This window comes from Bubalus kerabau, chromosome 9 (genome assembly GCF_029407905.1).
Source record: "Bubalus kerabau isolate K-KA32 ecotype Philippines breed swamp buffalo chromosome 9, PCC_UOA_SB_1v2, whole genome shotgun sequence".
Lineage (NCBI taxonomy): Eukaryota > Metazoa > Chordata > Mammalia > Artiodactyla > Bovidae > Bubalus > Bubalus kerabau.
Window position 1 is genome coordinate 99,001,381 of NC_073632.1, and position 288,358 is coordinate 99,289,738.

General features: G+C 39.2%; 3 protein-coding genes, 2 long non-coding RNA genes and 1 other non-coding gene across 7 annotated transcripts; 2 read left to right on the forward strand and 4 right to left on the reverse strand.

Moving 5' to 3' along the window:
* Nucleotides 1-6,617: 6,617 nt before the first annotated feature.
* Nucleotides 6,618-8,019, reverse strand: LOC129620172 (prostaglandin E synthase 3-like). Its single transcript, XM_055536033.1, has one exon. The coding sequence runs from the start codon at nucleotides 7,985-7,987 to the stop codon at nucleotides 7,505-7,507; it is 483 nt and encodes a 160-aa protein (XP_055392008.1). The 5' UTR covers nucleotides 7,988-8,019; the 3' UTR covers nucleotides 6,618-7,504.
* Nucleotides 8,020-48,138: 40,119 nt separating this feature from the next.
* On the forward strand, nucleotides 48,139-210,688 carry OPRM1 (opioid receptor mu 1). 2 transcript variants are annotated; one of them, XM_055536031.1, is made up of 5 exons: nucleotides 48,139-48,232; nucleotides 48,340-48,795; nucleotides 85,107-85,459; nucleotides 86,646-87,166; nucleotides 210,650-210,688. In XM_055536031.1, exons 2-5 carry the CDS (start codon nucleotides 48,503-48,505, stop codon nucleotides 210,686-210,688), a joined length of 1,206 nt encoding a protein of 401 aa, XP_055392006.1. In that variant the 5' UTR covers nucleotides 48,139-48,232; nucleotides 48,340-48,502. The 2 variants fall into 2 exon arrangements, with proteins under 2 accessions (XP_055392006.1, XP_055392005.1); XM_055536030.1 differs by lacking the exon at nucleotides 48,139-48,232 and having other exon boundaries at nucleotides 48,325-48,795.
* On the reverse strand, nucleotides 57,688-64,190 carry LOC129620174 (uncharacterized). The gene is made up of 3 exons (XR_008698411.1): nucleotides 63,690-64,190; nucleotides 61,527-61,671; nucleotides 57,688-57,779 (listed from the first exon to the last, which is right to left on the reverse strand). It is a non-coding gene; the product is annotated as an uncharacterized LOC129620174 (long non-coding RNA).
* IPCEF1 (interaction protein for cytohesin exchange factors 1) lies at nucleotides 137,154-213,504 on the reverse strand. Its single transcript, XM_055536032.1, has 10 exons — nucleotides 213,050-213,504; nucleotides 211,337-211,376; nucleotides 210,548-210,717; nucleotides 179,892-179,965; nucleotides 178,387-178,458; nucleotides 170,838-170,896; nucleotides 169,440-169,528; nucleotides 159,659-160,031; nucleotides 145,739-145,932; nucleotides 137,154-139,225 (listed from the first exon to the last, which is right to left on the reverse strand). The coding sequence occupies exons 1-10, from the start codon at nucleotides 213,053-213,055 to the stop codon at nucleotides 139,019-139,021; spliced, it is 1,284 nt and encodes a 427-aa protein (XP_055392007.1). The 5' UTR covers nucleotides 213,056-213,504; the 3' UTR covers nucleotides 137,154-139,018.
* Nucleotides 211,378-223,538, forward strand: LOC129620173 (uncharacterized). Its single transcript, XR_008698410.1, has 5 exons — nucleotides 211,378-211,943; nucleotides 214,719-214,863; nucleotides 220,551-220,639; nucleotides 222,511-222,716; nucleotides 223,417-223,538. It is a non-coding gene; the product is annotated as an uncharacterized LOC129620173 (long non-coding RNA).
* Nucleotides 223,539-271,728: 48,190 nt separating this feature from the next.
* Nucleotides 271,729-271,800, reverse strand: TRNAC-ACA (transfer RNA cysteine (anticodon ACA)). Its single transcript has one exon. It is a non-coding gene; the product is annotated as a tRNA-Cys (tRNA).
* Between the last annotated feature and the right edge of the window lie 16,558 nt (nucleotides 271,801-288,358).

Genomic DNA, 288,358 nt, shown 5'->3' on the forward strand with positions numbered 1-288,358 from the left:
TTATTCCTTACTGTCAAATTCTCCTCTCTTATCCTTTATTGGTTTTGCTAACAATTATGGCAGTCTTATGGTCTTGTTTCATTCCCTAAAAATCAGCAATGAAATCTACTATTTTCAATTATTTTCATTTTCAATTCATTATATTTTACTTTTACTCATATTTGATTATTTCTTGTTTTCTTTAGATCTACTTTATTTTTTCTACATTTTTATGTTCCATTCTTAATTTTTTTCTTTTCACCTTTCTTGATTATCTACTTAAAGCTATTTTCTTCCATCTAGATAACAGATATGTAGTCTTTTCATTTTTTTTTAAGGTATGTAGGTTCAGGTATATATTCTTTTCACTATATTTATTTTTCAAATATAGACTTTCTCTTTTACCAAAACATTCTTTGAGAGATTTTATTTGTTCATTCTGTTTATCTATTGTTTCAATTTTTTTTAATGAATATTGTCATATTCTTTAATCTCTATGAGTAAATTAATTTTTATTGAATTTTGACAAGAAAATGTTCAAATGTCTCCTCTATCTATATAACTTGTTTTTTACTAGAAAGTGTCTTTTAATGAACAGAGTGCTTAAACTTAATTTGGGGAAATTTTTAAATTGTTTTGTTTATTAATATCATTTTTTTAAATTTTTGCTCAAAAGTCATACAGGTTCAGCCTTCATTTTCTCTATTTTTATTTTGCTTTTTACACTTAATGTTTTAATGTACCTAAAATCAATTCTTGTGTGTGATATGAAGTCCAATTTGAATTTTTCCCATTTCTAATCTATTTTCACAACATAGTCAATTAAATTTTTCCTATTCTACAATTCCATTTCTCCTATCTCTGTTTATATGTTCATCAATTTGTCTTTTCTAAGTCCAATGCTACACAAATCTAACTATCATATCCATATAAAGGTTGGTAGGGCAATTTTCTATCATCTTAAATACCTTGCTAAATTTCACACACACAGACAAACACACATATACACATTTAATCCCTACTGAAATTTTTATTTCAATTATATTCAACTAGCTGATCAATTTGGGGAGAATCAATATGTTATAAACTAATCATATAATATTTTTCTCCATTTATTTTCTTGACAGTGTGCCAGAAAATGTTTACTTTTTTAATATAAGGTTTGTATATCCTTGTTAGACTTAAATGTAGGTAAATTCTATGTTAGTTTTAAATGGCATACTAATTTACTTTCAAATTTATTTGCTGATGCCTAGAAATGCAGTGATTTTTTTTATATATATTAGCATTACATTCAGCTATGTTAATGAACTCTTATTTCTTCTAATGGTTTCTGAGTATAACCTTTAAGTTTTACATGGAAATAACAGAATATCTACAAAGAAGTACTTTTTTATTTCTTCCTTTTAAATCTTCATACCTTAATTTTGTAATATTCTCTTGCCTTACAGTAGTAACAGTAATTTTGTCTTATTCCTGAAATAAAGCAAGTTTTAAAAATGTTATGTCATTAAGAATCCTTGCTTTTGGTTTATGTTAGAGATCATTTATCAAGTAAAGGAAGTCCTATTTTCTATTTTGATAATTATAAGTAGATGTTGAATATCATCAAATGCTTTTCTTCTGTGTATCAGTATGACCATACATCTTTTCCTTTTTAACATGTTAATATCAATTCAGTTCAGTCACTCAGTCGTGTCCAACTGTTTGTGACCCCATGGACTGCACCATGCCAGGCTTCCCTGTCCATCACCAACTCCTGGAGTTTACTCAAACTCATCTCCATTGAGTCGGTGATGCCATCCCACCATCTCATCCTGTGTCGTCCCCTTCTCCTCCTGCCTTCAATCTTTCCCAGCATCAGGGTCTTTTCAGATGAGTCAGTTCTTCACATCAGGTGGCCAAAGTATTAGAGTTTCAGCTTCAGCATCAGTGCTTCCAATGAATATTCAGGACTGATTTCCTTTAGGATGGACTGGTTGGATCTCCTTGCTGTCCAAGGGACTCTCAAGAGTCTTCTCCAATGCCACAGTTCAAAAGCAATGATTCTTTGGCACTCAGCTTTCTCTATAGTCTGACTCTCACAACCATACATGACTACTGGAAAAACCATAGCCTTGACTAGATGGACGTTTGTTGGCAAAGTAATGTCTCTGCTTTTTAATATGCTGTCTAGGTTGGTCATAACTTTTCTTCCAAGGAGTAAGTGTCTTAGTTTCAAGGCTGCAGTCACCATGTGCAGTGATTTTGGAGCCCCCAAAAATAAAGTCTGTCACTGTTTCCACTGTTCCCCCATCTATTTACTATGGTATGGCTTAAGCCCTCTTGGAGGAGGTCACCATTAACCCCACCATAGAGCTGCCAGAACTTACACAGGCCTGGGAAAGAGACTCTTGGAGGGCACAAAAGAACCTTGTGAGCACCGGGACCCAGGACAAAGGAGCAGTGACTCCACAAGAGACTAACCCAGACTTGCCCAGGAGTGTCCAGGAATCTCCAGTGGAAGCATGGGTTGGTGGTGGCCTGCTGCAGGACTGGGGGCACTGAATGTAGCAGTGTTTGCATGGGATCTTTTGAAAGAGGTTGCCATTATCTTCGCTACCTCCACCATAGTTTGGTCCCAGGTAAATATGCAGATGACACCACCCTTATGGCAGAAAGTGAAGTAGAACTAAAGAGCCTCTTGATGAAAGTGAAAGAGGAGAGTGAAAAAGTTGGCTTAAAGCTCAACATTCAGAAAACTAAGATCATGGCATCTGGTCCCATCACTTCATGGGAAATAGATGGAGAAACAGTGGAAACAGTGGCAGACTTTAATTCTTTGGAATCCAAAATTATTGCACATGGTGACTACAGCCATGAAATAAAAAGATGTGTACTCCTTTGAAGAAAAGTTATGACCAACCTAGACAGCATATTAAAAAGCAGAGATATTACTTTGCCAACAAACGTTCATCTGGTCAAGGCTATGGTTTTTCTAGTAGTCATGTAGGGTTGTGAGAGTTGGACTATAAAGAAAGCTGAGTGCCAAAGAACTGATGCTTTTGGCTGTGGTACATATACACAATGGAGTATTACTCAGCCATTAAAAAGAATATATTTGAATCAGTTCTAATGAGGTGGATGAAACTGGAGCCTATTATACAGAGTGAAGTAAGCCAGAAAGAAAAACACCAACACAGTATACTAATGCATATATATGGAATTTAGAAAGATGGTAACAATAACCCTGTATACGAGACAGCAAAAGAGACACTGATGTATAGAACAGTCTTTTGGACTCTGTGGGAGAGGGAGAGGGTGGGATGACTTGGGAGAATGGCATTGAAATACATATAATATCATATATGAAACGAGTCGCCAGTCCAGGTTCGATGCACGATACTGGATGCTTGGGGCTGGTGTACTGGGACGATCCAGAGGGATGGTATGGGGAGGGAGGAGGGAGGAGGGTTCAGGATGGGGAACACATGTATACCTGTGGCAGATTCATTTTGATATTTGACAAAACCAATACAATATTGTAAAGTTTAAAAATAAAATAAAATTAAAAAAAAAATAGGATGGGGAACACATGTATACCTGTGGTGGATTCATTTTGATATATGGTAAAACCAATACAATATTGTAAAGTTAAAAAATAAAATAAAAATAAATTTAAAAAAAAGAAAAGAAAAAAAAGAGAATTGATGCTTTTGAACTGTGGTGTTGGAGAAGACTCTTGAGAGTCCCTTGGACAGCAAGGAGATCCAACCAGTCCATCCTAAAGGAAATCAGTCCTGAATATTCATTGGAAGGACTGATGCTGAAGCTGCAACTCCAATATTTTGGCTACCTGATGTGAAGAACTGACTCATCTGAAAAGACCCTGATGCTGGGAAAGATTGAAGGCAGGAGGAGAAGGGGACGACAGAGGATGAGATGATTGGACGGCATCACCGACTCAATGGAGATGCTGCTGCTGCTGCTAAGTCACTTCAGTCGTGTCCGACTCTGTGCGACCCCATAGACATCAGCCCACCAGGCTCCCCCGTCCCTGGGATTCTCCAGGCAAGAACACTGGAGTGGGTTGCCATTTCCTTCTCCAATGCATAAAAGTGAAAAGTGAAAGTGAAGTCACTCAGTCGTGTCTGACTCTTAGTGACCCCATGGATTGAAACCTACCAGGCTCCTCCACCCATGGGATTTTCCAGGCAAGAGTACTGGAGTCGGGTGCCATTGCATTCTCCTCAATGCAGATGAGTTTGAGTAAACTCTGGGAGTTGGTGATGGACAGGGAAGCCCAGCTTGCTGCAGTCCCTAGGGTTGCAAAGAGTTGGACACAACTGAGCAACTGAACTGAACTGTACTGACTGAAATAGCAGGGAGGGAACACAGCTCCACCTATTAACAAAATTGGATTAAAGATTTACTGAGCATGGCCCCGCCCATCAGAACTAGACCCAGTTTCCCCCTAGGTCAGTCTCTCCCATCAGGAAACTTCCATAAGCCTCTTATCCTTCTCCATCAGAGGGCAGACAGACTGAAAACCACAATCACAGAAAACTAAACTATCTGATCACATGGACCACAGTCTTTTCTAACTCAATAAAAGTATGAGCCACGCTGTGTAGGGCCATCTAAGACAGATGGGTCATGGTGGAGAGTTCTGACAAAACATGGTCCACTGGAGAAGGGAATGGCAAACCATTTCAGTGTTCTTGCTTTGAGAACCCCATGAATAGTATGAAAAGGTAAAAAGTTAGGACACAGAAAGATGAACTCCCCAAGTCAGTAGTTGCCAAAGGTACTGGAGATCAGTGGAGAAATAACTCCAGAAAGTATGAAGAGACAGAGGCAAAGCAAAAACAACATCCAGTTGTGTATGTGACTGGTGATGGAAGCAAAGTCTGATGCTGGAAAGAGCAATGTTCCATAGGAACCTGGAATGTTAGGTCCATGAATCAAGGCAAACTGGAAGTGGTCAAACGAGATGGCAAGAGTGAATGTCAACGTTTTAGGAATCAAAGAACTAAAATGGTCTGGAATGGTTGAATGTAATTCAGATGACCATTATATCTACTACTGTGGGCAAGAATCCCTTAGAAGAAATGGAGTAGCCATCATAGTCAACAGAAGATTCCAAAATGCAGTGCTTGGATGCAATCTCAATAATGACAGAATGATCTCTGTTCGTTTCCAAGGCAAACCATTTGATATTACGGTAATCCAAGTCTATGCCCCGACCAGTAATGCTGACGAAGCTGAAGTTGAACAGTTCTATGAAGACCTACAAGACCTTTTAGAACTAATACCCAACAAAAGATGTCCTTTTCATTAGAGGGGTCTGGAATACAAAAGTAGGAAGTCAAGAAACACCTGGAGTAACAGGCAAATTTGGCCTTGGAGTACAGAATGAAGCAGGGCAAAGGCTGATAGAATTTTGCCAAGAGAATGCAGTAGTCATAGCAAACACCCTTTTCCAACAACACAAGAGAAGATTCTACACGTGGACATCACCAGATGGTCAACACCAAAATCAGATTGATTATATTCTTTGTAGCCAAATATGGAGAAGCTCTATACAGTTAGCAAAAACAAGACTGGGAGCTGACTGTGACTCAGATCATGTACTCCTTTTGCCAATTTCAGACTTAAATTGAAAACAGTGGGGAAACCCACTAGACCATTCAGGCATGACCTAAATCAAGAGAAAGTGAAGTTGCTCAGTCATATCTGACTCTTTGCAATCCCATGGATTGCAGCCTACCAGGCTCCTCCGTCCATGAATTTTCCAGGCAAGAGTACTGGAGTGGGTTGCCATTTCCTTCTCCAGGGGATCTTCCTGACTCAGGGATTGAACCCAAGTCTCCCGCATTGCAGGTAGACGAATTTGTTTGTGGTTTTATTTGCTAACATCTTGCTGAGGAATTTGTATCTTGTTGAGTTAGATAGGTCTGTAATTTTGTCTGATGTGAAAATCAAGTTTCTATTGGATTCAAATAATGAGTTAGGAGATCATTTCTCTTATTCTGCTCTTTAGAATAGTTTTTATAAGATTATAATACTCTGTTCCTCAAGAATTTATTAGAGTCAGCCTGTAAGGCTATCTGGTACAAGTGTTTACCTTGGGAGAAAATTTTTAACTATAATATCAATTTTATGAAGGTTGTAGAAGTATTCATGCTATTTCTTTTTAATAAATTGCAGTAAATTACATTTATGCCCATTTTATCTCCCATATTTTACTCTATTTTGCCTAACAGTTTTCTTGCTAAAATTCTACAAAGATGTTCTTTTTTTTCCAAAAGAGCCAACTTTACATTTTGTTGAGACTATATCATCTTTGGTTTCTAGTTTTATTAAGTTCCTACCATTACATTTTTATCTTACTTTCACTTTTTAAAATTTTAATTCTGGTGTATGTGTGTGTGTGTGTGTGTGTGTGTGTGTATGAAGTTCTACTCTGTTAACACATTTCATTTGTATAATACAGTGTCATTGACTATAGTCACTGTGTTATACATTAAATCTTCAGCCTTATTCATCACACAACTGAAAGTAGTTCTGTTCTTTTTCTAATTTCTTAGGTTGACTGCTTAGTTTGTTCATTTTCAATCTTTCTTTGCTTCTAATACAATTTTTTTTTTTTTGCCAAGAAGTCTTCCAACAGTTTATTAGAAAGAATGTAGACATTAAAAAAAAAATCCTCACTGTCATGAACATAAATTGAGGTTTTCAGCCCAGGTACAAGCTGAATCCAAAAAAAAAAAAGGAATAAAAAAAATCCAATAGTGTATTAACATTTTTTTCCACTCATTTGCCATACTGACAGTGCAAATACAAATTTGGTCTGAATGTACAGACTCTCAAGCAACAATGTACAGCCTTTCTTCGTCCTCCATGCTAAGAGATGTAAAAGTTTAAGGGTCAAACAATACCAAATGTACAGGCTTCAAAACCATCTAAGTTAGGGCATTCACTAGTTTTAGCTAAGATACATCTGGAACACTGACAAGTGATCACTTACATACAATAATGTGAAGTAAATTTTTTGAAAAATAAAACTTTATTGGAACAATCCTGAAGGATATGCCAGAGGAATAACATGTTACCAGTTTAAAGTATCAACCAATTCTTTCAGCCACTTTGACTCCATGTTCTAAAATCTAAAATTTAGTTACTTTCCCTAAGCCAGAGAGCTTCCTATCATGTCAGTATCTAAGTTATGAGTAAAGGAGACTTAGGTGAGATTTTCATTTATCACAACTGCTGTGTCAATTGCTTAGGACCTCAACAGCATCATGGAAATCTGGGAAATGTTCATGCACAAGGTTATTGCCTTAGCTGACTTAAAACTGTCCCATACAATGGTACATACCAACCCTTAGTGAAGCCTTAAAAAAAACAAACAGGCTGAAAAATGGGTTAAAGGAGGCAAATACAGCATCTGCCTTTAGAGCTATCAACTCAGGAATTCTCTCAATTATGAAATCTTGCAGAGAAGTTATTTTTCTTTCTCAAAATCCAGCGATGACAGCATTCCTTACTCCAGATCTGGCATTTTTTCATCATCACTGTCTTGTGAATCATCATCTGCTCCATCTACTTCTGGTAAATCTACATCCTCATCACCACCCATGTTGTTCATCATCTCAGAGAAACGATCAAAATTAGACATGTCTTCATCGGAATCATCTTCCCAGTCTTTCCAATTATTAAAGTCCACACTAAGCCAATTAAGCTTTGCCCTTTCTTTTGTTAACCTTGGCCATGACTGGCCAGATTCTCCTTTTCGTAAACAACATAAAATCGATCTGTCCGTTCTTTTATGCTTGGAATCATTTGGATCAAGACAGTGAAAAAGATCAATTTCATTTAAATGTTTAAAATTATCACTTCCTCCAAGACAACTGAATGTAAGTTTCGATTTTTCAAAATTTACATTAACATCTTTATTGTCTTCAACACAAAATTCAATGAAGACATAGTCCCTCCGATCGTACCACTTTGCAGAAGCATGCTGCATCGTGAAACGGGGCGGGGGGACGGGCGACCCGGTGGGCGGGCCTCTCCGGCTGCAGCTCCTGGGCAGGCGACTCCTCTCCGGTGGCGACTCCGGCGTCTTCTCCCCTACAAAATTTTTTAAAACTGTCAATTTCCCTTTAAATAGTGCTTTTCTTACATTTAACTATTTTGCTAGGTAGAATTTTGATTCTTTTTAAATTTCAGCTTTATTTTCCTTTTGTTCTTTCACTCAACTTTATAAATATGTATATAGAGAGAACATACATTGATAGCTGTTCTGTTGTTGTTTTGTTGCTAAGTCTTGTCAATTCTTTGCAACCCCATGGACTGTAGCCCACCAGGCTCCTCTGTCTGTGGGATTTCCCAGGCAGGACTACTGGAGTAGGTTGCTATTTCCTCCAGACGATCTTCCCAAACCAGGGATTAAACCCATGTTTAATGCAGGTGTCTCCTTCATTGGCAGGAAGATTCTTTACCCCTAAGCTACGGAGAAAGACCCATAACATAACGTGTGTGTGTGTGTGTGTGTGTACATTTGATTGTGTTTTGTTGTTATTGTTCTTATTCTGTTTTAATATAATTACACTATAGTCAAAGAACATTGTATGTTTCAAAGTCATTTACCGAGACAGACTTTAAGGTCTGTATAGGATCAATTTCTGTAAAGGTCCTGTGTATATTTAGAAGACTGTGCATTTTCTAATAGCCAGGTCTAGTTTTATAACAGTACTTTTCAAATCTTAGACCTGTTTTCTAAATGTTTCATTTTCGTAGCTTCTCAATAATTAAGAAAATTGCCAAAATCCAGTATGATAGTAAATTTGTCAGTATCTCCCAATAGGTCTTCGAATTCTTGCTTTCAAGACTATTTTATGTGACACATTCTGTATTAGAATTATTCTGTCATTTTAGTGCACTGAGCTTTTTATCTTTAATTACTATCCCTTTTGTCTTTAATAATACATTTTTTCTTAATGTCTGTTTTTCTTTGATAGCAGCATAGCTATCTTAGCTTTCTTTTGGATAGTACTTGTACAAATTTTCTATATCTTTAAACTCCACCCATGTCCTTCCTGGAGACAAAGTGGCAACCCACTCCAGTATTCTTGCCTGGAGAATCCCATGGACAGAGGAGCCTGGCAGGCTATAGTCCACAGGGTCACAAAGAGTCAGATATGACTGAAGCAGCTTAGCACACACATGTCCTTAAGTTTTAGAGTGTCTCTTGTAAACCACATATAGCTAATTTTAGCTATTTTTGCTATTTTTTCCTCTTCTTTTTTCTCTGTTTTATTGCATTTTCTTCTTTGTTTCTCATATACAATTTTACTCTCTCTTATATAATGAGGACATATATTCTCTCTTATATATTGATTATTGTACCTACTAAGCTTAACAGAGTCCCTTGGACTGCAAGGAGATCCAACCAGTCCATTCTAAAGATCAGTCCTGGCTGTTCTTTGGAAGGAATGATACTAAAGCTGAAACTCCAGTACTTTGGCCACCTCATGCGAAGAGTTGACTCATTGGAAAAGACCCTGATGCTGGGAGGGATTGGGGGCAGGAGGAAAAGCGGACGACAGAGGATGAGATGGCTGGATGGCATCACTGACTCGATGGACGTGAGTTTGAGTGAACTCCGGGAGTTGGTGATGGACAGGGAGGCCTGGCGTGCTGCGATTCATGGGGTTGCAAAGAGTCGGACACGACTGAGCGACTGAACTGAACTGAACTGAACTGAAGCTTAACATTGTCTAAATTGTAGTTTTTTTTAACCCTCGAAAACACTACAGGAACTTGGACTTCTTAAATGTAGATCAATCTCCCCCACCTTACATGTGACTGTTGTTCCACATTCTAGTGCTCTCATATTGGTCCTAATAAGTTAGATATCATCATTGTACTATTTTTTTAACGTATTTCTTTGCACACCATTCTTTCTTACATCAGAAGTTCCTTCCGAAATCATTTCTCTACTTCTGCATATTCAGCCTTTCTAATTTAACTTAGTCTCTCTTGCTGGTAGATATTAGTAATATTCAGCAATGTCATTCCTTTCTCTGATACCACAGGGTCCCTTTGCAATTTGGAGAGTCCTGTAACACTTCTTTGCTAAGGAAATGAAAGCTCTTTCTATGCCCTCACACGTGTAAGTTCTGTGCCAGCACAGAGTCAGAAGATGTAGTATATAAGTTCCTAAGTAAAACATTAGGAAAGAACTACCCTGGAAAACCCTTGAAACACAGCAAAATTTGTGTGATTAAAGAAATAAATTTTTAATGCTTTCAGCCACAAAGATTTAAGATGAATTTGAACTGGATCCTAACCTAGAGTTACTCTATCTAATAAAACGTATTTTGTGGTGAACCAAATTTTTGTTTATTTGAAAAAGCCTTTATTTCTTCTTTGCTATTTAAAATCAATTTTGTTGGGTTCATAAAGCGAAGTTGTCAAATATTGTTTCTCTGAACTTCAATATACTACTGATCTCTAGCTTAATTTTGTTTTCTTGTTGAGAAATCTACTAACTGTCCAAACTTTATTATTTGTGGATGATTTGCTTTTTCTCTGATGGCTTTTAAGATTTTTCTCTTTATCTTTTATCTTCTGCAGTTTCATCAAAAATTTATATAAGTGTACATTTCATTGTGTTTTTCCATACTGATGGGAGTTTTGCTTTCTTGGAAATCTGTGGGTTTGTTTCTTTAATCTATCAAATACTCAGAGATTATTTCATCAAGTAATTCTTTTCACATACTTTTTTCTATGCTCTTTTTCTGGAAGTCCACTTAAATAGGTTAAATTTTCCCATTTCTTTTAAATCCCTATGTCTTAAACTTTCTCGCATTTTCCATCTACTTATCTCCCTGGGATGCATTCTAGTTAATTACCTCAGTAATACCTTTGAGTCAATGGGCATTAATTTGAGCAAAGTCCAGGAGATGGTGAAGGACAGGGAAGCTTGGTGATCTGCAGTCCACAGGGTGGCTAAGTCAAACATGACTGAGCGACTGAACAGCAACAACAAAAGCAATACCTTTGAGCACATTTATTCTGTGCTAATGTCTTTGAATTATTTAAGCATTTTCTATTTCCAGAAATTTTATTTGGTTCTTTTTTCATATCTTTTTATTTTTCTTGTGTTTTTTGCTTGTTCATTTGTATGTTACTACTTATTTCTTTGAAGATTCCATCCACAATTATACTGTATTTTTTCTTCCAAGGATTTTTACTCTAAGAGAGCTTATCTGAATTCTTCTATACTGACAGTTCTATAATTTCTGGAGTCACAATTCTTTTCTCTCGGGAGATGGTTTAAAACTGACTTAGTCTCTAGTGTTACAAATGAATAGTCAACTGTCAAACTATTTTTTTCCTTTGCAGAAAACTTTTTTCTCTTTTGACTTTTATAAGATTTTTCTGTATCCTTAGAGTTAATAAATATCAGAATATGTTTGGAACAGTTCATTTTTCATCTTCTAACCAGGAATTTGATAAACTCTTTTCAGTCTACAAATGCAACTTTATCTTCAGCTAAGTTTGCCTTTTTTTTTTTTTTTAAGTAACGCATATTTTCATCTATCTTTGTCTTTCCTTTCACAATTATTCCCATAATAGTTTCCTGGATCTATCAAGCAAATATTTCATCTTTTCCCTCATAATTATTATCTCTTTTTCTTTATTTTGGCTTTGAGATAATTTATGCTCTCTGACCTCAAAGACTTTTAATTCTGGTCTCAACAGTGACAATATATTCTGTTAGTTCATCTACTGAATGGGTTTATTTAGATAAATGTAGTTTCTAACTCCAGAAAAAATCTTTTAAATGCTAGGGCAGAGGGGGTGGGGGTGGTGGCTCCTAAAAATTTTTGTTGTTCAGTCACTAAGTCATGTTGGACTCTGCGATCCATGGACTGCAGCACACCAGGCTTCCCTGTCCTTCACTATCTCCCAGAGCTTGCTCAAACTCATGACCATTGAGTCAGTGATGCCATCCAATCATCCCAACCTCCGTAGCCCCCTTCTCCACCTGCATTCAATCTTCCCTAGCATCAGGGTCTTTTCCAATATACTCTCATATGCCAAATGTCCCATTTGTTTTCACTGATAGCCATTTTTCCAGTTGTTGGGTCCCCTTAGATGAGATGTATTATCTTTGCCCAATCATCACAGAAGCTGAACCGCAATGTGCCTGTAATACAGAATGAAGCATGCTTCCTGCCAATGCAGCTGGAAGAGGCCTTCCTTCTCCATAGGATCTTGAACTCTATGGCCTCAAGGACAGGAATGACTAAGTCCTCTTGCTGTTCCTCTGACCCTGTTAGTCACAGAGAGACCAAGCTCTACAGTGGGAAGTTATGTCCATTCTGCTGCCTTCCAGGACTCATCCCAGAACTCCAGGCAAAGCATCAAAAGCTATGTACAATTCTCTCTACAGAGACCCCAAGAGAGCCCTATTCTTTGTACCTAATTGCCCATAGGCCCACTGTTTTTTGTATTTTTGCTTTGTTTTCTACTATTTGTCCCTCATTTAGCTATTTTTGGGAGACAGAGGAATATTTTAATTGCCAGACTTATTCAACTATCTAAAAATGGTATTTTTTTCCCCTAGAAGCAGGTTTGTTGTTATTGCTGTTTTGTTTTCCCTATAAAGATTTTTTTCCCCCATGGCCCCCCAGACTGAAATTCTTTTAGTGTCTGAGTCCTCAGATATAGCTTCTCTAGGCACCTCAAGTGAGAGTTCTTAAAATTGCCAGCATCACCATTTAGTACTTGTGGCCCTTATAAAGTGTTAGTCACTCAGTCATATCAGACTCTTGGCAATCCCATGGACTGTAGCCCACAGGGCTCCTCTTCCATGGAATTCTCCAGGCAAGAACACTAAAGTGGGTTGCCATTTTCTACTGCAGGGGATCTTCCCCCAGGGATCAAACCTGGGTCTCCTGCATTGCAGACAGATTCTTTACCATATTAACCACCAGGGAAGCCCCTTATGGTTTTATGTATATTAGACTGCTTTACTTTTCCAAATCTTAGGAAATCCTTGTTTATGTCCTGTGGCAGACAAAATGGAATTACAGCCAGATGCCTCATGTCTTCTGAAGAGAAAGAGAAGAAATACTTTCTCCTTCATTACAAATACTCCCTTGACTCTGTATGAGATTGTTCATTCTAAGTATCTTCTTCCTCTGTCTCCTGATCTCTAAACATCCTGGAAGAACTATCCTCACAGTGAAAAGTCTATTGTTACTGTTATATGGTACCCAAGGTCCTCATTCATGTGAAACATCAATAGATAAGAAAAATACCCGAAAGTCCACCAATTCTATATTTCAGGAGAAAGGTGAAACATTCTAAGAAAATGGAAGGGCAAGTTAATATCATGCGGTTTTGTTTCACAGACAAGGAAATGCAAAGTAGGAGCCTTTACCATTGTTTAGTTCAGCTATAATTATAATTCCAATCCCCAGTATTTATATTGAGAACACAGGATATTCTTTTCCTATTCTATTTCATCTTTAAAAAGACAGGCATCCTCAGACACCCACTCAGGGCTTCCCTCTAGGGTAAGAACACATTCTTTCAGCTATCCTCCCAATAACTGGCGCCTGGCCAGGACCAGCCACACTGACTTATTACATACCTGAATAACTTCTGGTCTGAGTTTAACCCCAGCCTGTGGACATCCACCAGTCCCATTTCCAAAAGTTCAATTAGTTGGACTAAGAAGTTTCTCTAGAAACACAGGGCTGAGAATATTCTGGGTGTTCTCACTGTTATGTCAAACGCTTCATCCACAGAATGAAATATTTATCCCCCAGGGGAACCCGAGAAGGAAAGAACATGTCGAGATCAATCTGCCCATTATCACTTCTGAATGCTTTGGCTGCTCATTCCATTAGACGAACCAGTAACTCAAAGCTAGATGTTTTTTTTATCCCCAGGTGAAAAGTCCTACATTTGATCTAAAATTACAAATACATGGCAGTGCAGAAAATGACAATTGGAAATAGGACAGAGGATTTTATTTAACATCAGAGCACTTAGAGCATTTCTGAAGTAGCCCCAGAAATCTATCTTCTATAAATATATTCTTTGTATCAGTATGTGTTTCATGACGTATCAATACTTAACTATTCTGACTAATAGGACCACTTTCATACAGCTCTGGCATGACATAAAGGAAGTTATGGCTCAAAAATAAATTGTGACCTTTTTTTTTTTTTTTTGCTGTGGGGAGACAAATCACATTACCCTGCTACTTCTCCATGGCTTTCATCACCAGGTCTTTTTCTCCATTGGGTCTCAGGGTCCATTGGGTCTCAGGGTCCAAATTCTGTTTAGATTCTTCACTAATTGGGAACCTAAAACCTAAGTTTTGTTGTCTTCTCAATTCTTCAGAAAAAAATCTTCCTTCTTTGCGTAAAGAGTATAAAAACTACCTTCTTTGGCCACTTCCTAGGTTTCATTTCTATGGGGCATCCATGTGCATGAATTAAAATCTGTTTCTCTCTTATTCACCTGGCTTGTGTCAATGTTATTATTAGTCTAGCCACAAAAACTCAAGAAGGGTGGAGAGGGAGATCTCTCCCTGCCCAACATCTTCTCCATATGATCTCTTCAGTCTGGTAACCAAGCTAATTACATGGTAAGGAAAGCTCCCAAAGTAAGTGACAGGCCTCTTAAAACTATACCAGGAACTGAACAGCATCATTTCTGTACATTTTATTCAACGTAAGTCAAAGGCCGGGCCATACTCATTATGGTGGGAGAGGACTACACAAGAGTGAACATTCTGAGAAATGTGGCCCATTTTGAGCCATCTTTGGAGACTACCTTCTGCATTCTCCAAAGTGATCCTTTTAAAAGATAAATCATATCCTGTATCTCTGCTTTCAATGCTGCAAAAATTTTCCATGACTCTCACAATAGATTTCAAAGTCCTTCACATGGTCTACCTGATTCTCCATAACCTTGCTCCTGGGTACCTCTCTAATGTTGCTTACTGCCATTTTCTGGAAATGCCAAACACAAGTATACCGGTGTTTTAAATTATCTGCACAATTGCTTCCATGTTTTAATTCATCGTATATTTTTAGTCTCTGACATACACATCCAGACAAAGTCACAGGTGAAAGACAAAGTGGAGAAGAACTTAGCATTGTTCCTACAGAACCAAGATTCTCAAAAAACATCATTTCTATTACCTTCTAGGGTTTTGTTGCTTCTAAAGGCCATCACATTTAGCACATTTCCTGCACACTGCACTACCAGGCAAAGTGAGAATTCTTTTCTTCGTTTTCAATTTAAGAACCTGCAGTGACTTGTCTAATGTTAAAGACATAGTAAGTGGTAGGGCCAGAACACAAACTCAACTACTCTAATTACTTGCTCAGTATTCTGGTGACTTTCTCATAATAAAATTCAGTTAGGAGAAACTCTGAGATATCAGACTATGAGAAAAGAACAGGTAAACTGCATTAATTTATACTTACAGTGCTATCTTATCTCCTCAATGCAGTTAGTGGATAAAAAGTGTATTTCAATGTTCTTGGCATTTTATGTTCTTTATTACAGACAATAACCAGAGACACATCAGCACAATTATAGTCTTCACTGAGCTACTCTTTTTACCATGTGCTAGAGTGAGTTGAGGGCTTCCCTGGTGGCTCAGATGGTAAAGAATCTGTCTGCAATGCGGGAGACCCAGGTTCAATCCCTGGGTGAGTTGGAGTTCTCCTGATTTGGGTGTTCATTAATTTATCCATACATTCACACCAGCTCTCTTTCTTTTGCACATTCAGCAATATCCTTAAGTGCTAGGCAACCCCTGTTTATACAATGCTTTTGTAACTGGTGCCAGCACAGTCAAATCAGCAAAAGATGAAAAGTGAAGGGAAAGTGTTAGTTGCTCAGTCCTGTCTGACTCTTTGCAACCCTATGGAATGTAGCCCACCAGGTTCCTCTGTCCATGAGCTTCTCCAGGCAAGAATACTTGAGTGGGTTACCATTTCCTACTCCAGGGAATCATTCTCCAGGATCAGACCCAGGATCGAACCTGGGTCTCCTGCATTGCAAGCAGATTTTTTACCATCTGAGCTGCCAGGGAAGCCCCAAATTAAAGATGGACTCTCCAAAAAGAATTTGAAGTCCAGCTTAAAGAATGAGAAAAAATATACAGTAATGTAAGAACAAAGCAAGAAATGTAGCCATAATGCAAAATATCAAAAACAAAAGTGGGCGTGTGAAAGACTTTAAAAGTTCATTACCTCCTATAGGAATGTGTCAAATTATTACCAGTCCCAGGCATAGGCTGCTTCTCACACTTCTCACACATCCAGGAACTGATGCTTCTCAATTGTTATTGGGAAAGCTGTTCCCTATGAAGATTATAGGGACTTTGAATGAACGTACCTTGAAGTATGTTTCAGAATATATACCTTTTGGATAATTTCTCAACAACTTACTTTATCTAAATATTTGTAATATGTTATCAATCTGGCTCACACTGGTGAAGTCTAGTTACAGGATAAACTTCAAACCTTGCCTCATTCTGCAAGACAACATCATGCTCATGGTGTTCAACATTAAAGGTGAGTGAGAACAGTCCATGTATTTTTATCATTAGCTTCAGAAATCTAACAAGCCATGCTGATTCACAGACAACCAGAGCAACCTCTCCCTAGAATTTCAACCTCAAAGCAGGTGGGGATGGGGATATATCTAAATATAAATGGAAGTTACAAGAACAGAGTGGAGCATATTTCCAAAGCAGTACACTCATAGATGTCTCAGTCCATGAAGAGTCATGTGAATTGTCTATCCATTTTATGAGAAACAGCAGGGAAAAGTAGCCCTGGTCTCAGTAGCAGGAAGAATTGTGCTTCTACAGAAGAACTAGTTATTGAACTTTGTGAAACTCATAGCAGCTTATGGTCCTTTTTTGCAAGTATATAACATTTCATGATTGTAATGATTAATTTTGTGTCATCTGGGTTGGGATACCATGCACAGTTTTGTGGTCAAACCGTATTCTGATTCTGATTATTCTGTGACGGTTATGTTTCAGAGGACTCTGAGTAAAGCAGATTGTCTTCTATAATGTGGGTGGGCCTCATTCAATCAGTTGAGGGACTAAATAGAAGGAAAATTAGACCTCCCCTGAGCAAGAACGAATTCTGCCTGCACATGGTCTTCAGACTTGAGCAAAATCATTGCTTCTTCCTTGGTCTCCAGCTTGCCGAGACCCCACAACAGATTTTGGATTCACCAGCCTCCATAAGTATATAGGCCAATCTTTAAACTAAATGTTAATTGCTTATTATAAATATTTATTATATTTATTTACTGAGTACATACTACATGTCAGGCTCTGTACAAAGCAGTGAGCAAAATAGACAAGGTCCCATCATTCACAAAATGATAGTTCAGACCTGTTTTTGTATTCTGTAGCTAACTAATAATACAGTACTTCTATACACATATGGCTAGGGGCCACTTAAAATGAAGTAATTCCAAACTGAAATGTACTATAACTACAAAATACTTCAGTTCAGTTCAGTCGCTCAGTCATGTCCGACTCTTTGTGACCCCATGAACCACAGCACACCAGGCGTCCGTGTCCAACTCCCGGAGTCCACACAAACCCATGTCCATCAAGTCGATGATGCCATCCAACAATCTCATCCTCTGTCATCCCCTTCTCCTCCCACCTTCAATCTTTTCCAGCCTCAGGGTCTTTCCATTGAGTCAATTCTTCACATCAGGTGGCCAAAGGATTGGAGTTTCAGCTTCAATATCAGTCCTTCACATCCATACATGACCACTGGAAAAACCACAGCCTTGACTAGACAGACCTTTGTTGACAAAGTAATGTCTCTGCTTTTTAATATGCTGTCTAGGTTGGTCATAACTTTTCTCCCAAGGAGCAAGTGTCTTTTAATTTCATGGCTGCACTGATTTAATTTCATCTGCACTGATTTTGGAGCCCCAAAAAATAAAAGTCTGCCACTATTTCCATTATTTCCCCATCTATTTGCCATAGAGTGATGGGACCAGATGCAATAATCTTAGTTTTCTGAATGTTGAGTTTTACCAATTTTTTCACTATCCTCTTTCACTTTCATCAAGAGACTCTTTAGTTCTTCACTTTCTGCCATAAGGGTGGTGTCATCTGCATATCTGAGGTGACTGATATTTCTCCCAGCAATCTTGATTCCAGCTTGTGCTTCATCCAGCCCAGCATTTCTCATGATGTACTCTGCATATAAGTTAAATAAGCAGGATGACAAAATACAGCCTTGACGTACTCCTTTTCCTATTTGGAACCAGTCTGTTGTTCCATGTCCAGTTCTAACTGTTGCTTCCTGACCTGCATACAGGTTTCTCAAGAGGCAGGTCACGTGGTCTGGTATTCTCATCTCTTTCAAAATTTTCCACAGATTATTGTGATCTACACAGTCAAAGGCTTTCGCATAGTCAATAAAGCAGAAATAGATGTTTTTCTGGAACTCTCTTGCTTTTTTGATGATCCAGCGGATGTTGGCAATTTGATCTCTGGTTCCTCTGCCTTTTCTGAAACCAGCTTGAACATCTGGAAGTTCACAGTTCACATATTGTTGAAGCCTGGCTTGGAGAATTTTGAGCATTACTTTGCTAGCATGTGAGATGAGTGCAACTGTGTGGTAGTTTGAGAATTCTTTGGCATTGCCTTTCTTTGGGATTGGAATGAAAGCTGACTTTTTCCAGTCCTGTGGCCACTGCTGAGTTTTCCAAATTCGCTGGCATATTGAGTGCAGCATTTTCACAGCATCACCTTTTAGGATTTGTAATAGCTCAACTGGAGTTCCATCTCCTCCACTAGCTTTGTTTGTAGTGATGCTTCCTAAGGCCTACTTGACTTCACATTCCAGGATGTCTGGCTCTAGGTGAGTGATCACACTGTCATGATTATTTGGGTCATGAAGCTCTTTTTTGTACAATTTTTCTGTGTATTCTTGCCACCTCTTCTTAATATCTTCTGCTTCTGTTAGGTCCCTACCATTTCTGTCCTTTATTGAGCCCATCTTTGCATGAAATGTTCCCTTGGTATCTCTAATTTTCTTGAAGACATCTCTAGTCTTTGCCATTCTATTGTTTCCTCTATTTCTTTGCAGTGATCTCTGAGGAAGGCTTTCTTATCTCTCCTTGCTATACTTTGGAACTCTGCATTCAAATGGGTATATCTTTCCCTTTCTCTTTTGCTTTTCACTTCTCTTCTTTTCTCAGCTATTTTGCTTTTTTGCATTTCTTTTTCTTGGAGATGGTTTTGATTCCTGTCTCCTGTATAATGTCACGAACCTCCAACCATAGTTCATCAGGCACTTTCTATCAGATCTATTTTCTTAAATCTATTTATTACTTCCACTCTATAATCATAAGGGATTTGATTTAGGTCATACATGAATGGTCTAGTAGTTTTCCCTACTTTCTTCAATTTAAGTCTGAATTTGGCAATAAGGAGTTCTTGATCTGAGCCACAGTCAGCTCCCGGTCTTGTTTTTGCCAACTGTATAGAGCTTCTCCATCTTTGGCTGCAAATATAATCAATCTGATTTCAGTGTTGACCGTCTGATGATGTCTACGTGTAGTGTCTTCTCTTGTGTTGTTGGAAGAGAGTGTTTGCTATGACCAGTGCATTCTCTTGGCAAAACTTTATTAGCCTTTGCCCTGCTTCATTCTGTACTCCAAGGCCAAATTTGCCTCTTACTCTAGATGTTTCTTGACTTCCTACTTTTGCATTCCAGTCCTCTTCTTCTAAGGGATTCTTGACCACAGTATTAGAAATAATGATCATCATTCCAGTTCATTTTAGTTCACTGATTCCTAAAATGTCGCCATTCATTCTTGCCATACTTGTTTGACCACTTCCAATTTGCCTTGATTCATGGACCTAACATTCCAGGTTCCTACGCGATATTGCTCTTTACAGCATCTAACCTTGCTTCCATCACCAGTCACATACACAACTGGATATTGTTTTTGCTTTGCCTCTGTCTCTTCATTCTTTCTGGAATTATTTCTTCACTGATCTCTAGTAGCATTTTGGGCACCTACTGACCTGGGGAGTTCCTCTTTCAGTGTCCTAACTTTTTGCCTTTTCATACTGTTCATGGGGTTCTCCAGAGAAGGCAATGGCACCCCACTCCAGTACTCTTGCCTGGAAAATCCCATGGATGGAGGAGCCTGGTAGGCTGCAGTCCATGGGTCCGCTAAGAGTCGGGCACAACTGAGAGACTTCACTTTCACTTTTCACTTTCATGCATTGGAGAAGGAAATGGCAACCCACTCCAGTGTTCTTGCCTGGAGAATCCCAGGGACGGGGGAGCCTGGTGGGCTGCCGTCTATGGGGTCGCACAGAGTCGGACACGACTGAAGCGACTTAGCAGCAGCATGGGGTTCTCAAGGCAAGAATATTGAAGTGATTTGCCATTCCCTTCTCCAGTCGACCCCATTTTGTCAGAACTCTCCACCAAGACCTAACTCAATAAAACTATGAGCCATGCCGTGTAGGGCCACTCAAGATGGACAGGTCATGGTGGAGAGTTCTGACAAAATACTTACTGAATTTCAAATACTTAGTATGAAAACAAAGTTAAATATCTTAAAATGTTACATTGATTGTATGTTGAAATGATAATAGTTTGGAGATATTGGAGGAAACAAAACATAGTTAAAATTTAAATAAACCACCTGGTATAATCATTTATACACAGCTACACAGAGAAGGGCAACCCTGGCAGAAAGAGAGTAAGCAAAGGAAGAGACAAACTATCCTGAGATGTGGTCTCCACAAGTGAGACAGTAGATAAAAAAGAATCCTGGTACCAGTGCATGCTGGGAATTGTAGCTTTATGTTCTATAATAATTGATAGCATTAAAAAAAATTAAGAACCCAAGCACAAGAAAATTATGATGAGCATTAAACCAGCTAAAACAGAAGAACTTCTAAACAAAATGAAATGCAAATATTAACTTTCCTAAGGAGAATCTGTATTTGGGAAATATATATATATATATATATATATATATACACCCTTCTATAGACATCTTATTTGTTCTGTTTCTCTGGAGACCCCTAATACATACAACAGTGCACATTTTGCATACTGTGCATTCTTTTAGCTTTCTCAGACTTTCCTATCATTTTATGTTTCTTTGACTGATTTCTCATACCAAGTCACAGTTTATCTAGAGACAGAGAAACACAGTCCCTGCCAGCCAGAAGCCCATCTGGCATTCATAGCTAGGCCTTGATGCTCTCTTTTTTGTTGTTGTTCAGTCACTAAGTCCTGTCCAACTCTATGACCCCATGGCCTGCAGCACACCAGACTTCCCTGTCCTTAACCCACCTGGAGTTTGCTCAAACTCATATCCATTGAGTCAGTGATGTTATCCAACCATCTCATCCTCTGTTGCCCCCTTCTCCTCTTGCCTTTAATCTTTCCCAGCATCAGAGTGTTTCTTAGCCTCAGCTTCAACATCAGTCCCTTTAAAGAACATTGAGGGTTGATTTCCTTTAGGATTGGCTGGTTTGATCTCCTTGCAGTCCAGGGACTCTCAAGAGTCTTCTCAAGCACCATAATTCAAAAGGATCAGTTCCTCAGAGTTCAGCCTTCTTTAGGGTCAGACTCTCACATCTATACATGATTATTGGAAAAACCATAGCTTTGACTATATGGACCTTTGTCAGCAAAGTGATGCCTCCACTTTTCAATACACTGTCTAGGTTTGTTTGGTGCTCCCTTATGAGATGTCATTTTCAGAGAACGTCAATGTCACACAAGGCCAATTGTGACTCTAATAGATCAAAACAAGGACAAGACCATAATCACGTCTGAATACAAACAAAGATATTAACATTATCCAAACCACAAAAATCTAAATATCCCCCTATCTTGGCTGATAGAAATGACTACAATTTAGTCTTGGTGTAGTCTTTCCTCTTTTTAGATAAGATTTATTAGGATAGAATTACTCCCACACTCTAACAGCATCCAATTCAGAACAAAGTCTGCTTCCTCAGTCCTACTAAAACTGGTAGACCTAAGCCCTTTAAAAAACTATTTCTAAAACTCTTCTCCTAAGATGACTCAGAGTTCTCAATGGTATGCATTTTCTTTTGCAGAAACAAACAATAAACCTCTTTTTCAACCATATGTCCAGCTGTCTTTGAATAAAGAGCACTGACATCTTATTATAGATCATTCGTTGCCTTAAATTATTTCTGTATCAAATTTAGTTGGCTGCAATCTTTCAGTTCAGTTCAGTTCAGTTCAGTCCCTCAGTCGTGTCTGATTCTTTGTGACCCCATGAATCGCAGCATGCCAGGCCTCCCTGTCCATCACCAACTGCCAGAGTGAACTCAGACTCACATCCATCAAGCCAGTGATGCCATCCAGTCATCTCATCCTCTGTCGTCCCCTTCTCCTCCTGCCCCCAGTCCCTCCCAGCATCAGGGTCTTTTCCAATGAGTCAACTCTTCGCATGAGGTGGCCAAAGTACTGGAGTTTCAGGTTTAGCATCAGTCCTTCCAAAGAAATCCCACGGCTGATCTCCTTCAGAATGGACTGGTTGGATCTCCTTGTAGTCCAAGGGACTCTCAAGAGTCTTCTCCAACACCACAGTTCAAAAGCATCAATTCTTTAGTGCTCAGCTTTCTTCACAGTCCAACTCTCACATCCATACATGACCACTGGAAAAACCATAGCCTTGACTAGACGGACCTTTGTTGGCAAAGTAATGTCTCTGCTTTTCAATATGCTATCTAGGTTGGTCATAACTTTCCTTCCAAGAAGGAGTAAGCGTCTTTTAATTTCATGGCTGCAATCACCATCTGCAGTGATTTTGGAGCCCCGAAAAATAAAGTCTGACACTGTTTCCAATGTTTCCCCATCTATTTCCCATGAAGGGATGGGACCAGATGCCATGATCTTCATTTTCTGAACGTTGAGTTTTAAGCCAACTATTTCAGTCTCCTCTTTCACTTTCATCAAGAGGCTTTTTAGTTCCTCTTCACTTTCTGCCATAAGAAAGAATGAAGAGATGGAGCCAAAGAAAAAACAATACCCAGTTGTGGATGTGACTGGTGATAGAAGCAACGTCTGATGCTGTAAAGAGCAATATTGCATAGGAACCTGGAATGTCAGGTCCATGAATCAAAGCAAATTGGAAGTAGTCAAACAAGAGATGGCAGAAGTGAACGTCGACATTCTGGAATCAGTGAGCTAAAATGAACTGGAATGGGTGAATTTAACTCAGATGACCATTATAACTACTACTGTGGGCAGGAATCCCTCAGAGGAAATGGAGTAGCCATCATGGTCAACAAAAGAGTCCGAAATGCAGTACTTGGATGCAATCTCAGAAACGACAGAATGATCTCTGTTCATTTCCAAGGCAAACCATTCAATATCATAGTAATCCAAGTCTATGCCCCAATCAGTAATGCTGAAGAAGCTGAAGTTGAATGGTTCTATGAAGACCTACAAGACCTTTTAGAACTAACACCCAAAAAAGATGTCCTTTTCATTATAAGGCTGCAATCTTTAAGCAACAGCAAATACAAATTGTGAGAATTTAAAAGACCAATAATATTCTTCTATTCTGAACACTTTCCCAATGCTACATTGGCTGGTTTCAATGCTTTTTTTTAGTATTTTAATCTCGGGGAAGGCAATGGCGCCCCCCTCCAGTACTCTTGCTTGGGAAATCCCATGGATGGAGGAGCCTGGTAGGCTGCAGTCCATGGGGTCGCGAAGAGTCAGACACGACTGAGCGACTTCATTTTCACTTTTCACTTTCATGCATTGGAGAAGGAAATGGCAACCCACTCCAGTGTTCTTGCCTGGAGAATCCCAGGGACGGGGGAGCCTGGTGGGCTGCCGTCTTTGGGGTCGTACAGAGTCGGACACGACTGAAGCGACTTAGCAGCAGCAGTTATAATCTAATACTGAATATCTAAAGCACTCTATAAATTATTGTCTCAGAGTATAAAATTAATCCCAAGTAACTATATTGTTTCCTCTTTCTGAAGAAAACTATGGATTTATAATGATTGTAATTCTAAGTCTTATAATTGTTCTGTTGCAAATACTTTTTTAACTGCCATTGTTAATGCAGTCACCAAAATTAAAAATGTAGGATTAAAAATTGCAACCCAATTTAGGAGATAGTGGAATGACAGTTAAAAATTCAAATGATAAAAAAAGACCAAACGAATTAGGGCACAGAAAAGAAGTACAAAGAGAAAGCAGTAAATAACATGACAAACAAATCCAGGTGTGGGTGTGTGTGTGTGTGTGTGCATAAAGGTTCTTCTACTACCCAAAATGGAGTTATGTGCGTGCTCAGTCATGTATGACTCTGGGACCCCAGGGACTGTAGTCACCAGACTCCTCTGTCCATGGAATTTTCCAGGCAAGAATATTGGAATGGGTTGTCATTTCCTTCTCCAGAGGATCTTCCCAAGCCAGAAATCAAACCTGCAGCTTTTGCATCTTCCGCATTGGCAAGTGGGTTCTTTACCAGCTGAGCCACAGGGGAAGCCCATAGAGACTTAACGCTACTACTGAAGCAATCAAAAACAGAACGAAGTATGTTAAACAAAAGTCTTCAAGTCATTGAACAATGGCAAGAAAGGACAGTGATCTCTGAGAAATGCAAATGAGGTGAGCCCTAAAATTGCCCCCAAAACTGCCTTAACAAGTTTCTAGACCACTGACACAGGAAGAGGAACCTAGGCAGAACATTTGAATCCAAAGAGACGGAGCTAAGAGGCCAGGTAAAGCAAGGCAACTAGAGTTTACTAAAAAGAATCCTGAAGAAGAGAGGGACACACAAAGAAAGAACTCTTAAATCTGCTGAAGACCCCTCTTGAGTATGCAACATAGCGCTGAACATTGCATATATGTGAGGAAAATATCAGACGTTGGAGAATAAAACCACCCAGAAGGATTACCTGACACACAGGGCTGAAAACAATGCCCATTCCTGCCAACCAAACGAGAAAGCATTGCATTTTATGGAGCATTGGACAGAGTATCAAGAAGGTCCTTTATTCTAATATTCAAAAAACACACAAAAGTACATGGATTAGAAAGGGAAATGATGTTCCTGCAATTTTATTTATTTTCTTAAAAATCGGTCTTTATTTTTATTAATTTTCTCTATTGATTTTCTGTTTTTCATTTCATTGATTTCTTCCCTGACCTGTATCAGTTCCTTTCTTTTGCTTACTTTGGGATTACTCTTCTGTCTCTAATGTCTTAAAGTTAGAAAATGAGGTCATCAGTTTGAGACTTTTTTTCTAATGCAGAACTGTAGTGTTATAAATTTCCCTCCAAGAACTGTTTTAGCTGCATCAGTCAAATTTTAATATGTTGTATTCTCATTTTCATTCACTTCAAAATACTTCCTAACTTCCTTTTTGAATTCTCTGTCCTATGGGTTATTTAGAAGACCTTTAAAATTCCATTGGTTCTTTTTTCATTATTAAGGCTTCTAGTTTAATTCCATTTTGCTCAGAGAACATGCATTCTATGAACTGAATCTTTGAAACTTTATTGAGACTCATTTTATGTTCCAGAATATGATTCATCTTGTTTAATTTCAGTATGCATTTTATTTTTTAATATAAATTTATTTATTTTAATTGGAGGTTGAGTACTTTACAATATTGTATTGGTTTTGCCACACATCAACATGAATCTGCCACAGGTATACACGTGTTCCCCATCCCGAACCCGCCTCCCTGCACCCTCCCCGTACCATCCCTCTGGGTCGTCCCAGTGCACCAGCCCCAAGCAACCAGTATCATGCATTGAACTTGGACTGGCAATTCGTTTCTTATATGATATTATACATGTTTCAATGCCATTCTCCCAAATCTTCCCACCCTCTCCACCTCCCACAGAGTCCATAAGACTGTTCTATACATCTGTGTCTCTTTTGCTGTCTCGCATACAAGGTTATCATTACCATCTTTCTAAATTCCATATATATGCGTTAGTATACTGTATTGGTGTTTTTCTTTCTGGCTTACTTCACTCTGTATAATAGGCTCCAGTTTCATCCACCTCATTAGAACTGATTCAAATGTATTCTTTTTAATGGCTGAGTAATACTCCATTGTGTATATGTACCACTGCTTTCTTATCCATTCATCTGCTGATGGACATCTAGGTTGCTTCCATGTCCTGGCTATTATAAACAGTGCTGCGATGAACATTGGGGTACACGTGTCTCTTTCCCTTCTGGTTTCCTCAGTGTGTATGCCCAGCAGTGGGATTGCTGGGTTGTATGGCAGTTCTATTTCTAGTTTTTTAAGGAATCTCCATACTGTTCTCCATAGTGGCTGTACTAGTTTGCATTCCCACCAACAGTGTAAGAGGGTTCCCTTTCCTCCACAACCTCTCCAACACTTCTTGCTTGTAGACTTTTGGATCGCAGTCATTCTGACTGGCGTGAAATGGTACCCCATTGTGGTTTTGATTTGCATTTCTCTGATAATGAGTGATGTTGAGCATCTTTTCATGTGTTTGTTAGCCGTCTGTATGTCTTCTTTGGAGAAATGTCTATTTAGTTCTTTGGCCCATTTTTTTATTGGATTGTTTATTTTTCTGGAATTGAGCTGTAGGAGTTGCTTGTATATTTTTGAGATTAGTTGTTTGTCAGTTACTTCATTTGCTATTATTTTCTCCCAGTCAGAAGGCTGTCTTTTCACCTTGCTTATAGTTTCCTTTGTTGTGCAGAAGCTTTTAATTTTAATTAGATCCCATTTGTTTATTTTTGCTTTTATTTCCAATATTCTTGGAGGTGGGTCATAGAGGATCCTGCTATGATGTATGTCAGAGAGTGTTTTGCCTATGTTCTCCTCTAGGAGTTTTATAGTTTCTGGTCTTATGTTTAGAGCTTTAGTCCATTTTGAGTTTATTTTTGTGTATGGTGTTAGAAAGTGTTCTAGTTTCATTCTTTTACAAGTGGTTGACCAGTTTTCCCAGCACCACTTGTTAAAGAGATTGTCTTTAATCCATTGTATATTCTTGCCTCCTTTGTCAAAGATAAGGTGTCCATAGGTGCATGGATTTATCTCTGGGCTTTCTATTTTGTCCCATTGATCTATATTTCTGTCTTTGTGCCAGTACCATACTGTCTTGATGTCTGTGGCTTTGTAGTAGAGCCTGAAGTCAGGGAGGTTGATTCCTCCAGTTCCATTCTTCTTTCTCAAGATTGCTTTGGCTATTCGAGGTTTTTTGTATTTCCATACAAATTGTGAAATTATTTGTTCTAGCTCTGCGAAAAATACTGTTGGTAGCTTTATAGGGATTGCATTGAATCTATAGATTGCTTTGGGTAGTATACTCATTTTCACTATATTGAGTCTTCCAATCCATGAACACGGTATATTTCTCCATCTATTAGGGTCCTCTTTGATTTCTTTCCCCAGTGTTTTATAGTTTTCTATATATAGGTCTTTAGTTTCTTTAGGTAGATATATTCCTAAGTATTTTATTCTTTTCATTGCAATGGTGAATGGAATTGTTTCCTTAATTTCTCTTTCTATTTTCTCATTATTAGTGTATAGGAATGCAAGGCATTTCTGTGTGTTGATTTTATATCCTGCAACTTTACTATATTCATTGATTAGCTCAAGTAATTCTCTGGTGGAGTCTTTAGGGTTTTCTATGTAGAGGATCATGTCATCTGCAAACAGTGAGAGTTTTACTTCTTATTTTCCAATTTGGATTCCTTTTATTTCTTTTTCTGCTCTAATTGCTGTGGCCAAAACTTCCAAAACTATGTTGAATAGTAGTGGTGAAAGTGGGCACCCTTGTCTTGTTCCTGACTGACTTCAGTGTGCATTTTAAAAATTGTGTACTTTAGTCTTATTTGAGGAAATAGTGTATAAATGTAATCTAGTTCAAATTGATTGAGAGTGTTAAAATTCTCTATGACCTACTGGTTTTCCATCTACTTGTGCTATTAATATTGAGAGCAGATATTGAAATATTCAAATGAAACTGTGGATTTATGGATTTCTTTATTTTTTCCTCTGCAGTTCTTTCAGATTTTACTTGATGTATGTTGAGGTCCTATTATTAAATGCATAAATAATTAAGACTGCTAAGTCCTCTTAATAAATTTCTCCCCCTTATCATTATGCTTCTATTGCTGATACTCTGAATACTGAATACAGAATGTTGAAATCTACTGTGATATCAATATAGCCACAAATTTATTTTGATTACTATTACCATGGCATATATTCCTTTTACTTTTAATCTATTTCTGTAATTTTAAAAATACTCTTTATGCTATTTGTTTACTTCCTTCTCCTCTGGGGACTCCATTTTACATGCATTCAGCTGAAGTTTTCTCACAGCTCTCTGGTGTTTTTCATTTTATCATTCTTTTCATCTATTTCATTTGGAAAATTCTCATTACTCTATCTGTAATTCTCTGCTGTCTAATTTACTGTTAATCTCATCCAGTGTATTTATCATCTGGAAATCATAATAGTTTTCACCTTAAGAAGTTTGATATGAAGATATATATTTGCTTCATGTCTCTACTTAATATGCTCAATCTTTCTCCAGCTTCTTGAACACATAGATTACAATCACAATAACTGTTTCAACATTCTCATTTACTAATTTTGCCATGTGTGTCATTTTAGGGTTTTTTTAGTTGATTTTTAAGTTTTCCCCAATATTGATCATATTTTCTGCTTCTGAGGCATGCCTGGTAATTTTTTACTGTATGCCAATATTATGAATTTTACTTCATAATATTGTTGGATATTTTTGCTTTCCACAAATACTTTTTACCTTTACTCTAGAACAGAGATAAGTTTCATTAAAACAATATGATTATTTTGGCTCTTGCTTTTAAACTTTGTCAGGAAGGACTAGAGCAGTATTCAATCCATGATGAATTTTCCCTACTACTGAGATGAAGGGGTTTCCCTAGTGGCTCAGATGGTAAAGAATCTGCCTTAAATGCAGGAGACCCACATTCAATCCCTGGGTCAGAGAGATTCTCTGGAGAAGGAAATGGCTACCCACTCCAGTATTCTTGCCTGGAGAATCCCATGGAGAGAGGAGCCTGGAGGGTACAGTCCATAGGGTTGCAGAGATGGACACGACTGAAGTGACTTAGCGTGATTAAGAATATGCATGTGAAGGAACTACCTGAAACCAGAGGAAGAATAACCTTAAAGCATTAGAGAAAGCAATACTTTAGGACTGAGAATCATTTCTATTTACATCAGCCAGAGTAGTAAACCTCTTAATTCATAGGACATCAAGAAAAGTACTCACAAGGCTTTCATCTCAGTGAAAGTGAAAGTGTTATTTGCTCAGTCAGACAGAGTCCTGTGTGACTCTTTGCGACCCCATGAATACTATAGTAAGTTGCCATGCCCTCCTCCAGGGGATCTTCCTGACCCAGAGACTGAACCTACTTCTCTTCATTCTCCTGCGTAGGCAGGTGAATTCTTCACCACTAGCACCACCTGGGAAGCCCATGTACTTAATGTATACCTAAAGAAAGATTTGGGAAGTTCTGCAGCTCTCTCTATGGCCAGCTCTCTCTCTTTTCTGCTGCTTTTCTGTGTCAACTCAAGCCCCACTGGCCTCCATGAACTCACAACCCTTTCTTCTCAGTTAAAAGAGACCACTGGATTCTGTCTGGGTTTTCTCTCTCTCAGCCTTAGAGCTTTCTCCAGGCAAAACACTGGGGCAATGCTCAAGCTCATTTTGTTTACAATCTGCCAGATTTCATTGTCCTTTATTGCCTAATGTCCAGTATCTTTAAAACTACTTTTGTGTATTTTTAGTCATTTCAGAGGCTATTTCAAATCCCTGGTATTCATCCCCACTGGAAGTAGAACCCAGAATTGAGGCTTTAAATTTACAAAATACTGATATCAAATAGGAAAAGAATCCAAGTTTGACATAGTATACCATGATTCTGCTCAAGTATGTAAGTATTGGTCCAAGATATGAATGATTACTAAGAATGATAGGGATTGATATTTCCTTAATATGTTTTATTTCATACACAATAAAGAGAATAAGGAAGATGTCTCCCACTAAAGGCATCTGAGTCTACCCTCTACTTTTATTTTCTCAAGTGTTATGGTTTATTAATCTTTCCATCAGCTACATCAAAGGAGGGACTGGATAGCTCTCATTTGTTGTGGACATCTTTTTCTGCATTTAAAATAATACCGAGGATCATACTGGGAATCATTTGGGAAAGCAGAGACTATGAACAGTACTCATGGTGTTTCCTTTTTTACTGCTGCTTTATGGACTTCATATTGTACTTGGGCTGAAGTTCATAGAGGTTTCAATAAATGTAAACCCAGGGAGCTCATAAGCCATGTGCCAAACTCTACAACTGTAGTTATTCTTTATTTTGCTCTGCTATAAGAAATGCTTATTCATATCCATATCTCAAAGCAATTTTCCATTCCATTTAGCTTATATATTTATTTAGAAAATACTTCTTGAGTGCCTGTCATGTCAAGGCACTCTATGAGACCCCGAGTTTATAATATATGAAACAATGAATAATCTCTATACTAATGAAGTATATAATCTAGTGATGACATGGAGAGTACAAGTAATCAAACAAATAAATATTTAAATATAAATTATATTCATTGCTATGGAAGAAATTGATAAGTGGCTATGCTAGAGAATTTTAAAAAGTAAGTTCTGATAATACAGGGAGGTCCTATCTAATACAGTAACATAAAAAGTAGCCCACTAAAGGAAAAGAACCAATCATAGCAATAGCACAAAAGAAAGCTGACAGAGAGACATGTTTGTACTGAGCTATTTGGAAAAGAAAGACAACGTCGGTGCATTCAGGGATATGAAATAAAGCTACAGTGACTGAAGTACAGTAGGGAGAGAGCAGAACCAGATGAGGCTGGAAGATAAACAGATACCACACCACAGAGGATCCTAAGTACAATAGTCACCGAAGTGTTCAAACCATGGAATGGCAGAATCATCTTTATCTTCTTGAAATATTACTCAACCATAAAAAAGAACAAAATAATGCCATTTGCAGCAAATGTATGGACCTAGAGATTATCATAATAAGTAAAGTAAGTCAAACAAAGACAAATATCATATCACTCAAATGTGAAATCTAATTTGTAAAAATGATACAAATAAACTTATTTACAAAACAGAAGCAAATTTACAGATACAGAAAACAAACATGGATACCAAAGGGGAAATGTGGTGGGGGAAGGGATAAATCAGGAGCTTGGGATTAACAAATGCACACTATTATATATAAGTTGATAACTCATATTATTATATTATATTTTATTATATTATATTTTATTATATATTATATATAACTATTATATATAAGGTTGATAACCAACAAGGGCCTACTGTACAACACAAGGAACTCTACTCAATATTCTGTGATAATCTATTTGAGAAAAGAATCTGAAACACAATGAATATATGTACATGTACAAGTGAATCACTTTGCTGTACACCTGAAAAAAACACAGCATTGTACATCAGCTATACTCCAATAAAATTGTTTTAAAATTTTTTTAAAAATAATAATCTTTATATTCTTGAAAGATCACTCTAACTTGCATATGTATAATAGATTGGAGGAAGGCAAAATTAGAAGCAAAGATTCCAAGTAGGGAACTAATGCAAGAGTCCGGATGAGAAAGGGCAATACCCTGAGGTGGTGGTGGTGGTGGAGATTCAGAGAGTGAGTGACTATACGTTAGGACAGAAAATTTGTTCATGGATGGATATTTTGGGATAGTTCATTTCAGTTAGCTCGCTCAGTCGTGTCCAACTCTTTGCAACCCCATGAACCACAGCACGCCAGGCCTCCCTGTCCATCACCAACTGCCGGAGTCTACCCAAAAGGCAAAGGAAAAATAAACTCCATCTTAAGTTTCTGATTTAACAATTAAGTTAATGATGTCAATAACTGAGACGGGAAAAGACTAAGTGTGAAAAAGTATTGGAGGTAAAATTAAGAGTTTATTTTCAGGCCATTAAGTTTAGAATACTGGGGAAGGGAATGGCAAACAACTTCACTATTCTGACTGTGTGGATCACAACAAACTGTGGAAAATTCGGAAAGAGATGGGAATACCAGAACACCTTACCTGCCTCTTGAGAAACCTGTATGCAGGTCAGGAAGCAACAGTTAGAACTGGACATGGAATAACAGACTGGTTCCAAATAGGAAAAGGAGTATGTCAAGGCTGTATAATGTCACCCTGCTTATTTAACTTATATGCAGAGTACATCCTGAGAAACGCTGGGCTGGATGAAGCACACGCTAGAATCAAGATTGCCAGGAGAAATATCAATAACCTCATATATGCAGATGACACCACCATTATGGCAGAAAGTGAAGAAGAACTAGAGCCTCTTAATGAAAGTGAAAGAGGAGAGTGAAAAAGTTGCCTTAAAGCTCAACATTCAGAAAACGAAGATCATGGCATCTGGTCCCATCACTTCATGGCAAATAGATAGGGAAGCAATGGATACAGTGACAGACTTTATTTGGGGGGGGGGGGGGCTTCAAAATTGCTGCAGATGGTAACTGTAGCCATGAAATTAAAAGATGCTAACTCCTTGGAAGGAATGTTATAACCAACCTAGATAGCATATTAAAAAGCAGAGACATTACTTTACCAACAAAGGTCCGTCTAGTCAAGGCTATGGTTTTTCCAGTAGTCATGTATGGATGTGAGAGTTGGACTATAAAGAAAGCTGAGCACCAAAGAATTGATGTTTTTGAACTGTGGTGTTGGAGAAGACTCTTGAGAGTCCCTTGGACTGCAAGGAGATCCAACCAGTCCATTCTAAAGGAAATCAGTCCTGAATATTCATTGGAAGGACTGATGCCAAAGCTGAAACTCCAATATTTTGGCCACCTGATGTGAAGAACTGACTCATGTGAAAAGACCCTAATGCTGGGAAAGATTGAAGGCAGGAGGAGAAGGGGACGACTGAGGATGAGATGGTTGGATGGCAACACCGACTCAACGGACATGAGTTTCAGTGAACTCCAGGAGTTGGTGATGGACAGGGAGGCCTGGCATGCTTCAGTCCATTGGGTCACAAAGAGTCAGACATGACTGAGGACTGAACTGAACTGAACTAATGTTTAGAATGTCCAGGTTTATCAAAATAGAGACATTAAGTAGCCAGTTGAAAAACTAATTCTGGGGAGGAGATTGAAATGAAGATATAAACTTGGTAGTTGTTAGAATTAGGTCATATGTAAAGGCATGAGATTGGATAAATTAGTTGAGGAGAAAATCAGATCAGAACAGATCAGATCAGTCGCTCAGTCGTGTCCAACTCTTTGCGACCCCATGAATCACAGCACGCCAGGCTTCCCTGTCCATCACCAACTCCCGGAGTTCACTGAGACTCACATCCATCAAGTCAGTGATGCCATCCAGCCATCTCATCCTCTGTCGTCCCCTTCTCCTCCTGCCCCCAATCCCTCCCAGCATCAGAGTCTTTTCCAATGAGTCAACTCTTCGCATGAGATAGCCAAAGTACTGGAGTTTCAGCTTTAGCATCACTCCTTCCAAAGAAATCCCAGGGCTGATCTCCTTCAGAATGGACTGGTTGGATCTCTTTGCAGTCCAAGGGACTCTCAAGAGTCTTCTCCAACACCACAGTTCAAAAGCATCAATTCTTCTGCGCTCAGCCTTCTTCACAGTCCAACTCTCACATCCATACATGACCACAGGAAAAACCATAGCCTTGACTAGACGAACCTTTGTTGGCAAAGTAATGTCTCTGCTTTTGAATATGCTATCTAGGTTGGTCATAACTTTCCTTCCAAGGAGTAAGAGTCTTTTAATTTCATGGCTGCAGTCACCATCTGTAGTGATTTTGGAGCCCAGAAAAATAAAGTCTGACACTGTTTCCACTGTTTCCCCATCTATTTCCCATGAAGTGATGAGACCGGATGCCATGATCTTCATTTTCTGAATGTTGAGTTTTAAGGCAACTTTTTCACTCTCCTCTTTCACTTTCATCAAGAGGCTTTTTAGTTCCTCTTCACTTTCTGCCATAAGGGTGGTATCATCTGCATATTTGAGGTTATTGATATTTGTCCTGGCAATCTTGATTCCAGCTTGTGTTTCTTCCAGTCTAGTGTTTCTCATGATGTACTCTGCATATAAGTTAAATAAACAGGGTGACAACATACAGCCTTGACGAACTCCTTTTCCTATTTGGAACCAGTCTGTTGTTCCATGTCCAGTTCTAACTGTTGCTTCCTGACCTGCATACAAATTTCTCAAGAGGCAGGTCAAGTGGTCTGGTATTCCCATCTTTTTCTGAATTTCCCACAGTTTATTGTGATCCACACAGTCAAAGGCTTTGGCATAGTCAATAAAGCAGAAATAGATGTTTTTCTGGAACTCTCTTGCTTTTTCCATGATCCAGCGGATGTTGGCAATTTGACCTCTGGTTCCTCTGCCTTTTCTAAAACCAGCTTGAACATCAGGAAGTTCACGGTTCACATATTGCTGAAGCCTGTCTTGGAGAATTTTGAGCATTACTAATGTAATCAAGCAAATTAAGATTTATCTTCAAGTGTGATAGCTCATATTATAGATCAACATGGGTGACTGAATCATGGGATGCTCAGATATCTGGTTAAACATTATTTCTGGGTGTGATTGTGAAGCAGTTCCAGAAGAGATTAGCATTTGAATTGGTAGACTAAGTACATTGTCCTTCCCCATCCACTGAGGGCCTGAACAGAACACAAAAAGAGGAAGAAGGGTGTATTTGCCTTCTCCCTCTGTCTGACTATTTAGCTGGAGCATCTCCTGCCATTAACTCTTCTGAGGCCTTCTGGCTCAGACTGGAATCTACATCACTGACTCTCTGGTTCTCAGGCCTTCAAACTATACCACTGGTCTTCTTGGGCCTCCAGATTGTAGATGGTGAATCATGGGACTTTTCAATTTCTCCATAATCACTTGAACCAATAACCTTGTCTGTTTATTTGTTTTTTTAATGTGAAAAATGTTTTATCTCACTAGTAATGAAAGATAATTTTACAAAATTTTGCTAGATTTGTAAAGAATTTTAAAAATTGCAATAAAAAAATAATTACAAAAGATCTCAACAAAGGTTCAGAGATTGCACACTATAATGACCACACCTGGTCCAATGTGACTGTTACAACTTCCAATAATTTTTTGATAAATAGATGATAGATAGATACAGAGATAGATTCAGAAATATGTTCTGTTTCTCTGAAGAAGGGTAATTCACCAATGGACTCTAACATCTCTGTTTCAGACAGAAGAAGAGAGTCATAGATGGGGAAGAAAAGAGAATGGAATGATATCATAAAAGCCAAGAGAGGAAAATGTTTTAAGGATGATAATGGGAGTTAATTGAGGAAAGGCATGTGTCAATTAGATGTAATTGTCAATAGCAATCTTGTGAAGAACAATTCTTTATGAAACACTAGAAATGACAGTGAGATGAAGTAGGTTAAAAAGAGAAAGTGTCACAAATAACTTGAAAAAAGTATTTCTGAAGGAAATCAATGAACTGGGTGGTCAATTGAGGTATGGTGTCAAGGAAGCAGTTTATAAACATCTAGATGATAGATAGATATCCTTTCTCACTTTTCTTACTGAAGTAGATCCTGAATATTTGACCTGATACAAATTTGAAGCACACAAATAATTTAGGGAAAGAAATCAAAGTTACCTACCATTATCAAGGGTGGTAGGGTTCATGGCAGTTCAGGTATGTGAAAAGTCACTCTATCAATATTTGTGCAAGCCAATGTATTTCAAAAACTTATTTGTATCAACACAGTTTTACAAAACAACTATCCAACCAAAAATATCTTTTCCGTATAACAAGAAGAAATGGTTTTGACACAGATTCTTGTAAAATTTAAGCAATTTATATGATACATGTAGCTATGGAAAGCTTTCCTTCTCTGACTGTATAAACTAAGTACTACCATACCAAAAACAGAGCGTTTGTCCTTCAATGTAACTTCCAGATTTGCTGTTCCTGCAATTTTACTGCTAAATAGAGCCAAACTCACAGAATATTTCCAGCAAATATGAGAATGCTTTAGGTCTTTCCCCACAAATGGATGAGTTATGGATAGGTGAAGAGTAGGTAAATAAGCATAGATATGAAATGAACAAAGCCCTGAGTTCCAAGAGAAATTTAGAGACAAGTCTATTTAATATAAAAAGATGTACAGTTTAAGGGAAGAGACTGTTTTTTAATTTATCAGTTTCTATCCAGCAATGTCAGGCATATTATATTCATTCTTACTGAACACAGTGAATTTAACCTTATAATTTAAATTTACAGATGAATAAATTATATTTTATGGAAGTTAAACATCTTCCAAGCACAACCAGTAAGTATCACAGCTACGGTTTAAGTCCAGCTTTTCCAAGGCCAAAGCCAATGTTTCCAAAGATACAGCATAATGATCAGCAGTAGAAGGACGTGGTTAGGAACGTAGGATAGGAATCAGACGGCCTGAGTCCAACACCTTGTTCCACTCCATATTAACCTGTGAATTTGGGCAAGTTATTTCTCCTGCTCTATCTCAGTTTTTTCATTGATAAAGTGGGAATAATGGTAATATTTACCTCATAGGATTGTTATGAGAATTAAATGAGTTTAAACAGTGTTTGGACCATATACCTCAGTAAGCAGCAAACATTAGTACACTAATCTTAACAAGACCAGTTCTTCTCTATTTGGTAAGGTTACACTTTTATTGGACTTCCCCTGTAGCTCAGACAGTAAAGAAGCTGCTTGCAGTGCAGGAGATCTGGGTTCGATCCCTGGGTTGAGAAGATCCCTTGGAGAAGGGAATGGCAACCCACTCCAGTATTCTTGCCTAGAGAATTCCATGGACATGAACAAAGGAGACCGATGGGATCATAAGGAATCAAACAACTGAGCAAATAACACACTAGCCTTTTTGTTCAAAGTGTTCTTAGTAACTAGTGAGCAAAGATGCTACACAACCAAATCACCCTAAACTACTTTTAATCTTTTATCTGAACTCAGATAACCAGAATTTTTATTTCAAAATTCTGACAAAACCATCTTTGGTCCATCATTTCTTTACTTATTTGCTCTTTGTTCAAGCTTTCCCTATGCCATCCTCCAATAAGTCTTTGTTTACCTTTCTGTATGTAAAAAGAAAAACAGTGGCTAAATCCAGAGGCACCAAAGCTGGGAAAGCTTCCAGGTTCATTTGGAGAGCACTCCACAGAGCGTGGAGAAGTGTAATCTTTCATGGTATTGTTAAGTATGCACCAAGGCTGCATTCTAAAAACTCACTGGGAGAAGAGAACGCCAACAGGAGGAAGCAGCTGGGTCAGCATGCTTCTCCATTCATTGCACAGTAATAACTTTGCCCACACTAATTGCCCATTTCTCCTACAAATAAGAGAATTCAGATGAGTAGATGCGGCAGAACTGGTTGTTCTAAGATGATAGAAAAGGACTCCTTTCTTTTATATAATCATAACCCTTTGTCCTTGGGATTGTTACCTGCAATAAATGTCATTCTAGAAGGACTAGCGCTTACCTTCCATCAAAACCTTTCCCGGAAAGTTGGAGCACAGAACTCTCGTATTCTTTCATATTGTGGCAGAACAAGGCACATTACTGAAAAAGTGTGGTCTTATGGAGGTAAAGCTGGTCTGTTTTGTTGTGAAAAGCTTTTCCATTGAATTTGCTGGAAAGGCAGGAGGAAGGGCTACTTAACACTCATCTTTTGACTATTATGCATTCTGCCTTGTTCCTATAATGGAAGAGTGAGGACTGCAAACACAAAAAAGTAATCAACAACATGAGGATAAAATGATGCTGGCCTGCATGTGTGCATGTCCGTGTTTTCCTGGAGTGGCTAGGGAAAATAAATGAGATCTATGCCAAAGTTATCACTTTATAGAAATTATTTCAGAGTTCTTACAATTATTATGGTTGTGGTTAAATTTTACACTATATTTGGAAGTTTGATAAATGGAGGGAAATCCAAATCTCCTAGCTATGGGAATTAAATATTTAGAAAAATGAAGTTAAGGCAAAAGAGAAGAGAGAAAAACTTCAACAGATGAAAAGTTTCACAAAATGTTGTTTCCAATATAATTACAAATTACCTCATAACGACCTGTGTGTGTGTGCATTCACATGTGGTCACACACACACACAAATTAAGGCAAAGCAATTTGAATTAAAATAATATCCATGTTTCAATTATCTGCATGCTACAAGAAAAAGTAAAAATGATTGTGACCACAATAACTTTTACAATTGTTTTAGTTTCCATTTCAATCACGTGTAGACTATTTTAGAACAGTTTTTCTTTTTAAAAAAAAATCGTTGGCAACCATTGGAATGGAGAACAAAATAAGCCCATTTATTTATTTTTTTCACAGATGGACTACTATTACAGATGGTGCCATTAAAATTATGTCAAAACAATGTTCACAAAGAAGTAGGATTTAACTTCAAATATTTTTAAAAGTTTATCAAGAAAGAAAAATAGTGATACTTTGAGAATCAAGATAAGACAAACTTCCAAATAATTTATGCAATATTTCAACTACTGACAAAATAATTTAACTTATTGAACTTGCTCTTCAAAATGGAAAAACTTAAATCTCTCCTTCAATTATTTTCATTATGCCATGGAGTCTTCACCTCAAGAACACAGGTAAATGAGAGGAAAATTGTATCTTTAGCACCTATGGGATGGGAACTACTCAAAAATACCAATGGAACTGACTATTTATGATTATTGCTTCAGTAAATTGTTTAATATGGGATAAATAATAAAAATATAAGAAGTTAAGTTTTTAAAGATGAGCTTGAATATTTGACAAACTTCTGAAATAATCTCAAGCAAGTAAAAGTCAACAGAAATAAACATTTGTCTTCTAATTGCTGTCATGATAAGAATTTTCCATAACTTATAAATTACCAAATTATACTACTCAAATGGAAGCAGTAGATAGATAACCAACCTTAGGTATAGTTCAGCAGTCCCAAAACTTTTGGGCATGTATTTTATTTCTATTACTACCATTATTACATCAGCTCCACCTCAGATCATCAGGTATTAAATCCTGGAGGTTGAGGACCCTTGGTTTAGATACCACAGGCTACATTGCTTTCCTTGCTCTGAGTTGCTGGGTAGATTAAGACTGAAATAAAATTTACAGAGTTTCCACTGTTGGCAGGATGGCATATATGATGACATCTGTTTTCAGAGCCCCTCTTGGATATCGTACTTCCAAACAGTTAAAGTGGCAAATAATGGCACATTCTAGCACCTACGAGCCAAGCTGGAAACTTATTAATACATTCAAAATCAGATTTTTAGTCAAAGTGGGTCTATGTTTTTAATTTCATTTCAATCACCTAATTTTTTCCCCTTAAACTTACTCATCCTCAGCAATGTTTAAAAATAAAAATAGGCTCTTTGAAATATTTTCCAGAAATACCTGAAATCTGAGTAAATTTGTTTAGTAATATTTATTGCTCAATATCTTCAATCATTTAGACCTTCAAAAGAGGGGTGGAGAGTTTTCAAGTGGGCATTATCCCTGGACTCCTGAGCATTTTGATTCCTGCTATTTAAAGGCAGTCAAAAGTCCAGAGAAAGTAAGAATAATGAAGAAAGTTATGTAACAAGTAACAACCAGTTGCAGTCAGAATACTTTCAAAGAATAATATATGAAATTCTAGGGAGAACTGAGAGACAGCTATGTACATTTAATTTAAATCCCCAGTACCAGTATGTGAGAGAAAATAACTAGTTTGAAAAATTCTATTAGCAATGCCATTCAAGTGCCTAAAACAATCAATGCATCTTGGTAAAACGTGAAAATAAGTTTTGTGAATTTATCCATATAAAAAATGTTTATGGAGAACTTACTTTATGCCAGAAAAATTCATTTATGCCTTCTGGAAATTAATATTAAATAGTGAAGGACAGGGAAGCCTGGCGTGCTGCAGTCCATGGGATTGCAAAGGGTCAGACATGACTTAGTGACTGAACAACAACTAAGTCAAAAACACTACCTGCCCAAATAAAATACATATATTAGTGTGGACGGTGAGAAGTGCTAAATAAAGCTCAATGCTGTGTAGTAAAAATGAAGTTGCAATGCTGTGTCTGTTAGTTAACTGCTGCTGCTGCTAAGTCGCTTCAGTCGTGTCCAACTCTGTGCGACCCCATAGATGGCAGCCCACCAGGTCCCCCCGACCCTGGGATTCTCCAGGCAAGAACACTGGAGTGGGTTGCCATTTCCTTCTCCAATGCATGAAAGTGAAAAGTGAAAGTGAAGTCGCCCAGTCGTGTCCGACTCTTCGCGACCTCATGGACTGCACCCCACCAGGCTCCTCCCTCCATGGGATTTTCCAGGCGAGAGTACTGGAGTGGGGTGCCATCGCCTTCTCTGGTTGGTTAGTTAACTATTACCATAATATTGCCACATTCAACAATAGGTGTTAGTTGCACGTGTGTCAACTATGCCGATCTCTGCTGGGGTTGGCTGGCTGCAGGATGATCAAGGTTGACCTCAGCTGAGATAATTGAGCCAACTCAGCTCTAACCCATGTGTTTCTCAACCTAAGGCAGACCAGTCCTAGCAGGTTCTCAAGGCGTTGGAAGGCGTGTGAGGAGCAAGTGCAGACAGCCAAGGCTTCCTGAGACCTAGACTCGAAACTGGCACATTGTCACTTCTAATTCATTCTACTGGCTAAAGAGAGTCATATTACAGCGTCTGGACTCAAAGAACAGTGTAGGTGACTCCACCCACTGAGAGAGAGAGCTGGAGAGTCAAGAGTAATAGACACAGGGAGGGGTAAAAATGGGGCCAATAACGTATCAACAGGATGGAGGCTGCTTGAAAAGAGTGGTCAAGAACGGGGTTATTGATCTCTTTGATCTAATTGATCAGATACCTTAAGGAGGTGAAGGGACGAGCCATTTATTAATAGAAGAAATATTTCAAGTGAAATGTCCATGAGGCAAGATGGAGAAAATGAGAGAAAGTGGTAGAATATGGGGTTACAGAGGTGGTGGAGGGAGGTGATTGGGACACAGATCCTTTAGGGCTTTGTAGGCCCTTGAAAGAACTTTGATTTTGCTCTAAGTAAGATGAGAAGCCATTTAAAGATTATGAGAAAAGGCAAAACATAATTTAATATTTAAGGAGTTTATTACAACTAACAAAATGCTGGGCAGGCTAGTGAATGTCATGAAAATTGAAAGATTAATTGAGAGCCATATAAAAATATGTACTTACAGAAAATAAGATTTGATAAATGCTACATGTGGGATCCTATATACAAAACTATGTGCATAATACTTTAAAGGAAATTTAATGGTTATTCAAGGTAAAGTGATTTACAACCTGCTTACGCTGAATTTAGAAAATAGCTCAGCTAAGCAGAGACTTCACTGTAAGCTATGACCTTGGATGTATTACTGCTAGGCTCATTGAGCATAAAGGTCCTTTATGTACTGTGCATTTCTGAAAAGTTTTCTGGAGTTTTGAATTTTGAAAGTGAAGTAATTTTCCTATTACTATAATTTAAAATATGTAACCACATGCAAAAATGAGTTGAAATTACCCCCCCCCCAAAAAAATTGCCATGAACAAGAAGGGAGTTTAACAAAGTAGCAGGTGAAAAAGTTAACATATAAATAGCAATATCATTGTATACATAAATATAGTCAAATAGAAGATTTAATGAAAAAAGATCACACTTATAGCACCCAAAATAATAATAACAATAATATCTAGCCTATTCCTTTCTCTGAGGAAATCTATAAAACACCCTTAAATGTTGCAAAAGTAAATGCAAACAAATGAAAAGATATAACCTGTAATTAAATAGGAAAAATCAACATCATAAGTAGATCAGTTTTCCCTGAGGTAATTTAAAAACTTAATACAAGACCACCAATAAAAACCATCATGTTTTTCTTTTCTAGAACTTGACAAGTTAAGCTGTAAAGTTCATTTGAAAAGACAAACAAACATAGATACTGAGGAAAAATGGGGGACTGACTAGTTTTATCATTTATTAAAATACACTGTGAATTCCCATAACAGTGTTGCATAAAAAGACAAATGGAATAGAATAAAACATTCAGGAAAAAATCCAATTATGTATATATACACATGTAAAATATAGAAAACAATAAAGGTGACATCTCAAGTCTGAGAAGAAAAATAAACTTTTTAGTAAGTGGAATTATAATAACTGGATAGCCATATGGAAAAAAAAGATTAAAATTATATCCTTTCCTTATACTATAAATGAGAATAAATTTAAGAAGTAAATTATATAAATAAAACATACTATACTAGAATAAATATGGTTAAATTCCTCTGTACTCTGGGAATCAGAAAATTTGACTACCTGCTAGTCAAAGTCCAGAAGTAATCTAGGAAAATATGAATAAACTTGAATATGGAAGATAAAAGATACTTTTCACATAGCAAAAGATACCATGAGCGAATAAAAAAGACAAATGACGAACAAGGGAAAATATTAATTAACATGTTAATATTCTTAATATGTAAAGAGCTCCTAAAACAAACAAGGAAAAAGACTAATGGTCCCATTTTTTTCGTGAATAGAAACTGAACAGAGAACCCAAAGAAAACTAAAGGCAAATGTTCCAACTGTAAGGAAAGATGTTCAATCTCATTGAGAAGAGATATAAAAATTCAAACTACACTGGTATACTGCTTCTCCTCTACTATACTGACAAAAATCACACAAGTTAAAACCATGTTCTGTTGTTAAATCAATGAAGAATCAGGCACCCTTATATATTTCTATTAGAGCTAAAAAATGTAAAATTCCCAAGGAGAGAAGTTTAATAATATCTAGCAAAATACCATACATTTACCTTTTGATCCAGCAATAACTCTAGGAATCTATCTAAGACACACTGGCAAAAAATGTGAAAACCTCAGGAATATTTATTGCATCAATGTTTGTGATAGCATAAGTCTTAAAACTCAATGGACTTAATGGACTCAAATGTTCAGTCAGTCAGTTCAGTCGCTCAGTCGTGTCCGACTCTTTGTGACCCTATGAATCACAGCATGCCAGGCCTCCCTGTCCATCACCAACTCCCGGAGTTTACTCAAACTCATGTCCATCAAGTCGGTGATGCCATCCAGCCATCTCATCCTCTGTCGTCCCCAACCCCTCCCAGCATCAGGGTCTTTTCCAACAAGTCAACTCTTTGCATCAGGTGGCCAAAGTATTGGAGTTTCAGCTTCAACATCAGTCCTTCCAATGAACACCCAGGACTGATCTCCTTTAGGATGGACTGGTTGGATCTCCTTGCAGTCCAAGGGACTCTCAAGAGTCTTCTCCAAGACCACAGTTCAAAAGCATGAATTCTTTAGCACTCAGCTTTCTTCACAGTCCAACTCTCGCATCCATACATGACACCTTTATATATATAACTGTTAATAATTTTTAAAATGTGAGGAAAAGAAAATTTTTAAAATTTATGCAGAAAACATTTTTTAAATGATTGTCTCTAAGTCAGGGAGGAAGAGAAAGGGGTGGTGGGTAGAAAGTAGTTAAATTTCTGTAGAAAGCACATAATTTTGTATACTTCACTTTAAAATTTTAAATTGCTGATAATACATATTTTAATGTTTTAGAACTGAACTGAAGGAATTTGTACAGAAATTCATTCTCAAGTCTGTAGATTTGAACTCAACTTTTGTAACAGAACATTAAATTCTATTCTGCAGTCAATCATACCTAGCAGGTAATCAGGCATGTGTGAAAGCCAACCACATGTGGACTGCGCTGTCACTGTGAGAGGTCTCCACTGTAAGCAGAGAAAACTGAGTCTGGTGGGGAGTCTCCCAGTTGGAAATCAGGTTACCAGATAAAATTTTTAAAATACCTTCGAAATAAAAGCCTCAATAGTTAATAACTGTATGAGAGAATAAAATTATTGCTGGAGTCTTTTCTCTTAGTTGCCATGATCTCAAGATTCAAATAGAATTGAAATTCCTTCATATTTTAAGAAAGATATTTAGGCTTATGAATCACTTAAACTAGATGCTTGGATGAATTGAAAGAGTCCATTGAGATGGACTCACAGACACTCATCTTCAGTCTCTTAAAAGAATCAGATTTTTTACGGTTAATTCTATGATACTAAATATTACATAATAATTTCAATAACTCTTCTTGCTAATCTCCAAGCCACATATAACAAAGTCTAAAAAGCCAAAAGGCAAAGGACAAATTCATATACAAGCAGTTCTGCAAAAAACCCTTTGGAGTTGATTCTTATATAAATATATAAATATATATATATATATATATATATGATTCCTTACTGGCTCAGACTGTAAAGAATCTGCCTGCAATGCAGGAGACCTGAGTTCAGTCCCTGGGTCAGGAAGGTCCCTTGGAGAAGGGAATGGTTATCCACTACAGTATTCTTGCCTGGAGAATTCCGTGCAGAGAAGAGACTGACAGACTACAGTCCATGGGGTGGCAAAGAGTCAGACACAACTGAGCAACTTATATGTATGTGTGTGTGTGTGTGTGTGTGTGTGTGTATGTATATATATATATATATATATATATATATATATATATATAATTTGCCAGAGGAGGAAATCCAGTATCAGGAAGCATGAGTAACTTTACTAAGTTTCTATGTAAGTAACAAAGTCACTTCCTTGACTAAGGAAGTAAATAGCAGACCCTAGATTTTGAGCTGTTTTCTGATTTATCCCAGATGTCCCTATCTCAGAGGTCTCTCTCAGGTTATCAAGTTAAGGTAGCTGTGAAATTTTTATTTGTTTTATTTTTGCCATGCAAGTAAGGATATCTGTTCCATTTCTCTGGATGTTTACACATCAATACAGAGATCAAGAATAATATTATAATAAAATGCTTCTAGAATATCATTAGTTTCTATACTAAATAACAAAAAAATCTGTAAGCAAATACATAAAATGTTCTTCTAATGTAAGCTTGAATGTCCTTTTTCACTTGAACTTCAAACCACTGTAATAGCTTCATGTGTAGTATTTACACCTGTATTTCTCATTAATAGTTCTTAGTCATGTGTTTCATTAACAACCATGCTCCAAAAAAAATCAGGATCAAGATACTCAAATAAGTGTGGGATGATGATAATTATATTAATAACTAAAGTGAAAGTCACTCAGTCATGTCTCTTTGTGATCCCATGGATTATACAACCCATGGAATTCTCCAGGCCAGAATACTGGAGGAGGGGTATCCTTTCCCTTCTCCAAGTCATTTTCCCAACGCAGGGATTGAACCCAGTTCTCCCGCATTGCAAATGGATTCTTTACCAGATGAGCTACAAGAGAAGCCTTAGAATACTGGAGTAGGTAACCTATCCCTTCTCTAGGGGATCTTCCAGACCCAGGAATAGAACAAGAGTCTACTGCATTGTAGGCAGATTCTTTACCAATGGAGCTATCAGGGAAGTCAATAAATAACTAAAACTAATATATATTTGAAATTCTAGGAAGAGGGGAAACATTTAATATTTGCCTATGATCTAACCTAGCTATTACTGATGTGTTGCTTTGAAGCAAATATTTTTATGAAAAAAATGTATGATATGAATTTTATAGCAATGGCAAATCTTGACTAATATGATAAATTTTTCTTTCTTTAAATAGAAAATGTAGGCTAAGGAGAAATATCAACAAAATGATAAATATTCTTCAGATACCAAAAACATGTGTGTGTACATATATATATGTATATATGTATGTCTTTTGCACACAGACAAAGCAAAAGGGAGACATTTTACTATGCAGTGATTGAGTTTGTCTTGAGGAATCTATATAAAGCTGGGAAAGTAAATAAGATATACAAAATAGGAAGCATGCATAAAAAAGATGATAGACTCATCACTTTAAAGGATCTTGCTGGATTTGAATTATGAACTAGTTCTAATTAAATGTAATTTTAAAATAAAACAATTTACAGTGTTGTACTTTGATCTTTCTAAAATGTATTAATTTATACAACAGGAAAAATATGATTTACCAAGAATAAGAGTAAGCTTCAGTGGTCAAAAATAATCATATCTGTCTTTTTCAATTCTAACACCTGGTCCAAAGTAGATCATTAAATATTTGTTGAACTAACTTGGATTATGTTTAAGAAATTTTGCCTATACTAGACCTAGAAGGAGATATGAGAGTAATGTAACTTCAAAAATAAAAAGTGAATGGAGCTCCAAAATCTGTGATGGTAGAAAAAGGAAGTTTATAATATTGTTCAGTGTTTATTGGTGAGGTTATCCTTAGAACACTGTTTTAAGAGCAGATCTACAAACTATAATGTGACTAGAAAAGGGGCCAATTTCCTGAAAGAACTCAAAGCTGCATCTTTTAAGACCCAGTCTAAGGAAGCTAAAGTTTAATTTGCAGAAGAGACTACTCAGTTATTTTCAAATATATGAAGTATAATCACAATGACGTATTTATTAAATCACTCAATTGCATTATGTATTTCATTTAATCCTGGTAAAAGTCATATAAGGTATTATACATTTTTTTCTACTGATGAGAATGCTGTCACTCAGTCAGGTAAAGTAACATATCCAAATTCCTACAGCTAAAAAGTTTAAGTTACAAATCTAAGGTTCACAAAATGATCTGGGTTTAAGGCAAGGACTTATTATACTGTGCTAATTTGTCTTTTGCATAAATAAGTTTAGACTGGTTCTGTGTGTCCTCAAGAGACTGAATAATGGCAGACAGATTTCAGCTGAATATGGGTGAATTAATATATTAGTTCATAGGGGAATATGTGGTGAAACATTTTTATTATTCTGTAGGAGATCTCTATAACATTTTATTGTTGACACTATATCCTTCAACATAAAAAAAGATAAAAATACTGAACATTGGCAAAATTATCTATGATTAGTGGAGTTCACCAGTGTTATGTTTTCCAGACAAGTGATAAAAATAATATTGGAATTAAATGTTCTTTCCAAGCTCCCTACCTCACCCTGATCCCTGTTCACTAAGGATATAGCTTTCTACAACCAACTGGGGATCTTTAATGATAGTGTTAGTAGTTAAAAGATACATATGCAGACAAATATACCCATGAATAGAAATGAGAATTATTTCAGAATTTGTGTTAACATTACCAAAAAACAAAGACAAGCAAAACAAAATGTATTAATAAAGTAGAAGCATCTGTGGATTTAAAAGTGATTTATCAATTTTTTTTTGATTTATCAAATTTTAAAGCATATGAATAATCCTCAACCTTGTATGAGCCATTCCAGTTCCAGATGTCTATGTAGTTTTTCCTGGAATGTCTACACTAGAATACACTGAAATAATGTAGACACTTGGTTTTCACAGTCTTCTACTGAGAAGCACATGTAGGAAGGCTGGAGATAAAACCAATAATTAATAACTCCAAACCTATGAGATTTATATATGGAATGTCACCCTTGTCTTTCTTTGAGTTTTCTGGAAGCCACAACTCCCTGTGCCTCTTTGTCAGCAAGCTAGAAATTAGATGCAAATAAAGCTTCTGCTCCAGGAGAAGTAAGGGAATATGAAGTAAAGGGAATAGATATCCTCTCTAAAAGTTTGTTTCTCATCTCTTTTCAGAGAAGGAATCACTCTTGTTTCAGGCAGGGTTGAAGGGTTGGAAATTCTCCTTTAGTCATGAGACACATGGTGACTTTTTCTGCAGACAGAAAAAGTCTGAGGCAAGGAGGGCTACAGAAGAGGATTCTGTGTACCCTGCACTAAATGATTGCTTAGGCAGGAGGGATAGAAGAGCCCTGGGGTCTGGGATGTCGGGGTGGCGTCAGACCAGCGTCTTTCTGTCATGGTATACTACGAAAACGGTGCTGAAAAATGTGAGGTCAGCCCCCTTCCTTAACGCTTTGCATCCGCCAAAAACTCTCCGTTTGTCTCACTTTCAACCCCTTCCCTCCAACTCCCTTCCTGGTTCTGCCTGTCCTTAGAGGTGTTTGCACAGAGGAGTGCCGAGTTGGGAAACCGAGTCGTTGGATTGCTTTGCGCAAAATCCACTTCTCTCTCCTCCCTCGGCTCCAGCCTCCGGATCCCGCACAGCTCTCCCCTCCTTCCCCCCCGGCGGTGTGGGGCTGGAGCCCTGTCTGTGTACTTCTAAGGTGGGAGGGGGCTACAAGCAGAGGATAATGTCAGATGCTTAGCTCTCTCCTGCCTGACGCTTCTCTCTGCCTCCGCCGGGGTTGGTCGCTGTAAGAAATAACAGGAGCTGTGGCAGCGGCGAGACGAAGCGGCTCGCGCGTGGAACCCGAAAAGTCAGGGTGCTCGCGGTTACTCCCAACGTGGTCCCAGCCGGCGGTCAGCACCATGGACAGCGGCGCCGTCCCCACGAACGCCAGCAACTGCACTGATCCCTTCACACACCCTTCAAGTTGCTCCCCAGCACCTAGTCCCAGCTCCTGGGTCAACTTCTCCCACTTAGAAGGCAACCTGTCCGACCCATGCGGTCCGAACCGCACCGAGCTGGGCGGGAGCGACAGACTGTGCCCTTCGGCCGGCAGCCCTTCCATGATCACGGCCATCATCATCATGGCCCTCTACTCCATCGTGTGCGTGGTGGGGCTCTTCGGAAACTTCCTGGTCATGTATGTGATTGTCAGGTAAGGAAGGCCACAGGGCTCCGGATTTCGGTGGCTAATAGAGGCATAAAGGGTGTTGGGGGGAAGGATGAGAAAAAAGGAGGTAAAACAGAGGAGGATGTAGAGGTGAAAGTAGAGTGGTTGCTGCTTGAGTACAAAAGCCTACTTTTCTATTCTTCCCTCCGTTAATAAAGAAAGAATCCAAAATTTCAGAAACAGAGAAGTTGCTTTGGTAAAAGCTTTAAAGCTCTGGCCAAAAAAAAAAAAAAAAAAAAAAAAACAAAAAACAAAGCCTCTATCTTACAGCTTGTTTATACTGAGCCAAAAGGGCTCTGGGCTCTTAACCTCAGTGTCCCATAGTCCCTTCCAAAGGAGCTGTGGAAACAATCATTTATGGAAAATAGAAGAGAGATTCTAGTTATTTTATCCTTAATTGGGGGCAGAAGGGGCAGATTTCCTTCTCTGTTCTTTTCAGAGATGAACCTTGGCAACTTGCCTGCTCCTGCTGATTCCAGTGGATTTGCTGCACGACTGCTGCAGCCTCCTCTTCCTCACTCATAGAGGAAGTTTTTATGGTGTCTTTCCACAGTAAACGGTGCTGTTTTGCCGTAACGTGACAGCTGTGTTGCCTAGACCAGTTTGCAGTTGACAGCTACAGATCTGCTAGGGGAGTCACAAACTGAATCAGGAATAGGTCAGGTGGTTTGGAACTGCAGGACTGTTTTTCAAAGCCCTCAAAAGTTGAAACAAGTTAGAAGTGACCAAAAGCAGCATAATTCTGGATGATAAACTATTACATAGGAAGTTGTAATGGTTGCTCTAAACAAATTTAAAAGTGTCTTCATCCAATGAAATTATTTCAGAAGAGTTTGTGGCCCAGTTTCTATTTGTCCAGATGTTCCAGGTTTATTTGGCAAAAAGCATACAAGTTCAATATTAGCTGAGATTGATGTAGATTGTTTTAGTGTTGATGTGCCTATTCAAATCCTACATGTTAATATGTAATACTAAATTTTAACTTTTGAGAAGTATATAATTATTTTAACACTTTAAAATGGCTCCTGACTTTGGATTTTCTTCCTACTAGGGGTTCTATGGTACTTCCATGTTTAGCTGCAATATTGGCTTCATCTATTCAGCAAGTATTGCAGGTTTCACTGGAGCTCTTAAATCATTTAACAATCATTTTCTTCATTATGCTTTCTTTATCAAGGTGGTGCAAGTTACTTGTAATTGATTTTTTCTGCTTTTTATGTCTAATTTATTTAATTAATGATTGTTTAAGAGTAAAACTAATTTTCTTGATCTTTTGATGAAGAATCATAAGTAGTTTCTCTGAGTAAAGAGCACCATCTATTGCAAAGAAAGCTAACAACAGAAGGAAAAATGCAAGAAGGGAATCAATGGAAGAATTTATTTTTAAAACATTTACTTTATGTAATTCAATACAAAGCTTCCTCTCAAATATGAAAACTGTCTTCTTTTGCATTTATGATAATAAAAATAACAACTAAATCCCTGCCCATGAAGGGAAAATTTATCCTTTCTCCTAAGAAAATTCATGGACTCATAAGCTTATAGGGCCAGAAGGAAACCTAGAGGTTTTCTAGGCTAGGTAGGTAAAATGTGGCACAGAAAATATAAATTATTTCTCCAAGGACAGATAAGTTCATTAGTTCAATACCATGGAATTGCTCTTAGACAATGTAATTTTCTGTTTTTTAGAGTGGCTCATGATTTAATTCAACTACAACATTGACAGAGTAGGTTAGATAATAATGTGGAAATAATAAATTAATCCAAATTTATGTCTGTAATCCTGGAGAATGAAGGATGAAAAGAAATTATAAAACCATCTTGAAATTCTGTCATCTAAAGCATAATCATTTAGCTTTTATTGCTTCTCTTGGTATTTTTCTTCCTCATTTTTCTCCTCTCTGGTTTATGCTTTTCTATAAAGCAGAAAGCCAATAGAGCAACAACTGGCTATGGAATAAACAGATTAGCTTTATTCTAGTGCTAAAGATATTACTAGTTGGGTGATTTTGTTTTAAAGGTATTACCTCTGAACTTTTGATGACTTGGAAAAGGATGATGACCTTGTCTCTTACTGAGAACATGATATTATGCTTATTTTCTGTGCTTAAAGTTCCAACCAGAATACAGTACTGTTTGGAAAGTCACCTCAAACACCCACCTGTGCAAGTCAGGTGTTTAATTCCAAGGTTCAGGTAATCCTCTGGAATATGACTATAAACAGAAAAATAGTTCAGTGACCAATGAAGTAATGAGAAAAGCCTCTGGGGAGTGAAGGAACTATATCTATTTAGCTGAGAATATTTAACTAGACTATCTCCACCCTATGGTTATTTCACTACAAAGTGCTCAGTTCACAGATATTATTGCCTCTGTTAAAAAGATGAATATAATGCTGTACCTATTAAAGTACTGAGATAAAATGCTTACTTCCTGCTATTATTCAAAATTCAACAAATACTTTTGAATTATTAAGTAGTTAGGGTTTTCTAACCAGATCAGCATAACATTTATTACAATGTCTTAATACATTGACTAAACCATGGGGCGTCAATGACAATGGCAGCAAAATAACAACAAAGATACTATGGATGCCTTGATTAGTTATTTTCTATCCTGTGTCTTCACTTTATCATCATCATACCTTCATCAGCAACATTATTAAAGAATATAACAAGTATCATTCTTATAGTGTTGTTCTAAGAAACATCATCATACCTTCATCAGCAACATTATTAAAAAATATAACTTAAGTATCATTCTTACAGAGTTGTTCTAAGAAACATGAGGGAGAAAAAGAGATACTGTCATATAGCTAAAGTTTTAAAATCCAGATATTAGATGATAGAATGTTATAACTGTTCATTATCTGAAAGGCTTTATGGTCTTAAAGAAAAAAATTACTTGTGGGATAACTATATTATAAAAATTACCACAAATATTCTGGAGAAGTTTGGTGATAAACTATTACAAAATATGGCAATCATTTTTTTTTGAAGTATAAAAGCATAGTTTTATTGTTTTGCCAGGCAAAGGGGGACAGAGTGGGCTTCTGCCTCAGAAACTATGTGGCCCCACATAGGAGGATTTGATGAGAGTTCTATAGCAACAGTTCAAAGGTCGGATTGTTGATAAGATTAGGGCATGTACAGGGCCTGTGCTCCTTGAATCTGGTCTCAGGTGGTCCCCTGGTGTGCATCTCTGGTTCCTTGAATCTGGGATCAGGTGGTCTTCTCTGGTGTGAAGAATGCTGACATTTTCCACTTGTTGGGGTTTTTTTTAATTTCTAATTTAATTTAAACTTTTTATTTTCTATTGGGATATAGCTGATTAATACTGTTGTGATAGGTAAACAGTGAATGCATTCAGCCCATACATATATATGTATTCTTTCTTCCCTAAATTCCTCTCCCATCCAGGCTGAATGTGGCCATCATTTAAAATGGGATAGTATATTATTGTCAAGAATGTTTTAAAGAAAAAAGTCAATCAAAATAATGCACAGTTCTGTACAGATCACAAAGCACATTGGAAGGTCTGATCCACATTGTGACCATTTCAAGCCATGTACTGGCTTTTCCTCCTTTTCTGTTTCATTTTTCTTCTTTCCCACCTTTGTTGTTCTTTGTTCAGTTGCTAAGTCATGTCTAATTTTTTGCAATCCCATGGACTGCATCATGCCAGGATTTCCTGTTTTTCACTATCTCCTGGAGTTTATTCAAAGTCATGTCTATTGAATACATGATTCCATCAAACCATCTTCTGTCACCCTCTTCCTCTCCCGCCCTCAATCTTTCCCAGCATCAGGGTCTTTTCCAATGAGTTGACTCTCTGCATCAGGTGGCCAAAGTATTGGAGCTCCAGCATCAATCATTCCAGTGAATATTCAGAGTTGATTTCCTTTAGGATTGACTGCTTTGATCTCCTTGCAGTCCAAGGGACTCTCAAGAGTCTTCTCCAGCACCACAGTTTGAAAGCATCAGTTCTTCAGTGCTCAGCCTTCCTCCCACCTTGGTCCCTGAAATCCCTTTCCAAAATGGTTTACCTTCACCCAAGCTGTTGTCTCAGGCACTGCAAAACTCATGATTTCTGTTATTTTATAACTGGCTACTATGTAATTTTCTGATTAATAAATAGAGCTTTACAGACTCATTGAGTGTAGGTTGTTGTTAACAATTAGAAATTCTTAAGAAAAATTCTACACAGCCCCAGTCAGAACTACCCATGACCATTTATAAACCAAGCTTTTCCTTTCACCTTTTTTCTGCCTTGGGATTCAGGAAAGGTTTTAGTACATTTTGCTTAATGGATAGGGAGTAGGCCACAGCCATGGATAGAATGCGGTATACTTCTTGAGGTCAGGGTGTTGGTAGCAGTAGGATCTCTGATATGTAAAGAAAGTGAAGGCTCTCTGAAGAGGCAAACTACATCTCTTTCTGCATTGATCCCTGGTTGTGTAATAACTGTAAGACTACTCATAACAGGTAAGCTCAAGCAAATGTCAGGGTCCTTGAAAGTGAACTGAAACAACAGACACAAGAAGCATCATATACAAGAAACATCATTTAATGAGCTTGTCATAGCAACTACTTTCTTTACCCATCTGTTCTTGCTTCAGGCCACCTATTTCCTTCCCCACCAGTACCTCAGTCTAAGAGTCCTTGAATCAAGAAATAAATCCAGAGTGGAAGAGTAGCATAGAAGAAAAGTGCCAATAATGGTTCAACTTCAAACTCTTCAGTGCATAATAGTCCTCTTCTGTAAAATGGGTTACTTAGACTAACATCTAGTCTAGTTGGTAACTTGTAGTACTAACATTTTCTGTGGTAAGTTCAAGGACTGTTTCTCCATAGTTTTTCCACCTTTACTATCTGGAGATAAAAAAGCTAGTCATCTACAACATTAAATGATTTAACATTCCATCTCACTTCCTTGGATTCTAAATGAGCTCAAACGGATTCTGTCAGAGAGAGAAAATGCTGAGCTGCCAGATGTTGTAGTGGTCGATTAAGACAATGAACGACCCTGAAAGTCAAGCCTTTCTTCACTTCCTGGGAGGGAATAAGCAAAAGGTTAAACAGGAAAGGTGCCATCCTCAGTGTTCCATTTTCCCCACAGAAAGGCACCAGGTCACGTGTATGAGCACAGATGTGGAGAAGGGGAAACGAGGCCATCATCTCGCCGCACAAGGAGCCCCAAACCATAGGATACTCCCGTTTTATGGACTGAGGGGCCAGGACTAACAAGAAAGGATGGGGTAGAAGTGGGAAAGCACAGAGTCAGAGTAAGAAGAATTTCTTAGAGGACCCTTGATACGAAGGTCTTCAGAGAGACCCCTGGGAAGAGTCTCACCAAAAGCACCATGGGCTCCCTGAACTCAAGAATTATGCTGAATACTATCCATTCAGCAAAGTGTCTTAAAGCCTTTCCTGAAGGTGTCCAAACTGAGGTTGTTGGGCTAAGATGCATATACACCCAGGAGCATGGTTGGTAAAGGTGGGGGAGGGGCACATGTCCTTGCCCACAACTCCCTGGAGACTGTGTACTAAGTAGTGGTGGGAAGGATGCTTCCCCTTGTGAAGGTGCCAGGTAGAGCCTTTGTGATTGCCTGTGGTTGAGTCTCAAAGATCACACAGAAGATTATGATCTGGACCCAGACTTCTCAGATTCAGCTTAAGTTCTGATCTCTCTCTCTCTTTTTTTCATTTTCTCTTTAATTCGTTCAGAAGTTGTTTTAATATTGCCTTCAGGAATTAATCACCTTCTGGATGTTGCATTGTAAAACTTATCAGAAAGATTCTACCAAGTCTAACCAAGCAAATCTTTGTAAGCCAATGGGGAAGGTAGGTAGGGCTTTTACACAGGATGAAACATGCAATGGAGTATATGAAATGAGAAAGAGATCACTCTATTCTGGACATCAGTTTCTGTCCAGGCAAGGATATTTTCAAGTGCAGTTTGCTCTTTCAATTCAATCAGGTATTAGTTTATCAGTTAGATATAAGTAGGTGTCCTGAAGTGGTTCAATAGTAATCATTAAGATGTACTAACAAGTATTAGTATAATTTAATGTTGAATAAATTAAACCAAGCTGATCCACTCACTGTTTTCAAAAATGCTACATATTAATTTCTTTTATACCTTTTCTTTACTCTTTCTATTTTCCCTCGTGACCTCAATACTTCTTTCTTCTATCAAAATTCTTCTTCTTTTTCAAGTCCCAACTTAAATCCATTCCACTTTGAAGCCTCCTCAAAGTATTCTTACCACCAATTTCCCTGAAGTGTAGTCCATAATAAATGCTACTATTGTGAAAAATCTGTGCATTTTCTCATAAGTTTATCAAAATAACTGATGCTAATCCTTGAAAACTTGATCTATAGTTGTAGATCTCTCTGCATTAGCCAAAAAGTTCAACATTTCAGACTTAAATAACAGGACTGCATATATTTAAAATACTCTGTAATCCAAAGTTTTCAGCACAGCCGATATTCCTCAGATTATTCAAAGCTTAATTCAGACAATTCCCTCAAGTCATTGCCTTGTTTATGCATATTTAGCCTTTATGACTTGAGCTATGAAAATTGATCTGTACCAATGGATTGATATCAGCAAATAACAAATTCAAATAAGATGCATATATATCTATACACGAGCCCACAAACTTTGAATAGGAAATAGATTGTTAGTCTTAGAATTTACCTAGAGAAAGTCAAATTTTAAAGAGTGAAAAAATTAAAAGTTACTATAATCAATTCTCATTTTTCATGGTAGTTTCCCACCCAAACCGCGCCCCCCCCCCCACCATGAATTCACTTTACCTACTGAATTAGAGAAGACTGAAGCTTTGCTTCTAGGGGAAGTATAGGGGGAGGATCTTGTGAGTGTACAGTTACATTTTCATCAACTAATCAATACATAATGTTCTGTTATGTGTGTTCCTGTTAAAAGGCATCTTATTTAATATGTATTGTTGACTCATGGGCTTTGAACTCATGACCAAGCCCTCTATAACATCTGCATGAAACTTATCTAAGACGTCTACTCTCTCTGTTAGGCACCTCACAGTCCTCTTGTGTTTAAGATACTAATAGCACTTCAGCACTACTTCTGGGGCCATTTTTTTAATTTTTATTTTATGTTGGAGTATAGTTGATTAACAATGATATGCTACCTTCATGTGTACAGCCAAGTGATTTAGTTATACGTATACTTCTATCTGGACTTCCCTGGTGCCTCAGATGGTAAAGAATCCACCTGCAACACAGGAGACCTGGATTCAGTCCCTGGGTTGGGAAGATCACCTGGAGGAAGGCATGGCAACCCACTCCAGTATTCTTGCCTGGAGAATCCCCATGGACAGAAGAGCCTGGCAGACTATAGTCCATAGGGATGCAAAGACTTGGACACCACTGAGCAACCAAGTACAGCAAACGCATACCTATATCTGGGGCTTCCCAGGTGGTGCTAGCAGTTAAGAACTAGCCTACCAATGCAGGAGACATAAGAGATGCGAGTTCGATCCTTGGGTTGGGAAGATACCCTGGAGGAGGGCATGATGATCCACTCCAGTATTCTTGCCTGGAAAATCCCATAGACAGAGGAGTCTGGTGGGCTACAGTCCATGGGGGTTGCAAAGAGCCAGACACAACTGAAGCAACTTAGCACACAGCACACTTACCTATATCTATTATTTTTTCAGTTTCTTTTCCATATAGGTAATTCAGAATATTGAATTGAGTTCCCTATGTTATATAGTAGGTCCTTGTTCATTGTTTTCTATATAGAGTTCTTGATATTTATATTCAACAAAGTTTGGAGTAATTTTTAAGCCACAAAATTCTTACCCTAGTTTTCAATAGAAAGCTAAACTGCCTATAATTTAATGGCTCCAGATGTGTGAATTAGCCTGGTCCCTCCACTCTAAGAAGGGTAAAAATGCACCAGTGAAGTAGGGAGATAATTCTGGAACCTAATAAAATCTATTTTATACCAAGGTGTTTTCATAAGCCAGTGTAAAGTTTGGATTTAAATGATTCCAAGGAAAGAATTCACCTTATTTTACTACATTTAGATGTACAGACAACGGACACCCATCAGATGAAGAGGGATGACCTCGCAGTCTAGACCAGGTGTTAAAAATGTTTCCTGTAAAGGGCCAGAAAGTAAATTTATTAGGCTTTGTTGCCACATGGTATCTGTTACAATTATTCCACTCTGCCACAGTAGCCAAAAGTATCCATAGACAAAATGAAAATAGATGGTCATGACTGTGTTCCAATAAAACTGTATATAGACACAGAAATGTGAATTTCTATATAATTTTTGCATGCCCCAAAATATTATTTTCTCAACCACTTAAAAATATAAAACTACCTATAAACTTAGTTTTGGTTTTTGTTATTCTAACTAAAACAGATGTAGAAGGCAGACATGGAAAAATTTAGCTTCTAAAATGTTTCTCATTAACAACATAAAAAGAATTGATTTTCTAATAGCATATTTAATAATTTTACCTAATGTTTTATGAATATAATATTTTGAATTTTATGAAAATCCATACATTTGATTATCAGAAAATAATCATGCCATATGTTCTTTTGTTGACTCATTTTTGCAAGAATGAAATGATTCTTCTTTCAGTACAAAATAATACAAACCTTTCTTTTGGTTTACTTGACTCTATAATGCAAATTATTCCATAATAAGGGTTACCAAACTACTTCCTTATAGCATCCTCAGATTAAAAACAACCAAGTTAATTATTATACATATAAAAAATTTAAATACAAATTACAAATGTAAAACCATTCTGACAGAATCCTATTCTTACCTGGCAAATTTGGCCCACAAGCTGTCATTTGCCAAACTCTGGTACAGATGTACTGAGTAGAATTCATAGTCTTGCAGTGGTCATAAAAAAGAGCATATTTTCTTCTTTGGCAAATTTGATTGCATTTTGTTATTTACTAGATGGAAACAAAGCATTTTGTTAAAATATCTAGTACCAACTTGCAGTGTTTTTCAAGAAGAAGAAATATCAGTACAAAATGAGGTTTCATACAAATCAGCTGAGCCACAAGGGAAGCCCAAGAATACTGGAGCGGGTAGCCTATCCCTTCTCCAGTGGATCTTCCCGACCCAGGGTCTCCTGCATTGCAGGCAGATTCTTTACCAACTAAGCTATCAGGGAAGCCCCATACAAAACATAAAAGCTCTCACTGATTTTTTGGAAAGAGAATACCCCTTTTTTATGACAGAGGATACTGTTTTTCTGAAACGGATATTGAAGTTGGGTCAAAAAAGTAATCACACAGGACCATCTCCATGTCACCCCAGTGGCCATCTTCAACTCCTGGTCTTCATCTAACCCAGACAATCTACAATATTCATTACCACTCTTGGCCAGGGATTACGGAGTAAGTGCTTAGAAAATAGTGGTTCTGAAAAATTACCATCTATTGGATATGCTTTGTGGTTATCTTAAATCGGTGCAATTTTCTAGGCCTTCTCAGTATTTTCATCTTCAGTCATTTGAAGCTTTCAGGAAAAACTAAAACTGTCACCCGTAAATTCATATTAGCTTCTTAGCAAATATGAAATCTGTTCTCAAAGACACCTGTGCCTGCACGCACACCCACCCCCATGCACCCAGGTGGTGACTGGCAGCTTCATCTCCCTCCACTTCTATTTAGGCATCTGAAGCACAGAACCTCATCACTTGGAATTTTTTCCTCTTCTTTCTGACTTACATAACTTGATCATTTTTTAAAAATTTGTTTTTAGTGGTTTTCAAAAGTCGCTTCGAAAAGGTTTATTGACTATGTTTTAAAATTTAGACTGTCCAGCCCGATAAAGAGGACTAGGGGCAGCCTAGGTGTTCTGCAGTATTTGTAATCTTCTGGCTTCCTGCCCTTGGTTTTGCTCAATCATTTCCTAAAATTCCCTGGAATCTCTTCTTTGTCTGATTTCGCATCTTTAATTCAGTCCCCATTTGTATCCAAATGACTGCTTCTTTGATTACTTGTGCTCAGAGAAAACTTTCTGGAATGTCCAGGAATTCTTTAGATCAGCCAGGTGGCCACTAGGTACAAGTCCGTAAGGAGAGCCAAGTTAGGGAATGTTCCAACTGGATGAGTAAGATAGTCTAGCTGAAGAATGCTACAGTTCCCAGAATTTCTTACATGAGATTTTTGGAGCTAAATTCTAGCAAGAAACCCAGGCAGGATAAAATGAATAATCAAATTTGATCCTTCTTTGAGTTAACTCATGGAGTATCCGAGGTATTGCAGAAACACTTGCAACACACTTAGACACCAAGAAGATCTCTCAGATCTTCTATTCCAGTGGTTGTCAATATTGATCACATGTTAGAATCACTATGAAGGGTTTTTTTAAGTGATTTTATTTATTTATTTATGGATTTATCTTGGCTGCACGCGGGCTTTCTCTAGTTATGGAAAGCTGGGGTTACTCTTCCTTGCTGTGCACAGGCTTCTCACTGTGGTGGTTTCTCTCATCACAGAGCACTGGTTTGAGGGTGCACAGGCTTCAGTAGTTGTGGGTCACAGGCTTATAGCCCCATGGCATGTGGGATCTTCATTTCCTGACTGAAAATCGAACCATGTTCTCTGCTTTGGCAGGTGGATTCTCAACCACTGGACCAGCAGGGAAATCTAAAATCACCTGGGAAGGCTTTAGAAAGAGAAAGAATACCTGTTTCCACCTGCTGCTGCTAAGTCACTTCAGTCGTGTCCGACTCTGTGTGATCCCACAGACGGCAGCCACCAGGCTCCCCCGTCCCTGGGATTCTCCAGACAAGAACACTGGAGTGGGTTGCCATTTCCTTCTCCAATGCATGTAGGACTAATTAAATTAGACACTCCGGGCATAGCTCCTGGGCATAGATAGATCTAAAAGCTTCCCTAGTGAGTCTAATGAGTCTAGTGTACAGTCAAGATTGAGGTGCATAGATCTGGACCTCTATTTCATGGAGGAGAAAACAGTCCTGCTGGGCAAGGAGGTTTAAGAGATCTGTCCACATGTTTGATTTCTCTGAATGTTAAGAAGCTGTTTATAGAATAAATAGTAAATTAAACTATCTCTCTGAAAAGCAAAAGCCCAGGATGTCTTAAAAAGCTCCCTGAAATTGACCAATCAGCTCCATTAATAATAGGCGTTCTAGCGTGGACACAGTGCTAACCTTAGGACGAGGAGACTAATGTTTGAATCTCTACCTCTCACTAGTTATCAGAGCCACAGAGCTTCCCTGAGTCTCACTAGTTAACTTTACCAAAGGAATGGTAATCACATTCAACCTCACTTGGAGTTTAGGTCCAAATTAGATAAGATATACAGAAATGTGCGGTAAATTCTAAAAGTGCTATATAAGAGTAAGGAGTTTAGTTATTTGCTTCCCTGGTGGCTCAGTTGGTAAAAGAATCTGCCTGCAATGTGGGAGGCCTGGGTTTGATCCCTGGGTTGGGAAGATCCCCTGGAGGAGTGCATGGCAACCCACTCCAGTATTCTGGCCAGGAGAATTTCATGGCCTGTATAGTCCATGGGATCGCAAAGAGTCAGACAGGACTGAGTGACTTTCACTTTCACCTTCCCTCCCTCTGGGAATTTCTTCTCTTCCCTCCCACTGGGTTCACTCATCAGCATGCAAGATCTCAACATTCACTCAGTATTCTTGCCTTCTCATAAATCAATCATATTATTACACTTTGAAACACAGCTTAGCCTTTTGGAATCACGATTTCTGCAGAGGTAAGGCAAAGCGTTGCATGGGGTCCCTGTTGTCATTCTTGGATTTATTCCAATGCCCTGGATTACTCTAATTTCATTTTGTTGGCACTAAGATGATGTGAACAGAATTCTAAGGACATTTAACTACAATTTACTCAGTTCCCTATTGATTAGCCTCTCTATATTATATAAAAAGTTTGATAGAGAAAAAAGACACAAACCAATTATTTTTTGGAAAAAAAAATATCTATTTTTAAGTTAGATGTTTCACATTTAAACTGGTATTATAGTCAAAGTGTCTAAGGCAGAATCTAAGTCTAAACACAGACTTCATCTGATGAAACTCCTTTTTACTCAGCAGAATAGTTTACTTGAATTAGAAAAAATAACTCGTAATAGTGGTGTCCTCTGAATACAAGCTTTGAAAATTTAGAAATTTTAATAGCATCTTTGCAAAAAGTCCTGGCTTCTGTTAGAGTCTGACTCACTAATCACAATAAAATAGGTGAAAAACATGGAACTCTTCATGGAGGATGCATTAATGATGGTACAGTGAGTCTGTGCAAATGTCTATTCCTAACACCTTCATAATGGATTTTTCCAGGACTTGCAAGGCAATGCCTGTCAACTTTTAAAATCAGAGCAGTAAACACTACAAATAAAGCAAGCACAAACTGGAAAATAACATCTTTGAGATCCACAGTGTCCCTGAAAGCTGAGAGTATTCCAAGTACAGAAACTGTAGGGGAACAAGGAGATCAATGAAAGAAAAGGCCTTTGCTTCTGAGCAAAGTTTGTTTCACTGAAACACTGGGCTCAGTGCCAGCGAAAGGTTGAGCATTTTGTGGGGGAGTATTAAATGCTAATTGAAAAATGCTGCTGGCAGTATAACCTGAATATCAGACCCTGATTGTGCCTGCCAAAAAGAACAAGGGAAATTATTGTCAACATTATAATTTCATACTTACTCAGTCCCCATCAGTACTAAAGAGGAAACCACATGGGTTGAATGGAATTGAATATAAGCACGCTTCTGGTGATGTTGGTGATCCAAGGCCACTAAGAGGTGTTATTAAAAGCAGGCAAATGAGATCCTTCAAACAGTCTTTCCTTCTAATGACAAAAGAAAGCTTATTTAACTACATTGCAAAATAAACAAAACATATAAAGAATATGCATTTAGACAAGGAAAAACATTGTAAACCAAACTAATACTAAAGAAGATGAATTTGAAGCTCATGTTTGTTGAACATTACTTCCAAAGCACCCTCTTAGAGGCTCCAAAATATACCATTAAGAAAAATAGACTGAGTTCTCATGCTCAGTTGCTCAGTCATGTCTGACTCTTTATAACCCCATGGACTGTAGCCTGCCAGGCTCCTCTGTCCATGGGATTTTTCAGGCAAAAATACTGGAATGGTTGCCTCCTCCTGAGTATGGTCCCAACCCAGGGATTGAACCTATGTCTCCTGAATTGGCAGATGAATACTTTACTACTGAGCCACCTGGGAAGCCCAGATCAGGTTCTACCTATCTCTAAAAGTACAGTCTAGTGGAGAAGAAAATTAAACCATTTCACCAGCTGATAAATGTCAAAGGTAGGACTATGGTAACTAACCCAGGGTTCTTCAATCATACTATCTAACAAACACTCATTCCCAAGCAATGGGATACTTTTTGATTTGTCTTTATTTAATTTTCCAAATTTCATTAAACATATTATTTATGTTTCAGAGACAAGATAAAGAAAAGTGAGTGGAGTGGGCCTTGGTTAATTTTCATAGAACAGTGAAAAAGAACCCCATTGACTAGGATTTATAAGTATTTCTCAAAGCAGATGTTACAAATATTCCACAAGTATGAAGGATAATGCAATGACAGAGTGGAGTCTGGAATGAATGGGATTCACAGGAAGAGAATCTCAAGAACCATTGCTGTAAGACATTCCTCAGTGCGTCCCTGCCTTGAAACAATGTCTATTTTCTTTCTGAACACCCTGTCACTCAGAAACACAGGCAGCAGAGAGCTCAAGTTAAAAGTCAAGCTCCAATCTTCTGTTCTTTAAAATTGCTATCCATTTTGTGGAATTTAAGGTACAAGTATCAAAGGAGAAATTGATGTCATCTTTTGAAAAAGGATCATTACTCTGAAAGTAAACAGAAGTTTTCCGTCTTTAAATAAATGTGTCACATTACCATGAAAGACACTGGTACATGAGTCAAGTCCACAAAGCATATATTAAGACATGTAAACCAAACCAATGATAATTTCCTCAAGAGTACTATTTTTTCAACACTTTAGAAACTCAAAAATAAAAGCATATGAATGAATGAATGAGCATGCCCTTTCACACACCCTTACTTTAATTGCTTTATAAAACATGTTTTACAAAAAGATATATGTCCTTTATCAGAAATTTTAGTCTCCTGGAACAATAATAGAATTCATGCTTTGATGTAGCTGAGATATTCTGCCCACACAGTTGTTTGAAGTTAAGTTAATATTTGAAAATAATATATTCTAGTCAACATTCTAGTCAAGATAGATGAAGATGTAAAGTTAAACTTATCAAATCATTGGGGGGGGAGGGGTCAAGGAAAATAGCTGTGATTTTAGAAAAATCTAGGTTTTGATGCATCAGTTACCTTTAGCACACACGAGAAAACATTCTAAAAAATCAATACAAGCAGAGCAAAATTAACACTTTTGTAAGTATCAGCATTTAACCTCTGTCTTATCAGAGCACATGGTATCTACTTCATTAAATTTGAAACCCATAAGAGGCATCGTCATCATCATCACTTTAGCTAACGTTTGTTGAAAGTTACAGTATACATAAGCCTCCATATCAATAATCTTTAAACATACTATTGAAATGTTTTTCATCTTTACATCAACCATTTAAGGAAGATACTGATATCTTTCAAGTTTTACAAATGAAGAGAGCAGATCTCAGAAAATTTAAGTAATAAGCCCAAATTTGCCAGTTAATAAATGATAATACTAAGATCTGAAACAAGACCTATATGACCCTGAAACTTAAGGTCTTTCAAAACTGTTATGCTTAGTTTCATCGAGCTAGTGTTTGAGGTCTCACTAGGATGACTGACTAGCCTATTATCTTACCTTACCTATCATACTTCCCAGAATGCTCCCTAATTGATAACCTCTTCATGACTTTTTCTTTATTGATAGGCTGTGCCCCCACTGAAATGAGAATAAAGAAAATAGGAAAGTTGGCTTTTGATAGGTCAAAATCTGGAGTTTTTCCTTTGTATTAAGCTGTGACATTTTGGATTGAACTTCTGTCTCTGGGATAACTCGATTCAGGTCTCTGATTGAGTCTGCCCTTCAACCTGAAAAAAAAATAATAAAATCCATTAATTATTTGTGGAATTTCTAACTACAAAAACTCAATTGTGATATAAAGCTACTCTTTTTCTTGATCCCCAGAAGCATCATTTTATGCTGTGAGCACCATATGCTAACAATTCACATCAATAAACTGATAAGGAGACAGCCAGGATGCCAATCTCAATACTGCAAGCGACAGATCAAACTAGGCTTTTTGAATCTATTATACAGCCAAACACCAGGCCATTCTCAAGTGTCCCTTTATTTCAGTGATCCCTTTTTACATTTCTAAAAAGAAAAAATACCAAAATTTACAAAACTGCAAAATTGTAAGCTCCCCTAGGATGAGACTATCTTAAAAAAAAAAAAAAAAATTATTCTATCCCTGAATTTAACAGAGTAACAAAGGGTAATAGGACATAATGGAGCTGAAATGTTTCAGTACATTGAATTATACTGATTATACTGTTATGTTAATGCCATGCTTATTTCAGCCCTCCGTGTTTCCGTGTCCCATTTCTGGTTTGCCAAAATAAGAACTTTTAGAACATTGTTTCTCTGAGTGTAATAGCTGAAAGAAACTTGGAATTTTCCAAAGTGAAATTCTTATAACATGGGTAGTTTTTGTTTAATTGGGGAGCAAAAATATTTTCCATATTCAAGTTGAGATGAGAACCTAGGTCTGTGGAGTCCTTACATTTTCCTTCTCCAACTTCATTGTCCCCAGGAATCCAAATGGGAGAGGGGTTTTTGAGAGATAAGAGAGACTGAAAAAAATTGGATCTGGAAGAATTAATTCTGGAAGAATTTGAGAAGAATCAATCAGTGAGAAAAGATACACTTTGACTGAAAGATTCTGCTAAATCATCTGCCTAATTAAATTCAAAGAAAAGCATCTTAGTCCATTCCTCTGTCTCTCTACTAAGCAAAACACCAGACGGACAAGCTAGGGGCAAGTCGACTGGAATTACTGCCAAGTGAAAGTAACCAGGCATGTCAGTATTAACTCCAGGGAGCCTAAATAAGGTAAACAGATGTCTGAAGTACTGACAAGCCTCCCTTCTCACACATGGCTCTCACCTTTAATTCTTTCTTTGCTTCTCATGTTCTTATGAAAAGATGTGGAAACCTATTTTATTTCACTTCTACAACCAAAGTCTTCCCAAAGACTCCACTCTACTTCATTTCACCTTCCATGCTTTAGAAGCAGATTGAAGAACATGAACTATTCAGGGAGAGGACTGCTGCTGCTAAGTCGCTTCAGTCATGTCTGACTCTGTGCTACCCCATAGACGGCAGCCCACGAGGCTCCCCCGTCCCTGGAATTCTCCAGGCAAGAACACTGGAGTGAGTTGCCATTTCCTTCTCCAATACATGAAAGTGAAAAGTGAAAGTGAAGTCGTTCAGTTGTGTCTGACTCTTAGCGACCCCATGGACTACAGCCCACCAGGCCCTCCATCCATGGGATTTTCCAAGCAAGAGTACTGGAGTGGGGTGCCATTGCCTTCTCTGAGGGAGAGGACTAGGGCATGGAATTTTGCTTCTTGTATCAGTAGGATAGACTGAATACTGACAAGCATTGTGAGAGGGATCCTCAATGGACAGATTTTTTTCCTCCTGAAAAACCAATGGATGTATGACTCCCCAGGAGAAGAAAGGAGATGATCGTAGCTACGATACTAGAACAACAGTAGTGAGGCTCCTCCCAGGACATGGAAGAAGAGAAATCTCAAGATAATGTGAGACTAAGAAATTCAGACCCATCTTAGGGTTGTGTCGTGTGAAAGGTCACCCTAGGCGACTAAAGGGACTTTTCTGGCCTCTGCTATGGACTTACCATTTCACAGATGTTTAAAAGCACAAAGTTTAGGCCAAAAAACGGAAGTCCCACTTCATAGAGCAGAAAATAAACTGGTAAAAAGGATAATTATCCACTATCAGTAAAATGAAATATGCCAGCAAATTTGGAAAACTCAGCAATGGCCACAGGACTGGAATCCTATCCTTCTAATCCTAAAGAAGGGCACTGCCAAAGAATGTTCAAACTACTGCACAATTGCACTCATCTCTCACACTAGCAAAGTAATGCTCAAAATTCTCCAAGCCAGGCTTCAACAGTACATGACCCATGAACTTCCAGATGTTCAAGCTGGATTTGGAAAAGGCAGAGGAAGCAGCAATCAAATTGGCAACATTCTTTGGATGATAGAAAAAGCAAGAGAATTCAAGGACATCTAGTTCTGCTTCCATGGCTATGCTAAAGCCTTTGACTGTGTTGATCATAACAAACCTTGGAAAATTCTTAAAGAGATGGGAATACCAGACCACCTTACCCACCTCCTGAGAAATCTATATGCAGGACAAGAAGCAACAGTTAGAACTGGACATGGAAAAACATTCTGGTTCCAAATTGGGAAAGGAGTACATCAAGGCTGTATATTGTCACCCTGTTTATTTAACTTATATGCGGAGTACATCATGTGGAGTGCCAGGCTGGATAAAGCACAAGCTGGAATCAAGATTGCTGGGAGAAATATCAATAACCTCAGATATGCAGATGATACCACCCTTATGGCAGAAAGTAAAGAGGAACTAAAGAGCCTCTTGATAAAGGTGAAGAGGAGAGTGAAAAAACTGGCTTAAAACTCAACATTCAAAAAACGAAGCTCATGGCATCCGGTCCCATTACTTCATGGCAAATAGATGGGGAAACAATGGAAACAATGATAGACTATTTTCTTGAACTTCAAACTCACTGTAGATGGTGACTATAGCCATGAAATTAAAAGATGCTTGCTCCTTGGAAGAAAAACTATGACAAACCTACTCAGCACATTAAAAAACAGAGACATTACTTTGCCAACTAGGTCCATCTATTCAAAGTTATGGTTTTTCCAGTAGTCATGTATGGATGTGAGAGTCCGAGCACCAAAGAATTGATGCTTTTGAACTATGGTGTTGGAGAAGACTCTTGAGAGTCCCTTGGACTGCAAGGAGATCAAACCAGTCAATTCTAAAGGAAATCAATCTTGAATATTCATTGGAAGGGCTGATGCTGAAGCTGAAGCTCCAATAATTTGGCCACCTGATGCGAAGAGCCAGCTCATTAGAAGAGATCCTAATGCTGGGAAATATTGGAAGCAGGAGGAGAAGGGGACGACAGAGGATGAGATGGTTAGATAGCATCACTGACTTAATGGACATGAGTTTGAGCAAGCTCTGGGAGATGGTGATGGACAGGAAAGCCTGGCACGCTGCAGTCCATGGGGTCGCAAAGAGTTGGACACGACTGAGTAGCTGAACAACTAAAATGATAATGTGTATGTGCTAAGTCTCTTCAGTCATATCAGATTCTGGACTCTATGGACTGTAGCCCACCAGGCTCCTCTGTCCATGGGATTCTCCAGGCAAGAATACTGGAGTGAGTTGCCATGCCCTTCTTCAGGGGATCTTCCCAACCCTGAGCTTAGACCTGTGTCTCTTACATCTGCTGCATTGGCAAGGAGGTTTTTAACCACTATCGCCACCTGGGAAGCCCAAAATGGTAGTAAAATTTCTAAATTAAATGCATTTAACATAGGTTTGTAATTGTTTCTGGGAAACAGACTAACTGGAAAACAACTAGATTTACATTTATTTCTGAAAAACAAACAATAGACAGACTTATTTACAGTCAGTCTTCTACTAACCCCTTCCTGCCACAATCAGAGACAAAATCCTTGACAGCCTGAGCCAGACAGGTGACTCGAGAAGCAAATTTAATACTTCCCTGGGCGCTCTACATGTGATGAAACAAATGTTGAATAATTGTAACTTTCCTAAAGCCTGAATACAGGTGAGATACTTCTTTCAACATTGCCACATCACCAGCCACTGTGCCATAAAACCTCACATACTGTTTGGAAAACACTTGTTTCTGGTCTCTCACCATACTGAATGCCCCTCCAACACACGTTTCAGTCGAGAACCACTGCCCAGCACAGTACTTGGCAAAAATAAAAAGGTGTTAAATAAATGCATGTTTGACTCAGTGTTGACAGAGGGTTTTATGATGAAAGAAGTTAATTTGAAAATATAAATGTAGCTATGAAAATTAAAAACATGCTATAATGCTTGATATTCTAGTTCATACATAAAGTCCAGTATAAGTATTTAAGCTAGAAGGAATGTGAAATATATGACTTTGATCATAGAGTGTTAAACATGAAATGTTACCAAAGTTTGTCTCTACCTATTAAACTTATGGTGATTTGTATTTTACTTTTTATATTCCTCAGATTCTAAAAAAAAAATGAATGTACAATGGTATAAGGAAAAATACAAAAAATAAAAATAAAAGAGGAGAAATTTTCAAAAGTAATAGATAATCCTGAAAAGTGATAAAATACTGCATCAAAGAGCTTTTTCACCAAAAGATAATTCAAGATCATGTTTGCAGTTTCCCTATTTAAAATGCTGTTACATACATTAATCTGTGACTAAAAATGCTGTTAGTCCCAAGTGATTTTAGTCTCAGTTGAAAGATAATTCTATATTGATTTAATAGCTCTTGGTGCACTACAAGCTTAAAATTTCAAATTTTAAAAATTAATGGGACTTATCTGCTTTGCTAAATAACTAGTCTATTCACGATTTATATTTTCTCCTAACAAGTGCTGTTGAATTCTCCACAGGGGAAGGAAAAATACCAAAAATCTCTCTGCCTGAAAATACTTTTTAAAAGATCTCAACACATTGTTTTTTGTTTCCAATAAAAATCCCAGGTCAACAGATAGTTAAATTATAAAGGATTATATACTTCTTGGGTGGAAAACAGTTATTATAAATACACAGTTTTACATAAGCCAAGATCTCCAGGCACTAAATGCATTACCTTCATATTTCCTTCAATTGGTCCTAAAAGACTTTGGACAGCTACTGTTGCAGAAATTAATTGAATGCCAAAATATTTGGATATCAGCAGGTGCTATGACACATTAAAGGGGATAAACAGGGAATGCTCATCAACAGTTCTGACAAAAGGAATTTTAAATTGAGTCTTCACAGATCTTAATTAAATCTCTGGTGCAAAACTCAGGAGCAGTGAGAACGTTCTTATTTCAACTTCCTACACAGTATCCTAATGTATAATTCTCTCCAACATGTTGTGCTAATATTAAACGCAGTAAATGGTTCTATCTACAGGACACATACACACACTCCCAGTAAAAAAATTCAAACTATCCAGGCATTTTACTTGCATAGCAACAAGCACCCAAATATTTCAAGTATACGACATTAAGCTTATTTTATCCTTGACAACTGTTCTAAAGCTCAATTCCCTTTAAAATAAGGATAAGGGCTTCCCTGGTGGTCCAATGATTAGGACTCCACACTTCCAATGCAGAGGCCCTGGGTTTGATCCCTGGTCAGGGAACTAGGATTCCACATGCCACATAGTGTGGCCAAAATTTTTTTAAAAGATACAATATTAAAAATTAACATTTTTAAAAAAGAAATTTCATTTAAAAAAGTAAAGATAATGGTCATAGTTGTTTTAGATACTAGTAAGATTTTTGTGAGCATTGGTTTACACAAAGGTATATATAAGTGTTTGTACTTTGGCCACCTCATGCGAAGAGTTGACTCATTGGAAAAGACTGTGATGCTGGACGAGATTGGGGGCAGGAGGAGAAGGGGACGACAGAGGATCAGATGGCTGGATGGCATCACCAACTCAATGGACATGAGTTTGGGTAAACTCTGGGAGTTGGTGATGGACAGGGAGGCCTGGCATGCTGCAATTCATGGGGTCGCAAAGAGTCGGACATGACTGAGCAACTGAACTGAACTGAAGCCTTACTGTACTTTATAAAAGTTATTATTTCTCACATAAAAAACTTATATCACATGGTACATACTGTGCAGTGTAATGTAACAAAGAGCATAAACTATAACAGATATGGATTTAAATTCTGCCTCTGCCACAGCTATTCTTGAGAGTTATTTAAGCTTCATAAAAGTTGGCTTATTCATCGACAAAAGAAGTGATAATGTGCAACTTATAAGTCTGTTACAAAGATTAAGAAAATTCAAGTTAACTGCTTACAGCCATACCTAACCCAGAGTAACCATTCAGTAAATACCAGCTATAATTATAATACTCAAAAAATAACACATCACCATCATAATTTAATTTGTTTTAATGGTTATTGTTAGTGGTAATATAATCACCTCTTTACAGCTGTGAGAACTGAAGTTCAGCCACTTCCCCCAGGTCAAAAGACGTGGTGCTCAGATCCGTTTGCTGTGCTTTGCTTAGTCGCTCAGTTGTGTCTGGCTCTGCGATCCCATGGACTGCAGCCCTTCAGGCTCCTCTATCCATGGGATTCTCCAGGTAAGAACACTGGAGTAGGTTGCCAAGCCCTCCTCCAGGAGATCTTCCCAACCCAGGGATCAAACCCAGGTCTCCTGCACTTCAGGCAGATTCTTTACGATCTGAGCCACAAGGGAAGCCCAAGAATACTGGAGTGAGTAGCCTATCCTTTCTCCAGTGGACCTTCCCGATCCAGCAGTTGAACCAGGATCTCCTGCATTGCAAGTGGATTTTTCACCAGCTGAGCTACCAGAGAAGACCCTCAGACCTGTGTATCCTATTTCAAAATCCAATATTCTTTCTACTGTGCTATGCTGAAGTATCTTACTCCTAACATGATTAAGAAGTCAAATTTGGAGAAAGTGAACAAAATCAAGGGTGTATCCTATTTCAAAATCCAATATTCTTTCTACTGTGCTATGCTGAAGTATCTTACTCCTAACGTGATTAAGAAGTCAAATTTGGAGAAAGTGAAAAAAATCAAGGTAGTTTTAGTTACTCGCTCTTGGCACAGTATTTAAATAGGGTTGGTCTTGCTCTTAAGATTAAGTAAACAATTGGTATGACTAGAAAATTGCCACAAATGTATAGTCTTACCATGAAAGGTAAGATTTTTGTTTCTTAAGCTCCTAACACTTAAGATCTTAATTAAAAGAACATCAGATAGTCATTTTACATTTTTTCCCCTAAGTGGACCATTTTTAAAGTCTTCATTGAATTTTTTATGTATTGCTTCTGTTTTATGTTTTGATTTTTTGGCCTCAAGGAATGTGGGATCTTAGGTCCCCAGTCAGGGATCACGCATTGCAAGGCAAAGTCTTAACCACTTGTCCTCCAGGGAAGCCCCAGATAATCATTTTTAAGTTCAAAATACCTCTGAAAGATATTGAAAATAAACCTGATAAATATAAACCAGATGACTACAATTGGGCAAGTAGGTCTTTGCCTTGGGGACATCTAGACCTAAAGACACACATTGAACAGTCCCTGTAGGGATGGAACGCATCACAGGTGAGAGGAGTTAACCTCGGGAGCACTGAGGATGCAGCTAAGGAAGCAGTGCATGATCGTAGGCTCTGAGAGAGGCGAGGAGCCCTGAAAAAAGCTGAGATAGTATCCAATGTGAGCTCTCAAAGCCCCCAGGTCCACCAAGAATGGATTCTGCCTGCTACAGACACTGGGTAAATGTATTTGCCAAGATTGCAAGGGCGCAGACAGCTGTTGTAGCTACCATGCCCCCCAGGTAGCCTGTAGCCGATCCATGGACATCACGGGTAGATTCCTAAGGCTTCCCCCAGTTGCTGATTGCTGTTGGCCTGCTGCTGCTGATCCCTCCTGATGCGAGCACACTGTACTATCAACGCCTACCAGCCAAAAGCCACTGGGAATATACCTAGAGGCAAATGAAATTGGACATTAATTTTGCTGCAGGAAAATCACAGGGATTTTCATTTTTGTTTGGTGATTTAGAAGAGGATTCAAGAAAGCAGAGCTCTGTCTGGATAGGATGCTGTCTCAGAACAAGAAGAGTTTGACACATGGGCATCAAAGTTTTTTTAATATAGGATGCAGAATTAACAGAGTAGAGCTAGAGTTATCACTGACTAATAAGCAATTGTCACTTAATGTTAATCAGGAAAGGGAGATGTCTGCTTTTTTTATGGTTCTGAATGATTTTGGTTTTATCTCTAACCAAGCATGATTATAGAATCCACCTGTTTTTGTCTTATTGCATCACAATCATCATGAAGAGTTCTCCTCTAAGGCTGATATTCTATAGAATTGTGTTCCACAAAGAAATATCACAACCCAGCTGTCAGTAACTAGACTTGCTTCCTGAAAGCTGTCAGGGGCTTCTTTTCTTTCTCTCTATCATTCAGCCTCACTACATTAACATGTCACCTGCTCTTTTCCTTTGGCAATAGGGGAGGGGGAAAAAATGGTGATCAATGAGGGAATGATAAGATGACATGGGATGGGGAGGTATCATTTATTTTCGATTTGTTCTTAAGGAGTAGGGAATACTTTAAAAACATGAGATGAATGGGAATTTCAAATTTAAAGAAATTATATAGATGTGGGCTTTGGGGTCAGGAGAATTGATCCTGTTGTTGACAGACACATTGCAGAGTACAGATTGAGTCTGTTCGCTATACTCCACAAACTTACAGAAAAACAACAAAACAGGTGATCCTAATACAATCCACACATATATTACATAGCACGAAGATTTCATGTGCAAGCTTTGCAAAAGGTTGAAATTTGTTCTCAAGTTCACAGATAGCACAAGATTTGCCTTTATTACATGCTCAAAGTGAATACAAAATGATCTTTCATTTTTAAGATGACTGGAAACAGGCACAAGATTTTACTTTGGCCCCTTTATTCCACCTTTCAGAAATCTTTTTTTTTTTTAAAGAACACAAGTTCAGTTCAGTTCAGTTGCTCAGTTGTGTCCGACTCTTTGCTACCCCATGAATTGCAGCATGGCAGGCCTCCCTGTCCATCACCAACTCCCGGAGTTCACTCAAACTCATGTCCATCAAATCGGTGATGCCACCCAGCCATCTCATCCTCTGTGGTCCCCTTTTCCTCCTGCCTGCAATCCCTCCCATCATCAGAGTCTTTTCCAATGAGTCAACTCTTCTCATGAGGTGGCCAAAGTACTGGAGTTTCAGCTTTAGCATCATTCTTTCCAAAGAACACCCAGGGCTGATCTCCTTCAGAATGGACTGGTTGGATCTCCTTGCAGTCCAAGGGACTCTCAAGAGTCTTCTCCAACACCACAGTTCAAAAGCATCAATTCTTTGGCGCTCAGCTTTCTTCACAGCCCAACTCTCACATCCATACATGACCACTGGAAAAACCATAGCCTTGACTAGACGTACCTTTGTTGGCAAAGTGATGTCTCTGCTTTTGAATATGCTATCTAGGTTGGTCATAACTTTTCTTCCAAGGAGTAAGTGTCTTTTGATTTCATGGCTGCAATCACCATCTGCAGTGATTTGGGAGCACAAGTTAAAAATCAATAAATCAATGAAATAAATTTTTGAAAATAATAGATAAGTTCCCGGTAGGCAATATGAATGTTTAAACAGTCCTATTAAATGTCACTCCTACTTTCTCTGCTGTTTGAACCAACTGAGAGATAGCACAAAATGAATCAGCAAAAAAGTCAACTTTATTACTGAAAAATACTTAGCTGATGTGACATAGTTATGCAATAATAATGGCTTCTTAATTATAAACCCAGAATGAAATACAGTATCCCACAAACCTGGCCCACTGGCAACCTCCCCATGTGGGGACCAGCCCTTTTACAATTTGGAACCTGGATCAGTGGAATATACCGTGTTCTCTTTTAGCAGTTGAATTTCAGAGAGAGAGAGGAAAAGTGGCAGAGCTGTACATAACCAACTCTTTATCCTAAACACATAAACTGGATAAGTTGCTCCTTTTGAAAAGAGTAAATGATGAAACAGCGAGATCCGTAGTGTTAAGGGTTGCTGATGATGTTACTCTCAAATTATAAATTCAGAGGCAAGTGACAAATGCTGAAAATGACCCCATGAACAATAGAAATGTGATGGGAGGAGAGGAATTGTCATTTTTCATCCCAAGGATAAAGTTATGTTCAGCTGTTTTTTTGATACGTATCAAATACATTTTTTAGATAACCAAATAAAATAAGCATTTTTTTAGTGTCTCCCATGTGCTGGGCTTGGAAGAGCTGCAAGACTCAAATTCTACCTGAGGGATTCTCTGTGTGTTACAGGGAGGCAGCATGGGTGAGTGAACAGACCCAGGTGAACAGTAACTCCCGTTCTGTCACTTACGGGCTTTATAACTTTGAGTAAAGTATCGGATCTTTGAGGCTTAGTTTGCTCATCTGTAAAATGGGGATGATAAAGTGCCTTTCCCCTCAATGTTATAAATTTGTTTAGTGCAACGCCAGGCCAGTAGCCACTATAAATGAATGTTTCTCTTCTCATGTATAAGAAGTTTAGAAGGATGTTAGCCAAAATGCTATCTCCGGATTATAGCATTCCATTTTGTTTCCTTTGTGCTTTCCTGTATTATTTATTTTTACAATAAGCAAGCACCTCATTTTTTAAAAAATCAAAAATACATTCTGAAGAAAATCTATATTTTTAAATTATTAAAAGGAAATTTCAAAAATGTTTCAACAACCACATAATAAGAAAAGTCTTTATGAAAGATAGATGCAAAACACATACATACACACACCATAAAGGAATTCAATTTGACAGTTTTAAGAAACAGAAAACCATGATGAATAAAATTAAACACTAGCAGCCTGAAAGAAACATTTACAGTATCCATTTTAATCTCTAACAAGTCAATAAGAAAAACATGATCCAAAAATGGGCAAAAAGTAAAAACAAATTAATACAGAAGGCAATATAACTCATCAAGGAATACATTAAATTATTTCAACCTATAATCATTAAAATTTTAATTAAAATGATAATGACACATTATATATCATTCATAGATTGGTAGATATTTTAAAGTTTTTGACAATTTTGCCTTATCATTTTCTATAGGAAAGTAGAAAAATAATTTAATTTTTTTCTAGCTTTGCTGATCAAAATTTATTTTTATTAAGACTATAGAAAAATGTCTTCCCATTCTACAAGTTTATATAGAAATTGTAATGTAAATTTTTAATAGTGTTAAATTTGGGGAAATTTCTATCAAATTTATTTCTTATATGAGCTATAAGATTTATAAGGAAATTAGGTATAAATGTGATTTAGTGTATTAGACTATATAAAATATATGAGTTCACATATAGACATACTCATAGCTGTGGTACTGCTACAAACTTGTTCTTTCAGAAGCAAGAATTCTGATAAATTCTATTTCAAACAATTGACATCAATACTATAGTCTATGAATAAATGCATTTTATGTTGTATAATCAAATATAATAATGGAAAAGAGCCATTTTCTTAGATATTGATAAAAATCAAATCCCTCATTTACAAAAATGTGTCCTCTGATTAGAAGACTTTTCCACAGACTAGCTTCTGGCTCTGACATTTTAAAAATTCATTTCTCATTCACATCCTGAAGTATTGTATCATTATATAACATCTTCATATCCTCTCTCCTTCTCTCCCTTCCTCTCTCACTCTCTTCTTTTCTGTCCCTTTATGAAACTTTGTTCTTCTCTGCCTTCAACATTCTTCACATTTTTCATCATACAGAAAGGCAATTTCATCCACTTGCATGATTGGAAATACCATCTAGAGCTTGATGACTTATAAATAAATTGCCCAGCTGAACGGCAAACATATATTGAGGTATAATAGTTATGTTTCTTTTGTTACACGACATAATACACTCAAAATTGAACTCTTTATCAAAACCAAATCTCCTTTTCTTCTTATCCTTCTCTGTTAAATAATGATATTACTATCCATCCATTCTTGCATGCTGAAATTTGTGAGTTCTATTTCACCCTTCCTCCTTTACTCCTTATTTCTAAAAATATAATTAGCTTTTGCCTTTCTAATTATCTCAGCTCTCCATTCGTTACATCTTCTTCAGTGATGTTATTGGTTATTTTGCTATTACTGATTGTTATGATGGCGATGGTCATGGTGTTTGTAGTGCATAAGAAAGAATAAGCACCCTTTGAGACATTGCTTCAGCAATACTTGAACCGTGAACTTCCAGATGTTCAAGCTGGTTTTAGAAAAGGCAGAGGAACCAGAGATCAAATTGCCAACATCCGCTGGATCATGGAAAAAGCAAGAGAGTTCCAGAAAAACATCTACTTCTGCTTTATTGACTATGCCAAAGCCTTTGACTGTGTGGATCACAATAAACTGTGGAAAATTCTTCAAGAGATGGAAATACCAGACCACCTGACCTTGAGAAACCTATATGCGGGTCAGGAAGCAACAGTGAGAACTGGACATGGAACAACAGACTGGTTCCAAATAGGAAAAGGCATACGTCAAGGCTGTATATTGTCACCCTGCTTATTTAACTTATATGCAGAGTACATCATGAGAAACACTGGGCTGGAAGAAGCACAAGCTGTAATCAAGATTGCTGGGAGAAATATCAACAACCTCAGATATGCAGATGACACCACCCTTATGGCAGAAAGTGAAGAGGAACCAAACAGCCTCTTGATGAAAGTTGAAGAGGAGAGTGAAAAAGTTGGCTTAAAACTCAACATTCAGAAAACTAAGATCATGGCATCCGGTCCCATCACTTCACGGCAAATAGATGGGGAAACAGTGGAAACAGTACCAGACTTTATTTTGGGGGGCTCCAAAATCACTGCAGATGGTGATTGCAGCCATGAAATTAAAAGACGCTTACTCCTTGGAAGGAAAGTTATGACCAACCTAGACAGCATATTAAAAAGCAGAGACATTACTTTGCCAACAAAGGTCCATCTAGTCAAGGGTATGGTTTTTCCTGTGGTTATGTATGGATGTGAGAGTTGGACTGTGAAGAAAGCTGAGCACCAAAGAATTGATGCTTTTGAACTGTGGTGTTGGAGAAGACTCTTGAGAGTCCCTTGGACAGTGAGGAGATCCAACCAGTCCATTCTGAAGGAGATCAGTCCTGGATGTTCTTTGGAAGGAATGATGCTAAAGCTGAAACTCCAGTACTTTGGCCACCTCATGCCAAGAGTTGACTCATTGGAAAAGACCCTGATGCTGGGAGGGGTTAGGGGCAGGAGGAGAAGTGGAGGACAGAGGATGAGATGGCTGGATGGCATCACTGACTCGATGGACTTGAGTCTGGGTGAACTCTGGGAGTTGGTGATGGACAGGGAGGCCTGGTGTGCTGTGATTCATGGAGTTGCAAAGAGTCAGACATGACTGAGCGACTGAAGTGAACTGAACTGAAACATTGCACTTGAGAATCCTAGAGAAAATTACAGATGTCCCCAAAAAAACCTGGAAACATAGTGATGGAACTTGAGAGAGAAGTTGTAAGTCAACTACATGGAATTGATAGGTTTAAATCATGGATTGTAGGAGAGTAAAACAAAGGAAAAGGAGCAAACTTGGTTCTCCTTAAAAAATATGGTTCTGTTACCACATTCAGTATAATGAGAAAATATCTCAAAATTCCCAGTATACTCCCAGCATGGGCATCTTTGAAAAGAAGATTAAAAACCTTTGCATGCCTACCTCACTTTAGCTACATAGTGGCTGAGTATATCAGCAATGCACATCCAGAAATACACATGGTACACAATGCAGTTAATGCACAGAAGGTCATTTCAGTTTTTAATGGAGCCTAGGGAAGGGCAGAGAAAAGGTCTCAAACATTTGTACATCTCTCTATGCTTAGTTTCTTCCACCGTAAAAGAAGGTGATCAAATGATGTAGCCCTCAAAGCCCCTCTCAGATCTCACTTCTCATCACTCCATGACTTTCTATGACCAAAGTTCTTCTCAATTTGACAACCGAATGACAAGGCAAAAAGGAATACTCCATGTTCACTTTTACTTCCAAAGCCATTGGTTCCCGTAAAAAATTTGTTTCATCTTACCATAAAAAAATAAAATAACCCAAGCCCTTTTTCCTGTATTCAGTTTCATTTACTGGTGCCCTTCTTGTGCTGGATTCTATGCTGAATGGATAATCTATTATGGTTTTAAATTTTTCTGTTCATGCTGTCTTTCATATTATACTTGCATTGAGTGGTTATATCACAGTATCATCACCAAAATTTTTATGTCTGTTGCACTCAGTGCAGTAGACAATAATTCTACTGATAGTCTATACTCTAAAAATGTATATTCTACAGCATATGCTTGAGCTTCTTCAAAAAGCAATTTTCTAATATTGACATTGATAGAATTGTTTTATTATATTTTGAAGTTTTCCTTGTTGTTCCTTCAGTATTAAAGAAATGCCTAAGGATATATCATAATTTGATATTAGTGGTAACACATTTGATTATTTTTTATGTCCAAAACTTTCAGATTCTAAAATGAGAGAATTTCCTTTTCTCTTAGCACTCTCAAACTTGAAAGCTAAAGTGTTTCTAAATTTTAAAAACCAGTCCTTTAGAATAAAAATAAAACATTGTTATCTATGAAGGAAAGGCTGAGGTAAATGTTCTAATACTGTTTTTCAAGTAATTCGGTCTAAAAAGATGAAAATCAATATTTCAGGAAATAAAAATCTAAAGTCACAGATAAGAATATTTCATTCAATGACAATGGTTTACATACATCAGAGGATTTAGCATCATATTTTTCTATAGTACATCAGTGTTATCTATCACAGAATATGGGAATCAAGGAAAAACATGTTTTTTCATATAAACTTTTGAGGAGATAAATGTGCTGAAGTAAAATTTTCAGAAATCAAAAACAAAAAAAAAGGCAGGAAATAAGCAGTTTCAAAAGGCATAATGCAAAAAATTATTAAACAGAGTCTCTTGGCCATAATGGAAGTCTCATTTTCTTTCCTCTGCACTGACATGCCTCCCTGTTCTCTCCTAGTCCTCCACCTCAGTTTCCAATTCCAACAAGAGGATTTGAAGAGGCTTTTAAAATGCATGCAATAAAATAAGAGAAATGATAAAGAAAACAGACAAATCGGAAGCCAAAAGAGAATGAAATGATGAGATTAGCCGGAGACTCAGTACAATAGAAATATATTCGATTCTAGTGCCTTTAGAATTCTATGCAATTATTAAAAGGAGCCACACATTTCACTCTGATTTTTTCTAGCACCAAATGCAAAACTAAAAACATGATCAGTTATTCATTTCACATTTTCTATTTATAAAGTACATCCATTGCTTGAAGAAAGCAGATTTTTGTCCCTTTTCCATCCGAAGGCTATTTTTCCCTTGAATTGTCATTAATGTATCATGGAATAAGAAGAAAGTAGGAATACAGAGAACAACAGCAAAAAAAGTAGGTATAGATGAAGAGAGAGCACCATTCAATCAATAAGACCCATGGTTGTTAGACTGGTGATACAGGGGCAGAAAGAGGCAGTGTGTCTTTGTTTAATTTCCTGTAAACCTAGCTTGGTCTTCTCTTCTGAGGCAAATTAGCAAACAATAGTCATTTTTCTGCCTTCAGGGCTCAGAGATCTAAGAATACTCCTGTTGCATTTTACTAACATAAACTCATTGGAAATTTGGTCACTGACCACATAAGACCACTTGCTGCTGCTGCTGCTAAGTCACTTCAGTCGTGTCCAACTCTGTGCGACCCCAGAAACGGCAGCCCACCAGGCTCCCCCATCCCTGGGATTCTCCAGACAAGAACACTGGAGTAGGTTGCCATTTCCTTCTCCAATGCATGAAAGTGAAAAGTTAAAGTGAAGTCACTCAGTCGTGTCCGACTCTTAGTGACCTCATGGACTGCAGCCTACCAGACTCCTCCGTCCATGGGATTTTCCAGGCAAGAGTACTGGAGTGGGGTGCCATTGCCTTCTTCAAGGCATGAAAGTGAAAAGTGAAAGTTAGGTCGCTCAGTCGTGTCCGACTCCTAGCCACCCCATAGACTGCAGCCTACTAGGCTCCTCCATCCATGGGAAATAAATGTAAATAAAATGTTTTAGAATATTTTATAGTAAAGTCAGAAATCTCTTGTTTGCTCCACTAAGGTAGTGGAGAACTTAGCAGAAAATAATAAACTAATATATAGTCTCTTTCTGTGTTAATGCCTGATGACAGTGTATCATAGGTTTTGGTTCTTTTCAATCCCTCTCTCGCTCTCTCTCTCACTCTCTCTCTCTCTCACACACACACACATACACACATTTGCCTGAGACAACAGAATGGTCTAGATAATAGAAGAGAGATTCAGGTAGGTACTCATATGTCTACTTTCTTCTTCTAAATAATAACCTGAAATGTAGGACAAGTGACTTTATTTCATTTGATTTATCCAATTAATCATGAGTATCAAAAGATGACACTCTGAGGTTTTTTTCTCTATTAAAACTGTGAATTTTTCTACGTGAGCGTAAGTGGATATAAAAGTCATGACAGATATGAAAAAGTATCCAAGCACAGTGCTGAACATAGAAAAGGGGCTCATTGAATCCTCACAGAGTTAGATAGCTTTCTTCTTCACAGATAAACAATAAAAGAGAAAAAAGAAAAACTCCATTTGTCAAAAACATCAAAGGGCAGAAAATCAGCCCCCCAAAAGATAAAAACATCCTGTACATCCCAGTTGGTTCTATTGTGAACTCCTTAAAAAATTAAGAATACACAGAAGAACTGTACAAAAAAGATCTTCACGACCCAGATAATCATGATGGTGTGATCACCCATACTCACCTAGAGCCAGACATCCTGGAATGTGAAGTCAAGTGGGCCTTAGGAAGCATCACTACAAACAAAGCTAGTGGAGATGATGGAATTCCAGTTGAGCTATTTCAAATCCTGAAAGATGATGCTGTGAAAGTGCTGCACTCAATATGCCTGCAAATTTGGAAAACTCAGCAGTGGCCACAGGACTGGAAAAGGTCAGTTTTCATTCCAATCCCAAAGAAAGGCAATGCCAAAGAATGTACAAACTACCGCACAATTGCACTCATCTCACATGCTAGTAAAGTAATGCTCAAAATTCTCCAAGCCAGGCTTAAGCAATACATGAACCGTGAACTTCCAGATGTTCAAGCTGGTTTTAGAAAAGGCAGAGGAACCAGAGATCAAATTGCCAACATCCACTGGATCATCAAAAAAGCAAGAGAGTTCCAGAAACACATCTACTTCTGCTTTATTGACTATGACAAAGCCTTTGACTGTGTGGATCACAATAAACTGTGGAAAATTCTGAAAGAGATGGGAATACCAGACCACCTGACCTGCCTCTTGAGAAACCTGTATGCAGGTCAGGAAGCAACAGAACCAGACATGGAACAACAAACTGTTCCAAATAGGAAAAGGAGTATGTCAAGGCTGTATATTGTCACCCTGCTTATTTAACTTATATGCAGAGTACATCATGAGAAATGCTGAGCTGGAAGAAGCACAAGCTGGAATCAAGATTGCATGGAGAAATGTCAATAACCTCAGATATGCAGATGATACCACCCTTATGGCAGAAAGTGAAGAAGAACTAAATAGCCTCTTGATGAAGGTGAAAGAGGAGAGCGAAAAAGTTGGCTTAAAGTTCAACATTCAGAAAACTAAGATCATGGCATCTGGTCCCATCACTTCATGGCAAATAAATGGGGAAACAGTGGAAACAGTGTCAGACTTTATTTTTCTGGGCTCCAAAACCACTGCAGATGATGATTGCAGCCATGAAATTAAAAGATGCTTACTCCTTAGAAGGAAAGTTATGACCAACCTAGACAGCACATTAAAAAGCAGAGACATAACTTTGTCAACAAAGGTCTGTCTAGTCAAGGCTATGGTTTTTCCAGTAGTCATGTATGGATGTAAGAGTTGGAAAGAAAGCTGAGTACCAAAGAATTGATGCTTTTGAACTATGGTGTTGAAAAAGACTCTTGAGAGTCTCTTGGACTGCAAGGAGATCCAACCAGTCCATCCTAAAGGAGATCAGTCCTGGGTATTCATTGAAAGGACTGATGCTAAAGCTTAAACTCCAATACTTTGGCCACCTGATGTGAAGAGCTGACTCATTTGAAAAGACCCTGATGCTGGGAAAGATTGAGGGCAGAAGGAGAAGGGGATGACAGAGGATGAGGTGGTTGGATGGCATCACCGACTCAATGGACATGAGTTTGAGTGGACTCCAGGAGTTGGTGATGGACAGGGAGGCCTGGCTTGCTGTGGTTCATGGGGTGGCAAAGAGTCGGACACGACTGAGCAATTGAATTGAATTGAATTGAAAATAGGTAGAGAGCCATGTGAAGCTCATGATGGTATATGAAACTGACAAGATGGATTCTGGAATGTGGGTGGGGTAGGTGTATGCTAAGTAGTGTCTGATTCTTTGCAACCCCTTATGACCCCATGGACTGTAGCCCACCAGGCTCTTCTGTCCATGAGATTATACAGGCAAGCATACTGGAATGGGTTGCCATTTCCTCCTTCAGGGAATTTTTTAAACCCAGAGATTGAACCTGCATCTCTTCTGTCTCCTGCACTGGCAGATGGATTCTTGACCACTGAGCTACCAGAGAAGTTCATCCTCTTTTCATGCATCCTTGATCTTTTTTGTTTTTGGACAAAGACAGGGTCATCACAACTCAAGAATTAACTCAAAAACACAATAGAATAACAAAAGGTTTACAAAGCATATCTCTGCAAAAGTAGTTAATTCAGGGTGGATTCATTTAGTACATGTGGGTCAAAATTCAATGAGGTTTTGGTAACTGGGGAAATAGCTTGAAGAAGGGGTTTGAAAATAAATAGGAATTATAGCCACAAACAAGGAAGGACATTTACAAACAAAAGATATATATGGAGCACAGAAGAATAGATGAGCTGCCCATGAAATGAGCTTCCTGACGCCCTTTCCCTAATATATCACCTGAAAGCTCCATAAAAATCACTCTGTTGGATCAATCATTGAAGGTTCTGAGAATATATTTTTTAAATAGTTTTATGGCAATTCATTTGGATTCATATTGCAAATAAGCTACTATATCACTTAGAACAAAATTTCAGAAATACATACTAGGAAAATTTCCATAGGATAACTAGGAAGGAGAAAAATAGCTTGGCCCACTACCTAGAGGAAAAGACCCAATTCAGTGACTATAGCAGGAACCATCAACGTCAGGAAGGCCCTATAGTCCAGGGGAGACACTGTGGGAATATGTCACCTATCCCTCCCAGTTTGTTTTGTCCACTTTGCCACCAAATTCATCTATGACTCAGTAAGAAGTAAAAGGCCCGAAGGATGGGTGAAGGATTGTGTGTTGACATCCAGGAGTTCAACTCAGACCCACCCAGGTAAACTGAACAAGAAAGGCGGCCTTCCTTCGGCTCCCTTCTTTGGCACACTTGCTAACTCTGGTGTACACACTCTGATAGCTTGTAGTGTGAGTCTAATCATTCATGTCACTTTCCGGGGGCAATGTTCATACCACCACAGAGAACAGAACAAAATGAAAAGCTCATGTTTGCTGGACAGCATGACCCCTTTTCTGATCAGACTATTGCTTTAGATTTGCCTTTGAAGCTATACTGGAGGCAACTGGAATTCTCAGACCTTTAGTCTTGTATTATTCATTCACATATTTTGGAAACTGCTGAACCCCTTTTTATATGTTGCTGTGATTCAAAGTGTGAGTAACTGAGATAAGAATACTGCCTATCTGTAGAGGAAGGATCTTTGAATAAATGGAGAAAATGAAACATCATTGTTCCCATAAGATGCCAAGCGAAATAACTTTTATAGACAAATATTCACTTTTTCTTTTATGATGTGAGACTCTAACCTAATTTTGTTTCACAAAACATCTCATTCTAAAGGAGGAAAGGCTTTTTTAACTGAAATAATCATACATTAATAAACACGTGGGGCTAAGATGAGCCTGAAGAAAAGGTTAGAAGTATGATGAGTCATAAACTGACGGTAAAGAAACTGATTATTTAACATAAAGCACTGTACTAAAGATAAGCTGTGGAATGTACATCTATTGCCTGAGATGGAGACTAACGCAGTTGAGTGTGCTATGGTTTAGCTAGCAAGGTTTGGAAAGGTTGGTTTATTTTTGTTTTCTTTCTGCTTTGAGGGTGAAATTTCTGCTAATAAACAACATCAAAAAGTTTAAAACTTCTTGAACATCAAGGTCAATTACTCAAAGGTCTTAAAAGTCGTATCTTTTATTTCATTTTTGATTTTTTACTTCAGAAGATTTGGGTTGGGAAGATCCCCTGGAGAAGGAAATAGCAACCCCCTCCATTAATCTTGCCTGGAGAATCCCATAGACAGAGGAGCCTGGCGGGCTACAGTCCATGGGGTCACAAAGAGTCAGACATGACTGAAGCGACTTAGCACACAAGCACGCTACAATCAAACTGGTTTGCCTCTTCAGAGATCAAACCCATGTCTCCAGCATTGGCAGGCAGATTCTTTACCTCTGAGCCACCTGGCAAGCACACACACACACACACACACATATATATATACTCTTGTACAATTACATTGTTCCATAGTTTTAGTTGCATGTCTGAAATTTTTCTCTTACTTATTTAGAATTAAATGTATTATTACCCACTGTGTAGATACTTGACTGAGTGCTCCCTGAGTCTATTACACTTATCACAGTGCCTGGTACATTTTTTTTTAAAAAGCAAATAAACCAATAAATCATTATGGCAGCTATTCTTATAACCATTTTACAGATAGCAAAACAGGTAAGTAGAGAAATAGGCACATGATTATAAATGGCCAACCTAGTACTCTGAAAGCGGATAAGGAAATGGCACCCCACTCCAGTACTCTTGGCTGGCAAATCCCATGGATGGAAGACCCTGGTAGGCTGCAGCCCATGGGGTCACGAAGAGTCGGACATGACTGAGGGACTTCACTTTAACTTTTCACTTTCATGCATTGGAGAAGGAAATGGCAACCCACTCCAGTGTTCTTGCCTGGAGAATCCCAGGGATGGGGGAGCCTGGTGGGTTGCCATCTCTGGGGTCACACAGAGTCGGACACGACTGAAGTGACTTAGCAGCAACAGCAGTACTCTGAAAGAGTTCCTTTAAATCTAATCTCAGATGTTTCCACTAATCCTTGCAATTGTTTTTGCTTTGGATTTGGAAGGGTTATTTGGTTTTTGCCTTTCAGTTTTCAATTTTTTTTATTGAAAACATCATTGCATTTCACACTGATGGGGTTTTTTTCTGACTCTGCCACTGCTTTTCCCTCATCTGCTAGGTACACCAAAATGAAGACTGCCACCAACATCTATATTTTCAACCTTGCCCTGGCAGATGCCCTGGCAACCAGTACCCTGCCTTTCCAGAGTGTCAATTACCTGATGGGAACATGGCCCTTTGGAACCATCCTGTGCAAGATTGTGATCTCCATAGACTACTACAATATGTTCACCAGCATATTCACCCTCTGCACCATGAGTGTGGATCGCTACATTGCAGTCTGCCATCCTGTCAAGGCCCTGGATTTCCGCACTCCCCGTAATGCCAAGATCATCAACATCTGCAACTGGATCCTCTCTTCAGCCATTGGTCTGCCTGTGATGTTCATGGCAACGACAAAGTACCGGCAAGGTGAGTGATGCTGCGGGCCTCGGGAATGGAGGTATACAGATAGATATGTTGGTGACGTCATGAGCCAAGTAGATTACAGAGTGGTCCTGCTGCTGCTAAGTCGCTTCAGTCGTGTCCAACTCTGTGCGACCCCATAGACGGCAGCCCACCAGGCTCCCCCGTCCCTGGGATTCTCCAGGCAAGAACACTGGAGTGGGTTGCCATTTTCTTCTCCAATGCATGAAAGTAAAAAGTGAAAGTGAAGTCGGTCAGTCGTGTCCGACTCTTAGCGACCCCATGGACTGACTGCAGCCTACCAGGCTCCTCCATCCATGGGATTTTCCAGGCAAGAGTACTGGAGTGGGGGTGCCATTGCCTTCGCCCAGAGTGGCCCAGTGCTGTGCAAACTGTAGTTTTCATGATTCTTTCTCATAAAATATTTTTGAATATTTTGAAATAGGAATTTTCCCTTAAAATTTTAAGTCCAGTGAACATTTTAGAGAGAATATAAACCAAAATCTATCCATTCCTGATTGTTCTGCACTTACTTCATCCAAACGATGGCAGCATAAGAACACAGATCTTTAAAGAGTAATTAGAAAAAAAAAATAATAAATAAAGAGTAATTAGAGCTTAGACCCAAAGAACATTAAGTGGAGGCTTGTTTGAAAATGTCAAGTGACTGCCTACATGACAAGTGTATCTTTTTAGATCTTATTTCAGAATGATAAACCACCCATCAAAAAAAGAAGTTAAGGGAATTTGCTGGTGGTCTATTGCTTAGGACTTGGCACTTTCACTGTGGTGCCCTGGGTAGGAAAACTAAGATCTCACAAGCTCTTCAGGATGCCAGAAAAAGAGAAAAAAAAAAAGCGGAGTGAAGGCACCCAGTAGCTGGAAACCCCTGTAGAGTCTGGACAGTGATTATATTTTTATGTCAACTTAGACTCCATAGAGAATCTAGCTCGTGGCGAGAGATACATAACGTCATCAAAGTGGACAACCAAATGACATATTTGGAAAAATCAACAGAGATCTGAGGTTTTTTCCATGAATTCTTTAAATCTTCCTTCCAGGATTTGTGTAGCAAGAGCCATAAGTTAACTCGGGTCAAGGCTATAAATTAGAAAGCAAAATGGCAATATTAACACCTGATGATAGCATTAAATGTTCCTGCTAATTCTTCCTTATAATTCTTTTTCTCTAGGTTCCATAGATTGTACACTAACATTCTCTCACCCAACGTGGTACTGGGAAAACCTGCTGAAAATCTGTGTTTTCATCTTTGCCTTCATCATGCCTATCCTCATCATTACAGTGTGTTATGGGCTGATGATCTTACGCCTCAAGAGTGTGCGCATGCTCTCTGGCTCCAAAGAAAAGGACAGGAACCTGCGAAGAATCACCAGGATGGTGCTGGTGGTTGTGGCTGTGTTCATTGTCTGCTGGACGCCCATTCACATCTACGTCATCATTAAAGCCTTGATCACAATCCCGGAAACCACTTTCCAGACCGTTTCCTGGCACTTCTGCATTGCTCTGGGTTATACCAACAGCTGCCTGAACCCCGTCCTTTATGCATTTCTGGATGAAAACTTCAAACGATGCTTCAGAGAGTTCTGTATCCCAACTTCCTCCACCATTGAGCAGCAAAACTCCACTCGAATTCGTCAGAACACCAGAGACCACCCCTCCACAGCCAATACGGTGGATAGGACTAACCATCAGGTATGCAGCTTTTAGGACTGGGTGTACCGACCAGGGATGACATAAAAATTACAGAGCTTTTTAAAGTCCAGCATTAGAATCCATTAGAAGTGGACCAGTAACTCAGGGGTTGAGGTCAGAACAAGGAGGGAGGGAGGAAAGGAGGAAGTTATGATCACTGTGGCCGAGGGACACTTCATTATATAAACCAAGCTCTATGTATTTTGCACATAATCATTTAGATAGAGAGACATTCCAATTAAAAATCCATAAATCTGCTAGAAGTCTGTTTTGCCGCAGCCTTTTCGTCTACGCAAGATTAATGACTTCAGCACATTGAAGAAGAGATCCTAATCTAGAATTCTGATTTCCCCTAATATTAGGTGTTTCTTGCATATCATTCCAACATCCCTGTCACTTCTCTTTTAGCTTAATATAATGGTTTTATTTCTTGTTCACTAGAATACAGAGCCCAGCGGAGGACGCACTGCCTTCCTTCAGCTCGTGGATATTCCACCAGGAATAGATGGCCTTTATAATTGGTGGGCTTCCCTGGTGGCTCAGATAGTAAAGAGTCTGTCTGCAATGCAGGAGACCCGGGTTTGATCCCTGGATTGGAAAGATCCCCTGGAGAAAGAAATGGCAACCACTCCAGTATGCTTAAAATCCAGAAAGGAGAGTCTGGCGGGCTATAGTCCATGGGGTCACAGAGAGTCAGACATGACTGAAGCGACTAACATGATGACGACGAAGATCAGCGTGGGGATGAGTAGAGAGAGAGAGACAGGGAAAGGCGCACAGACTCTTAACTGCCTTAACTTTGACATAACACATTTGACTTTCAACTACAGTCCTTTGGACCAAACTGGTCATAAAGCCCTAACCAAGGGCAAAGGAGGCTGGGAAATTTAGCAGGGGGTATAGAATTAAGTGACCACTAGCTCTGCCAACAGTGCTTCCGTGGCATCTACCTCTATCCCCAAGTGAAGTCCCTGTCACTTCTCTAAAGCCAGTCCTGCTCTGGTTCTGTGGTTGCAAAGAAAGCATCAGCATTTTGCCCACTGTGGTAATGGGGGACGATGGTCCCAGTGCCACAGAAAAGGAGAAAGAAAGTCAAATGGACACCTTTACTTTGTGAAGTCATTAACTTGTAAATTTTCATGCCAGAACTCAAACCTATTACTTCATAGAACTGAATTAGTTTTATAACAGTATTAGTTATATTAGTATAAAAATTAGTTATAAACTAATATTAAAAATTAGTTATAAACTAAATTAGTTTTATAACTGACTGTAGCCCACCAAGTTCCTCTGTCCCTGGGATTTCCCAGGCAAGAATATTGGAGTGGGTTTTCCATTTCCTCCTCCAGGGGATCCCTCTGACCTAGGGATCAAACCCGCGTCTCCTGCATTGGCAGGTGGATTCTTTACTGCCAACCCACCTGGGAAGCCCAGTCAACATGCCCCTTGAGGTTAATATCATAAAGAGTGACTATTTCCTGGAAGATGTATCCCTACACATAAAAGAGTACAGACGGGAGTCTGCATGGAAGAGGCCAGATTTACACACAGCAGTATAATCACTCAAGAAATCAAAAAAAAAAAAAAAAAGAGAAAAACATCTGTCTCTAGGCTACTGTTGCCTGTCCAGCCTCTGGTTTTGAAAATTTGGCCTCTGACCTGTTAAGTAAATCAGTCACTTACTTATCAATGTAAGCAAGTAAATTTCCAAATAATGGTGCCAGCATCCCCCAAATCGTGGCTTATGTAATTTTATAAAACAGAGCTCAAATGCAAACTCCCTGTGAAAGTAAATCCTCAAGTCAGAAGCTTAGATAAAGTTTCTAGGATCAGGGAGCAGCCATGGGAATAGATGGCTCCATGACAATCACCCGGAAGCCAAATCAAGGGGGCAGAAGGAGAGCCTGACTCCCTTAAGATGCAGCTGCTTCATCTCTGCTTTCTCTTCTCCCACTACCGCCACCGAACCGACCCCAACCCAGGCTCACCCTTCTAATTGACTGCAGGACTAATGCAATATGGCCCAGATGGATCTGTCATAGGGTCATTAATCCTCATACCCTCAATATTAAATCACGCTCAAATGAACCCAGGAACTGGCAAGCCCTAGGGAGCATGAGGTAATGATGGCAGACCTACTTCCAACCAAAGGGAAGTGATTAACTTATTATGTCTCATTTCTAATTCCATTTCCGAAAGGAAAGCCAGAAAGAAATGTTTTCCTACTCTGCTCCTTTCTTTTTTTTTTTTTCCTTCATCATCAAGACCTCTAAGCCTGTTCCTTTTGCTAAGCATAGCCCCTTCTCAATGGCTATGGAAATCTTGTGAATAACTTAAAGTGGGTAGGCATTTAAATAGATTTTTCTCTAAGGCGAGGATAATAACATTAAAGAATGCAACTTCAAACTCTCAGTCCTAAACTATGGTTCAAATATTTTACATTGGAGAAATATATTTCCATTGGAACAAGACGATGGCCATTACAAAGGATTAGTTCTTTCTCCTTAAGCACCAGCTCATATCTTCTCTCTTCTTTGGAGTGTGGGTATTGGTCTTATACCCTGGACCACTGCCGGAGCTTCGTGTCACATTTGATCCTCTCAGCGTCCTTCACTTGCCTTGCTCTCCTGGCAAGACAGCTCCCAGCCTGTCTGCTGGAGTGTGTTTCCCGAGTTCACCATGAATGCCCTCCAGCTGTCCTGCCACTGGCCTTGAGTCCCCTCCAAATCCTGCATTTCCACATCCGTGTTGTCCTTGCACAGCCAGACAGAGGAGAAAGGAAGCTAATTAGGGGAGCTCTGTTCTGAGTAACTAAAAGGTTTGTCTTAAAAATACATCCAATTAGGGCTTATCTTCATTGCTGCCTCTATGAAGCAGCATCAGTGTCAGATAACAGCAGAAACACATTAGCCCTAGAGCTGGCTGCTTTCCCAAAATGCCCAGCTGGGAGAGTTGGACAGAGAAGAGCCGCTGCTGGGGAAAGAGGAAAAGACATACTGACATATCTGAAAATTAAGATAAATCTAATATCTCTCCATTGGTGTATCATCGTTAGAATCAAGGCAGTTACACACATACACCTGGAACAATATATGAGCCTTTGATGGTCACATCAATAATATATCAAAACGGTAAAATTATTCCAGGAAAAAATTGAAGACTTTATGGCTGTCTGTGTGGGGTTAGTGGTACAGAATCTGCCTGCCAATGAAGGAGACACACGAAACATGGGTTTGATCCCTTGGTCTGGAAGATCCCCTGGAGGAGGAAATGGCAATCCACTCCACTATTGCCTGGAAAATCCCATGGACAGAGGAGCCTGAGAGGCTACAGTCCATGAGGCCACAAAGAATCAGCCACAACTGAGCAATTGAGCACACAGAATATATAGGACATAGTTGATTAGTTTATAAAATCAGTATCTGACAGGCAGGTTTTGTTCTTTCTTTTTTCTTTTAACTCATGAGCCATCATGTTATGAGACAGAGCTAATTGGATTCATATTAACTTTTTAACTGCTTGTTTTAAATGTATACCATTGTAGATATTTATGTCCTGACTTTGTCTTTGTATTTTCTCCAAGAAATGTGTTATTCTATCTATGTCACATCTCAAGCACATTAGTCAACTTCATATTCTGCAGATCAGAGATCCAATATCAAACCTTCCCAGGGTGTCTGTACTCTGACAACTGTATACTGAGACCATGTCCATACAACGCAAAGTCAAGTGGAGAGGTGGCAGTTATCAAGGTAATTCAATAAACCTTATAAGAAAGTTTTGTGCCCAGAATAAACTTTGAGTCATATAGATAGGTAAGGGCTACTTGGTCAGTTCTGGCTGCATAACAAATCATTCCAAAATTTATTGGCTGACAGAAGCCATTTACTTAGTTTACAATTCTATTGATCAGTGATTTGGGCTGAGCTAAGATAGGCAGTTCTCCCCAGTCTCAGCTGGGCTGTCAGCCAGCTGATCTAGTGGCCATAGTAAGAATGGCTGGCTCTTCATGGATCCGCATCTTCTGTCATTCATGTTAGCCCAGGAGTGTTCCCATGGTGATCACAGATTCCAGACTCAAAGGATGGGAAAACAGACTCCACCTATAGATGTTCGGAGCTGCAGTCACATTGCAAAGGGAAGTGGATGTAGGGAGGGAAGTCACTGTGGCCACATCTGATCACCATCTACAGTAGCACATGCTCCCTGGGACGGGCAAGTCAGAGCTTCCTGAGAGGACAAACCACATCTGCCTCAGTCTTCCATGAACCTCCAAGTATCTGAATACATGAAAGACCTCAGAGGGCTCTTGGTATTTCAGGAGATATGGAAGGGGCCAGAATGATCCTTTTCTTGGAACTGATTGACAAGCTAAAGGATCGTGTGACACCCTGACTTATTTCATACTTACCCTTCAATAAGAGGAAAATATTCACAGGAGGGATTCTTCATTTTTTCTCTCCAGCCTTTAGTCCTCTAGTCCAGTTACACCTTTCAAAAATTTTCTTACATTTGTGCTTGTCTTCTAATTTTAAATAAATGCTAGTGATGAGGAAATCAAGAACGAGACTCAGTGCCCTAAAGAGGTCGTGTCCTGGCTCATTGTGGGGAAAAAAAAAGATAGGTTCATATTCTTTTGTGCATTCCAGGGTCCAGCCTACTGCTCCAGCATAATGCGTGATTTATGTTCAACTTGTTGTCTTTAAGTCTTCTAGATCTTTGTTAGGTAGACTTAGGTAAAGGTCTTCGTTTTCCATTTGCTGTCAGTGCAGTTTAATTTCTTTGTATGTGTACCACCCTTTTGTTGTCCTCATTGGATTCTACTTGGCTTCAAAACACTTCCATCGTTTGCTCAAATCAGTCCAGGTCCAGCTCAGACCTGAGACGTCAGCCACTACTGACCTGCCTTCCTGTGTGGTTTCCACCCTAATCATATTCTCAAATGCATTTTTGTTTTGACAAAAGATTGATTTTTTAATGCATAACATTATATTGGAAAAGAGAATTCTATTATATCTACTGGATTGTTATTAGTATTCAGAGTTTGTATTAGCTATAGCTATAATATTAATAATAATGGTATCTTATATAATAGCATGCTGATTAAAAAGTACTTTTATCATATCAGCTTCTAATAATAACCCTAATGGGTAAACATGAAAAAAATAAATGTTCAGGGAGGTTAATAATTATATAATATCAAATCGTCAGTAAGAGGTAAAACTCAGACAGACATGTAGAATTCTAATATTTTCTTAACTTTTTATTTTGTACTGGAGTATTAACAATGCTGTAATAGTTTCAGATGGATAGCAAAGGGACTCAGCTGTACATATACATTTACCCATTATCCCCCAAACTCCCCTCCCATCCAGCCTGCTGCACAACACTGAGAAGAGTTCCCTGTGTTATACAGTAGGTCCTTGTTGGTTATCTATTTTAAATATAGCAGTGTGTATATGTCTATCCCAAACTCCCTAACTATCCCTTCCCTGCAACCTTCCCCTCAGCAACCATAAATTCAATCTCTGAAAGTCTTTTCCTGTTTTGTAAATAAGTTTGTTTGTATCACTTCTTTTTAAATAGAATTCTAATACGAATCCAAAACTTTCCTCTGTTATCCCACAAAATACCATTGTGCATTCAAATATTAGGGTGTTCTCAAGCAGAAGATTTCAAGCTTTACTATGAGCTCCAGAATAATTTTGGAGTAACTCTAAGAAAGACTGGTCCACTGAGTCAGGGTAGGGTCCAAAAATCTGAATGTTGAATAAAGCACTAAAGTGAAAACTCTGAATTAAAATATGACTTCATCCAAACATTATCACAGTTACTGGTGTGTCTAACTTGAGTAACCCATTCAGTCAAGATGACTGGCCCAATGTTTTTCACCAAATGAATCTTGTGTTTAGTAAAATGATACAGATATCCTTTGATAAAGCCTTATCAATCAGTGAGTCTTATAGGAGAAAGTAAGACAACAGTGATAAAGCTAATGTTATGTTGCTGTTGCTAAGTTGCTTCAGTCGTGTCCAACTCTGTGTGACCCCATAGATGGCAACCCAACATGCTCCCCTGTCCCTGGAATTCTCCAGGCAAGAACACTGGAGTGGGTTGCCATTTCCTTCTCCAGTGCATGAAAGTGAAAAGTGAAAGTGAATTCGCTCAGTCATGTCCGACTCTTAGCAACCCCATGGACTGCAGCCTACCAGGCTCCTCCATCCATGGGATTTTCCAGGCAAGAGTACTGGAGTAGGGTGCCATTACCTCCTGCCAACTCCTCATCGATATGGTAAGCCCATTCCTAAACCCTTGGGTTACTATTTTTAAAGCAGTTTCTTGACATTTTAATCAAAGTAGCAAGTCAAGAAATGACATACTTTGCATTTGTATTAATTATATAATTAATAATTATATATTAATTATATAATTATAATTAATTACATATTAATTATAATAATATAATATATTAATTATATAATTATATATTTTATATTAATACAAACTATATTATGCCTAGCTAAACTAAAAGCGGAAGTCTAGTTTGTCAAATCAACTACATCATTCTCAAAAGTCGGCTCTCAATGTTTTTTACAAGACATCTGTGGAGAGCCAATTTAAGATGGAAAAGTATTTCAATTCCATGACAAAAGACCCAAAATGAGAATAGCTCACAAAATTACCATGCTTGACTACATTAATACATATTTTATGAATGGGGTCAAAGTGGCCATGCTTGCAATTCTTTGACTTAAAAGGAAAACAGTCCCAGTTATGAGTGTGTATGAGTGAGAGAGAGAGCATGCATGTGCGTGATATAGGTGTGCCTCTATGCATGTGTAGTACTAAAGGATATCTAAGTTTAAAATGAATCCCACCATTCATAAGTAGCAGAAGAAATAATTATGTTTCTGTAAATTGACTACAGTCTGGGAAAAGAAAATATTGTTTACTTGGAAATATGTTTATTCCCACAAAATATTTGGCTACTAGTAATAACTGACCTGAATAGACATTTCTCCAAAGAAGGTATATGGATGGCCAACAGGCACATGGAAAGATGCTCAATATCACTAATTATTAGAAAACTGCAAAGTAAATCTACAATGAGGTATCATTTCACATAAATCAGAATGATCATCAAAGTCTGCAAACAATAAATGCGGGGAAGGCATGGAAAAAAAGGAACCCTCCTCCTACACTGTTGGTGAGAATGTAAATTGGTATAGCCACTATGGAGAATAGTACGAGTTTCCTTTAAAAAACTAAAAGTAGAGTTATCATACAAGCCTGCAATCCCACTCCTGGGCACATATTCAGACAAAACTCTAATTCAAAATATACACTCACTCCAATGTTTATTGCAGCACTATTTATAGTAACATAAAACATGCAAGTAATCTAAATGTACATTAAGAGATGAATGGATAAAGATGTGGTGTATATATATACAGTGGAATATCACTCAGCCACAAAAAAAAATTAAATTAACACCATTTGCAACAACATGGATGGACCTAGAGATGATCATACTAAGTAAAATAAGTCAGTAAGAGAAAGACAAATAGCATATGTATCACTTATATAAAAATGATACAAATGAAAGTGAAAGTAGCTCAGTTGTGTCCAGCTCTTTGCGACCCCATGGACTATACCGTCCATAGAATTCTTCAGGCCAGAAAATTGGGTGGGTAGCCTTTCCCTTCTCTAGGGGATCTTCCCAACCCAGGGATCGAACCCAGGTTTCCGGCATTGCAGGCAGATTCTTTACCAGCTGAGCCACAAGGGAATATATTTACAAAACTGGAACAGACTCACAGACAGAGAAAACAAATGTATGGTTATCAAAGGGGATAACAGGAGGCAAGAGACAAATTAGGAGTTTGGGAGTAACATATACCCACTACTATATATAAAGTAGATAAATAACAAGATCTATTGTACAGCACAGGGAACCATATTCAATATCCTGTAATAAGCTATAATGGAAAAGAATCTGGAAAAGAAATATGTGTATGTACATGTATAACTGAAACACTTTGCTGTACACTTGAAACTAACACAAAATTGTAAATTAACTCTACTTCAGTTAAAAATGGCTAAAAAAAGAAAAGAAGAAAACAGAGTTACAATATTTGCATTTGGATAAATTTAGGCTTATCTAAAATAAGACTGTTAGAAATAACATTTATTAACCAGTTTGTATCCAGAGTATCTTATTTAATCATATAAGGTATGGATTATCTCTACAGTTGAGGAAATCAATATTTAAGGAATTAACACGCCCAAGGTCATAGGTAAAAAGTAGTGGCTGAGGAATGAATCCAGTTAAATTTGACATTATAGACCTACCCTACTCTCCTCCCAGTCTGTTTTCCCCGTCACTCAGTGGTGGCTTTGAGAACTAGATTATAGCATTTATATACTGACAGTTTGAATGCCATAAGACCTTTATATAGGTTTGTTTAGATGTACTCATAGTGTATTTTTGTATCTGTGTGTAAGAGTAAGCAGTCAAATGATGTTTAATGACTAGCATAGGGAATTAGAAACTCAGTAATGGGGATCTCATTTGACTCATTTGAAAAGACCCTGATGGAAGATTGAAGGCAGGAGGAGAAGGGAACGACAGAGGATGAGATGGTTGGATGGCATCACTGACTCAATAGACATGAGTTTGAGTAAACTCCGGAAGTTGGTGATGGACAGGGAGGCCTGGCCTGCTGCAGTGCATGGGGTTGCAGAGTCGGACACAACTGAATAACTGAACTGAACTGAATGGGAATCTCTAATTTTCTAAACCTAGAGACACAAGGATTCCCTTGCCACTGGCAGTCTTAAAAGTCCAAACATCACATTTTGCATCCATAAAATGGGATGCTACAAAAATTCAAGTGTTAAGATTTGATATTTAGGGAATCAGAACAAATGATTCTTTCATAAGTTTTTTAGTTTTTACAAGTTCCACTGAGTTCTTACAGAACACTACTACAGTGAAATGCTAATATGTGGTCCATGAAAAAATAGGTTTTAGGTGAATATTCAGAAATGTTGCATATCTTATTTAGGTCATGGGGACTGATACTGTGGATTAGCACTTTAAAGGCTCTGAAAAGCCCTATTGTGTATTTATGTGTGTGTGTGTATATGTGTTGCATTTAGTTCTGTATATGGACTCATGTCTTTGTTTTTAAGCTAAACTGTTCAAACTTATCTGAATACAGTCTGTTTTTTTTTGTTTTTGTTTTTAATTGAGCTTCTCTGGTAGCTCAGCTGGTACAGAATCCTCCTGCAATGCAGGAGATCCTGGTTCAATTCCTGAGTCAGGAAGATCTGCTGGAGAAGGGATAGGCTACCCACTCCAGTATTCTTGGGCTTCCCTAGTACCTCAGCTGGTAAAGAATATGCCTACAATGCGGGAGACCTGGGTTCAATCCCTGGATTGGGAAGATCCCCTGGAGAAGGGAAAGGCTACCCACTCCAGTATTCTGGCCTGGAGAATTCATGGACTGTAGAGTCCATGGGGTACTTAATTTCTGGGACTTCCCTGTTCAAATGGTAAAGAATCTGCATGCAATGCAGGAGACCAGGGTTCAACCCCTGGGTCAGGAAGATCCTCTGGAGAAGGGAATGACAATCCACTCCAGTATTCTTGCCTGGAGAATCCCATGGACAGAGAAGCCTGGTGGACTACAGTCCATGGAGTCTCAAAGAGTTGGACATGACAGAGAGACTAATACAGACATAATTGCATTACAATATTATGTTAATTTCTGCTGTACAACAAAATGAATTAGTTATACATATACACAGATCCCTTCCCTGTTGGACCTCCCTCCCACCCACTCCTCATTCCACCCATCTAGGTTGTCACAGATCACTGAGCTGAGTGCCCTGTGCTACACAGCAGATTCCCACTCAGTTCAGTTCAGTTGCTCAGTCGTATCCGACTCTTTGCAACCCCATGGACTGCAGCACACCAGGCTTCCCTGTCCATCACCAACTCCCAGAGTTTACTCAAAATCACATGCATCGAGTTGGTAATGCCATCCAACCATCTCATCCTCTGTCATCCCCTTCTCCTCCCGCCTTCAATATTTCCCAGCATCAGGGTCTTTTCAAATAAGTCAGTTCTTCGCATCAGGTGACCAAAGTATTGGAGTTTCAGCTTCAGCATCAGGTCTTCCAATGAATATTCAGGACTAGTTTCCTTTAGGATGGACTAGTTGGATCTCCTTGCAGTCCAAGAGACTTTCAAGAGTCTTCTCCAACACCACAGTTCAAAAGCACCAATTCTTCAGCACTCAGCTTTCTTTATAGTCCAGTCCTCACATCCATATGTGACTACTGAAAAACCATAGCTTTGACTAGACAGACCTTTGCTGGCAAAGTAATGTCTCTGCTTTTTAATATGCTATCTAGGTTGGTCATAACTTTCCTCCCAAGCGTCTTTTAATTTCTTGGCTGCAGTCACCATCTGCAATGATTTTGGAGCCCAAAAAATTAAAGTCTGTCAGTGTTTCCATTGTTTCCCCATCTATTTGCCATTAAATAATGGGACCAGATGCCATGATCTTAGTTTTCCAAATATTGGGTTTTAAGCCAACTTTTTCACTCTCCTCTTTCACTTTCATCAAGAGGCTCTTCAGTTCTTCTTCACTTTCTCCCATAAGGGTGGTTTCATCTGCACATCTGCAATTATTGATATTTCTCCTGGCAATCTTGATTCCAGCTTGTGCTTCTTCCAGCTCAGCATTTCTCATGAGGTTCTCTGCATATAAGTTAAATAAGCAGGGTGACAATCTATAGCCTTGACGTACTCCTTTCCCAATTTGGAACCAATCTGTAGTTCCATGTCCAGTTCTAACTGTTGCCTTTTGACCTGCATACAGATTTCTCAAGAGGCAGGTCATATATTTCTCAAGAGGCAGGTCATAAATACCAGGTGGTCTGGTATTCCCATCTCTTTGAGAATTTTCCACAGTTTGTTGTGATCCACACAGTCAAAGGCTTTGGCATAGTCAATAAAGCAGAAGTAGATGTTTTTCTGGAACTCTCTTGCTTTTTCAATGATCCAATGGATGTTGGCCATTTGATCTCTGGTTCCTCTGCATTTTCTAAACCCAGCTTGAACATCTGGAAGTTCATAGTTCACGCACTGTTGAAGGCTGGCTTGGTGAATTTTGAGCATGACTTTGCTAGCATGTAGCTCTCTATTTTACACACAGTAGTGTATATATCTCAATCCTAAACTCCCAATTCATCCCACCCTCCCCTTTCTTCCCTGTGTCCACATCTCTATTTTCTATGCCTGCATCTCTATTGTTGCCCAGCAAATAGGTTCATCTGTACCATGATTCTAGATTCCACATATATTCATTAATATATGATACTTGTTTTTCTCTTTAACAAATCACAGAATGGTTTGTCTAAGCACTTCAAAAAGCCCACCATAGAGCATTAGTTCCAATTAGGCACAAATCTGTTTCAAATTCAACGTTTTACTAGAATGAATGACAAGGTCTCATAATTCTAGGCATTAACCAGGATTCTAAAATTGATTATCAATCTCTTATTCTCTCTCATTTAAAATGTATGGTCTAAATACAAACAATGAAAAATAAAAATAATGAAACTTTATACCTCTGAAAATAGAACAGATTGTATTTTTTTGGGTTTTCACTTTTGTTTTGTTTCATTTTGAAGTTTGTCACTTTCTGGTTACCATCCTAAAGCAGGAAAAAATCTACATAGCTTTGGGATATGTTTTCAGTGTTTTAAACTACACGTTGCTAGTAAGAAGCCTTATAACTGACAGCTTCTTTTGTTTTGAATGAAACATCTTAGAGGAAAATGTGTTTCTTTTTATTGAAGTATAATTGCTTTTCAATGTTGTATTAGTTCCTGCTGACCATTGAACAGAATCAGCTATACCTATGCATATATCCCCTCCTTGGACCTCCCTCCCACCCCAATCCCACTCCACCCATCTAGGTCTTCACAGAGAATTTAGCAGAGCTCCCCGTGCTATGCAACAAGGTCCCTCTAGAAAATAGGTTTCTTTTAAGAGTAATCTATATTTAACTGTGAAAACCATACCAAAGGTTAAATAATTACAGTCCTTCTTGTGAAACAATACAAGATCAAAAATCAAAAAACCTGGGTTCTGGTGCCAGCTGTGTGGGTTTGGCAGCTCGTGCTACTGGCTGCCTAGGGAACCTCTTCTCAAACAGGACTTTCCTACCTTCTTTTGCTAGCCAATGAATCAGGCTCATTTCTAGTCTTGATTAATTACCCCCATTCAGGCTCTTGGGACTAGCTACTCCTAGTGAACAACAAAAGAGGTAGCCACCAAAGCTTCCTTTTGTAAAAGAATTTATTATATTGAACAAAAATTCATATTAAAAGCAGAAAGAAGCATATGGCATATTTGAATCCGGATTACTTGCTCAGTGGTAAAGAATCAGCCTGCCAATGCAAGAGATATGGGTTTGATCCTGGGTCAGGAAGATCCCCTGGAGAAGGAAATGACAACGCATTCCACTATTCTTGCCTAGGAAAACCCATGGACAGAAGAACCTGTCAGGTTACAGTCCAAGGGGTCTTGAAGAGTCGGACATGACTTAGCAGTTAAACAGCAACCTTTGAAATATCAGATTATTCCACCTCTCCTTGAATTCCCCCTTACCAAAGTATGACCCCCTGTTACACTCTACATTCCAAAGTGTCTGATTCTAGCAATGAAACATGGAAGAGAGGGTGAGTTCTCTACTGCTTACATAAATGGAAATTTTTGCCGACGAGTCATCTACTCCCAAAGTTTTCTTGTGGGTGGGTAGCTCTGTTTTTATGGATTCTGTAATGAAAGGGATTTTAAAGTCTATGACTGACTAAAACATTGATCAGCTTCAGAAATACCCCAAGCCTTGTACTGGCTTCAACTGCAACTTTGGGTGGCATCAAGGATGGGAAGGAGAAAATAAAAGTGGAAGAGAGCGCTACAAAGAGTAAAGATAAAAATATTAAAGGGGCTTTCCTCCACCAATACTCTTGGGCCTGTCATTTCACCACTCAGGACCTCTATTTCCTCCCAGAGATTAATAAAATGGGAAAAGGCAGGCTCTTAAATTGCTTCCAGGGATAGGAAGCACGTACCAATCTTTGTATCACTAGAGATTAAAAGTGCCTCAAATAAGCTTCAGTTTGAACCTAAAAGTTTTTGGAAACTTTATTTTTCAAAGTAGGCTAAAAAATAGCTCAAGGGTATTTGCTGGTTGACTTTCTGGAGAACTTAACAGTTTAAGAAGTTCTTTTCAAAAATGGAAAGCTGGTGGTAGATTAAAATATTATATCTATATCAAATGTTAAATTTACTGAATTTATAACAGCAACTTTTACATTTACATTTACATTTACATTACAGTTAGGAAAAAAGCCTGGTCTTAGAAAATGTCAGGGAGTTGCAAGCTTTCAAGAGAGATATCTTAGCAACTAAGCAGGTCAGCTAGTTATGAGTCTATGGCTGCATCTGTCTATGTGTGTTTGTACATGTACAAGATTTTCACATTTAAGAGCTGCCTTTAATAACATTAGGCACCGTAGAGTAACTCAAGACCAGCCAAACCCACACGAGTTCCTCTGATCTCACAGCACACAGACTGGGGTGATAAACCCTGCAGGAGGTCAGTTTTGCTCTCAGAGCTGCTCCCCGACCAGTGGACCATGTGATTGCTCTGCCAGGCTGCAGCCTGGAATTCGGAAACAAAGAGAGCATTAATCATTTTCACCTCCCAGTAGCTCCAAAGCCTGAGCTGTTCCTTCCCCAGCTGAAGTGGATAATGATGGTCCCAGGAAGGTTACAAGGGACACTCCTCATGGAGGCTGCTTCCTCTTACAGAAATCTGTAGTTCAGAAAAGCCCCAGGGTGTCACCTGCTGCTTAGGTCTTCAGCAAAATTTGACAGGTTATCAGATTAACTTGCAGACAACAATATGCATGCATAGATAAGGCACATATTGTCTCCAATAGCTGGACAGTGCAATTAAGTGCTGGGCTACATTTATGATAATAGGGAGTCATAGTGCAAAGAATATTTTCTTTACTGCCTCCAGAATCCACTTTTGAGTCATAGTCCACTCAAGGTTTTGATAGCCTAGGTGCTTCATTCACCCTCTAAGAGCATAACTTTCCTCACTCCTTTGTCATCCACGGGTGTACAAGTTGCTCAGTCTGTTGATCAAAACGCTCTTGAGCTTGCTTCCTTTCCCTCTCATTAAGGGTCTATATGTTGGTGCTCAATTTTAGGGACTTACTGTCCTCTAGATGTTTCTATTTGTGACTTTAGACTGGATGTAGTTGGACTTTCCTCCCTCGTGGGGCTCAGAGTGCTCTCCTAGCCCCCTAGCCCACGGGAGACCAAGCGGCAACCATGGCACCACTTGGGCATGTGGTTAGAGTTCACCCTTTATGGCTCAGCCTCCATCCATCCACTCAACTCCTGTTTATCAACAGATGGGGCAGAGTGGCTCTGGTGGTTCAGTGGTACAGAATCTGCCTGCCCTTACAGGAGACTTGAGTTCGATCTCTGCATCGGGAAAACCTCCTGAAGAAAGGAATAGCAACCCACTCCAGTATTCTTGCCTGGGAAATCCCATAGACAGAGGAGCCTGGAGGGCTACAGTCCATGGGGTCACAAAAGAGTCAGACACAACTCAGTGACTAAACAGCAACAACAACAAAGAACAGGGTGGAGTGTTCACACCCTCTCTCTTCACCACGTGGGCCAGAACATTTGCCACCAGCTCCCAAGGAGTTTCTTCACATCCTCAGATCTCTTCCATGAGCCCTTGTCTTTTCTCTTTCAAAAACTCATCATCCATCTTGATATACTGCTTGTTGTACCAGTTGGGGAAGAACCTTAGCCTCTTAGAAGAGGACAGGAAGTAACAAGACCCCAAAGAGGGAAATGACAGAGCAAGCAAGCAAGCAAAAGTAGATAAAAATACTTAGGTAGTCATAGCACAATGAAAGTAGAAACTTTAGCTGTTGTGAAGGATGATGCGATGGGACCAGATGTGGCTGTACACACAATGATTGTGTCACAGTTGGAGAACCAGAGCTAATGTCTCAGTCCCTTTGGTAACAAGCAATAAACCAGCCTCTTAGGAGCAAGCAGTCACACAGTGATCAACGCTGTGGTCAGCTTGACCTACTTAATCACCTATGCCACCACTGCAGAAATGGTTCTGGGTCAGATATTGGTCAAGCCCTACCATCAGCAAGCACGAACAGGAGCATCCAGGGGTCATGGCAGACTCTGCCTCTCCCACAGAGATCCCATAGTGAGCTCTCTGTTCCTTACTCCTAAGAGATGCAATGTGAAATATTTAGGGATCAAATTTTAGCATCAAATGGTTCAATAAGACAAACTGTGTGTGTCTATGTATGTGTGTGTCTGTATGTCTGTGTGTCTGTTGAAGGAGGAAAAAAAGAAGAGGAAGCAAGTGGTAAAGCAATTGGGGTACAATGTTAACAGTAGGTGAATCTGGGTAAAAGGTGCACAAGTGTTCTTTGTATTAATACCAGTCTAATTCTTGTACTTTTCCTTAAGTGTGGAAGTTACCAAAATAAAGTTAAAGGAAAAAAAAAAAAAATCTCATCTCTTTCCACTTACTATACAAACAACTCCTTTTTTTCTCAATGAAAGTAACAAGTAAGACAGAAATAACTATTTGTTCATCGTAAAACTCACTTCATGTCTGTGATCCTCCTCCCTTACTAGAAAATATCAAGCCCTTTTTTGTGTGTGAACAAATGTCCAGTTAGTGCTCAGCAGATATGCTAGGTTTATGGTGGGGGTAGCAAGGGGAAAATATCTCTGAACTGCATATCAGTGGCTTCAGGAAAAAAAAAAATCCACTGATTTAGTGAGTTTGGTGAAAAATAAAAGTTCTTCATCTAGAAAGAAAGAACGTAAAAGGTACTACAAAAAGAGGTGTTGCTTTTCTTTTGAAATTTTGATCAAATCATGAATAATTTGAAGACAAGGAGGGAAGAGGATCAAGGACAGAGGGAAACAGTTTGGGTTAAACTATTTTTTTTTTCAAGAAGCCATCATATCATATCTCTTTTATGATTAGTGTATAATTCTTATTCATCAGTGTATACAGGTACAATAGCATATTCACCAAGACCCAAGAGATTAAATAATGTCTTGATATTTAGGAAAAACTCTGAGAGTTGCAGATGAAAGTATACGTGAAGATTCTCAATGTATTTTCTGACACAGAAGATGTCCAATAACTGTGTACTGCAACCCAACCTGAAATATTCACTGTCTTTGCACTTTCTCTTCTTTCAGCTAGAAAATCTGGAAGCAGAAACCACTCCGTTACCCTAACTGGGTCTCATACCATTCAGACCCTCACTGAGCTTAGACGCCACCATATATGTGGAAGCAGGTCACTGTGAGAATGCGTGGAAAGCTCTGGTTTCCTGGGAAAGTGCCTGTTCCTGCCCAAAGTCATCAAAATTCTTTCCTCTCTGGCCCCTCCACTCTGCACATGAGAGGGACATCCAAGCTAAATCAAGCATTAGGGAGGAAAGAACTAAACCACCCTGAGTTTGTGTGTACATAATCATGAGGAAGACGCCCCACGGGACCGAAACCTGCTGTGGTATGTTCATTAAGGCCATCGTGGAAGATGGCCCTACTGTATGTAATATTCTGTTTTCAAGCAAATATTTACAGCCTCATCGAAGGAAAACCATCACTTGTTAAATTCATCGTATAATGTAATTTAAATGCTACCTCTGATCAAAGCACCTTATGTGAACATCCAAGACTTTCCATGTCTGTAAGAGAATTAATTGTTCCATTTTTACCCTCTAATGTTAACCTCAAAATTATCTTCGGAGTTAAAATATAGTTTCCACTTTCATTTCATTGCTTTATCCCCACAGGAAGTCAAGCCCTAAAATGGACTCTTTATTTCTCATAATTTCTTCTTACTAAATGCTCTTTACATCATACTTTCTCTCTCTTTTTTTTTTCCTAACTCTTCTCATAATACTTACACCTTTTGAATCAACACAACAAAATGACTGCTGGTTTTTGTTGATTTTTAGAAGTTTAAACCCTTTAAGAAAATATTGACCCAGTAAGCTTAATCTCAAACTTGAAAGACTCAAAAGACCGTGGAGAAAAAATGGGTGATCTACTTTTCACCTCTGTGTAGTTCCTTGGACATGGTATATTAACAATGACCTGAGAATATTTTCCTGAAGATTATGTTTCTATAATGTCATCACCAATATGTTGGTCTTTTTGATCTTTGCTACATGTCAAGATTTCCTTTGTAAAATGTCAGTCTTCTAAGTAGCTTCTCTAAGACAATTCTTCTCTTTGACAGGTTTTCTTTGGCATGAAATACAGTTAGAGATTTGGCAGTCCACACATTTTATTGAATCTATACAGACAATCGAGTTAGATGGTCCATGCCAAAAAGCTCTCCACTTTGAACTGTTGACTGCACTGATTAAATGAATCAAATACATCATAGTTTTCTGTGAAGACACAGTAGAAAACAGGGTTCCAGCTTCCCTTGTAAGAATATTCCTGAGTCCATGGCTGCCAATAGTCTCAACCTTACAATCTGTCTTCATTCTGGAATCTAACAAGGCACAAATATGCACCAGCTATCTAAGGGCAATGTTTCAGAAAGACAGCTGTCACAGATTGGACTACATGAATTTACTGTCTCAGATCTTATTGGCTGTAGTTATATGGCCATATGTGGATATCGCCTGTGAATCTGTTGGATGAGGAAAAAAAAAAAAAAAAAAGGATGCAAGATGAGTGTTTTAGTGTTTCCTTCTATGAAGTCTTCTGTTTGCCTCCAATAATCTCCATTTCTCAAATATAATGTCCCAGTATGGATATGCATTATTTTTTATTTTTTAGATTTTCAGATCAAAATAACTAAAATCGGGGCCTTGAAAAGGTTTAGAGTGGTGAATAAATGCATTTGTTGTATGTACATTATATACATATACACACTACTAGAGCTTCCACAAGTAAAAGTGATAATTCAAATGAAACACCACCAATAAGGGAGAATGAAATATTGGTGTACTGGGGAGGAAAGTTCTTGTTGTTAATGGGCCATAATAACAGGGGTTTCTCAAGAGATGACAGGACACTATTTTCTGCTCGTGACTGTTTCTCAGTATTCATTATTTCTGTCTAATGACCAGCTCTTAGTTAAGACACTCTAAAGTAAACAGTACATTAGTGGGTTTTTATATGTTTCATTCAAAACCATTTTTTTATTTTAAAGGAAACATTTCTTCTGTTCCTTTTTTTAAAAAAAATTTATTGGCGTTATAGTTGGTTTGCAATGTTAGTTTCAGATATACAGCAAAGTGAATCAGTTGCACACGTGCATGTATCTGCTCTTTTTTATCATAAATTTGCTAGAACTACCTTTGCAAATAGAGAAATAACAGCCCAGACCCAGATGGATGAGCTAAAGCTTCTTATAAAATTTGAAGATAAAGAAAATGTAATGTTATGCTTTGTTCCTTCTTTTATTCTTGTATTTCACTCTGTCCTATGGACAGTATGTCTTCCTATTTGGCATTCTAGTAATGCAGACTGTTGATGTGAAGCAGAAGTTTGGCATCTTTGTCTGATTTCTTGCTGTGGAATTTCTCATCACCAGTAGGTAGTGGTCTTTCCTCTTTGGTCTCTGCCTTCACTGTTATTTTGCTCCTGCATTCTCTCCCTGCCTATCCCTAGAGAGGGAAGAAGAGTCAGATGAGACTCGGCTGGAGCAAAAGTGAGTCATCAGGACTTTACTGCCAATCTCCCTGCTGGATGGATGGGGTCCTCGGAAGGGGATTTGATCACACTTTTGTTTTAAACTTTTCCTGTAATATTCTAGATCCACCCTAACAATCTGATGATGTCAAACTTTTACTGAGTCTAGTAGAGAGGCTAAAAGTCTGGGCTTCTAGTTCATCTAGAGCCATGTCTGAAAACACACTGACATTTTTTGACTTTAAGTAATATATTTCAGCTTTTTGACTTTAGCTTTCTCTTTAAAAGTAGGGCCTATAATAGTACCCTTATTGAGTTGTGTTCAGGATCAAGTCAGATAATGTTTGTAAAAAACTTGACCTACCACATAGCAAATGCTTCCTATGTACAGTGAACATTATACATGAAAACTATCATGTAAAAAAAAAAAAAAAAAGAGCTAGATTAACTTGCTGAATTTGTTGGAAATTACCTCTAATCACCCTCGGCACAAAACCCATGAGAGGAACCTCTTTTGAGAAGGCAGGAAGTATCTCAAGCAGAATTTACTGTGATGGGATGGCATCCCAACTGCCATCAGAAGAATGGGACTCTTAACTTGGCCACTTGAAATACTTCTCTACATTGAAATAGACAGTTGGCAGTTTTAAAATAAATTCATCTAAAAAAAACAGCTTTGAGTTAGTAAAAAGATATTTATTTCCTTAAATAATAAGACGGGTCTCTTAAATAATAAAACTGATATCCATTCACTTGCAAATTTCATTATTGAAAAAGCACACTTAGTTAATTTAATATTATCCCCCCCCCAAAATGATGCTAACAGTTTCAATTTCCAGCGTTATCATAGCCAACACTTTATGTCTCAGGATCCAGGCAAAGGCTGAAATTCAGAAGCACAGATTCAAAGTCTATTAGGGAAATGTAACTAAGATACAAATAAAATACCTCTGAAAAGATTCTCTCTGATCATAGTTATCACAAAGATCCCCCAAAGCATTCAAAGTCCTTAAGTCAAGTATATTTATATGTTCAAAAGTTAAAAGAAAACTTTCTTGATAAACGTTGGACTGTTTCATTCAAGATGCACAGAAATGATAAGATATGTGCTGCATCTCTCATGTAATGGAGGTGATCCATTTATACAGACTTATGCTCTGTCTACTGGTAATTACCAAGATGAGATAGTTCACAAGTGACTCTTCCGGCTTCAGACATGAATACTGCAGAAGCTGATGCTATCCCTTGGGGTTTTCCAAACTTTAAAGCATTCCAACCAGAGCAAACTGAGAATGGGACATGGCAGCCTCAGCATCTTGACCTCTTTACATGTCACACATGCCCCTGTTCTGTGCAATTCCAGAGGCTGGTCATATTAAAAACACTATCCTCTTCATAGAATATTCAACAGCAAGAAAGGAGTGTCTTAGAGAATCCTTATTGCCATTATGGAAGCAACAAAATTCTTGTCTAGGTTCTCAACATAATTCTTTTCTCATTAACCGTGTTGCCTGGGTTAGGGAAAGGGTGAGAACATGAACCTTCATCAATGCAGAACAACTGTTTTTTCCCTGGTGTGAGATGTTTTAGGATTCATAGTCATGAAACACAGCATCCAGATTATATTTAAGACCATAGTCATTAGGACCTTGGGCCTAAAGTGACAAGTTAATTAAAAGGCTTAACTTTGGGACATACCATCCCTCTGGGTCATCCCAGTGCACCAGCCCCGAGCATCCGGTATACTGCATCGAACCTGGACTGGTGATTCGTTTCATATATGATATTATACATGTTTCAATGCCATTCTCCCAAATTATCCCACCCTCACCCTCTCCCACAGAGTCCAAAAGACTGTTCTATACATCTGTGTCTCTTTTGCTGTCTCACATAGAGGGTTATCATTACCATCTTTCTAAATTCCATATATATGCATTAGTATACTGTATTGGTGTTTTTCTTTCTGGCTTACTTCACTCTGTATAATAGGCTCCAGTTTCATCCACCTCCTTAGAACTGATTCAAATGTATTCTTTTTAATGGCTGAGTAATACTGCATTGTGTATACGTACCACAGCTTTCTTATCCATTCATCTGCTGATGGACACGTGGGTTGCTTCCATGTCCTGGCTATTATAAACAGTGCTGCGATGAACATTGGGGTACACGTGTCTCTTTCAATTCTGGTTTTCTCGGTGTGTATGCCCAGCAGTGGAATTGCTGGGTGATCTCACTTTTAAATGATCTGCTGTCATTCAAAGCTAAGTCATGAATCAAACTTTTGCTCTTCACCCTACAGTCATGTGCAGGAAACCTAACATGTGTCTTTTGCTCTGGTGCCTTGACCACATGTATATTACTGTCTAAGCTTTCTGATAACTAAAGACTTCCAAAAGAGAAGAGTTCCCATTTATAACATGATTTTGAAACAAAAGGGTCAGCTAGGTGTTTCAGAATGCCTATTCCTCATTTGTTGACCCTTGGAGATGTTTTTGTTGGCTGGCTGGTTGGCTAGATGATGTGTGGGTTTTTGTAGCTGCTGTTCAAGATTTTTCAGGTCTTTTTGGAATGTTTGTCACCACACAAATTCATGTGCCTCTCTTCTCCCTACTGAATGGATTTCCCTTTGTAATGACCAGTGTAGGAGGTTAGCATCACTGGAATAAAGTAGAAAACTGAGGCATATCTTTGCAGATAGTTCGACACCCTGGTGGGGCCACCTACATTCTTTCATCAAACAATGGCCCCCTCCTCCTACATCATTTGGATTTTAGAGCTGGTCAGAATTCAATCTCCTACATCCTGTCTAGCACAGGAAGCCCATCAGCTGATTCTCCAGCTGCATCTCTGCAAGTGGGACGCCTGATTTCTGCTCCAGCCTCCACAGGGGTCCATTCAGAAAAATAACGAAGTCTTCCTGCTACTCTCTCTGGCTGAGACAATTTGTTCCCATCTGCTCCCAGGCTCACCTGGCACTCTGACTCAGTGGGAAGCTGGTACTGATCACTGCTGCATTAATTCAAAACTCATTTGCTTTATGGAAATTCATGGCCCTTATTTCTCAAGGGAATGGAGAAAACCAATAGACCTCCTACCAGCCGGGTACTTTCCATGCGAGTGACTGCATCTACATAAATTAGACTCAAATGACTTTATTTTCAAGATTTATAAACTCAATATTGCAAATAGTAGAACCTGGCACATGGATCCCCTTGCTTGTCTGCAAACCAATCATATAACATCTGCATGAACTGGAGCAAAATAACAACAGTGAAAAAAACGGATTAATGTGAAAAACTGACCAATGATTTTGTTTGTTTTAATAAACTCAATCCATTTACTAGCCAGGGTGGGGGGATGTTCATCCTGATTACATGGCTCCTTTTTCACTTTTATTATGAAATCCTTTGTCCAGGAATACACTAAATCTGATCATAATCAAATACATACCAATCAGTAGGAAATTGGGAGACCAATTTGGTTATTTTTCTTATTGATCTAAAGATCATTGAAGCAATCTTGCTAGTTGCTTTCTAACTGGCTGGTTTCTCATTTAGAAACAACTGAAAAACTGAGCAATTAAAGACACTATGAGAAAAAAAAAGTTGCCTTACACTTCCTGCAGGGCCAAGGGATAGGAGAGGGGAAAGAATGCCTAGCAACAGCCGTGCTATCTCTGACATAAACTGAAAAACCAGAAGGACTTCCTCTAGCTCTGTTTTTGCATAGCATACAGATATCTTTGTAAATAATAGGAAATTAATGTTTGGTTGGATCTATAACCTAAGTCAATTTGACTCTGTCATGTTAAAAGAGCATCGTCTGGCCTGTGTTTGTACTTTATAACATTTGAAATCTAAGTTTCATCTCAACATGATATAATGCTGGACACTCCCACAAACAAATATCATTTTGACTTTGACTGCCCTCTGTTTGAGAAAATTCATAATGGAAAAACTAAAACATCAATCATACTCTTAGATTGGATTTTCTTTCTGTTAAGAGCATCTACATTTTTTTGAAAAATAGTTCTATGCCTATTCTCAAACATATTTATTTAGTTCATGGCCTGATAAACATATGACTTCCAGACTGTTAGGAATAATTGTAATCAAAATAGAAAGCAATCAATAAAATCAAATTTATCAAAAATGTAGCTCCTTATTTGACACTCCAGAATCAAAAAAATTATTTGTAAACTCAAAATAAATTTAGAAAATGCTTTCAACTACACATTCTCTATTTAAAATCTTAATTTGAACTTTAAATGATGCTATGATCTTCATTCAGACCATCAATTTCAGTGAAAAGTTTGAATGGTCATAAATCCTGAATCCATAAAATTCAAAGCTACTGTTTACAATTTAATACTCCCAACATAAAATTTCTGGTCTATGAATATCAGAATATAAATTCCCATTAATTTAATGAGAAACAAATTAAGAATATAGATATATGAATATGTATTTCCATTATATATCCCATTATAAATTTGAGTATATACAGGGATTATATATATATAATGATATACATGTGTGCTATCGTATCCAACTCTTTGCAACCCCATGGACTGTAGCCCACCAGGCTCCTCTGTCCATGGGATTTCCCAGGCAAGAATATTGGAGTGGGCTGCCATTTCCTCCTCCAGAGGATCTTCCTGATTTAGGAATCAAAACTGCATCTCTTATGTCTCCTTCATTGCAGGTGGATTCTTTACCACTGAGTCAACTGGGAAACCTATATATTGATATAAACGTACCTATATATATTGCCATATAAGTTCCCATTAACTTAATGGGAGTTAAAGAAGAAATGCCAGTTTCTACTAACTCATCCTTCCCTTGGTAAAACATTTTCTGAACTTTTCACCTACTGACATAATTCTGAAAACTCAAAATGACAAGTTTTAATTTTTTTCTGTTATGGAAAAAAGAAACCATTTTGCAAGTGGAGCTCTAAAAGAAAAAAGAAATAGAAAAAGATCTTTTTAAAAAGTGTAAATCTAAACAGTAGTGGCTCTGACACTTGCTGAGAAATTTTTTGTAGCAGTATTGACACATTTTTGCTTTTTAAAGATAATTTCCATTAGACAAGAGAAGATGTACTGCATGCTTTCAATTATGTTGGAAATTCAGGTAACTAAAAAACACTTAGCTTATAAAGATGCCCATCATGTTTCTGTGGGAAAAAAAATATTATAAGGGAATCTGTTTCCTTACATGAGATTGTCTATGGTTGATGCTTTTCTCCCCAGCAATAGAAATGGCAGCAGAATTGTTGCTTCCTATTTCTATAGCTTCAAGTCAAATTCCATCCATCAGTCTCACTCAAGTGGCTCCCATTCAGGGTCTGAGAAAAGAGCAGAATTGATAATTTTCCTTGAAAGTATTGGAGGTGAAAAGAAGAAATCGATCTGTTGCTCTGCCTATGGATTAAGCCTCCCTGCAGTATTAACTATTCAAAAGGCAAGCAGAGATGCCAACCAGTAACGTAAACAAAAAGTCTAGAATAGTTCATGTTTTACAGATTTCGTATTCAAGTAAACGAAAATCTAACCATGTCTTTTGAAACATAGTATGAAATCCTTGGATTTAACAATGAATACAGCATGCTTCCTGTATTTATTTTTCAGATCTCCTCCCCTCAACACATACACACATCTGTCTTCACCACAATAAGATAAAAGTATTGCCAGGTATCTGTACTTTGCCTATGTGCCCCTGCCAGGGAAATAGAGACAAAGAATGTATTGTTGGTTATGGTAACACACAAAGAGGAACATTTTAAAAATATATGGCATTCTTTTCCTTTTGATCATCTAGTAGTTTTCCTTTAGCTTTTTGTTTGTCCCATCAGAATGTCTTTTTCACTGTTGATAAACAAGTATTTTCATTTGAAGAAAAGATTAAACTATCATTTAATGAATATTTCCAAACAAGACAGGATGATCCAACGTAGCTTCAAAAGAATGAACTGTCAAATCACAATGGTCTCACATGCAGATCAAAATGTTGATCCGTACATCAACCAATAAGCATATCACTAAATTCATTTTACTTTATTCTTATCTGACTGTTTGATATAACTGTGTATAAAAACAGATGTTTGCATTGTATTACTCTTGTGCCAGAATACATATATGTTTTGATCTATATTGTGATTTTCTTGCATGTAATATATGATTATACATGTGACCAATAAAGAAAACCTGATAATAAGAGAAATCTAGACTTTCCTCTTGTCTTTCTCATTCACACAGCATCACTGACCTGCTTAGAAAGAATGTTTTCCAGGTAAATGTTCTAACGTACATAAGGAGCTTAAGAATCATACTGACAGATGACTTTGATACTGAATAAGCACTTCAAAATCAATGAAAGAAGTGGGCTTTTTCCTCTTCATGAATTATTTCTGTTTTTAGAACCAAAATGTCCCTAATTCTAACTTCATGACTCCTTCAGCTAGAACTAATCTGTGCAAAGAGGGAAAAAAAATCCTCTGTTGTAAAGTCCATAGTTGAAAATAAGCATAACTATATTCATTGCTAGTCTATTTTTTAATGAAGTCAATATCTTAAGCAACGGAATTCTTCACAAGAACTAGGCAGTTCAACAGGGTGACATTTAGAGGATACTTTAATTTATTAAGTATAATTTTTTAATGTGGAAGCAATCTTGACATGAAAACACTTCGTGGTGAGGAAAAAACTATTTCAAAATAACATTGGATCACTCTAGATTACATATTAAAAATAGTTTTAAACCTAGACCTTTTGAAAAGAAAAACCTTTGTCCAAACCCCAATATGTGCAAATATCTTCTCTGCATCATAGCAATCTCTTCATTCACAGCTCTGTTCTCTGCTCAGCACCTCTGAATGGTGTTCCATTACCTAACAATTAAAGTCCAGGCCCTTTGGCCCTCTGTATAGCACATAGAACTCTGTTCAGTGTTATGTGGCCAGCTGAATGGGGGGGCGGGGATTTGGAGAGTATGAATACACGTACATGTATGGCTGAGTCCCTTTGCTGTTCACTTGAAACTAGCACAACACTATTAATCGGCCACACTCCAAAACAAAATAAAAAATTTATTTAAAAAATAAATTAACAAAGTCCAACCTCTTTGCATGATATCCAAGGGTCTTCATACTTTGTGTGAATATACCACAACGTATTCGTCCATTCAGCTATTGATGGACAGTCAGGCTGTTTTCAGTCTGAGACAATCATAAACAAAGTTAGTATATACATATCTTCTGGTGCACATATATATGCATTTCTCCTGGGTAGGTACTGGATGTTATTTAAGAAGAGTATGCTTTATTCAGTAGCCAGTGGCAGTCATCAGAAATCTTTAAGCAAGGAAGTCAGATGATTAGATTTGTATTTTTTACATGACCAGGAAGCAGCATCCATACCCAACTCCATCCATTTAATTCTCAGACACCTGTGTTAAAAGTAGGGTTATGTTCATACTCAGGTGCTGAGAAATGAGTTATTCATTCAGGCACCTAAAAGCAGAGAGGTTGGTTCATGTGTAGGAGTAATGGATGAAAGTCCTCCCTATGTATTAAAGCAAACACAGCCAGCAACATGCTCCTTTCTGATGCACCAAAATTCAGTCCAAGTCTTAATCCTAGAGGCAGGAGAGACAGGCTCTCTGAACCACCACTTTATATCTGTAGGGGAGATGCAGAATTCTCTGGTATGTTGAGACAGTAAGAGAAGAAACAATGGCTTCGAAGCTTCAGTTGTGCCCGAATTACCCATCCTTGACTCTACATCATCCCTTCTCCTTCCTTAAAATTCCAGACTGAGGCAGGAAAAATACTCAGTGCTGAAAGTGCTAGAGAAAGAATACACTCAAAAGCCACATTCTGTACAAGAAAACGTGCTCAAAACAGCAACTCGTTAAAAGACATTCAACCATGACTTGGACTCCTTCCGCTCCAAATTCTCACCCAGATAGCATGACCGGTCAGGCAGTCTTGCAAAAGTACAGACAGCTCTCCCCCAGAAACTGGCTGAGCAGCTTGTTTAAAAATCCATATGCATTTTCAGGTCAAGAGTCAAAGGAAAACACTCTCTGAGAAGAGGAAATGGGCATAGCAGTTAACTCACTAATCAAAAATCGATGGCAGAAAAGACCTATCTAAATTAGATTTCAGGGACTTCCTGGTGGACCGATGGCTAAGACTTCACATTCCTCATGTCGGGGGTCCATGTTCGATCTCTGGTTAGGGAACTAAATCCCACATGACCCAACTAAAACAACCTACATCCTGCAATGAGGACCCGGAGCAGCCAAATAAATAATATTTCTTAAATAAATAAATTAGATTTCACATTGAGAAGACCTCTTTACTTCCCACCCACCCTCTCTGGGGTTATGGGACTTTTGGGGACAGTCTGGTGACCCACTGAACCCTAGATCACTTCTTTAGATCAAATCTACTTTTCAGCTCTTGGTAAACCTTTGTTCACTGTGTGTATCATGGAATTGATTGTAGATGTCTTTTGCAAAACCAAAATAGACCAGACTGACTAGAAGTCTATGAGAACAGATATTTTCCCTTATTAATTCTGTGTATCAATTCATGGAGTTGCAAAGAGTCAGCCATAACTTGGTGACTAAACAACAACAATCCATCCTAAGAGATATTGATAGAGTGTACCTTTGTCCAAATCCAAGGTGAGCTTTAGTTTACTTTTCAATTCTTCCTCCACCCTAGTGACAGGGTCCATGTCCAGTATATGAAAGGCTTGGACCAGTCACACTGCCCAACATTTCTGAGCCACCTGGGCCTCATATCCAGGCCTCTGGTACCTTTCAGCCTTGGTGGAGAGACATGGATGCTCCCTGACAATGAAACCAGGAGTTGGAGCTCCATTCAAACTTTTCCTACTGTAGCCTGATACTGGAGCAGTGCCCAAGCCTCCCCACTGAAACTAGACATGCCTTTTCTTAGCAGAAAATCAAAGCAGGCTTAGTAAAAACACCAAGAGAGAGAAATAGAAAGAATATGATATTTAATATTCCCTAAGGAAGCACTAATACAATCATAATAGAAAGATTCAAGCTCGCTGGACTTTCTGTAGTGTATTTTCACTATTTGAATTTACATATGGGAAGTGGAAAACCATTCTCTTTTGTATGCTTAGGACTTGTAAATATAATTCAGATATAATTCAGCTCTGCCCATCCAGAAAGCCTGAGCCATTATACCCAGAGAGGTCCGGTTGGTCACATGGAAATGACCAAATGAATTTGTTGGGACCTGACTGTCCTCAAAGAGTGAGAAGCCATACCAAAGGGATCACGTGCACAATCTCACCTCTGTCACAGTCTGTGCAGTTTTCCTGAGATCCTGCTTCTCCTTCTCTCCATCACCAGTCCTCCCGCCTCCTCCCATTCTCATCTGCACCAAAGTTCCATTCTGAGGCTCATATTTCACATGAAAAGTACTCTGCCCAAGGCAGAGGACAGGAGTAGAAATGAGAGAAACCTTTATGGGAATCTATGATACGTGGCTATCCTTGACTCTTCTTGTAAAACAATGGCATCAACTTTCAGCTGAATAATGTAGAAAGAGATACGAGATGTAGCCAAGTGATCCTGCAGACTAAGCTCTGCTAAATCTCTACGCTCACTTTATGCTCCCTCTTAAGAATGGCTAGGGGACCCTAGTTCAGTTCAGTTCAGTTCATTCACTCAGTCGTGTCTGACTCTTTGCAACCCCATGAATTGTAGCACGCCAGGCCTCCCTGTCCATCACCAACTCCCGGATTCACCCAGACTCATGTCCATCGAGTCAGTGATGCCATCCAGCCAACTCATCCTCTGTTGACCCCTTCTCCTCCTGCCCCCAATCCCTCCCAGCATCAGAGTCTTTTCCAATGAGTCAACTCTTTGCATGAGGTGGCCAAAGTACTAGAGTTTCAGCTTTAGCATCATTCCTTCCAAAGAAATCCCAGGGCTGATCTCCTTCAGAATGGACTGGTTGGATCTCCTCGCAGTCCAAGGGACTCTCAAGAGTCTTCTCCAGCACCACAGTTCAAAAACATCAATTCTTCAGCACTCAGCCTTCTTCACAGTCCAACTCTCACATCCATACATGACCACTGGAAAAACCATAGCCTTGACTAGATGAAACTTTGTTGGCAAAGTAATGTCTCTGCTTTTGAATATGCTATCTAGGTTGGTCATAACTTTCCTTCCAAGGAGTAAGTGTCTTTTAATTTCATGGCTGCAGTCACCATCTGCAGTGATTTTGGAGCCCCAAAAAATAAAGTCTGACACTGTTTCCACTGTTTCCCCATCTATTTCCCATGAAGTGATGGGACCGGATGCCATGATCTTTGTTTTCTGAATGTTGAGCTTTAAGCCAACTTTTTCACTCTCCTCTTTCACTTTCATCAAGAGACTTTTTAGTTCCTCTTCATTTTCTGCCAAAAGGGTGGTATCATCTGCATATCTGAGGTGATTGATATTTCTCCTGGCAATCTTGATTCCAGCTTGTGCTTCTTCCAGTCCAGCATTTCTCATGATGTATACGCTGCATATAAGTTAAATAAGCAGGGTGACAATATACAGCCTTGACATACTCCTTTTCCTATTTGGAACAAGTCTGTTGTTCCATGTCCAGTTCTAACTGTTGCTTCCTGACCTGCATACAAATTTCTCAAGAGGCAGATCATGTTCCACCTAAACCCTTACCCCTCAGCCCCTTCTGTGAGCCCTCTTGCCCCACTGGCCCAGCTTCCCTAGAGACAGTGGCCAAGCAGCATGTGGAATGGTGTCACAGGCAATTAAAATCCTGAGCTTTTGACCCACACTGACCAGGTTTAATCCCTCACCCCTTCTACTCACTAGCATATTCTTAAACTCTATGAGCCTGTTTCTGCCACTGCAAAATCATTAAGAATTGACATTAGGATTAAATTAGACAATATACAGAAAGCTTTAGGTAAGCTTTCAGTAAAATAATAAAAACGGACCATTATGTGGTTTGAGATAGTGTTAATATTGTAAAGTGTCTTCATATAGAAGTAATTCTCATGCCAATTATTCATTTAAATCGTCTGACTGTTTTCAAATAAAAAATACCAAGCCTGGGCCCTGCTCCAGATGAATTAGATCAGTTAAGTGTCTGGAAGTGGGGCCTGACTATCAGGATGTTTTAGAAGTTCCCCAGGTAATTCCTAATAGTCCAACTCTAAAGAAAGCTGAGCACTGAAGAACAAATGCTTTTTAACTGTGGTGTTTTCTAAATGTTGAGCTTTAAGCTAACTTTTTCACTCTCCTCTTTCACTTTCATCAAGAGGCTTTTGAGTTCCTCTTCACTTTCTGCCATAAGGGTGGTGTCATCTGCATATCTGAGGTGATTGATATTTCTCCCGGCAATCTTGATTTCAGCTTGTGCTTCCTCCAGCCCAGGGTTTTTCTTGATGTACTCTGCATAGAAGTTAAATAAGCAGGGTGACAATATACAGGCTTGATGTACTCTTTTTCCTATTTGGAACCAGTCTGTTGGTCCATGTCCAGTTCTAACTGTTGCTTCCTGACCTGCACACAGGTTTCTCAAGAGGCAGGTCAGGTGGTCTGGTATTCCCATCTCTTTCAGAATTTTCCACAGCTGATTGTGATCCACACAGTCAGAGGCTTTGGCATAGTCAATAAAGCAGAAATAGATGTTTTTCTGGAACTCTCTTGCTTTTTTGATGATCCAGTGGATGTTGGCAATTTGATCGCTGGTTCCTCTGCCTTTTCTGAAACCAACTTGAACATCTGGAAGTTCACGGTACACGTGAACTGAAGCCTGCTGAAGCCTGGCTTGGAGAATTTTAAGCCTTACTTTACTAGCGTGTGAGATGAGTGCAATTGTGTCGTAGTTTGAGCATTCTTTGCATTGCCTTTCTTTGGGATTGGAATGAAAACTGACCTTTTCCAGTCCTGTGGCCACTGCTGAGTTTTCCAAATTTGCTGGCATAGTGAGTGCAGCATTTTCACAGCATCATCTTTCAGGACTTGAAATAGCTCAACTGGAATTCTATCACCTCCACTAGCTTTGTTCATAGTGATGCTTCCTAAGGCCAACTTGACTTCACATTCCAGGATGTCTGGCTCTAGGTGAGAAATCACACCATCATGATTATCTGGGTTGTGAAGATCTTTTTTGTACAGTTCTTCTGTGTATTCTTACCACCTCTTCTTAATATCTTCTCCTTCTGTTAGGTCCACACCATTTCTGTCCTTTATCAAGCCCATCTTTGCATGAAATGTTCCCTTGGTATCTCTAATTTTCTTGAAGAGATCTCTAGTCTTTCCCATTCTGTTGTTTTCCTCTATTTCTTGCATTGATCTCTGAGGAAGACTTTCTTATCTCTCCTTCCTATTCTTTGGAACTCTGCATTCAGATGCTTATATCTTTCCTTTTCTCCTTGGCTTTTCTCTTCTCTTCTTTTCACAGCTATTTGTAAGGCCTCTCCAAACAGCCATTTTGCTTTTTTTGCATTTCTTTTCCATGGGGATGGTCTTGATCCCTGTCTCCTGTACAATGTCGCAAACCTCTGTCCATAGTTCATCAGGTACTCTGTCTATCAGATCTGGTCCCTTAAATCTATTTCTCACTTTCAGTGTATAATCATAAGGGATTTGATTTAGGTCATACCTGAATGGTCTATTGGTTTTCCCCACTTTCTTCAATTTAAGTCTGAATTTGGAAATAAGGAGTTCATGATTTGAGCCACAGTCAGCTCCCAGTCTTGTTTTTGCTGACTGTATAGAGCTTCTCCATCTTTGGCTGTGAAGAATATAATCAATCTGATTTCGGTGTTAACCATCTGGTGATGTCCATGTGTAGAGTTTTCTCTTGTGTTATTGGAAGAGGGTGTTTGCTATGACCAGTGCATTCTCCTGGCAAAACTCTATTAGCCTTTTCCCTGATTTATTCCATATTCCAAGGCCAAATTTTCCTGTTACTCCAGGTGTTTCTTGACTTCCTACTTTTGCATTCCAGTCCCTTATAATGAAAAGGACATCTTTTTTGGGTGTTAGTTCTAGAAGGTCTTGTAGGTCTTCATAGAACCATTCAACTTCAGCTTCTTCAGCATTACTGGTTGGGGCATAGACTTGGATTACCATGATACTGAATGGTTTGCCTTGGAAATGAACAGAGATCATTCTGTCATTTTTGAGATTGCATCCAAGTTTGCATTTTGGACTCTTCTGTTGACCATGATGGCTACTCCATTTCTTCTAAGGGATTCCTGCCCACAGTAGTAGATATAATGGTCATCTGAGTTAAATTCACCCATTCCAGTCCATTCTAGTTTGCTGATTCCTAGAATATGGACGTTCACTCTTGCCATCTCCTGTTTGACCACTTCCAATTTGCCTTGATTCATGGACCTGACATTCCAGGTTCCTATGCAATATTGTACTTTACAGCATTGGACCTTGCTTCTATCACCAGTTACATCCACAACTGGGTATTGTTTTTGCTTTGACTCCATCCCTTCATTCTTTCTGGAGTTATTTCTCCACTGATCTCCAAACATATTGGGCACCTACAGACCTGGGGAATTCCTCTTTCAGTATCCTATCATTTTGCCTTTTCATACTGTTCATGGGGTTCTCAAGGCAAGAATAGTGAAGTGGTTTGCCATTCTCTTCTCTAGTGGACCACATTCTGTCAGACCTCTCCACCATGATCTGTCCGTCTTGGGAAATAGATGGGGAAACAGTGTCAGACTTTATTTTTTTGGGCTCCAAAATCACTGCAGATGATGAATGCAGCCATGAAATTAAAAGACACTTACTCCTTGGAAGGAAAGTTATGACCAACCTAGATAGCATATTAAAAAGCAGAGACATTACTTTGACAACAAAGGTCCATCTAGTCAAAGCTACGGTTGTTCCAGTGGTCATGTATGGATTTGAGAGTTAGACTGTGAAGACGGCTGAACACTGAAGAATTGATGCTTTTGAACTGTGGTGTTGGAGAAGACTCTTGAGAGTCCCTTGGACTGCGAGGAGATCCAACCAGTCCATTCTAAAGGAGATCAGTCCTGGGTATTCATTGGAAGGACTGATGCTGAAGCTGAAACTCCAATACTTTGGCCACCTCATGCATAGAGTTGACTCATTGGAAAAGACCCTGATGCTGGGAGGGATTGGGAGCAGTAGGAGAAGGGAATGACAGAGGATGAGATGGCTGGATGGCATTATCGATTCAATGGACATGGGTTTGGGTAAACTCCAGGAGTTGGTGATGGACAGGGAGGCCTGGCATGTTGCACTTCACGAGATCACAAAGAGTCAGACACAGCTGAGTGACTGAACTGAACTGAACTGTGGTGTTGGAGAAGACTCTTGAGGGTCCCTTGGACTGCAAGGAGATCTAACCAGTCTATCCTAAAGGAAACCAGTCCTGAATATTCATTGGAAGGACTGATGCTGAAGCTGCAACTCCAATTCTTTGGCCACTGGATGCAAAGAACTGGCTCACTGGTAAAGACCCTGATTCTGGGAAAGATTGAAGGCAGGACGAGAAGGGGACAACAGAGGATGAGAAGGTTGGATGACATCACTGACTCGATAGACATGAGTTTGAGCAAGCTCCAGGTGTTGGTGATGGACTTGGAAGCCTGGCGTGCTGCAGTCCATGGGGTTGCAAAGAGTCAGACACGACTGAGCAACTGAACTGAACTGAACAGGTAAGTCTTACACACGTGCCTTCCTGGTTGAACACACAGAAGGGATGAGGAGCTCTGCCAATGTGCTTGAAGGGCAGGGAGACAGCCAAGGTGGGCATCCTGGAATTCATTAGCAGGTTTAGCAGGTATCAGAGTCCTGCAGAAAAGATGGGAGGAAGATCAGATGCATAACAGACACTGGAGAAGTTGGGAGCCGGGTTACATTTCTCCCTTAAAGGGTATAAAAAGAGTCCCCTTTATGATGCATCTCAAACTCATTGTGTTTTCCACTTTTACTTTAACTTACTTTCTCTTCCCTTTTACTTTTCTTCCAACCAGGAGCAAGCTACAAACCAGAAAATTCATAAAGAGCTGGACAGATGCAATGGGAAAGGACAGCAATCAAGACCAGTGGCCCCTCAAGTGTTCTCCTATCCATTGTCGACTAAAAAATGTAGCCATGACCTGAAAGTAGAGAGTTATTTTATTTGGTGGGGATGTTTAGGACTCTGAGTCCTGGAGACTGCATCTCAGAAGCTCTAAGAAAACTGCTCCAAGGTGGCAGGAGAGGAAGTCAGGCTCTATACAAATTTGCAACAAAGAGAGCCAACAGTCCAAACATCACAGGTCAGGTATTAAGTTAAGGAATTCAGTGTTCTATGTATGGGAAGATGCAAGCCTCTGGGCTCACTGAATTCATCCCTCTCATACACACCTCGGCTATCTGGGGCCAGTCCTGTTTCCTTCTTCACCGTGCTTCTTGCATCCCCCAGCTCTTCAGCAATCACCGGGAGGGGGGGGGGGGATGGTAGCATCCACTGGATCAGTTTGGGGAGCCCTTATTCACATTTGGAGGAAATGTGAAATTTCCTCCAAATTTTCTCCAAATGTCCTCCAGAAATCACTAATGGTTGTGATATTTTTTGTTTATTGATACAACAGGAGATGGCTTCCCTGGTGGCTCAGATGGTAAAGAATCTGCCTGCAATGCAGAAGACCTGGGTTCAATCCCTGGGTCGGGAAGATCTCCTGGAGAAGAAAATGGCAACCCCCTCCAGTGTTCTTGCCTGGAGAATTCCATGGGCAGAGGAGCCTGGTGGGCTACAGTCCATGGTGTGGCAATGAGTTGGACACGACTGACTGACTAACACACGTGGCAGGAGATATATTCATTTCACACCATCTTCACTCTGATCATGTACCCTAACTCTGATCTGGTCACTGTTAGAAAAAGTCCCTAACATGGAGGGCAAGATGTGCCCTGGGGACACCCTTTTTAAGTTTAGAATTGTCCTGAAGGAAAGAAGTCACCGTGGCTGTATGCATGCGTGCTCAGTTGCTTCATATGTGTCCAACTCTGTGATCCTATGGACTGTAACCCACCAGGCTCCTCTGTCCATGGGATTCTGCAGGCAAGAATACTAGAACGGGTAGCCATGCCCTCCTCCAGGCAGCTGGGTCTAACACAGCCATCAAACTGTGGTAGGCTAATACAGTTTCCGAGAAGTCAAAGACACTGATGGACCCAGCAAATGTGGGTAGCCACTTACATCATCCCCTAATGCCTAGCTCACTGGAGATTTAATCAAAAGCTTTTCATTGTCTCCACTATTTATGGAATGAAAAAAACATTATCTGCAGACTGAAATGGCCGGAAACAATGAACATTAACCCCACTGCCTACATGTTAAACTTCCTGGTAATGATATCCTTGCAAAAAGTCACACTTGAACCAATCCTAACCCACAGGAAGTTGAAGAAATCAGTGTGCAGACTCTGGTAACAAGACGTCAGCTCTCAAAGGAAAACCAGCACAAGGGACCTGCAACATTGATATGCAAGTCACCCGCAGGCTATGAGTCAGTTTCTCGAAGTAATTAGCAATTACCAGCATTTATTCAGAGAGCGGGACTCCGGCAGACAGACAGTGACAGTCTGTCATTATCACGACAAAAGAACCGCAGCATTTATCCTCCCCGGAGGAAGTACAATTTTTAAGAACTCCAACTTTCAAGCTCACACTCTTCCCAGACCTTTGATTTATTTCACCATCAACCATAAAAATGATATAAAGTTCAGCTATTTATTTATGAGGAGCTGCTCACAGATGGGTCTCCCAAGAATCACATGCAGACTCAGAAAGCTCTAAAAAACTACTGAACAGAGATTTCATAGGTCAGCTGCCAGGGAGGCACCACTCGGCACTATCCCCCAGTAACTACATTCCGAGAAAGGATGCCCTTTCTTCAAACTTCCTGCAGACTGCTTCCCCTGTGTCACACCCTCATAACTCAGTTGCTGCCCTGATGTGGGCAAAGCAGTTATTATTTGTTACATTCTGATTCAGTTCAGTTGTTCAGTCGTGTCCAACTCTCTGCGACCCCAGGGACTGCAGCATGCCAGGCCTCCCTGTCCATCACCAACTCCTGGAGCTTGCTCAAACTCATGTCCATGGAGTCAGTGATGCCATCCAACTGTCTCATCCTCTGTCATCCCCTTTTCCTCCTGCCTTCAATATTTCCCAGCATCAGGGTCTTTTCTGATTATAGACCAATATTATATACAGACCAACACTGTAGAAGCAAGGATGAGCAAATGAGCTCTTCAGTGGTAGACTCTCTAGTTTGGTCAGAGCTTCAGTAATGGAGCCAGAGTCAAATTGAAATCAATCAAATCCACCTCCGGTTCTTACTGGACACATGATTTCAGGCAAAGAATTTAATCATTCTGAACTTAGTTTGCCCACTTATCACATGAATGAAACCTGCTACTGCTGCTGCTGCTAAGTCGCTTCAGTCGTGTTTGACTTGTGCGACCCCATAGAAGGCAGCCCACCAGGCTCCACCATCCCTGGGATTCTCCAGGCAAGAATACTGGAGTGGGTTGCCATTTCCTTCACATAAAAGAGATAACATACTACTAATAATAGTACAATGCATACTGCCTTACACACAATACATGGGCAATATGTATTAATGTTGTTAAGTCACCAGCTTGTCCCTGTCTTGACCAGTCGATAAGTATAAATATTCCAGTAAGGAGGAAGGAAATTGAATCAGTAATCAAAAAACCTCTGGACACAGAAAATGCCAGGACCTAATGTCTTCACTGGTAAATTCTACCAAATATTTAAAGAATTAATGCCAAGCCATTTCAAACTCTTCCAAACAAAGAAGAGGAAAGAATACACTTAAAGCTCATTTTACAAGGCCAGCATTATTCTGATACCAAAACCAGACAACAATAATACAAAAAACATTTAGGCTAATATTCCTGATTAACATAGATGTAAATATTCTCAATAAAGTACTAGTAAACCAAATTCAACATCACAACATGTTAAGAGGATCATACACAACGCTCAAGTGGGATTTATCCATGGGATACAAGGATGGTTTAACACACACGAATCAGTAAATGTGATATACCACATTAATGGAATGAAGGATGAAAATCATATGATCATCTCAGTAGGTGCAGAAAAAGCATGTAAAAATTAAAACACTCCTGCATGATAAAATCTCTCAATAAATTAGAAGGAATGCACCTAAACATAACTAAGGCTGTATATGGCAAACGCACAACTTATACTCAATGGTGAAAAGCTGAAAGCTTTTCCTCTAAGCTCAGGAACAAGACAACAATGCCCAGTCTCATCACTTCTATTCACTACAGTGCTGGAAGTCCTAAACAGAGTAAGTCAGTTCAGTTCAGTTCAATTGCTCAGTCGTGTCTGATTCTTTGTGACCCCATGGACTGCAGCACACCAGGCCTCCCTGCCCATCACCAACTTCCGGAGTTTACTCAAACTCATGTCCATTGAGTCCCTGATGTCATCCGACCATCTCACCCTCTGTCGTCCTCTTCTCCTCCTGCCTTCAATCTTTTCCAGCATCAGGGTCTTTTCCAATGAGTCAACTCTTCGCATGAGGTGGCCAAAGTATTGGAGTTTCAGCTTCAGCATCAGTCCTTCCAGTGAACACCCAGGACTGACCTCCTTTAGGATGGACTGGTTGGGTGTCCTTGCAGTCCAAGGAACTCTCAAGGCTCTTCTCCAACACCACAGTTTAAAAGCACCAATTTTTCAGTGCTCAGTTTTCTTGATAGCCCAACTCTCACATCCATACATGACTATTGGAAAAACCATAGCCTTGACTAGACAGACCCTTGTTGGCAAAGTAGTGTCTCTGCTTTTTAATATGCTGTCTAGGTTGGTCATAAGTTTTCTTCCAAGGAGCATACGTCAAGAAAAGCAAAAAGCATCCAAACTGGAGAGGAAAAGGTAAAATTGTCTCTGTTTGCAGTGACAGAATTTTATAGACAAAAAAATCCTAAAGAAGAAAATTCTGCCATTAGTGACAACATAGATGAACTTGAAGGACATTAAGCTAAGTGAAAGAAGCCAGGCACAGAAAGACAAATACTGCATGATCTCAGTTATATTTGGAATCTAAAAAAGTCAAACTCATAGATGCAGAGATTAGAATGGCAGTTGCCAGGGGCTAGGGATGGGGCGAATAGGGAAATGTCAGTCAAAGAACTCTAAAGTTCAGAATTTCTGGGCATCTAATGTACAATTTTGAGATTGTAGTCAATATAATACCATATTATATAATTGAAATTTTCTGAGAGACCTTAAATGTTCTCACCACACAACACACAAAAAATGATAGCTATATGAGATGATGGATATGTTCATCAGCTTGATCATGGTAATCATTTCACAACATATGCATCTATCAAAACTTCACATTGTATACCATAAATATATACAATTTTTATTTGTTAATTACATCTCAATAAAACTGGCAAAAAATTCCAGCAAGTTTTTTCATAGATATAGTCAAGATTATTCTAAAATTTAGATGAAAAGACAAAGAGCTAGAATAGCTAACTTATTTTGAAAAAGAAAAGAAAGTGGGAGGAAGCAGTCTGCCAGAATTCAATTTTTATTTATATAGCTGCAGTAATCAAGACTGTGGGATACTGGCAGAGGGAGATGCACAGAGAGCAAATGAACAGAACCGAGAACTTAGAAACAGATCCACACAAATACACCAAACTGATTTTTGACACAGGTGCAAAAACTCAAGGAAAGAAAGACAGCATTTTACACAAGTGGTTCTGGAGCCACTGGACATCCATAAGCAAACATTTACCCCAATTTAAAAGGTTTATAAGTATCACACGTTGTATAACAAGTATCACACTGTCCTTGATAAAATGGGCTAATGATTAGGTCATATGAGGACATTTCTGCAAGGCAGTATGTTTTTTCAACTTTTTACTTTATATATTAGAGTATTGCTCAGTCGCTCAGTCATGTCCAATTCTTTGTGACCCCATGGACTGTAGCCCACGGACTCCTCTGTCCATGGGAATTCTCCAGGCAAGAATACTACAGTGGGTTGCCATTTCCTTGTCTAGGAGATTTTCCCTACCCAGGAATTGAACCCATATCTCCTGCATCTCCTATTGTGGCAGGCAGATTCTTTATCACTGAGTATAGGTGATTAACAATGTTGCATTAGTTTTAGGTGTACAGAAAAGTGATTCAGTTATACATAAACAAGCATCTCTTCATTTTCAAATCCTTTTCCCATTTAGGTTGTTACATAATATTGAGTAGAGTTCAGTACTGTGCTATACAGTAGGTCCTTGTTGGTTATCCATTTAAAATATAGCAACATGTACATGTCAATCCCAAATTCCCTAATTATCCCTCTCCCCTACTCTTCCCCAAGTAACCATTTTTAGAGAGATATTTGCTTAACTTGGGTGTCTAGGTAAAGCAAGTGAGAAACAAAATCTCACAGTCTAACCCTGATCAATAATTTGTAAAGACAGGTGGTGACAGGAGTAAATACTTAAGTTCCAATCAATCTTTGAAAGGTATGAAATGGAGCATTTTGTGCATAATGTAGAAAATCAAGATGTGTTGTGAGGTTGCTAATGAATGTTTCTGACTGTCACTCATGGATTAGATGATACTTAAAGTATACTAAGGTGGTGGGTTAGGCGTGTGAAGTAAAGAGCAGTTGCATTCTGGACTCATTCTCAGGGCTGATAAGCTATTGAGCAAGAAGAAAAACAATATAGTCCTCACTATGCCATGCTTCCCAGGGTACCCTTACACAGCACAGAACAAAAAGCGCCCCCCACGTGAAAAAGTCAGGCAGAGAGGTGGACAGCTGTCTTAGATCAGATTCCACAGAAGCATGACCAGAGACAGATTATTGTTGAAGTGATGTGAAGGAATCCTCCTTTTGAGTTCTTGCTTTTCACTGTCATATTAAGCTTGATACATATTGGCACAGTCACAATTTCTGAATGAACTCCCAAGAGGCCAGTTAGTGTGTTGAACTATAGCCCAGCTGTGTCATGGTTCACAAGGCCTCCCATGACACTCTATCTCCCTCCTCCAGCACACATCCTAGACTCCCTTTCTTTGCATATCTGCTCCCTGATGCTCCAAATCTCCTCTCTGAGTTCCTGGTTACCATACATTCCTCAGGCCAGTGACTGCTCTTGCTGTTTTATTGGGCAAGTTATAACCAGCCATGAAGCACCAAGAGATGCCCCTGTGGACTGTCTGAGTGCCGAATGTATTTTTCCCTCTTCCACTATGTACCCACAATCTTATCTGCTTGTGGTTACTATAGTCAATAATCTCTGCCAGCATGGTAGAATCTTTCAGGGCCTGCTGGTCTCCCAGCCTGAGGAGTTCTAAGTAACTAGGTGGTATAGCCTTTGGTTTCTGGGGACTCTCATTGCCCACTCCCCACCCCCTTGCAGAATTAGGACCTGTAGATCCACAGAGCCTGACCTTGGAAGGATGGAAAACACAAATTCCCCAGCCGAAGCTCTTGGAGTGACATTGAGTCAGCCAGTTCTATTTCTTGCCTCTTGTTTCCTGACCTGTGTACTTTAGGGTACCATACAATGGCCACTGGCTCTGAAAAGCACACGATGTTCTGAAGGGTGGTGCTCCACTCTCACAATATATTCCTACCAGTAGGTGTCTCAGCTGCCCCTTCAGGAGACTTTTCCAAAGCTCTTTCAAGCCAGCAGCCTCATGAACATATAGAATGTGATAGAACCACCAGGTCCCACAGTCATGTACCCACTGCCTCAGTTCGTTGGCCATACAGTGGGCTGCTCATTAAGGCCATGGTCTCAGTCTACTCAGATTGCTATGACAAAATACCATAAGCTAGGTGACTTATTAGCAACAGAAATTCATTTCTCACAGTTCTGGAGGTTAGAAGTCTGAGATCAGGGGGGCCAGCAGGACAGGGTTCTGACCACAGCCCTCTTCTGGGGTGCAGACTCCTGATTGCACCCTGTATCATCACATGGTGGAAAGAGAGGAAACTTCTTATAAGGTCACAATGCCATTCATGAGGGTGCCATCCTCATGACCTATGGCCTCCGAAAGGCCCCACTTATAAATACCATCACATTAGGGATGTGATTTCAACATATGAATTTTGGCAGGACACAAACATTCAGTCCATAACAGGGATGATATGCGAGATCATCCACCAGACATTCTGTGAGCCTCAGATGAATCTATATGTGGATCCTTGTCAGTCCCAGTCGGGGTAAAGCACTGCATTTTCCCAGATGGAACGGGTCCAACCTAATCAACTTGCCAACACGTAGCTGCTTGGTCTCCTCAGAGCATGGCACCTTCTTGGGACTCAGCACTGGTTTTTTTCCTAGTGTGCAAGACATTCCAGCTGGAGCAGTAGCTTTCACCCCTGGGGAGGAAGCACGTGATTCGGGGCCTGTAGTTAATTTCCATCTTTGTCACTGTGGTTTCTCTCTCCGTGAGCCCATGTGCAAGCCCTGGGGTGGTTCAGGACAGAGGCTAGCACACATCAGTTGGCTGACTCATCCTGTCCACTCGGTTGCTCAGTGCTTCTTCTGAAATGGGTGCTCTCTACTGGGATGAACTCAATGCAAAGATCAGATCCTCACATCTTGTGCCAAAACCCACTTCCCTAACCCAGGCCTCTTTGTCCTCAGTGTTACTGGAGCCGCCTCTCTCTCCACACAAAGTGGACGACCAATGACCTGGCCTGCAGCTCTGATTCCTGGGTGGTTTTCTGCTCACCACTGGCTTTCAGAGTGAGACTGTGGGACAGTTGAAAAGTTCATTTTTTACTCAAATTCATGTATAAAGTCAACCTACTAATGATCTAGGTTTGGGCAGTTTTCTCTTTGGTTTGACAATGAGAACTCCCCAGGAGGACAATGTGTGAACGCAGGGAGCAATGACTATGTAACCGTGGTAAGTGGTGTAGGTGTCTGATCCACTCATTTATGCCATTGCCTAGAGCCCTCTAGAGCTGCGGAAGCCCAGTCTTGGCCATGCCACTCCCATTTTACACTAAACTACTTCTGGACTACTCGAAAGATGTATCTAAGAGTACTCACCACTTGGTGATTAGTTCTGGCTGCAAAACTAGCTGATGTGCCTTAGTTAGACACTGTACCATAGTTCGTATTCACCAGGGCTAAATAGCTTGCCAGAAACTATTTTTTCCATGGTAACTCATTCTCTGTTGTAGATGGCGTGACCTTGGTCCAGAATCCTGGGGATCTGTGCCGTGACTCTAGTGTTGGAGGCTGTCATAGACTCCACACTGTTTCCTTCTGTGTTGTATCTATCTCTACTACCTACTGCGGGATCTGCCAAGTTATATAGCCCAAGCACGAGAAGGATTACTTGCACTACCGTCTATTCTTACTGTAGTGCCCATTCTTGTTCTGGGCTCTAGAAGATTCCCATCTCAATGAATGAAGTCAGAACAATCTTCCCAAGTACAGGACATGTTGCCTTCAAAACTTGAACAGACCCACCAAGCATAATGCTTCTTTCTTATTGTAGACATCTAAGCTTCCCAAGTGGCTCAGCGGTAAAGAATCCACCTGCAATGCAGGAGACACAGGAGACAAGGGTTCAATCCCTGGGTCAGGAGAAGATCCCCTGAAGAAGGAAATGGCAACCCACTATGGTATTCTTGCCTGGAATATCCTGTGGACAGAGGAGTCTGGAGGGCTACAGTCCATGGGGTTGCAAAGAATCGGACATGACTGAGCACAGCCACACACAAGGTACAATAATTTTGTCCTTTGCATGAGATGTCCTGACTTTCCCCAAGCAATTGGACCCCTAGATATTCCACATATTTAGCAATACTTTGAGCCTTTGTTGAATCTATCTCTCACTATCCAGAGTTCCTATGTCAAACCATAGCCTCCAAAGCACTTTCCCCTTCTTGCTCATCAAGTTCTTATTGCTTGTTACATGATGTCATCAATATGGTGAACCAATATCATTTTCTGTGGAATGTTTAAATGGTCTAGGTCCCTTTCAACTATATCATAACACACAGCAAGAGAATTAATAGAGTCCTGGGTCAAGACCATAAATGCATTTAGTCATCCATTCCATATAGATGTGAACTGAAGGATGTTGAAGAGAATCCACTTCCCAGCCAAGGTTTATGTGCTGGTGGATGTAACCTGCTCTAGTAAAGAGACCACAGCAAACACTGCAGGTTCCGCGGGTTGTAACTTGGTTCAGTTAACAGGAATCCATCATAATTTGCCATGATCCTTCTTGGTTTTTAAGGAGACAAACTTGTAAATTGAATAGGTATGAGTGGGCACCACTACTCCTAGACCTTAAAGTCCTTTACGGGGGCACTAACCTCTGCCGTTCCCCTTGGATGCAATGTTGGTTTTCATTTACTGTCTATTCTGAAAGAGGTAGCTTCAAGGACTTCTACAACATTTATTACTGGTTAAAAAAAAAAAAAAAAAACTGACATGAGAATTCTTCCAGCTGCCAAGTATAGCATTTCCAATTGTACATTTAAAAATTAGTGAGACTTCTCTGGAGGTCCAGTGGTTAAGACTCCACACATCCACTGCAGAGGGTGCAGGTTCAATCCCTGGTCAGGGAACTAAGATCCCACATGTCACATGGTGCAGCCAAAAGTTTTAAAGAAGAAAAAAGAAATTAGAGCACATGGGCCATTTATCACTTGGCCTGTATATTTCCCTTCCCTCCCCTAACCCAGCGGCCATATTATTGGGAAGGGGTTCCTGGGAATCAGCAACATTTTGGGCCCTATCAAATTTCCCTTGAAGGTATTTCTGCATACCGCTGTCTTCCCATGTATTTTGTGTCTGGAGACTCGTTTTCTATTAGCCGTCTCCAAAGATCCATATGGTCAGCACCAGCCCCAGGCTGTCGCTGTTGCCCATTGCACTAATTCTCACTACCTTGCTTGTGATTGCTAAGTGTTGCCATCTGGCCTCGGCATTTATTGGCCACAGCCACCCTGGTCGAGAATGAGGGGCATAAATAACATCCTGGCCTAAGTGGGGCTCATTTGGCTGAGGACCATTTTCTGGAAAAGGGGGATGCTATTAACTGCAAATCCTGAGGCATGAAAACTCTGGACAAGTGAAGGGGTCTGGGCCGGCTTCCACAGAGTCCACAACTATAATATTTGGCACCAGGACAGTAACTAGTGAAGCATCCAGGCACCCCGCTGGCCTGGGAGTTCTGTCCCTTCCCCACACCACCTGCTCCAGACAGAACTGCCAACACACGCTCATCAGAGACTTCAGGGCAGGCAGAGCGCTTATGAGTTCCTCAAGCATGAGGCTGGAAAAACAAGCAGACCAGCATCAAGGGATTACCTGTAAAGACAGGCTTGCTTGGGCTGTTCAAAGAGAAAAGACAAATATAGTATTCAGATGGTGGTTTACAAGGGCTGAAATCAATGGAAATTCTATGCCTCTTGGTACATTTGAACATCATCATGGACTCACTAGGCTCTCTGGGACTCTTTCCTGTGAGAACAAGCTGGGACCCGGCATGGAGCAGCTCATAAACCTAAGATTTTGAGGCCTAAGTCACCCTCTGCTAAACAATATTAAATTCTCAAAAGCAGCTTTCTAATGCTTTGTCTTTAAATGCAGGTGTTGTTAAAACTTGATCTAATTGTGAAACTCCTGTACTTGTCACACCTGAGTATGTGTCAGTTTAAAAACTAGAAAAATTTCCCCCTTACTCATAAAGATGGAATTATTAATATTTTTCCTATAGTGAATATATTTTGATGAAACCAAATTCATCACACAGTATAACAAAGGATTTCGTGCTTGTCATTAAAACTTAAGACATTCTGAAATTTCTGGAAGACATCGATGGTTCAGGGGGACTAAACAGGATATTTGAAATGGAGGTTTACAGTCAGCAGATTCACATGGTAGAATGATGGCCATGAATCTCTGGACCTGCATATATTGTACAAAGAGGAGTTAAGGTTGGAGGTTGTATTCAGGTTGTTAAAATAGAGAAGGTTGCCTGCATTAACCCAGGTGGGCTGAATGCAATCACAGGGGTCCTTAAAAGAGCCAGTCTGGAGAGGGTCTCTCACTAGAGAGACCAGAAGCAGAGAGATACAATGTTGCCACTTTGAAGATGGAGGAAGACATCCAAGAAGCAAAGACTATGGGTGACCTGGAGAGAGCAAGGAAATACATTCTCCCTTGGAGGCTCCAAAAGGAACACAGTTCTTTTTTTTTTTTTTAATTTATTTTTGACTGTGCAAGGGCTTTCTTTAGTTGCAGTGTGTGGCTTCTAATTGAGGTGCCTTCTCTTGTAGCACACAGGCTTAGTTGCCCCTTGGCTAGTAGGATCCTCCCAGAATTGGCAGAAGGATCCTTAACCACTGACCCATCAGGGCAATCCCAGGAACACAATTCTAACAATACCTTGATTTTAGCTTAGGGGAAAATGGGTATCAAATTTCTGAATGCACAAGTGAAAGAAAACACATTTTTAAGCTGCTACATTTGCAGTGGTACAGCAGCAACAGAAAACTAATACAAGATTGTTCTGGAAATCAAGAACATGCTATATCGATGCCTTTGGATAATCCCTTTGGTCTAGAATAATTTTTTACTGCTTCTGTGTGGGAGCATAGACGGACTTGCTGGGGGGCAGATAGAGGAAAAAGAGGATGCGACTCGGCATGTAAAGTGAAAATTTGGAGGGAGAAAGGAAAAAAAATAAACACTTTGTGTATACAGCAGTCAAGGAGGTGTTAAGTTCAACGCAAACTAACCTCCTTTCATCAGTGGATCGGAATAAAGGCGATTTATGATGCTACTTCGATATTTTCATTGTCCCTTTTTCACGGACATATCTTATGTGTTTTAAGGAGCTTATGTGTTACTGGTTGTAATTTTTGTTATCTGCAGATTTTTAAGATTCTCTAAACAAGATGTGGGTACATAACAATGATGAGGTAAATTGTGTGCATCAACAATTTTGAAAAGTATAAATATCTCTATATCGAGAAAACCTGTCAGCTAAGGACCACTGGAGAAAGCCACCTGAGTTATTGTTGAAATAGATTTCTCAATAAAATTCTTTTATTTAAAAATTTAAAAATCGTCTAGAAGCAATTATTTTGAAGATGCCACCAGAGGGCGCCCTAATCTTTGTAGATGATAAAAGCCCAGCCACTCAATACTTCCCAGGGAACTTTTATTTTGACCAAGCAACATTGCAGGGCAGAAAACGAACAGGAGCAGAACATTTCCACTGTTTCCCAGGTCATTTTACTAGACATATTTTCTCCTGTTTTTATTTTTATCTGAAAAGTCATCCTCAAACACAGAAAGCAGGAGAAATGAGTCATGCCTCTTTTTTTTCAGTTCGTTCCAAGAAGGGAGATGAGAGTACAATGAGATTGAAGGTATCGTTTTGACATTAACATTTGCCCCCAAACATCATGCAGTGCAAAAAGTCACATCCGCATCATGCAAGGATGTTAAAGGACATGGTGGAATAAAATCCTGGGCTTTATGATGAGATGTTCATCATCTCCCTGGGGCAGGCGTCCCCTTTTGGATTCAAGGTAAAGAAATATCAAAACAGGGCAGCGAAGTCTTCTCACAGCACGAGAAACAGAAGTATTATTCAAAATGTAGAATCCATTTCTTCTTCGTTTTCTCTGTGGTCTGTGGTGATGTGTGCAAGGGTGAAGATGTAGAAAAGGCTTCCTGTCTCACAACACACAGAAACAAGTTCGTTTTCTTGTTCACTGAGACAGCAGCTCTGGGTGCTAGAGGAATGACTGATCCACCTCAGTCCATTTCCTATGAGTTGTTAAAATCTAGTTTCGGGGGCTTCCATTTTTGTGACATATTACAAAAGCTAGGTAGGCAGTCACTCCACATTTATAGGACTCTATTTCTCTTATATATAACTATACCCCCCCCCAAAAAAAATTGGATGGTGAAGCCAATTGGAAAACCGCAATCAAATATCAAATATTAGACCGAAGAGGAGATCCATCCTCAAACTTCATTTAGACACGGCAGCTTTGCAACACAGAGTGACTATTGGGTGGCCCCCTTCTGCACCTAAATTACTCACTCAATCTTCTGTGGACTTCATCAAAATATTATCTTTCAACTGGAATATCATACAAAGAGGTATATGTCCATAAATTTATATATGGCTGGAACTGGTACAGCACCTCTCCTCAAAAGACTTAAAAGTGTCTGGTTCATCTCTGTGATATTGCTTGTGATTTAGAGGCTGTCTGAGGAAATTAGCATAATTACATAAAAAAGAACTCAGAGGAACTTAAGGTCCTAACCCTTAATCACTAAGCTCAGTGTCTGGCATCTCCTGACACGTTTTAAAAAGGAAAAATAAACAGATCTCTTTCATCCAAGGATCTCACAGCTCCTACCAAGCAGTGTAATTTACAGAAGGAAGGAAAGGAAGCAGGATGGTAAGTTATGCCCCAATCCACAGCCAGCCCAGCTGCAGAGCAGTACGGGAGGAGCGGTAAACTTTCAGGCCACGAGGAAGAGACTGAACTCAAGAAACAGGGGCCCTCAGGTTTCTGGTGGATGACCTCAGGGAATCCACCATGGCCCTGTGCCCACGGCAGTGCAAGGGCACGTACAGTCCAGTTCACCTGCTGGGTCCCCACACCACTGCACAAGGCAGAGATGGAGGGAGACTCACGTCCTGGCCACAGCACGTGGGGGTCTCCCCAAGGCACCTCATCCTTGGCCAGAAGGAGGAACGATAATCCACAGCCATCCCCAGTATTACAGAGATCCCTCTGGAGGGGGAGGGGGAACCTGAAATACATCCATTTGCAAACTACTACAAAGTGCTACTTAAATCTAAGGCACCATCGTTTCACCTTGACCTCTGACTCCAGCACAACTGCTTTCCCAGGCTTGCTTCCTGCAGTCTTCACAATAGTGTGCTTTAGAGTCTTTGTCCACGGCTGTAGGCCTGGGGTGTGACACAGAGACTGTGACATAAATAAGGATTGCTCAAAGCAACAGACATCCGCCATGTGAGGGACACGACTCAGCAGCTCCTGCAGCGGGCCAGTCAGTGAGAGTGTCACATCACGCACCAGGCAAACAGTGGGGGGCAGCAGTCCCCCGACCCACAACAACCCGAGAGGAGTCCAAGCCAGATCCTAGTCCACGCCAGGTGCCGCGGGTTCAGACCCAGTTATTCTCAGAGCTTCTCCGCTTCCTGAGTTCCACAGCACTTGACCACAGATCTCTTTTATCCAAGGATCTCACAGCTCCTAACAAGCAGTGTACTTTACAGAAGGAAGGAAAGGAAGCAGAATGATAAGTTACACCCCAATCCACAGCCAGCCCAGCAGCAGATCAGTATGGGAGGAACAGTAAACTTTGAAAACAGCAATGGGTGTAGAAATCTCCCCTTAGACCCACATGAAACAGCCCCAAATCCATTTCAGAGATGGTCCAGTCCTCAGGAATAAATCGGAAGTAATCCAGTTTTCTCAGTATCCCTCAGATCAGAAAAAATGGCTTCAGGCCCGGAGACTTACTGGCGTTACTTCTGAAGAAAGTCACCCCTCTCTTCTCACTTCTCTTGCCCTCCTCTTCAACCACAGCTGAAGGTGGGAACTCAGAGCTGCAGCCCCCCCTACTTCCTAGCACAACAGAACACAGAGCGAACACATCCCCAGAAGGGAAGTCACAAGTGAGCAGGTGAGTCTGGTCTAGAAGAGCTGGGTGCAAAATCCTGCAACTCAATTTTAACTTTCATGGGGGGTTCTGCAACTGTTTCAACTAACAAAGCAAAAACGTGTCAACTGACTTCACCTTGAAAAGTAACTGAAAGACTAAGTCATCTCACGGATCTATTTTGCCTTTAAACTGGAGTGGTATCTGCTACTGCTGCTAAATCACTTCAGTCGTGTCCAACTCTGTCTGACTCTGTGCAACCCCATAGATGGCAGCCCACCAGGCTCCATCGTCCCTGGGATTCTCCAGGCAGGAACACTGGAGTGGATTGCCATTTCCTTCTCCAATGCATGAAAGTGAAAAGTGAAAGTGAAGCCGCTCAGTCGTGTCCAACCCTAAGCGACCCCATGGACTGCAGCCTTCCGGGCTCCTCCATCCATAGGATTTTCCAGGCAAGAGTACTGGAGTGGGGTGCCATTGCCTTCTCCGGGAGTGGTATCAGTGGACTTGAAAAGGTCAGTTACATGTATATTAATGAAAAATCACAGTAAAGCATTAGAATATATCTGCAAGCTGTTGAAGCACTTCCACCTGGGGAAAACTGGTTTGACGTTTATAGGGTGGTGCTGGAAACTAAAGAGAAATAAGGCAGAAGAACATATATCATAATATCCTTTCCTCCATGATTATTTCAGCTTTTCTCACCACTTTGTTTCCATTGCAAACCCTGAACAATCCACCTTTTGATTACAGGAAGAATTTGACCTGTATGCAGGTCAAGAAGCAACAGTTAGAACCAGACGTGAAACAACGGGCTGGTTCCAAACTAGGAAAGAAGTACATCAAGGCTGTGTATTGTCATCCTGCTTATTTAACTTATATGCAGAGTCATCATGCAAAATGCCAGGCTGGATGAAGCACAAGCTGGAATCAAGATTGCCAGGAGAAATATCAATAACCTCAGATACCCAGATGACACCACCCTTATGGCAGAAAGCAAAGAGGAACTAAAGAGCCTCTTGATGAAAGTGAAAAGGGAGAGTGAAAAAGCTGGCTTAAAACTCAACATCCAAAAAAACGAAGATCATGGCGTCTGGGCCCATCACATCATGGCAAATAGAGGGGGAAATGGGGAAACAATGGAAACATGAAGAATTAGATGTTGCTAATTATAGGCAGAATCAATGATAATTTCTAGAGTAAAGAGGATGAAACACCAGGCTTCAAACCAGAAGCTTCAGGGTCCAGCCTAAGGACCTGAATGGTTCCTTCTCTCAGGGTTAACAGTTCCACCTGGGGCAACAGCACCTAAATGCTCACTGGGTCAAACTGACCAGCTTGGCCTTTATCTCTCAGAAGCTTCTAGTATTACAACGTGCTTTTTGTTTGGTTTAAAGTTGTTTTTTGTTTACAAAGTATTGAGACCTCTTAGTAAAGCTTAGGGAAATTTTCAACAACTATTTCCATTTAGCTTGCAGATAAAATTCGGAGGTGGGGGGCGGGTATTTCCATTTGAATGTCAAGCCACACACTCTGACACTACAAAGCCAATGAGGTTGTGTTGACAATTTGCTCGAGGTCAGGCTGAAATGGGTCTCTGATGTGGTTATTCTTATGGAGAGAAGTATTCATGGTGATTAGTGAGTGGAGATTTGCCTCTCATTTCTCTAATAAAATGAGTTCCCTTTAAGCGTATTAGTCTAATAGTCTTCAGAAGACTGCATTAGTTGTGCTTCATTTGGTTTAGGATGTGTGGGCATAAATGGCATAAACCTTAAAGTGTATTTACTAGAAGGGATGATGTAAAAGGAAAGTCCTTTTCTGGTTAGGAGAATGGTTTACAACAGATAGAAACCTAAGCGTTCTGGGGACAGAGACAGAAGCAGAGAGAAAAGCCAAAAAATAAAGATTATTATTAGCAATGCATGCCCTACATTTATCCCACAAGATTTCCTGAGCATTCCTCAGACATTATAGTGCAATATCATAACTCCAATGTACCCATAGTATTTCTATTTTTGTCAAGCAAAAAGTATATACTTTGAAATATATACTGAACAAAACATACCATAGTATATAGCCTCTTTTAAGACATTAGTAATCTGAACTTCTATAAATATCTTTAAATAACAAACATATTATAGATAGCTATTCACATAGGACACAGTGACACATAACCATACAAAAATAAAACAATCATCTTTTAACTCTTTTTTTTTTTTTTTTTTTTTTGGAGTAAATTTCAGACACCAGAATCACCTTGTCAATATGGATCCTGGGGATCGCGGATACACATTTATTTATTTAATGGCCATGTTGTGCTTTTTGTGGGATCTTAATTCCCCGACCAGGGGTTGAACCTGAGCCCTCGGCACTGCGAGCATGGAGTCCTAACCACTGAACCACCAGGGAGCTCCCTGGATGTACATTTATACCATGCATAGCTACTGCACCCAAGGGCCATGGCAGGAAACATTCCTCGCTGGATGTATTACTACGTCCTGGTTCAGAAAAGCTTAGGTCGGAATAGAGGTGTCCGAGTGTGATGAGAGAGTTGTCTTTAGCTGTTCCGTGGAAAGGACACATGAATCAGGTCCCCGACCTCAACCCAGACAAAGTGTGAAAATATTAAGCTGTCCTTTGAATGAGTGGAATACAGAACACGTCTCTTTCTTGAGCGTTCCCATACACCATTTGCTATGAAGCATTTCTCAACACATGGGAAAGGCACCACCATTCTGTGCCAAAGGCAAGGAATTTGGGTTCCATGATGCCACATCTGTCCTGCTCCGGGTGCTCTGTAGAAAGCATTCCTCCACTCAAAAGGTGATTTGGGGAACTCAGCTACCCAACCAGATGGAATATGTACATTCTTCTTTTGGAAAATGGAATATTTCTATGAAGAAGTATCCCTGGTCAAAAGTGATCCAGCCCGTGGAATGCTGTCCTTCTCTTGAGAACAAGAAACAGAAAATATGGTTTGCATATCCCACCTAGAACCCAGCGTGGTCGGGAGTCCCAGAAGGAACACAGACACTGTTTTCTCAGCTGAACTCCATCCCACCAGTCCGATGCGAGCACTGGAATTGGTGAGGCAGCATCATCATTTGTTTTCATCCCAACCGCATCCCTCCAGGAGGAGCTGGTGTTTCCAGGAACTGGGTTTCAGTTTTCCTTTACAAGGAAAAATGTTAAGCTCTCGCAACGTCTTGAAGAGTTGCCTGAGGGGTAAGACAGGAGAGGAGAGCATCCTGGCTTGTTCTCAAATAGAATTTTCAAGGCGGGCAGAGGAAGGTGGTTTCTGGGGGGAGCCTTCGGAGGCAGACGTGGGGGTTCGCCTCTGCTGATGTTGCTGATAGATGTCCTGGATCAGCAGGGTGTTCATGAGTTTCCACTCCCTATATTTCCTGGCTGTCAGCTTCGGATCATCCAGCAGCTGGTTAATCATGGCCAGGTCATGTTCTTTACACTGTCCAAGTAGGAAAATAAAAAGAGACACAGAGAGAGGAGGGTGAGATGTGATAGCTATCTTAACTTCAATAAACCATCTTCAACCTTTTGCAAATAAAGGCACATATACCTTGACTGTAAAATTATCAAAATGTTTTTACACACTAATATTCAAATTCCTACAACAATCCTAAGAGACATGGCAGGACATGTGCCCATTTACATAGGCTAAGCACAAAGAGGTAAACATCCCACACAAGGCTTGGGGGAAGAACTGGACACAAAACCAAGGTCTCCTATGTCACTGTTTCCTGATTAATCCAGTATTCCACATCACAGTCATATTTCTATCTCAGTGTGAGCTTTATTCCTCCTGGAATGGATAACTGTATAACCATGTTGTTGACCACACAGTACTTATCCTAAGACATAAGACAGTACAAAATGTCTCTTTTTTATTTTCTATTAAATTGCACTAATTTTAAATAAATTTCACACATTTATTTAATGTATACAGATTACATAGGTAAGCTATCTTTTTATTCAAAGAAGATATCATTAAACTTCCATCCAAACAATGTGTATTTCAATGATGCCAATAGTCTATTCATATCATTTCACCCTGCCTCCTCCGCAACCAGTGACACACATTTCTGAAATGTCTGTCTCAGGTTAGGGGACTTTTCTGTAGTGAAGGAATGGAATGAAACATAAGACATATCAGTCTCCACATTCAAAAAAAAAAATTTCTCAGCCTAACACATTTATCGCAAATCTATTCCTGCTTCCTCCATCTCTGACCGTAATCCCAATCTGGGATATAAAGTCTCACCTATCACACTTAATCTGCTGCTACAGCCTCCCAAGTGAGGTTCCTGCCCCCAGTCCCCACTTTGTATCCACCCTCTGTCCGACAGTCCAGGGAGTCCCCCTGAAATTCTGAGCCCTCTTAATGGTTCCCCTTCTCGCCCAAGTTTCCACGGACATGAGCCCACTTGTTGATTCTCCACTTGCTTCTTCCTTTCCTCTCTAGGAGTATTGACATGGGTTTTCTCCCCCATACAATGCTGCTTCACCACCCCAGGACATGTCACACAGAGAACCTTCTTCACCCTTCTTCACCTGCTGCTGCTGCTGCTGCTGCTAAGTTGCTTCAGTCGTGTCCGACTCTGTGCAACCCCATAGATGGCAGCCCGCCAGGCTGCTCTGTCCCTGGGGTTCTCCAGGCAAGAACACTGGAGCAGGTTGCTATTTCCTTCTCCAGTGCATGCATGCATGTTAAGTCACTTCAGTCGTGTCCAACTCTGTGCGACCCTATGGACAGCAGCCCACCAGGCTCCTCTACCCACAGGATTTTCTAAGCAAGAATACTGGAGTGGGTTTCCATTTCCTTCTCCACTTCTTCACCTAGTAGACTCTAATTCCTAGAATGATTTTCACATGGACTATTTCCCAATCTCTCTCTCTCTCTCTTTTTTTTAATGGATCTTACTACAGCTCATGAATGTACATTCACTTCAGGCAGAGGACCTCCTTCACCTAGTCGACTCTAATTCCTACCTAGAGTGATTTTCACATGGAACATTGCCCAATCTCTTTTGTTGTTTTTTTTTTAATGGATTTTACTACAGCTCATAAATGTACATTCACTTCGGGTATCATGCTCTCCAAAAAACTGAACCCCCAGATTGAACTGAGAAGCTTTTTTCATGCTTGCATGCCTTCCAATGCTTGGAACCCTCTTAGAACTTATCACATCACACTTAGATGTTCATGGGTCTGTCACGTCGTCTATTCTAAAGCTTCTTAAGGAAGGCGACAAGGAACATATTTTATTCATTCCTGTATTCCCCGTATCTCACACAGTGCTGAGGGCCAGGTAGACATTCAGTTATGAACTATCTCTGCTAGATCCGGGGCAGGATGTGCATAGGTAAGCATTCACTACTGTGCTTACTGGTCCAAGTTCAAATGCATGACCACTGCCATTAAGCGGACTCGCACGACTATTCAGTAACTGTGTTTTCTCATCCCTTTTTTCTCCCACTCCCCTAAATGACTATTTCAGAGTTTCTCATTTCTGCTCAGATCTCATCCCCAATCCTCCCCTGTAGCTGATGACCGTGCTCTTTATTTTTTTGAGGAAATGGAAACAATCAGAAGAGTAGTTCTCCCAAGCTCCTAGTGCCTTCTATTTACATCAGCACAAGTACATGCTGCCTTCCTTCCTGTTCACTTGGGTGAAATGTCTGTGCTTCCAGCAAAGACCCATCTCTCTACTTGTAAAAGCATGTTCTTTCGTACATTTAAGAAATTTGCTCCAGCAATTCTTACCCCTTTCCTGTGACTCATCAGTTTCCCATCTCCAGGTGATCATTCTCACTGGCGTACTCATATGCTCTTATTTATCATAAAAGCCCTTCCTTGGCCCCCTTCTCTGCTTCCAATGTCCTTGTGCCTGCTCTTGTAGACCCACTGGCACATGAGTGTATTGTTTGTGCTCTACATTCAGCTTTAACTTATGCTTTATTTGGAGTGTTTTATTATATTTTCTTGTCTTCTTCTTTTCCTGTTTCTAAATTGACTGGAGTAACATGCATTTCAAGGGAAAAGGTTCACACACATAGTAATCTGAGTAGTGAGATTTATCATTTTGAACCACAAAAGCAAGGGTGTGGTGATAAACGGAGGTTAAAAGATATTTTGGGGTTTCAGGAAGGAGAGAAAAACTGTGCAGAAGGAAAGTAACCAAAGAGGAATAACAAGGAGGTTGACCAAGACCAAGAAACAGAGGAAAGAAAGGTTAGTAAGTAAAGTGGGTAACTAGGAAGGACTGCCAGAAAGTCAAGCAAAGCCAAGACAGTTTTCTCTCTGAGTCCCACATCAACACTTCAGAAAACAATCTTTCCCACCCAAAAAAATATGCTTCTATTCTCTAGTCTTACCATAGTACTATCATAAGTAGTCACTTAAGGAGTTTCACTTCGTTCTTAAGAAATCTTGATATCTGTCCAGAGAGTGATCCTAATATGCTATTGAAGAAATTATTAATTAAGATCTTGGCAGATCAACAAAATTTGGAAAACTGATTTTTTCAAGGCAAAAATGAATTCACCACCCCTCTAAAGGGGATAAAAGGTTTTAGGAAAGGATCTCTTCAACTTTGGGCTAACACTTCTCATATGGTTTCTAGCTCTAAATAATTCAAATTTCTTCCCATTCAGCTCAAGTCTGTGTTAGTTCCTTTATGGATAAAAGAAAAAAACCGTAGATAAGAATAGAGAGGAAGGAAATTAGCAAAACAATAAAACTCTCTGAGCTCCTTCCTAGACTTGGCAACCCAGGGTCAAGAGCATCAGGCAAAAAGCCCTGCTTCTCCCCTGTAGAGCAAGAGGCTTACTGAATGCTTTGAACTACTTTTACAACATCCTTCTGGTTTTCTGGCAGGCAGGGTCTGATAGAATTCTGAAAAATACCATCCTTTCATTTTTTAACTCCAACTATTCAGTGCATGGTTTGTATCAAGACCTAAGCATTGGAAATGGATTCTATCAGAGCAGTTGGGCAAAGAAAGGTCTGTTCCCCTTCAGATACAAGTGAGGGTAGTTTTCGGAGAAAGTTTCACTTGGACTCATTAATCATTTCATTAATCATTCATTTAAAAATAAAGACAGGCTTAGCCAAAAGTCAGGGGAGGTGGAGCTCTCAGAGACGGTTAAAGATCTAAAGATCTCTAGTGTGTGACACAATAGTTTGCTCAACTTCCTAAAAGAATTTCTATAAAGAGTATTCATTCCAATACAATCCCAGTGCAAGGATTTTTCTTTATTTCTGGAACGTGCCTACACTACTATAAACATTATTATTAAAATAGTTTGCTTGCTTCTGCATGAAACTGTTCTTTTTTTTGGCTTGTCCACACTCCAGCTTAGAAGTATTTTTTTATATATTTATATTGCAATGTAATATACACAGAGCAAAATGTACACATAAAGTCTGTGCTTAATGAAATCATCACAAAAAGAACACATTTGTGTAACCACTGTTACAGTCAAGGAAAGACTCTTATCGGGCACTTCAAAAGCTTTCCTATGGTCCCGCCCAGTTTATATCCTCACCTTTTCCTCAAAGGTGACCACTATCCTGACAGCTTGAGTTTTAAAGACAGAACTCCCCTGGTGGTGGAGTGGTTAAGAATCCCCCTAACAATGCAGGGGACATGGGTTCAATCTCTGGTCCAGGAAGATCCCACATGGCCCAGGACAACTAAGCCCGTGTGCGGCAACTACTGAGCCCTAGAGCCTGAGAGCTACAGCTACTGAACCTGTGTGCTGCACCTAAAAAAGCCCACACGTCTAAAGCCCATGTTCCACAACAAGAAAAGCCGCTGTGATGAGAAGCCTATGCACCGCAACTTGAGAGTAGCCTACATGCAGCAATGGAGACCTAGGGTAGCCAATAAATAAATGGAAAAAAAAAATTAAGATAGTTAAAAGAAAATTATTCTGGTAGCTTTCTGACATGAATAAGCATGCATGTACCAAATGATCATTCTTTAATGAAGAGGCTGATGTTTTGTTTTGTTTTTTTCAACAAGGTCAATTTCCATGTCATCCTGCCTTCTGACCTCGTAGGAGGTTCACAGAAATACACAATGTGGAATATATCTCATCAGCCCCAGCCTAAGGGATCTGTGGAAAGGCCTTCTTTTCAGAGATGTTCAGAGAGTGCAGTTGGGTGGGGCAGAGAGCCCCTGAAATGATCCAGCGTTCCTTGCTCCCTGGGATTCATGCCCTTCTGTAATTCTCCTTCTTGACTGTAGGGAGGCTGACCTAGCAATTTGCTTCTAATGAATAGAACGCTGTAAATGCAATGTGATGTCTCTCCTGAGGCTGGGGTACGACCCACCCTGCTTGCTCACTCTCCCCACCTTACTCGCTCTGCAGGAAGTCAGCTTCTACTTTGAGAGCTGCTCTGTGAAAAGACCCACATGGGAAGGAACTGGGGGTGGCCTCCAGCCCATAGACAGTGAACAAATGAACAACTGAGACTGTCAGTCCAACAACCTGTAAGGAACTGAACTCTGCTGTGAAAGAGTTTAGAGGCACACCTTCCCCCAGTGGAGGACTATGGATAGCCCCGGCTGGTGCCTGGATTATAGCGTCATGAGAGACATGGAAGCAGAAACACTGAACCAGACCTTAGCCAAAGTCCTGACTCCCAGAAACTGTGAGACAATAAATGTCTAGTACCTGGAGCTGCTATGTTTGTGGGTATTTTTGTCGCCTAGTTAGTAATTACTAAAACCTGGGAAGAAAAGAAAAATCTGTTGGATTCATCAATTCTGTGGCTATAGTGCATGAAGAACAAGAGGTCACAGAGAACCACAACTCTGCAAATATTGAGTTGGCAAAAAAAGTTCATTCGGGTTTTTCAGTAACATCCTAAGAAAAACCCAATGAACTTTTTTGGCCAACCCATGATGACAGACTATATTTGATTTTGAAAGGAGTGCTAGTGATGTTTTTCATCATTAAATGCTAGGGAAATTTCTCTACATTTGGGTTTTCTTTCTATAAATAAAATGTACCTTTGCCTTTTATTTTTCAGCTTCATTTTAGCAAGGTTTTTAGGGTGCTTAAGTTTTCTATAGATGAACAGGGACATCTGACTAAGAGTTACTCAGTCATCTTTGTTAGCCTTGTCTTTTTGCTTGCTGACATTTCTTCCCGGAAAAGGATTCACATTCATAAGATACAAAAGGACATGTACAAAACAGAATTAAATTTCAGGTCTGTCAAGGCTTTTCAGAATCTATAAATCTTCTGCTAATTCAGAACTATTTTACAAACTCTTCTGGCCTCCCCTTGTTTGTGCTGTTGTCTAAATGTGAAACCAGGATGCTCTTGCTACAGAGAACCCTTTCAGTTACAGGAGGCCCTAGAAATAGCTCCAGTACATCCTGTACACTGCCCCTTATTCTCATGATGAAATCCCCTGCTACCAGGAAGTATCTCTTTCCCACTGCCCAGCTCTCATGGTGTTTTGTAGCTTCAAATCCAACAGCTTGAAGTCTCTTAAGTCTTTGCTGTCTCCTAAATGTAGACATTTTCTTCTGGATATAGTATAGAAGAATGGCCTCCTCTCATGAATCAGGTGAAATCCCAAGATCTTATTAAATATTACTGTGTACTCCTGCCAGTTGACTATCTCAGACTCTCTCTAACATTTATTATTCCAGGTAGAAGGGTACAAAAACAAATTACACATGATCCTTGCCATCTCGAAGCTTAATATTTGAGATTTTATGCAAGAGTGAATGCAAAAATCAAGGCCTATTGTAAAAACCACATTCCCTAGGGATTTAGGAATGTCAAGGGTCAACTCACCCTACAGAGACTATATTGGCTTTACTGCCTTTCCCCACCCTCTAGCCACATAAACATACCGTGGTTAGCATGGATTGTTCCACAAAACCAGCATTTTCTCACCCCACAGCCACAGAGTTCATCCACAATCTGGAATTTCTTACCTTTAATGTGCTATTCAAAGTTCGTATTTTGTGGAGTTTCTCATTTATGGATGGATTCTTGCACCGCTTGACAAAGGACTTTCTCAGCTCCTTTTTGGTTGAAGGTCGTCGGTCCCCAAGAGGAGACAGACTAGCTTGCTCTAACGATTTGTAGAGCTTCTCCATTTCATCATCTTCGGAGGCTTTTGTCTCTTCTATTAAAATAAAAAAATAACAATATGCCCAGTTAATCAAGGACAGAACATTTGACACTGTGGTCCTAAAACAAGATCCTCCTGACACCTTCATCTTAGACTTCCAGGCTCCACAATGGTGAGACGTACATTTGTCACAACAGCCCATGTTCCCTTTGAAGGCTCTAGGGCAGGATCTGCTCCAAGCCTCTCTCCCAGCTTTTGACGGTTCCTTGGCTTGTGGCAGCAGGACTCTTATCTTCACTTGGTGTCTTATGGTGTGCATGTCCCAATATCCCCTTCTATAGACACCAGTCATATTGATTAGGGGGACATCAATCTCTGATTTAGATGATATTTGGGTGAGACTCAGAGTTGACTTATAGTTGGTATTGGAATGGATTCAGACTTTTGGAGATGTTGAGATGAATTCAGTTAGGACTTCAACACAGGGATTTTTGGAAGGACAAAACTGAACCTATAATAGTACACCCTCTGTGCTGTGTGCTCAGTTGCATCCGACTCTTAGTGGCCCCGTGAACTGTAGCTCACCAGGATCCTCTGTCCATGGAATTTTTCAGGCAAGAATACTAGATTGGGTTGCCATTTTCTTCTATAGGGGATCTTCCCCACACAGGACTTGAACCTGTATCTCTTGCATCTCCTGCACTGGCAGGCAAGTTCTTTACCATTTGCACTACCTGGGAAGTATATACCCTGTAACCTCCCAAAATTCATGTCCCTCTCACAGGTAAAATACATTCATTCATCCTAACATCGCCAAAAGTCTTAACCCATTCCAACATCAACTTTAAGTCTGAAACTCTAAGTCAACTCTAAGTCTCATCCAAATACCATCTAAATCAGAGATTAGTGGGACTCAGGTGAAGCTTCATCCTAGGGAAAAATTCCTCTCCACCTGTGAACATATGAAACCAAACAAGTTCTCTGCTTCTCAAATACAATGGTGGGAGAGGAAAACCTTTACAAACCAATATACACCCTAAATAATGAGAACCATTGTCCCAGATTCCTTTTTAATGTCCTACCTAGAACCACACTTTGAAAGAAGGAATCTGCCTGTGGTCTGTGGCTTTGAGCAGATAATAATCATTTCTCATGCCACACACCCCCATTCTCTTCCTTAACCACGCCTCGCCAGCCTCAGCCCAAATGCTTCCAGTGGAGTGATTCTCCCAGGTATCCAGAGGGACCCTATATATTTAGCCAGTCCCATCGTGCTAGCCACAGTCACTGATCTAGGGATGCATATGGGTCTCAGATCAGGCCCACGGGGCCAAAGAGACTCAATTCTGAGACTTCAGTTTGGAGTATCAGGGAACCAATCTCCTTGTTTTCCTAAACTGAGCGATGTGATGATATGACCTGGAAGATTCCAGGAATCATGCCAAGAGTCATGAAAATGGAGCCAATCCATAGGATACAATTGAGACATGGATCTTGGTGATACTCTTAGTGTCATCTGAGCTCCTGGGAGCCAATCCATTGCCTTTGTTAAGGTATTCTGGATGTTGTCTTCAGTCATATGCAACTGAAAGAGTCTCGAATGATATAGAAATTTACTCAAAGAAAATCATCTCCTGTCGCTGCTTTAATTTCTTACTAAGAACTTCAGTCCTTTATTCACTTTGGTCTCTGAAAAGTCTTGGGAAAGATAGACAATAAGACTTCTTTTCTACCATGCAGTCCTTAGTTTTTTCTACGCATGCAGGAACCATGCGATTTGGTTCCTGTCCTGAGAACGAGATTGACAGAGGATCATATAGAAAGCATGGCCTTAGGAGAACTAAAAAACTGTCTCTCCAAAGAGGATAAAAAAGTCATACAATAGTCGTCTAGGAGCATCAAAATTAAGCACACTCACTTCCTTCACAGTTTACTCTTGTAAGATTAAGTGTCTTTAGGCAATGTTTTTTCCCCCTTCTACTACCAGAAAGTCCATAAGCATGCATAGTACTCTTTCATGAAATGGAGAGAAAAGATGTTGGGTTAACTTTGCAATTAAATTATAGTACTGGTCAATAAACTTCTTTGTTTTCTATCAAAATAATATCAAAAAAAAGGGGGAAATATTCAAAACTACATTCGAACACAGACTTTTTGGCTCAGTTGGTGCAGATATCAAAAGTAGGCTTTTGTCAATAAGCACATGAAAGGATGCTCAGTATCATTAGTCATTAGAGAAATGCAAATCAAAACCACAATGAGATACTGTGTCACACTCACCAGGATGGCTAAATTAAAAAGGACATAAGTGTGGTGAAACCAGAACATTAAAGTCCTTGGTGGAAATGTAAATTGGACCCCACTTTAGGAAACAATCTGGTAGTTTCTCAAAATTCTAACTGTAGAGTTACCATGTGTGTGTGCTAAAGCGCTTCAGTCATGTCTGACTCTTTGCAACCCTATGGACTGTAGCCCACCAGGCTCTTCTGTCTACAGGATTCTCCAGGCAAGAATATCGGAATGGGTTGCCATGCCCTCCTCCAGGGGATCTTCCTGACCCAGGGATCAAACCCATGTCTCCTGTGTCTCCTGCATTGCAAATAGATTCTTTACTGTGAGCCACCATATGACCCATCAATTCCATTTCTAACTATGTATTCAAGAAAATTAAAAACATACATTAACACAAAACTTGTGCATGAATGTCATGAAAGACACAAACAAAAGGTGCAACAGTGTAAATAAATGTTCATCGATTGCTGCAATATGGTACATGTAGGGAATGGAGTATTAGTCATTAAAAGAAACGAAGTACTAAGACACACAAAAACATGGATGAACTGCAAAAAATTCTTTGAAGTAAAAGGAGCCAGTCACAAAAGGCACATACCATATTGTCCATTTATAATAAAATTTCCAGAATAAACAAATCTATAGAGACAGAAAGTAGATTAGTGGTTGCCTGGGGCTGAGGAGGGGACAATCAGGAATGACAGCTAATGTGTATGGGGTTTTCCTGTGTGGGATGTGACACACTTCACATCGGATTGTGGAGTCGCACAACTCTATGAATATATTAAAAACCACTGAACTGTTTTTCATATGTGAATTTTACGGTATGTGTAAGAAGCCACCTGCCGATGAGAAGAAGCAAGAGACACAGTTTCAGTCCCAGGGTCAGGAAGATCCCCTGGAGAAGGAAATGGCAACCCACCCCAGTATTCTTGCCTGAAAAATTTCATGGACAGAGGAGCCTGGTGGGCTACAGTCCATGTGGTCGCAAAGAGTCGGATACAACTGAGCAACTGAACAAGCATGCGTACGTGAAATATATCTCAATAAAGCTGTTAAAAATCAGGCTTTAATAAGATTATCATGATAACTGATGACATTTGCATAGGAAAAATACTAAGCTTGGTAATAGTCCTGGAGTTAAGCTGGAGACATTAAAAAGTGTTAAGAAATTGAAATTAAAAGACATCTGACTCCTAGAGGGTAACATTAGCATTGAGGACTCCATGAGTTTTCAGTCCCACAAGATCACAGTAATTTTATACATCTTTTTTTTTTACAGATAGGCAGGCAGGAGTCTACTTCAAATAAAGTCTGGATATATAGCTTTTATGGCTTCCCTGGTGGCTCAGACCAGTAAAGAATCTGCCTGCAATGAAGGAGACCCATGTTCAATCCCTGGATTGGGAAGATGCCCAGAAGAAGGGAATGGCTATCCACTCCAGTATTCTTGCCTGGAGAATTCCATGGATAGAGGAGCCTGGTGGGCTACAGTCCATGGAGTTGCAAAGAGTCGGACAGGACTGAGTGACTAACACTTTCATATAGCTTTTAATACCACAGTATTTTTAAAGTAATATATATTTAACAAATTTTAAGAAATCAGTGAAATAAGTATACAACAAAAATGAACAGAATGATTACTTTCTCTGTGTGCACCAAGATGCTCAGTTGTGCTACTAAAGACTGTGATAGAAAATAAAATTATTTTTGACTAGCATGTTAATTTGTAATTATGTCAGAGTAAAATGATTATAAGATCTTATATTTAACTTGACATACAGTAAATCGGTAAGGATGAAAATAAGCTTTAGGAGCTTGGAATAGCATGGCATAAAGTACATTCCCTCAATGAGAAAGAAGATGGCTTATTTGGATAATCTTATATTATTTAATATATTTTTATGAATATATATTACCTTTAAGTTTAAAAAAATCACAGATTATCTCCCTCTCCCCACCCACCCCAACATTCCCTTCTCTAAATTAAACTTCAGGGCACTACCCATGAGGATGTGGGTGTGGGTCTGTGTGTGTGTGTGTGTGTGTGTGTGTGTGTGTGACTTGCTCCTCCTAGAAATAGTGGAACTTTCAAATTAACACGTAGGTACAGTGGACCTTTTGCCATTACAAAAAGTTAATACAATTTACCTAAAATATGACCAAACAATGTTCAAAAAACAAACACTTTCTCATTGGGATTCACTTAGAAATTGGAGATAGTAGTAAGGAGTGAGTATATTCAAAGAAAGTGTTAAGCTGCTGGAAAAATGGAGAAAAATGAATTCAAATTACCATTACCTTCTACCGCTCATCTCCTTGTCCTTCCTCAAAAGAAACCTGAGTCTAGAAAACTATATGTCTGACCTCTGATTACCCGATTCCAGAATCACTCACAAAGGTAAAGATGAGAAAATAATAATGATGATGTTAAGAGTCAAGAAAATACCCTGATGGCTTTCTTTGCATAATAATCTATGGAATACACAACATATTACTAGATATTCAGGGGTAAGACCTGTGACCCAACCTTGTCCACGACCTAGATGGGGATTTTACTCTATTTTACTGCTGCTAATGGCTGGTGCGTAGGTCTTCACAGGACCATAAACAGAAAACCCAATAAAAATGGAAGCAGATGATAAGTAGGAGCATAGGACCAAAAAGGACCCAAAGGGTACAAGCATATCAAAGACAGCTTGCGCCTGACCTCAAAGCAGAAATGAAAGTCTTTACTAGTCATTACATGAAGACTAGCACTGGTTGGCTAACCTTACAGGGCTACCTCCACATCTTTCAAAGGTTTTTCAATAAAGTAGCATTTTTTAAAATCTCCTTTTCATCTTTTTTTTAATGTAAATACTTTTCTAAATTCTAATTTCATATTAGAAAACACTAGATTATTCCCTTATTTTACCAGATTATAAAAAGAGCAAAATAACAAAAAATTATTGGCAGGAAAGGCATTTGGTCTCTCTCCCACTGTAAACAGAAGCCAAGTTCATTATCTTCACCTCCTTTGTCTTCTGTGGCAAAATAAAATGAATTTTGTCTGACAATCAAGTGTTTCCCATGCAATTGCTCTCCTTCCTCTCAAGTGCATATTTTAGTCTTCTTACATAAAATAACAGGACTTTAATTTTCTTCTTCTCATAAGGCACACTGTAGTCTATCTCATCAAGCCTCACAAGTTCCTTGCCGAGGAAGATGAAAACTATTTTTATATTACAGATGAGAAAAAATGTAGAGATTCTTGAAAAACAGCACGCAATCTTTCCAAAATGTAAATCGATGCAAAATTAGGAACAAGAGTTCAGTTCCACGCTGTGCAGGCCTGTGCAATTCTCGATGAGTTTCCTCCAACTTTAATAAGCAATCACCTAGGGATCTTGTTAAAATGTGGCTTCTGATTCACTCCAGGACAGCAGGCACTGAGATTTAAATTTTTAACGAGCTCCTCGGTGATGTCAGAATGGCTGGTCCCTGGACATTCTTTGAGTAGCAAGGCTGGGTTGCTTCCCAACAGCTAGTCACACAGAACCTGTCTCAGTTCATTGGAAGAGAAAGGGGCTGAAATTACAACCAGAAAGTTGGGACTCATCCAGAAAGCAGCATCTCTTTCTCTGAGCCATAGCTTAATTAAAAAAAAAAAAAAAATCTGGCTTGCTCAAAGGAAGATCCAAGAATCCTTGCTCTAAAGCATCAGTATCTCACACATTGAATTGGTAGGAATTTGAGGTCAATGTTAGCAACCCTTTACTTCTGTTAGACTTGCTCAGAACGTCTGAAGGGGTCAGACATAAAACATTCTCCAAACTTAGGTTAATAATCTAATGATTTAGACTCAAGAAAGGGATGGTTGTATTTTGTTTTTTGGGTTTTTTTAACAAGACCTTTCTTGTTGACATGAGCAAAAGACAAAACAACACTTCTAACTAATTGTTACTAGTTCCTTCCTTTCCAAGATGATGCCAAATGCATGCACTCTTCTCTTGCTTCCTCCCACGTACTCAGCCTATTGTGTGCTTCTGATGGGACACACACGCTCCAGTAAGTCTGGAACTTGGTTGTCGAGAACACTGTATGAAGATTATCTCTTTAAATGCTGTACTGTCAACTTGGCCTCCCCCACTATCTTATTTTTGGCGCTTCCTTGTGCTTTCTAGACTGTGGGCTTTTTATTTTCTGTTCAGAACATAAAAGCCGACTTTAGGAGACAAGAGGGAAATTCACACACCATATTTCAAATCAGAATTTGAAAGGAAAACTTTTTGAGGTTGGAAAAATCTAAACTCTCTCCCAAGGAAGATAGTCATTCCTAAATATGAAACACTTAAAAAAAGTTTACATAGAAAACAGTATTTCCTGTTTCATATGCAGTGTTCTAAGTACTTGAGAAAAGAAAGACTATGGAAGTTACTTGTTACCAAGAGAAGATATAACTACACAGTCATTTGGACATTCAGACTTTAAGACTTTACAAATGTCATTCACTTTAGCACCTGACGAGCTTCCCTGGTGGCTCAGTGGTAAAGAATCCTGCTCCAAATGTAGATGGGGGTTCAATCCCTGGGTCAGGAAGATCCCCTGGAGAAGGAAATGGCAACCTACTCCAGTATTCTTGCCTGGAGAATCCCACGGACAGAGGAGCCTGGAAGGCTGTATAGTCCATGGGGTTTCAAAGAGCTGGACACGACTTAGTGACTAAACAACAATAGCACCTGATGCAAAGAGATTAAAAGCATTTTATAGGCTTCCTCTAGTTAATGATTCTGACAACTCTACATAATGCAGTCAAATTTAGAATCATCAGATCAGATCAGTCGCTCAGTCGTGTCCGGCTCTTGGCGACCCCATGAATCGCAGCACACCAGGCCTCCCTGTCCATCACCAACTCCCGGAGTTCACCCAGACTCACGTCCATCGAGTCAGTGATGCCATCCAGCCATCTCATCCTCTGTCGTCCCCTTCTCCTCTTGCCCCCAATCCCTCCCAACATCAGAGTCTTTTCCAATGAGTCAACTCTTCGCATGAGGTGGCCAACGTACTGGAGTTTCAGCTTTAGCATCATTCCTTCCAAAGAAATCCCAGGGCTGATCTCCTTCACAATGGACTGGTTGGATCTCCTTGAAGTCCAAGGGACCCTCAAGAGTCTTCTCCAACACCACAGTTCAAAAGCATCAATTCTTCGGCGCTCAGCCTTCTTCACAGTCCAACTCTCACATCCATACATGACCACAGGAAAAACCATAGCCTTGACTAGACGAACCTTTGTTGGCAAAGTAATGTCTTTGCTTTTCAATATGCTATCTATAATTTATGCAACTAAGATACATCTGGACAATTTATCTTACTCATAAGGATACTACTAACCAAGAATATTAGCATAGTATAATTTTAGAGACAGATTAACTATGTGTCTCTGCTGCTGTTAAGAAATAGCTTTTTGCTGGTGGAAACAGCTTTCATGTACTGAACTTTTAACTGTGTAACAGGCACTGTGTTAACTACTATACCAACATTATCTTAATACCTTTGTAACAACCCTACAAGGAAGTATTATTAATCCTAATATAAAGGAGAGAATGTCAAGACACAGAAAGATTAAAAACTTTGACCAAATTCACAAAGAAACAAGTCTAAGTTCTGATCCAAAACTCATTGCCTTAAACATTATGCTTCATGCTATAAAAATATTTGATACACTGTCTTTGAATGAAGTTCAAGGAAGAGGATTTCAAGTCAGATAATGCATAATTATCAAGACAGTAGCTGGCAAGGCCAAGGCTCAGATCCCTGGCCCCTCTACTCTGTCTTCCAAGGGAAAAGTCTCCACCCAAAGCCTCTGCTTCCGAGGTGCCCAGGTTTTATACCTTAAATTCTGTTCTCACAGGGCACTCAGTCCTAGGAGAGGAAATTCATAAGCTGGTCAGCAACTTAAGACACAGGCTGGAGAATCAGATTCTCTGCTTGGGTGTTTGAACCGGGCACCTAGGGATAATGAACCAGTTCACATCAGGAGCTATCATGGTAGGCTGGACCCCCAAAGACAACAAAGATATAAAGGCACAGAAATGGAGAATGCAAAGTCAGGGTCTCAAAAAATGATGGCAGGTAAAGGAAATTCTATAAGAGAAAAATCAAACAGATTGAGAGAAAGTCAGAGACAGCATTCAAGTATAAACCAAGTATAATCTTGTGTTTCTGTAACTCTGAGACTAATTTTACTTTGGTTTCCCATATTTTCCTATATTTGATTTACCTTCTCTACCAATCAGATATCTATTAATATTTTATCATGGATATTTGATGTTTCTATTAAGCAAGATAACTCAGAACCCCTGTACTGTATCATTGCTTTCATTGATAAGAATAAACTTAGTCCATTGGGAGACCCTTAGTGTTTTCTGTTTCGTTTTATTATTATTGCCTGTGTGGCAGTGATTTTCAGAAATAACCTGAGGTTGACCTCATTACCAAAGATTCTAATAAGTAGCTTTTTACATTTTTAAAACAAAGATTCCATTTGTTTTTAAAACGTATTCTTCCAATCATAAGAGCACTTTGGATTAGGTGAAATAGTTAATGCAAACAAAAAATTTCTACATCTGCTCATACTCTAAGCAGACAAAAAACATCAGCATGCACATCAAACTAGTATTTGGTCAGGTTTGGGGAAATTGCTAAATTCTAAATCTGGCTCATTTATGTCATTTTCCTGGGGTGTCATGCATCCTCTAGTTATTTGTATATCTTCATTAAAGATGCATTCTATTCAAAATGCTTCCCACATTCAATCTTGCTGTACTTCTACTTAACAATTTATTTGCATAAATTGGGTATTAGTCTTGTTACTGATTGAGGAGGGCATGGCAACCCACTCAGTGTTCCTGCCTGGAGACTCCCATGGACAGAGGAGCCTGGCGGGCTACAGTGCATGGGGCCACAAAAAGTCAGACACAACATAGCACACACACTTATTACTGATTATTCAGCTTGTCAGCATCCAGGGTATGGCCACTTCATTCATGGAGTAAGTATAACTGTCTCACACTGTCGACATAATATAAGTAGAAAAATACAGTGTGAGTCATCATCACACAGGCATGAGTCATGGGCCAAATAACCTTTCATAAAAGAAAAGAAACAGGACAGAGTAAAACTGAGCTGAGATGAACATTCCATTAACCTCATCATCTCTTTCCCTGCTTTGCTTTGTGGAAAGACTCAGTGAAGAGTCTGAAGACCTCTGATCTACCAACGTGGAAAGGCAACAGGATACAATTAACATCATGTATTGTTTAACTAGCTTACTCTGTGGAGGAAGATGTCTAAAAGGGTTTAACTTCAGTATAAAATTCTAGCAACTACAGTTTTAATTGCATACCAATTGTAAAATATTTCTCTCATTGTCTAAATAAAAAGAAGGCTATAATACATGCTGTCTGCTTATTTCTGGGCTCAGTTATTAACCTTTAAGAATCTTTTCTAGGATAAAAGCCTCTTTCTCCAGCAAACACATCTTGAGACTGGGACTTAATCTAAAATCCTAAGTCCTATCATAGACCTTGTTGAAACTTCAATCCCTGTCATATTAATAAAAGCATCCTGAACCATATTTCAGACACAAGACTTTTAGCATTTTTCTTTTTTAGTTTGCAAATAAAAAATAATAATTTTTAGAAGTCAGAAAAATGAAAAGCTACCTCCTTCCCAACACACAAACACATATGTAAAACACACACACATACACACAAATACGCAACCTGATTACTCAACATGTCATGGCAAACGCAAGCAAAAACTGGGTGGCTGTTTCCATAGCAATGACTTTCTGTGGTTTAACTCTGCTGGGAATTTGACCAAATCCCCAGCAGCAGGAGAAAAGCATCAGCAAACATTCTGCACCATATGGCAAATGCCAACAAATCAATGAGGGGAAAAATAGTTTTATTTTCTCTTCCTTTCTACCCAAAGGAATACCTTTGTGTGGAGCTGTTTGAAGAAGCACACAGATTTCTTTGGTCACTCTGCACCTAACTCAAAATGTTAAAATACCTGGTTTCTTCCTTTGGAGATTAAAAGACCTGTTGGTACTCAGCCAGGCTCTGCAGCACACGCTTGCCCAGAATGACGTTAGACATGGACAAGAACTGCAGGCATCTTCCTGTGACTTTCAAATCATTCATCCTAAAGGAAAACTCAATTTGCAGAGTTACCTGCTGAGAATGAATGAGAATGGGATTTTATTCTTATTTGCTTCTGAAGCCATCCTCGTCCTAGGTGCTGTGTGTGTGTGCATGTGTGCAAGCTTGTTTGTGCATGCATGAAACTTTTTAGTCCTACCAATGGTCCAATGATTAAAGTAAGAGTTGATAACAGGAAAGAGTAAATATGGCCCTTTTCATTATTTTCTTTAGTTCCACCTATCCTGTATCTGGAAGGATCTTCTAAATATCACATTAGAGGCAATCTAGTTCAAGATGCTTAAATTCCCTCTTTAGTATATCTTCATAAGGCCAAAAATTGTAATCAACACATAATATGCAATTAATACCCAATGAAAATGGTTGTCTCAGAAAGAGTAAACACCTTCAGTGATGAGGAACACACTACTTTCCAAGGAACCTGTTCAGTTTTGAACAATTCTCAATGTTAAAAAGTTTCTAATGTTGAATCGAAAATTATTTCCTTTTTATGTGAACCATTGGCCTCAAAATTTACATCAATTTCGAACTTCCACAGAGGTGCAAATTAAGCCCAGCACCTTCATATGACAGCGCCTCCCCAAGCTGAGGCCAGCCTGAGTCTCCTGCCTTCTGTCCGGTACAGTCCAATATTAACCTATCTCCCCTTACTCATCAGTGGTGCTATTTCCATTCTCCCCCCTACCCAACCTCGTTCACCTCTATAAACAGGTTATTTTGGCAATAACTTTATTTACTACTGTAAAGTAGATCATTAGCATTAATTAAGGGTATCCAACAAAAATGCCATCAGATGGGGACGTCCCAGTGATTAAGACTCCAAACTTCCAATGGAGGGAGTATGGGTTTGATCCCTAAAAGTGAAAGTTTTAGTCACTCAGTTGTGTCTGACTCTTTGCGACCCCATGGACTGTAGCCCACCAGGCTTCTCTATCCATGGAACTCTCCAGGCAAGAATACTGAAATGGGTTGCCATCCCCTTCTCCAGGGGATCTTCCCAACTCAAGGATCAAATGCTGGTTTCCTGCATTGCACGTGGATTCTTTAACGTCTGAGTCACAAGTGAAGCCAGGGAAATAAGATCCCACATGCCTCAGAAGCATGGCCAGAAACTAAATAAATTAACAAAATAAAATAGCCTATTCTCAAGCTCTCCTGAAAATATAATGTCATCTGGGGCCCAGCAGGTAATTCAACTGTGTGAAGCATCTTCAGATAAGGCCATAGCGAGTGGTTAACAACTATGGTGCCTTGGAGAATGAGTTCCCAGTCTGAGAATCCAAATAAATGCTGTACACACACACACACACACACACACACACACACACACACCCCAAGGTCTGTAGAGTTCTAATCCTTGGCCTAAATTATTCTGATGTGCTGTGCTACATTAAGTCGCTTCAGTCATGTCCAAATCTGCATCCCCATGGACTGTAGCCCACCAGTCTCCTCTGTCCATGGAATTCTCCAGGGAAGAATACTGTAGTGGGGTGCATCTTCCTTCTCCAATATTACTCTGATACAAAATATCAAATTAATAGGGTACATATAAAAAATTGAGAACTTAAAGAATTTTCCCTGATGAACCTGGGAGAGGGGGCGAAGCAGTCATTTACACCATCAGATCACCGTGGCTGGCGTTCCTGGAAATTTAGCCAGTCAACTCATCATTTTCTCATTTTTAAGTATCTTCTATCAGGTAAGCTTGTCTGACAGTGGAGAGAATAAGGCACAGACCGTCAGGAACAACCCATCATGACTGAAAACTAATCATTTTTTTAAAGTTAGTCTGGATAAAAGATAAGGACCAATTACCATGGAGTATTAAAAAGTATTAGATAGCATCACCAACTCAACAGACATGAACTTGAAGAAACTCCGGGAGACAGTGGAGGACAGTGAAGCCTGGCGTGCTGTGGTCCAAGGGGTCGCAAAGAATCAGACACGACTTGGAGACTGAACAACGACATTAAGAAGGCTCACACTCTTCATTTCTACACTCCAGTAACTCTTTCTTTTGCTAAGACTTAAAATGATCTTTTTTCTTTTTTTAACACATAAGCTGTACACTCCTTTGGTTTTAAAGTTTTAATAATGCCCTCTGAAGTACACACAGATTGCCTCTTCCTGTTAACTACACGGGCAGGCACCTCAGGAGCCAACTAGCTTAGGACCCAGCCCTTATCTGTGGTGATAGCTCTGGGAAGGTGGTTGCTCTGTGCATGTTTCGAACAAAGGAGGTGATGTCATCCACAAAATGTTGATCTAGTCACCATGAACTCCAGAGCAGAGGACATGGGACCAAACCAAACAAAAACAACCTATGGTTGATTCATGTTGAGGTTTGACAGAAAATAACAAAAATCTGTAAAGCAATTATCCTTCAAAAAATAATTAAAACAAAGAAAACTCAAACTTTATCTCAGATTGGTGAAAAGGTATCATTATTTTGTGAACACATGTCTCATAGTTGCAAGCATTTGGTTAGTGATACTTACAGTGGGCTGGGAAAGGGAATGGCAACCCACTCCAGTATTCTGGCCTAGAAAATTCCATGGACCGAGCAGGCTGGAAGGCTACAGTCTATGGGGTCCTAAAGAGTCGGACTGGAGGAGGAAATGGCAACCCACTCCAGTATTCTTGCCTGGAGAATCCCATGGACAGAGGAGCCTGGCAGGCCACAGTCTACGGGGTTGCAAGAATCAGACACGACTGCGCGACTAAGCACACACACAGTGGGTAATGAATGGCCTTGAAGCTGGAGTTTTCCACATGCAACCTCCTCTACAGAAGTAACCTCCGGACTTCGCCTCACTTGACTGTTTAATTATCGAATCATTCATGACTTCCAACATTCTTTCTATAATCCACATTAGCATTCTACATCCACATACAAATACTCATTCTCTGAAAAGAGTAAATAAATTTTAGGGCTTCCCTGGTGGCTCCGTGGCAAAGAATCTGCCCACCAATGCAGGAGACATGGGCTCAATCCTTACTCCAGAAGGATCCCACATGCCACAGAGCAACTCAGCCCGTGAGCCACAGCTATTGAGTTGTGCTCTAGAGCCCGGGAGCCACACCTGCTGAGCCCACATGACCTAGAGCCTGTGCTCTGCAACAAGAGAAGCCTCCATATGGACAAGCCCACACACCACAGCTGGAGAGTAGCCTCAGCTCACTGCAACTAGAGAAAGCAGCCCGCATAGCAACAAAGACCCAGCACAGCCAAAAATAAATAAATAAAATTATGTTAAAAAATAATAATTTCTTGCTTTTACCTCTGTCTGTCCTCTTTGATCCAGCAGGCTTATCTGGGACGGTAAGATGGTCAACGTTGCTACTCAAGGAAGAAGTGTCATCACTCGATAGAGAGTTCAAAAATCCGCTTTCTGACGCGTCAGCGTTGTTTTCTAGGGCCCCGCGGCCGTTTGCCTCTGAGGGGGCAGGTGAGAGCAACTGCACCGCACATGTCACAGACTTTCCCGTATCTTCAGTGGCAGATGAGCTGCTCACCATGTCAATCCAGGACTGTCTTTCTCTCGATATGGAGGAAGACAGACTGCTGGGAGTCTTTTTTATGTTTTCCATGGAAGAGAAGGAACGTGACGTTTCACTCAATTTGGGTGAAGACGAAGATGCCCGCTGTGCAGCCTATTTTTCACAAAGAAAACCAAAAGAGCATGAAATAAATTATGATTAAGTCAACATTCTCTACTTGTCATTTTCAATGAAGGTAGACCAGTGTTTCAAAAAGGAACCAATAATAAAAGAGTTGAAAGAAAATTAGATGGTGTTTATACCTGTGTGATAGGCATGATGATGCCATTTTCCCAAATCAATTTGTATAACTTTGAATTCATGACTCTAGGATCTGAAAAAAAATCTCTGTATCATGATTTACTCTGTTCTTCAATGCTCTCCAGATACTTAGAAGACCTCTTTGGGGAATTCTCTGGAATACTGAAGGACACTTTGAGCAAAAAGTAGATTACTGAATTTTCACTGATTGGGCAAAAACTCTTAAGAAAGGTGATTAAAAGAAAGAAAAAGCTGGAGCCAAACAGGAAGCATAATAATATGAACTGAATGGAAGACCAGTGATGTAGACAAAACACATGTATTTATACTCTCAAATGTTTTTCAGATATTGTTTAGCACATGACCAGTATCAGTTCATAACTACATAATTAGGTGAACTAATGTTAACTCATTCACTCTTCAATAATTTTAAAATGTCAATAAACTTTCTCCAAAAAAGACAAGAATACATATGCAGGGTCCTAATTCATTAAAGGAAACCAAGAACTATGAGACATGGGTTGATGATGTAGGATCTTCTGAAAGCATCTGCTGACACACAATTCAAGGGTGAATGACAACCTTGGTAACATTTTCACCAGTCTATCAATGCAACAACACCAGAGTCCTCTCTTGGGAAGGACTTCATTTATTCTGACATTTTATCTTTATCATATATTTGCATTAAAACATATGCTTTCTTTTGGAAAATGGTAATGGTAGCTATTACCTTTTGTCTTTTTGGAGCTTTTTAAATGTTCTGCATAGCAAAATAAAGATTTGGCAACTAGATGCTGGTCCTCCATTTTTAATTTTATCGTTCAATAAAAATCCAAAAGTCTAAACACCAGTGCTCTGGGGTTACCCTATATCTCCAGTGGCAGATAAGACAGAGAAGTCTGTGTTCTGGTTCTGTTTCATTACATCATTCTATGAGATACTGCTGTCAATTTCAAGCGTTCAGAATTCCAAGGAAGTGGTAGGGAGGAGACTGTTAGAAGGAAGGAGCCAAAAAGCAAAGTAGGATCCTCTCCCAAAAAACTCAGAATGATTGCAACTAATTCAGGATAGTTGACTTTGCTCTAAATTAATATGTTCCCAAGAATTTTTCAGGTTCTAAGCTTTATGTTCTGATGGAAAAATCAGTAAATATCCAAAGAGTGCCTAGCTAGCTGCAAGCTAGACATGGACTGTCAAATAAGTAATAAATAAATAAGCAGCATGCATTTTTAGTCACTCAGTCATGTCTAGCTCTTTGCAACCCTTTGTACTATACCCCGCCAGGCTCCTCTGTCCATGGAATTTTCCAAGCAAGAATAGTGGAATGGGTTTCCATTTTCTCCTCTAGGAGATCTTCCTGACATAGGGACGGAACCTGTGTCTCCTGTGTCTCCTGCATTACAGGTGGATTCTTTACCCATTGAGCCATGGCACTAAAGCATCTAGTTAATATATTAAGTGAAAATACTGGCTTAAAACTCAACATTCAAAAAATGAAGATCATGGCATCTGGTCCCATCACTTCATGGCAAATAGATGGGGAAACAATGGAAACAGTGACAGACTTTATTTTTTTGGGCTCCAAAATCACTGCAGATGGTGACTGCAGCCATGAAATTCTAAGACTCTTGCTCCTTGGAAGAAAAGCTATGACTAACCTAGACAGCATATTAAAAAACAGAGACATTACTTTGCCATCAAAGGTCTGTCTAGTCAAAGCTGTGGTTTTTCCATTAGTCATGTATGGATGTGAGAATTGGACCACAAAGAAAGCTGAGCACTGAAGAATTGATACTTTTGAACTGTGGTGTTGAAGAAGACTCTTGAGAGCCCTTGGACTTCAAGGAGATCCAACCAGTCAATTCTAAAGGAAATCTATTCTCAATATTCATTGAAGGGACTAACGCTGAAGCTGAAGCTTCAATACTTTGGCCACCTGATGTGAAGAACTGACTCATTGGAAAAGACCCTGATGCTGGGAAAGATTGATGGCAGAAGGAGAAGGAGATAACAGAGGGTGAGACAGTTGAGTGGCATCACCAATTCAATGGACGTGAGTTTGAACAAGGTCTAGGTGTGGTGATGGACAGGGAAGCCTGGTGCGCTGCAGTCCATGGGGTTGCAAAGAGTCAGACTGAGCGACTGAACTGAACGGCTTGAGGATACTAATTCAGCACACACGTCTTCCTAATAGCAACATGTTTGGCATGACATGAAAACTTTCCTTTCAGGAATATCAATGAGCTTTCAAACTGGCTGCCTTCAACCACCTAGACCACTTAGCTGGGAGATCCAAGATCTGCAGTTCACTAAAAAACAACTACAACAACAAAGGAAAACCCTAGCGATCTGAAGGAGTTAATACACCCCCCACCAAACTGTCCAAATAAATGCCAAGACTTGTTTACTCTTTAACAAGATCTACAGAATAAATATTAACAAAAATACCCATTCAGGCCCAGTGCAGACATGGTCCCCTATTGTGAGCTATTTTACTCAAACTTGGCTTCAGTGTGATCAGTTTCCTTTCCTGAAAAGAGACCAAGCACAAGCTTTTCCTGTTGCTCCTACTGATACTACTGTAATTTGATTATAGCAAAATAAGCTATTTGTGCAAGAAGCTGTTGCTGCAGCATTTTTCATAAGCCTTTTTGAACTAAAAAACTCTGCTTAAAAGAATGAAAGACTTAAAAGACTATGTCAATGAGCATCAGAAATTTCTAGGAAATGTACTCTGTTGTGGTACTCCTCAAACACACAGCAAATGCTTCCAATCCATTTTTTTCCAGCACCATGTAGCATTTATAAAGTTGATTTTTGAACAGAGAAAAGAAGGGTGAGAGACAAAAGAGAATAAGAAAAGAACTAGAAAGAAGGACAAACAAATGAGAAAACGATGATATGTACCAGGTCAGAGGGAATTTTCATTCAAAGAAAGGTTGACACAAATCTAAAGTTACCTGGAGTGCTGCCACAGAGAATCAATATGGGAATGAGCTCTGCAAACCCTACAGTGCTAAACTCGGTTCATTATTTCTATGACTCTCTAGCTAACTATAACTACAAGTCAAACTGAGAACTTTTAGCTCACTGCCTTCTATGAACCATTCAAGTATCCATTCAAGGGCTAGCTCCTCCTGGAAGCCTTCACTGGTTGCCTCAGGGAGAGGCAGGCATCTTTGCCTGGTTCTCCCATGCTTACTTCTATTATACCAGGTGGAATATAATTTTATTTGTCAACTATTACTGTAATTGTTGAACAACTTGTTCCTCTTTTTTGGTGAGTTACTTGAGAGAAGGCTGTTTTTAATCACTTTTGCATCTCCATTTTTTGCATTTGTGCCTGACATTAATAAATTAGCAGTTGGTAATAAACTAAAAGGGGGCTGCCCAGCTGGCTCAGCAGTAAAAAATTCACCTGTCAATGCAGGAGACTCAAGAGATGCCGTTCGATCCCTGGGTTGGGAAAACCCCCTGGAGAAGGAAATGGCAACCACTCCAGTATTCTTGTCTGGGAAATCTCATGGACAGAAGAGCCTGGCAGGCTATAATCCATGCACTCACAAAAGAGTCAGACATGACTTAGTGACCAAACAACAACAAATGAACCAATGCTACAAAGACTGGTCTAGACAGCCAGCTGTATAAGAAAAGTGCCTAGAGAAGTTCAGTCTCTTACTCAGGAGCACCCTGGAATTCTCTGTAAAGTGCTATGGATGATTTATCCTAATCCCAGGATCCAGAATTACTGCTTGCAACGCCAATATTCCCACAAATGTCTTCATAATCTCAAACAAAATTATTTTATTTATTATTGATTAATAATTGCATGCTGTTTCACTTCTTAAAGAACAATTGGGTTTTAAAATGCTATTTTTTAATGAGAAAATACAGGACATTTTTTAAATCTTAGTTTTCATGAGGAAACTATGTGTGTTATTAAATAAAATAATCAATAAGACATGTTTCTCCCCATTTTCTGTATAAGACATTTTTAATCATTGAAGAAGCTTAAGTTAAAAAGCTGATTAGCTCTAAAATTCTTTTCTTTGAATTGCTTTTAAAGCACAAGCATGACATGGCAAAATGGAGTATTATTCAGCCATTAAAAAGAATACATTTGAATCAGTTCTAATGAGGTGGATGAAACTGGAGCCTATTATACAGAGTGAAGTAAGCCAGAAAGAAAAACACCAATACAGTATACTAACGCATATATATGGAATTTAGAAAGATGGTAACAATAACCCTGTGTACGAGACAGCAAAAGAGACACTGATGTATAGAACAGTCTTATGGACTCTGTGGGAGAGGGAGAGGGTGGGAAGATATGGGAGAATGGCATTGAAACATGTAAAATATCATGTATGAAATGAAAAAAAAAAAAAAAAAAAAGAGTTTAAAATGGCCACCAAAAGCCTGTAATTAGAAAGGAGTGAGTCAGCACATAAATCTTAGGCAACTTTAGTCAAAGTACATGAAAATACAAAAGTAACGCACAAATAATTTTAAATCCACTTATTTTTCATCCAATTTTTCATCCATACTATCTCCCTTACAAACATTTCTATTATTATATATAGTACATGTAACTAAAGATCGTTTCCTTTAGTAAATAACTGTGCAAGAACTATCCTAGTAAGATTAAATTTGAATTTCTAGAACTGTTTTTACCCCTTCTTGTGTTTAATCTCTGACCTCTTCCTCTGCCTCTGCCCAATGAGCCACAATATGCAGAGTTTGTTTCTACTTATCACTTCTTTGATTTTTTTTAGTTGATTTTCCCCCATCTTTTGGATATAAAGGAACTGTACTTGTGAAAAGTGTTAAAATATAAGGACTATGATGCTAAAATAATTTCCATGAGCTGCTTAAATCTGGGATGATAATATCTTCTCAGTTTCTCTCATATCTGATCCACCAATTGGTCTTAGAACTATGTTCGAAGTCCAACCATTCCATCTCTCAACTACACCCTGACCCCAATCCTCACTTCTCACACTAGATGACTGAACACTTTTCCTTAGATTTCTTTGCTTCTGGACTTTCTCCCTATGTCACAGGTCACTCCTACATGGCAGCCTGAGTGGTCCTTTCAAAATGGACATTGATCACATCACTTCTCTGCTCAAAACACCCAAAAGCTGAGGAACTCAAAACATCAAAGTCCTTCAGTTCAGTTCAGTTCAGTCACTCAGTTGTGTCCAACTCTTTGCGACCCCATGAATCGCAGCTCACCAGGCCTCCCTGTCCATCACCAACTCCCGGAGCTCACCCAGACTCACGTCCATCGAGTCAGTGATGCCATCCAGCCATCTCATCCTCTGTCATCCCCTTCTCCTCCTGCCCCCAATCCCTCCCAGCATCAGAGTCTTTTCCAATGAGTCAACTCTTCGCATGAGGTGGCCAAAGTACTGGAGTTTCAGCTTTAGCATCAGTCCTTCCAAAGAAATCCCAGGGCTGATCTCCTTCAGAATGGTCAGCAAAGTAATGTCTGCATTTTTTAATGTGCTGTCTGGATTCGTCATAGGTTTCCTTCCAAGGAGCAAGCACCTATTAATTGCATGGCTGCAGTCACCGTCTTCAGTGGTTTTAGAGCCCAAGAAAATAAACTCTGTCACTCCTTCCACTTTTTCCCCTTCTATTTGTCATGAAGTGATGGGATGGGATGCCATGAGCTTACTTTTCTTAATGCTGAGCTTATATGATGATAGTCTTACCTAATGTTATAGTAGGAGCCTAGGGAATGCTTGTTTCAATACAAATAGACGAAAGGATGGATGTGAGACCACTAAGTTAGGTCACTGAGATGGGAGCAGTGTTTAGAATGTTATTCCAAATGCCAATCAAATGTTATTCCTTAAAGTTCTAAGTTAAGCATTGTCTGGAAGACCACTAAGGCTAACATTATTTTTCTGAAGGAATGTATTAGAAATAGATAAATGTTGAACAGTTAGATTTTATGTTCCTTAGAAACAGAATGTGTTGCTGCTGCTCACATATATCCCAGGCAGATTTTGTTTTTGTTTTCTCTTGTTTCTGAAAAGCAGACATGCTAGACACTTGGTTAAAATAACACTTAAGCTTTTTATTTAAACAGATGAAATTTTTAAGATTATGGTAACGTTTGTACAGAGCAAGAGCAAACATTGTTTTGGCTGAATCTGGCATAGGCTAGTCATGACTGAGCTATCTAAGCCTAGACAAGTAAAGAAGACAAAATAAAACCAAACTCCCAAACACCCAAATCTTTCCCAAGTTCTTGTTTTTTTTTTTTTAATTTTGTGGTAATGAACTTTCATTTTGGAATAATGAATTCATGAGTATTAAAATAATTACTATTCTAGAAAATTATTTCAAAAATGATAAAATCTTGAATTAAAATTTTAATTCTATGTCCAATCATTTTGATTTCTATAAACAGTAAGATTTCAGCACCAGACCAGTTTGGACCTATGCTTCTCATGGGTGAAGCCACATTTCACAAAGAGCATAAGGAATATTACAGGGTCTTTGAGTAAATAAGAGATTTCTGTTCATGTTTATTCTTCTTGAGAAGGCCCCACAGGATGGATAATGGAAAGGACATCCATTTATTTACAGAGAAATTAAAAAGGGAAAGCTTTTTGGCAGGCTTAAGATAGATGGGACTCTGTAGGTTTCACTTTGGAAGATCCATTGTGAAAATCACCACCCATGATTTCTTGAAACCCACAAAACAGCAAAAAAGGAACTGACCTCATTATATTTCAAACTCTTTAATTTTATATGATATAAAGTGATTTAAAAGCTCAAAGATCATTAAAAATTTGTTACAAATATTTTTCAAGTTTAATTTTTAAAAAGCGTTGTCTGGTAACTTGATGCTGCTTAAATGCTTATTCAGGCTTCCCAGGTGGCTCAGTGGTAAAGAACCCACCTGCTAGTGCAGGAGTTGTCAGATACTAGAGTTCGGTCCCTGGGTTGGGAAGATTCCCTGGAGGAGGGCATGGCCATCCACTCCAGTTTCTTTGCCTGGAGAACTGCATGAACAGAAAAGCCTGATGGGCTACAGTCCATAGGGTTGCAAAGAGTCGGACATGACCGAAGTGACTTTATCATGCATATGCTTATTCATTCATTTAATTTTTATTGAGAACCACTATCCTAAATAGTACTTGGACAGCAAAGAGGTCAAATCAGTCAATTTTAAAGGAAATCAACCCTGAATATTCATGGAAGGACTGATGCTGAAGGTGAAGCTCCAATACTTTGGCCACCTGATGAAAAGAGCCAACTCAGTGGAAAAGACCCTGATGCCGGGAAAGATTGAGGGCAAAAGGAGAAGGGGATATCAGAGGATGAGATAGTCAGATAGCATCACTGACTGAATGAACATGAATTTGAGCAAACTCTGGGAGGTGGTGAAGGACAGGGAAGCTTGGCATGCTGCAGTCCATGGGGTCGCAAAGAGTCGGACACGACTTAGTGACTGAACAACAGTGACAAATCATCATATAATGCAAGTCAGCCACGATCCTTCATCTAAGATGACAATGCGGTTGCTTTTACATTCACCAAGAGAATTCTAGATCCCTTAAAAAGCTCTTTGTAAACTCCAATACTTTGGCCACCTGATGCAAAGAGCTGACTCATTTGAAAAGACCCTGATGCTGGGAAAGATTGCAGGAGGAGACAGAGGAGGAGAAGGGGATGACAGAGGATGAGATGGTTGGATGGCATCACTGACTCAATGGACATGAGCTTGAGTAAACCCCAGGAGTTGGTGATGGACAGGGAGGCCTGGCATGTTGCAGTCCATGGGGTCACAAAAAGTCGGACACGACTGAGTGTCTGAACTGAGCTGAATCTGTGATATAGTTTGCCATTTATAAAACTTAAAATCACAATATTTTAGAACTAAAATAATTCATATGAGATAGAGAAGGAGAGACACAGAGAGAAAGAGACAAAGACAAAAAGAAACTAAACAAAAATATAGGCTTCTCCATTAAGCCAACAAGGCTAACTTTAGAAGAGGATTCAGTCTACATCAAGGGAAAGCTAAGAATATATTAAGAAAGGCTATATTGTACGTCTAGTTCAAAAATTGGTCTACATTTTACCATAGTCAACATTTAATTTTATTTATATGTTGCTTAACTTTGGCTAATCCTATTTAATAGAAATTTTAAATAAACATTCTTTCAACAAATATTTACTTCTGGTCTTGACTGCTAGCCAAATAAGTTAGAAATGTGACCATAATTCTCCACTGACAGCAAATAAAAGCAGTAGAGCTCATTATTTAAATGATATTAACACCTTTAACTCAGGAACTGGAAAAATGCAAATAAAGATTAAAAATCTTATCACACAAAATAGAAAATTCTGGCAGAAGAATTTTGGTTGGCAAAGGAGATGCTGTAACCTATGAGAACTTATAGTTACTGGAGTCTATGGATGGACGAGTGTCATGGTACTGTGGAAAAGCCTTATACTATAAAGCTATAGGGGGCTTCCCAGGCGGCGCTAGTGGTAAAGAATCCCCCTGCCAACGTAAGAGATGTGGGTTCTGTCCCTAGGTCAGAAGATCCCCTGGAGAAGGAAATGGCAACCCACTCCAGTATTCTTGCCTGGAGAATTCTATGGACAGAGGAGCCTGGTGGGCTACAGTCCATGGGGTCATAAAGAGTCAGACACGACTGAGTGACTAACACTTTCACTTTCATAGTCTTAATGTCCATCAATAACCTGAACTTACACCAGATGCTTCTAAAGTTTCGAATCAAACGTGGACTGCTCTCTGGTGAACATACCAAATCATTCTACAGGCAGATTTAATGTGCTAACCCCACTCCTGGCTTCCAGCTCGCTTTCTGATTCTAAATTTCTCTTCATGGTCTTGCCTTCACCCCCTTTACATTCATTTTACATCACTACAGGGCCTGCACCTAGGAAAGGCATTTTCAATTCTTTCTGAGAACAAGTAGGGTATAAATAAATGTTATAAAATAAATCTTTGCCAGCATCGGCCTATTACCTAGAAGCCCTCTGCTTCAGCATGAATCCTCTGGGCACAATACACTTGGTCACAAACAAATGCACCAAATTTGTCATACCAGTGGGTTGCTATGGCACCCTGGGAATTGTGCTTGCTTTTTGGAAATACCTTTATTTAGCCTGCTCTAAAAACGTATCAGTCAAGGTAGTTTCTACCCAGTTGGAAGGAATGACATCCATACGTTTGATCGATGAGCAACAGGCTAATTTGGTACCTACCGAAGGAGAGAGACTTTCTGCAGAGTGATGAAGGGGTGGCGTCTGGACCGCTATTTCAGGATCTTCCTGTTCACTCTCACTGTAGCATTCTAGAACAAAAAGGAAAATGCTGAATGTTTCAACGCTGTCATCACTTATTCCATAATGCATGAGCAGAGGTTTTTTCCCATCTGGCTATTGCAATTCCAATCCAATTCAGAAAGTCCTCATCTAGTGGGCCACCTGATACATAAGAGTTTCTCTCTGTTAGGGTTTCTGCCCTCAAAGAGTGTCCACTAGGCAGAAGAGGACTAATCATAGCTCAGGGAAAATAAAACTAATTCCTCAAAAGAGCTGTGAGTCATACACTAAGGGAGTATAAAATCAGCAGTGATTAACTTTGAGCATAGAAATCTTAATGAGCTGAAAATGGCAGGATAAGTAAACCACCAATAATGCACACAGAGTAATGTGAGTCCCAGGCGCCAAGTATTCCGAGTTCCCTAAGGGACAGGGTGGAAAACAAAGCTGAAAGGTTGCTTGATGCCATATCACAAAGGCCTTACATAACAGGATAAGGAGGAGGGTTTTCTGTAGTTATTTTTGTGCTCACAATCTATAAAATACTTCAAATATACCATGAGAATTTATTTTATGGAAAAGAGGACCAAGGAGATGGTTAAGACACTGATTTCACACTATCATATTATACTTCTTTATTCTAAAACAAGTTGTCACTTTTCCATTTCTAAATTTAATATTTTATGATTTTGCTCTCCAAAGAAATAACTCCCTACTTCTAACTCCTGAGTTTTATGTGGTCTGGGCATTTCAGAAATAGTGTCAGCTCTGTGACCCAGACACATAAAGACATCTTTCTTCTCAATATTAAGGAGCAACTGCATCATTAAGAAGAATTAGACTCCTGGAGCTTTTGAACACTGAAAGCTATAGACTGAGCTAAAAAGATGGCCTTTGTCCCAGTCTGACATTCAGGCTCCTGGTGCAAACTTAGGGTAATTAGTCTTGGCACACACCTGGTGAAAATACTAAAATATCAGAGAGGAAAGAGTGGGCTGAAAGTTATCTGCCTAGAGATCACGATGAGATCACACCGATGAGTAAGAATTCAGTAAGTGGGGCAATAAAACATTTGCATTGGCAATTGACTGCAATCTCCATGAAGCCTACAGCTGCTAATGTGTGGGTGAAGTGTGAAAAGCATTCTTAGCCAGCCTGGGAGGCTCTATTCCATGTTGGTGAGCCAGTGTGATTATGTCTGTCTCTACATATTTTCAGATAATTTTAAATAACAAGGTATGTTTCATTAGAACAAGGCTCTACATAGAACTTGACTTTGTATTTTCACCCTATTCTCAGATGCTTGTTAAAGTTTCAGAAATTGAAAATAGAACATACCTTCATCCTTTGAAGTGGATTCAGGATGGATTTCAGCTAATCCCAATTTGTTTAACCACCTAAAATTCAAATAGAAAATAGACGTTTGACCAGGAAGATTGGTCCCTCACCTATTCACCCTTACCCTAGACCCCAGAGGAAGGTCTTGTATCAGACTTCATAACGAAATTAATCGTAGTGCTATATCAGTATAAATGTTTTCAGAAATAGCCTAAACATGTGTTATGGAAACCTAAGACCACTGGTTTCACACTATGGTCCGCGTTGTAAGCAATATGATACGAAATGAGGATAAGAAATGAGGTGGCCCATTATACAGCTAGTTAAAGTGGGTAACCACATTAGATATTCTAAATATACAAACAAATATACATTTTGTAATTGCATATTTGAAATTCTTTCACAACCATCAAAATGAATTTCATAACTTGAACTTTAAAGTTCTCTTTAATTCTTAAAATGTAAGCTTACTTCACAAAAAGTGATGATGATCTATTTTTAAACCATGATCTTTATATCAATAAGGAAAAAGATCTGGCCAGAGTTTCACAGTTATTCCTAAGCTGGGGAAATTTTCAATTTCTTGAAAAATTTTATATAAGGCAAAATTGACAATGTCTCATTTTCCATTGACTTACCATTATTGGCAATGAATTTCAACTACACATCCATAATAAAAATAGAACTAGACAAACCTGAGGGAATGAATGCAAATGTGGCTTATGACTTCAGGCCAAGGGTTCAGTTAGAAATTTATTTTAATACACATATTTTTAAAACACATAAAATGCATCTATTTCATATGTTCCTAGCTATATAACCTATTTGGACTGCAAGGAGATCCAACCAGTTCATTCTAAAGGAGATCAGTCCTGGGTGTTCATTGGAAGGACTGATGCTAAAGCTGAAACTCCAATACTTTGGCCACCCCATGTGAAGAGTTGACTCATTGGAAAAGGCTCTGATGCTGGGAGGGATTGGGGGCAGGAGGAGAAGGGGATGACAGAGGATCAGATGGCTGGATGGCATCACCAACTCGATGGACATGAGTTTGAGTGAAGTCTGGGAGTTGGTGATGGACAGGGAGGCCTGGCGTGCTGCAATTCATGGGGTCACAAAGAGTTGGACATGACTGAGCGACTGAACTGAACTGATATAACCTATTTAAAGGAAAAATATTATTTTGGGACAGTGATAATCTAAATGACCTATTTCCCATTTCTTTATACTTTTCTTTATTTTAAAAACATATTCCATAATACATATTAATCTTTTTTTGAAAAATAAGTAGCTGAAGTCATCTATCAACAAAATGATGATAATAATGCTATGCACTTATTGACTCACTTCATGTTTTATTTTTGCTAGTCCAATAATGTGTCATAAACTATCCAGCTACATCCCCACCAAAGCATAAACACTGCATATTCCCAAATCTGCAATTGTCAACAAATTAGGAATCTTTACCCAGCCCTCAAATAAAATAGAACTTTCTATAAGAAGCAAGATGAGTTTCAGCCTCATTTAGGAAGTCCCCTTTTGTATCATGATAAACACGTGTCTCTAAGTGGCCACTTAAAACTAGACCAAGACCCAAGCCCAGATCATGCCAGAGGAACTGAAAAATGTTCATCAAGACTCAACTGCAAAATAAACAAAACAAAGAAATGGAAAATGACAAAAGCTACAAATGGCTAATAAATATAAGGGAAAATTCTCAGCCTCAATAATATTTTAGAAAATGCATATTCAAGCACAAGCAAATATTGTTCACCCTGAGACTGGCAAAATTTTTAAATATTGCTAATTTCTAGATTTCAAGATAAACAGTCTCATCCTTTGTTGAGTTGACCCTGAAAAACTGGTACAGTCAATATCAAGCAGTTAATTTGATGATACTACCTGACCTGCCTCTTGAGAAACCTATATGCAGGTCAGGAAGCAACAGTTAGAACTGGACATGGAACAACAGACTGGTTCCAAATAGGAAAAGGAGTACATCAAGGTTGTATATTGTAACCCTGCTTGTTTAACTTCTATGCAGAGTACATCATGAGAAACGCTGGGCTGGAAGAAGCACAAGCTGGAATCAAGATTGCCAGGAGAAATATCAATAACCTCAGATATGCAGATGACACCACCCTTATGGCAGAAAGTGAAGAGGAACTAAAAAGCCTCTTGATGAAAGTGAAAGAAGAGAGTGAAAAAGTTGGCTTAAAGCTCAACATTCAGAAAACTAAGATCATGGCATCTGGTCCCATCACTTCATGGAAAATAGATGGGGAAACAGTGGAAACAGTGTCAGACTTTATTTTTCTGGGTTCCAAAATCACTACAGATGGTGACGGCAGCCATGAAATTAAAAGACACTTACTCCTTGGAAGGAAAGTTATGACCAACCTAGATAGCATACTGAAAAGCAGAGACATTACTTTGCCTCCATCTAGTCAAGGCTATGGTTTTTCCTGTGGTCATGTATGTGAGAGTTGAACTGTGAAGAAGGCTGAGCGCTGAAGAATTGATGCTTTTGAACTGTGGTGTTGGAGAAGACTCTTGATAGTCCCTTGGACTGCAAGGAGATCCAGCCAGTCCATCCTAAAGAAGATCAGTCCTGGTTGTTCATTGGAAGGACTGATGCTGAAGCTGAAACTCCAATACTTTGGCCACCTCATGTGAAGAGTTGACTCACTGGAAAAGACCCTGATGCTGGGAGGGGCTGGGGGCAGGAAGAGAAGGGGACAACAGAGGATGAGATGGCTGGATGGCATCACTGACTCAATGGACATGAGTTTGAGTGAAGTCGGGGAGTTGGTGATGGACAGGGAGGCCTGGCGTTCTATGATTCATGGGGTTGCAAAGAGTCGGACATGACTGAACGACTGAACTGAACTGAACTGAATTCAAAATATATTCATTCCCCTTCACCAAATAATTCTAATTCTAAATATCTATCCTTCAAAACACATCTTCATGTATATAAGAAATATGGAAGAATATTAATTCGATAGGCTTGCAATGACAAAAAAAAATGGATACAACAGAATTGTCCATTAACAGAAAAATGGATGAAGTATGGTACCAATTCCATCAGTACCGTGTTATAAAGAAACTAATAAAAAGACTGCGGTTGGGTGAGGGAGCCTTGTCATGACCTGGAAAAATCCTAACATACTGTTAAGGAAAAAAAACAAATACAAAACAAAGTGTTTATCCTGATTCAATGTGCTTCCTTTTTAAATTAATTTTCATTGTAATTGCTTTACAATGTTGTGTTGGTTTCTGCTGTATAGCAAAGTGAATCAGCTATACAGACACGTATCCCCTCTTTTTTGTATTTCCTTCCCGTTTAGGTCACCAGAGATCACTGAATAGAGTTCCCTGTACTATACGGTAGGTTCTCAGTAGTTACCTACTTTATACATAGTAGTGTATTCATATCATCAATGTGCTTCTAAAACTATGTGTAGGACTTGATTTGCAAAGCAAAGCATCAGAGAGGATATAGTCTTATTGTGAAAAGTGGCTTAATGTTAGGGAGAGAAGTTAAATTGGGAAGTAAAGTTGGGGAGATGGGAGGTTTTTCATTTTACATACTTCTATATTACAAGATTTTTTTTACAAGAATGTGTTTTACAAATTACTCAACTAAACGCTTAAAAATACATTTTTAAAAACTGATCAGGCAAAGCACAATGAATTTAATGGGTAACTAATCCCTAGTTTATTCCTGATTTCATAATTTTATAATTGCATTTGACTCTCCCCCCCCAAAAAAAGCATCTCAAAGTGAAATAGACAAAATTCTTTTTTTTAACATATCAATGCAAAAAAAAAAAAAAAAGATGAATTGAGAATGCCTGAATCAAGAAAAGACATTCCTAAGTTCCTTTCCAGAAATGAGCAGAACAGAAGAATACTGACAGTAAAGAAAAGATTCCTTTCAGCCCTCACTCAAAACTCTTCTCCCTGTAATTGACACTATCAGTTACTTGCTGGGAAAACTCGTGACTGTTCAGAATCTTGTTTGTTTTCTTTCTAGAACCCACAGGCTTGGAGTACCTTCTTTGCTAAGAACTTTTTTTTTTTTTAAACATCTAGGCAGTAGAAAACTTTCTATTTGTAGCTAAATAGATAGATGCAAAAAGACTTATATTTATATAAAAGAAAACGACAGATGTTTCCTGGGAGTTTGTTGTATATTAACTTGCTGTGAATGTGTGCGTTGAAGAAGTACAAGTGTTAAGAAATTGATGTACAAAATGAGAACATTCTTCCCACAAACACTGCCTGAGAAAGGCAGCTACCACCAGGCTTTGTTTAGAAACCAACTTTTACATTACCCTTAATTACTCACCCCTGCACTTGTAAATTGAGGGTCCCTGCAGAACACACAGTGTTAAACTTAATTACCTTTTCCTTCATGAGAAACGTCACCACCCAAAAAGGCAGTTTCTCAAGGAGGGGAACTTCTAAAACAGGCCCCGTCTCTCCAAATACCACTCCCTTGTTCCCCAGCACCTCTGCGTCTCACTGATACCCAGAGGCATTATGTCCTGGCTCCAACACGCCTCATCAGTAAGAAAGGAAAGGAAGTTCTTCAGTGGCTACTGAAGAGCAAATCTTTAAACATCCTCTGCCTAGTCTTGTGGGAGAAGGAGGAGGTTAACTAGCAATCCCAAAGGGATTCTGCATTGTTAGCTACTAGAAAAAATCATCTTCAGAATAATAAAGCTTGCTGCTGCTGCTAAGTCACTTCAGTCGTGTCTGACTCTGTGCGACCCCATAGACAGCAGCCCACCAGGCTCCCCCGTCCCTGGGATTCTTCAGGCAAGAACACTGGAGTGGGTTGCCATTGTCCTTCTCCAATGCGTGAAAGTGAAAAGTGAAAGTGAAGTCACTTAGTCGTGTCTGACTCATAGCGAACCCAGGTTTGCAGTTTACCAGGCTCCTCCATCCATGGGGTTTTCCAGGCAAGAGTATCGGAGTGGGGTGCCATTGCCTTCTCCAAATAAAGCTTAATAATGATATTATAAATAAAAAATTATGATACATTCAGGCATAGACAAAATGAGCCATTTACTTATGAGTGGCCAGATAAACAATTTTTGTGTATAAAGGTCACTGAGAGATTCAAAAATATGGGGCCAGGACACCTCACACTCAAATTTCAATTTATAATCTTATTTGTAAGCTGGAAAGATAAATGCTAAAATAACCTCAAGTAACACAGATCTTCACAGCATAGAAAGGCCCAAAGACTTTGGCTTTGATAACTGTGAAAGGCTTAGACTTAATAGTCAAATAGGCAGAGTGTGTAGCTAATGCTCATATAACTGTATTCCCCATTAGATAGATCACTTCAAAGGGAAGATGAATGGACCAGATATGTAAGCAAAACTGGAGTAGTGGGTGAGCAAGAGCTAAATAACTCTGATGTGTGATTGAGAGAGCAAATTTGCCTGAAATAGAGGAGTTTCAGATAATCTTGTAAGGGTCTCACACTTTTAAAATGGGTTTCACCATGTAGCTAGAGAAATTCTCTAGGTAACAAAAGACTTTGTAGTCATTGTTTTCCTGGTATAGTCGGTCTTACTCTCCCCCTTGTTGGAGTGAACAGAACTACTTTGAAAGAACCAGCCCTGGGATGAACAGAAAAGATACAGAATGGAAGAAAGCTGGAGATACAGGAAGTTCGTGGGAGAAGCCAGGTACTGGCAAGAGCCTATGGGGATGCGGAGAGGTGGCTGACGGGCAGCTCTATTTCACCACCAGTAAAGCTTAAAAAGGGCTTCCCTCGTGGCCCAGAAAGTAAGGAGTCCAACTGCAATGCAAGAGACCTGGGTTTGATCCCTGAGTCAGGAAGATTCACTGGAGAAAGGAATGGCTACCTACTTCAGTATTCTTGACTAGAGAATTCCGTGGGCAGAGAGCCTGGTGGGTTACAGTCCATGGGGTCACAAAGAGTTGGACACAACTGAGCAACTGAACTGAACTTTGCTAATCAATAGGATTTAGAGTTACCAATGCAAATAAAAAGAGAAATAAAGAACTTTGACTGTCAAGTTTTTCATCTTCTCCTTTTGTGTTGTTGTTCAGTCTTCTAAGTTATAGCTGACTTTTTGTGACACCAGGTTATAGCACGCCAAGGCTTCCCTGTTCTGCACTATCTCTCGGAGTTTGCTCAAACTCATGTCCATTGAGTCAGTGATGCTATCTAACCATCTCATCCTCCTTTTGTGTATCTGCTCCTATTTTTCTCAGATGCTTGAGAAAGTCAGAGGGAAAAGCTAAAATCAAAAGAGGATAGAAACTATTTCTTCCTTTGTCCAAGGAAATAAAAGACTCGTTTGGAAGACTCGATTGCCAATACCTTGCTTTGTTATTTCTAACACAGGGTTTCCTAACTTTGTGCTAAAAAGCCATTCTGCCCTCATTTGAAGGTTTGTAATGGGAAGGTAAATCTAGGGAACAGATGGAATGATTCTAGTGACAAAGAGCTTCTGTGAGGATACAGAGTAAGGTGCTCTGTGTGTGTGCGTGTGTGTGTGTGTGTGTGTGCATGCGTGTGTGTACTCTTGCTCATGCATGCTTAGTGAAAAGCAGTTTTTTTCTTTTCTTTAAGTTTCTTGAGCAACAGGCAAAAAAGAAATTACACAGAGCAAATGGATAAAGTCATTATGTCTAAATTAATAGATATAATTAGATACAAAAATATAAATAGGTTAAACAATAAGCTCTATGAATGGAGATATTAAATCTGTATTCTTCATTTTTAATGCCCAGGATCTATCACCAGGGAGTACATCATAGATAATCCATACACATATTTTTAATTAATTAACTGAAAGCAACAAAACATTGACAATTCTGAGAATAGGACTTATTAAACAGAACGCCCTCCAATGCCACAAGCACCTCAAATATATATAGTTTCATTCAAATAAGACCCACTGGGATCACACTGTAATCTAAACCAGCAGGGGATGTTGCAAGGCAGGCAGTGCTCTACCAGGGTATTCCAATTAACCTGAGCAAACAGGAAATGAAGTTAGTGATATAGATTTTTATATTAAAGGTACTCTGAACAAAGACGTGCTGCAAAATGTTCAGGATAGAACATGGAGAGATGATAAACATGAGTCACCATGACAATCACACAGCACATACGAAGTCCTGCAGAGAGTTTCCATGTAGAATTCTGAAAGCTGTGGGACCTGTAACACAATTCTTGCAGGCTTTTCTCCCTGTGATGCTAATTCTCACTTTCACATTTTCTTACAATGTCATCTGTCTTTTCCTTTCTCAGTCTAGTGTCTGAGTGCTTCCCTTAGAAGAACCCTACTACTTCTTCCTAAAACAGCCATTTTGATCTGTGTAGTGCTCCAAAATGCTTCCAAACACTAGGAAAGAAAGCAGAAAGACTTTATAACCGCTAAGGAGTTTAGGTTGTAAAGCAGCAGAAACAAATGAAATGCACATATGCTTAAAATCCAGACACTTAACCAAAATAATCTATATAGATTATATCGAGTGATTTTTCTCTACTTACAGGTTCATTTCCTGCACATTCTCAGCAGCGAAATAAAAGGTCTTGATCTGTGGATGACTGATCTTAAAAGCACTTGGAAGGGGAAAAGCACAGACACATGAGAAGTTAGAAATTAGTACAGTCAACAATGCAGTCAACAGTAAAACAGTCAACTATATATATGGTAAGTTTATCTGATTTCTTTATTAATTTACAAAAGCAGAATTTTTAATTAAATATCTATTGTCTAATCTCTATTACATGTAGGGAGCAGAGGGTGAATTCATCATGTCAGGACTTTCAGACCAGGACTTAGTCTTGACTAATCAATAGTCTGTTCTTAAAACATATGAACATATTCTTTTATTTTCAATTGCTATTTGTTATAGAGACAATAAACTAAAATATAAAGTGGTAGATGTGCAACTTCAAAGTACCCAGATCAACTCCAACAAGCAAAGTATTTAAATTCAGATACAATAACTGCATTTATAGAAAAATAATTAAGTATAAAATTTCTATACTCTGACAACACATCAAAAACATTAACCAAGCTATCCTCTATTGGTAAAGAAAAAATACGAGGCAGATTTTTGAGTTTAAAAGAAAAGTATAAAAACATTGACGATAACAAAGTATTTCCTCTTTACCATTTAGACAGGAAGTCCCGCAGTGTGGACCAGAGTTTTTGTACGTGACCAGTTTGGTCAAAACCACAAGAATCGACGCAACCTCATGCATCACTAGGTACTTTCTGACACAGCTACATCACAAGGGCACAGACTTAAAACTCACAACAGGTTAATTTTTTTTTTTTTTTTAATAATCAGTTGCTGCTACTAGAAACACAGGTCAATAGGGAACTGCCCTTTTCTAACAAAACAGGAAGTGATGTCAAAAGCAGAACAAAGAATAAGTAAAAGATGAAAAAGACACATATACAAAATGAAGATGGATCCTGTTATGGGAAGAGCACTTGACTGGGAGTCTGGAGAGTTGATCTAGGCTGGGGACTCTGGCTCCCATTGCTTATCAAATCTCTTAGACTTTAAGTGTATCAGGGTGCAATCCCCAAGTCTAAGACAACTCAGAGAATTCAATTTCAGAATGCTACTGACAATTTCATGAACTAAGAAAAAGAAACGGGTCTCATATCATATCTGCTGCTCTTGTGAGTCCTATTTAACTAGCCATTCTCTTTACAAGGACACATTCTTGACATCTGATCACCCTGCCAGTCCTGGTTGGTGGCTCGTTTCTCATTGGATCATGGACATGGTCATTAGCAGCATGCCCTGCCAGGGCTCCATGGGGTTTTAAAAACCATCTGCTTCACAAAGTGAAATTCCAGAAAACAAGAGGTTAAAGCTTATATTACTGTTTGGTGTACCAAACCATAAAGTAAAAATTTTTAGACATTTGAATATCATCATCATGAACTTCTAAACCACCATATCACCTGAGGAGCTTATAAAAAGGCTGTTATCTTGGCCCCATTATTTTGTGGGAAATGATAGACAACTTACTGCTTTTTCTTGCATTCAGACGCTTTCTCTACTGTGAAATCAGGCAGGTTAACAAATCCATCAGCTTTTTCTGCCTGAAATAAACACACACCACAAATAGGAATAAATGCATCAATCCTAGCAGTTCGTTTATTGAGATTATATGTTAAACAGGGACAGAACAAGTGAAATGGAGGAGGATCAAAAGATACTTCTCTGAATCAGCATTGGACTTCCCCCGGACATACATTTTATAAGAGAAATTAATATTCTTCTAACAAAGCATCCAGAATCTTCTCTGAGAAGTAACATGACACAGTTTAGGGACAGCCAACCTGTGGCACAAGTAAGACCCACCCAACCCCTTCTTGTCTGTCTTTCTAGAAACCATCAGAGCTAACTGATCAGAGCTCCACTTCCCCTTGAGCCCATGGCCATCTTCAGGATCTTTCTCATCCTACTTCTCTAGTGAGCTGCAAGTATCTAAGATGGAACCTAATTAGCATCACAGAGAGTCATTAACAGCATGCCCTATTACATGATGAACAGAGGCCTGATTTTGGAGTTAATTAAAATTGAGGTTCATATCATGGATCCACCACTTACTGGTTGTTTTAGGATTTAAATAAGCTCGGAAAAATAAAACACTTAACAGATACTCAACAAACATTATTTTCTCTCTCAAGTTTAGTAAGTTCCCAGAGGGTTAAATCACAGAGCCATGTCTTGGAAAACTCAGTTCCATAATCAATTCCTCGAGTTCTTTCTATAAAGGAAAGAGTGCACAGGAAAATGATACTTTTAAGGACATAAAACGAATGCCACTTTAAAACACCATTTAGAGAAAAATGGATACAGGTATATGTATGGCTGAGTTGCTCTGCTGAGCATCTGAAAATATCACAACATTGTTAATCGATTATACCCCAATGCAAAATAGAATGTTTTTTAAAAAGTGCATGTCAGTGTTTCAACTATAAATATTAAAAATCTTCTCAACAAATAATAAAAGATGTTGGGCATTTCAGCAACTTAACCTAATTTATTCCAACCATTATTTAAAATCTAGTGAGTTTTGTACTTTACCTGATTCATTATGAAAGTTTTATATAAAAACTATGAGACTTCAAGATAAAAGATTAAACAATACCAAACATTTCACAGGGAATATAATCATTGCTCTGCCTCTAAAAAATTTCTTAGCCTTTATGAATAAAATTTAACTGAACCACAGGAGGCTAGATTGCTTGTCACAGATAGAACTCAAATCTTCCATCTACACTAATGTCTCTGAATGGAGAAATACAGTCCACAACATTAAACGTAGGTGAGTCTAGGATATCCCTGGCAGTCCAGTGGTTAAGACTCCAAGTTCCCAACGCAGGGGGCATGGGTGGGAGAACTAAGATTCCACATGCTGCACCGCATGGCCAGAAAAACAAAGCAAAACATAAATGATTCAGTGGTTATTAGAGGATATGTAAAAATTGGTTTTGAAAACACAATTAAAGGCAGCTAGTTGTTAGGTCAGCACCTTGAGTGCTCATAGTTCATGCTTTCATCTGTGCTCCTTTCCCTTATCACCAACTAGGGTATAACTTGCACTCTTTCTTCAGAAAAATTAAACTGTGAAACTTCCAATCTTAGGTCTGTTCTGTCTGTTCTCTCCTACGTGCACCAACTTAGCCAGACTCTTCGCTCGAAGATCTTTCTTCTTATAAAACTCAAAACTCAATTCAAAGGATACTTCCTTCTTTAAAAGTTATGTTTTTCCAATTAGACTTATTTATTTTTGGATGGGCTATTTAATCACTGGAAGATGGTTTCACCAATCCTATCTAAAGAGAATGTAAAGCATTTGAAGAGATTCAACTTTCTCTACAATGCACAATGCTTTTTTGTGGACTCTCAGTTAGCATTATATAAAAGTATACTATTTTTCATTTATTTAATTGAAGTATAATTGATTTATTTACAATATTGTGTTCCTTTCTGCTGTATAGCTAAGTGATTCAGCTATTCAGCTATTCAGCTTTTCCACTATGGTTCATCACAGAATATTGAACATAGTTCCCTGTGCTATATAGTAGGATCTCGCCGTTTATCCATTCTATATAATAAAAGTTTGCATCTGCCATCCCAAACTCCTAACCAACCCTCCCTCACCCATACTAAAAATTAGAGTTTTTAAAAAAATTACATTAGGCTCCAGAAATTCCACTCTTATATACCCCAAAAGAAGTGAAAACAGGTGCTCAAATAAATACATGCGTGTTCACAGCAGCATTATTTCACAATAGTCAAAAAGCGGAAACAGTCTCTAAGTGTCCAGCAACAGAGGAACAGACAGTGGCCTATCCATACAATGGAATATTATTCTGTCATAAAAAACGAAGGAAGTACTGATAAATACTCTAATGTGGATGAACCTTGAGAACATTATATAAAGGAAAAGAAGTGACACAAAACACTATATATTGCATAATTTCATTTATATGAAATAGCCAAAATAGGTAAATCCATAGAAACAGAAGACAGATTAGTGGTTGTCAGGGGCCATGAGCAGGAGGGGATAGGGAGCAACTGCTTAATGGGCGTGAGTTTTCCTTTGGGTTGTTGAAAATGTTTTAGAACTAGATAGAGGAAGTGGCTGCACCTTGTGAGGGTACTAAATACCACTGAATTACTCATTAAAGAATGGGTAATCTCATGTGAGGACTTCCTTGATAGCTCAGAGATAAAGAATCCATCTGCCAATGCAGGAAATGTGGGTTCAGTCCCTGGGTTGGGAAGATCCTCTGGAGAAGGAAATGGCAACCCACTCCAGTATTCTTGCCTGAAAAATTCCACAGACAGAGGAGCCTGGTGGGCACCCGTCCATGGGGTCGCAAAGAGCTGGACCTGACTTAGCAACTAAACAACAGTCTCGTGTGAATTTTACCTCAATTAAAAAAATGCTATTTGGGGCTAGGGTATTTTAATGTAAATTCCTGCAATTACTTTAGAAAGAATAAAACAATTTATATTCACCATTTGTTTCTATTTCCTACCTTCATTGATTTCTACACCCACTAGTCCACACAAAGAGTTGTTACTGAAAACCGCAATGATTTTCATGTTGCTAAATCCCATGTACCCTTTTTAGCCCTCAGTTACTTGAACTCTGGAAACTGACACTCCAGCCCACTCCCTCCCTCATGAAATGTCTCTTTTCTGACAATGCATTTCTGCAGCCTCCTCCTCTTCCCCATTTAACTTCTCCTTGCTTTCTTTCATAGGGTCTTCTTTCCCCCTCTGTTCCTTATGCCCCAGATTTCTAAGGACAAACTCAGTCTCTTCTTATTCCAATACCCTCCACAGGGGATCATACACATTTCCATGGCAGCGTGTATAACCACATTTGTACACACGTACCCAAAACCTACAGCTGCAAACTCCTTTCAATCCTAGTGCTCCCATCCCAAGATCCAACTGCCTAATGTACCTATTCGATGAGTGTTCCACAGGCTCCCTATGGACCCAATATTTGTGTTCCCCCACATCCCAAATTCATATTTTGAAGCCCTAACATGATGGTATTCTAAGTGGGGTCTTGGGGAAGTAGTTTGGTTTAGATGAAGTAATAAGGGTGAAACCCCTCCAGTGGAATTAGTGCCCTTATAAAAAGATGAAGACACCAGTGCTTTCCCGCTCCTGCCCATGCCTCCTCCATCTGAACATATGGCAAGAAAGCAGCTGTCTTCCAACCAGAAAGAAACCTCTCATCTGATATGGAATCCACTAGACCTGGATCTTGGACTTCCTAGGCTCCAGAACTCTGACAAACAAATATTTGTTGTTTGAGCCATGCAGACTATGGTATTTTGCTATGTGGCAGCACAAACTAAGATTCTCCCCTCAAGAGTGATAAATCCAAGACCAAACTCATCATCTCCCTCCATGAAAGGCCTGCTTCTCTTTCTCTTGTGTTCTCCTCTGAAGTGAATGATGTCACTTTCTATCCAGTTGTCCAATAACAGGAAATATGGGAGACATCTTTGACACTTCAATCTCCTTCTCAGCATCTGTGCAAGTAACCACTAAGTTATATCATTGCTGCGTCTGCCACAGCTCTTCAAAGCTTCTGTTACCCACACCGCCTTCAGACCACCATTACTGCAGAAGTCCTCGAAACCATTAACCATTATCCCTCTCCATAGTTCTGTTTTTTTCCTCTGATTCAGTGTCCAAATCACAATCACAGCAAATCTTCACTCCATAAACCTCTTCTTTCATTAAAATCCTGCATGGTTCCCAATTGCTCTTGGAGAAAGTCTAAGTGTTTAAAGTGAAGTCTCTCAGTCATGTCTGGCTCTTTGGGACCCCATGGACTGTAACCTACCAGGCTCCTCCATCCATGGGATTTTCCAGGCAAGATTACTGGAGTGGGTTGCCATTTCCTTAAGTGTTTAAGCAGAGTATAAAAGGCCTTTCATGATTACTTCATGGTTAATTACATAGTTTCATCTTCTCTGGAGAAGGGAATGGCTACTCACTTCAGTATTCTTGCCTGGAGAATCCCATGGACAGAAGAGCCCGGAGAGCTACAGTCCATGGTATCACAGAGTCAGACTTGACCGAGCAACTAACACATTCACTTTTTCACTTTCACAATTATATAGTTTCATTTTCTCTAGTGTCCCTACCCCTTACTCAACCAAAAGTAAATGAAAAAATTAAAACACAGAAAAAATACTTCTATTGAGCTGAATTATAATTGATACCCAATTTATAGCATTAGTACTCTCTAGATAATCTGTTATTAGAACAAGAAGGCCATCTTAAATGACAACAACACAAAAATAAGTCAACAAAAAACTAAATACAGATATATGTAAGAGAAAAACTGTAAATCTTCATTTTGGTGGATTCCTTTCTGGCAAAACTGAAATGGCTGAGATTCCTTCAAATAAGAGCCTAAATAAAAATAAGTAAAAGATACCTTAATATTTCCCCAGTAAATTTTTCTTCTATGAGCAAAGGCATTTCTCACTTTATGTTCAAACTGTATTCAAAATCACAGATAACTGTGTCAAAAATTGTCTTTGCTTATTTGACTTGCAAAAAATGCCTCAAAAATGACAATCACAGTGGGAAAATCCTAAGGAAATGACAGTTTTCTCCTCCTTTCCCTCCTCCCACCCCCTCAGATCCCTTGTTCCTTATTGCATTAACTGAACTAACTTTCTCAAATAGCATCCTTCCTCTTCAATCATTTCTAACTTTCTGAAAAGTTACTTGAAAGTTCTTCATTGGTACCTGCAATTTTCTCCCTGGATTCTAATGTCATAAAAATCTTGTTCTCTTACCAGAAGTATCACACCATCCTTTGGTCACTGCGCAAACTTGTCTTATCAGATTTAGTCTTACATTCTGAAACAAGACACTGCTTTTCACTTTGTGATATGATGCTCTACAATCTTAAATACCACATATTCATCCTTCCACTTTTCTAGCAACTCTGATTTTGTTCAACTTAGTGAAGTTTCATCTGCAGTTGGTATATTAGCAGCATTAAACACACATGTTTATTAAAACTGTTCATGTTATACATTCATTTATTCAATGAACATTTACTGAGTACCTCTTTTGTGTCAGGCACTGTGTCAGATATTTGGGCTTTATCAGTGAACAAAACAGACAGAGATATCTACTTTCAAGGAGAAAATTGACAATAGCTCAACATATGAGCACATAAATTCCATAGCACACTCTAAGCAATAATTACTACAGAGAAAAGTAAAACCGATCTGGGTAAAGGGGTTCTGACTGCAAGCAGGGCAGGATGCCTTCTGTTCCTAGGCTTAAAAAGCCCTTCCTCTCTCACTTTCCTAGATATGTCTCCATGAATCAACTTAGGTGTGACCTTCTCCAAAACTTTCGCTTGCTCCTCCAAGCTTGAAATTAATGCCCTCCGCTTTATGTCCCAACCTCCACAGTGGGCTTTGCTTACCATACTTCTCTTTATGTATTTAGTTACCAAGGTATTACTCTGTTTCTCCAACAGACTGAGCACCTTGAGGGAAATAATTTTGTTGTTTACAGTTATATCATCAATTATTGAGATAAGCTAAGGTGTTCAACTTTTGATGCTTTTGAACTGTGGTGTTGGAGAAGACTATTGAGAGTCCCTTGGACTGCAAGGAGATCCAACCAGTCCATTGTGAAGGAGATCAGCCCTGGGATTTCTTTGGAAGGAATGATGCTAAAGCTGAAACTCCAGTACTTTGGCCACCTCATGCGAAGAGTTGACTCATTGGAAAAGACTCTGATGCTGGGAGGGATTAGGGGCAGGAGGAGAAGGGGACGACAGAGGATGAGATGGCTGGATGGCATCACTGACTCGATGGATGTGAGTCTGGGTGAACTCCGGGAGTTGGTGATGGACAGGGAGGCCTGGCGTGCTGCGATTCATGGGGTCACAAAGAGTCGGACACGACTGAGCGACTGAACTGAACTGAAGGTGTTCAACACAAATGAAATAAAGAAATGAGCTTTATGAATGAATGAAGGACAGAAACATGGTCTTTTTCCTCAGTCAATAAAGTGCTAAAATGAGATGCATAAGTCACCTGGGAAAACGTTTGGCAGTTTCCAAAAAATATAAATATATATTAATAATTACCATACAACTTAGCGATTCCATTCCTAGGTATCTACCCAAGAGAAATGAAAGCATATGCCCATGCAAAGATCTGCCTGCAAACATTTATAGCAGCAGTATTCATAATAGCTCAAACCTGGAAACAACCTAAATATCCATCAACTGGTAAATAGTGTGGTATATTCATACAACAGAATACTGTTTAGTGAACAATTGACATGAGCTCAAACATAGAAGAATCTTGAAAACATAATGCTAAGTAAAAGACAGACACAAGAAATCATGTAATACTATATTATTCTTTTATATAAAATGTAGAGAAAAGGCAAATCTATCTATAAAGACAGAAAGTAGAATAGTGGTTGCCTGGAGGGGGAACGAAGATTGGCTGTAAAGGCATAAAGGATTTTATTGATATAATGAAAATTATTTAAAGCTGATTTATTATGATGGCTCATCACTCAGTAAATTTACCAAAAATCATTGAGTTGTAAATCTGAATAGTGTAATTTTATGATATGTAAAATATATCTCAATAAAGCTGTTTTTAAAAATATGAGATGCAGGAAAAGTTTGGGGAGTAAAAAATAATGAATGAAATGTTTCCTGTTTGTCTATCCATAAGACGTAAAAGAAGGCAAAATATGAGGTCTTTGATGACTCCACAGATGACTCAGTATGACTTGTTCAAACTTTAGACACAAAATTAGGTTAAAATTTCTTATTTGCTTCCATTTTGGACTACAGGAATTTTAGAGTGAAAAATATTTTACATAGAATTTGCCACACTCGGACATATTTTTTAAATTAATTAAAATAGGATGTTAAGTTTTAATATCTAAATGCAAAATAAGTGTTCATTGCCATCAATAAAGTTTGACTTTTTCATAGTACAAAATAGACAAAATCAGTTCTTAAGGACCTACATATGTCAGAAAGGTAGAAGGGCAGACCTAGAAAAATAAGAGTGTTATAAACATATCCCAGAGACTAAGTAGGTCAAAGAAGACCAAGCCAGAAACAAATGAAGTATAATAGAGGAAACTATTATGTATTTCATGGTTAAAAATAAAGAGTATAATTACCTGTCTATTCTCAGTGGAACACTATTTCCTTGATTCTAAGAAGCCTGATTTTTTACATTTCAATAATTCTGAAATCAAGAGGCACCTTAGAAACCATGTGTATTTTCCTTGTACCATTTCCCTCAAAATCCTGTTATTCAATAAAGTATAGGTCTTTAAATGAATATCTTAAATTCAAGGGGAAAATAGTTTAAAAAACAAAATATAGACTTCTTTGTAATATGCTTTTGCAGTTATGCATGAATATGTATTTGACACTCTTGAAATTACTTTAAATAAACTTCAGTGAAGTTACCCAATGAATATCAAAATTGGGAAATTTGTAAAACTTTAGTACTCCACATAAATCCATGGTTTGCTCAGTTCTACCCTGAAACTCCCAGTATGTTGGAACCAGTTCAGTTCAGTTCAGTTCAGTTGCTCATTTGTGTCTGACTCTTTGTGACCCCATGAATTGCAGCACGCCAGGCCTCTCTGTCCATCACCAACTCCCGGAGTTCACCCAAACCCATGTCCATTGAGTCGGTGATGCCATCAAACCATCTCATCCTCTGTGGTCCCCTTCTCCTCCTGCCCTCAATCTTTCCCAGCATCAGGGTCTTTTCCAGTGAGTTGGCTCTTTGTATCAGGTGGCCAAAGTATTGGAGTTTCAGCTTCAACATCAGTCCTTCCAATGAACACCCAGGACTGATCTCCTTTAGAATGGACTGGTTGGATCTCCTTGCAACTCCAAGGGACTCTCAAGAGTCTTCTCCAACACCACAGTTCAAAAGCATCAGTTCTTCAGCACTCAGCTTTCTTTATAGTCCAACTCTCACATCCATACATGACCACTGGAAAAACCATAGCCTTGACTAGATGGATCTTTGTTGGCAAAGTAATGTCTCTGCTTTTTAATATGCTGTCTAGGTTGGTCATAACTTTCCTTCCAAGGAAACAAGCAAAGTCTAAACTCTAAGCAGAGCAGTTCACTCTCATGTCACTTTAGAACAGTAGTCACTAAATTCTAATGGCCTTCAATTTTCTTGTTTTGCAGTGTCTTTGATTTTGTTATCAGGGTAATGTTGACCTTGTAGAATGAGCTAGAAAGTATTTCCTCCTCTTTAATTTTTTGAAATACTTTGAGAAGGATTAACTCTTTTTTTAATGTTTGGCAGAATTCCCCTGTGAAGCCATCTGGTCTTGAAGTTTTATTTGTTGGGAGATTTTGGATTACTGATTCAATTTCAGCATCAAGAATTGGTCTATTTAGATTTTCTATTCCTTTCTAATTCAATCTTGTAAGATTGTACATCTCTAGGAATTAATCATTTCTTTATGCCAATTTTTTGGCATAAAACTTTGTGGTATTCACTTGTGACTATATTTTTGTGACATTGGTTGTAACTTCTCCTATTTCATTTCTAATTTTGTTTATTTGGTCTCACTCTCTTTTTTTCTTAATGAGTCTGGCTAAAGGTTTACCAGTTTTAAAAATATCTTTCTAAAAAACAACTCTTAGTTTCTTTCATTGATCTTTTTAACTATTTTTTTAGTCTCTATTTCCTCTCTAATCTTTATTATTTCCTTCCTTTTGCTGACTTTGGGCTTTGTTCTTTTTCTAATTCCTTTAGATGGAAAGTTTAGGTTGTTTACTTGAGATTTTTCTTATTTCTTAAGGTAGGCCTACATCACTAAAAACATCTCTTAGAACTGTTTTTGCTTCATCTCATAGATTTTGAAAAGTAATATTTCTATTTGTCTCAAGATATTTTCTGATTTCCTCTTTGATCTTCTCATTAACTCATTAGGTTTTTAGTAGCAAGTTTTTTCATTTCCATGTGTTTGTGGTTTTTCCATTTTTGTTCCTGAAATTGACTTCTAGTTGCATACTACTATGGTAAGAAAAAATATTTGAAATAATTTTAATTTTTTGAAATTTACCGAAACTTATTTTGTAGCTTAGCATATAATATATCTTGGACAAAGTTTCATGTTCACTTGAAAAGAATATGTATTCTGCTGACGTTGATGGAATGTTCTGTGGCTATCTATTAAGTCTATCTGATCTAATGTGTCTTTTCAGGCCACTATTTCCTTATTGATTTTCTGACTGGATAATCTGTCCATTGATATAAGTAGGCTACTAAAGTCCTCTTGCATTATATTATTGTCAATGTCTTCCTTTATGTCTGTTAATAGTTGCTTTATATATTTAGATGTTTCTATAGTAGATACATTTATGTTTACAAATGATATATCCTCTTCTTGGATTGAATTGTTTATCATTATATAATGCCCTTCTTTGTCTTTTGTTATAGATTTTTAAGTCTACTTTGCCTGATATGAGTATTGCTGCCCAATTTTCTTGTCCATCAACATAACTGGATAAAGAGGATGTGGTATACATATACATAATGGAATGGAATATTACTTAGCTATAAAAAAGAATTAAATTTTGACATTAGCAACAATGTGGATGGACCTAGAGGGTATTATGCTTAGTGGATTAAGTCAGATGGGAAGAGACAAATACTGTGTGTTTTCACTTATATGTGAAATCTAAAAACTAAAATGAATAAACAAATACAGCAAGGCAGAAATAGACTCACATACACAGAGAACAGACTGGTGGCTGCCAGTGGAGAGAGGGGTCGGGGGAGGAGAAAAATGGGTGAGGGGGATTAAGAGGTACAAACTACCGGGTATAAAATAGATAAATTACAGGGATATACTGTGCAGCACAGGGAATAAGCCAATATTTTATAACAACTTTATATGAACTCACACACTGTTGGCGGTAATGCAAAAATGGAAGCCACTGCAAGGAAACCGAGCAATAACTAGCAAAAATGTATTTACTCTTTGACCCAGAAACCCTACTCCTGGGATCTGTCCTAAATATAAATATGTTGAATGGCATATGAATTGTATCATTATTTGCAAGAACAAAAGACTGTAAAGAAGTCAAATGTCTATCATCAGGGGACAATTGAATAAAGTATGTATGGTATCCACATACAATGAATAACTAAGAAAAATTACATATATACATACAGGGTAATCACAGGACAAGGTAAGAGAAAAAGTAAGGTATAGCACAATAGATACAGTATTCTAATTTTATGTAAGAAAAAAGAGATAGGATATGTTCATGCCTACATACTCATCTTTATTTGTAAAAATTAATCATAGAAAAAAATTTAAAAAACAAACGTAAAAGGAGGGAGGCAAAAGGGTAGAGGAACAGGGACAAAAGTAAGACTCACCTGGTTATAATTGGTTATATAGTTTTGACTTTGAAATTGGATAAATGATTTGTATTTTTTTAAAAATGCAAACAAAAAAGAAGCAGTTCCCAAAATTAAAAACAAATAGAAACAAATGAACTCAATTGAATATAATAAACATGGTGACAAAACCCCACAAATAAAAACAGAGCACAGAATTTTGACTACAAGATGGTTAGTGAAACACAGTCTAAAAACTTTTAGTAGTGACCTTGTCCTTACTTTTAGGTGATTTTAATAGTTTTCCTTCCCCTCAAAAAATTCCTTGAAAGTGGAGTTGGCTTTTCTCTCTAGATGACAGACTATGTGATGCTGCTTTGTTATTAAAAGTGAACTCAACTCCCTCTTCCTTTCAGGAAAGGAACTAGAAAGATTATACACCATGGCCGTCTCCAGTCTGCTAGTTATGTGGGCCTGCAGGCGGACAGCTGACATTATTAGCACGGGGTTTTGATAAGCACTGCAAAGGAAGAGAAAGAATGATTTTCTCTCTTCGTTTAGATATCAGAAGCAAGACTGGCAGTGAGAACACTTGAAATCCTTTTGAGAAGTATCAGTCAGTTCAGTTCAGTCACTCAGTAGTGTCTGACTCTTTGTCACCCCATGGACTGCAGTGCGGCAGGCCTCCCTGTCCATCACCAAATCCTGGAGTTTACTTGAACTCATGTCCATTGAGTCAGTGATGCCATGCAACCATCTTATCCTCTGTCATCCCTTTCTTCTCCCGCCTTCAATCTTTCCCAGCATCAGGGTCTTTTCAAATGAGTCAATTCTTCGCATCAGGTGGCCAAAGTACTGGAGTTTCAGCTTCAACATCAGTCCTTCCAATGAATATTCAGGACTGATCTCCTTTAGGATGGACTGCTTGGATCTCCTTGCAGTCCAAGGAACTCTTGAGTGTCTTCTCCAACACCACAGTTCAGAAGCATCAATTCTTCGGCACTCAGCTTTCTTTATAGTCCAACTCTCACATCCATCCATGACTACTGAAAAGACCATAGTTTTAACTAAACGGACCTTTGTTGAGAAGTAATTATAATGATCTTGAGTAAAATCTCTAGTAAAACCTAACTTTTGTTGAGTACTAAGTATATGACATCTAGGTACTAATATCTTAGTATTTAGAGAAAAATTAATCATATTCAAATGCCAGAATTTACAAAATTGATCACTGTTTAACCTAGACATGAAACTAGACTAGCATTCAGGACTTCCTCAGTGCTCTAGTGCCTAAGATCTGCATTCCTAACGCAGGGGATCTGTGTTCAATCCCTGATCAGGGAACTAGATCCCACATGCCTGAACTAAGCATTCAAATGCCACAACTAAGACCCAGCACAACCAATAAATAGCTTGGCATTGTACAATAGAAAAATTATATGGTTCATTAAAGTGACAAAACTCAGACCAGAACCCAGAAGTCAGTTAAATAATTCTAGACAACAATTTCTTCAGTCTCAACCACAGATGAAATATCATAGAAGAGACTCTGCAGTTGACAAATGTCATAGAAGAAAGAATCCTGGACTTGAATCAGAGTATCTTGAAGCAAGCCACTTACTGTGTAATCCTAGGCAGAGCATTTAACCTCTTGGGTCAGTGAGCCTAATTAGAATTAATATGAATCTATGTAATACTGTAAAGTTGTCAGAACTATATAATTGTATACAGTTAAAATAAAATTTAAGATTTTATTATTAATGAGAAGAATTGGGAAAGAAAATAGAAGGAATGACCCAAAAAAGACAAAGGTGAAGTAAAATAAGTTTTTCACTCTGCTCACTGTCAGCCGAGCCCTCCAAATAGCTCCTTCTCAGTCTAAACTCTCCTTATTTCCTCTGTCTCAGATTAATGTCTGTAGAAAAATATTTTAAATTCTTTGGAGAGCAGTAATGCTAGCAAGCTCTCTGCATCCTTCATACAGTATCTGGGGTATGCTTTTATTTAAATGCTATTGCATTTGGGTTTATCTAGCACTGTATTTTGCATATAATGAGATTTTCATCCAAAGAGATTTTTCTTCTTATAAATGCTTAGAAATAGATGTCCTACATAGAAAACATTTGGCAAGTGTTCTTGACTAATCAACACAAAGGCCTGATTTCCTACCGAACCCACAGACTGTGGCCATTCATTATAAAAATGGACTGAAGGTGTTGGTGGTGATAATCAGAATGGTACTGAAGAGGCTGGGGCTCTAACAGGGGGAGAGAAAAGGGCTCAGAAGGAAGCCGACCACTTGCAGAGAATGCTGTGGGTAACCCAGCCACGCGGCCACGTCCTGATGACCCGGGGCACGCTGGCCAGACTGCACTGCCAGCCCTTGCATCTCTTTGTGGGAGGCTTCTCTGGCTGCCAGATTCCAGCTCCCCATCTGTGCAGGGGTGCCCTGCCCCCAGGACAAGCAACGACTGATGTGACTTGGTGTATAAATATTCCGGGGTCCCCGTCCCTTGGGAAGAAAACTCAGAGGTGTGTCTTTCTCACAGGCTCTCAGAGTTCCCCAGCAGAATTAAGCTTTAGCTACCCACAGTCACGATCTGCATGCTCAAGAGAGCTTTATCAGCTAACTTTCCACCTTTTCTCACTTCCTCATTTCCTTTCCAAATATTTCCGGTATCACTTCCCAAATAAAGTACTTGCACCTAAATTCTCTCTCAGGGTCTGCTTCTGGGAAATCTAAACCACGATGCTATTCCTTTCACAGAAAGCGTTCCTACTAGTGGTTCCTGCTCACGAACAGCCCATCTGCTCTGCACCTGAAGCCCTCTTCATGATTTCCTTTTAAAAACTGCCCAAGGATATGACTCTTTCATTATCATATTAGGTCATATTTAAGTGGTGACCACGGGCTTCCCAGGTGGTGTAGTGGTTAAGAATCTGCCTGTACTCCAGGAGACGCAAGAGACGTGGTTTGTTCCCTGGGTTGGGAAGATCCCCAGAGAAGGAAATGGCAACCCACTCCAGTATTCTTGCCTGGGAAATCCCATGGACAGAGGAGCTGGCGGGCTACAGTCCATGGGGTCTCAAAGAGTCAGATATGATTAGTGACCAAGCACGCACACATACAAGTGACTGGCGTCTCACTCTGTGATCTGGAAATCAGCAATCCTAGCTAGCCATGCTTACTTAAACATTCTTCCATTCTCTCCCTACGAAATCATAGTTTTAACGAAATTAAGTTACCAGTGAATTTTCTAGCAGTCTGACATACAAAGGTAGTCATTATCTTCTGAAATATCATAAGAGCAAGGTGGAAATTTTAGCATAAAAGAATCTTCTATTATTGTTCTCTATAATATAAAATCTTCCCCACAGGGCACAAGCCTTAGCACAGAAGGCCATACGTGATCTTCCACATCCAGCTTCAACTCCCACCAGTGTTTTAGAAGCCTTAAAACCCTAGAGACGCTATTACTTCCGCCTACTTAGAGTTGGTCTATTCGGCAGCATGGTCAGGGGTTAAAAAAAAAAAGGGAAGAAAAAGCACTAAACAGGAAGGAAATTTTTTAAATGAATAGGAAGACATTTGGCTAAATGTCAGTATTATAGAATAAGCTACGTGTCTTGTTTCCCAATAGAGGTCATCTTCCATCCATGGCTAGAGCAGAAGTGAGGGAAGAATAAATAAAGGAACATCATTTAAGAAAACCTGAAGTCTGGCGTGTTTGCTTTCAATATTAGAAATTTGGTGGAAATATGAAAAATAAGGCAGATTGTTTCAAAATTACAGTTATTATAGCACATAATTGTGCCTTCACACCATGCATATTAAATCTTCCAAAACTCCAGAAAATTTCAAATCTCTTCAAACTGCTTTCATGAGTTTCTTGAGTCCCATTAAGTTACTGCTCAGCCACAGCTGAACAGACTCGACTGGGAAAAGACAGTTGTCCAAAGAAGATATATAAATGCCCAAAAGGCACATGAAAAGATATTCAAGGTGACAAATCATTAGGAAAATGCAAATCAAAACCACCATGAGACAGTACCTCATATCTGCGAGTATGGCCACTATCCAAAAACAAGAACAAACAAAAAACCAGGAAATAGCAAATGGTGGTGAAGATGCGGAGAAAAGGGAACCCCTGTGCGTCACTGGTGGGCATGTAAAAGGGCCACCATAAAAAAAAAAAACAGTATGGCAGTTCCTCAAAGAATTAAAAATAGAATTATCATATGATCCAGCAATTTCACTTCTGGGTATGTAGCTGAAAGAATTGAAAGAAGGGTCTCAAAAAGACTTTTGTATACCTGTATTCACAGCAGCATTATTCACTATCTTCAAAAGGTGGGTACAATCCAAGTGATCATCAACAGATATGAACGGGCAAGTAAGATGTGGTCTACACATATAATGGGATATTATTCAGTCTTAAAAAGGAAGAAAATTCTAACACATGCCACAGTATGATGTAAAGAACCTTGAAGACATTATGCTTAGTGAAATAAGCCAGTCACAAAAGGACAAATACTGCATGATTCCAGTTGAATGGGGTACCAAGAATAGCCAAATTCATGAAGAAAGAAAGTAGAATGGTAGTTTCCAGAGGTGGAGATATTGAATATAGCACTGTGGTTTTATAAGATGGTAAGAGTTCTGGATACAGTTGCACAATAATGTGAATATACTTAATGCCACTGAACTGTATCCTTCAAAATGGCTAAGAGGGGTGACTGCATGTTATGTTTGAGGTACTACAATTTTCTAAAAATAAATTCCAAAAAATGTGGTGATACTCCTCTGAAAATCATTATTTGTCAGTGAAGGATGAGAATGCATTTGCCACAGTAAGTTTCCTAAGATTCCAATAGGAAAATATCAGTGGTTAACATGCTGTTCATGAGACTGCCTCTTTCCCAGGGAATAGCCAGAGATTCACATTCCAGTCTAACAGATAAGAAAGAAGGCCCAGGGGCAGGGTGGGGCGGGGTGGGGGGGGGCGGGGTTGGCCTAGGTTGATAAGTGGCTCCAGCATCAGAGGAGCGCCCATCCTCCTGATTTTGAATCTAGGGACAACTTCAACTCTAAGATGTCATTTTCTTGTGTCCTTTTCATTTATTTGAGAGGCGGGGAGAATGCTGTGCAGTATGTGGGATCTTAGTTTCCCTATCAGGGACAGAACCCACAACCCTCACCCCCTGCATTTGGAAGCATGGAGTCTTAACCACTGAACCACCATGGAAGTCCCTTTTGTCCTTTTTGAAGACATTGTTTCAAACATGTTCTAAATTCTGGCTCCTTTAAAAAATATTCTATATATATATATTTTTTTCACTTCCACTGCATAGCTTCCTTTCAAAATGTGCTTGAAACACACTTTATGGAAAACCAAACACAGCAGCACGATGACAGATGAGTTTATCAGCTAGCTTGTCAGTAGAAGCATCTGGTCCCTTGGACCTTAAAAAGCTTGCTCCACAGGGAACGATAAACCTTCAAATAATGACTTCTCAGGAAAATCCTCAAATCTAACCAAAAGTTCAGCTCATCCCATGGGTCACTTCTCATTCTATTGTTTGGAAAATGTGCACACAGCCCTCATCACTAAATCACATATTACCTAAGCTCTTACTCCAGGTTAGCAGCTACTGTGCTGAAGAATGCCCCCAGGGCCTCCTAGCTCACTTTCCTGTTTTATGGCTTAAAAATCACCCTTTACACAGGGTCAGTAGGAGTATTTTTAGAATCTCTAGCACATGACAGCCATTGCCGCCAAAACAAAAGCAAACATTTCTAGTGTTTGAAAATCCTTAGCACAACCCTTTTGCATCCTAAAATCGCAATGCTATACACACACATTTCATCTAAAGTGTACACAAATTTGCCATTATACGTATTCCTTTGATCTTTTATATATTGCCTTAAAATGCATTTAATCTTCTCACAACCACTCTGAATTACGTAGGGACGGTATTCTTGGTCAAAAGGTACTTATAAGAAAATGAATGCGTACTGAGTTACATCACTGACCTACAATGAGACAGCTTAGTATGAAAGGGCAGGACTAAGGACTCTGTGACATTTGTCCTTCATATCCATGCTGGCAAAACTCATTTTCCTGCCTGCTCGTTTAAAAGAATAACCGAGATACACACACACACTCGCATTCACCTATCAATATATTTATATGCATACCAATAACTATATAAATGCAAATATATTAAACACACTTGCATGCTAAATCACTTCAGTCATGTCTGACTCTTTGCGAGCCCTCCAGGCTCCTCTAGCCATGGAATTATCTAGGCAAGAATACTGGAGTGGGTTGCCATGCCCTTCTCCAAGGGAATCTTCCTGACCCAGGGACCGAACCCACATCTTGTACGTCTCCTGCATTGGCTTTATGCAGGAGTTCTTTACCAGTAGCACCACCCAGGAAGCCCATATTAAACATATACTATAAATTAAACACATGTTGCTTTACATTCAACTTAGTATATGTGTGTTTGTAAATTCTATTTCCTGTTAGCTATTTTAAAGAATTTTAAAATATTTTAAAGAAATTTAAAATAGGGAACACATGTATACCTGTGGCGGATTCATTTTGATATTTGGCAAATCTAATACAGTTATGTTAAGTTTAAAAATAAAATAAAATTTAAAAAAAAAAAAAAATAAAGAATTTTTAAAACCAAGATTTCTGATTTCAAATTCTATGCATTAATGAACTATAATATATCCATATGTAATACAGCCATTAGAAATGATATATGCATATAGTATATATGTATAGTATATAGTATATATATATAGTATATAGACATGAAAATATTTTTGTAATAATTGCTTAGTGAAAAAATCAAGTTATGATCTCACGCATGGTATAACTGTATTTTTGGGAAACACAGAAAAATGTTTGCAAACTCATACACCAAAATGTTTGGAGTGATTGCATCAAGGTCACAGGATCATAATTCATTTAAATAAATAAATGATCTTAATTCACTCATTTCTTTCTGTCTCTCTCCATATCTGTCTGACATTTTAAACCATCTTCTTAATTATTTAAGGCATTTAAAAAATTATTTAAATTTCCGAGAAGCGAGAAGCTGGATTCCACCCAAAAAAGATGAAGTAAAACAGAGGAAGGTTGTGGAAACACCAGCAGAAGCACTAGGCACTGCCCCCCAGAGGAGAGGAGAGGAGATACCGCTGATCTCCCGAGGGCATTCCAGTCCCTGCTGTGAGCTGAGGACCATCCTCGGACAGCCCAGCCGCTGTCATGAACCCTGGGGTCCTCTGTCAAAGCACCAGTGCCCAAATACAGTGGACCTGCCCTAAGAACAAGACAACAGGCGAAATATTTCACAGCCTCGGAATTTCACAGCTTCTTCGGCAAAGTTTGGAAAGAATTGAAAGGAAAATAACATTGGCAATGTCAGCAACTGTTCCCACACTGTGGGAATTTAGCAACAAGAAGTCACAAAGGACAGCCTGCCTCAGTTACAGACTGCCCTGGTCATAATGGGTGTACATGTCTCTGCTCTTTTTTTGAATTTCCTTCCCATTTAGGTTACCACAGAGCATTGAGTAGAGTTCCCTGTGCTAAACAGTAGGTTCTCATTAGTTATCTATTTTATCCCAGTATCAATACTGTATATATGTAAATCCCAAGTATACCTTCTAGCTGCTTCACTTTGCTATACAATAGAAACTAGTACATTATAAAGCAACTACGCTCCAATAAAATTTTTAATAAATAAATAAAGCTACGGGTGGGGAACCATTATTTTAGAAATGCATTCGGAGGCCTACCAAGGAAAATACATGTTAAGACATGGTGATAGTATCACAGACAACAAATACATTAAACCAAAACCAAGCATCCATTTTAAAGGTCTTTTCCACATGCCTGAATTATAACGAGGGAAGGAAAAGAATTCAAAAGGTCTTCAGTCATTCCTAAATTCAGGCTCAAGTGGAACCTAAATTCGTTTTCCTCCTTTCACTCAAGTCATCATCTTGAGGGTAACCACTCACTTCCAGCTGCTAAAAAATCTTTTGCCATCCACCTTCCCTTCTCCTTCCTCATGCACACTCCAGGAACACTGGCTGGCAACAAGTGTATCCGTTTTACTTAAGTGGTTTGAATTGCCTTGGCTGAAGAAGCATTGTTAAGTACTGGAATTTTGTATGGGACACTCTCAGAAGCTGGTTGTTGGCCAAAACAATGAATACAGAGATCAGACAAATTAGAAGCCCATCATTCATACAGGATCTTGTTTGGTAGAACTCCAGGAATAATCAGGTGTTCAACATGCTTTGATTAATTGATTTATATAAATAATTGACAATTATGTAACGTGATAAGTAATTGTATTTTAAAAAATGATTGGTGCCTATTCTGTGCCTACTGGTTCTAGGCTCCAGGGACACAATTTTCTGTTTTTTGGCTTTTTTTTTTTCACTTTCTGGGTGTGTCATTTACTCTATATATTCAGTGATATCCCAAGACCAAGGTGGTCACCAGTATTCATGGAGGATAACTCTGAATGCTGAACACTGGCTTCTTTTTTTTTTTTTTTTGGTTGTTCCGTGCAGCATTGTTGTTCAGTCATGTCTGATTCTTTGTGACCCTATGGACTGCAGAACGCCGGGCAGCATATGGGACCTTAGTTGCCTAACCAGGGATCGAACCCATGCCCCCTGCAGTGGAATCCCAGAGTCTTAACCACTGGACTGCCAGGGGAGTCTCTAGAAACAGTTTAAATCAGAGAGATAAAAAATATGCCCTCAGGTGTTCCCATTATACTGGGGGAAAGGAAAAAAAGAATATAATAAGCTCTGATTGCAATATAAATTCTTACAGATTTTTTTTTAACCTATGCTAAACTTGTTCAGACATCTTCCCCAAAATCTATGTTAATAACTGATTACTAAAAAAAGTTAAGAAAACATCAACAACTCTTTCAAAGGGAGAGTTAACCCATTTCTTATTTTCTTATGGTGGAAAAAAAAAGGTGCTCTATATTGAGTGAAACTTTCAGAGCAGTTTTCTCATAAAAAGAGAAATTCAGGCTTTCAAGTAACATTTTCTGCAAAGGTATATTCAGTTTAATCTAAAAACCGTATTAGTCTTTTCTATAGAGATTCTCATAAAACCAATTCCAAGAAAAATCCCTTCCAAACCTAAGATCTTCCAAAATTCACATGACCTAAATATACAGCTGAATACTGAAAACCTCTGATATAGTCACGGTTACTTGAACCTGCAGACACGTGGAATCATTCAGGCAGTGAGGGGGAAAGTCAGTCACATTCGGGCTGGCAGGTTGAATTCTCAAAGAACTGCAAGGTCTGTATAATTGGTATACTGGAGTGGAGTGTGACTCCCCTGTTGGCTCAGACAGTAAAGTGTCTGACTACAATGCGGGAGACCAGGGTTCAATCCCAGGGTTGGGAAGATCCTCTGGAGAAGGAAATGGCAACCCACTCGAGTATTCTTGCCTGGGAAATCCCATGGGTTGAGGAGCCTGGTAGGCTACAGTCCATGGGGTCACAAAGAGTCAGACACGACTGTGAATCACTTGGAGTGGGTAGCCTATCCCTTCTCCAGCGGTTCTTCCCAACCCAGGAATCAAACTGCGGTCTTCTGCATTGCAGGCAGACTCTTTACCAACTGAGCTATCAGGGAAGCCCATTAAACCATATATTAACATATGGTTATATGTTTATATTAACATATAAACTCACCAGTTTACCAAAAGCGTTTATGAAATAAAGAGTTGGTGATTCACCTTTTTCTGTATGAGGCCCAGGGGTTCCTGGGCTCCCTTGAATCACTGATGCAACACCACAAAAGGCATCAATAAACGGTTACTCTACTACTAAAGAACATAGATTTCCTAGTAATTTTATACAAAGAATGTACAAAACTAAAATAAACCAGAAAAGTCACTGACAATGAGTCTAAGTGAAACTTCACATTTTTACCAACAAATTTGTCCTTCCTCAATTTTCATATTATTTTCCTGGTCTCTCCAGGCTCTAAAACTTGGAGTCGTTTTAGCTTCAAATATTTTGTGTTCTATATCAAGCGCTCCACATACCTTTCCCTTGCAAACTGTGTGAGTGCATACTAAGTCACTTCAGTTGTGTCCTACTCTTTGTGACCCTATGGACTGTAGCCCTCCAGGCTCCTCTGTCCATGGGATTCTCCAGGCAAGAATACTGGAGTGGGTTGCCATGCCCTCCTCCAGGGGATCTTTCCAACCCAGGGATTGAACCCATATCCCTTACATCTCCTACATTGGCAGGATGGTTCTCTATGACTTCCCTTGGCTTCCCTTCTCTACGACTTCTGGGCTTCCCTTATGGTTCATCTGGTAAAGAATCCTCCTGCAATGAGGGAGACCTGGATTCGATCCCTGGGCTGGGAAGATCTCCTGGAGAAGGGAAAGGCTACCTACTCTAGTGAATCTGGCCTGAAGAATTCCATGGACTGTACAGCCCATGGGGTCACAAAGAGGTGGACACGACTGAGCAACTTTCACTCACTTCTCTATGACTCACACCACCTGGGAAGCCCCACTTATTGTGTGCTGCTGCTGCTGCTAAGTCGCTTCAGTCGTGTCCGACTCTATGCGATCCCACAGACGGCAGCCCATCAGGCTCCCCCATCCCTGGGATTCTCCAGGCAAGAACACTGGAGTGGGTTGCCATTTCCTTCTCCAATGCATGAAAGTGAAAAGTGAAAGTGAAGTCGCTCAGTCGTGTCCGACTCCTCGAGACCCCATGGACTGCGGCCCACCAGGCTCCTCTATCCATGGGATTTTCCAGGCAAGAGTACTGGAGTGGGGTGCCATTGTGTACTGTGTTCTAAATTTTTAGTTTCCCCTCCAGTCTAGGAGTTCATGTTTCAACAACTGCATTCTGTCACCATCTCCTAACTGACCCTCTGAAAGCTCCTTTATTCTCCAATATAGCCCCTATATTGCCCCAAATCATCCTATACGATATATATATCATCCTATATTGCTCCAATATAGCCCCTATATCATCTTCCCCAGACTGAAGATGAAGCCCAGTCCAGGGAAGATTAAAAGTGATGATGGTTTGGGGAGAGATTTTATTTTAAAAAAGAAAAAAAAAGAGCAGGAAAACAAGAAAAGCTACTTAAAATAGAATATGGTTTTGGCTATGGCTTGACTCATGGGCTTTCAATGCTTTTCCCCCCTTTTGTTGAAAATAACATTTTCTTCTTCTTCTTTAAAGAAAACCATTGTATGTTTAATTTACCTTTTTTGTCTGTTGGTCTCCTCTTCGTCATGACTCCCTCTTTCCCCTCCCCCTTTTCCCAATGAAAGCCATGTTAAATTAAACACTGGATTGACTGCTTCATCTTTTTATTTTTAATGGAGAGTATGCCACAATTGTAAAGCAATAAGATTTGAGGTAAACAATATGAAAATTTTGCTTTTTGCTAAATGGTAGCAAGTTGAACGGTAATAAAAAATAGAGAAGGTGTTAGTTAAAAGTTATTGCTTCTTTCTCTACCTGAATTTTTTAAAAAATCAGTTGTCATCTAATACAAGTTTATATTCTATATACAAAAATTTGGAAGTCTAAAAAAATCATGGCTTTAAACTTCCACTGATGGGGCAGATAGGCGATAAAGATGAACTCTGAACTGCTACTAAAGATATGCATGTTTTTTATTGTGGGGCAGGGCAAGGAATTGAGGTGACTTTGGGGAGGTAGGTAGGTTTGTTTGTTTTTAGTTTCATCACTTGTTATCTCTAGGAGACTCGGAGCCAGTGATCCTTTTATTCTGCTACGGTCTTCAAAGAACTTACAAAAAAAGCAAAGGCCGCCAAAACTTAAATCTTTCTTGATTTCCCCCAGAACTTAAATCTTTCTTGATTTCCTATTTCGTTCTCCAGTGGTTCATGTTTTTAAATATGTATGCATGTATCTATTCTGTTTCTTAGATAAAAAATATTTTACCAAGGATCAAAAGAAGAAACCCTAGAATTAAAATGGGGAGATCTATTACAGTGGATTTCTTCTCGAACTGATAACGTTTAGGTTTTAAGCAAAATAAAGTGCCAGTTAACGTGAAACTCAATCACAAAGACTTGAGATTTTTGCTTTATGAAGACAGAGAATTGAAATTCTTTTATGCCATAAATGTGCATTCAGAGTCCATGAACCAAGCTCTGCTTTTACTTAGGGATAGAATGTTTTCCTGTCAGACCCCGTTCTTCCCATTTCTTGGTAGAAACATGGTATGGAGAGCATCTCTTGGCTTCCTGCAAGTGCACAGGGCACTCCTGCACAGCCCACTCGTACTGCCTACCAGCCCTGCTCTGACGCGATTTCTCCTGGTCCTGTTCTTCACTCCATATCCTGTACTTGATGGGAGTATGTGACATGCAGCTCTGACACTATTCCATTAGTATTTGTCTTTATACTGGTGCCCTTGCTTATTGCAAATGTCACTTACAGCAGCAGTTTAAGGGGCTCTGCTGGGCTGGAGAAACCATGCATTCAGGAGGCCTGTGTGCAGCAGATAACAGACCAGTCACATGCCTTATGAAGGTAGTCAGAAGACAGATCTGTAGGTTTGCTTCTCCACCTTCTGATACCATGAGCTAATGGGAAAAAAGGTTTAGGGGGTCTTAGTGTGTTAATGGGCTTCCCAAGTAGCTAAGTGGGTAAAGAAAAGGCCTACAATGCAGGAGACAACAGAGATATGGGCTCGATTCCTGGGTTGGGAGGATCCCCTGGAGGAGGGCATGGCAACCCACTGCAGTATTCTTGCCTGGAGAATCCCATGGACAGAGGAGCCTGGTGGGCTATAGTCCATGGGTCGCAAAGAGTCAGACACGACTGAAGGGACTGAGCACAGCACAGCACATAGCCCCTATATTACTATTTGGTTGGTATTTTCACAAGCCAATTTCATGAGGTCATCTTCAGACTCAAGAATCTGCAGTGGCTCCCTACTGCCTACTGACCAAATCCACATCCCTACCACGTGCATTTGGGGCCACACGTACTGATCCTGGCTCACCTCTCAAAGGGGAGGTCATGTAGCCTGACTTTAGTAGTGGTAGATCTTGGTCCGAATTCCAGTCCTGCCACTTACTCCTTAAGCAGGTTTGAGCAAGTTACTTAAATTCCCTGAGCTGCATTAAACGCCTTGAAAAATGGGAATAATAAACTCTATCTTGCCAGGGTTTATGAGAATTCAGTATAATGCCAAACACAATGGGTTGGCACAGTTCATTTATATTTTCATTCCTTTGTTCACATTAGTCCCCAGACTGGAATGCCCACCCTTCTACCCTCTGTCCTTAAAAAAAACAAAAATAATAAAAACTTTCAAGGCTGATCTTAAGAAAATCTTCTCCATGAAGACTTTCTAAATTCACTGCAATCCACAGGAACAATGTTATTTTGTTGGTGAAAATTATGTTTATCCAGTAAAGAAGGCTGGCTTCTTTGACCAAGGAAATCACACAGCTTTGGAAAATGATGAGATAAGGAAAAACACACCTTCCTAGATAGAAAGGGAGAAGAATCTTCCAGGAATAAAAGTTGCTTGGCAGAACTGTCCCACATTCAACCCAAAATATTTCCCTTTACCCAGAATTTTATAGAATTCATCTGTATTTCTCACTCTCAGAGCCATTTCTTCACCAATTTTTCTTTGATCATGTCATTTACACAGGTCTTTTTGTGTGCACCAGTCTCTAAGCTTTTAATAGAGTGAAGAATTGCAGTCTCTCATTTATTTGTAATTCTGCATTTATAACATCTACATCTACTAGTTAGTCCAAAGTATTTTTAAGTCCTCAATAAATACTGATGGGAGGATATATAAATGGGTGGGTAGGTGGATGAATGGAAGGATAGATGATAAACTTTTCATGTTTGGCTCATTTAGAAAGAGAATTTTAATATCTGTTATCTGTAATTAATATTAAACTGTGCTTTGTAATTAAAGCCTAAATTGTTTAGGCAATGCCTCCAAGTTTTATACTAGCTTAATGCATATGTTCCCTTGATTAATTTTGATAGCTCACATATGCTCTTAGATAAAGTAAGAAGATATGCCACCAAAATGATTAAATGCTCTGTGAGCAGAAACGTTTAGAACCTCACCGATTTTAAGTGGGTTATATAACAAAATAATATATATAATATTTACCATATGATCAGTCTTGGGTATAAATAAAATCCACAACATATTTCTCAAGGAACTATGCAAACTTTTAATGAAGAATTCTTAGAAAAGAAAAATAAGTTATAGCAAAAGGGGAAATCTTAAAGCTGAAAAAATATGATACTTTTCACCAATAAGTAATCACATCTTTAGGACCTATCCTGTCACTATTTCATAGCAACACACCTGAAAGAAAACAATAATTCAAAACTTTGTCTGTCCTCCTCCAGAGAGAAGATGCTGATCCCAAACATCAGTCTTCAGATGTGCCTGGAATCCAGGTGAAAAGCTCGAGTGGAGGGGATTCCCTGGAAAGTCTTCCTTCTCTCTTTCAACATTTCTGCCCTAACCTGGTGATCTGGATCAATAAACCCTTGTTTTCAGCCAGAGGCCATGGTTAGAAAGAATCTAATAAAATAAACTCTAGTAAGACATTAACAAAATGGGAGCAAGCAGTTGTGTGGGACCCATTTGGGACCATGGAAACCTTCTAGCAAATCTCAAATTGGATCTTGTCCTGTATTTTTAAGAACAGACATGACTAGGTGTGACTATATATATATATTTTTTTTTTTTTAATAGATGTTATTTTACTGGAAAATCATTTTCCATCAAAAGCCGTCTTTACTCCCCAGCCCATTTCTCAAAACCCCCACGGGTAAGATAAATGCTGGTGATTCCTAAATCTTGTTTATTTATAAAATCAACAAATACAACAGGAGTGCCTAGTATGTGTCAGACACTGCCTAAGAGGCTAAAGATATACTCAGTCTTGCTCTACAGAGATTACTATCAGTAGTGGAAAACAGCAAGACTAACAAGATGTACAGGCTTCCCTGGTGGCTCAGACTGTAAAGAATCCGCCTGCAATATGGGAGATCGGGCTTCAGTCCCTGGGTTGGGGAGATCCCCTGGAGGAGGGCATGGCAACCCACTCCAGTATTCTTGCCTGGAGAATTCCATGGACAGAAGAGCCTGGCAGGCTTCAGTCCACGGGGTCACATGGAGCGGGACATGACTGAGAGACTAAACACACACAACAAGATGTACAAAAGAGGAAGATAAGTGTAATAAGTATTAAGCATAGGCTGCCATGGGCATAGAAGAGGTGGCCTAATCTGGGTCAGAGGAAAGGTAAGGACACTAAGGGGATCAGCTACTCAAACTAAAATTTGATTTAGGAGGAGGAGTAAGCTTGATGGTATTGAGTGGGAGAAAGACTTTACAGGATGAAGACAAAGAGTTATCTGAGCCAATAAACAGCATATGCAAAGGCTTAAAGAGAGAGCTGGCATACATGCCATTAATAAAGAATTAAAATTAGTTCTGCAGTTGCAGCTTGGGTGGCAGTGTAGAGGGTGGGGAGAGTAAGACAGATACAGGCCAGGAGATTATCAGGAGCCAGGAAATGAACTGGTACTTTAGGGGCAAGGAAAAGCACTTGTGTGGATTTCAATCCAAGATTTTAAACAGCCTGGATTTTTAAGGCTGTTCAACTTGAATATGGTTTTGTAAAACATGCCATAAACTCTTGTGTGCAGCATGAGATTCTATGCGAGTAAGATGGGGTGTGAAAAGCGATAGATGAATGTCTAGACTTGACCTTTCTCAAGAAAATCTGCGTAGCATTTTTTAAAGCAGCAAAGAGTGGTGGAAGAAGGAAGTACACCGTGTGTCGGTTACTAGGTAACGACAATAACAAAACCCTGAGAGAGGTGAGAGTGGCGTCTCCTCAGGTTGTCAGGTAACAAGAGCGACAAGCAGAGGGATGCCACGACAGCAGCTGGACTTGCACATCAGCCCAGCCTCACGTTTCACTTCTAGAGTTGCTCTTTCTGAGCCCCTCTGAAGGCAGACAATAGCGGGGAACCGCATGGGACCAAGCTTATCCTGGTCCCTGCATGGAGTCAGGTTGGCATAGGACAAAACATGGGGCTGAGTAAGGGGCTTAAGGGGATCTGTTTTACCTCCGTTAGGATTCTGATCACCTGGAGAATGTGTGTGAGTTCCCTGAGTCTCGGCCTTCTCCCAACGTTCAAAATAGGTTGACAACTGCTACTTCAGAGGGTATTTTGGAGGAGTTAAAAAAAAAAAAACATGTAGGAAAGGTACCTTGAGTCTCCCTTGGCATTTGGCAGGCATTTGGTAAGAGGAGGCTCCAGCTATGAAACCATCAGCTTCATTACCGTATGAAAAAGAATGGGCAACAGGGAAGGTAGAAGAAAAAGAAGTTTCTTCATAAGGCATAGATGCCTCGGGAGCTACTTTATTGAGTCTGAATTCCTTGAGTGGCTTAAAGTAAATAAATGTTCTCAGCCTGAGGGTATGTGTTTGGCTCTTACTTCACAGTTGATATTCACATGGATGGCAGGACTATGACTCTTAAATTAAGTATTCACTGAGTAGACTTTTTCCCCCAAAACAAACATATAATTAAGATGTCAGGGTGTGTGTGTGTGTGTAGAGATGACTCCTCTATAATACAGCATAGAATTAGGGAGCTGAAAGGGTTGTTCTGTTATATACCACTAGCTGAATAGGATAATTCTCTGGCCAGATAACAATAAGTTTATCTCCATTCAATGTTGCTAATCTATTTCTGCTCGAATTCATAATTTGCTCCCTGAGTATTGCTTTATGTGTTTGTATGACAGCAACTGAGGACAGGGGGCCTCGAGGGGGTCTGATGGTCCCTCCTTTTCCTCTTTCTCATCAAGTCTCCATCAACAGTGCTGGTCCCTATGGAAGCATGAGATTCCTAATGCCTAAAATAGGTAATTCATTGCTCCCTTAAGAGAAACAAGCCAAATGAACTGATGAGGCCAAATAAGCCAACTCTGTAACCATGTGTGGTTCAGAGGGGATTCAATTCTATGAAGACAGGAACAGCACCGAGAACATATTGGAGGGAAAATGCGACTGAATGAGGAAATTAATGCCAGGCTTATATCTGAGCTTTTTTGCTTCCCACAGATGTGCTATGCTCCATCAGCACCCAATCTTCCCAACAGTCTCAGAAAATTCCTAAAGAGCTATTAAAAAGTAAATTGGTAAGCCGTCTCATTTCATAAAAGATCCAGACTATAACTTGCCACAACTAGCCAAAAGCAAAAGCCTAAAACATTATAAATGAGAAGCAGAAAATTGTATTAACCCTAATTTATTAACCTTCATTAAGAAGGAAGCTGTATTATTTACAATAGCCAAGATACAGAAACAGTCCAAATGTTTATCCATGGATGAGTGGATTAAGAGGATGTGAGTGTGCTGCAGTCCATGGGGTCGCAGAGTCAGACACAACTAAGCAACTGAACTGAACTGACTGAGATATGTAATTAGTAGAATATTATTCAGCTATAACAGGCTTCCCTGGTGGCTCAGATGATAAAGAATCTGCCTGTAATGCAAGAGACTTGGGCTCAATCCCTGGGTCAGGAAGATCCCGGGTGGGTACTGGGCTACCCACTCCAGTATTGTTGCCTGGAGAATCCCATGGACAGAGGAGCCTGGCGGACTACAGTCCATGGGGTCGCAAAGAGTCGGACATGGCTGAGCTGCTAACACACACACACATTCAGCTTTAAAAATAATGCAATTCTGCCACTCGTGACAACGTGGATGGACCTTGAAGGCACTATGTTGAGTAAAATAAATTAGAGAAAAATGAATACTGTATGCTCTCACTTTTATGTAGAATCTTTAAAAAAAGAAATAAACCTAAGCTCAAAAATACAGATAACAGATTGGTGGCTGTCTGAGGTGGAGATTGAGGGGTAAGCAAAAGGGGTGAAGATACTAAAAACACAAACTTTTAGTTATAAAATAAACAAATCATAGGGATGTAATGTACAATACTGTGACTATAGTAAATAATACTGTATTGCATATTTGAAAGTTTAAAGTAAACAAATCTTAAACTTTCTCATTAAAAAAAGAAGAAGAAGAGGGACACTGTATTTGTTTAGGAAAAACCCCTTAGGACAGAAAGTGAGAGCCCAGCCCAAGGTTGCCTTAATTTGGATAAAACCACTCCATGCTAGAGGAGATGATGAATGTATCCAGGAGAGAACAAAAGAGTGAAAAGGAGACAGCGGAGGATTACATATTCTACAAGGTGGTTCTTACTTGTGAACCTCCCAAATCTTTAATAAAATTGCTAAAACTCAAAAATATATATTGTTATAAAACTCAGTGAAGAATTTTGTACCAGGTTTTGGGTGAAACCAAAGCAATAAACTTAGGAGCAGGAGACAGAGGAGGGGGCGTACAGAGAGAAGCACAAGAGAGGGAGCTGATTCCAGGGCACTGGAATTGGATTTGAGTGCAGTTTAACCAGACCCTTACAGGACAGGTCCTTGGGTCACGTGGATACACAAGTTTTCGATTAGTGGCCAGTGAATGTAAATTTCCTAGCTGAAAATTTCACCTTCAAACTACACAGGTCACTTATTTTACATTTATAAAGTTACTTGCCCTAAAGCTCTGTTGCTCAAGAGATGGGCACACAAAGATGTTTTTAAAGAATTGGTGTCATATAAAAAGAACTGTTCTGGCTTGTGGTCAATTTTTAAATGATTTCCCCTTAATAAATTAAAGGACATCCATTGCTGACCTTTACTCAACCAAAACGGGAAACAAGTTCTCCTTAGATCAGCAATTGGCTACTCGGGGTTAGTGGAGAGAGTTCTTCTGTGAAAAGTCTCTGCTCAATATTCAACAACATCATTGTTTTCAGAATGCCTCAAGCCAGGAAGGATCAGCATACTTTTTTTTTTTTTTAATTTTGATCATTACACATTTTAACAATAACTTTATTTTCAGCCCTTTCCAACAGAAAACTCGCCTGCAAAATAGATCTCAAAAGTACACTGCCTATTACAGGATAAATTAGGCAACTTTCTTATCAAGACTTGTCCAAGGATCATTAGTTTAAAGCCATCAGTGTACATGCCAAAGAACAAGAGCTGACAGTCAGCGACGCAATGTTGGCACACAGGTTAGAGATTCCAAAACCAACCCCTGCCCACTCCAGCCACAGAGAAGGTCAGAGGAAAAGAAAATAATGAAGGAGGAAAAATGAAAACAGCTTCTGTGGACAGAATCAGTTTATACCCTCAACTTTTCTTTAAGTTGAGACCCTTTTTTTAGTAGAGATCTTAGCAATGTCAAGTGTCCATAGCAAGTGTTGTCCATGGAAATCCTGAAATGATTAGCATCTCTTATGGCAGAGTAACATTAACTGGCCCTGAAATCCTCCTTCAAGACAGGTATACATTGGGATGCTCCTCTCCAACCAAAGATTAGTCAAGCGGGATGGTTTTCTCCTCCAAGTACAACAGAAAAACCTACATATCCACAGAAACAGTTTCCAGAGCTTATTGGTTTATTTGCTCTATTTCAAGTCCCAGAAATTGAAATGATCTTTCCCATAGGGACCACCTGCTGCATCATGATCTCTGACCCACCCTTTGTTGAAGAGGGAAGAGGAGGAAGAGAGTGGACTCACCAGCTGATTGCTGTACCAGTACAGCGACGACCCCTTCAGGACCACCCAGAACTTTTTCCATTTGTTGCCTAGGAAAGTTCCTTTCTCCTTTTTCTTATAGAGCCACCCTTGGCAGTCAGCATGCCCCAGGTCTTTACATGATATCCTCCTTCGACTCATGCTGAAAAAACCTGCAAACGAGTACATGAAAAAGTAGGTAACGTCGTATCCTGATTTATAAGACAGAGTGAAAGGGAACGGTACACTGTTTACCTTCAGGAAGTTGGATTTTTGTACCAAGATTTATGCAAAGTAAATGTGAAAATTAAAGTAATTTACCGATTTTATTTTTAAACATTCATTTGGTGCTTAGAAGGGACAAGATCAAAGAAACAGTGAGACACATACAGGTGTAAGTCTAAGAACATTCTTCAATCGAGTAAATTGAAAACATGAAAATCATGATTCTGGCAGGCACATCACTGCACTAACCAGCTTGTTTCAACAATAATAGCAGTACTTGTGCAAGAGATGGAAAAGGGTTAATGCCCACCTAGAAACACAGCCACTTGCCGACTCAGTGCCAGTCTTTGTAAGCTCTATTGACATACCACGGGGGATTAATCCAAATGAACAGCAAGCCATCATTTCTTAAAATTGATCCAAAAACAAGAACCCCACATTAATCTGTCATCCACGTCCTTGTATTAGCATTAAGACAGACAAAAATCGGATCCCAAAGAAGACATCCAGGAGAACACGACACTCACACACACACATAGGGGATAAAGAAACAAAAGATCTAATTACCTTGAGTTTTCTTTCTCTGCTTCTGACGCAAGGGAACCTGCTGGAAATGCAGGAAGGAGAGAAAAGAGGAAATTTCTGATTGTGTTGTAACATTTGTAAAGAGAGAAGGAGGGAGGAGGTGGCAGTGTTTATGAGCAGGATGGAAGCTAAAAAAAAAAAAAAGACTCTCCAAGCAGAGCTAAAGGGGCGCTTACTAGCTGAGGCACAAAATGTGCTAATTAGAATCAATAGACATCTAGCTGCACCTGAAAAACTACGTAACACAGCATTTATCACTAATGTTTCCTGTTTCCACCCACAACCACCTTTCTCACTACCACTTTAGTCATGACAGGATAGCGTTCACTCGAGTTCTTAAAAATAACAAAAATATCTCTTTTATTCTTTGTGAGAGAAGAAAAACTTATAGCATGCTTTATTTTGTGCCATTTCTAAAGAGCAACAATTATTTAAATAAACCTGGAAGACAACCATTACAGTCTCACAGGACTACAGGTTTACATCAGACTACTAAATTCGCGGTCCTGCTACCTCCATCGGGTTGCATGTAAACCACATGAATTAAACATCCCAAAAAAAGAAGTTCCACAACCTCTTTTGGTGAGGTGTAAGTACCTATCAACCCTCCTTATTGGGAAATTCTGATTTGCAGCCAGGTTTAATTCACATATTGTTTTATGGAAGATAAATTAATTACCAATTTCTATTTTATACTAGCTCTTCTAAGAATCAAATTAGAAAAAAGATACTATATCTGAAATACACATTTTTCACAGTACATTTTAAACAATTCAAGTAAAATCATCAGACTATAAACAAAAACAGAAAAAAAAATCTTTCAACTGGCTCTGTATGTGTGTGAGATTTTTTTTTCCTCCATTATATCTAAGCTGAATTCAGTCAGGATTAAATGACATAATCTTTTGAGTGGAGAATTTGAAAAAAAATGTACATAATCGAAGAGTTCTAAAAATTGGTATGCAATCCTATTACAAGAGCTTATAAAGTTATTCTAGATGCACCTGGCTAATATCCTCTGTATCTAACTATTGCTTTAATAATTACAATGGTTCTATTATATTTTTGAAGAGGGAATATGACAGAGTGGAAGTAAGATGGGATTTTTAAATCCAGAGACCTGAAATCAACTTACAGCTGTTGTAATTAGTAGCTGTGTTACCCAGGGAAAAGTCAGTTTAGCACTCAAAACCAACTTCCTTCATTTGTAAAATCAAGATATTTATAAATCCAATCCCATAAGTCTCATAAGTATTTAATATGGTTGTACACAAAAATGCACTAAAAACTAAAAATCCTGTATGTATGCATGGTAATATTATATGATTATAGATGTAAACAAATTTTTCATATATAATAAACAAAAATTTCCTATCAAGTTTTAGGATAGGCAGGATTTGTATTTCTCTCAGATGTATTTCTCTAATCATTTAACTTCAGTGATGAAGTTAAAGTGCCTTAAACTGTATTTCCTGAGAAACCTCATACTGACTTTTTATTTTACAAATATTAGAATAAAATTTTATTCTTGAAGAAATAAATCATTCTTTTGAAAAATGGACATGACAAAGGCAATATTTGCCCTAAATTTTAGGCAAGAGAAGACCTGTTAGAGTCATGACAGGCAACAAAAATTTAGGTATTTTTGACCAAATTCTAGTCATTTCTACTTCATAAGATATCTCCCACACTGACCTGCATCCTGATCTAAAATTCCCACTATTCTCTCCAACGTTCTTTCTCCTGGGGTTTTTTCTATATGCAATTATCTGAGTTCAGCAAAGCCCATTAACAAAATATTTTAACCCAAATATATTGTTCAGATAATGTATTTTATTTTGATAGCTAGAACTTAGCTGACAGCCAGGACTGAAAAAGAAGAGAGTAAGTCAATTTAGACAGTGGGAATAATTTAAGAGAATCTGGGGTCCAGGAGACCCCAGGAAGCTCTCAAGACAAATTAAGAACCACAAGGGAGTAGGAAGAAAAGGGAATTATAGACAGAGGCAGTCCTAGACCATTCTGACGCATCTGAACAAGGTCAATCACATTAGCTTATAAAAAAAGAACAGCTTAGAAAAGAAGAGAAAGTAGGAGAGGACACTGCAGTATCCGTGAAGGGAGGCAGCCCACGCTCCATCCCTCCTGACTGGGAGCAGGTGAATCTCCTCCATCCATTAATTATAGGCTAGTACTCTTGCCTGGAAAAATCCCATGGACGGAGGAGCCTGGAAGGCTGCAGTCCATGGGGTCACGAAGAGTCGGACATGACTGAGCGACTTCACTTTCACTTTTCACTTTCATGCATTGGAGAAGGAAATGGCAACCCACTCCAGTGTTCTTGCCTGGAGAATTCCAGGGACGGGGAGCCTGGTGGGCTGCCGTCTATGGGATCACACAGAGTCGGACACAACTGAAGCGACTTAGCAGCAGGAGCAGCAGGCTTCCCAGGTGACGCTAGGAGTAAAGGCATCTCCTGTTACCAATGCAGGAGATGAGACGTAAGAGACATCGGTTCAATCCCCGGGTTGGGAAGATACCCTGGAGGAGAAAATGGCAACTCGCTCCAGTATTCTTGCCTAGAAAATCTCATGGACAGAGAAGCCTAGAGGGCTATGGTCCATGGAGTCCATGGAGTCCACTCCAAAGAGTCTAACACAACTCAAGCAACTCAGCACAGCACAATTTGACAAGGTCTTTCCAGTTCTACCATACAAACTGATGGCTGGTTCTAGAGAAAACCCTCTATCAAACTGCACACTCTGTCTCAACGTGGCCCCAAAACAGGCCTCGGTCTATGCTAGATTCTTGCACCTGGACTAATGAGGAGTTGGGCTCTAGGCTGGACAATACCTCAAGCAGGTTGAGCACCCAAAACCGAGAAGACTTTATTCAGACTTTTTTTTTAAAACTCGGGCAAGGAGTTTAGTCACTGAGTCAGCCCTATGTCTCAGAACTTTTCCTAAGGCAAATGATCATAAAATCTGTATAAGTGTTCAAACTGTTTCCTCCAACCAGAAGCTGAGCTGCATATTACAGGAACAATAAATTAGTGGGAATTGCATTTTCGCTTGATCAACATGAACTTTAAACCTAAATTGGTTTACATGAAAGAATGAAAACAATCTTGAGAACTTTAGTAAGTTTGAGATATGTCTAACTCCTCACAACAGGAAGTGGAACCCACGAGCTCGTCAGTTTCAAAAAGATCTCACATGTGGTTTATTCCACTAGATGAGCGAGAAAAAGCCAAGCAAACAGTGAGCACTTTATGAAACCATTTTTTTTTGATAGGGAATTATAACCATTATAACAAATGTGTGTAAGTATGCTCAGCCATGTCTGACTCTTTGTGACCCTATAGGCAGCAGCCCGCCAGGCTCCTCAGTCCATGGGATTTCCCCAGACAAGAAGACTGGGATGGCTTGCCATTTCCTGCTCCAGGTGATCTTCCTGACCCAGGGATTGAACCTGTGTCTCTTCATAACAAATATCTGAAGCCTAATAAGGTATTTTTCTCACAAGATTTTCTTCCTATTGGGATATTGTAGGTAAAACTTAAAATTCTGAATTTGCCCTAATTTGGCTCTAAAATTTGAGGAAATTTTTCTTTTAAATACATATTTCCTTTTTATTGAAAAGGAGTATTTTTCTTTTACTTTTTAAGGGGGGGGTTAAAAAAATTCACTTGGTCATTAATTGCTCAAAAACACATGCTGTATAAATATACAAAGGAACCAGTGTAAAATATACAAATGGACCTCCTCTGATATTGAATGATGGTGTTCACATCCAAGTTAAGGGTAATTATTATACTGATTTCTAATTTATATAGCAATTAAATCTTAAAAGGTACAATTTACCTGTGACATATTAAAATTCACCATAAAATAGTTTGTCATTACATCAAACTTCACAATGATCGCGTCTTAAAATTACACGGTGATATGCTATGATGCAATGGCACCCCACTCTGGTACTCTTGCCTGGAAAATCCCATGGACGGAGGAGCCTGGTGGGCTGCAGTCCATGGGGTCACTAAGAGTCAGTCACAACTGAGCGACTTCACTTTCCCTTTTCACTTTCATGCATTGGAGAAGGAAATAGCAACCCACTCCAGTGTTCTTGCCTGGAGAATCCCAGGGACAGAGGAGCCTGGTAGAAGGCCGTCTATGGGGTCACACAGAGTCGGACATGACTGAAGCGACTTAGCAGCAGCAGCAGCATGCTATGATGGGTCCTGATTTGCGCCATTTTCCCAAGTTCCATGGTATAAAACCTCACAGCATTGTCAATTTTAAGCTACCAATACTTTAAGTGGCCAGCAGCCTGAGCCAAAGGACACAAACAGCCTCAAAGCTCTAGGGTAGTATTAGTCACTCCGTCAGTCTGACTCTTTGTGACCCCATGGACAATAGCCCACCAGGCTCCTCCATCCATTGGATCTTCCAGGCAAGAATACTGGAGTGGGTTGCCATTTCCCTCTCCATTAACCAAGCCACAAAAATTCCTAAATTTTTTAGGGCCAAGCCAGCTCCAGCTGATAAAACCATTAGGGAGTTTCTCTACAAAACACCTTTGCCCCCCTGTAAAAAAAAAATCTCTCCTTTTTCCTGGCAAATTAAACTCAGTTTTGTAAAGACAATTTTCAAGCTTTAAATATTAAAATTTCACCTGTAAAAATACATGAAAAACTTGCTACTTTTTTTCCGAAGACTAGCTACCTTAAATATTACTAAGTTAATATGAAAAGAAACCCTCTGATAGTGAAAAATGAAGATAGATAAGAGACATTATAATAACAATAGACAATAATTGAAAACAATGATAACCAAGAAACATAAAGCTTATAGTTAGATAGTGTTTGCCATAACCAGGGTGAGTCTTTTCATAAATACTTGGACTAAATTGTCACATTTACAGCTTAGACATTATTATAATGCATATTTTACTGAGAAGAAAATTTTTTAATTAATTTTTATTGGAGTATAATTGCTTTACAGTGTTGCATTAGTCTCTTGCCATACAGCAAAGTGAATCAGTCATATGTATATGCACATCTCCTCTTTTTTAGATTTCCTTCCCACCATTTAGGTCAGAGGAGAAAACTGAAGTAAATCAAGGTTCAGTGTTTTGCCCAAAGTCACAAAAGGAAATGGTAAAATACATATATTTATTTTAAGAATAAAATTCACAAAGTAGTAACCTTTAAGGTATTTGCTTTGGTTGTTGATGTTATATAAAGTAAGAGAACAGAAAAGCAGGGATTGAAGTTTGAGGAGAAGCTGGATGCAATGGCACTTTCTACATTGAAGAGAAACTGGAGAAATTAAAGAAGAACTAGGGAGAAGAGGAAAAAGAAGGAGAAGAAAAAGAAGGAAGGACAAGGAGAGGAGGGTGAGGAGGAGGAAGCTAGAAGGTGGAAAGTGAGGGAGAGAAACGTGTCAGGGAAAGAGTGTCTAGCTTAATCAGTGGAATAAATGACAACAATATAGAGAACTGTGGTGTTGGAGAAGACTCTTGAGAGTCCCTTGGACTGCAAGGAGATCCAACCAAGGCACCCTAAAGGAAATCAATCCCGAATGTTCATTGGAAGGACTGATGCTGAAGCTGAAAGTCCAATACTTTGGCCACCTGATGCGAAGAATTGACTCATTTGAAAAGACCCTGATGCTGGGAAAGATTGAAGGTGAGAGGAGAAGGGGATGACAGAGGATGAGATGGTTGGATGGCATCATCGACTCAATGGACATGAGTTTGAGTAAACTCCAGGAGTTGGTGATGGACAGGGAGGCTTGGCGTGCTGCAGTCCATGGGGTCGCAAAGAGTCAGACACGACTGAGCAACTGAACTGAACTGATAGAGAACATGGCTTAAGTAGAGAAATGACAACCCACTCCAGTATTCTTGCCTGGAGAATCCTATCAACAGAGGAGCCTGGTGGGCTACAGTCCATAGGGTCACACAGAGTCAAACACGGCTGAAGCAACTTAACACAGCAGCATTTATAAATATATACATATATATCCATAGTAAACATATTGAGTTTGATGTATATAAGACACATGGGAAAATAGCATATATAGTATTTATGAGTCTAGAGATTTGGGAGAAGTCTGGAATAAAGATATAAAATTAGGAATCATCAGCATATAGAGAGTGGAAATCTTGAGTTTGGGTAAGATCACTCAGATGTGTAGGATGTAAAAGGAGTGAAGTCAAAATCCAAAGGAAGACCAATGCATTTACACAGAACTAAGAGGAATGGAGACTGCCAGGAGACAGAGCAGACAAGCAAAGAAAAACAAGAAAATCAGGAGAGGGATTGTCGTGGAAGTGAGGTAAAGACTGAAGGGAGAGGTGAGCCAAAACCATCAAACACTCACCAGTATAAAAGAGAAAGAAAAAATTACTAGAGACCTTGGCAAAACAGTTTCATCATTGTGTTGGCTAGAAAACAAATTTCAGTGGGTTGGGGAGGAATGGGAATTTAAGAAGTTAACAGAGCATTAAAGACTAGTCTTTCCAGAATCTTGACTGAAAAGAGGAGACATGATAGTAACAGGAGTCCTAGAGCCAAAAGACAGAGATTGTTACACGTGTTTTCAAAACTATGCTCCTGTGCTTTTAATCTCTCCTGCAGTAAACTACACACAAACACTTGTTCACTGACAGTGGGATGTTGAAATTGAAAAGCCATTTAACTACATGATAGCAAAAGTCTCAGCTGCTCATATTCTAACTCACTGAGTACACATTTCTCACTTCCTTCTTTTCTTTCTTAGCTTTTACTTTATTTTTAAGGGAATGAAATATGAATACATGATATACAAGTTCCCTTTTCCATTTCCCTCTCATTCACCCCAGGTTACACTAAACCGAATGTGGTATTTATCATTCCCATGCAATTTTAGTATTTATAAGGAGCATTTAACAACACCATAAGCAATAGCATTATGGTGGTGGTGGTTTAGCCGATAAGTCGTGTCCAACTCTTGCGACCCCATGGGCTGCAGCTTGCTAGGCTCCTCTGTCCGTGGGATTCTCCAGGCAAGAATACTGGAGTGGGTTGCCATTTCCTTCTCCAGGCGATCTTCCAGGAATCGAACCCGGGTCTCCTGCATTGCAGGCAGATTCTTTACCAATTGAGCTACGAGGGAAACCCTAATAGCATTAATGGAGGTGTTTAATGTTCAGTATTGTATTTTTTAGATTTTTTTTTTTCCCATGTTGAGGTAAGTAGTTGTAGTTCTAAGACAACAATGCTGCTGCTGCTGCTGCTGCTAAGTCACTTCAGGCGTGTCCAACTCTGTGCGACCCCATAGACGGCAGCCCATCAGGCTCCTCCATCCCTGGGATTCTCCAGGCAAGAATACTGGAGTGGGTTGCCATTTCCTTCTCCAGTGCATGAAAGTGAAAAGGGAAAGTGAAGTCGCTCAGTCATGTCCGACTCCTAGGGACCCCACGGACTGCAGCCTACCAGGCTCCTCCATCCTTGGGATTTTCCAGGCAAGAGTACTGGAGTGGGTTGCCATTGTCAATGAAAATGCCACAGTTTATTTATCCACTCACATATTAACCCACATTTAATATATAATTGTGCACTGCCACAACATTGTTGCCATTATCAACTTTGTATAAATTCCATTGTATAATATAATACACACGGGCACATGTGTCCGTGGGCTAGAGTATTTACCTGAAAGTAGATTACATGGTCATAGGATATATGCATCCTTAATTTTTTGGATATACCTCGATTGCTCTCAAAGTGTCCTGCTTATAATCCTTCTTGCAATTAAGAAAGGGCTTCTCAGGTAGCACTGGTTGTAAAGATACTCATACTTAGTGGAGCAAGCTTCACTTGGACCAGAGGAAAACTACTTTCTGCCTCCCGATGAGGCGCCCATCAAGCCGTAGCTTCAGTCTTGCTGCGCTTTTCATTTCTGATCCACAGAGATGGGCACTGTTTTTGAGCCTAGCTGTGCTTTTCTTGTGTTCTACAGTTTTCTCTCTGTTTATCACTGAACTCTGTATGGACAGCAGAGTGGAGTGTCTACACGTGAACCTGCAGGACATTGCTGAATGGAAACCAGTCACTTCAAGTATGAGACCCCACCTTGAAATCACAATTTAAGTGACAAACGAGTCACTTCCCACAGTGGTTTCAATACACCACCAAGACATCTGTCCAGTCCCTCTCCTGGCACCCTAAACTTTTCTTTTATCCCACAGAAATGCCAGGCACTTTAACAATTTCATACATTTGAATGCTTTATTATCTTCCCCTATTTTTCATCTGCTTAACACTTACCCTTCCCTTCAGACCCAGGTCAAATGCCACCTCCACCGTGAAGCCCTCTCTGACTTTAGAAGGCAGTGAGCTCTTATAATAATCTTATATTCACTCAGGGTTATTTATCTGTAGTCACTGTAAGAATTGATTTCTATTATTTCCCAAAGATCTTCATGGTAGGTACTATTTTTACTGTTTCACAAAGGAGGAACTTCCTCTTGGTGTGGTAAGTAACCTCCCCTCAGATCACGTTGAGCTAGCAAGAGAGCCAACTCTAGACCTAGCCATTCAGATTCCTAAGTCTGTTGTTTAACTCGAGGCTACTCTACTTCTTCTGTCTTTTTTATTCCACAATGGTTTGCTGATGCCTCTCCTCTCAAATGGGTTGATAACTTATCTGTTTACAAATCTGAGTGGTAACACGTGGTGATATAATCCATCCAGTGCTCCAAACCAGCAACTGTGATTAATCTCATATAGGCTTTTCTTCCATCCCATTTAATTACTTAATCGCTTCCTCTGTTAATGTTGCTTCTTAAAGTTTATCAAATCCCCTTATCAGCTCTATAGTTAAATGACAGTTCTGCTTAGATTGAATGATTGACCACAACTTCAAAATAGAATTGATGTTCTTGAACACGCCATGACTTCAAAATCCAGCACCTAGCCCAATGCCTAACACACAGGGAACACTCGATAAATATTTACCAAAAGGTTAACTGTGTCTTATGTCAACTTTTACTTCCTATAATGCCTTAATGATAGTGCCTGGTACAAGTGGAGATTTAACAAATGTCTGGAAAGCCATCTAGTGTTTGATTACTCAGAGCTGAAAATACCTCCACAAACATCAGCAGAGAAAAGCAACATCAAAATTGCTCTGCATTCTTCTCCCCACAGAAAGCCACATACATAGAGAAAAGCTCCTGGGATCAACTGACACTAAGTCTGAACCCACCCGGAGAGATGACCTGGATGTTTCTTTAAAGGTAAAATGGACTTGTGCTGGACAAACCTCTTGTGATTGTTCAGTTGTTAAATGATGTCCGACTCTTGCAACCCCATGGGCTGTAGCCCACCAAGCTCCTCTGTCCATGGGATTTCCTAGGCAAGAATACTGGAGTGGGTTGCTCTTTCTTTCTCCAGGGGATCTTCCTGACCCAGGGATCGAACCCGTATCTTCTGCATTGGCAGGCGGGTTCTTTACCACTGAGCCACCAGGGAAGCTCAGAACGACAGGAGACTGAAGCAGACAAATCTCTACTTCAAGCTAAAATACTACTGCCTGAAAACCCACAGTAGCTTTCTTCAGCATCCTGCTTTAACCATATCCTCCAAAGACCAAGAATCTGGAACCCAAGAAACAGGAATGCATGGGGGTGGAGAAGAGGTGCTGGGTGGAGGGACACAGGTCTTCCAGAGGTGGCCAACAAGCCTCACCCTGTCGTCTTTCCCCAGGCAGCTGTGGTGTGCTTCTCCACTCCAAGTCCTACTTGGGACAGAAACTATGCACAGCAGCTTCCTGCCTTCAAGCAGCGTTGGCATAGCCAATTCAACTCAGAGTTCTGTTGATGGAGCCTAAAAAGCAAGCTGCCAACATTTCAGCTCTTTCCAGTTGATCAAAAAGGTGGAAAAGAGATTCCTCAGTTCATCCCTGAATATTTCCACATCCCTGAGACACACACCACAGGCACAGGGATGGAGTGGGGGACAGGGCAGGTTCCCAAGGGGGCTGGAATCACGTGGCAGCTGTTCCCGGCACACAGTGCACAGAAGGACCAGGCAATACACATTCTGTGAACAATGTATGCAGAGTTTTTTTTTTGTAAAGCACACAAATCAAGGACCAGTTTGCTGTTAAATCACTGCACAGATGCAATCCCAGCAACAGGCAAAAAACCCAACGACCACAGTACCAGAAGTAAGCGTTCATTCACATTCGGTGAACTTGTCCTCATCAGCAGAAAGACTGAGCCAGGCAACTGTGGTTTCTATGCTGCTGCTGCTGCTGCTGCGTTGCTTCAGTCGTGTCCGACTCTGTGTGACCCCATAGACAGCAGCCCACCAGGCTCCACCATCCCTGGGATTCTCCAGGCAAGAACACTGGAGTGGGTTGCCATTTCCTTCTCCAATGCATGAAAGTGAAAAGTGAAAGTGAAGTCGCTCAGTCATGTCCGACTCTTCATGACCCCATGGACTGCAGCCTTCCAGGCTCCTCCGTCCATGGGATTTTCCAGGCAAGAGTACTGGAGTGGGTTGCCATTGCCTTCTCCAGATTTCTATGCAGAGACTTTCATTTTAGGAAAAAGTTTTCCCTTGGCATTTCTTTTTTCCAGGAAACATTTAGGGAAGGAAATTTATTTTAAACCATTTTTGAGAAAACACTGTCATAAAGTTTTGATCTAAGAGAACTGTGACATTTCTTCCCCACTAGCGCAATCCCTGAAAGCAATTCTTGAAAGCTTTAAGTAAAAGAATTGTGTACAACGGTAAACAAGATACTGTGTCACATTTTCTCTGAGCCTTGTCATCCTTAAATTAAGGCTGCTTTCCTTCCTTAGCTAAAATGCTGTTACTAAAATCTGAGACTTTAGTAATCAAGCCTTTAAGACTCATATGCTAGTCATTATTATTTATTTATCTATTCATTTTAATGAGAAACAAATCATAAAAGAAAGCTAAGCATATTGATTTAGTGTATAATGCTGAATGGCCACAGTATCGTGCTGCTTGCTGTTGTTTAGTTGCTAAGTCATGTCTGACCCTTCTGCGACCCCAGGGACTGTAGCCCACCAGTCGCCCCTGTCTATGGGATTTTCCGGGCAAGAATATTAAAGTGGATTGCCATTTCCTTCTCCAGGTAATCTTCGCGACCCAGAGATCAAACTCAAGTCTCTTATGTCTCCTGCATTGGCAGGCAGATTCTTTACCACTGAGCCGCATGAAGAAGCACAGCATAATGTATGGAAAGCCTTATACGAACTACACAATGGATGTTTAATGATTGTACCAAATATAATCATAATGGTGGAAATTTCCCCAAAATCTCTGACCAAGATTCTAAAGGTATTATGCCAGTGCTTTCTTTCGGGTCACAAGTTGGTAGATTATGGATTTTGTTTATTCAACCACCCCTTACTGCACAGTCACTCAGTGCCAAGGACCAGCAATTCAGTGGCAAGAAAGTTTTAACACAGCTACCAGGGAAACACAGAAGAAAGAGAACTGGGTAAGGATAACAAGGTCTCACCCCATCACAGTGCTTACCTAAAACTGAGGAGTCAGGGCAGGCCCTCAAAGACCTATGCATAAGAGGATGTGGCACAGTAATGCAGGTACAAGTCAGGAGGCATGGACCACAGAGGACAGCAGGATTTGGGGGTGGAAACTGTGTTCAGAGGGGCCAAGTCACATCACAAAGAGCCTTGTAAATTATGCTGGAAAGTACAAAGTTCATCTGAAAGCCAATGGAAGCCATTGAACAGATGGAAAAAGATGAGTAGAAAAATCACATCTATGTGTAGGCAAATTCACCCTGGCTGTTGTTGGGCAGGTAGAGGTTGGTTGAGGGGTGGGGAGGAGACAAATGCAGAGAGAGGCAAAGAGCCCAGTGAGCAGAGGGAGGGCAAGTGTTGCAAAGATGGGGAAATATTGGGCTGTTGTTACATCTTCTGGAATAACCCAAATAGACTTTTTGGTCAACCCAACATTTAGGTGTTAAAACAGACAGAACTTAATGAGCTAATCCTTTTGATTCTGTGTGAAGCTTTAGCTTTGAAAATCCTGCTGCTTCCCTTCAGAAGAGAGAAAATCAGAGGCAAGAGAAACATACTATCAGATAACAACAATTCAACAAAAAAAAGAACAGTGTTTTTTTACTGTGCACATAATAAAATTTCAAATGCATAGAGTCTAGTTTCTTGAACTAGCACTATTTACATACCACTTCAATGATACCTATCATGTCAGGATCAATAAAAGTCCCTTAGAAGTATCACCCTGCCCCCACCAGGTGGTCGGCTCCTCCTCTAAGTACCCCAGCACCAAGCAGAGAGCTCAGCACACGCAGCTCAATACATGTTATTTTAATGGAAATGAAGGGTAATTTGGGATGTCATTAGGTCAAATGTGTCAGGCCTATCAAAACCACCTAGCATAAAAATAGGTCTCTGGTGCTACATATTATTTAGAGAACAAATGACAGCAGAAAATGGAACTAATTTTCTAAATGGAAAGATAAAGTAGGGTAACCACTGAAAAGCAGCTGGAAGAAATGCTTGGGAGAGATATTAAGTGTTCCCAGCCAGACACTGATGGCTGTGAGATAAAAATAACAGGAAAACTGACACACAAGGAGAGCTGAGCTGATTCAGTCAAGGGGTGGAGGATGATGGCTCATGAAATGAGAAAGACCCAAAAACAGTTACCACCAAGAAGAACAGAATCCACTTGTGCCCAGAACCAAAGGGGAAGCAGGTTACATATTACACGGGTAAAAGCCCTCGATTGGGAGTTCCAGGATAATACATTAGTCCTTGGCTAATCAGATTTGCCATCTTTGTTCAAAAATCCAAGGCCATACTTTTTTTTTAAAGACGTGGAGATTTTGACTTGTTTCAACTCACTATTAAATCTCCAATTCCTGCGTAGTACAGTGGCTGACACATAATAAACTCAGGAGAGGTAATCAGTGAACATTAAATGAATGTTTCAATGAATCAATTTATTCATTTGTAGTCCTTAGGCGCTCTCATTATCTTAATTTCCATTTCCTCTTAAACATATAAGATGAACGCCTTCCAGCTGGAAGATTACTTTTTATTTTTATCAGAATTAAACCCTGCATTATCTTTCTCAAGGATTCAACAGTCCTAATTCTTTCTTTTCATGCCATTTTCCCAAATAACACATACACATGCTTATAATCACATGCATTTTTTCTTTTAAAATTTCTCATAAATTTTGCATACTCTAAACCTGAGTCTCCCTGATTCTGTCTTTACAGATCTGTGACCTCTGTGTGCTTTTGCCCTTGACCATAAAACCCTCCTTTAATATCCTGTATACACAGCTTTGATCTCACACAGAATGATCTCTGTTCGTTTCCAAGGCAAACCATTCAATATCACGGTAATCCAAGTCTATGCCCCAACCAGTAATGCTGAAGAAGCTGAAGTTGAATGGTTCTATGAAGACCTACAAGACCTTGTAGAACTAACACCCAAAAAAGATGTCCTTTTCATTATAGGGGACTGGAATACAAAAGTAGGAAGTCAAGAAACACCTGGACTAATAGGCAAATTTGGCCTTGGAATACAGAATGAAGCAGGGCAAAGGCTAATAAAGTTCTGCCAAGAGAACGCACTGGTCATAGCAAACACCCTCTTCCAACAACACAAGAGAAGACTCTACACATGGACATCACCAGATGGTCGACACATAAATCAGATTGATTATATTCTTTGTAGTCAAAGATGGAGAAGCTCTATAAAGTCAGCAAAAACAAGACCAGGAGCTGACGGTGGCTCAGATCATGAGCTCCTTATTGCCAAATTCAGACTTAAATTGAAGAAAGTGGAGAAAACCACTAGACCATTCAGGTATGACCTAAATCAAATCCCTTATGATTATATAGTGGAAGTCAGAAATAGATTTAAGGGACTAGATCTGATAGAGTGCCTGATGAACTATGGACGAAGGTTCATGACATTGTACAGGAGACAGGGATCAAGACCATCCCCAAGAAAAAGAAATGCAAAAAAGCAAAATGGCTGTCTGAGGAGGCCTTACAAATAGCTGTGAAAAGAAAGGAAGTGAAAAGCAAAGGAGAAAAGGAAAGATATAACCATTTGAATGCAGAATTCCAAAGAACAGCAAGGAGAGATAAGAAAGCCTTCCTCAGAGATCAATGCAAAGAGATAGAGGAAAACAATAGAATGGGAAAGACTAGAGATCTCTTCAAGAAAATTAGAGATACCAAGGGAACATTTCATGCAAAGATGGACTTGAAAAAGGACAGAAATGGTATGGACCTAACAGAAGCAGAAGATATTAAAAAGAGATGGCAAGAATACACAGAAGAACTGTACAAAAAAGATCTTCACGACCCAGATAATCACAACGGTGTAATCACTCACCTAGAGCCAGACATCCTGGAATATGAAGTCAAGTGGGCCTTAGAAAGCATCACTATGAACAAAGCTAGTGGAGGTGATGGAATTCCAGTGGAGCTATTTCAAATCCTGAAGGATGACGCTGTGAAAGTGCTGCACTCAATATGCCAGCAAATTTGGAAAACTCAGCAGTGGCCACAGGACTGGAAAAGATCAGTTTTCATTCCAATCCCAAAGAAAGGCAATGCCAAAGAATCCTCAAACTACCACACAATTGCACTCATCTCACATGCTAGTAAAGTAATACTTAAAATTCTCCAAGCCAGGCTTCAGCAATATGTGAACCATGAACTACCAGATGTTCAAGCTGGTTCTAGAAAAGGCAGAGGAACCAGAGATCAAATTGCCAACATCCACTGGATCATGTAAAAAGGAAGAGGGTTCCAGAAAATCATCTATTTCTGCTTTATTGACTATGCCAAAGCCTTTGACTGTATGGATCACAATAAACTTTAAAAAATTCTGAAAGAGATGGGAATACCAGACCACCTGACCCGCCTCTTGAGAAATTTGTATGCGGGTCAGGAAACAACAGTTAAGACTGACATGGCACAACAGACTGGTTCCAAATAGGAAAAGGAGTATGTCAAGGCTGTGTATTATCACCCTGCTTATTTAACTTACATGCAGAGTGCATCATGAGGAACGCTGGGCTAGAGGAAGCACAAGCTGGAATCAAGATTGCCAGGAGAAATATCAATAATCTCAGATATGCAGATGACACCACCCTTATGGCAGAAAGTGAAGAAGAACTAAAGAGCCTCTTGATGAAAGTGAAAGAGGAGAGTGAAAAAGTTGGCTTAAAGCTCAACATTCAGAAAACTAAGATCATGGCATCTGGTCCCATCACTTTGAAATGTTGTTGAATCACGCAAATACACCGGGATTCTTGGCCCCCGGAGGAGAAGAATTCAATCCGGGGCCAGAGACGAGGCTTGATCGCTCAGAGCTTTTGTGTAATAAAGTTTTATTAAAGTGTAAGGAGATAGAGAAAGCTTCTGACATAGGCATCAGAAGGGGGCAGAAAGAGTACCCCCCTGCTAGTCTTTAGCTGGATGTTATATAGTCACTAGCAGTCTGTTAATGAAAGAAAGGAATGTCTTAAAATTCAGAATGGCACCAGGCCCCTCGCCCATAAGATGCATTTTGGGATAATCTTGGCACCAAATGGTTTATCCTGGGCCATAAAATGATTAACTTGAATCTTAAAGAAGGGCAGACCACCATACAAATAGTTTCATTTACATAGATTAGGGGAACAATATCTGAGTATAACATACTGGTTTGTCAAGTAGGTTTTGGGCCAAGAGGCGGAACCGACTTGGAGACAGAGTTTGGGGTAAAGGCGTAGTACATTAGCATAGCTTAAGACAAACATTTCCATAAGAAAAAGGCATTGGTTATCTCTAGGCTCAAGAATAGCTAACTTCAGGCGAAACCAGGTGTCATTACGGCAACACAGTATTTTAAGATAAACCTCCCTTTAAATTTGTCTAGAGAAGGAAAAAAATATTGCTAGTTTGTTTCCTCCTGCCGCTTAAGAGAGATAAAAATGTCTGACACTTGCAGGCTATATCCTCCATTTGGAGACCCCTCTCTCCTTGGGGACCCCTAGATTTCCTATCAACCTGCCTAGGAAATGACTCTCTCAACTTCATGACAAATAGATGGGGAAACAATGGCTGACTTTATTTTTCTGGGCTCCAAAATCACTGCAGATGGTGATTGCAGCCATGAAATTCAAAGACGCTTACTTTTTGGAAGAAAAGTTATGACCAACTTTGACAGCATATTAAAAAGCAGAGACATTACTTTGCCAACAAAGGTCCATCTAGTCAAGGCTATGGTTTTTCCAGTGGTCATGTATGGATGTGAGAGTTGGACTATAAAGAAAGCTAAGTGCTTAAAAATTGATGCTTTTGAAGTGTGGTGGAGAAGACTCTTTAGAGTCCCTTGGACTGCAAGGAGATCCAACCAGTCCATTCTAAAGGAGATCAGTCCTGGGTGTTCATTGAAAGGACTGATGCTGAAGCTGAAACTCCAATACTTTGGCCACCTCATGCGAAGAGCTGAATCATTGGAAAAGACCCTGATGCTGGGAGGGATTGGAGGCAGGAGAAGAAGGGGACGACAGAGGATGAGATGGTTGGATGGCATCACCGACTCCATGGACATGGGTTTGTGTGGACTCCAGGAGTTGGTGATGGATAGGGAAGCCTGGTGTGCTGCAGTTCATGGGATTGCAGAGTCGGACATGACTGACCGACTGACTGAACTGAACTGAACTGACACACAGCTTTATATCTAATCTTTGCAAAAATTTTCCATTGAAGCTCATTTATTCTCTTAATTGTTCTTCCCTATATTCACCGTGATTATTCATATTCTATTATCAAACACACACCCATTCATGTGCAAAAAATCAGACTTCCCTCTTTCTGCAAGTTTTAGATAGTGAATTTCCTAGGTTGTATAAGTGACTATAATTTTCATTTTCATTTTTAGTTTTCTGCACCCTTGTCTCCCAAACTATCCACCATTTTTCATCATTAGCAAACATTTCCTCATTTAGAAGGAGCATCCAAACAAAAGTGCTCTTTGCCTTCTCTCCCTCTGGAATATGAAATTGTTATCAAGCAGAGAATTAATATGTTGTCCTGCTTTTTAGTAAGGTGTCTCTTCCAGGAGCTGTCTAGTTCAATTTCTCTATCATTATAATACAACTTGCCTTGACATCCATTTCTTAATGTGCGTCAGGAAACCACTGTCCACATTCCCTATTTGGCAGGAAGTCTATACTATATTTTCTTAACACCCCACTTCTGCTTCTGCTTTTGGCTCTACCCTAAAAACTCTGTCCTACGCATTCATCATGAAGTCATTAGATTTGCCAAAAGATGCACACCATCCAATCCCACACTGCACTGCAGCCTCTTCTATTTGAAGTGTCATGTTACTTATACTAACTTCTCTATTTTCCCTGCATAATCAACCAATAAAGGGGCTTCCCAGGTGGCACTAGTGGTAAAGAATCTGCCTGCCAATGCAGGAGACACAAGAGATGCAGATTCAATCCCTGGGTCAGGAAGATCCCCTGGAGGAGGAAAAGGCAACGCACTCAAGTATTCTTGTCTGAAAAATTCCATGGGCAGAGGAGCCTGCTGGGCTACAGTCTGTGTATCCCTTTCCATCTGAAGTATCATGTTACATCAACATCTCTATTTTCCCTGCATGAGTTTCTTCATCTAATAGAGGAAACTTGCTTAATTGACTTACCTAATTTAGGCAAATTTATGGCCATAAAATTATTTTTAAAGGAACCTATAATTTTGGCATAATAATTAGCAGAATTATTTCCATAGAAGTTGCATGAGAGGTTACACTATACCAGAATTAATTGAAAATAGAGACAAATTTATGTACATTATGTCAAAATCGTGGTTATGTTCCATGATATTTAAACAGCTAGGGGTATTAAACAAAAGCTTGGTGATCATAAGAAACTTTTGAACTCTAACAAAGGGATCATTTAATTCTGTTGTGTGTGTTAGTCACTTAGTCGTGTCTGACTCTTTGCAACCCCATGGACTGTAGCACGCCAAGCTCCTCTGTCCATGGAATACTCCAGGCAAGAATACTGGAGTGGTTTGCCATTTCCTTCTCCAGGGGATCTTCCCAACCCCTGGATCGAACCCAGGTTTTCTGTATTGCAGGCAAATGCTTTACCATCTAAGCTACTAGGGAAGCACTTTCATTCCATTATGACTAATGAAATGGACAATAAGTAGCTAGTCAAACTTAAAATCAACCTAATTTTTTACTCATTCATCAAACTGACGATACTTAAAGTCTGAATATTCCAAAGAATACTTACAAGCTCATTTCCATCAGTAGCCATGTATGATGTCAGATTGGTAGAAACAAAAGCTAGAAGAGAAAAAGCATTTTCAGTTAAATGTTGGAGGAAATCACTCTTAAAATTGTATAACTTCTTGACAGGAAGAAAAGCACTTGTATTCTGATTGATGAATTTCACAATAAAAGCAATTCATTACAAAGCCTTTTAATTCAGAATAAGCCAACTGTTAAAAACTGAGTTCATAAAATAAGCCAGAATTTTAATTGCACATGTGTCAGTATTTCTTTCAAGTCTACAGCAAGATATATTATATATATATTTTTATCTACTTAATATTGTACTATGGGCTTCCCTGGTGACTCAGTAATAAAGAATCTGCCTACAATGCAAGAGACACAGGTTCCATCCCTGGGTCAGGAAGTTCCCCGGGAGAAGGAAATGCAAACCTATTTCAGTATTCTTGCCTGGGAAATCCCAAGGACAGAGGAGCCTGGCTACAGTCCATGGGGTGCCAAAGAGTCAGACATGACTGAACAACTAAACAACAACAATACTGAATCATACATAAACATACATTTTTGAAAAGTGAAAATATTTTCATCTTCAAGATGAATAACATAATGTAAGATGTGGACATATCTGATCTATTACTATTGTTCTGATGGTATTAACTGAACAATTTCAAAAATGTAACCAATCCCTCAGCCTCAGAAATCTCAACTTTAATATGAAGATGAGCCCCCTTTGATGTATTGCACTTTGTAGTGGATAACCTGAGAAACAAGACACTCTGGTTTCAAGAAAAGAAGATGAAAACAAAAAGAAGAAAATCTCATATCTTCAGACTAAGAAAAAAAATCTCACATCTTCAGACTTTGATAAGCAACAAACTTGTTAAACATCCACAAGCCGCTGAAACTCTCTGCAAAGCAAAGAGCCTTTCACCTTTCCCAGTGACAGATCCATACCCCATGTGACTTTATTTCTTACACCAATCGTTCCCAAATTCTGAAAATGCATAGCCCTTCTTTACGTCAAAAATGCCATATTTATATTACACTGATATGAATGAAACATTTATTTGTAAAATGCCAAAGAGAAAAACCACAATAAAAAAAAGACTGACCAATTTACTTAATTTTTAACTCACTTGTTTAAAAAATACAGTCAAACATATATGGAAAATCAAATCACAGCTGGTGAAAACATTTGCAGTATTCATTTAAAAAATCATAGCATAAACAGTTCTCTTATTCACCAATAAGAAAATAATAAGTAGACTGGGAGACCAAGACTGTGTAATAGAAGGACATGGAGCTCACCTCCTCCCACAAATACATCAAAAATACATCTACATGTGGAATAATTCTCACAGAATACCCACTGAATGCTGAAGATCTCATAGAACCAATGCTGCAAGAAAGACCACCGCATAACTGGGCAGGATGAAAGGACAGAACAAAGAAGCTTGGGATGGACCTGAGCTATGAAAGCTTCTCTCACTCTGGGACCCCTCAACCAGATATGGAGTTTCAGGGGCTCAGAGGAGGACACAGCAGCCAGCCTGCAGGAGCAGGACAGAGAGAAAAGTGCCCAGAAGGTCCTGGCCACCTCACTGCACACCCCAGCCTGAGATGCATCCCTGGTAGAAGGCATGGTGGTGGCTGGTTGCTGGTACACGGGACTTCAGCAGACAGAACCAGGGAGAAGATTTGGTTTGGATGCAGAGACAATCCCAAGGGCCTCAAGAATGGTTCAGGCCACTGGAGGTGTGTATAGGACCAATGGGAACCCTATTTGTAAATGCACGTGCAAAGGGAGTGGCATGGCCCCACCAGAGCAGCTTCATCCTCAGCTTGCTCACAGCGGGTGCAGCTCCACTCTACAAGCTCTGGGCACACACAAGCATGTGTGGGTGGCCCACACACAGGGTGGGGCTGAAATCTGAACTGATTCCTGGTAAGTGCATGACTTTCACAGAAGATTTACGCCACTGGCAGCTTCTGGAGCACAGCACCGGAAGGACTTCCAAGCTGACTACAGGCTTTTCCTTTGCTGAGGTGGGGCAGAGGGCAGTTTCGTCAACAGTGCGCTTCATGAGCACACACAAGAGTGACAGGGAACATCACAGAGAGCATGTCCCAGTGAATAGCTCTGGCGGAAGAAACCCACAGGCTCCGTTACCAGTAAAAGTGCGCCAGTCCTGCCTACCTCACACGCAGCTTAGAACCAGATCTTAGAGCTTCTACTCCAACAGCTGGAGAACAGGCCCTGCCCTTGACAGAGCTATGACAACCGCAGAGCAAAGAGGAGACCCCTCCAAAAACCAGTGCAGCCTTTGGTCACTGCAACATAACCTTCACCCCCGACGAAGGGGTACTGGCTAGCACACCACCCCTGAAGAACAATGTGGCAGGTATCCATACCAAAAGCAGCCCCGGCATCAATGAGACTCATATAGAATGTTCCCACATAAAAACAGCCCTTCAGGACCACAACAGATAACTGTTTCTCCTAAATTGAGTCACAGAAATATAACTAAAATGAAGGAGCAGAGAAACTATTCACCAATAAAAGAAAAAGAGAAGTCACCTGAAAGACCAAATAATGAAACAGGCTTTTTCAGTTTACTCAGTTTACTCAGACCCTGAGTTCAAAAAGGAAGTAATACAAATTCTGAAGAAATTAAGAAAGATTATTGCTAGAAATAGGCATCACTGTAACAAGGAACTGGAAACTATAAAGAGGGGCCAATTAAAATTATACAACTCAATTGCCAAGATGAAAACTGAGCTAAAGTCAATAAATAGCAAATTAAACAATACCAAACAAAAAAGTGACCTAGAAACTACCCAATCAGAAGAGAAAATAGATAGAAAAATGAAAAAAAGAAGGCAACATATGAGACCTATAAGATAATATAAAGCATGCCAATCTACACATAATAAGGGTACCAGGAAGAAAAAAAAGAGAAAAGGGCATCAAAAATGTATTTGAGGAAATTACAGCTGAAAACTTCCCAGACCTAAAGAAGGAAACATATCCAGATACAGGGAGAAAAGAAAAGTCATAAAGAGGAAGTAAAAAGGCAATCTCTTTGAAAATGATGTCAAAAAAAAAAAAAAAAAAAACACCTTGAAATAAACCTGATCAAGGAGATGAAAGACTTATGCACTGAGAACTATAAAACATTGATAAAGGAAACTAAAGCCAATTCAAAGAAATGGAAAGATACCCCATGCTCTTCGATTGGAAGTGTTAATATTATTAAAAATGACCACACTACCCAAAGCAATCTACAGATTCAATGCAATCCCTACAAATAACCCATGACATTTTTCACAGAATTAAACAATCCTAAAATTCATATGGAACCACAAAATACACAGAATTGCCAAAGCAATCCTGAAGAAAAAGAACAAGAAGCAAGACTTTCCCAGACTTCAGACAATATTACAAAACTACAGTAATCAAAATAGCATGGCAAGGACATGAAAACAGACATATGGGTCAATGAAACAGAATAAAGAGTCTAGAAACAGACCCACAGACCTATGGTTGATTCATCTTTGACAAGAGAAGCAAGAGTATATAATGGAGAAAAGACAGTCTCTTCTTCAGCAGGTGTTGTTGGGACAGCTTGACAGCTGCATGTGAATCAATGAAGTCAGAACACTCCCTCACACCATACACAAAAACGAACTCAAAATGTATTAAAGACTTAAATGTAAGAAACTATAAAGCTCTTAGAGGAAAAGATAGGCAGTACACACTTAGCCATAAATCACAGCGAGATCCTCTTTGATCCACCTCCTAGAGTAATGGAAATAAAAACAAAAATAAACAAATGGGACCTAATTAAACTTAAATCTTCTGCAAAGGAAACAATAAACAGGATTCAAAGACAACCCTCAGAATGGGAGGATATAATTGCAAATGAAACAACTGACAAAAGATTAACCGCCATAACATATAAACAGCTCATACAGTTCAGTGTCAGGAAAACAAAAAGCCCAATTAAAAAAATGGACGGAAAACCTAAACAGACATTTCTCCAAAGAAGACATACAATAAACACATGAAAAGATGCTCAACACTGCTAATTATTAGAGAAATGCAAATCAAAATTACAATGAGGTATCACTTCACACCAGTCAAAATGGCCATCATCAAAAAATCTACAAACAATAAATGCTGGAGAGAATATAGATAAAAGGGAACCCTCCTACACTGTTGGTGGGAATGTAAACTGAAACAGCCATTATGGAGAATAGTACAGAGAATCCCTAAAAAACTAGGGAAAAAATCTACCATATGACCCAGCAACCCCACTACTGAGTATATACTCTGAAAAAAACAGAGTTCTGAAAGACACATGTACCCCAGTGTTCATTGCAGCACCATGTACAACAGCTAGGACATGGAAGCAATCCTGTCCATAGACAGATGAATGGATAGAGAATACGTGGTACATATTTACAATGGAATATTACTCAGCCATTAAAAAAACAAATTTGAGTCAGTTCTAGTGAGGTGGATGAACCTAATGCCTGTTACACAGAATGAAGTAAGCCAGAATGAGAAAAACAGATATCATATATTAATGCATATATATGGAATCCAGAAAAATGGTATTGATGAACCTATTTGCAGGGAAGGAATGAAGATGCAAATGTGGAGGATGGACTTGTGGACACAGTTGGGGAGGGAGAGAGTGGGATGAATGGAGAACGTAGCACCAACAAATATGCTATCGTGTAAAATGGATAGTTAGTGAGAAGTTGCTGTATAACAGGGATCCCAGTCCGGTGCTCTGTGATGACTTAGAAGGGTGGAATGGGGGAGGGGAGGGAAGCTCAAGAGGGAAGGGATTGATGTATAATTATGGCTGATTTGCATTGTCATATGGTAGAAATCAACACAACACTGTAAAAATTAAAAAACAAAAAAGATTTAAATACAAGACATGACACCATGAAACTCCTAGAAGAGAACATAGAAGGAATGTTCTCTGTCATAAATTGTAGCAATATCTTCTCAGGTCAGTCTCCCAAGACAAAAGAAATAAAAATTAAAAAAAAAAAAAAAAACAAATGGGCCTAATCAAACATAAAAGTTTTTGCACAGCAAAGGAAATCATAAACAAAACAAAAAGACAACCTATGGAATGGGAGAAAACATTTGCAAATGCTACAACTGACAAGGGATTAATTTCCAAAATATGCGGACAGCTCATACAGCTCAATATCAAAAAAAAGAAAAAGGAAAAAGAACCAATCCAATCAAAAAATGGGCAGAAGACCTATTCATAAATAGACATCTCTCCTAAGAAGACATACAAATGGCTAGCAGGCACATGAAAAGACACTTAACATTGCTAATTATTAGAGAAATGCAAATCAAAACTACAATGCGGTATCACCTCACACCAGTCAGAATAACTGTCATCAAAAATTCTACAAATAGTAAATGCTGGAGAGGATGTGGAGAAAAGGGAACCCTCCTACACTGTTGGTGGGAATGTAAATTGGTGCAGCTACTGTGGAGAATAGTATGGAGATTTCTTTAAAAACTAAAAATAGTTACCATGTGATACAGCAATCCCACTCCTGCCTCTATATCCAGAAAAGATGAAAACTCTTAACTTGAAAAGATACATGCACCCTACAGTAACTAGACAAGAAAGCAAGCTAAGTGCCCACTGACATGTGAGTGAATAAAGAAACTGTGATATGAATACAATGGAACATTATTCAGCAATAAAAAAGAATGAAATAATGCCATTTGCAGTAACATGTATGAACCTAGAGATTATCATACTAAGTGATATAAGTCAAACAGAGAAAGACAAAAACCATATTATGTCAGTTACACATAAAATCTTTTAAAATGATACAAATGAACTTATTTACAAAACAGAAACAGACTCATGGATAGACAGAAAACAAAACTGTGATTACCAAAGGGGAAGGGGGGTGCGGATAATTAGGAGCTTCATATTAATAGATACACACCACAGTATACAAAACGCCAGGCTGGGTGAAGCACAAATGAAATGCAGGGCTGGATGAAGCACAAGCTGGAATCAAGATTGCCGGGAGAAATTAACAATAACCTCAGATATGCAGATGACACCCCCCTTATGGCAGAAAGTAAAGAACTAAAGAGTCTCTTGATGAAAGTGAAAGAGGAGAGTTAAAAATTTGACTTAAAACTCAACATTCGAAGATCATGGCATCTGGTCCCATCATTTCATGGCAAATAGATGGGAAAACAATGGGAACAGTGATAGACTTTATTTTGGGGGGCTCCAAAATCACTGCAGATGGTGATTGCAGCCATGAAATTCAAAGACACTTGCCCCTTGGAAGAAAAGTTATGACCAACCTAGACAGCTTATTAAAAAACAGAGACATTACTTTGCCAACAAAGGTCTGTCTAGTCAAAGCGATGGTTTTTCCAGTAATCATGTATGGATGTGAGAGTTGGACTATAAAGAAAGCTGAGTGCCGAAGAACAGATGCTTTGAACTATAGTGTTGGAGGAGACTCTTGAGAGTCCCTTGGACTGCAAGGAGATCAAACTAGTCAATCCTAAAGGAAATCAGTCCTGCATATTCATTGGAAGGACTGATGCTGAAGCTGAAACTCCAATCCTTTGGCCACCTGATGCAAAGAACTAACCTACTGAAAAAGACTCTGATGCTGGGAAAGATTAAAGGCATGAGGAGAAGGGAACAACAGAGGATGAGACAGTTGGATGGCATCACCAATTTGATGGACATGAGTTTGAGCAAGCTCTGACAGTTGGTGATGGATAGGGAAGCCTGGTGTGCTGAAGCCCATGGGGTCGCAAAGAGTCGGACATGACTGAGCGACTGAATGGTACACAAGACAGATAAATAACAAAGTTCTACTGTAGAGCACAGGGCACTATATTCAATACCTTATAGTAACCTATAATGGAAAATAATCTGAAAAACTATATAAAATGTATATATGCATATACATTTATATTCATGTACATATTATATATATATTCCCTTGTGGCTCAGCTGCTAAAGAATCTGCCTGCAATGCAGGACACCTGGGTTCAATCCCTGGGTTGGGAAATCCCCTGGAGAAGGGAAAGGCTACCCACTCCAGTATTCTGGTCTAGAGAATTCCATGGACTGTATAGTCCATGGGGTCGCAAAGAGTCGGACATGACTGAGCGACTTTCACTTCACTCACGTACTGAATCACTTTGTTGTACACCAGAAACTAACACAACGTCACCTATACTTCAATAAAAATATTAAAAGTTTTATAAAACAAAATAATTATCAAACTAATAAGATAACAAGTGAAGGAAAATTCAAAACATAAAAATACAAATGACTAACATTGGCTACCTAATGCAAAGAGCCAACTCGTGGGAAAAGACTTTGAGGCTGGGAAAGATTGAGAAGGAGAAGGAAGCAGCAGAGGATGAGATGGTTAGATAGCATCACTGACTCACTGGACATGAATTTCAACAAATTCCAGGAGATAGTGGAGGACAGAGGAGCCTGGTGTGCTGCAGTCCACGGGGTCGCAAAGAGTCAGACACGACTTAGCGACTGAACAACCACAATACTCAGTCTCATTAGTAATGAAATAAGCTCAAAGTAAAACAACAGCCTAACTCCATTTTTAATCTTCACAACTGGCATACGCAAAAAAATTGTTAGAAGCCAAGTTTGATGGAGGGTGTCGAAAAGAAAAATTTGTTGTTGGGATGCCCAATTATTATAGCCTTGCTGGAGGACAATTTGTCAAGGTGATGTTGATGACAATGATGACATTCACAATGACTGCTGACATTTGCTGAATCTTGACTATCTGCCATCAACTATGGGCTTCCCAGGTGGCACGAGTGGTAAAGAACCCACCTGCCAATGCAGGAGACACAGGAGACTCAGGTTCAATCCCTGGTGTGAGAAGATCCTCTGGAGGAGGGCATGGCAACCCACTCCAGTATTAGTGCCTGAAGAATCCCATGGACAGAGGAGCCTGGTGGGCTACAGTCCATGGGGTTGCAAGAGTCAGACACGACTGAAGCAACTGAGCACCATACCAAACATGAGAAGAGTTTTACAATATATTCTTAATGAAACAGTAGGGAAAATATATGCAGTGGAACTTCATTCACTTTTTATTATAAAAATATAAGTTTATGTGATACAAGTCACCCATCAGTGCCTTGGAGGGAAAAGTCTGAAGAAATCTACAGCAAAATATGTATAGTGGGACTTTCCTTGGTAGCCCAGTGGTTAGGAATCAATTCCTTAAACATGTTTCTACCCATTTCAGAACCTTAGTACATGCTCTTCAACAGTCAGGTCAGTTCTCATTTAGTCAAGAAAGCTTTCCACTATATTTATTAGAGATCAGTATCTTTTCATATGTTCTCATAGCCCCTTATCTTTTATTCATAGAAGGTCTCATAATTGTAGAGAATTCTTAATTTTGCAATTACTTTCTAACATCTGACTCCCACTATCATAACTTACCTGAGGGCAGCAGGCATTCTTTCTTACCTTGTCTATCTGTTTATTGCTCTGTACCTCGTCTTTGTATACTGGTTGATTAAATTAGACATTTGTTGAGTAAATGAATTTAAAATACAGAAAATAAAAGCTCTGAACTACAGATGAGTTTCCATAAAGAAAACCTATGAATTTCAATTTTTTTTTTCATTTAGTGGAATAGTACTGTCATGAATAGCCCATGAAAAATCCCCTTCCCAATCTGCAGAAGGTGAAAATGAGACTGTGTGATGTCAAACCTCCCCAAGTCAGAGAGCAAATGGGCAGAAATAATATGCAAACACTGGTGCAAGGAGGCATAAGTGAGGGGATGTGCCTTTATGGAGGCTATGTGAGTGTTCACTTAAGTAGTTCATGTAGTGGTTTTGGAGCCTTGGTACTATATTTCCTGAGGTGGTCGGCATATGTGAAATCTAAAATGTCACCAAAATGATTCAGAGTGCGGCAGAAGATTCGTCAGAACAACCTAAGCTTAATCTAGGTTATCCTCTTCCATACAAAGCACACAGCCATACTTTAGAAGAATTAGGAAGTGGGATGATATTTATTAAGACTCATGGAAATACACTTGCTTATGGTCTGGACAAAAAGAACCAGCTCAGCTAACGATGTTATAGGGTACATGGTGTCTCTAAAAAATAGGTAGCACCAAGATTTGATAAAAATACTTATAAAGCACACAATAAACTTAGCTTGTGGAAAATAATAATAATGCTGGCAAAAGTGCTTTGGAAGTAATAATTTTTCCATAGTCCCAACCTTTCTGAGAATATTAGTTTAAGGAATCTGCCTATGAGTTAAAGAATTAAAGGAAGAAGTGTTAAGTTCTCTGATGTTTTGATAAAGAATTTTTGTATAATTCCCAGGAATTAAAAACATTTAAGAGCCTAACAAGAGTAACAAATAACATTTATAAATCAAGTTTCCAATTCTTTGCTTTCAACAAAATTGAAGAAAAATCTATTTTAAGTCTATTAATCATTAAAAGTAGTTGTGATATTTGGCATATTCTTGGAAGAAGTTCAAAAAGTGCTCCATTCCCACCTATTTATTTATATGAAAAATAGTTTTAAGTGCTCACATTCATAAAAAACAGTAATAGGATTAAAACTGGTTCTGAACTCTAATACTAGAAATAAATAATACTCATGGGTATTGTTACATACCCAACACTTTGGCCACCTGATGCGAAGAGCCGACTCATTAGAGAAGACGCTGATTCTGGGAAAGATTGAAGGCAGGAGGAGAAGGGGATGACAGAGGATGAGATGGTTGGATGGCATCACTGACTCAATGGACATGAGTTTAAGCAAATTGTGGGAGATGGTGATGGATGGGGAAGCCTTGTGTGCTGCAGTCCATGGAGTTGCAAAGAGTTGCACACGACTGAGAGACTGAATAACATAATTAGGAAGAAAATCTCATCTGTGTCATTAAACACTGCATTTTCAATAAAAACTTTTACCTCTTGTATTAATCATCATTTGTCAAGATGTGTAACATATTCATATTTTTTGTTAAGTTACAAACCAATAATAATTATGACTCACTCCAAATGAAATCATTTATGGTTTAAAGGATTATGCCACTTCAAAATTTTTTAATAAATTTCATTTTAAATATATGCAATATATTGTTGAAATGTATTACAGGATTATTAATAAGTTTTAAGCATAAAAATGTTTTATAATTGTACAAAAATCCATGGAGTGTTGGAATAAAAATATGAGTTCTGGGGGGGAAAAGTGCTATGTAAAATCTAACACTCCAAAGATTACTTTAAAAAAATAATTAACCATATCAAATTTCTGTTTATATTTAATAAGTTATAAAGAGAATATAACATTTTTCAGGCTTTCCCAGTGGCAGGAGCCGTAGGAGATGTGGGTTTGATTCCAGGTCAGGAAGATCTCCTGGAGGGGGGCATAGGAACCCACTCCCATATGCCTGCTTGGAAAATCCCATTGACAGAGGAGTCTGACGGGCTATAGTGCATAGGGTCGCAAAGAGTCAGACATGATTGACGTGACTTAGCATGCACGTATAACCTTTTTTCACTATCAAGATTCATAATATGCCACAAATTACATCTTTTGCAACTATTTAAACAGAGAAGGCAATGGCACCCCACTCCAGTACTCTTGCCTGGAAAATACCATGGACGGAGGAGCCTGGTGGGCTGCTGTCCTTGGGGTTGCTAAGAGTCGGACACGACTGAGAGACTTCACTTTCACTTTTCACTTTCATGCATTGGAGAAGGAAATGGCAACCCACTCCAGTGTTCTTGCCTGGAGAATCCCAGGGACGGGGGAGCCTGATGGGCTGCCGTCTATGGGGTCGCACAGAGTCCGACACAACTGAAGCGACTTAGCAGCAGCAGCAGCAAACGTATGATAAAAACTCTGGGTGGCAACTTAAAATGTGAGGAAGTACGTAAGGTTTCCATATTATTTTATAGTTATACAACCAAAAAAAATGTTTTAAAATCACTGCACGCACATGGTTTAGGGCCAAACAGATCTCACTCCACCACTTAAATGTGGAAACTTAAAAAAAAAAAAAAAAAAATCACTTAATTTCTCTAAATAGTAAGAGCTTCATCCATTAAACAGAAATGACAATAACCAGCTGATAGGATTTTGTTAGAATTAAGTCAAATATCATATGGGAGACACGTGGATGCTCAACAAGTGGTAGCAATTACCTAGAATGGGTGCAATTACCCAGAAATAGCTTTATTATAGAAAACTATTCTTCCTAATGGAGTTAGCACACAACTAAAGGGTTTGAACAAGTTAGATAACAGGTTTCATCAAATAAAATAGCTTTCCCACTTCAAGGTTGAATAAACTCCCTAACCTACTCTCCTAGAGACATTTTTGGTACCTTATATCAGAGTTTAAGGAAATAGTTTTCTTAGTTATCTGAGACAATTATCTTCTTTAAAGAACAATTCCTTAACACAATACCACATGCTGCTGCTCCTGCTGCTAAGTCACTTCGACTTGTGTCCAACTCTGTGCGACCCCATAGACAGCAGCCCACCAGGCTCCCCCATCCCTGGGATTCTGCAGGCAAGAATACCGGAGAACACAGTGCATGAAAGTGGAAAGTGAAAGTGAAGTCGCTCAGTCGTGTCTGACTCAGCGACCCCATGGACTGCAGCCTACCAGGCTCCTCCGTCCATGAGATTTCCCAGGCAAGAGTTCTGGAGTAGGGTGCCATTGCCTTCTCCCAATACCACATGAGACTTAGCAAAAACAGTAAGGTCATTACTATTTTTTAAGTCAGTGAGATGAAATCAAATAAAATATTTGTATTTCTGAAATGAAATCAAATAAAATAGTTGTATTTCTGATAAGTCCTGTAATTGAAAAATGGAAATATATTTCATTACAATTCCAGAGATGAGACTGCTCCTAAATTTATTACTGGTTTTCTGGACTGAATGTTTGTGTCCCTGAAAAATTCATATGTTGACATCTAATTCCGAGTGTGATAGTATTTGGTGGTGGGGACTTTGGGAGGTAATTAGTTCATGATGCAGAATGGGGGGAGCCCTCATAAATGGAATTAGTGCCCTTATAAGAAGGGACCAGACTCACTCTCTCCCCATGTATATCTATAAGAAGAATCAGCAGTCTGCAACCCAGAAGAGAGCTTGTACCTGAACCTAACCAAGCTGACACCATATTCTTGGACTTCCAGCCTCCAGAACTGTGAGAAATGAATTTTCTGTTGTTGACAAGCCCCCTTGTTTACAATATTTTGTTACAGCAGCCCAAGCTAGCTAAGACGCTGGTGAAGAATCGTTCCTTTTTGTTTTATCCTAACAAAATAAAACTTCATTCTAGCAATTTATTTTAGAAACTTTTTGGTAAACTAGTTAAGTAGAAATATGTATTCTGGTCCCATATCATTTTAAAACCAGAAAATAAATTAAGAATATCAATACACAACAAATGCACTATTGATAAAGCAGGCAGTTGACAATTAGTTGATAATTTTTTAAGTTAAAAAAATTCACTAAAGGCAGTTATAGTTTCCATTGATCCAAAAGTAACTGTCTTAATTATGATCTTTGGGATGATGTAGTGAAACAAGTACCATGCCTACCCTTTTAAAGAAGACAATTTATTACGATCTCAAGATAGTTTTCCGTTTGAAAGAAACTATGGGCTAGGCTTATTCTCTTTTTCATAGAGCCTTAAGTGAAAACAACATAATGAACAAAAAGTTTAAAAGCCAACAGATTCATTCACAACAGGCTTATCCTTTAAAATTACAGTGTTAGCACTCAACAAGACACTCTCAGAACAGTAAATGGATTTATAGACAATCCAAGAGCACAGGCAAACAATGTGCATTATTCTTAATCCAAAAACTAGAGCTCTTCAGAAGCAGAAAATGCTGGTCACCCTAAAGGCAGAACTCTCAATCATCAAAAAAGCGTGGAAAATGTGTGACAACAAAGTACACGCTTAACTAGCAATGATACCAGCCTGTAAGCATCTTCTGTTAAGTGACTGTCCATCATAGCAACGCCATGGGAGCAGCAGAGAAAATGCGTCTTTGCTCAGATAAAAAAGTGAAGAACATGAAACAATCTATTAGCTTTGCTCCTTAGCAGGACATCTCTTATTAAGGCAGAGTAGGAGAGAAGGGAGCAAAATTCAAGATGCCCTCCCTTCACCCCCACCCCCAGGGAGCATGCATGTATTGGGTGGGCTTGTCTGTGGTTATTACTTTGTCAGGGAAATTTATGAAAGGGAAAAATTTATTCAGATTATTGAAAACTTTTTCCTTTTAGCTTTATTGTCATTCTGTCCCAATCCATCTCTCCTACAAGTTTTAAAAGTCTTATTCTTCTTCTTTCATTTATTTTCTCTTTTTTGTCTTTAACTCTTCCACGCATTTCACTGCATTTCTTTTCTGCGGTCTCTCCACTTTGAAGATAATCCGACAGATGGTTTTAAGAGTCGCAGCTTTTTTTAAACAGAAACTATAATTAAAATTACTTTATTTTCAACACCACCGAAATGCTGTGATCCATCGTCTGGGGAGATTGGCAGCCCTCATCTTTTCTTCTCCCTCCTGCCTTCCCACATAAGCTTTCAGCCCTGACAATCACAATTTAGACATAAAAATCCACAAATCTAAGATGGAAAAGCCCTTCTTTCAGCCAATAATGTCAATCTCTATCCCTAACAATCATTTTTACCATAGTAACAAGCAACGTAAGCGATGACCAACAATCCCTCTTCTACCTCTTGGAGGAACCTGCACCAACCCAGAAGGGCTGGTGGCCCCCCCCGCTTAGCGAGGCACGAAGCTCCCTTACATCTTTGACCTCAGACATATAGGTCCCTTTGCAGCTTCCAGAACCCAAAAGATTCAGATTATGATCTGCAACCCAGCATGCCTTAGGGCTCTGGCAAGCAACTGGAGCCCTGCCAATCCCCCTCCCGGTGTAGCCAGTGCTGCCCACGTGTGCCCTGTGCTCATTGCTCCCAAGAAGGCACTTTCCCTTTAACAGCTAGTGGGGTCAACCAGATGCCCAGAGACCAGTGGGACTCATACCTAAGAATCGATTCTGTTCCTATGATTGTCTTAAATTCCATGATGCCAGCCCAGATTAACCCCACCAGCCCTCCAGAACTGAGCTAGAACACTGATTTTTGGCTCTTCAAATTATGTATAAGGGCAGGGGGCCTGCAAAATATACTTTCACCCACCCCCTCAACATACACACACACAAAAACGCACACCATAGTAGCGACTTCGTGCACCAATGCAGATAAAGCCTGCAAAGTACCTGCCTCCTCTCCTACACCAGTGATAGATGGAAGGAACTTCTAGGAGTCAGTAATTCTACCATTCAAACTAGCTGTGTGCTGAGGCTGGATTTATAAGATTTGTGATGGAAACCCAAGGAACCTCCTCAAAGGTCTGTCTAGCCCCAGTATGCTCCATCAAGGATGAATAGGGCTTCCAGGCGTATGACAAGGCCAGAGGAACCACTGGTAGCCCTTCTTACAAAGGATCAGTTATTAGGTCCGCTACGGGGTGTCCCGAAGTACTTACACCCTGTTTGTCCATAGTGGCAGCTCCTAGGCAACACCTGATCCCTAAATTCACTTCACTCCAGCCTGTATGGGTGAGAGTAGATGCTGCGTGCTAAGATGGGCCAGACAAGAATGGCAAATGATCACCCTTCCCTTTCTACAATCTGCAGCCCTAAATTTCTCCATGTGACTTGCAGGCATATTTTCTCTCTCTGGAAGAGAGCACATGTTTCTGACTGTGATATCCAGACTGTGTTTACACTGCTCGGAGGCAACCTGTCACCTTAATTAAGCTTTACCCAACAACCTTCCATTGAACCCTCTTTCCACAAAAGTGAGTAAGTATAACTCCATGCAGCAGTGCCCTCTTCTATGGAACCATTGCAGGCTAGAAAGAAGCTAGAAAAACTATTACAAAAGCTGCCTGCTGTTTGTACCCATTGCTCTGGAGTTGGACAAAAATTCTTCTTTTGTTTGGCTGATTCTTTCTAGGGAAATATTGTTTCGATGGGACTTGCTGCTTTTCCAAAATAATGCATGAGGCCCAATCTAAAAGCAGAGGTCGTGACCATAAGGAGCTAACCTGCTGTGCATCAGCACAGGAAAGGCTGCCTTAACCAAGGGGCTCCCAGGGTGGCACTGTGGTAAAGAACCCACCTGCCAATGCAGGAGGAAGTGGTAAGAGACGCAGGTTCGATCCCTGGGTCAGAAAGATGCCCTGGATGAGGAAATGGCACCTTACTCCAGTATTCTTGCCTGGGAAATCCCATGCACAGAGGATCCTGGTGGGTTCATGGGGTCGCAAAGAGTCAAACACAACTAAGCATCTGAGCACAGGTACAGCCTTTATCAAAAAAAAAAAAAGGCGACTTCTCTTAGATACAGTGACACTTGGCAGGATTCTTAAAAAATCTTTGCAGTCTTCACTTCAACTCAGTAAAGTAACAATACCTACACTTTCACAAATAAAGAAACTGATATTCAGAGCACGTAGACTAGCTACTTCACATGGCTAGCAAGTCATAAAGGCAAAATTTGAATTCAAGTCTTCAGACTCCCATCTTGGGGTCCTTTGGATATTAGCAGTGCTGCCTCTTATAATAAACTTTGCCTTTTCAACTTCTCCTTAACAGCATGCTTAATTTTTCTGCAAACAGTAAATCTCATCACATTCTTAAAGAATAAATTGAGTGCCGTAATTCTTGTAGACACTCCAGGCCAGGCATACAGTAGGCACCTAATAAATATCTGTTGACTTATTCTGACCCTCCCTCTACTTTAGGACAAGTTAGAGTAAATTTAAACAATGTACCAAATTTGAACAATTCAGAGAAGCTTTATGTGACTCACCACAACTGACATCTTTTACTCAAAGGGCTGACCTTCCCAGGTGGCTCAGTGGTAAAGAATCTGCCTGCCAATGCAGGAGACTTAAGAGCTATGAGTTCAGTCCTGGGGTCATGAAGATCTTCTGAAGGAGGAAATGGCAACCCACTCCAGTCTTCTTGCCTGGAGAATCCCATGGACAGAGGAGTCTGGCGGGCTACAGTCCATGGGGTTGCAAAGAGTCAGATACAACTGAGCGACTAAGCATGCACTCAAAGGGCTACAGATCCGCTGCCACAGGGTGATTTTGAAGGATCTGATCAGCAAGGAATATAGTACCTAGAAAGAGACATCAGAGACTCAAACGCAGTTTGTTTTCGAATTAAACACACTTGCCAAGACTTCATTCATAAATAATGTAGGGCTCACTTCCTGGTTGCAGTCCTAAATATCTGTATCAGTCTCTCAACAACCTTGATGCAAGTACCTGACTTTTGTGTCTGCTGACAAATTCTTGGTTAATGTCTCCAAAATTTTTAAAGAAGTATTAGAGGCCTTGCCAAGATGTATATCTATTTATTATCTAACAAGAGCTGTTAAATTATTAAACCCATTCTCGTGTATGTGTGTGTGTGTGTGTGTGCGCGCGCGCGTGCGTGCTCAGTCGCTCAGTCATGTCTCTTTGTGACCCCATGGACTGTTGCCCGACATGCTCCTCTGTCCATGGGATTTCTGAGGCAAGCATACTGGAGTGGGTGGCCATTTCCTCCTCCAAAGGATTTTTCCGACCAGGATTGAACCCGAATCTCCTGTGTCTCCTGCATTGCTGGCAGATTCTTTACCTGCTGAGCCAAAAGCCATTCTTAAATACCCCCAAGTTGAGACATTTGTTGACACAATCCATGTACTGTTGCCTTCAGAACTAGATTCTCTGGAATCATAATATATATGCAAAGAGACACCTAGTGGACAAATATATATGTACACTATTGAGCTTGAGACCAGAGACCGAAAGATCTTTCTGACTCTCTAATTTAACATGCTTTAGACGTCAATTGAGCAGTTTTTAAAACAACTGGAATCATAAAGCTGGATATATAAGTTTTACAAAATATTATTTTATGTTCATTTCTACAGGAAATTTTTGCCCTTTTTTTTTTAATTAGACTATCATTGACATAAAGTCCTGAGAAATAACACAAAAATGAGAGTAGAATGTAATTGACCAGCCACTTGTGTTTCTCTGAACACATGTGTGCTTATTTTTGGTTTCCACCTCTTCAGAGATCTTATGTGTGAGATTTTCCATTGTCTTTGGGTTGTTTTATTCTTGCTTTTAATTAAGTAAAGCTTTTTTTTTTTTTTCCAGCCTGTTTCCTGTGGTCTGCCGGGCTTCCTGTGGCCTGCCTGCTCTCTTCATTTCATACTCCCTTCTCACCCACACCTCACCTACACACAGTTTTATACCCATCTTCTCACATTCAACTTACATATGCACCTGCCACCCTCCCACTGCCCTAGATAATTTTAACCTCAAAAGTAAAAGTCTTGTCATCACAAGAAAGCAAGGAATTATTTACCTATTCCTGACACCATTTTACTGAAATTTGGTTATGTCCAACATTTAGAATGTTTTATTAATTAAATAGATAAGTTAAATTTCAATGTGTATAAATGCATGGACTCCAACTTGTAGAATTTTAGCTCTAAAAAAGGAACACTTGTTCTTGAGGAAACCAGACAACATTTACAAAGTCCACTCACTCTGAGACCGCTGTACCAGGAAAACCCAAGTCATGTGGAGTCCCAGGAGAAAAAGTGCCAGGAGAAGCCAAGAACACAGATGTGTGGTTGAAAAAGTGGTCTTGGAAGTGGGTCCTCCTGTCCCAACCACCCCAGCTGAAACCACATGAAACAGATGAACAGCCAAGCCAAGCAAGTTCAGTTCAGTTCAGTCATTCAGTCGTGTCTGACTCTTTGCGACCCCATAGACTGCAGCATGCCAGGCTTCCCAAGCCAAGCCAAGCCCTTCCCAAATTCTGTCATGGGCAAACCAATGAGGTCCTCTATCATTTTCAATAAGCTCTTTACTCCACAGCATATTTGATGGCAAAATCTTGAACCTTTTCTTGGATATTAGGACTATACTAATGATTCTCAGGAGAAGGCAATGGCACCCCACTCCAGCACTCTTGCCTGGAAAATCCCATGGACGGAGGAGCCTGGTGGGCTGCAGTCCATGGGGTCACTAGGAGTCAGACACGACTGAGCGACTTCACTTTGACTTTTCACTTTCATGCATTGGAGGATGAAATGGCAACCCACTCCAGTGTTCTTGCCTGGAGAATCCCATGACAGAGGAGCCTGGTGGGCTGCTGTCTATGGGGTCGCACAGAGTCGGACACGACTGAAGCGACTTAGCAGCAGCAGCAGCAGCAACGATTCTCAACATTGTGTCAGAAGTGCTCATTTAAAAATAGTAAGAATTGCAATAATTAAAAAATAAGAAATTAAGATCGTCTATTTTCAGAAAATATGATTTTACACGTTGTTGTGGAACAACAACGATTTTACACGTGGAAAAGAATCAACACACATTATTTAAACTAAAAGTGGATATAGAAGGCTTGCTAGATACCAGCCCAGTATGTAAAAACCAATAACTTTCTACATTCCAGCAACAAATAGCATGAAAATAAAATTTGTAAGAAGATACGCATATAGCAACATCATTAAATCCCAAATCTGTTGGAATGAATCTAACTAAAGACATGTGATACTTCTATGAGGAAATCTATAAAACACGATTGGAAGAAATTTAAGAACATCTAAAGAAATGGAAGGCTAGGTCACATTCATTAATTAGAGGACTCAATTGCAAAGATGACTACAGTTAGTGCTTTTTCTTTGCTGTTATTTTTATTATCTTACAGCCATAGGATACTATTTTACCTTTTATTTTAAATTTTTTGTTGTTTTGTCTTTCATTTTAGATCTATAATCTACTTGCAATTGAATTTTGATTCTGGTTAGTTTTATTTTTCAAATTAATAACTAATTGTCTCAGCATCATTTATTGAAAATACTGTCATTTCCTTGTCTAATCATAAAGGAGAAACTTGGTAAGTTGGAACCCTAAAATTAAGAATTTTCATTTTCCAAAAGACAACATTAGGGACTGTAAAAGCAAGAAAATGAGTAAGAAAAGATATGCACAGTATATATAACCTATACAAGGCTATATACCAAAATGCATAAAGAACTCCTGTAAATCAGTCAGAAACACAGAAAAACCCAAAAGAAAAATGAAAAAAGTCTTAGGCATTTCACAAAGGAGGATATCAATTAGTAAATATATGTATGAGAAGGTGCTAAGCCTCATTAACAATCAGTAAAATGAATGGCAAACCTGCAAAGAAACATCATTAAACATCCATCAAAATCATGAAATTTTAGAAGATTTACAATAGCAAGTACACTGTAGAGCCAATGAAAACAATCAAACACTGCAGCTGGAAGTGTAAATTAAGACAACCATTTTGGAAAACTGTTTGACAAAATCTGCTAAAGCTAACCAGTATAGCCTATGACCCATAAATTTTATTCTTAAGTATACATGCATCAGATATGCATGCACACAAAAGTTGAAAACGTTTATAAGAATGTTTCTAGCAACGTTATTGATAATAGCAAAAAATGTTTTAAAAAATCCAAATGTCTATCAACAGGAAAGTGGATAAATAAATCGTGGATTGGTCACACATGGAATACTACTTAGCAATAAAAAGGGGGAAACTCATCTCACAGTCTTATAATGAGAGAAAAAAATCAGATATCAAAGAAGATAAATGGCATGATTCTGTTTATACAAAATAATAAAACTGGCAAAACTAGACCTCAGTGTTTAGCAAAGTACACTTGGGTCACAAAATTATACAGAAATGCAAGGAAGTAAGGATCACAAATGGCAGGAAAGTGGTTACCTTTAAGGGAAAGCAGGGATTATTTATTAGAAGGGGCACAAAAGGTGTCCTGGGGTCCCAAGAGTATCCTTTCTTGATTCAAGTAGTAGTTACAAGAATTTTTTCTGTGTGATAAATCAAGCTATTCAAATTAGTTTTGTGCACTCTTCTCTATTAATATTATATTTAATATAAGTTTTATTTCAAAATAAAATTTAAGAAGAATTAGCAATATGTTATCTAAAAAGATATGAAATGTTAAATTAAAAGATAGAAACAGATATCCAGGCAAACATAAGCTAAAAGAAAGCTGTGATGACAATTTTAATATCTAAAAATATAAAATTCATGATAAATATATACATTTATAACAAAAACTAAGATCGGAAAATATAACCAGCATAAATATATAAATACATTGTCTTAAGAAACCACAACTCAGAACTGGAAAGAGAAATATATAACTTAACAATTATATATATATGTTATAGATAACCAAAATAAAATGTCATAGTTTATTGACATTAAACTATATCAATAGCTTATGCTAAGTCACTTCAGTCGTGTCCGACTCTGCGCGACCCCATAGACGGCAGCCCACTAGGCTCCCCCATCCCTGGGATTCTCCAGGCAAGAACACTGGAGTGGGTTGCCATTTCCTTCTCCAATGCATGAAAGTGAAAAGTGTAAGTGAAGTCGTTTAGTCGTGTCCGACTCTTCACGACCCCATGGACTGCAGCCTACCAGGGTCCTCCATCAATGGGATTTTCCAGGCAAGAGTACTGGAGTGGGGTGCCATTGCCAAACAGACAATAAATAAACAGAAATGTAGATGATACAAATTAGCAAATTTATATACACAAAACTCTATACTTGAGAAACAAAGGATAAACTCTCATGTTCAGAATACACAGTATTTGTCAATACTTGATAAAAGTACTATATTACAAAGAGGTCTTGATAAATTTCACAAAGTCAATTTAACACAGACTATGTTCTCTGACTGCAATGCATTAATTATAGAAATTAATAGTGAAAACTTTGGCCCCTGGTGGCTCAGATGGTAAAGAATCTGCCTGCAATGTGGGAGACCCGGGTTCGATCCCTGGGTTGAGAAGATTCTTGGAGTAGGAAATGGCAACCCACTCCAGTATTCTTGCCTGGAGAATTCCCTGGACTGAGGAGGCTGGCGGACTATAGTCCATGGGGTCACAAAGAGTCAGACATTACTGAGTGACTAACGCCAATAATAATGAAAACATAGCTTTAAAAAGTCTGTATGTCTGGAAACTAAATCTTGCATTACTAAAAAAAAAAAAAAAACAAAAAACAAAACTGGATAATCAACAAGGACTTGTGTATAGCACAGGGAACTCCACTCAATATTCTAGGATACAATACCTGATATAGGAAAAGAATCTGAAGAAGAATGGATATGTGTATATGTATGTAACTAAGCCACTTTGCTGTATACCTGAAACTAACACAACACTGTAAATTAACTATACCCCAATATAAAGATAAAAATTAAACTTTAAAAATATTTGAAAAATTTAATAGATTAAAAAGAAAATGGGAAATAATTAGAATTTATCACCACTGAAAACACTATATATCAAAAGTTTTAGGAAACACAGCTAAAGCATTTTTCAAAGGAAAATTTATACCTTAAATTCATTTATCAAAACACAAGAGGAATAAAAACAGATTAAGAGCTTAACAAAGAAACTAGAAAAATAGCAAAATAACAAACCCAAAGAGGAAATAGAAAAAGTAAAGGCAGAAATCAATAAAATAGAAAAATATAGAGAAGATTAATAAAACACAAAGCTAATTCTTTAAACAAAAATTAGTAAAGTAGAAATTCAACAAGACTGATAAGGGGGAAAAATGAGATGCAAATAAAAGCTTCTGAGTTATAACTCTTAACCTACCAATTATTCAGCCCAAAATTGTTAACATCAAAAAATGTCATTCAAATGCAGAAAAATAGTTAAGAAAAAAATCTAATATAGAGATATTACCCAATTATCCATCTTATAATCTGCTTTCCTGAAAGAAATAAAATATTCTTTGCCAAAGTCTAACATTTTTTCATACACTGATCAGTGGGAGTAAAAATATAATTGAAAATGAAATAAATTATTCATAAAATCAGAGAAAATTATTTTCCCTATAATTTTTTTCAGGCAAAATTGCTTAACATTTAAAAACTAATTATATCATGTAAAATTCTAAATCAAGCAAATTGGAAAATTACCATCTGGTTTCAGATCTGCTGCTTTCTTCCACCTATTAATCTCAGGCCCTTTAAATACAGGCCCTCATTTCTCAAATCCTTCACTAGAAGGATCTTTTATTGACTATTTACTAATTTTTGTCTAACCAGCATCTTTTACTTCAAGAATTGCCTCTTTCCCTTTGGTGTGGCTCTGTTAATCATATGGCTCCACATTCCCACCCAGGAGCAAGTATATGGCTTAGGTTGGCCAACCATTCATTCATTCAGCAAATAGGTACTGGCTGATCATATGCCAGGCAGTCTAATAGACTGAAGATACAATATTGAACACAACAGATAAAACTTTCTGCCCTCAAGGGATCTACAAATATGGGAGCAGACAAACAACAAGATAAGTAAGTAAAACAAATGGTATATCAGGTGGAGATAAACAGGGAAAAATAAAATAGTAGAGAGTATCATAGAGGGTTGTGATTTTTAAATAGATGGATAGAAATGGACTCACTAAATAGTTGACATTTGGGTAAAGACTTGAAAGACATCAAGAAACAGCCAATGGCTACTCAAGGGTGAAGCAGCCCAGGTTTAGGGAACAGTCAACACAGTGGCCCCAGATTGGGATTGGGTATGTGTCTGGCCTGTTGAGGCATAACAAGGAGTCCAGCAGTGTAGGCTGAGTAAGCAATGGAAGGAGAGTGCAGATGACGTCAGAGGGGTCATGGGAGGTCAGAGCATGCAGGTCTTGGTGGTCATTTTTTTTTTTTTTGCATTAGGAATTATCATTTTTATTTTAAATTCAAAAAAAATTTGAATTGAGAATTATCTAAATTATATACATTACATAAATCTAGTAGGTGTGAGAACTGGGTCTGAACTAAGGTCATATATAGTGACAAAGACCAACTGATTCTCCTTTGTTAGCATCACTGATAGAAACTTATCTCTTTTCCATTCTCATTACTTCAAAGTGTAGTTCAGCCCATCATCACCTGGCCTGGACCACTTTAATTGATTCCCCCTATCTTGGTTCCTATGCTTCCATTTCATCTTCAATCCTGCTACAGATAAACCTTTCTATGATCTGATCATGTCACTTATCAATTAGAAACCCTTCCAAGGCTTCTCATCAACTCTATGACAGGGTACAAATCTGTCCATGTGGCCCTCCATGATCTGCATCCCTCATCTCTCTTGTATCATTTTTAGATCTTGGTGGTCTTTTGAGTGATGGTTGAAGACTCTAGCTTTCCTTGAAATGAAACAGGCAAGTTTTGCAGGGTTTTGATCTGACAAACACATTAGCAGCTCTGGCTCTAACACTGAGAGAGACTGAAGGGAGAGAAAATATAAACTGAGAAACTAGTTAAAAGTTCCCTGAGGTCATCCCAAGAAGATGCAAGAATGTCTTGAGCCGAAGCAGAAGCAGTAGAAGTGGTAAGAAGTAGATGGACCAAAATACTTAACTTCTTTGACACAATGACCAATTCAGAGAGGAGTACATGAACCAACTCAGGCTACTCAGGAAATTCTTCCGGGAGTATTAGGATAAGATTTGTCCTTTTTTCCCTGGGATTTTAGTCATAATACAACACGAACCTGGAGTTAACAGTGGCCATCTTGGTTACCTGGTAGACTAGAGAATGAAACCAAAACAGTGGGAAGCAGAACACAAAGAGGGGGAAAATAATCTTCCACTGCCACAAAATGCTGAATCAGATATATTTCCAAAGATGTGCACTTGAATCTTGTTGTTTAGTTGCTAAGCTGTGTCTGACTCTTTGCAAACTTATGGACTGTAGACCGTCAGGCTCCTCTGTCCATGGGCTTTCCTGGGCAGGAATACTGGAGTGGGTTGCATTTCCTTCACCAGGGGATCATTCCAACCCAGGGATCAGACCTGCATCTCCTGCACTGGCAGGCGGATTCTTTACCATTGAGCCACCTGGGACATGTCTTATGAAATTTCAGAATTCCTAAGAGATACAGAAAATTCTTAAAAGTTTATAGACAAGATAAAAAGGTATTATCTACACAGAAACAAAATAAGAATGGCATCAGTTTTCTCATATGCAACATGGAATGTCAAAGATATTGGAGCTTTGCCTTGAAAGTTCTAAATGAAAATAAATTTTCTCCATAAAATTCAATACCTAGTCAAACACACAATCAATCATGAGGTCAAAATACCTTCTCAGACATGTTTATTCCCCATGTACCTTATATAAAAGTATTGCTTGGTAAAACACTCTAATAAAGTGAAAAAGAGAAAACCATGATATTAAGATTCAGGGAAAGCTGAATAATGGGGAAAAATTATGAAAGACAATCTATTAAAACTGTTCTTAGTTTCATATTCCTTGCTTGATATCCCATGAATTGATTTTGCAATCAAACCTCTGTGTTTAGAGTTACATTTAATTTCAAGTAATGATGGTTTTATTTAGAAGAAATAATTTTTTAATTTTAAACATTATTATTAATTTTAAAAATATTATTAATAATACAAATAGAGTCTATAGACATCTAAACACTCAAGGGCCATTTTTTTCCATTGTCAATTATATCTATATCATCCCTAATTCCTTGTCAGTAATACTTGCTTTATTTTCCCCAACCTAAAGTCAGCAAGTAAAAAAACATGAAATTAATTTTAAAAGATTAAAATTGCTCACCAAAGGAAAGCATATTAAAATATAAAGAATTAGAGAGGTGACACGGAGAAGGCGATGGCAACCCACTCCAGTACTCTTGCCTGGCAAATCCCATGGACGGAGGAGCCTGGTGGACTGCAGTCCATGGGGTCACTAGGAGTCAGACACAACTGAGCAACTTCACTTTCACTTTTCACTTTCATGCATTGGAGAAGGCAATGGCAACCCACTCCAGTGTTCTTGCCTGGATAATCCCAGGGATGGGGGAGCTTGGTGGGCTGCCGTCTCTGGGGTCACACAGAGTCGGACATGACTGAAGCAGCTTAGCAGAAAGATGACAGAGTTAGAAAGTTGTTTCATATATGTGCCAAGTACAAGGATTTCCAGGAAATCGATCAAAGAAGAAATGGCTGGTGCTCACTGTAACTGGCTTTCCTCTCCCCTCTCGGCCTGCAAGAAGACTTCCAGCCCCACGTGGTGACGAGTGACCATATGCCTAGTTCTGGCCAATAGTGGAGCTGATGTGGAACACCTCCTGTCTGGAGACGAGTGTGAGTCCTCCACGTGCTCTCTTCTGCTGTCACGGCAAACCCTGAAGCCACCTGCTGCCATGGTGATGCCACAAGGGGTGGAGCTTCATCAGCTTGCATCCCTGAGTGACTGTGTGAAGCAGAGGAGACCTCCCCTTCTCATGTCAACTAGTATTGAATATATAGTGTAAATAAGAAATTGAAGTTTCTTGTGTAAAGCCACTGAGCCTTCAGAGTTAATCTGCTACTATGGCACAGCCTAGCATGGCCTGATAAGGGTTATTTGCCTTTATAATCATTAACAAAAGACTTTTCTAATTTACTTAAGTTAGGTGTAAATTTTTCTCTTGTAAAGTAAACTGACATATACCCAAGGTAGTCAATCCCTTTTTTGAACACATTAGTAGAAGGTGTTTGATTAGCAAAGACATTGACATTTCCACTGAGGACCATAAACTCGGAGAAAAATGTCTGAAATAGGAACTGTTTTGCTTCCTGAGTAAGCTTATTTCTCTCCTCCCCCTTTTCCTCACTCTCTACAAACAATAAATACATAACATTTTCTGGGAAAATGGTCCATTAATTTGTGCAAGTAACCTCAAAAGATTTCAAAATATTCAGTGAATACCTATCAGTTTTAGAATCAGATTCTGTCCCTTAGAAAGCTACGATCATATTTTGAACCAAAATTTAAGAAAGCACCAATATCATTAACCAGTTAAAATAACAGCCCCAATGTTAACCTGCTGTCTCAATAATTTGAAGAAGTTGCAGATTCTGTTTCAAAGAATATGTAAGTAATTTCTCAGCTAGCCACTCTCTCTTTGTCATTTAGTCCCTACCCCTGTTCACACTGGTATGCATGCACGTACGCTATGTTGCTTTGGTTGTGCCCAGCTCTTTGTGACTATATGGACTGTAACCCTCCAGGTTCCTCTGTCCATGGGATTCTTCAAGCCAGAATACTGGAGTGGATTTCCATGCCTTCCTCCAGGGTCAAAATGGTATATTTTGTGCAAAAGAATTACAAGTCTTCAAGAAGAAAGAAGCATATGTGGTAACTACTCCTTCACTGCCAGAACAGATTTTAACATAGAGTCTATTTTAAAATAAGTCAAGAAATCCTTGGAATCTAAGTTGTTTTTCCATTAGAAGTCTGAGACTTGGCCCTACATATTTCTGTTCTGGAAAAACTCTATTGACATTCCGAATCACCTGGAAACATAAATTAACATTGAGTAGGTCTTAGAACATAATATTCATAGGCACAGCAAAAAAAAAAAAAAAGAATAAGAAAAAATACATCTGTGTTCAAAATATATTCACACAAAACTTCATAATATTGACTGCCCAGCAAGAATATGTCAAAATAATTAGAAAAGCATTCTATACTTAAAAACTCTGTGAAGACTACTGATGGGAAAGTAAAATGATACAGTTGCTGTGGAAAACAATACAGTGGAGCCTTAAAAAATTAAAAATAGGATTACCATACGATTCATCAATTTGACTTCCGGGTATGTAGTCACAAGAATTGAAAGCAGAATCTCAAAGAAATATTTGTACATCCATGTTTATAATAGCATTATCCACAATAGCTCAAAACATGGATGCAACCAATAAACAGATGAATGGATAAGCAAAATACACACAATGGAATATTATTTGGTCTTAAAAAGGAAGGAAATTCTGCAAAATGCTACAACATAAATGAACCCTGAGGACATTATGTTAACGAGAAATAAGCCAGTTACAAAAAGACAAACACGGTATGATTCCACTTATATGAAATACTTAGAGTAATCAAAACCATGAGCCAGGAAGTATTGTTATACTGGTGGGAGGGGCTGGTGGGAAGGGAAAGGGGAGCGTTATTGCTTAATGGGCATAAAGTTTCAGCTCTACAAGATGAAAAGGGCTATGGGAAATGGTGGTAATGTATATGTGGGCATCTAGTTTCTTATAAAATAGATTCTTCACATAATTACAGTTTTATGGTATTCGATAGTTATGATACATTCCTGACCACTAAAGGGATCAAACAAGATAATTCCATAAGTAAACTGCTTTGCTAAACAGCTCTCTTACTTAAAAGTAATCACTGTCAAAAATCCATTTTCAGGTCCTCAGGAAAATCCAGAGGACCAAATACAACTGGTTATTTATTAATTCTATTAGCTTCTCTCTGCATTAATCCTACCATAGGAATAAATATACCTAGGCTATTACAATTTGGCTCACAAATTAGAATAACAAAGTGGAGTACAGGCTGCTCAAGTCACAAATATCACTAAGAGAAAGAATTAGTTCTGAAGAGTTCTCAATTACATACCAAAAAGCTATGAGGGTCCTTGTTCCAGTTCCGTTGACTCAGATCTGTACAAGAAAAAGTCAAGAAAGTGGTCATCAGATTTCTGCCAGGACAACTGCATGGGAGGAGGTCAAAGTCCTACCACATCAACCCCAAGAAAAGGCAACAAAATAGCAACTTTTTAATCCTAAGGACAACCATAGCTTGGTTTTCTATGTCTGTGAGATTATTTCTGATTTGTAAGTAAGTTTATTTGTATCATATTTTATACTCCACATATAAGTAATATCTAGTCCATCACTACAGTAAAGAGTCCTCTATTTTCATATCAAACACAACCAGACATCCTTTTTTCCTCTTCTACAGCCTGCACTGCACGCTGCTCACACTTTGTGGCCTAAATTTCTAGTTTTGTTATTTTAAACTGCAAGGTAATGTAATGTTATGTTTTATCTAAATATTTTCCAAGTGCAATGATTTGAAATTATAACAGCTCACCAGAAGCAATGTAAAGTAGATGAATGTTAGCTGTACCGAATGCCAAGTCACTGGCTTCTGTTCTTGTTTGTATTTAGTGCACCTAGCAGTAAACCAGCCATCTTCCTCCCCACAACAAGACTTCATGTCACTTCCTTCTGCTTTTCAAAGCAGAGAAAACAGCAGTGTTTCAGCTGTGGTAATCAGCATTTGTACAAGAACTTCTTAGAACTGGTATATTAAACTGGTTGTAAAATTTTTCTTTCTACTCTTGGACCTCACAATCCTGGTATTGTTTGGTTGAAGGCCAACTCAAGAAAAGTTGGGGTATCAGTGCATATTACTTGCTCAGAGCCAGAAGAATGAATCTCTAAGTAGACATTCCAGCCAGAAAGAGCACAAACAGGTTTTCCCATCAAGAGCACTCATGGGCGTAAAAGCCAGACAAGTTTTATAGTAATACTGAAATTTTAAAAGTAATACTACCCATGTCTAGGTAAATGTGACTGCAGATGCTTATCTGGGTGGTATTTGGACTCAGATGTACTGACGAAATCACTTTGAGTTTAGGAAGATCTTAAAGACATTGGGTGCTATTTTCCAGTGGTTAAAACCACTTCACCACCTCCAGAAAGCCTCACACTGAGAGGACAGATTAAGATCCATTTAGTCTTCCACCCAGGCACAATTTCTCTGACACTCAATGCTTTGAATATCTCATTTCAAAAGAAAAGAGTAATTTCAAATGCCTGAATAATGAGTGCGATATTTCACCCTTGTCCAGTGCTCTGTGTCGTAAGGAAGCAGAGACAGAATCCTGAAAATACCCAAAGAAGGAACAAAATTCTCCTTTCAACTTCCACAGAATGCTGCAAATGTAGCATCATTTTCTTTCTGAGTTGGCATATCATTCACCCCCTCCAAGAAAAACTTATATCTTAGCCTTAGGGAAAGCATTATTCTTATCCTTCATTTGAATTCATTATGTAGGTCAAATACAGTAAAGAAAGCTGCATTTGAAGACCATGCCTTGAGTATATAAACTACAGCCAGACAGAAAGAGTGGATGAAAAATGTTTCAGCAGTGAAGTCTTTAATAGAACATGTACCATTCATTTTCCCCCCACCAATTCTCAACAGACTCCCATTGTCTTCAAACAACAATAAGAGAAGCTGTCTGCAGTTAATTTAATCATTGTCATTTCCTAAGAAATAAGGACTGATGTCTATTGAAAATTATTACAATTATGTCTTTGAAAATGAGTTCAAAACTGTTCAAATGACTGCTTTCAATACTATATTAACCTCTACCAAATGTTATTAGTTATTCTCACAATCTTCTTAGAGCAAAAAGAAAATGACATTAGTGCCTAACATTTTTATTCAGTAAAAATTCAAACTGGAGATGCCACAATCATTTAAACAAATTTTGCTCAAATTTTATCTACTTAAGGATTAATCTAACCCTTTTCTATGACATCCCAAGAAGTAATTTCTCTGATTAAAAACAAAAACATGGCCAAAATCCATTTTATTGTACCAAATAAAATCAATGCTGTGCAATCACTTGAAAATAAGTAGAAGATAAGCAGAGAGAAGGCATCTCACAAAAAGAACGAAACAACAATGAAAATCACAGTGTCCATGTGTGCTGAGTCGCTTCAGTCACGTCCGACTCTTTGCAACCCTATAGGCTGTAGCCAGTCAGGCTCCCCTGTCCATGGATTCTCCAGGCAAGAATACTAGAGTGGGTTGCCATGCCCTCCTCCAGGGGATCTTCCCGATCCAGGGATCAAACCCACATCTCTTACATTTCCTGCATTGGCAGGCAGGTTCTTTACCACTAGCACCACCTGGGAAGCCTGAAAATCATAATAGCCCACGTTTATTAAGCCCTGATTATTATTTCATTTGTGTTTATGCTAGGTGCTGTATGTGAATTCATCATGTAGTTTTCACAACAACTCTGTAAAGTTGATGCTGTTTTTATTCCCATTTTACAAATGAAGACGAATGTCCTGAAATGTGCAGCTCTGGCTGGCTGGCTTCCACTTCTCTGTGGACAGCTGCCACCCCAATGCTCACAGGTAGCTCCCTGTGCTACCCTGAACCCCTAACAAATCCCCCACATGTCTGTTTTTAATCAGTACTTTGATGAGGGCTCTCCATACAGACACACACTTTCTGTTGACTGTGTTTCTCTCTCCAGAACCCAGATACCCTGGAAGAGGGATTGTGTGGGGAGGTGTAGAGAACAGGAAGGATCCAGGTCAGTGACCTCTGAATCCACAACCCTACCTCCTCTCATGAGGCCAAACTTCCCTCATCTCAGCTTTTTCCAGGCACCCAGGGCTCTCTCTCCGTAAAGCTCCATTACACTCCTTAGAAATGCCCATGAGTACAGATTCATTTGTGTCCACTTCCTGCACCTAGAAAAACTCACCTTCTGTACCTCTCCCTGACCAAAGTACATATTCTATATAAAATGCTGGCTTGTGAATATCAGCAGCAGTGGTTTAGAGTGAAGACAAAGGGCATTAAAGTAGGAGAGGCTGTGGGCTCCCTCTAGTCTAGCTGCTTTTGGAAGCTTTCTGTCCATCATTCGAGTCTGCCATGTCTAAACCAAAACTGCAGATAAGTTCAGCCCCTCTTTCCCAGGGCTCTTGGACCCCATGCACTGCACCTGGACATGCCTCTGAGTCCTTTTTGAAGCTGCTCAGCTGTTCACCAGATGCTCTCTGCCAGCCAGGAGTGACCCTGCTATGACTTGCACACGTACATTAGCAGTTGGTTGGCTGCAGCATAACTTTGCCACTTGTATTGGCCAACTCTCATCCTGATGTGGTTCAAGAGACTGTGTTCCATGAAGGAAGTAAAGTTCATGACTTTCAGACTTTTCTGGGCTTTGATATGCTGTGCACTCAGGGTGCACTTGATGAGAATGAAAGGAAGCACAGGGAGAAAGAAAAGAAAGGGGAAGAGAGCGATTTGGACAGTGAGTTATTGTAGGTCTTGGACCAGCCAGAGGGCAGCAGGGGGCCAGGCATGAGAGGTCAGGGAAAGAAGCTGCCGCAGAAGAGGATTTAAAGAAGACAGACAAACACGAAACACAAAAGTCACTTCTCAGCTTTACCATTCCCTATTCTGCTCCTCCCAGAGGCTGAAATCACACCTTTTACCTGTGTCTGCCCTCCCTTAAGTTCCAAGATGCATGCGTGCGTGCTAAGTTGCTTCAGTTGCGTCCGACTCTGTATGACCTTATGGACTGTAGCCCACCAGGCTCCTCTGTCCATGGGATTCTCCAGGCAAGAATACTAGAGTAGCTGGCCATGCCCTTCTCCAGGGGATCTTCCCAACCCAAAGATTGAACCCCGTCTTTATTGTCTCCTGCATTGGCAGGCAGGTTCTTTACCACTAACACCAAAGTTCCAACACATACCCTAGAAACTCACATGAGCACAAATTCACTTATGTCAACTTCCTGACCTAGGAAGACTCCCCTTCTGTACCTCTCCCTGAACACAACGGGTATTCTGCATTAAGTGCTGGTTCATGAATGTCAGCATTAGTGGTTTACAGTAAAGATGAAGGAACATTAAAGTAGGAGAGGCTATCGGGACCTTCCCACCTACACCCTCCCCCACTCACCTCCTGATGGTGGGACCGAGGGTGGATGAATGAGATGCAAATGCTAAATGCCAGTTATACAAGAAGCTTTCCCCTTCTCTTTTCTGTTGGTCTAAAGTCACTACATTTCTAATTGCTTGGCTCTTCTTGCAAGAGTAGGCTCCTGATTCACCACCCCGACCAATAGCATGGACTTCCCCAGTGGCTCAGCCCTAAAGAATCCAACTGCAATGGTGGGAGGGGAAGATCCCCTGGAGGAGGGCATGACAACCCACTCCAGTATTCTTGCCTGGAGAATCCCATGGACAGAGAAACCTGGTGGGCTACAGTTCATAGGGTCACACAGAGTCAGACGCGACTGAAATGACTAGGCATGCATGCCTACCCAAGAGCATGGGCTTCCCCGGTGGTTCAGTGGTAAAGAACCCACCTGCCAATGCAGTAGATGAGGATTCCATCCCTGGTTGGGAAGATCCCCTGGAGAAAGAAATGGTAACCCATTTTTTTTCAGTATTTCTGCCTGGGAAATCCCATGGACAGAGGAGCCTGGTGGGCTACAGTCTACGGGGTCGCAAAAGAGTCAGACCACAACCTAGTGACTAAACAACAACAACAACCACGAGCAAATTTTTAAACCTGAAGTTGATGGACATGTCTGACATGATACCTATTATTGAGTGTTTGAAGGAACAAAGTGTCTTCAGGACCTTTGTCCACCATGTCCTTGTTCCAAGATGGCTCTGCCAATAAGCACAGCATCAATTCCACTTTTTATGTTTTTGATAGTAAAACATATATATTTGCATTGTTTTAAATTTAAAATGCAAAAGAAAAACATTAACAAAAGAAAACAAAAATCATCCATGAGCCCAACTCCAGAGATACCTCATTTAACTTGTTGTGTATTCCTGCTCCATTTTCTTCTATTCATTTGGAAAATTTGGACTGTAACAAGGGATATTCTATACATACAGCTTTGTGTCTACAAAGCCTCAACTCAGAGCTCTGTGCAAACGGGGATTAGAGCTAATATTTGAGCTACTTGACGAGTCACATTTAGATCCTTTAATCACAGCAGAGGCCCTGACATTCCACTAACTTTATCAGGCATGTATGAGATTTTGGACAGCACCCTAATGAGCCGTAATGCTCTGAAGAGCATTCTTTTCTTATCTTGGTTTTTGAGCAGGAGGTCCTAGGGTGCAGAACAATGTAAAAGTCCACATGGACATTTTCAACGTTTGAAACCAGCACATAAAGCACAGAAGTGCTTTTGAGAACAAGACCAATAACTTATAAGGTTCAATGATTGATGCCATATCAAGTATTCATTGTTTAACATTTCTGCGTTCTTTGAGGGGGAAAGCTACATAATGACAGAAAGCAAAGATTGTTTCTCTCAAAATTCACTGAAAAACATCAGATTCAGGATCAACTGGTTCTGTGTTAGAGAACTATGGAAAATATAGAAAAATTTTCTTAGAAAAAAAGTTGAGGACATATTAGAAAACATACGATGATGATATTTCACGTACACACCACTTTGATTTAACAATCTCTTAAACTGCCCCCCAAATGTCTTTTTAGAATTGGTTTGTTCTAATTGTTATTAGAACACTTTAATAACAAACTGAATTTAGGCCAACAGCTTAACTCTAACTTCCCAAACATTTCATGAGTTATTATAGTCAATTATATCATCTCCAATAAAGGGGACATTTTAATTTGTTCATACAAGAAACTGACTGTACCCAGTTAATTCAACTGAAAAAAAAAAAAAAATGATGCAAGCCCAAAGAAAGCAAAGGAAACGGAGAGCAACCTTTCTGTAAAGAGTGAAGAACATCTCTTCTCCTTTCGATAGAAAATGAGCAATTCCTATTAAGGTTAACCAACATCATCAGGACAAGAAAAATTTTCCTCTTCTTTCTGTCTTGGCTGTCTTGAGCCTGAACCCTAAGGATACTTACTAGAAGGTTCTATGGAGGTGTTACAAAAATGGCCACAGCCATATATCGGCAGCCATTGGAGTAGGCGGAGAGCTGTTCACTGTTTAGTTCAGAATCATGTCCGACTCTTTGTGACCCTATAGACTGTATGTAGCCTGCCAGGTCCATGGGATTTCTCAGGCAAGAATACTGGAGCAGGTAGCCATTTCCTTCTCCAGAGGATCTTCCTGACCCAGAGATTGAACCTGCGTTTCATGCACTGCAGGGCGAATTCTTTACCCCTGAGCTGCCTGGGAGAGAGAAGAGCAAAAAACTCTCATGAGGTTGAGCTGCGACTTATGAGTTCAGAGAGCAGGCATACAGAGAGCGATATACTTGTTTTGTTGTTGCTGGAATATATATGTTGCTTGCACTCTCTTTGTACAATTAGGTTACCGCCAGCTGTTCAATGTGGTAATAACTTCCAGTAATACTCTATTTTCCACTGGCCGACTCACCTGGCACAGTCATAGGATGGCTCAGGACCAGAGATCATATCATAGTGTAAATAGGTCTCTCTGTGTCTCTCTGTGTCTATGACAAGTGAAGGGAAACAGGGTTTCAAATAAACCTGAAGCAAGTTTGGGGAAAATCCTTTCAAATTTTAAAGCTCACGGTCGAACGAAACAGGAGAGAGAAACCCTAAAATTTTACATTATCAGCAATAAGCTGTGAAGCCCAAAAGTTTTTTTTTTTGAACAATCAGTAAAAATGAAAACAATTCCAATCAGTTTATGCCAGACAGACTGGATTATCTTTCTATGCTATCTAGAGAAAAATGACTCTAAGATCACTATCGTGTGACGAGGCCACCAAAGAACACACACCTAAACATGTAGGGGCAAAGTGTTTCAGAGATCTGTCAGGCAGTTAGCTTTTAAATGACCTTAATTTTCTGACTAATGTGCTGTTTCTGGTATTTTGTCAGCTTTTTAAAATGTGAAATTTATTGTCATTTCTAACATGTTTTTTCAATACCGAGTTTCTTAGAGCTTTTTCTGTGTAAGTCTGTATTATATTTGTACCTTCTTTAGCTCCAATTTCTCATATTACAGCCTGGTCTCAGTTGAGCAGTGGTGATGATGGGGGGAAGGGGTTGAAGAGGGAGTTGAGGATTATGTCCGTGTTTGGGTCATCCTCTCCTGGGACCATGAAATGGTGGTAGCCGGAGATCTGTGATGTTCTCCAAGGAACTTGAGAATCTTGGGCGCAAGACTTGGGTCTGGCTCACACAGACATCCCTCCAACCTTGAAATATTAGCATTGTATTTTGTTAAATGTGCCTGCAGCTTTCCTGTTCTCCAAGTTATTGAAGCATTTGTTTAATCTGCAGCATGGAATAACTGCATTCCCATGCTTGCCAAGAGCATTAAATCCAACTGGCTGGTTCTCAATCCATGTCAAATGCTCAGTTACAGTAAACAATATTTATATAATATGTCTAAAGGCCTATCTATTACTCTATATTACAGAGTCATTTACTCTGAGAGTGCTGAGACTTCAGGAGGCCTGTGATTCCCTGAAATTGTATACAGAATTTAATGTGTCTCTGCATTTACAGCTTTCATCAGAGTCTCAAACTGGTCTATGACACATGAAAGTTAATAATCACTAATCTACATTTCAAGTGCCACCAAGGAGGTAATACTAAAAATAAATAAGTAAAAATAAATAACAATACTTTATACCTTCAAAATGTTTTTAAAAATTTACACTAGAAAGTTTAAAATCCATTACTAAAGTAAGCTGGGCCAGTGGAAACATGTCATTGGTTTACATGAGAAATTATAAGACATAGCCCAATAAAACAAAGGAAGTTTTCAAATGTACCATTAATTTCATTCCCCAGTGTATTGTTGCTATGAACTGAATCATGTCCCCCTGCCCCCAAATTCAGATGTTGAAGTATAACCTCCAGTGTGAAGGTTAATTGTAGATGGGCTTTTCAGAGCTCATAAGGATGGAAACCTCATGATGGGATTAGTGCCCTTAGAAAAGAACGTAAAAGAGAGCAATCACTCTCTTTCCACCCTGCAAGGACACATCAAGAAGGCGGCCGTCTGCAAGCCAGGAAGAGAGTCTGCACCGGAGCCCAGCCAAGCTGTCACCTTGACATGGAACTTGTGAGCCTTCAGAACTGTGAGGAATATGTGTCTGTCATTTAAGCCACCCAGTCTAAGGTATTTTGCTATAGCAGCTCAAGCTAAGACAGTGAGTATGAGGCAAAGCTTACAGAAAATTGTTCTCTAGTGTTAGTAGAGAGAGAGCCGGGCATCTCAGGAGATGTGATCATGAATCTATAGCTAATTGCTTCTTACCCTTTACTTTGAAGGTTAAACTAAGAATCACATTTGCCATTGTACTCTTGTAAAGGTCTAGAACCTTCCCACATACACTTTGTTTATTAACTTTACTTCAAGACACCATTTACATTTCATATCAATATTTTCCTTTTTCTCATCCACTAACTTGCCATTTTATTATAGTTTGCTGTATGAATCTCTTCAAGTTGCCTCAAATGGTTTCAAAAACAAGTCAGATTATAAGTGAGAATATAAATGAGGGCTTCCCTGGTGATCCAGTGGTTAAGAATCCAGCTGCCAATGCAGAGGACACAGGTTGGATCAGGGAAGAATCTTTCCTGGTCAGGGAGGTTTCACATGCTGTGGGGCAACTGAGCCCGTATGGCACAGCTACTGAGCCTGTGCTCTAGAGCCCAAAGCCACAACTACCGAAGCCTGCACGCTCTAGGGCCTGTGCTCTGTGACAAGAGAAACCTCCACAATGAGAAGCACATGGAATACAATTAGAGGTTAAACCCCCCACTCGCTGCAACTAGAGAAAGCCCTCACGCACCAACAAAGACCCAGCACAGCCAAAAATAAATAAATAAGATTAAAAACAAAATAAACCAAAAAAAAGAATATAAATGAATGACATTTCCATTTTAAAATTAAAAATAGAAATGTTCATAACTGCTTTGGAAATTATATGCAAACATTTCTTTGAAGAAACTATCTCAACCATGCTCATAATTCCATGAGAATGATTTTCCTCTTCTAAGGGCCCTTAGTTTGAGGCTCATGGATCCTGTGACCAGAACGCTGGGATTCTATACACACAAATGGGGAAGACATACCTTCAGTTTCACTGAATTCTAACTGAAATTTAACAGTTCCTTCAAATATAAACACTGACAACAAACCACAGAAGTATTATCAGGGTCTGTGATTTTGTTTCCCATAGAAACCACAGGTGTTCTTGTCCCAGCTTTGTTATTGCCGCTCTCTCCAAATATCACTTATGCTCCTCACCACCATTCAAATGTCACCAGACTTGCTGCTGGATTGTTATTTAATGCATTAATATAGAAGCGCACATATTACTATATCACACATTTTTATTATTATATTTTTACATATCTGGTTTCTTTGTAATCCTTTGTATTTTGTCTTATGCATTTAAAACCATTATACTGAATAAGGGTCCGTGTGTGAAGTGTGAAAGATGCTCACTAATGTCTGACTCTTTGCAACTCCATGGACTGTAGCCTGCCAGGGTCCTCTGTCCATGGAATCTTCCAGGCCAGAATACTGGAGTGAGTAGCCCTTCCTTTCTCCAGGGGATCTTCCCAACCCAGGGATAGAACCCAGGTCTCCCACATTGCAGGAGGATTCTTTACCATCTGAGCCACTGGGGAAGCCCAAAATACTTTACCACTGTGCCACCCAGAATATCCCAGGTAAAGGGTCCATAGGCTTCTTCCAACTGCCAAGGGTGTCCAGGGCATAGAAGAAGTCAAAAGTCTGATACACACAAATTGTTTAGGCAGCATTTTACAAAGTGTTTGCAAATATTTACTGAGAGCTATAATATGCCTAGGAAATAGTGGTTTCTCTTAATTGGAGAACTAAAGCATCTTCTTTTAAATAAAAGGGAATATTAGAAGCTGCATGAGTTTCATAGACACTTTGACATTAAAGGTCACCATCAGCCCTGACATAATAAATCCATTTCTTAAGTCTGTACTTATAACTTCTGAAAAGACATTTAACAGCTTTGTGAAACTTTGGGTCAGCATTTCTCTGACAAAGAGAGAAAAAATTGACATTTAAAACATCTCTTAAGAATCAGTACTGTGTGAAGACTCATTATACACTTTGCAAATTATAAAAGCCCCTCCCTTTTATTTATTTTTTCCTTGTGAGTCAGCCTTCTTTTGAATTTTTATCAGATACTTTGGTACTTTTAGCACAACTAGAGTAGGACAAGAATAAGGAACTAAAACAAAAGGCTGTCAATATGATTACTCAATACACAATTGAAAATTAATTACTGCTGTGACATTGTATGAGTGTGTTGGGGGAACAGTATACATGTGGTAACAGCACTCCATAGAGGCCATGGGCAAGGGGCTTTGTTCCTACTTTCCAATTTCTTTGGTGGAAGATCAGAAGAGGGACTAAAGACTGGGGATATTTACTCTCACCCGCCGTGGACAGAGGAGCCTGGTGGACTGCTTTCCATGGGATCACACAGAGCTGGATACAACTAAAGCCACTTAGCATGCATGCATGCATGCATGCACTGGAGAAGGAAATGGCAACCCACTTCAGTATTCTTGCCTGGAGAATCCCAGGGACAGAGGAGCCTGGTGGGCTGCCATCTATGGGGTCGTACAGAGTTGGACACGACTGAAGCAACTTAGCAGCAGCAGCAGCAGCCACTACTCCACATGGTAACTACAGCGAGAAGCAGGAATGAGGCAGCATGGTGTGTCCCTGCCAAGGTGGAGTTTATCCTCTCAGTCTCTTTCTCTCTCATTCAGGCCAACAGGAGGTTATTAGCACTGGGCCACCTGCCCCTCTGCCAGCAAAAGTTGTAGCTGGAAATCAAAGTTCATAGTTAAATGATAAGGCACCATCTCTGCTCAGTATACATTACTTTGCATAACTAGTAAGTTTTCAGATGGCTGATTTCTTACCTTTTAAGCAATGACACTTTTTTTCATGTTAGTTATTTTACACAACTGAATGTATTATGAATGCACTATATATCTCTTATGTATTTAGAAAAGTAGCCTGTAGTTTAATCTTCTATTAATGACTCTGAGTCAACATTAAAAATATCTACTTTCTTCAGTCCTGAGAAAGAAGAATGGAGCTGGTGGAATCAAGCTTCCTGACTTCAGACTATACTACAAAGCTACCGTCATCAAGACAGTATGGTACTGGCACAAAAACAGAAATATAGACCAATGGAACAAGATAGAAAGCCCAGAGATAAACCCATGCACCTATGGGTACCTTATTTTTGACAAAGGAGGCAAGAATATATGATGGGGCAAAAACAGCTCTTCAATAAGTGGTGCTGAGGAAACTAAACAGCTAAATTCATGTAAACTAGTGAAATTATAACACTTCCTTAATGCCATACACTCATTATCGATTAAAGACCTAAATGTAAGACCAGAAACTATAAAACTCTTAGAGGAAAACATAGGCAGAACACTCAATGATATAAATCAAAGCAAGATCCTCTATGACCCAATTCCTAAGAGTAATGGAAATAAAAACAAAAATAAACAAGTCAACCTAATTAAACTTAAAAGCTTTTGCACAGCAAAGGGAACTACAAACAAGGTGAAAAGACAGCCCTCAGAATGGGAGAAAATAATAGCAAAGGAAACAGCTGACAAAGAATTAAATTTCAAATTATACCAGCCACTCATACAACTCAATATCAGAAAAACAAACAACCCAGTCAAAAAGTGGGAAAAAGACCTGAAAAGCATTTCTCCAAAGAAGACATACAGATGGCGAACAAACATGAAAAGATGCTCAACGTCGCTCATTATTAGAGAAATGCAAATGAAAACTACAATGAGATACCACCTCACACCAGTCACAATGGCCATCATCAAAAAGTCTACAAACAATAAATGCTGGAGAGAGTGTGGAGAAAAGGGAACCCTCTTGCATTGCTGGTGGGAATGTAAATTGATACAGCTACTATAGAAGATGGTATGGAGATTCCTTAAAAAACTAGGAATAAAACCACCATATGACCCACTACTAGGCGTATATCCTGAGGAAGCCAAACTTGAAAATGACACACGTACCCCAGTGTTCATTGCAGCACTATTTACAATAACTAGAACATGGAAGCAACCTAGATGTCCATCAACAGAGGAATGGATAAAGAAGCTGTGGTACATATATACAATGGAATGCTATTCAGCCAGTAGTCAGTTCTAATGAGGTGGATGAACCTAGAGCCTATTACACAGAGTGCAGTAAGTCAGAGAGAGAAAGATAAATATCATATACAAATGCATATATATGGAATCTAGAAAGATGGCACTGATTAATTTATTTACAGGGCAGCAATGGAGAAACAGACATGAGAACAGACTTATGAACATGGGGAGAAGGGAGGAGAGGGTGAGGGGTATGGAGAGAGTAATATGGAAACTTACATTACAATATGTAAAACAGATAGCCAACGGGAATTTGCTGTATGACTCAGGAACTCAAACAGGGGCTCTGTAACAATCTAGAGAGGTGGGATGGGGAGGGAGATGAGAGGGAAGTTCAAGAGGGAGGGGACATATGTACACCTACGGCTGATTCAGGTTGATGTTTAACAGAAAATAACAAAATTCTGTAAAACAATATCTGTCAATTAAAAAATTAATTAAATTTTTTAAAAAATCTGCTTTCTTGCATGGGCATATTACAAGGTGTGAATTAACAATGCCCCTGCCCTGTCAGTAAACAAAGGATGCTGCAGCCACCAAGCCATCCCATTGCTGCCTCCCCTATAGGGGGCTATGAGGAAACTCGGCATGGAAACAGGATGCCTGACTTCCAGCAGTCAACTGCTACAGCTGCCCCCAGTGGTGCACCCTGAGGACACACGGGATAAAAAAGCACAGGATACTGGCCCTAGATAGCTGAGGTGCACATCAAAGGAATATTTCAGTGAGCCCAGACTCCTGCATCTCCCCACACATGGAAAAGCACTAAATTCATTAACTTGAGATACCTGGTTTTCTTTCATTAACAGTAATCTTTTGATGTTCTGATTACCTAGTTTTTGTTGTAAAAAAAACTCCTATATATCCTGGCTCCCACTTTGCCTCTTTAGGAGCAGCCCCTCACAGTGATCTGAGAGTCCTGTCCCCTGGGCTTGAAGTCCTCAGAATGTCCACTGAATGAAACATAATTCTCAATTTTTAGGGGGTTCATTTTTTTTCAGTCAACACAGGGTAATTCCTAGGATCCTGAGGGTCCTTGACCATAATTTGAATTGATGCTGAGATCTCTGAACTCTTACAGCTGCTTTTTATATTTTTTTTAATATTTTTGTCTAATTCTTTCATGTCAGACATTATTTCTCCCTGTTTTCAATAGTACTAATGAAAAATTTCTTCTATGTTCCAATAGATTTGGAAAGCAGATATGCAATAAGAAAAAAATTGAGGGCCTCAGGTCATTTTGAATGGAATAAAAACTATAGTGCATGGAATTTATTATTTGTTGTTTATGATATCTATTTGAGTATTCACAGTTTTACTGGTTTGCTGATTTCTGCTGTATGCTGGATGTATGAGTTTGGGGTATAGATAATTTTCAAATAAATGAGATTCACCTATACTTACTTGGTTTTCAGTGTCAAACATTCAAAGAGGCCACCTTGTTCTCATAGGTATATCTATATACCAGCTCAAAGAAATGCTTATCACAGCTTTTGGCTGATAGCAAGCCTCTGTCATTGAGTTAAAAAAAATCTCCTGCATCTAGTAACTGAAATATTTCCAGACCTTGACTGCACAAACTGTGGGTCCTGCTGTCAGAAATCTCTGAGTCACACACGTATTTTCACAGAGGCAGCAAAACTCAGTTTTCTCCACTTCCTCTTTCACCCATGCTTAATTTGTCTCATTTAGTTGTAACCACACCACGTGGTAGAAGGTCTGTGGACAAACACTGAAATCCTGCTTCTGCTTCCAACTAGCTGTGTGGGACTTTGGGGAAACCATTGTTCTTACCAAGTCTCAATTTCTGTATCTCTTAAGTGATTATAATTTAGGACCTGGGGCATTTGTGAAGACAAAGTGACACAATTCCCGTGAATTTGCCCAGCTGGTCTCAGGCACTTGAAGTGAAGTGAAGTCGCTCAATCGTGTCCGACTCGTTGCGACCCCAGGGACTGTAGCCTACAACACTCCTCCGTCCATGGGATTATCCAGGCAAGAGTACTGGAGTGGGTGGCCATTTCCTTCTCCAGAGGATCTTCCCAACCCAGGGATCGAACCTGGGTCTCCCGCATTGTAGGCAGATGCTTTACCATCTGAGCCACCAGGGAAGTTGGTCTCAGGCACTTAGTTGATGCTTAATAATGGTTTCCTCTCTTTTCCCATGTTCCTTTATGTTTCTATTTGTTGACCCTGCAATATGCAACTATATAGATCGCCTCCAGAACACACAGTTATCATCTGGAGTCAGCGATGATCAACAGCCCCACAGTTTTAGTCATTCTGCATGAGTCCCCATAAGGTTTAGAATGCAGCTGTGTAGCAGCACTGGTACATTGCCTTAGGAGCATATCCAAGTCCATGTCCAAGCCTGTCAGCCCTTCGCCCAGGTTTTTCCTGATGAAAGGGTTTGCATTGTATTTATCTCTTCCTTCCCAACTCTCAGTGCATCACCTAGGACTTTGCATGCTAAGTCGCTTCAGACATGTCCGACTCTTTGTGACCCTGTGAACCACAGCCCAACAGGCTTCTCTGTCCATGGGATTCTCCAGGCAAGAATACCGGAGTGGGTTGCCATGCCCTCCTCCAGGGGATCTCCCCAACCCAGGAATCAAACCTACAGCTCTTACATCTACCTCCATTGGCAGGCAGGTTCACCCCTAACACCACTGGGAGCAAACACTGAACAAATTAAAAAAAGAAAAGAAGAACTATTTTGATATCTTGAATGAGGTACTTGTTACATCAGGGCTTCCTGGCAGAGTAAGTCATTGGAACAGAAGCCAGAGATCCTGAAAAACAAGAGGTCAGGATGATCAGATCCATAGACAGCCACCTACTGACGGCTCTCTGCTGACCTCCTAGTACCACAAATGGTTATAACATTAACCTGGGAACTCTCCCACCTATCTTCAAATTGGAAAAGGGAAAAAAATTCTCATTTGCATTTCTAGACAGAGTCAGTCTGTCTATGCCTAAAACAGTCTTTTGTTTTAAGTCATGAGAAAATTAACAAGAAGGCTGGTACTTCCTGGCTGTCTACTCAGCCCTTTCCATCTCGACACTGACCCAGACAGGTGTCTTTCTTAGGAGGAAAAACCAGTTGCCCCTCAAGAGCCTGGTTCACCACCCTTGCTTCTCATTTTCCTGGGCTCCCTTGTCCTTCACTTACTACACCCGCTCCTTAGTAATTTCTACCATACACTCGTCACCATTTTTCCATCTCCACAACCATCACCAGGCCCATCTATCTTTATTCTTCTCCCTATATTTCAACCTTCTTCCTCTTTCTGCATCTATCCATCTTACACATACGTATTAGAATGAGCTTTCACAAAAATTATATCTCACTAATTTTAAAAGAAATGAATAATAGTTCTCGATCACAAGCTTTTCCTTTCAACCAGTGAAACTACCCTCAACTTCCTTCTTCACTGGTTCTACCCACTCGGGTATCTGATTCTAAGAAGCTCTCCATGACAGTCAAATGAACCTCATCAGTACTTTTTTTCTCATTATTTAATAATGCTTCAGTATACATGGTGACTTTTATCCAGAATCCCCTTCCATGCCTTCTCATCCAAACTCATTTCCTTAAATTCCTTAAAAATGTAACATTTTAGAGTTTAAAGAAATGACCTTGGGTTAGAGCTCAACAGTGCAATGCAATCCCCTTATTTCTTTGCAGTCAAGAAACCAAGACCCAGAGACGATATGTGACATCCTTCTGCAGAAAGGTCTCAGCATCCACACCCTCACCCTACAGCTGCTCTCAGGAAAGCAGGTACATGGCAATGAAGGGGCAGAGCGATGAACACTCAGGAACACCTCCCAGTTCCAATTCTCATCCCTGACCCTCACAATGAAAACATTTTATGAAGGACAAATCTGAAACTTAGGAAGGGCAAACACTGGGTTGGCCAAAAAGTTCATCTGAGTTTTCCAAAAAATGTTATGGGAAACCCCAAACTAACTTTTTGGCCAACCCAATAACTTATTTGCTCAAAGTCATGTAGATAGTCAATGCCAGACTCAGTTCTCAGACCTCAGTGTGTTTACCCCCAAATCTCACTTTATTTCTCTCTCTCCTTGCTCCCTCCACCTGTACACACTATATATAACCCACATTTGTGTTTCTTCCCCTCTGTGTATGATCCATCATACAGGTGGTTCTATTAGTTTACTAGGGATGACACAGTAGAATACCACAGACTGGGAGGCTTCAACTACAGAAGTTTATTTTCTCAGGGTTGTTGAGGCTGAAGTATAAGATCTGGATGTCACAGTTAGTTTAGGATTCACATTAACATTCCCACTTCAATTTAATTACCTCTTGAATGGCCCTATCTCTAAATACAGTCACATTCTGAGGCTCTAGGGGTTAGGTCTATAACATATGAATTTGGAGAGAACACCATTCTGTCCATAACAGGAGTCCAGAACTGTACCTTCTACTTCTGCTATCCTTAATCTCACTCCCCCACCAAGTAATCTCTTTCACCAAATTATGATAAAAATAACACAAATTAGTATTTAATAAGGTTTAGACTCTTTTGCAGATCTAAATTTAAAGTGAGAAGAACCTAGAAAAGTATTCACCATGTCTTCATTTCTATATACATCCTGCCTTTTGCTCCAAACACTCATTAAAAACAGTGAGTAATAATTAATGTCTTCTAACAGCATTAAGCCCATCCAATCCCAAAGAAAGGCAATGCCAAAGAATGCTCAAACTACCGCACAATTGCACTCATCTCACACGCTAGTAAAGTAATGCTCAAAATTCTCCAAGCCAGGCTTCAGCAATATGTGAACCGTGAACTTCCAGATGTTCAAGCTGGTTTTAGAAAAGGCAGAGGAACCAGAGATCAAATTGCCAACATCCTCTGGATCATGGAAAAAGCAAGAGAGTTCCAGGAAAACATCTATTTCTGCTTTATTGACTATGCCAAAGCCTTTGACTGTGTGGATCACAATAAACTGTAAAAAATTCTGAAAGAGATGGGAATACCAGACCACCTGACTGGCCTCTTGAGAAACCTATATGCAGGTCAGGAAGCAACAGTTAGAACTGAACATGGAACAACAGACTGGTTCCGAATAGGAAAAGGAGTACGTCAAGGCTGTATATTGTCACCCTGCTTATTTAACTTCTATGCAGAGTACATCATGAGAAATGCTAGACTGGAAGAAGCACAAGCTGGAATCAAGATTGCTGGGATAAATACGAATAACTTCAGATATGCAGATGACACCACCCTTATGGCAGAAAGTGAAGAGGAACTAAAAAGCCTCTTGATGAAGTGAAAGAGGAGAGTGAAAAGTTGGCTTAAAGCTCAACATTCAGAAAACGAAGATCATGGCATCTGGTCCCATCACTTCATGGCAAATAGATGGGGAAACAGAGGAAACAGTGTCAGACTTTATTTTTTTGGGCTCCAAGATCACTGCAGATGGGGATTGCAGCCATGAAATTAAAAGACTCTTACTCCTTGAAAGGAAAGTTATGACCAACCTAGATAGCATATTCAAAAGCAGAGATATTACTTTGCCAACAAAGGTCCGTCTAGTCAAGGCTATGGTTTTTCCCGTGGTCAGGTATGGATGTGAGAGTTAGACTATAAAGAAAGCTGAGCACCAAAGAATTGCTGCTTTTGAACTGTGGTGTTGGAAAAGACTCTTGAGAGTCCCTTGGAATGCAAGAAGATCCAACCAGTCCATCCTAAAGGAGATCAGTCTTGAGTGTTCTTTGGAAGGAATGATGCTAAAGCTGAAACTCCAGTACGTTGGCCACCTCATGCGAAGAGTTGACTCATTGGAAAGGACTCTGATGCTGGGAGGGATTGGGGGCAGGAGGAGAAGAGGACGACAGAGGATGCGATGGCTGGATGGCATCACTGACTCGATGGACGTGAGTTTGAGTGAAGTCCGGGAGTTGGTGATGGACAGGGAGGCCTGGTGTGCTGTGATTCATGGGGTCGCAAAGAGTCGGACACGACTGATCAACTGAACTGAACTGAACTGATGCACTAAGTACCACACTCATAGTACATACACTTATCACATACCGAGTTACTCTTCCCAACTTGCCCCTCGCACATGCACCCACTGACAAATATTACAACCAGAAAAAAAAGAATTTCACATAAGAATCCTACTGTTGAAAAGAAGAAAGGCACAGAGTTTCTTTGAAAACTGCCACTTAAGTGTAAATAGTTCTCTAGAAGCTTCAGCAATTCTTAGGGGGAGAGGGAGAAAAGTAAAAGACAGTGAACTGAAGAAAGAAATGAGAACAGGATGAGAAGGGGCCAAAATCTATGATGCACATGCTTATATTCCTGTCTGAAATATTTTAACGAGGACTTCAAATTTTTAATTTCACCACTTAATTCATCTTTTTTACCAAACCTATTCAGAAGTCAGCATTCCTTCCCAAAGCAGTTTTTATATACAACAAAGAATAAAGTATACTTCATATTAACTTCAGACCTCCTCAAAAAGACATTAGTGAAAGAACTGTAAATATACCAGCCCCTACTGCAATACAATGGAACAGTAATATGCACTTATAATTTCCATAAAGCAGTAATACTTCTGAAGGTTCTAATTTGTTGTTAATTTTACAGGATAAGAATATTTTTCAACTTAAGATCAGTTACAATATTTGTAACTTAGGAACATGGGGCAGTCCATTAAAAATGAGTTACACAGTCTTCATAGTTCCCATTTCTAAAGTGTAAACAAGTACAATTATTTAAAAAAAAAAAAAACAAGAAACTCCTTTACAAGTATGACAAGACATCTTAGATGAGGAAAGTTCTGCAATGGGACATATGGGGAAGAAGGTTAATGTATGCTAAAACATTACTGTCTCTTCCAAGTAATATGATTTCCCCAGAAAAGAAAACTTAACCTTTATTAAACATTATGTATCTAGTGCTAGCTCCTTTATGGAGAAGCCTGGTGGGCTGCCGTCCATGGGGTCGCACAGAGTCGGACACGACTGAAGCGACTTAGCAGCAGCAGCTAGCTCTTTTCCATTCCCCCAAAATGTCTCTCAGATAGAGCTCTTCCCTGAGCTCTCTGTGTTAAACTACCCAGGACTCCAAATACCTCACAAACTTGTACTTGTTTTGTGTGATTAACATTAATGTCTGCTCTACAGAAACCAGTATGGAGGTCCCTCAGAAAACCAGAAATAGAACTACCATATGAACCAGCAATTCCACTCTGGGTATTTATCCAAAAGAAATGAAAACACTAACTTGAAAAATACCTGCACCCCCATGTTCACTGCAGTATTATTTACGATAGCCAAGACATGGAAACAACCTTTGTGTCTACTGATGGGCGAATGGATAAAGAAAACGTGGTATACAGCTGTCCATCAGTGTCCAAGGGGAACTGGTTCCAGCACCAGCCAGGGGAGGATACCAAAATCCCCACATGCTCAAGTCTCCTAGTTAACTCTCCGTATATTTTGGGGGGCTCGAAAATCACTGCAGATGGTGACTGTAGCCATGAAATTAAAAGACGCTTACTCCTTGGAAGGAAAGTTATGACCAACCTAGACAGCATATTCAAAAGCAGAGACATTACTTTGTCAACAAAGGTCCGTCTAGTCAAAGCTATGGTTTTTCCAGTAGTCATGTGTGGATGTGAGAGTTGGACTGTGAAGAAAGCTGAGTGCCAAAGAATTGATGCTTTTGAACTGTGGTGCTGGAGAAGATTCTTGAGAGTCCCTTGGACTGCAAGGAGATCCAACCAGTCCATCCTAAAGGAGATCAGTCCTGGGTGTTCATTGGAAGGACTGATGCTAAAGCTGAAACTCCAATACTTTGGCCACCTGATGAGAAGAGCTGACTTATTAGAAAAGACTCTGAGGCTGGGAAAGGTTGAAGGCAAAAGAAGGGGATGACAGAGGATGAGATGGTTGGATGGCATTACCGACTCAATAGACACGAGTCTGAGTAAACTCTGGGAGTTGGTGATGGACAGGGAGGCCTGGCGTGCTGCAGTTCATGGGATCGCAAAGAATCAGACATGACTGAGTGACTGAACTGAACTGAACTGAACTGATACACCTCTCAGGTTCAACCAACCTTGGATCATGTAGTACTCCACATACTTATGGAAAAAAATCTGCACATAAGTGGACTTGTGCAGTTAAAACCATGTTGTTTAAGGGTCAACTATGTGTGTGTGTGTGTGTGTGTGTACACTCACACAATGGAATATTACTTGGCCATAAAAAAGAAAATTCTGCCGTTTATGACAGCATGGATGGACTTAAAGGGCATTGTGCCAAGTGAAATAAGTTAGAGAAAGAAAAATATTACATGTTATCACTTACATGTGGAATAGTAAAAGAAACTCTTAAAAAAAAAAAGCCCACAGATACAGAGAATTGGTGGTTGCCAGAGGTGAGGGAAGGAAGGCGAAGCGGGCAGCAAAGGCAGTGCCAGTGGGAAGAGGGGGGAATGGGTGAAGGTGACCAAAGGTACAAACCTCCATTTGTAACCAATTGGGATGTACTCATTTGATAGAATAGAGAGCAGCAAATGGAAATGAACTATTACCGATACATAAAACAGCAAAAATTAATGCACACATCACATACTCTGATGAATAAAAGGATCCAGATTCCTAAGGGAGCATGTCATTCGATGCCATTGACAAGAAGTTCTGGAACAGACAAAAGAAATCTACAGGAAAAGAAATCAGAGCCATGGTTGTCTCTGGGGAGAGGAGAGGCTGAGGGATTGATTGTCATGGGGCACAAGGGAAATACTCCATATCTTGGTAACAGTGTGGGTTACGTGAAAACATGCATCTGTTAAAACTCACAGAACTCTAACTAACCCTTTTGAGCTGCACATTTCACTACGTGGGGACAATACTTCGATCAAATAACCTAAAGCTCAGGAGATAATTAGACAATATTAGTTTGATAAAATGAAAATTAAACCTGAAAACAAATAAAGTAATAAAATGGGGCAAATTCAGGGACTTCCCTGGTGGTCCAGTGGTTAAGACTTTCCTTTTCAAGGCAGCGGTTCAGGTTCAATTCCTGGTCAGGGAGCTAGTAATATCCCACAAGCCTCAGAGCCAAGTAACCAAAACATAAAACAAAAACAAGATAGTAACAAATTCAATAAAGACTTAAAAATGGTCCACATCCAAAAAAAAAAAATCCTTAGGGCTTCCCTGGTGGTTCTGTGGTAAAGAATCCACCTGCCAGTGCAAGAGACACGGGTTCAATCCCTGATCCGTAAGGGTCCCACATGCCACAGAGCAACTGAGCTCATGAGCCACAACTACTGAGCCTGTGCTCCAGAGTGGGAACCACAACTACTGAGGCCATGTGCTCGACAACCTGTGCTCCACCACAGCGAGAGGTCACTGCAGTGAGAAGCCCGAACACCGCAACGAGAGACGTAGCCCCTGCTCACTGCAACAAGAGAAGGTCCGAGCAGCAACGAAGACCCAGCACAGCCAAAAACAAAAATACATAAAATTATATTTTTTCATCTTAAAAAAATAAATAAACAAAATTTGGCAAATTCATTTCACTCTTCCACTCAAGGAGTGTAAACTCAAGATTATGGGTGCAATGGAAGCTGCAATTTTGTTATCATTTCTACTTTTCCATACAACATGCTTCTGAAATCAGTAATTACCTTCCCTTGCCCCATTCTGGCCCATGAACTTCATCATCCAGAACCTACAGAAATATGGAGATCTGTTTCAACAGATCTACTAGCTGTGTTAGTAGAACTCTCTGTCTCCAATAGAGTGCCTTCCAGGAAGACTGTCAGGGATAAGGCTGAATGTATGACTTTTGCCTTATACAGTGACTTTAGAAACTAACAGAGGATAAGCTAAAAGTCCATAGTAATTTTTCCTATGTGAGTTGGTAAGTAATATACTCTCGATTCAAGTACATAACTGAATTCCAATCATATGATTCTTAGCACTCTGGTTATAATTAAATGTACTGCCTGTCGTTGAAGTATTTTAAAATTCTCCCTAATCCTTTCTCTTTCCTCCCCCTCCCAAAAAAACATGAACTATTTATACAACTTTCTGTCTCTTCATTTGGTTTTACTTATCTGGACTCCTAAGCCGTGCATGGTAAATTTCAGACCTATAATTTGTGGCTTCCTTCTTCCAAGATTTCTCCAGAGTCATTCTCATGTGACTGGTTTTCTAGTTAAATATTTACACATATACACGGGGTACACAGGCAGTTCATATTTGACATGATTTAACAGCATCTACATCTGTTTCTCATCATAACATGACTGGAAAATGTGCCTGCTAAACATTTTTAAAATATATTTGTGCAAAACATTGTTTCTAATCTCAAGACATTTCTGCATAAAGAAAATAGAAATAAGATGGCCTGTCCCTGATTCCTTAATTCCGTTCCTCTGGCTTCAGGGTCCTCTCTTGCTACCAATCATTACTTCCCAAGCTTAATCAAAGTATGCATCATGTCTTTTTTTAATCTGTGAATGAGAAGCACAAAATTAAGTTGAGATATGAAGGCAAAAATATATTGTTAAAAAGCCCCCCAAACAACAACTGGCTTCAATGGTAACCCCAAGATTAGCAAGACTTCATCTGAATAAAGCCTCCGGTGATTCAAACATGTCTGAAGCCTGTTTCATGTTCCCAGTGCACAACTTCAAGCATGAGTTTTCCAAATTAAAAAAAAAAAAAAGGCGAGAGAAAATTCTTGGCTTTCAAGAGGTAAACATTCCTAGGTCCCCCAAATTTCAAACCACAACACAAACATGTCTTCTAATTTTTCCCTGCTTTATTTTTAAAAGTCAAACATATTTTAAGTTCATACACTTTTCCAGAAATATAAGGCACAGTTAAATCATGAGAGCATACTCTTTAGAACACTAAGTTAGAATAAATTGATCCTATTTGATTATCATTCTATTGTTTTGGGTTTTAACCCAGAAATATTTCTCACTTTTATTCATGTGTTATCATAAGCAATAACAAAGCAAGATAAAAAGAATGAAAACAAAAACTCTAGAGTGCACTATAAAGCCTGGAAGCAAACCTCAGGTCATATGTAGTCAAGAAGCAAACATAAAAAGAATAACTGTTTTCAGAGATTTGGGACTTATATTTCCAAATTGTGTCTAACTAGAGATCTTGATTTTTTTTTCTTTTATTTTCCATGATTATCTTTTGGCCATTTAATAGCTCATTTCACTCTGGAAAGAAAGTGATTGAATAAAAAAAGGGAGATTTAAAAAAAAAGAGAGAGATGAGACTAAAATGAATATAATTGACCTCAACAGACCCGAGGAAAAGCTTTATTTTCAAGAAGCCTGGAACATCCAGCTTAATAAAGCTTTTGGTGCATCTGAGAATTTAAATAATCCTTAATATTCTTAATTCCTGTCACACTGATTTAAAAGTGTAACAGTAGACATACTATTTATAGACATTCTGTTAAGAAATAATATGAAAAGTGGCTCAAATCCAGAAATCACACTATATACTCAGAGAAGCACCTCTTAGAATATATTTCCTCAAACAAACAAATATACATATTTACATACTCAGTTCAGTTCAGTTCAATCTCTCGGTCGTGTCTGACTCTTTGCGACCCCATGAATCGCAGCACACCAGGCCTCACTGTCCATCACCAACTCCCAGAGTTCACTCAGACTCACATCTATCAAGTCAGTGATGCCATCCAGCCATCTCATCCTCTGGCGTCCCCTTCTCCTCCTGCCCCCAATCCCTCCCAGCATCCGAGTCTTTTCCAATGAGTCAACTCTTCACATGAGGTGGCCAAAGTGCTGGAGTTTCAGCTTTAGCATCATTCCTTCCAAAGAAATTCCAGGGCTGATCTCCTTCAGAATGGACTGGTTGGATCTCCTTGCAGTCCAAGGGACTCTCAAGAGTCTTCTCCAACACCACAGTTCAAAAGCATCAACTCTTCGGCGCTCAGCCTTCTTCACAGTCCAACTCCCACATCCATACATGACCACAGGAAAAACCATAGCCTTGACTAGACAGACCTTTGTTGGCAAAGTAATGTCTCTGCTTTTGAATATGCTATCTAGGTTGGTCATAACTTCCTTTCCAAGGAGTAAGCGTCTTTTAATTTCATGGCTGCAGTCACCATCTGTAGTGATTTTGGAGCCCCCCAAAAAATAAAGTCTGACACTGTTTCCACTGTTTCCCCATCTATTTCCCATGAAGTGGTGGGACTGGATGCCATGATCTTTGTTTTCTGAATGTTGAGCTTTAAGCCAACTTTTTCACTCTCCACTTTCACTTTCATCAAGAGGATTTTTAGTTCCTCTAAACTTTCTGCCATAAGGGTGGTGTCATCTGCATATCTGAGGTTATTGATATTTCTCCCAGCAATCTTGATTACAGCTTGTGCTTCTTCCAGTCCAGCGTTTCTCATGATGTACTCTGCATAGAAGTTAAATAAGCAGGGTGACAATAAACAGCCTTGACATACTCCTTTTCCTATTTGGAACCAGTCTGTTGTTCCATGTCCAGTTCTAACTGTTGCTTCCTGACCTGCATACAGATTTCTCAAGAGGCAGGTCAGGTGGTCTGGTATTCCCATCTCTTTCATAATTTTCCACAGTTTATTGTGATCCACACAGTCAAAGGCTTTGGCATATTATATGTTAATAAAATAATACACGTAAAACACATATATGTACATGTTGGCTTTGGTTTGGCATTTCTACACTTTAAATATTTATGCTAGCTTTATAAGAAGGTAAAGAATTACAATATGTGAATAAATAAAACCTACAGATGATCCAGTATTCTTGCTTGGAGAATCCCATGGATAGAGGAACCTGGCAGGCTACAGTCTATGGGGTCACAAGAGTCGGACACGACTTAGCAACTAAGCACACAGGTGATCCAACTTTTTTATCCATGAACTTTCATTACATACTAGATAAATATTTCAAGAAAAAACATACTACATACATTTAATTTTTTTTTAACTTTTGAAGAATTAAAACATGATGAGGATCAAAACAACCCAAAAAGCCTTTTAAAACCTTCCAGGAAGTAGAGAAGGGAATATTTCCCAACTCTTTTAAAGAAGGCAGCAGAACTCAGATATGAAAAACTAACAGAGACTTTATAAGAAAAGAAAATTGTAGACCAGTACCCCTCATGAACACAGATGTAAAAATTCTTAATAAAATACTGGCAAGTTGAATTCAGTTACATATAGAAAGTATATTATATTATGACTGTGGGAAGTTTATCCCAGGCTTAACAATTGAAAAGCAATCAATATATATCACCATATAAACAGAATAATAGGAGAAAATCTCATGATCATCTCAATAGATGCAGAAAGTGTGTGCACCAAAAACTCAGGCTCACATCATGAAAAGATCAGGGACAAGGTGAGGGTAGAAACACTCTCACCACTTCTATTCACCATTGTACTCAAGAAGCTACCCAGTGCAATGGGGCAAGAAAAAATTTTAAACAAATTCTACAGAATGGAAGGGAAAAAGAAAAACTCTTCATTTGCAGATGGCATGAACATTTTGAAAGGAAATCCTATGGAAATTAAAACAAACAGAAAAGCTCTTAGAACTAACTGAATTATCAAAAGGTGGGATAGAAGGTAAATATAAAGTATAAATTTTGTATCTATGTTCTAACAATAAAAACTGGAAATGGAAATAAATTATAAACTAATGCCATTTATAATGGCATCAAAAAATATAAAATGGGGGAGGACATTTGTTCAAGATGGCAGAGTAGAAGGACGTGCACTCAAAATAGGGATAAATCTAACAAAAGATGTGAAAGACTTAACAATAAAATGCAAAAAATATGGCGAGGAGAATTAAAGATCTAAAGAAATGGAAAGATATACCTTATTCAAGAGTCAGAAGACTCAATATTGTTAAGATGTTAATTCTCTTTGAATTGATCTATCAATTCAAATCACACCCAATCAAAATTCCAGCAGAATTTTTTTTAACTGATAAACTGACTCTATTATTTTTATTAAATTCAAAGGAGCTAAAAAAGACAAAACAACTTTATAACAATAACAATGAGTTACTCACCTAGTGTGGATTCATCGTAAAGCTAAAGTAATCAAGACAGTATAGTATGACATGAAGCGTGGCAAATAGATCAATGGAAAAAAGCATCAAGTCCAAAAATAAATCTACAAATATATGGTCAATTGATTTTTGATAAAACTGCATAAGCAGCTCAGCAGAGAAAGCATAATCTTTTCAATAAATGGTGATGGAACAATTGAATATCTAGGTGCAAAAAAGAAAAAAAAAACGTAATTGATTCATATCTTTCTCTGTATACAAAACTGACTCAAAGTGAATCATACACCTAAAGGTAAAATCTGAAAGTATAAAATTTGCAGAGGAAAAGATAGGAGCTTTTATTAAAATAACTTCTATTTCTTGAAAGACATTTTTAAGGGAATAAAATGACAAACTATATGTGATGAAATGTTCATATTCAGAATATTTAAAGACATCTCAAAACTCAATAAAACAATCCAATTAAAAAATGGGCAAAAGATGTGAACAGAAACTTCACAAAAGAAGACAGAGGTCAACTAAGCATTTGAAAAGTTTTTCAGTGCTGTTACTCATTAGGGAAACGAAAATTAAAAACACAGTGTTACCCCTACATACATAACAGAATGGCTGAAGTTAAAAATATTGGTCTCACTAGGCCTCAATGTAGAAATGGAGCAAACAGAATGCTCTTACATTACTGGTGGGAATATAAAAAATGGTCCAATCACTTCGGAAAACCAGTAGTTTCTTTAAAAGTTAAACATACACCAACTACAACCCAGCCATTCTACTCCTGGATACTTATCCAAGAGAAATGAAAGTATATGTATGTTCAAAGATATGTACACAAATGTATATAGTGGCTTTATTTGAAATAGCCAAACACTGGAAACAACCTAAATATATATCAATAAGTAAATGGATAAACAAAATTGTGGTATACCCATTCAATGAAATAATGAAAGTGAAAAGTGGAAGTGTTGGTTGCCCAGTTGTGTCTGACTCTTTGCAGCTTCATGGACTGTAGCCCACAAGGCTCCTCTGTCCATGGGATTCTCCAGGTAGGAATACTGGAGTGGATAGCCATTCCCTCTTCCTGACCTAGAGTTTGAACCCTGGTCTCCTGACCTGCAGGCAGATTCTTTACCATCTGCACCACCAGGGAAGGCCACAATGGAATATTGAACCATTGTAAAAATAAATAAAATTGAATATCAATTATGATGAGTGAAAAATAAGTCAGGCAAAAAAGATAAAATTCTAGAAAATGCAAAATAATCTATAATATAAAGCAGATCAGTGGTTACCTGAGGATGTGGAAAATAAGGAAGGGCAGGTGAGAGGGATTGCATTTTCTTGATTGTGATAATAGTTTCATTGGTGTAGATATATGTTAAAGCTTATCAAACTGTACACTTAAAATTGTGCCATTTATTAAACATCAATCACACCTCAATAAAGGGCTTCCCAGGTAGAACAGTGGTAAGAATCTGCCTGCCAGTGCAGGAGACACAAGAGATGCAGGTTCAACCCCTGCATCAGGAAGATCCCCTGGAGAAGGAAATAGCAACCCACCCCAGTATGCTTGCCTGAAGAATCCCATGGACAGAGGAGCCTGGCGGGCTACAGTCCAGGGGGCCTCCAAGAGTCGGACACAACTGAGTGACTGAGCACAACATAGCACACGTACCTCAACAAAGCTGTTTTCTTTTTTTTTCTTTCCTAACATCCAAGTATGAAATTAGTGTCCATAAATTTAAGAAATGGAAAGAAGGCCAGTGTAGCTAGGAACAGAATGAGTGAGAGGGAATTAAAAGGCAAAATCAGAGGTAAGCGGGGCCAGACCACATGTCTTTATAGGCTCAGTCAGTTGTGTGAAATACATTCAAATGGAGGATTATAAACAGAGCAGTAACATGATCTCATTTATGTGAAATGCTCCTTGAGCCTTTTCCAGGATACAGTATAGTTGGAATCATATAGCATGTAATCTCAGATTGGCTTCTTTCACTTAGTAAAATTCACTTAAGAAGCCTCAATGTCTTTTCATGACTTGATAGCTCATTTCTTTTCAGCATCAAATAATATTCCATTATCTGGATGAACCATAGTTTATGCATCCATTCCCCTGTTAAAGACATCTTAGTTGATTCCAAGTTTTGGCAATTGTGAATAAAGTTGCTATAAACATGTATTGAGGTTTTTATATGGATATAAGTTTTCAACTCCTTCAGGTAAAATCCAAGGAGTGCAACTGAAGGATAATATGATACGAATATTTTAGTTTAGTAGGAAACTGACAAACTGACTTCCAAAAATGGCTGTACATATTTTGTATTCTCATCGGCAATGTATAAGAATTCCTATTGCTCCACATCCTCACAGGTATTTGGTGTTGGCAGTGTTTTTGGATTTTGACCATTCAGATGGATGTGTAAACGTATCTCCTCGTCTTAATTTGCATTTCCCTAACAAGATAAGATGTTGAGTATCTTCATACACATTTGTCATCTGTATCTTTGGTAAGGTATATGTTCAGATATTTTGCTAATTTTTTAATCACATTGTTTGTTTTCTACTTGTTGAATTTTAAGAGTTCCTTGTATATTTGGGGTTGTAGTACTTTATCAGATATGCCTTTTGTAAATATTTTCCCCAAGTCAATGGCTTGTGTTATTCTCTGACAATGATTATATTTTAATGTAACTCATTTGATACTGATTATGCCTTCGGTCCACTAAATCTAGCTCTGCTCTGCTCTGCTAAGTCGCTTCAGTCATGTCCGATTCTGTGCGACCCCATAGACGGCAGCCCACCAGGCTTCCCCGTCCCTGGGATTCTCCAGGCAAGAAAATTGGAGTGGGTTGCCATTTCCTTCTCCAATGCATGAAAGTGAAAAGTGAAAGTGAAGTCGCTCAGTCGTGTCCGACTCTAGCGACCCCATGGACTGTAGCCCACCAGGCTCCTCCATCCATGAGATTTTCCAGGCAAAAGTACTGGAGTGGGTTGCCATTGCCTTCTAGGTGTATATAGAAAAATGAATAAGATAAAAAAAAATATTACCAGAAACACAAAATAACAAAATATGCTAAGATGTACTGTTTTCTAAGAAATAGCTTCTATTCATATATATACTGAAGAAAGATCAGAAATCCAGTGAGACTCTTGGAAAATCAGTGCAATTTGTTAGTAAGTCAGACTTTTCAGGCATCCCCAGAATCACGGAGCACAAAGTAACAGAAAGATAGAAAGCATGGAAATGGATTTATACAATACTGTTTGATATTTTGTTCCCTGCAATCATCATATTTGGCATTTAAAAATTACAAAAAATTTTCCTAATGTCTTCCTAATGAAGATGATTGTTTTGTTTTATTTTCTTGGGGAATATGCAGGAAATCAGTTTAAATAAACATCTTTGTTAATTCTTATTTATGTAGCTGAAAATGTTAAAGAAAAGAAATAAACATTTCCAGTCTTAGATATGGTTAATAATGTCAAAATCTTTCTTATCAGGTCATTTTCCTTATATACTTTAATATGTTGGGCATTTTCCATAATAACAATGTTAATTTTTTTTAAACAAATGTTTGGAACTTCCCTGATGACTCAGATGGTAAAGAATCTACCTACAATGCAGGAGACCTGGGTTTGATCCCTGGGTCATGAAGATCCCTGTAGAAAAGAATGGCTACCCAATCCAGTATTGTTGCCTGGAGAACTCCATGGACAGGGGAGCCTGGAGGGCTAAAGTCCATGGGGTCATAAAGTCCATATGCTAAAATTTAGCGATATGCCTTAGTCAACTGACTAGCTGTGTGGAAAACATCTTAAAAAGCTGTTTCACCAATGTAACTTTCAGGTAAATAAAAATTTTGAATGCATAAAATAAAATAACAAAACTATTAAAAGTAGGTATAGGAGAATTTATTTCCTTCTGGAGATGAGAGTTTTTTTAAACAATACACAAAACCCAGATTCCAAAACGATTAGTGAATGTGATGACATAAAAGGTTTTTTCTGCACAGAAAAAAATAACATGCAAAGTCAAAAGACAAATGATCAACTGGGAAAAATATTTCAACACATATGACAATGAGCTCATTCTCTTAATGTAAAAAGACCTCTTACAAATCAGTTATAAAAGACCATTAAACCAATAGAAAAATTAAAAAAGAACTCAGAGGCGGTTCATAGAAAACAAGCACGAAAGCTTTGCAACAAATGAAAAGACAGTCAACCTCAATCATAAAGAAATGAAAAGCAAAATGGAAATGTTATATGAATGCTCAGTTATTGGAAAGCAATTCTTAAAATATACGTCATTAAGAGTATTTAAGTGAAAAAAGTTTAAGATGTAGCATGATCTATATAGTACACCTCTACCCGTGCTAAATAACTAAATACGTATCTATATGCATATCTATATATACACATATATGCATTATGCTTAAATACATTCCATATGTATTGAAATACATCCGTATGTTCTATATGTGCAGAATATTCTAGAACATTGTATAGACTGGTGACGGTGGTTGCTTTTATAGTGGGAGCCTGGAAATCCAGTGTGAGTAGTAAATAT

Coding starts and splice junctions, on each gene's coding strand:
- LOC129620172 (XM_055536033.1), bottom strand. CDS start 7,987: ATGCAGCATGCTTCTGCAAAGTGGTACGATCGGAGGGACTATGTCTTC.
- OPRM1 (XM_055536031.1), top strand. CDS start 48,503: ATGGACAGCGGCGCCGTCCCCACGAACGCCAGCAACTGCACTGATCCC. Junction 85,460..86,645: donor AACGACAAAGTACCGGCAAG/GTGAGTGATGCT, acceptor CTTTTTCTCTAG/GTTCCATAGATTGTACACTA. Junction 87,167..210,649: donor TGGATAGGACTAACCATCAG/GTATGCAGCTTT, acceptor TTTCTTATAGAG/CCACCCTTGGCAGTCAGCAT.
- IPCEF1 (XM_055536032.1), bottom strand. Junction 160,032..169,439: donor CAGAAAGTCTCTCTCCTTCG/GTAGGTACCAAA, acceptor TGTGAAAAATAG/GCTGCACAGCGGGCATCTTC. Junction 145,933..159,658: donor ATCAAAGAGGACAGACAGAG/GTAAAAGCAAGA, acceptor TTATTTTAATAG/AAGAGACAAAAGCCTCCGAA.